Source organism: Mus musculus, chromosome 4 (genome assembly GCF_000001635.26).
Source record: "Mus musculus strain C57BL/6J chromosome 4, GRCm38.p6 C57BL/6J".
NCBI classification, from domain to species: Eukaryota; Metazoa; Chordata; class Mammalia; order Rodentia; family Muridae; genus Mus; species Mus musculus.
The window spans coordinates 25592734-25881091 of record NC_000070.6 but is presented as its reverse complement, the minus strand read 5'-3'; the positions used below and the strand labels follow the sequence as shown (position 1 = coordinate 25881091).

The 288358-nt window shown below is 37.5% G+C and overlaps 1 protein-coding gene, 1 long non-coding RNA gene, 1 other non-coding gene and 1 pseudogene across 4 annotated transcripts; all 4 read left to right on the top strand.

The window, feature by feature from the left end:
• Positions 12532-14820, top strand: Gm11895 (predicted gene 11895; annotated as a pseudogene).
• Gm42263 lies at positions 27678-35934 on the top strand. Of its 2 annotated transcripts, none has more exons than XR_881169.1 (4): positions 27678-27714; positions 33230-33289; positions 34335-34398; positions 35898-35934. It is a non-coding gene; the product is annotated as a predicted gene, 42263 (long non-coding RNA). The 2 variants fall into 2 exon arrangements; XR_881170.1 differs by lacking the exon at positions 27678-27714 and adding an exon at positions 32774-32793.
• Positions 35935-61316: 25382 nt separating this feature from the next.
• Gm24042 lies at positions 61317-61421 on the top strand. Its single transcript, XR_003955437.1, has one exon. It is a non-coding gene; the product is annotated as a U6 spliceosomal RNA (small nuclear RNA).
• Positions 61422-81088: 19667 nt separating this feature from the next.
• Positions 81089-271759, top strand: Fut9 (fucosyltransferase 9). Its single transcript, NM_010243.3, has 3 exons — positions 81089-81503; positions 171978-172064; positions 260272-271759. The coding sequence occupies exon 3, from the start codon at positions 260280-260282 to the stop codon at positions 261357-261359; it is 1080 nt and encodes a 359-aa protein (NP_034373.1). The 5' UTR covers positions 81089-81503; positions 171978-172064; positions 260272-260279; the 3' UTR covers positions 261360-271759.
• The last annotated feature ends 16599 nt before the right edge of the window (positions 271760-288358 follow it).

Here is a 288358-nt window from a genome sequence, read left to right as displayed (position 1 = left end):
TTTGTTAGGATCACATTAAATTTCCATGACACAATTAGCCTTCTTATATTGAGATAATTTATTCACAACAAGGTATAGCTTTCAATTGCTCAAATATATTATGATTTTTAAGGTGGTTTAGGGTCTTCCTATAGGATTGAGTGTTTATGTTTACAATAAGTGCATTCATAAGTTCTCTTATTTTTCTTCATTAATATGTTTTTCCAAATCTATTTATGGTTATTATTTATAAAAATATTGTTGTTTTGTATGAATTCAGAACTTTATTGCTTATAATATTGCAACTGTTATCTCTTGATTATTTTCTATATTTTAAAATATTTAATTTTCCTAATAATTTTTATCTGTTTTCTAAAACAAACTTATTTTTTCAGTATTCATTTACTGTGTCTATTTCATGTCAATCATCAAATTCAAGTTTTCATTATTATTTTAATTAAGTGCATAATAAAATATATACTACTTCAATAGTATATATGATAATTTATTAGCTTAAAATATATACATTAACCTTTTAGAAAATATTAATTAAAATACACTCTTAATGTAAAAAATATTAATATTCCATTTAAATATAACATCTTTCTGAGGGCATAGCAACTTTCACTCTGCAGTCCTGCTAAGATATCCTATGTGGATTCAGGGCAGGAATGGTGGAAATCATGGATTGTTTGCTGATTCTTTATCTGACCTCTAAACCTCCAATAGGTCATACACCCTGGACATACATTTAGAAGTATGAATTTTTTCCATAATCTTGACTGAATACAGACATTATGTGCCCCATTAACTGGGATGTGCTTTTAAAATTCACTTCTTTTTTTAACTTTTCAGTTGGAATCACTGGAATATTCCAGAAATTATCTTATAGCCAAATGGGTATCAGTTATGTTCTTGTCAAGTAAAATATATAAACTGACACTTGAGGAATTTATCTCTGCACTCTTATTAGGATGTATAAACCATTTGGCTCCTAAGATACTACAATATAGTATTTTAAGCATGTGTTTTAGAATTTAAGCATGGTCATAGAGAATTTTTAATTGACTTTGAACCTCTGATATAAATCTCTATGTTAAAATCTGAGGAATGAGATCATTATTAAACAGAGCAGAAAGCTGACTAAATTACTTTCAAGAATCTGAGCTATGCTAAGGGGTAGGTACTTGGATGCCGATCCAGGCTCTTTTCTTTGAAGGCTCTCTGATATCACACACAGTGTCTTCTTGCCTTGTAAAAGGTAGTATGTGATGAAGATGACTGCATTTTCCAAATATAAATCAAAAAGCTAAAAATATACATGGAGAAATCTCAGCATGAAGATAGATCGGGGGGTTGGGGGGGGGAGAAGAGCAGAAATGAGGGAATCAGGGTAAGTAGCAGATGAAATTATGAAGAGCCACAAGGAGACCTGCCCTGGCCTTAAGTGTTTATTAGATTCGTTTTTGTCATATTATGAGAAAAGACAATTTTCTTTTTTTTTTTTTTTTTTTTTTTTCCTCTTTGATCATTTCCAATTTTATTATTATTTTTTTTTTTTTTTTGAGAAAAGACAATTTTCTACATAGGAAATTTAGTCGATTTCTGTCGGGAAGTATTACACTGAGGTCAGCACTACTGTAAATATACCTCATGCCACTCAGTCAACTTCAGTCTATTTTCTTCATTTCTTCAATAAATGCTTTATATACATGATGATATATACTATACTCATCACTACTTGTCTAGAAATATAAAATATTTGAATTCCATGCACTTCCAACCTAGGGAAGCAAATTATCTCTCAAAAATGATCTTAAAATTTTTATTCTTTTGGTGTGAGTGATGTCTGCATGCATTTCTATGCCTTTGCAGCCAAGAAAAAAATGTCAGGTTTTATGGAATTGAAGGCAAAGATGATTGTGAGTCACTATGCATGTGCTGAGAATCAAAACTGAGTCCTTTGGAAGAGCAACAAGTGTTTGTAACTGCAGAGGCAAATGCCGAGCTTTTAAGAGATAATTATATCAATGAATAATTACTTATAAAATAATATATATTTATTCAGTAATGTAGTATATATCTTGGAAATTTGGAACATGGTTCCTGGATTTGTTAACAGTTTATGAAGATGTGATGTCCATTGAATTTAGACATGAACAATAGGATAATTACATGAAGAATAAGTTTATGGGGTTGAAGAGATGGCTCTCTGTGTACAGGGTAGCTGGGGTTTGCTGCCTGCTAGTATAGCTCTAAGTTCAAAGTAATAAGGTAGAGAGTAATAGAAAATCCTCCAGCCTTAGTGCTGTATAAGCACATGCTACTGGACATTCATGTGCACATGTATGATACACATGGGCATGCCATGTACCCAAATACCACATGTATGCACAAACACATATATACATACACACACATATGCAGGTATACAATGCACATGTCCACATATACCACATATATTTCACATATACTGCATGTGCACTTATATACCTCCAAACATACACATAACTTCAAGAATTTTGTAGGTGATAGAACCCACATAAACAAAAGTTTATAATGAACTGTGCTCATTTATTCTCTAGTCATAATAACTAAGAGTTGGAAACAAGTCCTCAACAGGTTGGAGAGGGAATGTGAGGATCAGGTGGGGAGGGCAAGAGGTGGTGGGATTGAGGAAGAGAATGTGCAGAGAGACAGCTAGGATTTGAGTTTGAGGAGTTGTCTGAGCATTTAGTACAGTGGAAATGTCTAATAATATATAAAGATGATCCTAAGAAAGACCCCAAATAGGACTGGGTTACATCCAATTGAGTTGTTTACCAAAGGTATCCCATGGTACCAAACCAGATAATATGTTATTCTCTGTGAAATGACAACAAAGCCCCTTTGATGGAGATAACACATACATAACTCATTATACATGGGGAGATTGATTTGATGCCTGCATAGAACCTTCACCCATGCTCTGGTTTCTTTGGTATGGAAAGTTACTCTGCAGTCCACAAAAAGAGGAAAACAAAAAAATGTGACTACACAGCACAGAGATATTGTTTAAAACAAAATAATACTGGCCTCAAAAAAAAAAGAACAATAAAATGACTCCTAATGACATTCTTCTATACTCATAAACCAGTGCCTTATAGATTCCTTATCAAACAACCTTCTTTTTGCAGAAGATAGAAACAAAAACAGAGATCCCTAGCAGACATTACATTACTGAGTAGGAAAGAGTCTTTGGAACACAGTTAGAAGTGGAATATTTTCATTAAATCCCTTCCCTCAGAGCTCAGAGAACCCTGTGGAAGATGAGGTGTTAAGGATGTAATATCAGTTCATGGGTGTAGTATGGGCCTATTCACAGTCACCAAACTGGATCTGAGGGTATCTGAGCACATCAGTCCTCTGGACCTCTCATTTTCACACCCTCGGGGCTTGGTTCACCAGCAACCCAACACAAACAGGGCCAGCTCTAACTTCAGCTCAGGTGAGGTTCAGAGCCCACTCTCCCAAGTGTTGCAGCTGATGAGAGACATGGACAGTTCTAGCCTCGTGACTCCAGACTACCATAGATGGTGAGGAATTAAAAAAAAATAAAAAACTGTTTCTCCTTCATCCACCAAACTACCTCACAGACAAGAGGCAGGGCTTGTTCTCCTGCAATCCCCACAAATAACACCAGCTTTACTGTGCTGCCCAGGTGAGGTATAGGGCCCACTCCCACAAGTTATGAAGCAGATGAGGGACGGAGACAGGTTTCCTTCCCTGATGACCTCTGAGCCAGCTCTCTGGCTGACAAAGGTCAAGAGCAGGGGTGTGAATCTCCCTCTCCAATGTCACCACATGGCAGACAAGTGATGCATCTGACTCTCCCATATTCACACCCTCCAGACCAGATCTCCTGTGCCCCTGCCACCAAGATCAGCTCTACTGTGCTGCCCAGGTGAGGTACACTGTCTACTCTCTTCAGTGCTGCAGGTGATGAGGGGTAGGGTCAGCTTTCCTGCTTTCATGACCCCAAAGCCAGGTATCCCACTGAAGCAGGTGGTGAGGGGTTTGGGGGAAGATAAATTTCCCTCATCCATACCATCATCACACAGGAGTTGAATAGTTATGACAGATCTCTCATGTTTGTATCCTCAGGGTCAGTATTTCTGAAACAAGCAATGTGTGGGGACTTCTCTTCTGAGGACTGCAGCCAGATAGGGGGACTCCATGTGAATGAGGTGGGCAAGAGGTGGCAGGAGTGAACATAGTGGAGCTTGTGTCCTTATTACAAGTTGGAGCATCTTCTGGGTATATGCCCAGGAGTGGTATTGCTGGATGTTCCAGTAGTACTATGTCCAATTTTCTGAGGAACCACCAGACTGATTTCCAGAGTGGTTGTACAAGCTTGCAATCCCACCAGCAATGGAGAAGTATTCCTCTTTCTCCACATCTTCACCAGCATCTGCTGTCACCTGAATTTTTGATCTTAGACATTCTGACTGGTGTGAGGTGGAATCTCAGGGTTGTTTTGATTTGCATTTCTCTGATGATTAAGGATGCTGAGCATGTTTTCAGGTGCTTCTCAGCCATTAGGTATTCCTCAGTTGAGAATTCTTTGTTTAGCTCTGTACCCCATTTTTAGTGGGGTTATTTGAATTTCTGAAGTCCAGCTTCTTGAGCTCTTTGTATATATTGGATATTAGTTGCCTATGAGATTTAGGATTGGTAAAAATTCTTTCCCAATCTGTTGGTGGCCTCTTTTGTCTTATTGACAGTGTCTTTTGCCTTACAGAAGCTTTGAAATTTTATGAGGTCCCATTTGTCAATTCTTAATCTTACAGCACAAACCATTGGTGTTCTCTTCAGGAACTTTTCCTCTGTGCCCATATCTTTGAGACGTTTCCCCACTTTCTCCTCTATAAGTTTTAGTCTCTCTCATTTTTATGTGGTGTCCCTTGATCCACTTAGACTTGAGCTTTGTACAAGGTGATAAGAATAGATCAATTTGCATTCTTCTGCATGATAACTGCCAGTTGTGCCAGTACCATTTGTTGAAAATGCTATCTTTTTTTCCACTGGATGGTTTTAGCTCCCTTGTCAAAGATCAAGTGACCATAAGTGTGTGGGTTCATTTCTGGGTCTTCAATTCCATTCCATTGATCTACCTGTCTGTTGCCAACTTAATATTCTTAAATATCGTCATTATTTTCATCATCATCATCATCATTGTTTGATGGAAGTGCAAAGATGCCACATCACATGAGTAGAAGACAGAAGGAACCTTTGTGGAGTTGTTCTTTCCCTCCACCTTACCCAGGTAACAGACATGGAACTCAGACTGTCAAGTTCATATTATCTAAGTGGCAAGCCTTTTACCCTCTGAGATATTTCATCCCTCATATTGTCAAAGGTGTTTGATATAGCCTCTAAGTATGCTGTTAACTTCATTGAAACTCTGAGGAAATTGACATCCTTGAACATTTTACATAGTTTCTTTAACTAAACACAACAGTGTGTATTTTTAGTTACAAGCTAATTGAGAAATTGCAAACAATAGAAACAAAAGCAATGGAAGCCTCTTACATGTCTTTGCACCACTGAAGTTTTCTCTCCAGTCATTTGGAAGCATTTCACTTCCAGTTCCTGTTCTTCAACAACACAGACCTGACCAGAAGATTTTGAATATTCAGCAATTTCTTCACAAACTCCTGCCAGCTGCCACCAGGATGCTGATTTCCTCCCATCTCTTTTGCTTTTTGTCATCCAAAAAAATAAATCAAGTGTCAGATAAACTGCCAGATGTCTCAAGTTGCAGCCCTGATAAGCAAGCTGCAGTCTGAGAAACAGATGGGGGTGTCTGTGGCTCCCTTCACTTGCTGAGACTGCCTTCTTTGGTGTGATTCATCAAGGGTGGTCATCCAAAGTCCAGCCGCTTCTCCAGAGCATCTTCTGGAGCTGCGCCTCCTCTAGAGCCCCTCGGCTTTGTGGATGGCTTTGTGGATGGATTTGAAAACAATTATGCCCCACTGAGCTGCCTGTGGCTTCTGGGTTTTTGTTTTGTTTTGTTTTACTTCAACAATCAGTCAATGGTGAAATAAAGTAAGTCTCCAAAGATAATGAATAAAGTTTAACAGGAAACGAAGACATGTTCCCCTTGAAGCAATGTTCACATTTGTCTGAGTATCAACAAGAGAACTCATTGTTTAGGATTCCGGCTGAGGCACAGTCCAAGACACTGAACTGATTTTAATGAGGATTACATTTAAATTTTTAAACCTAAGAGAACATCTTGAGAGAAAACGTTTTGTATATATTGTGTCCACTTACGATTTGTGTGTGTGTGCACGCATGTGTATGTGTATGCATGTGTGAGGTTTTTTGTTTGTTTGTTTTCTGAGACATGTAAACAAAGAGTAAGTATATCTGAGAATAATCAGAAACAATTTGTTTATATTTTGTGTTATTAGATATGAGACCACAGGCAGCAACCAAAAGCATAATTGAAAGAGAACCACATAGAACTGTCAGCAGGTGCTTACTGCTAAGCCTAATGACATGAGTTCAATACTGAAGGACAAATAGGGTAGGAGAGATCCAATTTCCTGATTTCCCCAATTTGTACTCTCATCCCTATATACATGCTGTGGCTTGCATGTGGAACGTGGCCAACAACAATATAAACACATATTTTAAGAATTAGAAAACAGTGTAGAATAGGTCAGAAACATCTCTGGCTCAAGACAGTATACTGAATTTGAAACTTAACAGTAACAGCTGGAATAAATGGTTGAGGTGCCTTTACAGAAGTGGACCTGGCCAGCTGATTCTTCAGGCATCCCTCACTCCCTATCGTGGCCTCTCCAACTCTAAGGGTTAACACTCTTCACTATATAACCCAACCACTTTGGTTACCCGCCCTTTTGTATCTTTACCCTCTTGGCTATTGCGCCTGGTTCACTTCTCCCCTTTCCCTAGATGCCCCTGTCTCTGGATATGTTCTCCCTTTTATCTACATTAAACCTTTTCCTCCCTCATACCTAGAGTACTCATGTCCTTTCTTTTTATTTTTATTTCTTTTTTTCCTCCAGTTACAACCTGATTAAACATAACAGCTTAAAGACTGCAATGGGCTAGGGAAGGTTTAAGACTGAATCAAAGTCATAACTCAGCTGCTTAGTAGATTTATTTCCTAAAATATATCAAATGCAGAAAGTGTAAAGAAGCAAATTAAGTTAGTCAATTAACAAATACTGGTTAACTGTGGATATCTTTAAATTTTGGGTTGGTGTGATAGTGCATGTCTATAGACAGAACTCTCAAGAGGCTGACTGGGAAGTTTATTAAAGCCCAAAATTTGAGGCCACCTTGGGTAATAGTGTGACCCCATCTCAAACAAAAACAAACAAACAAAAAATGACTACTGGTGGAGGATCAGAGGAAGGGGATATGAAAGCTTCCAAAAAGTTAAAAGATTAACATTCTGATTCTGGAGTGAGGACATGCTTATTTCATGACTTTCCATGGTGAAAATGAAATAAAAATCATTTATCCCTGATAGAGAACCGAGGGCAAACCAAAAGAACCAAATCTCACATAGTGAACAAGGGAAGTTAACAGAGATACATAAAGGAGTATGGATGAGGGATTACATCTAGAAATGTGGGTCTCATTTATGCAACTGTCCTACTAAAAACTCACCTAGCATGGATGCTGATCCATAAGAACTTCATACTTTCCCTGAACAACATACAGACAGTTTCATTGACTCCTAAGCTCTCTTGGTTTTACATTTTATGACTTAGATGAGTCTGTTTTCACCTTCCTTCTAATAGGGAATATTTCTACTTGTCCCATTTTGGGTCAACTGTGCTGAGCCTAGGAGGAAATATAGATGTCTGATTATTTTCTTCCATCTATGGCTGAACATTAGACCACAGTCCCTCAGAAACACTCCTTGGTTTTCGGAAGATTGACCAGTTATAAATAAAATGCCCCATGCAAAAAGGAAATTTCCCATCATAATTAAGAGCAAAAACAATGGCATTCTCTGGGTTTAAGCCTAGATGTTCAGAAGGCTATTTTATAGGCATATTACATCCCTTAAACAAAATACAAGTAGTGTCTTCCTCACTGAGGAATATTAATTCCAGGATGTCATCGTGATCTGCAATCCCAGCTATGATTTCCCTCCTGTGTAACAATCCTTAATCTCAATTAGAAATCAGTTACTTAAACCTCAAATTATTGGGCTACTACTTAACTTAATGTTCATATCTTGCCTGGTATGTTGGCATTGTATAGCACAGACTCTGTAACTGAACAGGACTTTCAATGGCAATGCTCACACAGTAACCTGGATAGCACTAACAGCAACAGAGCTTCCAATTCAGTCCTAGCTAAAGTTTTTCATTTTCAGAAACAAAAGTGTGTGGTATTTCACCAATAAGGAATTACCTACCTTCTAATACCAGTATGCAACCAATAGCAACACCTGAGGAACAATGAATTTTAAACTTTTAGTAAGACAATCATTTGAAAATATGTCTAGGTAACTAGACATATTCATTGTTAAGGCCTACATAAATTATTAAAATCTATATAGAATGTTAAGGTCTAGGTACAATGTTAAGGCCTATGTGACAGTTACTTGGCTAGCCTCCCATTATATGGAAACTTTCTCATATGTTTTAACTGTTACTAGGAAACTTTCTAATGCCAAGATTGATTACATAGTCTGTTATGTTCTGTGCACTTGGAAACCAATCATGATAACGTCAATAGATCTGATTTGGATAGTTACCCACAATAAGATTGAACCTGAACCTACCACCCAACAGCACTTCCTGTACCTGCGTATAAGCTTTTATGGTATAAGCTGCTTCTGGGTTAGACCCCAATATAGGAGAGACAACTGCAACAATATAAGATTTGATATTCAGTAGCAGTCTAGTAAATTTAAGTTCCCAAGATCTCCCTGGAAGCTGACATCTTACTCGGCCGAATGAGACATATATGTGGGTAACTGATGGGCAAGCTACACCATGAATGTTAGGCAAGTCCTATCTTGGTTGACAAGTTAGAACATGCATATTAGACAAGGCAAGTCCCCTGCCAGAGATGAATACCCAAACCAATGAGAGCAAGATATATTTACAACGAAGACATGTTCCTAAGGAAATTGCCTATTCTTTAATCTTAATTGATGAAATAACTTGGCACAGATGTCTGTGGATTTTGGGCTTAAATCCCCTGTACAATTTTAACTCAAAATCATGGTTCAGTTCCTGAATCATGGCCCTTCTCAACCACTCCTGGAGCATATGCTCAATAAACTCTCCCTTCCTGACTGAGATTGGTGTTTGTATGGTTTGGGAATCAATCCCTGGACCCCAACATTCTTCAAATCAAAAATGTTTTATGCTATTTATCTAAATGTTAATCAATTTCATTCTCTCATTTAGTAATGTAGAAATATCAGTTATTTTTTATAATCATAAATATCTCATACCATGGTTAGTATTTATTTTGTTTCATTAGATAAGCTGTGCTAATTGTAACACAGTGCTATTATAGGTTAGCACATGCATATCTCTAATGACCATATTTTTCACTATTTTTATTTTTTTATTTATCTGATCTAGTATTCAAAGCTTCAACGTTATTTTATGTTTTTAAAGGGATTAAACTGGTCTAATTTTTACTTTCATGAATTTTATTTTTTCTTTTATACCTTTACCTGTTTTTGAAGTCTCTTTGCCTAAAATACTTTATAATATCCAGTTATTGCATTGCAAATACAATTAAAATTAAGATCTGTTTTCACTTTCAGGTGGTGATTAATACTAGGAATTTAGGATCTCATAAACAAGGCTATCTTTATGTTTTTCTACTTTATCTTTCCAAATTAACAATTTATTTTGAAACTGTAAATTTATTTGCTTTGTTTTATAAGTATGTTATTTTGCTGACATGTATAGGCACTATGTGTGTTCCTGGTGCCTACAGAGATCAGCAAAGGGTATTAGATTCCCCTGAAACTGGATTTTTAGATGGTTTTCACTTGCCATGTGGAGCAGAATATTGAACCTGGGTCCTGACAAACAGCAAATACTCATAAGTGCTGGGCCATTACTCTAGCCCCCACATTAAAGTAATTTATAATAATAATGATTTTAGATATATATAAAAGTAATGAATAATTGGTTAAATGTTACTCATAAAGACTTATATACTTCTATTTATTGCTCAGCATCTTTACATTATTCATATAGAATCATAGCTGGGTAGCAGTGACTAATTAATTGAATATTCTATTTGTTTTTCACACAATATTAAAAAACACAATAAAAGTAAAGTAAAATAAAATTCAGTTGTAGTTTTTTATATAATAATGATGTAATTAAACTGGCCTTCCATTTTCTAAAGACCCATTAAATCTAATAATTACTATTTTCACATTGTCCACCTATGATTAAAATTTATGAGGCTAAAACAATGATTTTGATGAAAGTGCTATGCATTAATCACACTGTCAAAGAAAAATAAGATTAACTAATGGCAGTAAATAATTTAATCTGGTAAATTATAAAATGATCCAGTAACATGAGTTAAAAATGGAAATGAACACAGAATTCAGAGAACATAGTAGTTTTCATTTGCTACTGAAATATTTCAATACAAACAGCTTAATATTTGTTGATTGGTTAAAATACTAATATTATAAAAAGTACTCTTCATGTGGAAACATTCAGTGTATGGATGTATAGTAAGCACAACTTGTTTCAAAAACATGAACATTTAGAGTGTAACCAGAATTTATTACTTTCATGCCTATTTTTTCTTGTTCAGTTAAATTTCATTTTATTCATTATCAATAAAATGTATTGATACATGTTTGAGGGGAAAACTTCTAAATCAACGAGAAGTTAAAGCTAAGATTTAAAAAAGTAAAACTAACAACAATAAAAAATATAAACCTAACAAAGATGTCTGGCCTTGTAGAAAAGTCAACTATCTGATTTAATTTTACTTGAATCATCTTGAAAGGAATTAAGAACTAAATCAGAAACAAATCAGAGTCATGATTGAGTTCACAAATAAGAATGCAGTGATGTAGGGATACTTCTCTGAATTTGAAATTATGCAGATGACTAGAAACACGAAAATCATAAAGATACTAAGTGAAATTAGAAATGAAAACCTAGAGAGGAACACACACCCAAGGTAGTAGTTCCCTCTACACGCATGTAAATATAAATTCAAGTATATCTACTACAGATTTAGATCACACATGTACTATATTAGGTAGAGAAATCCACAAAAGGTATGATTATACAATGTATTAATGGGTACACTATGATATTTCACAGATATAACTGTTACTTCAAAGTATAAATTTCTTATAATTTTACATAAATAATAAGAACTTAATAAAAACACTTAGTAATACTTTGTCGCAGACTAGACTCATCCAAACCTAGGACCCATTGAGCAACAGAGCAATGATGCCAGAACATCATTCTCTGCCCATATTCTTTCCTACATTTGTCTCAACGTGAGTCTGGTAGAATAGTCTGTCCTCTTACACCTTCTCTTAATACCTTCTCAAAGCTGAATGTGGCTTTCTACATTTACTAGTTTCAAGATTAGCTAAGAAAGAGCATTGCATGTGTTATAGCATGCCACACACATTTTCTGCACTGGTTGATTCATGTGAATGGGTCAGGACCCCACTGCAACCCCCCCCCCACCCTTGCAGTCAAAGGCACTGTTACAGTGTGGTTTTCTAATCCATTCTGAATGCAGCACCCAACCAAACTTAAGAAAGAGAAATTAGTTAGACACAAATTGGATTAAAACTCTGTTACATTTTAGCATTAGATGTTAATAACTTGGACATTAACAAGAGTAAACACAGTAACACGGCATGGTTTTAGATTTTATTTGCTGCCTGTTTGATCACAAGGGAAACATTTTTCTGTGATAGAACATTTTCTCCAAAACCTTATAAAGTCTAATGTGATTTGCTCCACTTAGACCTTTACAAGGGGTCTAGAGAATTGCTTGATTATTTAGCCACATATGATTAGAATAGGAGATGAGAATGTGAGAGGATTTACAGATTAAGGTAAAGTAGGAGTTATTTTGATTTATACATATACCCAAATTATTTTAAAGTCATTTGTGTTAAAAAAAAACCTAAGTTATTCAACAACTAGACTCAGAACATACACAAAGAAAGTAGAAATAATTGGACAAAAATGAGCTTAGCAGCATTGTATGAGAACTGTTTTGCAAACGTAATGAAAACTGACATTTTCGTACAGAAAAGCACACACACAAAAAAAATTAGTTTGTCTTAGGTTTTTAAAACCCAAATCTACTTTTCAAAGAGACTATAAAAATAATTGGGACTAAAAGCTAGTTCCATATAACACGCCTTCTATGTGACATATTTGTGAATCAGTTCATTTACAGGGATCTTTTTTATTTGTTTTTATGGTATATATAAGGTAATCTAAGCCTTTCATCCAGTTTTTTAAAGATTATGAAAATAGGCTCATGGAAGCTCATGGAGCCCGGGTGGTTTAGTTTGTGGAGTCATCTGTGCCGGTTGGTCCCAGTCCCCCTTGGTGCTTTCGGGGCCAGCCTACCTTGACCCTTGGCGCCATGACCACCACTACCACCAACTTTAAGGGTGTGGACCATAACAGCAGGAACAGCTCCCGGGTTTTGCAGCCTCCAGGTGGTGGATCAAATTTTTCACTAGGCTTTGATGAACCAACAGAACAGCGTGTGAGGAAGAACAAGATGGCTTCTAACATCTTTGGGACACCTGAAGAGAAACCCCCATCTTGGGCCAAGTCAGCAGATGCCAAATTTAGTGGTGGCAGGGAAGATTCATTGTTGCCTGGAACACAGAGAAGTAACTCTTCTGAAGCAACCTCTGGAGATTTCTTAGACCTCAAAGGAGAAGGTGATATGCATGAAAATGTGGACACAGACTTCCAAGATAACCTGGTGAAGATGGAAGAGAAGCCGGTGCCCACTGCTCTTGTGCGCAGGCCAGTGGTACAGCCCCAGCGTCATCCAGGAGAAACCCGCCTTGCCGCAAGTCCAGCCTGGTCTTGGGTTAGCTTCTTGTGTTGTCCTTCTGTTTGTTTTTTCATGCTTGTGAACTGCACAGCATAACCTGACTGTACATCTTTCGGTTTTGTTTCATTAAAAGAGAAGCACTTTTGATACATATGCAGCTAGAGTCAAGAGCTCCGGAGTACTGGTTAGTTCATAATGTTGTTGCACCTACAGGGTGGCAGATCTCTTTACTTCCTTGGATACTTTTTCTAGCTCCTCCATTAGGGGCCCTGTGATCCATCCAATAGCTGACTGTGAGCATCCACTTATGTGTTTGCTAGGCCCCGGCCTAGTCTCACAAGAGACATATATCAGGGTCCTTTCAGCAAACACTTGCTAGTGTATGCAATGGTGTCATCGTTTGGAGGATAATTATGGGATGGATCCCTGGATATGGCAGTCTCTAGATGGTCCATCCTTTTGTCTCAGCTCTAAACTTTGTTTCTGTAACTCCTTCCACGGGTGATTGTTTCCAATTCTAAGAAGGGGCAAAGTGTCCACACTTTGGTCTTTGTTCTTCTTCAGTTTCATGTGTTTTACAAATTGTCTCTTATATCTCAAGTATACTAAGTTTCTGGGCTAATATCCACTTATCAGTGAGTACATATCATTTGAGTTCTTTTGTGATTGTGTTACCTCACTCAGGATGATGCCTTCCAGGTCCAACCATTTGCCTAGGAATTTTATAAATTCATTCTTTTTAATAGCTGAGTAGTACTCCATTGTGTAAATGTACCACATTTTTTGTATCCATTCCTCTGTTGAGGGGCATCTGGGTTATTTCCAGCTTCTGGCTATTATAAATAAGGCTGCTATGAACATAGTGCCATCACTGGAAAGAGAGGCCCATTGGACATGCAAACTTTATATGCCCCAGTACAGGGGAACTCCAGGGCCAAAAAGTGGGAGTGGGTGGGTAGGAGAGTGGGGGGGAGGGTATGGGGGACTTTTGGGATAGCATTGGAAATCTAACTGAGGAAAATACGTAATAAAAAATCGTAATTAAAAAAAAAAAAGAGAGAAGCACTTTATGTACCGCTGTCTTTCCCTGCTTTCTCTCTTCCTTTTCTTCTGTCTGTCTGGCTCCTGGGTCTGTGCGCCATGGCATAAGTGTTTTCTCATAGTAGACTAAGGTAGTAGACTGTTTAAGAACAAATGATTTGGTTCCTGATGTATAGAGACTCTTATGTACCAGGGTTTTTGACACTGTGCTTGGCTTCATGTGATGGGACTGACAGCAGCCACAAGCACTGCCCTGCAGCCCCTGCTCCCAGCTGTCCACAGAGTGGGCACCACTCAGCTACCCTTGCTGTTGCCCCACCATCAGCACCCTTTGCTAAATGCACCTTCCTGTGCCATGTGGAGGGATCAACGCAGCTGTACCTCACATCCCACTGCCTGCATAGCAGAGGAGCTGCCTTTCACACCCTGAAGATGGCCACTGGCCATTGTGGCTGGCCAGATGTTGGGCAGAGGCACCCACTGCAGAGGATGCCTTCAGGTACACAAGCAAGCTCCCTGGAATTGCAAGATGAAGCACACAAGGAAGGCCGTCCCAGAGTGGGGCTGTGGGTGCAGGTCCCATGTGGACCTCCTGACAGAAGAAGTGCCATGTGCACGATGCTGATGCTTGACCATGGAGAAAGTCTCACCCTTGACACTTGTACTCCTTAGTCTTGGACTGTTGATTAAAGTAAAGATTACCCACCTTTTGAAGCATACACGCACGCGTGCGCGCGCGCACACACACACAAATTATGAAAATATAATTTTATCTATGGTCAAACTTATATTTTCAATTCGAATGTATTAATAATAAAATTAATGCTTGATATCTTAATTTATCCAATGCCTTTTAGAGTTTTCTCATTAAATCAAGAATTAAATTTGGGGAGAAAGCAATGATTTTTATTTATTACTAATTGCAGGAGCTCAATATTATGTACCAAGTGTCTGTGTTATAAAGTGAGGTACAATTTCACAATTGCTTTGCACTCACATTTGTTACAATATTATCTCTTATAAAATAATAATTAATATTTCTTCTTCCTTTTCAGTTTTTACATTTCTAAACATTTCCTTCCATTACTATTTCATACTCTATAAAAAAAAAACAGGCATAGATTTCTTTTGCTTAGTTTTACAGGAAGTAATATCAGTTTAATGTTGAAATATCTGGAAGTGACTAGTACAAGAAGTGAGAGATAATTAAATGGGAAAGAGAATCACACTCAGGACTTAAGCATCTGTCCACTTATTAGCTGGTTAGTAAATTAATTCAGAGATATTAATTACCAGGTATGAGACAAAAATCTAGAGCAAGGTTGATGAGCCACATAGACGCTATCTGTTCCCACAAACTCTAGAAAGAAAATGCATCGTCTGAGCATTTTTTTAAAGAGTGAATTTGGCAGTGGGTTATCATAAAAGAAGCTCAAGTTTTCGTGAAATGCAGCATTAGAGAAATGGCGTGCCAATATATCGGGTTATCCAAAGTGTCATTATCTAATTATAACTCTAATGATAGATGAAGAACTATCATAAACTATCACTATAAAACAGAAAACGCTTTGTTTATTTGTTTGGTTTTTTGCCAGTTTGGTTCCACCCTCGGTCTCTGAGTAATAGAGCTTCTGGTTTCTGGCCATCCAAGATGTATCAAGCATGGAAGCCTTCTCCAGATTTGGGCCTAAACTTAGACCAGTCATGGATAGCCACCCCCACAAGCTCTGAGCCACTGTTGTCCCAACACTCGAAGCCTTGCCTGGTTTACAGAAGATGGCCAGGTCAGGCTCCATAATCTACATTATTTGAAGTCATCACTAGGGTCATTCTCATGTGTTCACAGAAATATCTACTGCATTAAGTTTCAACATCACCCACCCCCAGTTTCCCCTAATTCCCCTTATTTCTCCCTGTATCTGTATCCTTCCATCCCTCCCTAGCCCCCATCTGATATCTCCTGTTCCCATTCCTAACCCCAGTCCATCTGCAAAACGAATTCTATTTCCACATCCCAGAAAGATCCATGCTTTTGAGAGAGCCTCCCTTGTTAAGTACTCTGTGTGGGTCCATAGGTTGTAGCATGATTATCCTTTATGAGACATCTACTACCTACTTATGAGTAACTACCATCATTTGTCTTTCAGGGTCTAAGTTTCATTCTTCCAGATGATTTTTTTCTAGTTCCGTAGACTTGCCTGCAAATTTTATCATGTCATTTTTCTTAACAGCTGAGTAATAATCCATTGTGTATATAGCAGATTTTCTTTATCCATTCTTTAGTTGAAAGACACCTAGGTTGTTTTCAGCTCCTAGCTATAATGAGTAAAGCTCCTATTAACATGGTTGAGCAAGTGTCTTTGTGGTAGGGCAAAGCATCTTTTGGGAATATTCCAAAAGGTGGTATAGCTGGATCGTGAGGGAGATTGATTCCAAATTTTCTGAGAAGCTACCATATTGATTTCCATAATGGCTGTATGAGGTTGCACTTCCACCAGCAGTGGTGGAGTATTCCCCATGTTCCTCATGACCCTTCACTTGCATTATTGACCTTATTTATTCAACTAAGTGTAAAATGGAATCTCAAAGTAGTTTTGATTTGCATCTAGCTAATAGGTAAGGATGTTGAATATTTCCTTTAAGAGTTTCTCGCCATTGAAGATTCCTCTAATAAGAATTCTCTGCTATGATCAGTACTCCATTTTCAATTGGGTTATTTAGTATGATGATGTCCCGTTTTGTGAGTTCTTCATATATTTTACATATTAGTCCTGTATCAGATGTGGAGTTGGTAAAAATCTTTCCTCATTGTGTAGGCTGCCTTTTTGTACTACTGATGATGTGTTTTGCGTTACAAAGCTTTTTAGTTTCATGAGGTCCCATTTATTAACTGTCTTCCTGCCTGTGCTATCAGTGCTGTTTAGGAAGCTGTCTCTTGTGCTAATGTGTTCAAAGCTATTCCCTACTTTTGCTTTTATTGGGTTCAGTGTATTTGTTTTTATGTTGAAGACTACGATGCACTTGGACTTCAAATTTGTATAAGGTAATAAGGAAATCTTTGCATTCTTCTAACAGCAACAACACAATTATACCAGCTCCATTCGTTGAAAAGGATTTTTTCTCTCTTTTTTTTTTAATTGTGTATTTCTGGCTTCTTTATCAAGCATCAGATTTCCATAGCTGTGGATTTATATCTTGATTTTCAATTTCATTTCATTGTTTAAATGTGTCTGGTTTTATGCCAATAGGATGTTGTTTTGAGCTTTTAGACAGCTTGAAATCCAGGATGATGATACCTCAGGGACTTCTTTTATTGTTCAAGATTGCTTTAACTATTCTGGGACTTGTTTGTTTTTCTATATGAAATTAAGTACTGTCTTTTAGTGGTTTTTAACAATTGTGTTGGGATTTTGATGGGGATTGCCTTAAATCTATAGGTTGCTTTTGGTAGAATCACCATTGTACCGTGCTTATTCTACCAATCGATTTACATGGAAGATCATTCCATCTTCTACTATCTTCTTCAATTTCTGTCTTCAAAAAACTTGAAGATCTTTCACACAAGTCTCTCACTTGTTAGTTACTTTAAAATATTTCATATTGTTTGTGGCTATAGTTAAGGGTTTTGTGTCCCTAATTCCACTCTCAATCCATTTGTCATTTGTATAGAAGAGGGATACTATTTTTTGAGTGTTAGTCTTATATCCAGCCACTTCACTATAGGTATTTATAGATTATAGGATTTGCTTAGTAGAATTTTGGGGATGGCATATGTATATTATCATCTGAAAATAATAATAGTTTTACTTCTTTCTAATTCGAGCTTCAGGTTTTTTTCTGTTTGTTTGGGTTTTTTTGTTTTTGTTTGTTTGTTTGTTTGCTCTAGCTAGAACTTCAAGTACTATATTGAGTAGATATAGAGAGTGAGCAGTCTTGCCTTGACCCTGATTTTAGCAGAATTGCTTTGAGTTTCTCTCCATCTAATTTGAGGTTTGCTATAGAAATGCTGTAAACTGCCTTTTTAATATTTAGACATATCCCTTTTATTCCTAATATCATCAAGATTTTATAAGGATGTTGGATTTTGTCACAGGCTTTTTTCTGTAACTAGTGAGATGATCATGTGGGGTTTTTTGTTTGTTTCTCTCTTTCAGTTTATTTATATAGTGGATCAAATTGATTAATTTTCATCTGTTGAACCATCCCCAGTTCTCTTCAAAAAAGCCTACTTCATCACAGTGGATAAAATCTTTGATATATTATTGGATTTGGCCTGTGAATATTCCATTGAGTAATATTGCATTTATGTTCATAAAAGAAATTAGTCTGAACCTTTCTTTATTGAATATTTGTGTGGTTCAGGTATCAGGTGACTGTGGATTCATAAAACAAGTTTAGCAATGTTCTTTTTGTTCCTATGTTGTGAAATACTTTGAGAAGTATTAGCATTAACTGTTACTTCATGAGAAGTATTAGCATTAACTTTTACTTCAAAGTCTGTACTAAATCTGTCTGGCTTTGGGCATTCATTGGTTAGAAGAATTGTGAAGACTGCTTCTATTTCTTTGACAGTGATAGGTCTTTTTAAGTTGTTTATCTGATACTTGTTTGACTATGGTAAACAGTATCTGCCAAGAAAATTGTTCATTTCTTTTAGATTTTTCAATTTGATAATGTATAGGTTTTTACAGTATGACCTAAAAATTCTTTGGATTTCCATCTTGTCTATTGTTATCTCCTCTTCTTTGTTCCTGATTTTATTAAATTTTGAATTCCTTTCTCTATATTGTAATTAATTTGGATAGGACTCTTTCTTTATTAATGAGTTCCTAAAAGAACCAAGTCTCTATTTCATTTGATTTTTGTATTGTTCTTTTTGTTTCTATTTTATTGATTTCATCCCTAAGTTTGATTATTTCCTGCCATCTACCCCTTTTGGGTGAGCTCTTTTCTTTTTGTTCCAGAGCTGTCAGTCATGCTGTTAATTTCTTAGTATATGATCACTCTGGCTTCTTCATTTGTTTATTTGTTTGCTTGTTTGTTAGTTTATTTTTTTAAGTAGATATCAAGTTTTGGTGGGTATAGTAATCTGTGCTATCATCTGTTGTCTCTTAGAGTCCACAGGATATCTGGTTATTCCCTTCTGGCTTTTAGAGTCTCCATTGAAAGTTTGGATATAATTTTAATAGATCTACTTTTATATGTTACTTGGTCTTTTACCATTTCAGCTTTAAACATTCTTTCTTTGCTCTGAACATTTAGTAGTGTGATTATATCGTGATGAGAATTTCTTTATGGCTGAATCTATTCGATGTTCTCTAAGCTTCTTGTTACTTTATAGACATGTTCTTCTTTCTATTAAGAAAATCTCCTTCTATGATTTTCTTGGAAATATTTTAGGGACTTTTGTGGTGAGATTCTTTACCTTCTTCCATTTCTATTATTATTAGGCTATCCCGTCCCGCGGGATTCAGTTATTCATGGGTGCGAGGGGGACCGCAAACCTGGAAGGAGATGGGAAGAAGAAAAAGAGAATTAGGAGACCAAGAAGGGTACCTATCAAGGTCTCGTTTATTAGGCTGAGGTGCCTTCTTTGCGGGGAATATGGGAGGGGTCGAGGGAGAATTATACAAAGAACAAAGAAGTGGGCATCTGCTGACATGGGGGCTGAAGTCAGGCGCCAGGCAGCGGGCACTTTGCACCTTATCTCTGGAACATCGATCCTCCTTGACAGCCTTGGGTGTCAAGCTGGGCTCAGACAAAGCTCATGTCCTTGGTTGTCATGGGAATTCAGGAAGAGATAGGGAAGAGGGGACTGTTATTCAAATTTTACAGCCTTAGATGGCAGGAAGGGAATAAGGAGGAAGGGGGTGATAACCAGCTCTTAACACGAGGCCATTTGGCATGTTAGCGAGATTGGGCTCACTTTCTCACGGGATGGTCTCTGACATAAGGCTTCATCTTTCCATAGTAGCCCAGATTTCCTGAATGTTTTGTGTCAGGAACCTTTTAGTTATAACATTTTTCTTAGCAAATATATCTATTTCATCTGTTGTATCCTCAAATTCTCTCTTACAACTCTGGTATTCTGTCTTACAACTCTGGTGTTCTGTAGGTATCTGTAGTTATACTCACTTATCCAGATTTTTTATCTTGAGATTTCATTCTGTTTGTGGTCCTTTATTGCTTCTATTTCCATTTTCAGGTCCTAAACATGTATATTCCTTCCTTTGAACTGTTTCTTTTTTTCTTGCCTTTTTAAATAATGTTTATTCATTTCTTCTAGGTTTGTTTTTTTTGTTTGGTTGTTTGGTTGGTTGGTTGTTTGGTTGGTTGGGTTTTTTTTTTTTTTTTACTTCTCATTTATTTCTTCTTTAAATACATCTATCATCTTCATAAATTTGGTTTTAAGGTTATTTGGGGATTTTTGTTGTTGTTGTTGTTTATCTGTTGGGTTTGGGGTTTTTGTTGTTGTTGGGGGTGGATTGTTTTGTTTTGCTTTTCTTCATTTTGTTTTGTTGTGCTTCTGCAGTATTGAAATCTTTAGGGCTTGCTGTAGTAGTATAGTTTGGCTCTGGTGGTGACATATTGCTTTAGCTGTTATTTATTGTAATTCTATGCTGGTATTTGGACATTAGTTTTGGATAATCATGTGTCTAGGTGTCAATTTCTGTGTTGTTAATGTTAGATGGATATTTTGGGTTTTTTTGTTTTGTTTTGTTTTGTTTCCGTTTCTTCTCTGGTCTTTTTTCCAGTGTAGCTTAGAGTTCTGCCAGTCAATATGGACTCTGATCATGCAGAATGGCTTCAATGGAGTTCTGATGGTGAGATGGCCTCTGGTCAAGCAGGGGGTCTACACTATAGTTCTAGTGGACAGTGTGGCCTCTGAGCAAGCAGGGGTCCTCCTCCAGAATTGTCAGTGAGGATATAGTGAAGAGGAAGGTAGGGGAAATAAACTCAAAACAAGCCTGCAGATTGAATTTTGATAATCATGAAAACAGATATATTTGTAAATTTTTATTTATGTTTTATTTTCAAATTCTGAATGTTATATATTAATCACCTAAAATGTTTAAACTCGTTTGTGAAATAGTTGCTTCATTCACAGTACCAACTTTCCTCTGCAATTACTTTCAGAAAAAAGAAGATCATATTTATGTTCTCAGATCTCTATATCTAATTCATGTAATCTTCAAATATTTATAAGGCAGCTAATACATGTTAAGCACTTATGATTAAGCTTTGGACAGAAATTAAGCGTTGACAGCTAAAGTATAAAGAGTAATGAAGGAAACTTTAATAGTAAAATACTGAGTAAAAAAATAAGTAAATTCAAAACAAATAATAACTTTCTGAAAAAATAAATATCACATATTCAACAAAGAGAAAAATAAATATGTCAAAGGTGTGGGAAAACTGCTGGTGGAAAGTTTAGACAGGTGATCATTAAGTGAGACTAATTTGTCTAAGGAGGAGGCTGCCAATGTGAAAGAGCAGCATCCTAGGCAGAGGGAAAAGTCAAGTGCAAATAACTTAGGAAAAAGGCTTAACCTTTTTCAAAATACACAAAGTTCAGTAATCCTAGAAATTAAAAAAAAAAATGACTTCTGATGGAATTCTAAAGGAGGCAGAAATTGACCAGTTCCATTTTGGCAAAGAGGATGAGAGTAGAGTTTACTTGATGTGAATTGCAGAGAAGCCACAGAAGTAGAGTGAGTAACTATCAAAAGTCATCCTAAGCAGGAATCTTTTAAAAGAGAAAAGAGTCTAATAATAGTTATTCCAGACCAATAGGAAGAAACTGGAACTCTCTTAGGCAAAGTAGGACATGCATATCCTCTACTAAAGTTTTCTAGGCAAAGCAAGGACATGATGATTTATGGTAGAAAATATTAAATGCAACCTTGAAACTTTTAGACTGCAAGAAGACAATATTAAGGCAGGAAGACAAACTAAAAGTTGTCTTCTGTGTCCTACTGACAAATAATCTTGCTGTATTCAGACTTGGAATAACCAATAATATGAGCTGTATTCAGTCACAGCATTATAGCAAGCAAGAAATTTGGTGGTGCTGGTGTGTGATGTAGAGAAAATGATATAAAATAATTCTGAGGACTTCTGCCTAAGAACTTAATGACACAATGTATTCACTTAATCAACTGAACAAAGTAAATGCTCCAAAAAAGAAATTTGAATTGTGTTCAAAGTAATTTATTTTTATTTTAATATATATCAAGCTATATAAAGTGTGTGAGCATATGTGAATGTGCACAAAAATGCTGGAGGGATTGCAAGCTGGAGCAATCACCTTGGAAATTAGTTTGGCAGTTCCTCAGAAAATTGCACATAGCACTACTGAGGACCCAGAAATATCACTCGTGTGCATATACCAAGGAGATGCTCCAACTTGTAATAAGGACACATGCTCCACTATTATCATAGCAGCCTTATTTTATAGTAGCCAGAAGCCAGAAAGAAACCAGATGTCCAACAGAGGAATGGATACAGAAAATGTGGTACATTTTTACACAATGCTGTACTACTCAGCTATTAAAAACAATGAATTCATGAAATTCATAGGCAAATGGTTGAAACTAGAAAATATCATCCTGAGTGAGGTAACCCAATCCCAAAGAACACACATGGTATGCACTCACTGATAAGTGGATATTAGCCCGGAACTTCAGAATACCCAAGATACAATTCACAAACCACATGAAACTCAAGAAGAGGGAAGACCAAAGTATCTACACTTAGAAGGGGGAACAAATTGCCCAAGGAACGAGTTAAAGAGATAAAGTGTGGAGCAGAGAATGAAGATCCAGAGACTGCCCCACCTGGGGATCCATACCATATACAGCCACCAAACCCAGACACTATTGTGGATGCCAACACGTGCTTGCAGACAGAAGCCTGTTATAGCTGTCTCCTGAAAGGCTCTACCAGTGACCAACAAATACAGAGGCAGATACTCCCAGCCAACATTGGACTGACCATAGGGTCCCCAATGAAGGAGCTTGAGAAAGGACCCAAGGAGGAACAACAATATGACTCATCAGTACCCCTAGAGCTTCCAGGGACTAAACCACCAACCAAAGAATACACATGATGGGAATCAGGGCTCCAGCTGCATATGTTGCAAAGGATTGCCTAGTCATTCAGCAATGGAAGGAGAGGTCATTGGTCCTATGAAGGCTTTATGCCCCAGTGTAGGGGAATGTCAGGGCCAGGAAGAGGGAGTGGGTGGGTTGGTGAGCAGGGGAAGAGGGGAGGGGATAGAGGGTTTTCAGAGGGGAAAACAGGAAAGGGGATAACATTTGAAATGTAAATAATGAAAATATCTAATTAAAAAAAAGGAAAATAAAGAAATAAATAACTAGAACCTGCTGAATCCATTTGCATTATTGGTGAAAAAAACATCTCCAGGAATGACCACATTGTATTGGACAATCAATTAATAGATTCAACTCTAAGAGATGCTACCTCTCCTCTCAGTAGTTTTGCATATAGCTCCTTATCCAGGTATACAACCATATATAATAATTAACAAGCCAAGATTGTAATTGTAATTGTCTATAATCAAGCCCTCTACTCATTTTACCATATCATTCAGATTCTAGGATTCTAGATGTTTGTTACTGAGGAAAAAATTTTTCCTCCTTCTATTTTCCTCCTTTCACTATTGATTTTGTCATCGTATAGGTCTCGATTATGAAGCTGTTTCTATGATAGACGATTCCACAGTTATATTTCTAGTATGCTGGCTTTTAAAGTTGTTTTACCTTTTATTTTTCCATGATGTTACCTCAGTTATAAATTCAGGAGCTGTGACCTGGATGCCTTAATGGGTCAGGGCTCCCCATGATCCATTGATCTCTACATTATGCCCAGCTGAAGCTCTCTGTGATAGTCTCCATTTTCTATAAACAGAACTTCCTCGGTTACACTAGCCTGTTGGTTTAGGGGTAAGATTTAGAATGTAGTGAAGAATTATGCTAGTCCTATAAAAAGACAGTAGTAGATTCTTTTCTAAGATCCATGATCTTATTAGCCCAAGGAATTTTGATGAAATTCTAGTGCCAGACATAATTTATCTCCTGTTGAGTGGTCCCTAAGTTTAGTTAGACGCATAGCAAACACCAGCTTAAACAGAGAGAAGCTCAAAGCAATCCCACTAAAATTATTAATTAGACAAAATATACTTCTCCTTTTATGCCATTCAATATAGCAATATAGTCTTAATTAGAATAATAATAATACAACTGAAGGATACAACTTTGAAGGAAAGACATCAGTGTTTTTACTCACAGGTGATATGATACTATCCTTAAGTGACAAAAAACAAAAATATCACACCAAAAATCAGCTAATTAAGACTTTCAGCAAAGGAGCTGGACACAAAATTAACTCACAAATATCACTAGCCCTCCTAGATATAAATGACAAGTGGACTGAGGAAAAAAATTCAGAGAAATAGCACCCTTCCCAGTAGCCTCAAATAATACAAAATATCTAGGGAAATCTCTAACAAAGCAAGTGAAAGACTTGTATGGTAAAATTTTCAAATCATTAAAGAAAGATATTGAACAAAGTATCAGAAGACAGAAATATCTTCCATGATAGAGAAAGTACCCAAGAGCTGAAGGGGTCTGCAACCCTATAGGTGGACAACAATATGAACTAACCAGTACCCCCAGAGCTCGAGTCTCTACCTGCATATGTAGCAGAAGATGGCCTAGTCAGCCATCACTGGAAAGAGAGTCCCCTTGGTCTAGCAAACTTTATATGCCCCAGTACAGGGGAATGCCAGGGCCAAGAAGTGGGAGTGGGTGGGTAGGGGAACAGGGCGGAGGGGGGAGGGTATAGGTGACTTTTGGGATAGCATTTGAAATGTAAATGAAGGAAATATCCAATAAAAAAAATTTAAAAAAAAGAAATATCTTCCATGGTCATGGATCAGAAGAATTAATACAGTACAACTAGTCATCCTACCAAATGCAAGCTACAGATACAATGCAATCCCCTTTAAAGCTTCAAATGATTATTCACAGATCATAAAAGGAAGACCTTCAGCTTCATATGAAGACACACACAAACAAGCAAAAAACCAGAATGGCTGAAACAATCTTGAACAATCAAAAATAGCTACAGAAAATATCAGCATCCCAGATTATGAGGTGTAAAAAGAGCTATAGTAATAAAAGCATCATGGTATGGACACAAAACAGACATATTGACCCAGGGAATTTAATGGAAAAATCCAGAAATATGTTCACATATCTATCGACACCAGTTAATTTGTTTGTTTGGTTGGTTGGTTTTTGTTTTTTTTTTTTTGGTTTTGGTTTTTTTTTGTTTTTTTGTTTTTGTTTGGGTTTTTTGTTTCTTTGTTTTTTGTTTTTTGTTTTATAAAGAGGCCAGAAATCAGAAATACACATTAGAAAAAAGATACATTGCTGTTTAAACTGAATTTTGCATGTAGAAGGATCCAAATAGTTCCATACTTATGACCCTGAGCAAAACTCAACTCCAAATGGATCAAATACCCCAATATAAGGCTAGGCCCACTGAATGTGTTGGAAGGAAAATTGAGACTAGCCTTGAACTCATTGACACAGAAAAAGACTGAACGGAACAGTCATAGTACAGGAGAACAATTAATAAATGGGGCCCTGTGAAACTGAAAGCTTCTATACAACAAAGTACACCATCACTCAGACAAAATCGCAAGTTACAGAGTGGAAAATTATTTTTACCAACTACACACTCTATAGACAGCAATATTCAAAATATATAAAGAACTTATAGAGCAAAATATTAACAAATCAAATAATGCAATTAAAATATGGGTAGAGATCTCAACAGAGACTCCACCAAAGAGCAAACTTAGTATGTAGGGAAGAAGCACTTGAACATCACAGGTCACTCCCAGCCCTCACAGGGCAGGTGACCCAGAAGTGAGCAAATACGTGGTGGAGTAATTGGAGAAAAAGAGGGAAGCAAGAAGATGGTAGAGAGATAGAAAAGCAAGAGAAGCCAAGCAGTTTGTGCAGTCTGTAGAGAGGCAAAACTGGAGACATGAGGGTTTCTGTTCTTGCTCCCTGGGAAATGATGAATTACACTGTCCATCAACAGTTCCAAGAACAAGTGCAAATGCCAGTGGGCCTATGAATTCTTCCTTTGAGAATACTGACCATGGTCACTCTGACTCCCAGAGATGCATCCTAGCCCAAGAAGAAGAGCAGCACCTGCAGAGTAGAGACCACAGCTGACTGATATGTCCTTCTGAATTTACTTGGTATCGTTGGCTTCTCTGTTCCTCTCTCTAGTTGCTCGTGGTAATGATTCACTCATGAGACAGGACGACTGTATGTTGAATTATACTTTTAGTGTGCTGTGATTAGCTTTGGCTGGAGATTTATTTCCTTACAAACTTTTGGATTGAGGAAACATTTAATCATCCTACCTTTCAAAAAAAAAAAGTCACTGATGATGTTCTGTGGGTGGGACAGTTAAGCACTGCCACTACAATAAACAAGTATGTCATGTGAAACAAGTTGAACACAGTGCAATGAGGTGAAGCCAGAGATGCAGAGAAGTGAGAAACAGCCTGATATGAATACTCTCTACTGTCAACTGTGGCTGTGGTAATGTCCTGGCCCATACTGCCATAGAGGGCTATGTCTGGGTCTATTGACCTACAACAACAGAGGTCTGTGTCTATATCAGTGGCCCATGTTGCTACCAAAGGTCTGGTCTGGCTGCCACCTGGGGCCATGTTAATGTTGGGGGGTGGGGGGGGGAGGGAGAACAGAGATGGCTCCATCCCTCACTGGGTGAGCTGACACCACCTATCACTGGGGAAGTGCTAGAGAGCAGACCCTGATGATATGGGTGAAGGAAATCTCCATGACACAGGGCAACAGGATGTCTCAGAAAAATCTTAGTGAGGATACAGTATTGAGTGTGTATCAGAAGCCAAAAGCCTCATAACCAGCCTGGTGAGAATATTGAGAAAAACGAACCCTCATAACGAAAACTTTAACATAAACATGAATGTATTCCTTACTGTTGGGAGCCGCGCCCACATTCGCCGTTACAAGATGGCGCTGACAGCTGTGTTCTAAGTGGTAAACAAATAATCTGCGCATATGCCGAGGGTGGTTCTCTACTCCATGTGCTCTGCCTTCCCCGTGACGTCAACTCGGCCGATGGGCTGCAGCCAATCAGGGAGTGACACGTCCTAGGCGAAGGAGAATTCTCCTTAATAGGGACGGGGTTTCGTTTTCTCTCTCTCTTGCTTCTTGCTCTCTTGCTTCCTGCACCCTGGCTCCTGAAGATGTAAGAAATAAAGCTTTGCCGCAGAAGATTCTGGTCTGTGGTGTTCTTCCTGGCCGGTCGTGAGAACGCGTCTAATAACAATTGGTGCCGAATTCCGGGACGAGAAAAAACTCGGGACTGGCGCAAGGAAGATCCCTCATTCCAGAACCAGAACTGCGGGTCGCGGTAATAAAGGTTCCCGTAAAGCAGACTGTTAAGAAGGATTCAACTGTATGAATTCAGAACTTTTCAGCTGGGGAACGAGAGTACCAGTGAGTATAGCTTTACGAGGTAAGCCTGGCCTTGAACTTTCTAAGGAAATTCAAGACAGTCTATCAGAAGTAAAGTGGAATATGTTTGGCCTTGAATTTTTTCTGGTGTTAGGAGCCCTTTTGTTCCTTTTCACATGTTATCAAGTGGTTAAGGCAGGGCGGATTCTGGATGAAATTCAGGACAAGCTATCAGAAGTAAAGTGGGGAGAGAGAGTAGGAACAAAGAGGAAATATGGTACACAAAATAAGTATACAGGCCTTTCCAAGGGTCTTGAACCCGAGGAAAAGTTAAGGTTAGGTAGGAATACCTGGAGAGAGATTAGAAGAAAAAGAGGAAAAAGGGAAAAGAAGAAAGATCAATTAGCGGAGGTCTCTAGGAAAAGGAGCCTGTGCTCATCGCTGGATGGGCTCGGGGAGCCAGCTCTTAGTAGCTCTGAAGCAGATGAAGAATTCTCCTCTGAGGAAACAGACTGGGAGGAAGAAGCAGCTCATTATGAGAAAAAAGGGTACCAGCCAGGTAAAATGCTAGCTAATCAGTTAAGGAAGCCAAAAGCGGCTGGCGAAGGCCAGTTTGCTGATTGGCCTCAGGGCAGTCGGTTTCAAGGTCCGCCCTATGCGGAGTCCCCGCCCTGCGTAGTGCGTCAGCCCTGCGCAGAGAGGCAGTGCGCAGAGAGGCAGTGCGCAGACTCATTCATTCCCAGAGAGGAACAAAGGAAAATACAACAGGCATTTCCGGTCTTTGAAGGAGCCGAGGGTGGGCGTGTCCACGCTCCGGTAGAATACTTACAAATTAAAGAAATTGCCGAGTCGGTTCGTAAATACGGAACCAATGCTAATTTTACCTTGGTGCAGTTAGACAGGCTCGCTGGCATGGCACTAACTCCTGCTGACTGGCAAACGGTTGTAAAAGCCGCTCTCCCTAGTATGGGCAAATATATGGAATGGAGAGCGCTTTGGCACGAAGCTGCACAAGCGCAGGCCCGAGCAAACGCAGCTGCTTTGACTCCAGAGCAGAGAGATTGGACTTTTGACTTGTTAACGGGTCAGGGAGCTTATTCTGCTGATCAAACAAACTACCATTGGGGAGCTTATGCCCAGATTTCTTCCACGGCTATTAGGGCCTGGAAGGCGCTCTCTCGAGCAGGTGAAACCACTGGGCAGTTAACAAAGATAATCCAGGGACCTCAGGAATCCTTCTCAGATTTTGTGGCCAGAATGACAGAGGCAGCAGAGCGTATTTTTGGAGATTCAGAGCAAGCCGCGCCTCTGATAGAACAGCTCATCTATGAGCAAGCCACAAAGGAGTGCCGAGCGGCCATAGCCCCAAGAAAGAACAAAGGCTTACAAGACTGGCTCAGGGTCTGTCGAGAGCTTGGGGGACCTCTCACCAATGCAGGCTTAGCGGCTGCCATCCTTCAATCTCAGAACCGCTCCATGGGCAGAAATAATCAGAGGACATGTTTTAACTGCGGAAAGCCTGGGCATTTTAAGAAAGATTGCAGAGCTCCAGATAAACAGGGAGGGACTCTCACTCTTTGCTCTAAGTGTGGCAAGGGTTATCATAGAGCTGACCAGTGTCGCTCTGTGAGGGATATAAAGGGCAGAGTCCTTCCCCCACCTGATAGTCAATCAGCTTATGTGCCAAAAAACGGGTCATCGGGCCCTCGGTCCCAGGGCCCTCAAAGATATGGGAACCGGTTTGTCAGGACCCAGGAAGCAGTCAGAGAGGCGACCCAGGAAGACCCACAAGGGTGGACCTGCGTGCCGCCTCCGACTTCCTACTAATGCCTCAAATGAGTATTCAGCCGGTGCCAGTGGAGCCTATACCATCCTTGCCCCCGGGAACCATGGGCCTTATTCTCGGCCGGGGTTCACTCACCTTTCAGGGCTTAGTAGTCCACCCTGGAGTTATGGATTGTCAACATTCCCCTGAAATACAGGTCCTGTGCTCAAGCCCTAAGGGCGTTTTTTCTATTAGTAAAGGAGATAGGATAGCTCAGCTGCTGCTCCTCCCTGATAATACCAGGGAGAAATCTGCAGGACCTGAGATAAAGAAAATGGGCTCCTCAGGAAATGATTCTGCCTATTTGGTTGTATCTTTAAATGATAGACCTAAGCTCCGCCTTAAGATCAACGGAAAAGAGTTTGAAGGCATCCTTGATACCGGAGCAGATAAAAGTATAATCTCTACACATTGGTGGCCCAAAGCATGGCCCACCACAGAGTCATCTCATTCATTACAGGGCCTAGGATATCAATCATGTCCCACTATAAGCTCCATTGCCTTGACGTGGGAATCCTCTGAAGGGCAGCAAGGGAAATTCATACCTTATGTGCTCCCACTCCCGGTTAACCTCTGGGGAAGGGATATTATGCAGCATTTGGGCCTTATTTTGTCCAATGAAAACGCCCCATCGGGAGGGTATTCAACTAAAGCAAAAAATATCATGGCAAAGATGGGTTATAAAGAAGGAAAAGGGTTAGGACATCAAGAACAGGGAAGGATAGAGCCCATCTCACCTAATGGAAACCAAGACAGACAGGGTCTGGGTTTTCCTTAGCGGCCATTGGGGCAGCACGACCCATACCATGGAAAACAGGGGACCCAGTGTGGGTTCCTCAATGGCACCTATCCTCTGAAAAACTAGAAGCTGTGATTCAACTGGTAGAGGAACAATTAAAATTAGGCCATATTGAACCCTCTACCTCACCTTGGAATACTCCAATTTTTGTAATTAAGAAAAAGTCAGGAAAGTGGAGACTGCTCCATGACCTCAGAGCCATTAATGAGCAAATGAACTTATTTGGCCCAGTACAGAGGGGTCTCCCTGTACTTTCCGCCTTACCACGTGGCTGGAATTTAATTATTATAGATATTAAAGATTGTTTCTTTTCTATACCTTTGTGTCCAAGGGATAGGCCCAGATTTGCCTTTACCATCCCCTCTATTAATCACATGGAACCTGATAAGAGGTATCAATGGAAGGTCTTACCACAGGGAATGTCCAATAGTCCTACTATGTGTCAACTTTATGTACAAGAAGCTCTTTTGCCAGTGAGGGAACAATTCCCCTCTTTAATTTTGCTCCTTTACATGGATGACATCCTCCTGTGCCATAAAGACCTTACCATGCTACAAAAGGCATATCCTTTTCTACTTAAAACTTTAAGTCAGTGGGGTTTACAGATAGCCACAGAAAAGGTCCAAATTTCTGATACAGGACAATTCTTGGGCTCTGTGGTGTCCCCAGATAAGATTGTGCCCCAAAAGGTAGAGATAAGAAGAGATCACCTCCATACCTTAAATGATTTTCAAAAGCTGTTGGGAGATATTAATTGGCTCAGACCTTTTTTAAAGATTCCTTCCGCTGAGTTAAGGCCTTTGTTTAGTATTTTAGAAGGAGATCCTCATATCTCCTCCCCTAGGACTCTTACTCTAGCTGCTAACCAGGCCTTACAAAAAGTGGAAAAGGCCTTACAGAATGCACAATTACAACGTATTGAGGATTCGCAGCCTTTCAGTTTGTGTGTCTTTAAGACAGCACAATTGCCAACTGCAGTTTTGTGGCAGAATGGGCCATTGTTGTGGATCCATCCAAACGTATCCCCAGCTAAAATAATAGATTGGTATCCTGATGCAATTGCACAGCTTGCCCTTAAAGGCCTCTCACCCAAAAAATCCAGACTGACCAAGGGAATACTGATGTCCCTCGTCTTGGTGATGTCCAGGGCGTCAATAATAAAGAGAGAGCAGCGTTGGGGGATAATGTCGACATTTCCACTCCCAATGACGGTGATGTATAATGCTCAAGTATTCTCCTGCTTTTTTACCACTAACTGGGAACTGGGTTTAGCCTTGATTCAGACAGCCTTGGCTCTGTCTGGACAGGTCCAGACGACTGACACCATTAACACTTTGTCAGCCTCAGTGACTACAGTCATAGATAAACAGGCCTCAGCTAATGTCAAGATACAGAGAGGTCTCATGCTGGTTAATCAACTCATAGATCTTGTCCAGATACAACTAGATGTATTATGGCAAATAGCTCAGCTGGGGTGTAAACAAAAGTTTCCGAGATTGTGTGTTACTTCCATTCAGTATGTTAAATTTACTAGGGCACCTAATTTGTCAAAAAGTCTTTTTCAGTATATGTTACAGAATTGGATGGCTGAATTTGAACAGATCCTTCGGGAATTGAGACTTCAGGTCAACTCCACGCGCTTGGACCTGTCGCTGACCAAAGGATTACCCAATTGGATCTCCTCAGCATTTTCTTTCTTTAAAAAATGGGTGGGATTAATATTATTTGGAGATACACTTTGCTGTGGATTAGTGTTGCTTCTTTGATTGGTCTGTAAGCTTAAGGCCCAAACTAGGAGAGACAAGGTGGTTATTGCCCAGGCGCTTGCAGGACTAGAACATGGAGCTCCCCCTGATATATGGTTATCTATGCTTAGGCAATAGGTCGCTGGCCACTCAGCTCTTACATCTCACGAGGCTAGACTCATTGCACGGGATAGAGTGAGTGTGCTTCAGCAGCCCGAGAGAGTTGCACGGCTAAGCACTGCAATGGAAAGGCTCTGCGGCATATATGAGCCTATTCTAGGGAGACATGTCATCTTTCATGAAGGTTCAGTGTCCTAGTTCCCTTCCCCCAGGCAAAACGACACGGGAGCAGGTCAGGGTTGCTCTGGGTAAAAGCCTGTGAGCCTAAGAGCTAATCCTGTACATGGCTCCTTTACCTACACACTGGGGATTTGACCTCTATCTCCACTCTCATTAATATGGGTGGCCTATTTGCTCTTATTAAAAGGAAAGGGGGAGATGTTGGGAGCCGCGCCCACATTCGCCGTTACAAGATGGCGCTGACAGCTGTGTTCTAAGTGGTAAACAAATAATCTGCGCATATGCCGAGGGTGGTTCTCTACTCCATGTGCTCTGCCTTCCCCGTGACGTCAACTCGGCCGATGGGCTGCAGCCAATCAGGGAGTGACACGTCCTAGGCGAAGGAGAATTCTCCTTAATAGGGACGGGGTTTCGTTTTCTCTCTCTCTTGCTTCTTGCTCTCTTGCTTCCTGCACCCTGGCTCCTGAAGATGTAAGAAATAAAGCTTTGCCGCAGAAGATTCTGGTCTGTGGTGTTCTTCCTGGCCGGTCGTGAGAACGCGTCTAATAACACCTTACCTTATGCTAAATGAATTACACTATGTAAAATTATCTTATTACTAGTAATCCTGTATTAACTATGCTACAAATTTTCTACATGATTTTAAACGTATATGTTTTTAAGCTATTATTTTAGCTTTATTCCATTCCATTGTTACCAGATAGAATGCAGAAAGCTACTTCAGTTTATCTGTAGATGATAACATATGCTTTGTATTCTAATACATAGCTTATTTTAGAAAGAGCACCATGAGCTTTTGAGAACAGCCTGTACTCAATACAGGAGGAATGTTTTACAGGTGTCTACTAGGTCCATTTGATAAATGGTGCCATTTACCCTGATGTTTTACTTTTTATGTTTTGTTCAGGTGACCTGTCTTTCAGTGAACGTAAAGTACTGATGTAACCCAACTATTGTTGTGTTGCAGGTAATCTGTGATTTTATGTCTAATTAATGTTTGTTTTACAAAATTGAGTTTACCTGTGTTTGATGTGTTTATTATGGTAATGTCTTCTTAATGGGTTCTTCTGCTACTCAATATGAATTGGCCTTTTCTATTCTTTTTCATTAGTTTTCCTTTGAAATACAACAGTAATATTTGCTTGCGTCCTGGTTCTATTTACTTGGAGTATGCTTTCCTATCCTTTAACCTTAAAGGGATATCTACCTTTGATGCTGAAATATATATATATATATCTTGGAAGCAGCAAAACATAGATTCTATTTTCTAACCTAAAATTGCTACTCTCTTGTATTTTTGTTGGGGAGGAGGTGAGACCATTGATATTCTATGTTACTATTGAAAGCTATTTACTGACTCCTATCATTTTATTGATTGTGTGTTATTGATTCCCCTCCCCACACAATTCTGTGGCTTCTTGGATGTTCTTCTTTTCATTCCTAAGTATTCCCTCCAGTGTCCTCTGTAGAGCTAATTGGAGGTCATCAATTCTTTTAGTCTATTTTAATTGTAGAAATATTTAGTTTATTCTTCAATTGTGGCAGATAGCATAACTATGCACAATAGTCTGGGTTCGCAGATGTGGCCTTCTAGGGCTTGCAATACATCTTCTAGGGCTTGCAATCCTTCAGCTTTAAAAGTTTCTATTGAATAATCAACTATTAATTTGATTGGCTGCCTTTATAAGAGACTAACCTTTTTTTTTTTCTTGAGATTTTCAATACCCTCTCCTTTCTCTGTATTTTTGATTTTTAAACTATATGGCATGTGGAGTTTCCTTATTAATCCTATTTGGTGTACTATAATGCCTCTTTTACCTAGATGGACATCTCTTTTTCTATATTGAGATATTTTTCCTAAAATTTTATTAAAAATATTTTCTGTGCCTCTAGTATGGAATTCTTATTCCTCTTTTCATATGCCCATAGTTGGTAATTTGATTTTACATGCTGCCCCCAAACTTGTTCATGTTTTGCTAATTTGTTTTTAAATTTCATATTGATCCTCACAGAATGATCCTGAGTTCTCTGTCTTCAAGATCAGATATGCTGAATACCACATAACCTATTCTATGGGTAAGGCTTTCCAATGAACTCCCTATATGATTTGTTGACATTTTCTTGTTTTCATTTCAGCTTGTCTGTTTTCTTGACCAGCATTTCTTTTTATCTAGTTCTCATTTCAAATACTTAATAGACTACCTGTTTCACTCAACTGACTGTTCATGTCATTTTGGGGTAAATTTATTTTCTCTATAATTTCATTCAATATGTTTACAATTGTTCTTTCGAGGTGTGTGTGTGTGTGTGTGTGTGTGTGTGTGTGTGTGTGTGTGTGTGTGTGATTTTAAGTGTATCCCTCTCCCCAAGGCCACTCAATAGCATCAGTAATTTGGTATGAGATTGAAAGTCATCAGGAAGAATGGAAACAGGCAACCTCTGGAGATAGGAGGTAGAGGAATCCTTCAGAATGTACCAGTGATGTGGGAGGTGAGAAACTCTCAAGACCCAAAGGGAAAGACTTTAAATAAAATGACCTACAGTGGAAAGAGGAACCTTGTAGAGCCCACCTCCAGAAGAAAAACAGCATAAAGTGGGGGATGGGGTTGCAAACCCACAGTCAAGACCTCTGATGCATAATTGTTCCTATCTGAAACTGCAGGGAAAAAAATGAGAAGAGCCTGAGAAAAAGGAGGTCCAGTGACAAACCCAAAGTAGGAACCAGTTCAAGGGGAGGTTCCAAGGCCTGATGCTATTATTGAGGCTATCGAGTGCTCACAAAAAAAGGACCTATCATGAATGCCCTCCAAAAGACCCAACAAACAGCTGAAAGAGTCAGATGCAGATATTTACACCGAACCAATGGATAGAAACTGCTGACTCCTGTGGATAAATTAAGAAAAATCTGGAAGAAGCTGAAGAGGAGGGTGACCCTGTAAGAGGACCAACAGTCTCAATTAACCTGAACCCCTAAGATCAGTCAGACACTGAACCACCAAACAGGCAGCATACACCAGCAGATATGAGGCCCCCAACACATATATAGCACTCGAGTGCCCAGTCTGTGTTCATTCAGAGATGATGTAACTAGCCCTCAAGAGACTAGAGATCCCAGTGAGTGGGGAGCTCTGGTGGAGTGAGGACATCCTTGTGGAAAAGGAGGTATAGAGGAGAAGGTATGGGATGTAGAACAATTAGAGCATGGACTGGGAGAAGGTTGAAATCTGGACTATAAGAAAGAAGATTAAATAGTTTTTAAAAGTATATTGTGAAGATATTGTTTGGGATTCCATTAACTCTGTGAATTAATTTTGGTAGTGCAATCATTTTCACAGTATTAATTTGATCGAGCCATCAGCATGGGTGGAGTATCCATCTCCTATTTTCTTCCTTAATGTCTTTTTTTTAATTTAATTAGGTATTTTCTTCATTTACATTTCCAATGCTATCCCAAAAGTCCCCCATACCCTCCCTCACCCACTCCCCTATCCAACCACTCCCACTTCTTGGGTCTGGCATTCCCCCTTACTGAGGCATATAAAGTTTGCAAGACCAATGGGCCTCTCTTTCCACAGATAGCCAACTAGGCCATCTTCTGATACATATGCAGCTAGAGACACAAGCTCCTGAGAGTACTGGTAAGTTCATATTCTTGTTATACCTATAGGGTAGCAGACCCCCTTAGCGTCTTGGATACTTTCTCTAGCTCATCCACTGGGGGGCCTGTGATCCACCCTATAGCTGACAGTGAGCATCCACTTCTGTGTTTGCTAGGCCCTGGCATAGTCTCACAAAAGACAACAATATCAGGGTCCTTTCAGCAAAATCTTGCTAGTGTCTACAATGGTGTCAGCATTTGGAGGCTGATTATGGGATGGATCCCCTAGTATGGCAGTATCTAGATGGTCCATCCTTTCGACTCACCTCCAAATTTTGTCTCTATAACTGATTCCATGGGTATTTTGTTCCCAATTCTAAAAAGGGGCAAAGAGTCCTCACTTTGGTCTTCGTTGTTCCTGAGTTTTATGTGTTTTACAAATTGTATCTTATATCTTGGGTATTAAGTTTCAGGGCTAATATCCACTTATCAGTGAGTACATTTCATGTGAGTTCTTTTGTGATAGGGTTACCTCACTCAGGATGATGCCATCCAGGTCCATCCATTTGCCTAGGATTTTCATAAATTCATTCTTTTTAATAGCTGAGTAGTACTCCATTGTGTAAATGTACCACATTTTCTGTATCCATTCCTCTGTTGAGGGGCATCTGGGTTATTTCCAGCTTCTGTCTATTATAAATAAGGCTGCTATGAACATAGTGGAGCATGTGTCCTTACAGGTTGGAACATCGTCTCAATATATGCCCAGGATATGTATTGTGGGATCCTCCAGTAGTACTATGTCCAGTTTTCTGAGGACCCCCCAGACTGATTTCCAGAGTGGTTGTACAAGCTTGCAATTCCACCAACAATGGAGAAGGGTTCCTCTTTCCCCGCATCCTCTCCAGCATCTGCTGTCACCTGAATTTTTTATCTTAGCCATTCTGACTGGTGTGAGGTGGAATCTCAGGGTGGTTTTGATTTTCATTTCCCTGATGATTAAGGATGCTGAACATTTTTTTTTAGGTGCTGCTCAGCCATTCGGTATTCATCAGGTGAGAATTCTTAGTTTACCACAGAGCCCCATTTTTAATGGGGTTATTTGATTTTCTGGAGTCCACCTTCTTGAGTTCTTTATATATTTTGAATATTAGTCCCCAATCTGATTTAGGATAGGTAAAGATCCTTTCCCAATCTGTTGGTGGCCCATTTATCTTATTGACAGTGTCTTTTGCCTTACAGAAGCTTTGCAATTTTATGAGGTCCCATTTGTAGATTCTTGATCTTACAGCACAAGCCAATGCTGTTATATTCAGGAATTTTTCCCTTGTGCCCATATCTTTGAGGCTTTACCCACTTTCTCTTCTGTAAGTTTCACTGTCTCTCGTTATATATGGAGTTTCTTGATCCACTTAGATTTGACCTTAGTACAAGGAGATAGGAATGGATCAATTTGCATTCTTCTACATGATAACCACCAATAGTGCCAGCATCATTTGTTGAAAATGCTGTCTTTCTTCCACTGCATGGTTTTTGCTCCCTTGTCAAAGAACAAGTGTCCATAGGTGTGTGGGTTCATTTCTGGGTCTTCAATTCTATTCCATTGTTTTACTTGTCTGTCGCTATACCAGTACCATGCAGTTTTTATCACAATTGCTGTGTAGTACAGCTTTAAGTCAGGCATGGTGATTCCACCAGAGGTTCTTTTATCCTTGAGGAGAGTTTTTGCTATCCTAGGTTTTTTGTTGTTCCAGATGAATTTGGAGATTACGCTTTCCAATTCGTTGAAGAATTGAGTTAGAATTTTGAGGGGATTGCATTAAATCTGTAAGTTGCTTTTGGCAAAATAGGCATTTTTACTATATTGATCCTGCCCCTCCATGAGCATGGGGGATCTTTCCATCTTCTGAGATCATCATTATTTCTTTCTTCAGAGACTTGAAGTTTTATCATATAGATCTTTCACTTCCTTAGTTAGAGTCGCGCCAAGGTATTTTATATTATTTGTGACTATTGAGAAGGGTGTTGTTTCCCTAATTTCTCTCTCAGCCTGTTTATCCTTTGTGTAGAGAAAGGCCATTGACTTGTTTGAGTTAATTTTATATCCAGCTACTTCATTGAAGCTGTTTATCAGGTTTAAGAGTTCTCTAGAGGAATTTTTAGGGTCACTTATATATACTATCATATCATCTGCAAAAAGTGATATTTTGACTTCCTCTTTTCCAATTAGTATCCCTTTGATCTCCTTTTGTTGTCAAATTGCTCTGGCTAGGAATTCAAGTACAATGTTGAATAGGTAGGGAGAAAGTGGGCAGCCTTGTCTAGTCCCTGGTTGTAGTGGAATTGCTTCCAGCTTCTCTCCATTTATTTTGATGTTGGCTACTGGTTTGCTGTAGATTGCTTTTATCATGTTTAGGTGTGGGCCTTCAATTCCTGATCTTTCCAAGACTTTTATCATGAATGGGTGTTAGATTTTGTCAAATGCTTTCTCAGCATCTAATGATTATGATCATGTGGTTTTAGTCTTTGAGTTTGTTTATATACTGGAGTACATTGATGAATTTTCGTATATTAAACCAACCCTGCATCCCTGGAATGAAACCTACTCGGTCAGGATAGATGATTGTTTTGATGTGTTCTTGGATTCAGTTAGCAAGATTTTATTGAGTATTTTTGCATTGATATTCATAAGGGAAATTGGTCTGAAGTTCTCTATCTTTGTTGGGTCTTTCTGTGGTTTAGTTATCAGAGTGAATGACTTCTGTGCATGATGCAGGTGGAGATAAAAAGAGAATAGGTAATATAATATAAAATAAAAAACCAGATGCATTTGAGGAAAGACATAAGCAAAAGTATACACAAGCTGTCTGTCAATCAAAATAGAGAAGTACCCAAACTATGCCTCTAATATCCAAATTTCTCTGTTTCATAAGCCTTGTAAAATGGAGCCCCAAGCGTTGACTAAAGTTTCCTTGTTATTCTGTACTCTGTGGGGGCTTTCATATCATTCTTAACATGAGGACAAGACCTGGAAATACCTGGCTCAGATCCCAAACACTGGTAACACCAGGAATAAATTATGCCCTGTGGAGTGGGTTGCTAATCCAGTAAGGTCAGTATTATAGAATGCAGGGGCCACTATTGGATAAGATCATTGGTAATTTTTTTCTCCCAGTGACCCACTTAGATTTCAGTCTTTACATGACATGAAAGTTTAAATACATTTTATTGTTTTGCTTTTCTCCTCCCTCTCTCTCCTGGAGCTAAATATGCATATATAGCTCTAACAGGTCTTGTCTTTATGATTCTCTGCTTTCTGCCTCAGCCTTTCCAGCAGGGTACATTTTATCATGTGCCACCATACTTCTCTCAACATATCAGTTATTTTAAGATGAGTTTACTATGATCACAGATACCTATCTTGACCAATAACAATAACTTCCAGTTCTCTGAGAATTGTTGAAAACTTTGCATTGCTACATTATACCCTGCCATTATATACATGTTTGCTTAAATGAATAGTAGAAAGGACACTGTGTGATCCTTCCTTTGAAGAAAGTGTCATATAATAAATATTATAAGTAACGCATCTAAACAAATACTGTACGTATGACAGATTCATCCATACTATTTGAAAGAGATTTTGTTTATGTAAATTCAATAAAGCCTATTCATGTAAATTCATATTGTAATATATGATAAAGTTTCACAATATCAGAATTATATTCATATCACAATTCTAGAAGTAGAAGCCATTTCAGCCATTTATGAAAAGTACAATACTGAATTTTGTGATTTACTAATACTATTATTAGCAGCCTTTCTGATTTAATGTAAACAGCCCTGAAACTGTAAGCTGTAATTCAGTCATAATTTTATACTTTTGTATTTGTCATATTTTTTATTAGCTAAAAATAAGGCTCACTAGTTATTGTCATAAGCTCAATTTACAAAGAAAAATGTCGGCACAAGTCCCTTCCGCTCGACTCGAGACTCGAGCCCCGGGCTACCTTGCCAGCAGAGTCTTGCCCAACACCCGCAAGGGTCCACACGGGACTCCCCACGGGACCCTAAGACCTCTGGTGAGTGGACCACAGTGCCTGCCCCAATCCAATCGCGCGGAACTTGAGACTGCGGTACATAGGGAAGCAGGCTACCCGGGCCTGATCTGGGGCACAAGTCCCTTCCGCTCGACTCGAGACTCGAGCCCCGGGCTACCTTGACAGCAGAGTCTTGCCCAACACCCGCAAGGGCCCACACGGGACTCCCCACGGGACCCTAAGACCTCTGGTGAGTGGAACACAGCGCCTACCCCAATCCAATCGCGTGGAACTTGAGACTGCGGTACATAGGGAAGCAGGCTACCCGGGCTTGATCTGGGGCACAAACCCCTTCCACTCCACTCGAGCCCCGGCTACCTTGCCAGCTGAGTCGCCTGACACCCGCAAGGGCCCACACAGGATTCCACACGTGATCCTAAGACCTCTAGTGAGTGGAACACAACTTCTGCCAGGAGTCTGGTTCGAACACCAGATATCTGGGTACCTGCCTTGCAAGAAGAGAGCTTGCCTGCAGAGAATACTCTGCCCACTGAAACTAAGGAGAGTGCTACCCTCCAGGTCTGCTCATAGAGGCTAACAGAGTCACCTGAAGAACAAGCTCTTAACAGTGACAACTAAAACAGCTAGCTTCAGAGATTACCAGATGGCGAAAGGCAAACGTAAGAATCCTACTAACAGAAATCAAGACCACTCACCATCATCAGAACGCAGCACTCCCACCCCACCTAGTCCTGGGCACCCCAACACAACCGAAAATCTAGACCCAGATTTAAAAACATTTCTCATGATGATGATAGAGGACATCAAGAAGGACTTTCATAAGTCACTTAAAGATTTACAGGAGAGCACTGCTAAAGAGTTACAGGCTCTTAAAGAAAAGCAGGAAAACACAGCCAAACAGGTGATGGAAATGAACAAAACCATACTAGAACTAAAGGGGGAAGTAGACACAATAAAGAAAACCCAAAGCGAGGCAACGCTGGAGATAGAAACCCTAGGAAAGAGATCTGGAACCATAGATGCGAGCATCAGCAACAGAATACAAGAAATGGAAGAGAGAATCTCAGGTGCAGAAGATTCCATAGAGAACATCGACACAACAGTCAAAGAAAATACAAAATGCAAAAGGATCCTAACTCAAAACATCCAGGTAATCCAGGACACAATGAGAAGACCAAACCTACGGATAATAGGAATTGATGAGAATGAAGATTTTCAACTTAAAGGGCCAGCTAATATCTTCAACAAAATAATAGAAGAAAACTTCCCAAACATAAAAAAAGAGATGCCCATGATCATACAAGAAGCATACAGAACTCCAAATAGACTGGACCAGAAAAGAAATTCCTCCCGACACATAATAATCAGAACAACAAATGCACTAAATAAAGATAGAATATTAAAAGCAGTAAGGGAGAAAGGTCAAGTAACATATAAAGGAAGGCCTATCAGAATTACACCAGACTTTTCACCAGAGACTATGAAAGCCAGAAGAGCCTGGACAGATGTTATACAGACACTAAGAGAACACAAATGCCAGCCCAGGCTACTATACCCGGCCAAACTCTCAATTACCATAGATGGAGAAACCAAAGTATTCCACGACAAAACCAAGTTCACACAATATCTTTCCACGAATCCAGCCCTTCAAAGGATAATAACAGAAAAGAAGCAATACAAGGACGGAAATCACGCCCTAGAACAACCAAGAAAGTAATCATTCAACAAACCAAAAAGAAGACAGCCACAAGAACAGAATGCCAACTCTAACAACAAAAATAAAAGGGAGCAACAATTACTTTTCCTTAATATCTCTTAATATCAATGGACTCAATTCCCCAATAAAAAGACATAGACTAACAGACTGGCTACACAAACAGGACCCAACATTCTGCTGCTTACAGGAAACCCATCTCAGGGAAAAAGACAGACACTACCTCAGAGTGAAAGGCTGGAAAACAATTTTCCAAGCAAATGGACTGAAGAAACAAGCTGGAGTAGCCATTTTAATATCGGATAAAATCGACTTCCAACCCAAAGTTATCAAAAAAGACAAGGAGGGACACTTCATACTCATCAAAGGTAAAATCCTCCAAGAGGAACTCTCAATTCTGAATATCTACGCTCCAAATGCAAGGGCAGCCACATTCATTAGAGACACTTTAGTAAAGCTCAAAGCATACATTGCACCTCACACAATAATAGTGGGAGACTTCAACACACCACTTTCTTCAAAGGACAGATCGTGGAAACAGAAACTAAACAGGGACACAGTGAAACTAACAGAAGTTATGAAACAAATGGACCTGACAGATATCTACAGAACATTTTATCCTAAAACAAAAGGATATACCTTCTTCTCAGCACCTCACAGGACCTTCTCCAAAATTGACCATATAATTGGTCACAAAACAGGCCTCAATAGATACAAAAATATTGAAATTGTCCCATGTATCCTATCAGACCACCATGGCCTAAGACTGATCTTCAATAACAACATAAATAATGGAAAGCCAACATTCACGTGGAAACTGAATAACACTCTTCTCAATGATACCTTGGTCAAGGAAGGAATAAAGAAAGAAATTAAAGACTTTTTAGAGTTTAATGAAAATGAAGCCACAACGTACCCAAACCTATGGGACACAATGAAAGCATTTCTAAGAGGGAAACTCATAGCGCTGAGTGCCTCCAAGAAGAAACGGGAGACAGCACATACTAGCAGCTTGACAACACATCTAAAAGCCCTAGAAAAAAAGGAAGCAAATTCACCCAAGAGGAGTAGACGGCAGGAAATAATCAAACTCAGGGGTGAAATCAACCAAGTGGAAACAAGAAGAACTATTCAAAGAATTAACCAAACGAGGAGTTGGTTTTTTGAGAAAATCAACAAGATAGATAAACCCTTAGCTAGACTCACTAAAGGGCACAGGGACAAAATCCTAATTAACAAAATCAGAAATGAAAAGGGAGACATAACAACAGATCCTGAAGAAATCCAAAACACCATCAGATCCTTCTACAAAAGGCTATACTCAACAAAACTGGAAAACCTGGACGAAATGGACAAATTTCTGGACAGATACCAGGTACCAAAGTTGAATCAGGATCAAGTTGACCATCTAAACAGTCCCATATCACCTAAAGAAATAGAAGCAGTTATTAATAGTCTCCCAACCAAAAAAAGCCCAGGACCAGATGGGTTTAGTGCAGAGTTCTATCAGACCTTCAAAGAAGATCTAATTCCAATTCTGCACAAACTATTTCACAAAATAGAAGTAGAAGGTACTCTACCCAACTCATTTTATGAAGCCACTATTACTCTGATACCTAAACCACAGAAAGATCCAACAAAGATAGAGAACTTCAGACCAATTTCTCTTATGAATATTGATGCAAAAATCCTCAATAAAATTCTCGCTAACCGAATCCAAGAACACATTAAAGCAATCATCCATCCTGACCAAGTAGGTTTTATTCCAGGGATGCAGGGATGGTTTAATATACGAAAATCCATCAATGTAATCCATTATATAAACAAACTCAAAGACAAAAACCACATGATCATCTCGTTAGATGCAGAAAAAGCATTTGACAAGATCCAACACCCATTCATGATAAAAGTTTTGGAAAGATCAGGAATTCAAGGCCCATACCTAAACATGATAAAAGCAATCTACAGCAAACCAGTAGCCAACATCAAAGTAAATGGAGAGAAGCTGGAAGCAATCCCACTAAAATCAGGGACTAGACAAGGCTGCCCACTTTCTCCCTACCTTTTCAACATAGTACTTGAAGTATTAGCCAGAGCAATTCGACAACAAAAGAAGATCAAGGGGATACAAATTGGAAAAGAGGAAGTCAAAATATCACTTTTTGCAGATGATATGATAGTATATATAAGTGACCCTAAAAATTCTACCAGAGAACTCCTAAACCTGATAAACAGCTTCGGTGAAGTAGCTGGATATAAAATAAACTCAAACAAGTCAATGGCCTTTCTCTATACAAAGGATAAACAGGCTGAGAAAGAAATTAGGGAAACAACACCCTTCTCAATAGTCACAAATAATATAAAATATCTTGGCGTGACTCTAACTAAGGAGGTGAAAGATCTGTATGATAAAAACTTCAAATCTCTGAAGAAAGAAATTAAAGAAGATCTCAGAAGATGGAAAGATCTCCCATGCTCATGGATTGGCAGGATCAACATTGTAAAAATGGCTATCTTGCCAAAAGCAATCTACAGATTCAATGCAATCCCCATCAAAATTCCAACTCAATTCTTCAACGAATTGGAAGGAGCAATTTGCAAATTTGTCTGGAATAACAAAAAACCTAGGATAGCAAAAAGTCTTCTCAAGGATAAAAGAACTTCTGGCGGAATCACCATGCCAGACCTAAAGCTTTACTACAGAGCAATTGTGATAAAAACTGCATGGTACTGGTATAGAGACAGACAAGTAGACCAATGGAATAGAATTGAAGATCCAGAAATGAACCCACACACCTATGGTCACTTGATCTTCGACAAGGGAGCTAAAACCATCCAGTGGAAGAAAGACAGCATTTTCAACAATTGGTGCTGGCACAACTGGTTGTTATCGTGTAGAAGAATGCGAATCGATCCATACTTATCTCCTTGTACTAAGGTCAAATCTAAGTGGATCAAGGAACTTCACATAAAACCAGAGACACTGAAACTTATAGAGGAGAAAGTGGGGAAAAGCCTTGAAGATATGGGCACAGGGGAAAAATTCCTGAACAGAACAGCAATGGCTTGTGCTGTAAGATCGAGAATCGACAAATGGGACCTAATGAAACTCCAAAGTTTCTGCAAGGCAAAAGACACCGTCAATAAGACAAAAAGACCACCAACAGATTGGGAAAGGATCTTTACCTATCCTAAATCAGATAGGGGACTAATATCCAACATATATAAAGAACTCAAGAAGCTGGACTTCAGAAAATCAAATAACCCCATTAAAAAATGGGGCTCAGAACTGAACAAAGAATTCTCACCTGAGGAATACCGAATGACAGAGAAGCACTTGAAAAAATGTTCAACATCCTTAATCATCAGGGAAATGCAAATCAAAACAACCCTGAGATTCCACCTCACACCAGTCAGAATGGCTAAGATCAAAAATTCAGGTGACAGCAGATGCTGGCGAGGATGTGGAGAAAGAGGAACACTCCTCCATTGTTGGTGGGAGTGCAGGCTTGTACAACCACTCTGGAAATCAGTCTGGCGGTTCCTCAGAAAACTGGACATAGTACTACCGGAGGATCCAGCAATACCTCTCCTGGGCATATATCCAGAAGATGCCCCAACAGGTAAGAAGGACACATGCTCCACTATGTTCATAGCAGCCTTATTTATAATAGCCAGAAGCTGGAAAGAACCTAGATGCCCCTCAACAGAGGAATGGATACAGAAAATGTGGTACATCTACACAATGGAGTACTACTCAGCTATTAAAAAGAATGAATTTATGAAAATCCTAGCCAAATGGATGGACCTGGAGGGCATCATCCTGAGTGAGGTAACACATTCACAAAGAAACTCACACAATATGTATTCACTGATAAGTGGATATTAGCCCCAAACCTAGGATACCCAAGATATAAGATATAATTTGCTAAACACATGAAACTCAAGGAGAATGAAGACTGAAGTGTGGACACTATGCCCCTCCTTAGATTTGGGAACAAAACACCCATGGAAGGAGTTACAGAGACGGAGTTTGGAGCTGAGATGAAAGGATGGACCATGTAGAGACTGCCATAGCCAGGGATCCACCCCATAATCAGCATCCAAACGCTGACACCATTGCATACACTAGCAAGATTTTATTGAAAGGACGCAGATGTAGCTGTCTCTTGTGAGACTATGCCGGGGCCCAGCAAACACAGAAGTGGATGCTCACAGTCAGCTAATGGATGGATCATAGGGCTCCCAATGGAGGAGCTAGAGAAAGTAGCCAAGGAGCTAAAGGGATCTGCAACCCTATAGGTGGAACAACATTATGAGCTAACCAGTACCCCGGAGCTCTTGACTCTAGCTGCATATATATCAAAAGATGGCCTAGTCGGCCATCACTGGAAAGAGAGGCCCATTGGACTTGCAAACTTTATATGCCCCAGTACAGGGGAATACCAGGGCCAAAAAGGGGGAGTGGGTGGGCAGGGGAGTGGGGGTGGGTGGATATGGGGGACTTTTGGTATAGCATTGGAAATGTAAATGATTTAAATACCTAATAAAAAATGGAAAAAAAAAAAAAAGAACAATGTCTGATAGTTATAGGCTATGTTTGTTCTATTGTTACAGTTTACTCAACCAGATGACAGTGTGAACTTGCATCTACAATGTATGTTATTGTATACTGCAGGCCAAAGTGGAGACCAGTTTTGGAGTTCAAAGAACTGGTACAGACAAAGCATACCACTGAATGGTTCTGTGTATCTCAACAAGTGCAGCCATTCTCTAGAACACCTGCAGAAGCAGACTCCAATAGCACTGTTCTTGTGGATGCATGTGTTTTAGTAACTATAAATTTACACGTTACAGAGACTGTCTAGTTAGGCAGTTATTGGATGTTGTGCACTGTGTGATAATGAAACACACACAGATGAGACTGTTTTAAGAGGAATACGGATGCACTATGTCTCCAAATCATCCAATGTCACAGAAAAAAAAAAGTTGACTTTCAACAGAAACATATTGTGCCGAAGGATGGTAGGTACTTCAAGCCATTTGAAAAGAAAAAAACAAATCAACGTTAATCATTATTGACAGTCCCCCATTCCAAATTTCCATTGCTAGATTGATCATTTTAAATGTAACTCACAATACCTACCTTATTTGTAAAGATTAACATCAGCACTCATTAGTTTAATAAATAAATAAAACATTAAATGAAGTGTATTGAGAATTTCAAAAACTATTTAATCACTTTGTCCATTCTAACCTAAAAGTAACAACTACAGCTTGCTTCTACCTTCATGTAACATCACCTTCAATGTAGTCATAGAGTCGAAGAAGGTTGTCTAACATTACAACCAAGCATTTTAATTTTGGAGCAGATTCAAAATCATTCAGATTAACTTTAAGTTTTCAATTCAAACTAAGGACTACATCTATTATTATATTGCAAGTATTTTCCTGTAACCCAACCTTTCTTCTTTACTTAAGTTCTTTATGAATGTAAGCTTAGAAAACTCACAATGAAAATGGGAAAGAAATGGAAAAGAAAGAATAAGAAGGGTAAAATGATAGCAAAGGTTTCCAAAAAGAGTCATAAAGAATTATATTTAACTATTTATAAAGCCTATCGTACATGTAAATCTGTGTATACAAATATATTTGTAATTTAAATAAAAACTGTTCATATAGTCAGACAATGATCCCTCCAAGAACCAAAGACCATCTAACCAAATCCCCAAACCTAACCTTAGAAGCTCTCTGTGGATCAGTGCAACCCAGCAAACTCATAAAACATACAGAACATACAGGCTATCTTTAGGGATATGAATGTGTATGTATATACATACACACATACATATATATGGACATGAAGTTGAAAGAGAACAAGAAGTACATGGTAAAGGATGGATAAGAATTATTTTTATTGAATTAATCATTATATGACACATTAACATATTAAAAGTAATGGTATATGGTATAAGTGTACATGTTTTTAAATTGTCTCATATATACCACAAAATACCAGAAGAAAATTAGTATTGTAAACTAGAAACAAAAATGGAGATAATAGAAGACATCCAGAAGTCTGCCCACTGGACGGCCTGCCTGAAATGGAAGCCACTACAATGGTCAAGTGTTGTGGTGGAGAGATGGAAGAGAAAGAAAAGCAAAATGGTTTCAGCCCTATGAAGAAAGACAGAACATAAGATGACAGGGTAATGAGGAATAGGCTTATGTGAGTAGCCTATCCTGCTACCTGAGATGATGGCTAACTTCTGGTTGTGCTGTAGCTGAGAACAATGCCTGGTCTATGGCCCTGCAGCAAACTCCTAAAACATACAGCACAGGTCTGTGTCTGTGTCTTTGGCCCATGTTGTCACCAATGGCCAGGCAAACATCTGTAATCTGGGCTGCTGCATGGTACCATATTGATGCCCAAGCACTGCACAGAGCTGGCCCAGTCCCTCACTGGCTACCAAAGGCATTCTGGAGAGCTGACCTTACCCCTTCCCAGCTGCATAACCTGAGAGAGTATCCCCTAGACATCTCCTCTGTGTGTGTGACCTGACTTTGTTGTGTGTATGTGTGTGTATATATGTGGGGATGTGCATCAGTAAGCTGGTCTCTAAGGGTATGAGTGCCTTAATGGATGAAGCAATTGGGTGATTTATTAATGGTGTGAGTATAGGAAAGCTGGCAGGCTGACAAACTCAGCAACCACCCAGGCCTAGATGCAAGGCTTGGAGTTGGCCTCTGCCAACATCATCTCCATCAATAAACTGCTAGAGCACATGAAGGGGCCAGTCCTGCAGAACCAAAGCTACAGGATCTCCATGACACCAAACAACAACAAGATATTGGAGAGGAGTCCTGGTAATTGATACTATAGCAGAAGCTAGAGACCCTAAATATGGCCAAGGACTCATTGTAATGAACACTTGAATAAGGTTCATAACCATGACACTGACACACTCCATTTTTTATGGTAAGATTAACTGTTGTTGTTGTTGTGTTCTTTTTTTGTCTGTTTATTTTTCTTTCTTTTTTTCTTTATTTTTATTTTTGCTTTATTTGGGTGGAGGTTGCAATGGTGAAGGGTAGATATGAAGGATCAGAGAGATAAGTAGGATTGGATGGCATGATGTAAAATTCCCAAAGAATCTATTAAAAGTTTCCAAATATGAAGATAATAAGAGTGGATAATTTTTGAAATATTTGGTTAAAATGAAAATCAAGATGTTGATAGTGAAGAGTAGGATAATAAAGATAAAATGTACCATCAAGTCAGAGGATGAGACAAAAAAGTCATCTTTATCCTGTGAGAAGGGTCTTTTAGGGAGGGGCACTAAGATATTAGAGATGAAATGAGTGGAATTTGAGAAGAAAAAAGAATCAATCAAGCTTAGAGGAATGAAGGCACAAGGGGGAAAAAAAAGCAAGATTTTCTTTTTAATAAAAGTAAAACTATTCTCTTATTTTTCCACACTAAAAGAAAAAGAGGCAAAGCTGTAGGTGCTGATGCTGAGAGTGACATCTGCAGTGAAGGAATCAGACTCTTGCTGTTTGCTTGCCTCCTGTACTCATTGTTGATTCCATGAGAGTGGAGAGAGCATTGATATGGGGCCTTCAGCAGTCATAAGAAATTTTGAAAGTCACACATCAAATATAATTCACTGACTGGATTATAATGCAATATTTATCGCCAAAAAGAAAATCAGTGGTCCATCCTAGCTTTGTAATTTGTTATATTACCTTTCAAGTTATCAAAAGTAAATTATCAGGATATAGAATGTTTCAAGATCAAATATTATCAGTCCATAATATGACAAGTTATGTGTTTTCTTTTTTATAAACCTCCTTTTATTCTTTATCTTACTATTAAGCAGAGTTGGCATGGCCATTTGAACACCATCAGTCTTAAAGCAAGGGCATTTAGAGGATTTGCTCTGTGTGTGTGTGTGTGTGTGTGTGTGTGTGTGTGTACTAATGACCTCAATAGATTTGAGTGGGTATGTGTTTGCTGAATCATACTCAAAATATTTCTAAGATATAACAACCACACATATCAAAATAAACTACTGAGTCTAAGGAAAGGTCTGTTAGCCATCTTCCATGAATATTTTCAAATGGCATTTTGCTGGAATTACTATGACATTTTTCAGCCTGGACCTTAAACTGTGTTTATTGTGGTTGGTTGGTTGATTGTGTGCTGGGGATCACTCTCTGAGCTTTAAGCCTGGTGAGCAAGTCTTCTACTACAAAGCTATACCACCAGCCTCAGTTATTGACATATTTTATTGAAAACAGATTCAACATCTATTTTATTAATCAGGAATACAATATGCCCTGATTATAAATTGCCCCTCTCTACTTCTTCCAATTCTTGCCTGCCTCCCTTCTCTTCTGAATATACCTATTTCTGTCTAACATTTAAAAGAAGAGATAAAAACTGAACATGATCAAATAAAATATAGTAAAATGAAACAAAAACTACTGTATTGAAGTTGAACATGTTGACCAAACAAAAGGAAGAGTTCCAAAAACAGGCAATAAAAATTTTATCAGTGAACCAACAGAAACATACATCACAGAGGAGAGCCTCATGTGAATGAAGCCAAGAACTTTTGTGATTCATGTTTTTTATATTGAAAATAAAACTAGATTTTAAGTTTATCAGCATATCTGAAAAGGATTCTTTTTTTCTTTTCATAAAAAATACATGTATTAGGCTAGGGATGTAAAGGTAATTTATTCACCTAAGTAAAGAGTTTATGTATGTCTGTAGGAATATGTATATATGTACGTATATATGTATGTATGTATGTATGTATGTATGTATGTATGCAGTTGTTTTTTGGTCAGTTTATAAACACATACATTTATTAGGTATCTTTTGTTGCTGTTTTAAACATTTTAAAGTAATCAAAATAATTTATAATAATTAAATGCCTTTTAAATATACATGATATCTCCTGAAGGTAAAATTCACATAGACTCAACTGGATTTTAAAATCAATTTGGAACATTAAGCATGATAGAAGTAGAGAAAAATCGCTATGCAATCCTCTATGAAAGGAAATTGTGGCAAGTTCCTGATTAGACATAAACCATTCCATCTCAAAGGGAACATGCACAGTGTACTTGGTGGCTTCATAGAATGAATCGGGTAGTATCCCTCTGTTTCTAGTTTGTGGAATAGTTTGAAGAGTATTGGTATTAGGTCTTCTTTGAAGGTCTGATGGAATTCTCCACTAAACCCACCTGGTCCTGGGCCTTTTTTGGTTGGGAGACTATTAATGACTGCTTCTATTTCTTTGGGGTTTATGGAACTGTTTAGATGGTTTGTCTGATCCTGTTTTAACTTTGGCACCTGGTATCTCTGTAGAAAATTGTCCATTTCATCTAGATTCCAATTTTGTTGAGTATCAGCTTTTGCAGTAGGATCTGATGATTTTTTGAATCTCCAGCATTTCTGTTGTTATGGCTCCCTTTTCATTTCTGATTTTATTAATTTGGATACTGTCTCTGTCCCCTCTATTTAGTTAGGCTGAGGGTTTATGTATCTTGTTGATTATTCTCAAAGAACCAGCTCCTCGTTTGGCTGGTTCTTTGTATATCTTTTTGTTTCTTTTTGGTTGATTTCAGCCTTCAGTTTGATTATTTCCTGCCATCTACTCTTTGGTGTATTTTCTTCTTTTTGTTCTAGAGCTTTCAGGTGTATTGTCAAGCTGCTAGAGAAAGCTCTCTTCAGGTTCTTTTTAGAGGCCCTTAGAACTATGAGTTTTCCTCTCAGCACTACTTTCATTGTGTCCCATAAGTTTTGGTATTATGTGTCTTCATTTTCATTTAATTCTAAAAAGGTCTTTAATTTATTTATTTCTTCCTTGATCAAATTATCATTTGAGTTATCATTGAGTAGAGCATTGTTCAGCTTCCATGTGTATGTATGTTTTCTCTTGTTTTTGTTGGTATTTAAGACAGGCACAGTCCATTGTGATCTGATAGGGTTCATGGGATTATTTAAATCTTCTTGCATCTGTGGGGCCTGTTTTGTGACCACATGGTCAATATTGGAGTAGGTACCATGAGGTGCTGAGAAGAAGGTGTATTCTTTTGCTTTAGGATGAAATGTGCTATAAATATCTGTTAAATCCATTTGTTTCATAACTTCTGCTAGTTTCACTGTGTGTTTACTTTCTTTTTCCATGATCTGTCCATTGCTGACAGTACGGTGTTGAAGTCTCCCACTATTATTGTGTGGGGTGAGGTATGTGCTTTGAACTTTAGTAAAGTTTCTTTTATGAATGTGGATGCCCTTGCATTTGGAGTATAGATGTTCAGAATTGAGAATTCTTCTTGGTAGACTTTCCTTTGACCAGTAGGAAGTATGCTTCCTTATCTTTTTTGATAAGTTTTGGTTGAAAGTCAATTTTATTCAATATTAGAATGACTACTCCAGCTTATTTCTTCGGACCATTTGTTGAAAATTGTTTCCAACCTTGTATTCTGAGATAGTGTCTGTCTTTGTCACTGAGGTGGGTTTCCTGTATACAGCAAAATGCCGTGTCCTGTTTATGTATCCAGTCTGTTAATCTATGTTTTTATTGGGGAATTGAGTCCATTGATGTTAATAGACATTAAGGAAAAGTAACTATAGCTTCCTGTTATTTTTGTTGCTAGAGGTGAAATTATGCTTGTGTGGCTTTCTTCTTTTGGGTTTATTGAAAGATTACTTTCTTGCTTTTTCTAGGGCATAATTTCCCTCCTTCTTGGTGTTTTCCATTTATTAACCTTTGTAAGGCTGCATTTATGGAAATATATTGTGTAAATTTGTTTTTGTCATGGAATATCTTGTTTTCTCTATCTATAGTTTAATTACTATAGATAATTTTTAGAGTTTTGCTGGGTATAGTAGCCTGAGTAGGCATTTGTGTTCTCTTAGGGTCTGTATGACATCTGCCCAGGATCTTCTACTTTTCATAGTCTCTAGTGAGAAATCTGGTGTTATTCTAATAGGTCTGCCTTTATATGTTACTTGACCATTTTCCCTTACTGCTTTAAATATTCTTTCTTTATTTAGTGCATTTGGTGTTTTGATTATTATGTGACAAGAGGAATTTCTTTCTGGTCCAGTCTATTTGTAGTTCTGTAGGCTTCTTGTATGTTCATGGGCATCTCTTTCTTTCTTTTTTTTTTTTTTTTAATATTTTTATTACATATTTTCCTCAATTACATTTCCAATGCTATCCCAAAAGTCCCCCATACCCTCCCCCCCCACTTCCCTACCCACCCATTCCCATTTTTTTGGCCCTGGCATTCCCCTGTACTGGGGCATATACAGTTTGCGTGTCCAATAGGCCTCTCATTCCAGTGATGGCCGACTAGGCCATCTTTTGATACATATGCAGCTAGAGTCAAGAGCTCCAGGGTACTGGTTAGTTCATAATGTTGTTCCACCTATAGGGTTGCAGATCCCTTTAGCTCCTTGGGTACTTTCTCTAGCTCCTCCATTGGGGGCCCTGTGATCCATCCAATAGCTGACTGTGAGCATCCACTTCTGTGTTTGCTAGGCCCCGGCATAGTCTCACAAGAGACAGCTACATCTGGGTCCTTTCAGAACCAGACACAGAGACATTGGAATCAAAGTTGTGAATTATGCATCTTCAAATCACCAGCTGATATGAGGCTCCCAGCATACATACAGTAGAGGACTGTATTGAGGGTTTTGTCAAGGTGCTTCCTTTGGAGAACCTGGGTCATCTATTCATTCAGTGGGTTCTGGGTTTGCAAACTGGCTCAAGTCTGGAAATTGATTCACAGCAACTTTCCCTTTGCCAAAATCCAACCTAGCCATTCTTTTCATTGTTTGAGATTATGTAGAGCAAACAAAAATTCAGTAGACTTGTTATCTATTTTATGACTGGAAACACCGTGGTTGATTGATTAGCCAATATCAAATGTCCACATGAGTCATGCCACCATAAAATTTACTCCACTTGTGCTGACAATTATGACTTGGGCCATTATGGATATTATTTTGCCTGTGCTGTACATTACAATAACTATGATCACCTTGCCTTTGTCAATTCAGTTTGGCTACCAGGCCCTGACATCTTGGGGCTCAATGAAACCTGTTGTATTTAATTTATCCGACTGAGCAGCAGTATCTCTGTCCTTAATTTCTGGCACAAGAAAAGGGACAACAGCTAAGCTCTTCAAATGTCTTGGTACCACTCTTACCATTTTGCACCTTATAAGATTAGTGAAGGGTAGCCAGGTGGTGGTGGCACACTCCTTTAATCTCAGCACTTGGGAGGCAGAGACAGGTGGATTTCTGAGTTCGAGGCCAGCCTGGCCTACAAAGTGAGTTCCAGGACAGCCAGGGCTATACAGAGAAACCCTGTCTCGAGAAAACAAAGACAAAAAGATTAGTGAAGGGCATGTCCTCTGTCCATTGTGGAGGATTAGATTTTAGACAGCATTTCCACCTTAGTATTCTAACTACCTTGAATTTTAAAATTCCTTCCTCAACACTAAGACAAAGGATATCCGGCATCTCCAATCACTTTTCAGTATGCCATCTTTTGACAAATATTTTAATCAAATTTTCAAACAAATTTTGACACCAATTTTTTAACTGTGCAAGATTCCGTATTAAACCTACAAACTCCACTCAGAGTTCTCATGTTAGTAAACTCAGCCTGATGTCCATTTTATGTTCCTTCCAGTATTATCCCATACCCTTATAATCCATTCCCACACATATTCCCCAGTCTTCTTCTTAAATAAATTGAAACTCATTAATCTCTTTAGTAATGCAATATTCTTCCTCAAGGACTCCACATTCTATCTCCCCTTAAGACCCATCTTGATCTTAATTCTGGTCATAGGTCAAGACAAAAACATTGGTGGGCCCCGATGAGTATCAATATTGTCTGACCTAAAATTTCCTTCAGAGAAAGTCATTGCTGGTTTAGCAGACAATGAAAGATTAATTTCCTCTGTCAATGATGAAAATGGCAATATTTCAATAGGTAGGGCTGAGGGTAGAGAGACTACTCACACAAGGTAACTTCTTGAGTGTTTAATCTCATGAGGTAAATTTGAGGGTTTAAAGTTTTCAGCTTTTACTGATGTTATGCTGTGTTTGCAGACAGGAGCCTAGCATGTTTTTCCTCTAAGAGGCTTTATCAACATCTGACTGAGACTGATGCAGATACTTATACCCAACCATTGGACTGAAGTTGGGCACAGAGGAACTATAGAGGAATTAGGGGAAGGAAGGAGCTGAAGCAGATGGCAATCCCAAAAGAATACCAACAGTGTCAACTAACCTGGACTCCCTGGAAGCTCCCAGAGACTAAGCCACCAACCAGGCAGCATTCACAGGCTGGACCAAGGGCCCCTGCACAGATGTAGCAGAGGACTGCCTTCTCTGGCCTCAGTGGGAGATGAGGCACCTAATTCTGTAGAGACTTGATGCTCCAGGGAAGAGGATGCCTGGGTGGGTTCGACAGAAGGGAGGGTAAACGGGGTGAAGAACTCTGGGAGAGAGATCTGGGGTTGGGGGACAACATTGGGATGTAAATAAATAAAATAATTAAAAAATTTCAGCTTCAATATAGTCCTTCTGTATATCCCCATTCCAAGTTACAGTATCCCATTCTTCGCTAGTTAATGTCCTTACTTTAAAGAGCTTCTGTGGCCGGGATTGAATTTTTTGCTGCAATTCAGCCAACCTTAATATGAGGGTTTTGGCTTGATTTTTCACATGTTGAGTTCTGTGGCTGCTGGAAAGAAGATTCTCTTCTAGTACACTCTTAGAAATCTTTACACTGTTTATGTACACCTGGAGCCAGTGAGTTTTATCACTGATTTCACTGTTTTTGTTCACAATATTCTGAGGTGCTAGACAATGGTTAATTTTATCACAGAGCTCATCCTTACTCTTTGCCAATGTATTCAGAGATGCTAAGACCAACTGACGACCATTGTCATTTTCCTTATTTACCCCAAACTGCCAATAGTTTTATATACAAAATCAACAAAGTTCTTGCTTCTCACAATTGGTAAATTGAGATAAACAAATGTGTTTATCCCCTTAAGGTTGTAAAGCATAATTCATACTAATGTCTTTTAGAAATCTCTGAACTCCCAGGAGAGGGGCTAGAATAATAAAAAGAGCTTCAATAACTGTACATGTTAACTAATTGGAAATTTTTGGAGTTTGGAAATTGGAATTATTCCAGATAATTAAAAATTTCATCCTTATACTTTTCTTGCTCTAGGACCACTTCTGTACCAAAATCTGTATTAATCAAGGCTCTCTAGGGTAACGAAATATATAGGATGAATCTCTCTATACGTATATAGAAAAGAGGATTTATTACAGTGGCCTTCAGGTTTCAGTGAATGGAAAATACAAAACTGAGTAGTTGTTTAGTCAAAAGCCCAGAGGTCTGTACTGGTCTTCAGTATATGTTGGAGTCCCAAAGAAGTAGGCTCTAATGCCAGCAAAGAAAAGGACTTGATAGCAAGGGGAGAGCAAGCAATAAAAGAACAAAATAGAGTTCTAGCACAAAATATGACTCAGACTAAAGGTGGGTTTTCCCAGCTCAAAAGACCTAGATAAAAGACATGTCTTTCTTCCTCAAAGATCCAGATTAAAAGTGGGTCTTCCCACTTCAAAATCAGAAAAGTCCCTCAGAGGTACCCTCAATCTTGGGTTTTAGTTAATTTCTGATGTTGTTGACAACTAAGGATTGCTATCACAGATAAGTACACGATATAATCATACTTTTACTCAGCTGCAGAGTTGATATTTATCAAATAAGAAAAAAATATTCTTTCATGGTTTTGTTTCCTATTCAGAGAAAACACAAGGTCAAACCTCACTGCTACAGTTGCATTGGCTTACTAGTGTGAAAAATCAGGTAGTGCATAGAAAAGGGCAGATTACCTTCAATGAACACATTTCAGTTTCTTTGGACATACATTCAGAAGTGAAATTATACCACTTCTGTTTTCCAGTAAAAATTAAGTTACATTTAATTAAAGATGCTAGCTTTTGTTTTATAGATTTTTTTAAAATCATATCTCATGATGCTGATTATAGGGGTTTTTTAAGTCCTAAAAGATTGAGCTTTTTCCCAATGTCACACAATCATGCAAATATTCACACACACACACACACACACACACACACACACTGCTACTGAAGATGTTTCAAAATTCCAGTGTCAACACTCAAAGAAATGTATTTGTCAACCAAGAAAATAAAAGTCACAATGCACCTTCAAAATCAATGTATAAAAAATTAGAAAAATCAAAATCCAGGAAGCTCAGGAGGAAGAGAGATGAAGACCTGCAGACCATCTTGTTACCCATAGATATGCCCTCCAACTCACAGCACAGGTGGACCATAGACACCTACTTGGTACCATACTACAGAGCACAAATGGAAAATATCACCCAAGGGCCCATCAGCAACATGACAGCCTTCAGTGGAAGACACCACAATATGTGAGTATATTGTGGTCTTAGGGAAGACAAAGAGAAGTAGAGCAGCTTCAGCATTATGAAGAGAGCTGGAACTGGGAAACTCGAAGATAGAGTGGAGTAATCTGCTGTGAGCCCTGATATCTGAGGTCATGGAGAAGTCACAGACCGAGGTGCCTCTCAGTGCCATGTCTGGGTCCATGGCTACACAGCAGCAGGGGTGGATGTTGATGATGTCTGTGGCTTCCATTACCACTAAAGAACATTTGAACTTCCCAGTTAAGGAAGCCACTGGGGACCACATAAGTATCCAGTGTCTATGCATAGTTCTTCCTGCCCCTCACTGGTTGTGGCACTCTGGAGACCTGGCATCAACTGGAGCTGATCCTTGTGGTGGGAGTGTAGGTAAGCTGGTCAGAGGGCATGAGTGTGGGATACTAACCATGCCATTTGTCTGCCAGGACCTGGCATCAGCACACAGTTGATACCTCTCATTCAATTTCCAGTCATGAACACAGGAGAGCTAGTCTTGCCCATCACTAGCTGTGTAGCACTTGAGAGAATTGGCCCTGCACCTCAACTGGGCACCACAGCAGAGCAATGAATGAAGATTACGTTGGCAGATTTTCGTATATTGAACCATCCCCGTATCCCTGAGTTGAAGCCTACTTGGTCATTCTATGAAGCCACTGCTACACTGATACCTAAACTACACAAAGACCCAACAAAGAAAGGGAACTTCAAACCAATTTCTTTCATATATATATTGATGCAAAAACACTCAATAAAATTCTTGCAAAACAAATCCAAGAATACATCAAAAAAATCATTCACCTTGATCAAATAGCTTTCATCCCAGGGATGAGGGATGGTTCAATATATGGAAATCCATCAATGTAATCCACTATATAAACAAACTCAAAGACAAAAACCACATGATCACCTCATTAGATGCTTAGAAAGCCTTTGACAAAATCCAACACCCATTCATGATAAAAATATTACAGAGATCAGAAATTCAAGGTCCATACCTAAATGTAATAAAAGCAAACATGCAGCAAACCAATAACCAACATCAAACCTAATAGAGAGAAATGTGAAGTAATCCCACTAAAATCAGGGACAAGACAAGGTTGCCCACTCTCCTCCATCTATTCAATAAGTACTGGAAGTTCTAGCCAGAGCAATTAGGCAACAAAAGGAAATCAAAGGGATACAAATTGAAAAGCAGGAAGACAAGGTATCACTACTTGAGGATAATATGATAGTATACATAAGTGACCCAAAAAATTCCATGAGAGAACTCCTACATTTGATAAACAACTTCAGCAAAGTGGCTGAATATAAAATTAACTCTTAACAAATCAGTAGCTTTCCTCTACTCAAAGAATAAAAGGACTGAGAAGGAAATTAGGGAAATAGCATCTTTTACAATACTCACTTATAATATATAATATCTTGGTGTGACTCTAACCAAGCAAGTGGAAGATTTGTATAACAGAAATTTCAAGTCTCTCAAGAAAGAAATTGAAGAAGACCTCAGAAGATGGAAAGATCTCCCATGCTCATGGATCAGCAGGATTAACATAGGAAAAATGGGAATGACCAGCAGTCTAAACTAATCTGGACCCCCGGGATCACTCAGAAATTGAGCCACCAATCAGGCCACATACACCAGGTGATATGAGACCCCCAACACATATACAGTAGAGGACTGCCAGGTCTGGACTCAGTTAGAGAAGATACACCTAATCCTTGAGAGACTTGAGATTCCAGGGAGTGGAGTGGAATGGTGGAGTGGGGTGAAATTGGAGTCATTCTCTTGGAGGCAGGTGTGGAGGTGGAGGAAGTGTGAGATATGGAACAGTCAAATGGTGGATCAGGAGGGCAATAAAATCTAGATTGTATAAAAAGATTAAAACAAGAAGGGAAGGAAGGAAGGAAGGGAGGGAGGGAGGGAGGAAGGGAGGGAGGGAGGGAGGGAGGGAGGGAGGGAGGGAGGGAGGGAAGGAGGAAGGAAGGAAGGAAGAAAAATGGCCATCTAACCAAAAGCAATCTACAGAGTTAATGCAATCCCCATCAAAATTCCAACTCAATTCTTCAGAGAGATAGAAAGAGCAATTCTCAAATTTATCTGGAATACCGACGACAACAACAGCAACAAACAGGATAGCAAAATACATTCATACCTGACCTCAAACTATACTACAGAGGAACAGTGATAAAAAACCCGCATGGTATTGGTACAAAGACAGGCAGTTAAATTAATGGAATAGAATTGAAGACCCTGAAATGAAACCACACACCCATTTCTTTTTTATTTTAAGATAATAGAATTATACTACCACCATCACCTCCCTTTCATTTCTCCCTGGAAACTTTCCCATATACCCCTCCTTGCTCTCTTCAAATTCTTGGGCTCTTTTGTTCATTAATTGTTGTTACCTGTTCATTAATTGATGTTACATGTTGTTACTTGTGTAGGTATTGACCTGTGTGAAGGAGGTAAAAAGATTAAAGGTTTGAAACCAGAAGGAATTAAGGGAGTGATGACTTCAGAGCAAGACCACACACAGCCAATTGGAAACTTATGAAAAAAAAATATATTAAGGAAAAACTTAGAGACAGAACGGGGAGATTGAGGGAAGTAGATTTCAGATTTCAAGACAGTCTGGTCTACAGAGCAATTTCTTCCTTCCTGCTGTATGAGAATACAGATGTGGATAGATCTCTAAGTCTCTCTATAACACCCTGTCTGCCTGAACTCTACCATGTCTCCTACAATAATGATAAAGGACTAAACCTCTGACCTGTACACCAGCCTATAATTAAATGTTTTCCCTTATAAGAGCTACTGTGCTCATAGTGAATCCCCACCGCAGTAGAAACCCTAACTAGATACAAATACTGGCATTGGTGAAACACTGGAAAAGAATATCTTAAATATCTGTACCTGGTGATTTCTAACCAGTTGTTTTTAGTGGGAATATTGTTATCACATATATTCTTCCCTAAACTGAGGTTAGAGACTGTGTTTCACTTGTTTTTATATTCTGTGTTGCTCTTCACACAGGAAGTTCACGAGTGATATTTGCTCTACATGACTTAACATTTCAAATATTGAATTTCTATGAACATTTCTGGTCTATTCCTTGATAATAGCCTTTGTTAAAATGTCCATAAAACTAGATGCTGGTGACAAGAAATAGCAGTCATTGATGAAGTAAGTAGAATGAAAGCGATTTTTGAATCTTTAGTAGGAATACCTATAAAGAAAGAGTCAATGAAAAGTTTACTTTCACATTCTTTTTCCTATTGAAAAATAATTCCAACCTTTAAATGCTTAATTTAAAATTTATTTTTATTCATTTATTCTATTTATTTGCATTCAACTTATTGAGATAAACAGGTGATGCTTTTACATATGAATGTGTCAATCATGGAAATGTATTCTCTGCCTAAGAGATTTTTTTTTATCTTTACGCTGAACCATACACAGTGGTAGATCTTATATATGTATGTGAATGTTTGTGTTATAAAATCTTTATATCTATAAAAAGAACTATATATCAATAAATATATATGTTCTGTCTTGAGTATGTTTTGTGCTGTTGTCAGGTATAAGATTTATGTATTTGCCACAAGTAGTTGCCTTATCACAAAAAGCTTTAACTTAGGAAACATTTTATAAGATCCTTCATCGACTTATTTTTATTGAATTGTGATGGTTCATGCTTCAAAAGCAGCTATGTCAAGAAGGGAATGCACTTCTAAAATAGAGGCAGCATTTCATTTTTCTGGACTCTATCAGAATATAATCTTAACCCCAGGCTTTAAAAGACTATAAAATATTAAAATAAATTGTTTTCATTATTTCCCACTAACATTCAACTACAACAGAAGAAATTTATTTTTGCACAAATCTTGGATTTTCTTTTTAGAATTTCTATTAAATATTTTATTCTTATCTTTATAATGGAATATTATATAAATATTAAATGAAAATTAGGAAATCTATGATACCTGCTAGAATATAAAAAACTTAATCATACACTAAAATAGAAATTTTGCTTAATTCCATTTATACAAAATATATAGTGATGGAAACATCATAGAAATAAAATGCACTGCATGCTTAGGCAACACATATACTAAAATTGGAACAACACAGAGAAAATTAGCAGGGCCCCTGTATAAGGATGATATGCAAGTTCATGAAGCCTTCCATATTAAAAAAAAAAAAAGAGAAAAGAAAAGAAATAAAATGTAGAATAAAACTGCAAATCCTAGGAGGAAGAATGAAGAGAGAGCTACAGGTATTTCTGAGATCTCTATAGGAGTTTATGGAAAAGGTTCTGAAAGTATATAACTATACTTATAAGCTAAAGCTACCATAGTGCTTATTTAAAACTGGCTGAAATATTAAACACTCTGTTGTATATTCTACTACAACAAAACTCTTGAAAATTGACATTAATGAAAATTAACATAGACACATTTTATTTAGTTTAATACGTGTGGTTATTCTGAGATTAATGCATTAGAAGAATGTGATTTGTACTTCTCTATGATTATAATCTATAAATGAGAATATGCTGTGTCTTTGTCTTGTATTACCTTGCCATTTTAAAGACATGGTGTCTTTTAGTAGAGAAATTACAATGAAATTCCATATAATCTATATGAAATATAATTCAAAAAATACTTTCATAAATATTATGGTCAGATATTTTCAAACAATGTCAATAATTTTATTTGAAGAAAATATTTATTTGTAGAAGTTGAGAGTAAAATTAAATAATACATTTATTGAGCTTAAAATATACCTAAATAATTAAAAATAAAATAATTAACAATTAAAAATTAAAACATACCTAAATAAAATAATGAACATCATTAAGTAATGTTCAAACAAGAAGGCTTGCTAATATTAAATTATGTGATGATGTACACCTCTAACCTGAGAACTACCCAGCTATTATTATCTTCCCAAGATATCAATATTCCAACATAGAATGATGAGGCTCATGATTTCTCAAAACCAGCAAACTAGCTGTTGTAGTTGATAGCGTCTGGGTGAGAGAACATTCTTCTCTTTTTAAGGGTGTGAGCTCTGGTAAATCAACAATGGCTTAGTGAATGACCACTAGTGAGCATATTAACAATAAAAATTAGACGTGGTGAGTTACTTATTAAAGGGGACTATAATGAAATCTGGTAGGAGGTAGGAGGAATAGGAAGATTTAGAAGAAGCAGTGGGTTGATAAATATGCATGTTTGATATTTTAATTTAATAAAAGTATATTTTTGAACTATAACAAATATATAAGTATAAACATTTAAATGTATGTAATAACTATTAATGCAAAAAGGTCATGAATTTTAAAGAAATACATTTAAGAGGGTTTAGAGGTAGGAAAGAATAGGGAGAAATGATTTATAGTATTATAATTTCAAAAAGATAACAGATCCAATTTAAAATAGTATACATTTTCTTAGATTTATGTTAATAATCATTATTAAATAATTGTGTGTTGATATTTGATCCTAAGAGAAATTTTAAGTAATGTGACATATTTTTCAGTAAGAAAAATTAATAAAGAAAGGCAATTAAAATAGAAGACAAGGACAGTGGATAAAATGTCATCACTACTTTAAATTTCACTGAATCTGAAGGAAAATGAGATTTTGTAACTTGTGATTCATGTAAAAGAGTTGTCTAGGAGCCAGCGGCCTGAGGCCGAGAACAAAGCAGAACAGGCCCAGGCATACCAGGGCAGGGCTATTGTTAAGGCATTCCTAAGGGAAAAAAAAAAGATAGAAAGGTGTGCAAGGACAAGGGCTATCTTGTCTGAGTCAACACCATCTAGCTGGAACCTCCCCTCTGTCTATTACACCTTGGTGTCCGGTAAAGTCATACATCAACTGGTTGTTATGTGAGCAAAGATAAGCCCCAAGCCCACCGAAACAAAGTCCTGATGCCCTTTTTGCTGACATGTAATCTTTCTGTTAATGTTTGAATGAGCCAATCCCGGACCTTTGTCGAAATTCCTCGCACCCCTAACCCTTTGCTTCTTTAAAAACCCCTAGCTTCCGAGACCCAGGGTCAACTCCCCTGCCTCCTGTGTGAGGTACGTGTAGGCCCAGAGCTCTGCCAATAAAGCCTCGTGCGTCTTGCATCAAGAAGGATTCTTGTGTTAGTGGGTGCATCCTGTCCCTGGACTAGAGTGGGGGTCCCCATATCTGGGGTCCTACAAATCTAATTCTCCCACCTTCCTTTGTTTTCCCTTTTTCACCCTCTACCCTCCTTGCCTTCCTTTTTCTTCCTTTCTCTTTACTCTTCCCTTGTCACTGTAACAATGTTTTACTTCACTTTTTTTTTTTTTTTGCTAGAAAAACAATCCGTGAAATTGTTTGAAAGATTCTGTTATTATGCAAGAAAGAAATGCAATCTTATTTTATATACCCACCCCTTTAGGCCATTCATTTTTTAGTTTAAGCTATAACTTATGCCTATTCTAATTTAAAAGTTAGAGGGCTGATATCCAAAATATATAAAGAACTCAAGAAACTAGACATCTACAAACCAAATAAACCCAAATAAAAAATAGGGAACTGATCTAAACAGAGAATTCCCAACAGAGGAAACTCTAATGGCTGAGAAGCAGGTAAACAAGTGTTCAACAGCCTTAGTCATCAGGGAAATGCAATCAAACCAACTCTGAGATTCCATCTTATACCTGTCACAATGGTTAAGATCAAAAAGTCAAGCAACAGCTCATGCTGGCAAGGATGTGAAGCAAAGACAGTCCTCCATTGCTGGTGGGAGTACAAACTTATACAATCAACTTGGAGTTTTATAAGAAAACAAGGAATAGTTCCTCCTCAAGACCCAGCTATACAACTCCTGGGCATATACCCAAGAAATGCTCCAATATACCACAAGAATTCTTCCTCAACTGTGCTCACAAAAGTTTTGTTCATAATAACCAGGGACTGGAAACAACCTAGATGTTCCTTAACCAAAGAATGGATGAATAAAATGTTGTAAGATACAATGGAATATTAGTTAGCTATTAAAAACAGTGACATCATGAAATTTGTCAGAAGTGGTTGGAACTGGAAAAAAAAATCATCATAACTGAGGATCTGAGGAGAGAGAAAGAATTCTGGGATAGATGTGACACATGGTATCTGAAAACAGGTAACCAAGCATGTGGCTAAGTTATAGCTAGTCAGAGAGTAGCCCAGATAGATGGCCAAGATAATTGTAAATGTATTTTGATTCTGAGTTTTTTTTCTGGGAGCATGGAGCTGCAGCCTCAACCAGGCCTAACTTTTATAGATGGCACCCAACAATCTTACAGCATTAAAAGGCACAGGTAAAAAGTGCGGGAAAGTCAGGCTAGCAGGACAAGAGGTCTGGTCTCTTAAAACAAACAAACAAACAAAAAACAGAGCAAAGCTAAAGCATCCCAGAACAACTAGAAAGGAAGTTTCTAGGCAAGGAGCAGGCACCTACAGAGAGACTGTATAGAAGGTGGCTTTTTAAAGAAGCCCTAACTAAATTTAAAAGCAGAACACAGAAGTAGGTGCTTCATCCAAGGGCAGAGCTGCTGGGGGGGCGGGGGGGCGGTAACCAGGCTCCCTTTTACACGGGTAATGAACGCAGCAGATACAGAGGCGGAGAGCAAAACAATGCAGCCTTAGGTTCACTGCTGTGGGCAATTTGCCCTGTAAGCAATGGGGTGTATGTGTGTGCGCGTGCGTGTGTTTGTGCGTGTGTATGTGCATGTGTGTTTGGTCTTGGCCAAGTCCAGGACAGCATCTGAGCTAAAACTGAGAAGGTTAGCCTGATTCCGTGACAGACTTCATATTGGCAGTTAAGAAGAGGAGGCCTAAACACTGGGCAAGTCCAGGCAAGCCCAGGCAAGTCAATTACTGATAGAGAAAAACCCAAGCTCAGGCCTTCACGCAGAGAAAATACAATGTACCAGCCACCTGGCCTAAAGCAATTTCGAGCATTCCTCAGCTACTTTCTCATTAACAGTTCTCAGAGTGCCCCTGCAAGTTCCCAGCCTCCACACCCAGGTAACAGAATGTTTGTAAAGATGCACCCAACAGATTAACATAGAGGTCACCTACACCGGACCTCCCTAATATGCTTTAAATCAGACCCACAAGCTCACTTGGGTGTCTATCTTGGTAATGCGGAGACCCCTGCATGCTGGACTTCTGCAGAATAAAATTCTATTTGAGTCCAGGATGTCATTCTTCCGCGAATCATGAACACTTAACAAACACAGAAACACAGGAGACAGAGACAGGCAGATCTCTGCATTTTAGACCAGACAGGTCTACACAAGGAAGTCTGGACCACGCCCTCTGCTGATAAGATAAAGCCGATTGCAAATGACCGTCTAAAATTCAAATTGACACCCCCCCCCCCGGGGGGGTATGTTCTGACAAACATATAATGCCATATTCAACAGTATATTTTCATACTCTTAAATATTGAATACTTAGCCCCAAACCTAAGCCAACAATTAATCTTTTTACTCTGGAAACTTTTCCTTTGAAATGTAGAATATAACTAGACTCACATGCCAAACTATCCCTTTTTTTATATATATACAATGTGCTATTTCCTCTGTGTGTTACAAAAGTTTGATAATCTACATTGATTTGGTATTTAATAATATCTTTCCTATGAGGATAATATTGTTTGCAATTTTTTTGTTCATCAAGGGACATCTTGGTAACCTTAGATTTTAGCATTTATAAATAAAGTTTTAAATAAATTGGTTAAAAATTAAGAACACAATTGCTAGATTTTATAATGCCTATCTTCCCTTTTTATTTTTGCCCTTGTGTGTATTTCTTGAGCTTTCCCTTTTTGTATTTCTTTCTTTTGTTTGTTTTTGTCCTGTTCTGGTTTGTTTGTTTTTATATTATTACATATTATTTTGTTATTTTTTTAGATGCCTATTTGTTTTCTAATGAAAAAGAAGTGTTGTGGATTTGAGTGTGTGGGGAAGTGAAGACAACCTAGGAGGAGTTGGAGGGAACAGGAACCATAATTAGAATATATTTTATGAAAAGAAATCTATTTTCAATAAAACAGGAGAAAGGTTTCTCTCTCTTTACTCAACAAATATAACATTGTGAGTATCTATATTAGGTGACTCCTCTTTAATAGGAATTAGATCTTCATTGGCTTTTGTCACTCAGGTTCAAAGTTAAGCATTTTTTTAACAACGCTTATTATTTTAGATAGCTTGAAAGTGAATGGCTGAAGCTGATTTTATGTTTTCTGTCAAAGAAACTCCTGCTACACTGGGGGAATAAAACTTGGAGGCATAATAATAACTCAGTAATAGAGTCATGCATTTTATCCACAGCACTTAACAAATGATCACGTAAAAGCTATTTGCCAAAGACACTACAATAGAGATTAAATTAATGAAGTATAAGAGACAAAATATCCAGCTCTAGCTTATTGTAAAATTGCAGATTGTCTTTAGTTCAAATACCAAAAATTAAGATTCGCAAATAATGGTACTTCTTTGGAACATAGAATAGCAAGTGAAAACACAGGGAGCAAAGGAAGGTGCATTTGTGTGTCATTCATACTTTGCAGAGCAAAATATATTTAAATGAATATGCCTGGGAAGAAACAAAGAGGTTGAGACAATGAGACAGACAATAGCAGGAAGGAAAAATGTAAAAGCAGATCTCAACTATGGGGAAGAAAACGGAGTAAATGTAGCAGAAAAATTCTTTAAAGAGGAAATGAAGTATACAAAAGCTGCATGTGACACAACGCAATCAGTCAAGGTGAAATTGCTACAACCAAATGTTGGAAACTAAGTGTGTGCAACTTATCAAATTTGTCTAGAGCATGAAGAATGAATCAGTTTGCATAACAGAAACAGCTATTTTAGAAAGGTAGATCTAAACTGAAAATGATGTGAGCTCATTATAAAAATAAAAATATTTTATATGAAAATTTAAGCCAGGACATTAATCTAAATAAAGAATCTGGATTGCACAATCATATGGTAAAACATTAGTAAATATTAAGAATGAAAGAAAAAAACTACTAAAATTCTGACACTGGGTGTATAAATGTTAAAATGTTTAGACTCAATAAATACTATCTTAGGCAAATTTGTGTATCTGTGGAGGGATAGGTGTGTGGTGGCAGGGGAATGTTTATACACATGAAGCCCAGAATTTAAGGTTGACTCTCATGCCTCAAGAGAATTCCATCTTTGTTTCTAAGACTGAATCTCTCATAAGCCAGAGGCACACTAAGTAGGCTAGCCAGACTAACAGTGAGCTCCAGGCATTTGCCTGACTGCTCTTCCCCAGAACTGGGTACTAAGTACACACTCCAACACACTTGGTTTGCTTGATTTTTTTTTTTTAATATTTGCTCATCCAATATCCAACTTTTTTTCAGAGCACCAGAGAATTTACATTCTAAGGGTTAAGAAGAGTCATGTAAATATAGGTTGTATAAAATCACACGCCACAAGTGGCAAAACCATATTTTTTCATACAGGCATATAAGTACCAACAGCTGAAGTAAAATTCTTCATAGATCTTGAAAGGACAATTTTCAGCCTCATACAGTGAATAATAATAGAACTACTGGAGGTATCAATTTTGATTGCAAGATATACTACAGAGCTGTAGAAATAAACATGGCATGTTCTTGACACACACACAAAAAAAAACATATTGATCAATGGACTCAATTTGAAGATCCACACATAAATCCACATATGTATGGACACCTGATTTTTGATACAGAAGCAGATATACAAACCTAGCTTTCTTAAGTGTATTCTGGAGACTGAACCCATGTCCTCATACTAATACAGCAAACACTACTGAATATGACAAATATATATATATATATGTGTGTGTGTGTGTGTGTGTGTGTGTGTGTGTGTGTGTGTGTGTGTGTATCCATTAGGCAATTAAAATGATTTGAAAGTATTGTATGTTAAGTTTTATTATAACGTGTCTAATGTACATACAATATATTCTGATCATACTGGCCCCCTTCTTCCCTTTTCCCGCTTCTGCTCCCCCATTCCTTTCTTGACTTTCTTGTCTGTCTGTTACTTTCATGAGTTTTTAAATACCATCTATGCAATGAAATAAATGATACTTGTTATGTAGGTCTGAGGTGTGTTTGCTTAACATGCATTTTTATTTAATATTTTGAGCATCATTTGTTTAAGGACCTCTTTGCCCTAGAGAAAAATAAAAGACAAAAGAATAAAAGAAAAAAATACAAATTTTATACCTAAAATTAGTAAATAAGTCACTTTTTCTTTTTTGACAAGGTCCCACAATGTAGCCTTAGTTGGCCTAGAACTTGCTATGTAGACTTGCCTTGTCATGAACTGACAAAAATCTGCCTGTCTCTGTCTCCACCTCCATATCACTAGAATTAAAGGCATCCACACATTCATTAGGCAAAGAAACAGTCTTAAATATAGATACATCACAAAACTGAGTGAATACTTTAAACAAATTCTATATATTAAAATGTATCTTTGTGACTCACTCCTGATGACTGTCAGCCACTTGATCTACTCTTGGCCCCAAGGCCACATGAGCTGGACACACAGAGTCAGTTTTCTTCCCCTACCATTGTAAGACTCTGGTGAGCCGTAACTTACCCATGAACCCTCAAGTGAACAACACAGAGCCAGGAATCAATGCAAAAGCAGGAGGAATTTTATTGTTCCATCATGCTGTGGTGGCCATGCACACAAAGAAGAGAGAGAACGACCCCATGCAGCATGCTTGGCAAGTTTTTATACAAATTTCAGAGCAGCAGCCATTAGGCACAATGTGACTGGCAGAACAGTGTGACTTTTAAACTGATTGATCTTTAGGGAATGAGGTGGCAAGGACTTCCCTTGTCTGTAGATGGCCAATGGTTGCAGAAGGAGTCTATGTGCTCTGGGTCTCCCCCATCCCCTGTGGTCTGAGGAATGTAATTAGCCCCTCCCTTCCATTTAAATCTACCAAGTCAGCTCTACAGGATACACTAAATGGAAAACTTCAGTCTTGGGTTAACAATATCAAAGAGATCAGAAGGAACAGACAATCCCCAAACAATTAGCCAATGAAGGTCTAAGAAAACAGCAACAAAATAATAGGAATTAATAAGCGCCATCCAATAATAGCAGTAACGGTCATAATTCTGCAATCTGGCAGACTAGATTAGAAAACAGGGTCCATCTTTTGGGTGCCTCAAAGAAACCTCACCATCAGAGATAAACTGCAATGTAGGGTAATTGGATGGAAATGGTATTCCATGTAAATGGAACTTAGAAATAAACCTCCCTAGCTATCACATTTTGATCCTGACCATGCTTTGACAGGGATTTCTGTATAGACTTGGCTGTCCTGGAACTCACCATGTAGACTAGGCTAACTGGACTCACAGAGATTGACCTGCCTTTGCCTTCCAAGTGCTGGAATTAAAGGCATTCCCTACAACACCCAGCCTACCTAGCCACTATAATATCTGACAAAATGGACTTTAAACAAAAACTAGTCAGATGTAATAGTAAAGAATATTGCATACTTATTAAAAGAAAAATTTAGCTAGAAAATATTTCAGTTCTTATCATTTATGCCCCCAATATAGGCATCCAATTATATAAAAATAACACTGTTAGATATTAAATCACATATTACCCCTAACAGGATGATATTAAATGACTCAATACCCCACTATTACTATTAGACACACAAAACCTAGACAAACTCTGGGGTCAAATAATAAAATAAATGACATGGACATCTACTCCATCCAAAGACTAAGGAATATACTTCCTTTTCATCAGCTCAAGGAACTTTCTTCAAAATTGACCACAAATTAGCACATAAAACAAATAGAGGAAAATTAAAGTAACATCCTGCATCCTATGAAATCACAAAGTAGAAAAGTGATGATCAATATCAAAAAAAAAAAAGAAAGAATGAAAAGTAAACAGACACATGAATTCCAAACAATACACTCCTGAAAAAAAAAATTAGATTGAAAGAGAAATCAAGAAGAAACGAAATACTTTCTAGAATTGGGTGGGAATGAAAGCACAACGTAGCAAAACATACGGGACACAGTGAAACTTCACCTCACTCAACACTTCAAAACCTGGAAAGACCTCATGTTACTAACTTAATGATGGTCATGAAAGCTTTAGAAAAACAACCAATCATACCCAAGAAGATCAGTGCTAAAATTAATGAGGTAAAAATAAAAAGCATGAAAAGAATTAAAGAAACAGAGTTGGCTATGTGACAACATTAACAAGATTGATAATAAACCTTTAGCCAAATTAACCAAAGGAAGGAGAAAACTGTACTCCATAAATTAGAGATGAGATGTAAGAAATTATATCACATTGAGGAAAATTTAGATAATTAAAAAGATATACTATAAAAATCTGCATTTCATCAAATTGAAACACCTAGAAGACAAAGTTGAATTTCAGCCAATGTACATTGAACCAAAGTTAAACCGAGAGGGAGTAAATAATTGAAATAGATGAATAACATCTATTGATGTATAACCAGAGATTAAAAATCTACCACCTTGGTAAGGAGTACTGAAACTGAGAGGAGGCTTTTCAAGATTAAAGATACATGGGCAGGCTAATGTCTGTGTGTTTGGGGCCAAACAGTCTAGATACTGTGTTACAGGAGAGCAAGAGTTAAAAGATGTGACCCCATCTCAAAAAAAAAAAAAAAAAAAAAAAAGAACCTTTCACCTTAAAAACAGTAATCTACCAGATCTTCACAAAGGAACAAATATCAACACTCCTTAAAATTTCTTAGAAAATAGATTTTGAAGAATAATTTTTAAATTATTTTTATGAAGCCTGGTTTACCATGATATTAAAACCAAAAACTTCACAAAGAAATATATAGACCTATACTGCTTATAAAGATACATTGTAGAAATTCTCAATAAAATATTTGAAACAAAGTTAAAAACATATCACAAAGTTTATCCACAAAGATCAAATTTTCTCATAGAGTTGCAAGAATATTTTGACATTCATTAATCATAATAATAAATAAACTTTATCATCCATATAAAGGGAAGAAATCACACCATCATATATTAGATGAAAAGAAGATCTTTGACAAAATTCACCTTTTCCTTATGTTAAAAGCAGTAGAGAGACTAAATGTGTGATGGGTGCATTACAACCTAAGAAAAGCAATTTATAACAAGGTCACATCCAATATGGATAGAAGCTCAAAGGATATCCAAAAAGAACAAGATTAGAATATTCACTCTCTTTATACTTGCTCAATATAATGCTAGAAGTTAGCTAGAGGAATAATACAGTGAAGAAAATCAAATAAAATTTGATACAAATAAGAAATATAGAATTCAAACTATTTTATTTGCAGATGATATAATTTTATACATAAAAGATCCTAAAGACGCCACCATGAGATTCCTATAGCTGATAAATACATTCATTAATGTATCAGAATATAAAATAATCATAAAAACCCCTACTTATATATAAACAACAAACATTGAGGAAAAAAGTAAAGAAAACAATACAATCTCCAAATGCCAAAAATCTCTGTAACAACTCTAAGAAAATTAAAAACTTGAATAATAAAAAAAACTGGAGTCCCACAAAGGAAAGAAATTGGAGAAGACATCAGAAGATGCTCATGGATCAATATGATTAATTTTGAAAAACAAAAACGCCACTCTACCAAAGCAAACTACAGAATTAAGCTAGTGCCCATTGATTTTCTAAACAATTCTTCACACAAATGGAAAAAACAACCTTAAACTTCACAAGGAACCAAATGAACAGAAAAATTCTGAATGACAAATACACTCCTGAAAACTAAGAGGACTGCTAGAGTATTAGCAGATTTTGCCAAAGAAGCTAACAATATACACTGGAGAAAAGACAAAATCATGATTGCGCGCGCGCGCGCGTGCACACACACACACACACACACACACAGGGGTGTGTAAAAGAATGATAATGGATCTTTTGTTCTAATTATGCACAAAATTCAATGATAAGAACTGTTATCTAAGCTATACAATGAGCACTCAAAATGCAGAATATTAAGATAAACAATCTGTTATCAATAAAAAGAAAAGTCATACTTCAACAAAGAAGATATATAAATCAAGTATTCATATGAACAGATCCTAAATACTGTATATTATCCAGATATAAAAAATTAATGTAAAAATTAATGTAGTGATGTATAATGTTATGTAATTGTTGTTATGTCTCAAGTTCAAAATTAGCAACAGAAAATTTTAGCATAGATGCAGAACAAGATGTGGATGTGGAACTGTCATTCACTGCTGCCTGGGAAAGATTAGGGTAGAGGATACCATGCGCACCGAAATGAAGAACAGCAAAGGTATCAGCTTACTCGCAAAGCAGAATGCAGTCTCTTCGTTCTTAGCCCTATTATGCTGTTGGAGCTCTGATTACAAAATACGCAGTGTGTAAGACAACAATCTACTAATGGTTGTCTTGTTTCCTTACTGGACAAAGAGTAGTATTTTATATGTTACTAATTGAACCCTTCCCCTTAAGATAAATGTGAAGAACATGACTTCTGGCTAAGAAAATACTTGCTGCAGTGTGAAGACAGGTTTTCTGTCAAACTCTGCAAACATTCCGTGCCTCACCTGGCAAGTGCATTTTCGTGGCTTGATGTCAGTTCAACAAGTCTCCTCTAGCTATAGCTAGCCCAGAAAATTTAGAAAACACTTTAGTTTCTTATACCTCTAACCATATTCTTACCATACTTTCACCAATCACACTCAATAGTAATAGAGTTGAAAACAATGTACATAGAGCAATTGAATATGGTTGTTTATAGCAGATCCATTCATAATTCCAAACTTTTAATGCAAGAATTATTTCCCATTAATAGTTTTAAACAAACCGTGGTCCATACAGCAAATGAAATGGGTGACAGATGAGATTCAAGCCACTAAAAGAGATGAATAAAACCAGTCTGTATGAGTAAAAAAAGAAACTAGTCTGAAAAAGCCATATACTGTATGATTTCAAATATAAAGTAATTTGGAGAATAAAAGGCATTTTTGAAAATCCATAAGTAAACAGGAGTTTCTCAAGGTTTGGGAAGGAAGGAGCAATGTACAGAAGAAGTGCGGAGATGTTTCAGAACAGGAAAGCCGACTGTGTGGATATAACTACTGTTATGGACACATATCATTATAAAATTGCAGAATGCATACAAATACAATGTACGATTTCAACAGTCAATCCCAAAACAGACTGTCCACATGAAGTGACAATGGTGTGTCATTGTAGGGTCACTGTAGACAACAAATATGGGAGATGTTAAGAAGACCTGAAGGAGGAGTGAACAGAGTGAACCCTGTCAGTCTTACTACAATTCAAAGGCCACTCCAAAAGATGGAGTCTGTTCTCAAAATGAAAATGCTTAATTCACTCATATTACTATTTTGGGTTAAAATTGTTTTAAGAACCCTAGATGTTCAAATTTTATTTTTATTGTTTGCAGGACCTTGATAATAATGAAGAAAGAACAAAAGAGCTGAAAGCTACCCAAACAAGACAAAAAGTGAGGACAGAACATTAATAAACCCGTATAAAGATTCAATTATTCAAGAAAAGAAGGAAGGATTGATCCTGCTATCACAGCACAGTGGCTTAACATTATATGAATGCTGATTAACACAGCAGGTGGCATCTAGCAGAGACTTACACCATGCCCGCCTTCTTGCTAAATATTCAACATGTGATGCCTACATCAATCATTACTTTAAAAATTATGTAAGCTAAGTGGAGACATTTTATTTATGTCTTATTGATAAGATATATGAAGAAGCACATTAATATATATTTTGATATAGAAGCATCATTGCATTCTTGATTAAGTAGTAGATATATTGAAATGATATATTCATGTGCTGCTGTGATTCATCTATTATAGTTTAACTAGAATTTTTGAGCTGATGCATTCAACATTGGACTTACATGTATACATAATATTTCATCTTTAATTCTCTTAATATAGACACAGCTTAAAGCTTTAAGATTTCTGTTAATACTGGCTTCTTTATCTGAATCTCTCTGTATCTGAATACTATAATTGCTCATGTAGCAATGTTAGTGTTATTTTATCTAGGATGCACATAGTCATTCATGTTTTATTAATTTTATGTATAATAAAAAAGTGTGTATTTAATTATCTTGAAAGGCCTTTCTTTTTGCTGAAAACATTTTTGGCTTTTCTACAAGTTTGTCCCTCGTTGTTAGCAGTTCTTGTATATTCCTGGTGTGCATGTCAATTTTCTCTTTTTTAATCTTTTTGAATTCTCTTATTAGAGAAATAAACAGAACTCTTTTTTGTGATTAAATCTAGAAATATTTATTTTCCCATTGTATAGAAATAAAGAAACATATATATTTATTGATATGGACAATATTATTACTTTTAATTATTTCAATTCTTTTATGCTGCTTTTATTCCTTATAGCTCTGAATTTTCTTTTCAGTGTAGTTTATTTTCTATTATTATTTCTTTATATATATTTTAAATTTATGAAACTTTTATTTTTTACTTTATTATTTAACACTTATATTTTACTCCGTTATAAATTGAATACTGTTCTCTGTTTTTATAGACTGCATAGGTTAGTTTACTAAAATAATCACTGATAAACATCAAGTGTTTGGTTCTGGGAGATAAATTGGAACTGGGCAAGTCACTAAAATACTTGTCACCCATATTTAAATAACAGTTCAGATTCTTAGCACCCATATAACATACCTGTGTAGCTTGTACTTGTGATCCCAGCACCCTGAGGTGAGGGGCTCTGAGGATCCCAGGGATATGATTGACTGCTATTCTAGCTGAGCATCAGAGCTTCAGGCTCAGTGGGAGACCATATCTCAAAAATAAGGTGGAGAGAGACTGAAGAAGTATATGACATTGGCCTATAGCCTACACACACACACACACACACACATGAATGTTTGTTCATACACACACATGCACACAACACACTAATATGTTGGAACACGTATACATACAGAATGCTTCCTATTCTTCCATGTCTTCTTCTTTCAATGCATACTTCTGCCATTATTTTGGTTGGTTTTTGTCGCTTTAGGGATATTTTTCATTTCTAACCATGGAATGTTCATCACCTTTATGTTTATGTCCTATTTTCTTTCATGTTTCTTCAAAGTTTACTTGGATGTATCACGTTATAATGTGTGGATCAATGAAGCTTATATCCTAGTTTATTTCTTAATTTCTCATAGTTTTATAAGTTTTGGGTCAATAGATAACTGTTTTCAATTTATTAATTTGAACTATTAGCCTCTGATCCAACATATTTCTTTCTTCTATCTTAGAAAGCTGCATTTTCTTTTCTAGTTTAGGTTTTTTGTTTTTTTTTTTTTTTTCTCTACAGGTAGGTTCCTGAGAATAATATTTCTGGAGTTCTCACAAATTCACAATCATTTGTATTTATTATACTTGAAGGGTCTTTAGCTGAAAAGAATAAAAGAAAACTATAGCTGGTACTCTTTGCTTAGACTGCTGCAGGTTTTGTCCACTAATATTGGATGAAAAGACAAGCATGATCAAAGCCTAGCCCAGTTGTGGTCAAAGAGGCCTCCACTGCTGGCTGATGAGAGCAGATATGGAGACCTACAGCCAAACAGTAAGAAGAAAGGAAGGCCAAATGGAAATCTCCGCTGTGTCCATTCCCTTGAAGCTCTAGGAACCCCATGGAAAAATATAGGAAGAATTGTAGGAGCTAGAGAGGATGAGGACACCAGGCAAACACAGCCCACAAAATCAAGTAGGACCCATAGAGGCTCATAGAGCCTGAAGCAGCAATCACAGAACTTCCAGGGGTCTTCACTAGGTCCAGTGCATATATGTTACGGTTGTTAGCTTAGGTTTTTGTAGAACTCCTAACAGTGCGTGTTGGTGGGGTCTCTGACCTTTTCATCTGCTCTTAGGATCCTTTTCTTCCTACTGGATTGCCTTGTCTCAACTTAATATGGGCATTTAATCTTATTGTATCGCTTATGTCTTGTTCAGTTCATATCCCTGGGAGGACTGCTCTTCTGTGAAGGGAAACTGAGAAGAAATGGATCTGGGAGAGAGGTTGACATTGCAGTTGGATGTATTGAAAACAAAATGAAAGAAAATAACAAAAAATAAATGAAAAGAAAAAAAAAAGAAAGTCCCAGGAGGAGGAAGAGGAGGAGGAAGAGGAAGAGGAAGAAGATAATGATATTTTTTCCTTAGAAGTTGGCATTCATCATTCTGGGAATATTTATCTGGAAATCATTGTTTCTGTCCAACATAAAAATTGAAATCTTTCATTTTGCACAAAGGTTTCTTAATATATTTAAAAATATTTCTTCTTTTCATTACCAGTTCTTAATCTTCTGGGCCTTCTTTTGTCTAAATTTGCTTGCTTATCCCCACTCATCCTTTTCCTATATTACTTCTCTGGCTTTGATTATTTGTTTTTCCATGTCTCTCCTCACCTTTACCCTTTACCTCAGTACCTACTGTTGCTGTCTTTCTACCATTTTTTGTCCTAACTCATCACTGGTCCTCTTCTCCCACTTCTTTTCTGAACCCTGCCCCCTATATCACCACTTACTATTTTTCTTATCATCATTCTCTAAAACCTTGCATTTCTGTCTGTGGTTTTCATGCTTAGAGGCAAGTCCTTTGCTACACCTTTATAAAGATTCATGTCAGAATATTAAAACAGTTTTTCAACTTCTCCATAGCAACATTTTTATAGTATAACATTTTTAACAACTGACTTATTTCAGCTCCTCTCAAGGATTTTCTTGTTTTTCTATTGATACTGTGTCTATTTTTAGCTCTTCAACATCAACTAAATTAACATATTGTTCATCAAAGTGAGAAAAGGAATCTGTATCTCCAGATTTCCCAAGTCTCAGTAAGCAGCTACTACTTGCAGTCACTGCTCCTGTCTCATCATTCCCTATCCTGTGTCTGTCAGAGATTTACAGGTGGGGTCTCATCTCTCAGAGACTGTGGAGAAGGAAACAATGCAGGTTTCTGCAGCCAGTGTGGTCATCTAGCTTTAGCAGACTCCCCTGAGGCCTGTGCTTTTTCTTTTGTAGTCATCGACCAATTCTTGTTCATAAGTACATTGTGCCAAGGAACATAAATTTCCCCTTCCCAAGTGAAATTCTCAGTTTTCTGAAGTACAGGTCTGTCTGTACATTCTTAGAGAAGATGACATTGGGACCACTCTCAGCAACCCCACCCCTTTCAAGTGACATTTACATTTGATCTTGGCATTTTTGATAAGTTTTTCATGTCTATTCAAACAACCACATTCCAGTTCCTGGCCCCCATAGGTTTGTAGAAACACATTATGGGGCCATTCTTAACTATAGTATAATGCAAAATTACATTTAGTCCAACATCAAAAGTTTCCATAGTCCACAACAGTCTTAAGGATGTAAAGAATCCCTAGTTCAAAATATCTTCTGAGATTCTTGCAATCTTTTAACTGTAATCCCCTATAAAATTAAAAGCAAAAAGCAGATGTCAGAATTCCAACATGTCATGACACAGGGTACACATTACCAATCTAAAAGGTTATAGTAAGGAAATACTGGACCATATCAAGATTAAAAACCAGCTGAGCAACCTCCAGACTCTGCCTGCCCATGTCTGATATCCAACTCCTTTCATTTTGTTGACTTCAACACAGTTGATTCTCTTTGGCTGGTTCCACACCCTGTTAGCAGCTTTCATTAGCATGTATCCCATAGCTCTGGCATCACTAATATCTCCAGTCTCCAAGGCAACTTCAATTTTACAACTACTTGTTCCAATGTATTGAAACTACACATGATCTTCTGGACTCCTCCAAGGGACTTGAGTGACTTCTCCAGCTCTGCCCTCTGTAGCACTCTAGTTCACTCCATTCTACTGCTGCCGCTGTTCTCTGTGGGTATTCCATGGTACTGGCATCTCCAATACGCTGGAGTCTTTTCCTGCAACTAGACATCACCAAAAACCTCTTATAGGCTCTCCTCATGGTACCAAACATCAAATTTTTTGCATGACCCCTTCAGTCCTGGGCCATCAACTGCAATTGAGGCTGTACCTTCACTAATGGCTGTTGCTGGCCTTTTACAGTGTCAGGCCTTAGCTGCTCTCCATGACCACTTTGTGTCTTCAAATCCAGTACCATCTCAAACTAGAGGCAAGAGGCAGAGAGCACACTATAGATGGTAGAAGATTTTTTTAAAACCTCATGCCCACCCTTACTAACATGCCTCATCTAACAAGGTCATATTCCTTAATTCTCCCCTAATAGTTGCAACCACTGGAACCCAACAAAATTTATTAGCCTAAGGAGGTTCCTCTCACTTAAACTACTACACTTATAAAAAACACAATCAAAGGATATGAAATTGAGGTGGGGATAGGGTTAGATTATGGAAGGATTTAGGAGGTAGGGGTTAATAATACAATATATTGTATGAAAGCCCAAAAGTCTCAACTATATGAAAATTATATAAATCACTACATTAAAGTCGGGGATATCCTAATCATATATGAGGAAATTTGTTTTTTGTTGTTATTTTATTTATTTACATTTAAAATGTAAATCTGCCCATGTGATTCCCTCTCCCCTTTGTCTGGAAGTTTGTACTTTATTAATTCTCAGTAACCACAATTAATTAAACAGTTACTGCCATTTGCAAACTTCATGATTCATCTCTGAGTAAGAGTGCTGAGTGGGATATTATGCTTCATCAATCATTACCTTTCCATGTTCTTTAAATGATTAATAATCGGTGGGTCTACCTGGTGTACTGCTGTGTGTACATGCTGGACACAGCAACATGTGCTCTAGAAGCTGAGGCGTCTGGCCCATTGGCCCTTACTGAATAGATGGTCCTCTTATTCTGATCATCAAAAAGACATGAAACCAAATGTTTTCATTGGCATGCATGCTGAACATGAAAGAGTCTAACAAGTTAGAGACACTGTCAAATAGTAACTTATCACTAAAATTTAACTTTTATTTTTCTTCAAGTAAAACAATACAGGAAGAGATAGAAGTTTTTCAATAATATGTAAGGCTGACTTGTTGCAGTAAAAATGTTTTTCACACTGCATTCATAACTGAGAAAGCATTTATTTTAATATGAGTACATTTGTTATATAAGGCATAATTATGTAAAGTAAAATGTCTAAATTATTTTAGAGACTAAGATCCTTTAGCACATGAAGATTTCTACATTCAGAAAAGCAGTGTGAGCCCATGGACACATGCTTGGTGCACATACACACACACACACACACACACGCGCGCGCGCGCGCACACACACACACACACACATGCACACACACACATGCACACACACATGCACACACACACACGCACACACCCACACACACATGCACACACACACATGCACTCACACACACATGCACACACACACATATGCACACACACCCACACACACACCCACACACACATGCACACACACACATGCAACACACACACATGCACACACACACACACACACATGCACACACACACACACATGCACACACACACACACACACACACACACACACACACACACACCCCAGAACTTCCTTTCTCCAGTGCTCTGCTAAGAAGTACAGGGATACTTACTGTATCATTTGAAGAGAGTTTAACTAGACTACTTTTTCTACCTGTATCATTACACACATCATCCACTTGCTTCCTGTCTGCTGCCTATTTCCAATCAGAATGCGAAGATTATGAAACAAAATCAAGGTTCACAGAAATCAGTCAGCGATACTCTGATTGTCGTTATATTTACTAAATGTGTGAATTTATTCCTTGATTCTTGAGTGTAAGAGGAGCCCCTAAATATACTTTCTATATGTATTTGAATCGTAGTCTAAAAGTAAATTTCGAGGATTGACTTGTAGTCCAACAAAATAAACAAAAACTTTGCAAAGTGGAGCTCTATCTATCTATCTATCTATCTATCCATCCATCTATCCTTTCTTTCTCTCTCTTCCTTCTTCCTTCCTTCCTTCCTTCCTTCCTTCCTTCTTTCCTTCCTACCTTTCTTTCTGTCTTTCTATCTATCCATCCATGTATCTATCTATCCATCTATCTTTCTATGTGTCTATCTACCTATGAATTTATATTTTAATGTTGCTTACAGAGAAGAGTCAATTCTGAGCACAACACTGCCCTTCACATTTACAACCTTCCCAAATCACTGAGAATTTGGTTCCAGACAATCTGCCCCTCCTATTTTAGTTTAATTTTAATCACCCCCCAACCTGACCCCGGACTTTAGCTGGTCAACCCCAGTGAAGAACAAACACAGGCAGCAGATACAAGGGACTGGAGAAGGTTGCCTGCATTGAGCTCCCTGCTGTCGCCTTCTGGCTGGACAGTCCGTGCCAAATAGCGCCTGGGGGGTGGGGGTGGGGGACAGCAATAAGGAACTGACAGAAGCGGTTGCTGCAAGTCCACAGTTTGACCTAAAAGGAGAGTGGAGGAGGGTGGCAGACTAAGAGTCTGCATATCGGAGACGCAGCAATGGAACCAGTGGCTATGTGTGCGCGCACAGGTGCCACAGGCCTGGAGAGCAATGCTGTGTCTCTGCAGCCTCCCGACTCAACACACGCGGTGGCTTGCTGAAACTGCATCCGCAGCCGAGCGTGGGTACTCCCAGGCACAGTCACCGGAGGAAGAGCCAAAGGAAAGGGCGCGAAGGGGGTTAGCATGGAGCGGCAGGGTATTGGGGCAAGACCCACAGGCTCATTTTGGAGCTCCTCTGGTGGGAACCTGTACCCGGCTGCTATGCTCCTCCCTTCTCTTCCCAACTCTCGGTGATCATCTCCATCTCCCCTCGCGCATCCCTTCCCCCCTCCCTGCTTTCTTTGCTCTCCCTCCCTGCCGCGTGCCTGCTCCCCTCCCCCTCTCCTGGCTGCTCTGGGCAGCAGCAACCTCGGCAGCCCGGGAGATGGGAAGAGAGCGCGCGGGGCGCTGCAGCTCTGGAGCCCTGGATCTTTCCTCACCCGGTGCCTTGAGACCCCGCCGCCGCTCTCGCCTCTTGGCTACCCCCGGACTCCGGCTACGCTACTAGGACAGCGCCGCCACCACCGCCAGCCCTCGTCCCGCCCGCGCCGCGCTGCCCTCCCGCGCCCTGGATGGAGCTTTCCCTCGCTGGGATCGGTGAGTACCAGAGACTCTAGGGGGTCAGGCACAGGACTGAGCGCCCACCGTACATCGTTAGATGAGGCACCCCGACCACCTGCTGGGTACCCTCCTGGCACAGGTCCCCGGGGACATTTGGTTTTAACTCAACCAGCTTGGAACTTGAACCCTTTCTCTTCCAGAGATAGCTGCTTGTACATCTTAGTCCCTTGTCACCCTCCTGCCCTCCCGCTGCTACCCTCATTCCCCGGGCAGATAGCCTTCTCCTGGTGTCACTTCAAAGAGAGTCATTGCTGCCCTTGTTGTCCCCAGGTTTTTGTGAATTCTGTCTTCTGCCTAGCGCTCGGACCTAGGTTTCTCCACAAAGTCCTCCTCTGACCCACCTTCCCTCAAAGCCTGACCACAGAGTCATTGGTCCTGCCATCCCGTTCCTCCTCAGAGACTTAGTGAATGCTGACCTCATTGCTTCCACATGATGCTGTCTTGAAGCTTTTCTGACACTCACCTCCAAACCCACACTGACACGCGGTGTGTTCTGTTTATTGTGTCTCTGCACCTGGGCTATTAAGGTGATAATCAACCATGGAAAGAGGACAAAAACAGGAAATCTTTTGGGACTAAACTTTTTGTCATTGTTTCAAAGTGCCCAACTATTTACATCGCTTAGATTCCTTCTTGTCTGAGGGCTTGTCCGCTGAGCACAAGGAAGGGCCCATATTATTTTACCTGTTATCACAGAATCTACCTTTTTTTCAGGTTTAGAGCAGAGCACCTTACACAGTCCAGCTGTGAATCTCCCTAAGCTACGCCACCAAATCTCGGCGGCAACTTTTAAGGATAGGCAGCTTTTTTAAAAAGAGGTGGAACCAGACATACCGTTTACAATCGCTTTATTATTGTTGTTATGATTTTAAATTTCAATAAGTTAAAGCCCTTATTTCCTTTGTGTTTATTGACCTAAGAGCGGAAGGTTGTACAGAGAACTTCCACACCACGCGCTTCAGGGGCGGTGTAGGTGTAGTCTCTAGCTATCCTAATGAGTTTCCTGAATGCAGCAGACCTTCCTGCTGGAATCAGGCTTATCATTTGTGGTTAGCTTGAACAAAAATAAGCATTGTGTTCAAAGAGTGAATCTGACGGGGAGTGGAGGGTTCCTGTGAACAGGAAAGGAGGTGATTTAAATACTAAAATTTGTATTCAAGATTCCTCTGTGCTGTAGTGAAAAGCAAGATCCCATACAACTTATGATTTACATTCAAACAACTTGTAAAATATTGTGTGGCGGCATCTTACTGCACAGACGTGAACATAGGGTTAATGTTTAAGGAAAATTGGGAGTATTCAAAGAAATGTAAGAAACTTTGAAGGGGAATACCCTATTTAAGAATGGACTGTGTGAATAAGTGTTTTGATATTACTGTAAGCAATTTAGGGGGAATGAGACTTGACTTGCCATTCTCCTGTTTGCAGTTGGTGGAGAGGATGATGTTTTCAGTCCTCTTCTTGGACAGGCGATTCTCCCTCTATATAAAATAGAAAGGGAAATTTGATCAAATATACGATGAGTTTGTTTACCAATGATTACCTTTAAAATCCCACCTTTCCCATTGTCAAGCATTTTATTTCACTTTGCTTTCTTGGTAGTCCTTGTCTCAGGGCAGGAGCAAAGTGACCAGCAGTGGTTTTCAGCAAATGTGTTCAGCTGCACCAAAATTCACGAGGGCCAGGTGTACTACTGTTGGTTTCCTAAATACAGAAATTTGCCTAATTAACCTTACTGTTGGACTAAGAAAAATACTCAAAACTATGTATTTAAGTTTGCAACTGCTGCAGACATTCACATATGGCATGCCGAGTGGACAATAGGCGACTTAGAAGATGAATTAAAGAATCTTTTAAATTTCCCTCTGGAGATATTTGTATTTTGTTTAGCAATAGGGTAATTGGTATGTACAGTATATCCAGCAATAATGAGTCTTCACTGAATAGATACGTCACAGTTGAACGAAGCAGAGCTTGGAGTAATGCTGAATGCTCTGTTTTTGTGGTAAGCAGAAGTTGAGATCAAAGCATTCTAACAGCATTGTAGTTTATGTCAAAATATTAACACTGCCTAAGAATCATCTATGAACATGAAAATGAATTTCTCATAAAATAGAGCAGAGGTTCTTGTTATGGATTCTTATACAGAAGTCAAAACCCTTCTGGATTTAAAGGTCCTGTAGTTAGGAAGACTCTGCAAAATCATCAAATATAACAGATGAAGAGACAGGAACACCAGTATTGGAATGGTGCATTGGTGAGTGTGTGATGCTCTTCTTTACATTGCTACCAAGAGGACAGGTGTAAAGTCAATATTTGCCTTGGCAAAGGGGATTAGCAGTTGTGTAAATGACACAGGAATTTCATCAACAAGTTGCCTTTAGTCCATGCATGGTTTTACTGAGAATGTAAGGTGAAGAGATAAAGGCTGAGGGAGATGACGAACATGGGGTGAAAATAAAGAACCTGTGACCACCAGCTTGAAACTTACCCAGATGACGATAACTGAGCACAATCCCTAAAGTTTTAGGTAGTAGCTGTTTCCCAATGTGATTTTTCAGAAGCCTCCTTTTTTTTTTTTAGGAAAAAAAACTAACACAACATTTTCTCCTTTTTATGAAGTGATTATTTCTAGAATCTGAGATGCAAAGGCAAACTCATGTAATCTGTCTAAGTGAACTGAGTTCTAAACAAATTTAAAACCAAGACTTTGGACAAGGAATGTATAAACTAATGCTTAAATTTACAATGTTTGATGGAGGTAAATATCTCATGCTGGCGAATTTACATTGGTGAACATCTTACTCGATTTTATGTACATTTACATATGATTTAATTCACAAAAGTCTGTATATTAAAACACAAACATTTTCTTAGCTGAAAAAGCAGCCAATGGAATGGATAGCAAGTCATTATATAAGCGCTTTTTTTTGTAGGTTTTTTTTTTTTTTAGCTTCAGTATATACAGTAATATTTAACAACAAGCCTTCTTAGAAAACAAAGAGTGATCATTTCTATGCTAGCTTCCTGTCTCAACCACAGTCTCACAGGTTTTGAGGACGTGTGATTATGACTTCTACATAATGGAGTCTCATGTTTCATTCCTGTAATTCTGGTGTTTGGGAGACTTGAGACTGGAAGGATATCCTTTCAAAGTTAACCTGGGCTGTACTGGGAATCACTCATTCAAAATGACAAAAGGAAAGCTCAAACCGACAAAAGACATTTAAATTTTGTGCTGGGGCTTGTGGCTACTGGAGACCCACTTCCATTCATTTTATTGCAAATGGATGACACTGAAGTTAGGTGTGGATGGGAGAATTTGAAGGGCATTCTGCTTCTGTTATTTGAATCATGATTTACCCAAGGTTCCTAAGTAATTACCAGATTCAGAATTGGATTCCGGGCTTACTCTTTTCATACTGTATCTGTTTTTCCAGAGTATAAAAACAAGCCCCCTCGTTGTTTCTGAGAAAGGTAATGCAGGATAATTCAGTTTCAGTATGAAAGAAAATGGGCAGATAAACAACCAAAGGTTTGGTGCTGCTTCAGGGTCATCTCAATGCTTCAACTTTACTCAGCATAGTTGATGGTACGCAGTCTTCCCGACACTTAATTGGTCACTTTCTTCTTAAAGCTTGGGAAACACTTTAAAAATCTTCCAGTTACAAGGCTACTTAATATAGCCATTATTTTTTTCACTTCTTGTTATTAATTGTATATCATACAGTGTAAGTTTCTTTTATAGTAATATTATACCACAGATGTTTTTCATTTTAACTGGATTGAAACACATTCCCCTAAGTAGATGTTGGCTTCTTTAGGCATGGAACAGAAATGAATTTGGCGTTTCACTGGTCTGTTTCCAGTGAAATCCTTGCTTCACTGCAAAGAGAGTTTACATATTGGTGTGCTTACTTTCTACTTTGCTGCTTGTCTCCTATAGACTGTGTAGCTTGGGGAGTTGGGGAAGAAAAATATGTTTCACAAAGTTCAAGACCACATCCTGGCATCTGTAAATTTATTTTCATCAATATGGGGCCATGAAAAAAATAAACGAATATGTTAATGAGACGCCATCCTTATTGCTGGCTCAATACTAAAGTGCCAGAGGCATTCTTGAACATGGAGGCTCATCACTGCCATCTTCCCATGGAAAAAGAATGAATTACTGTGTGTAGATAACTGAGTCTTATCACTTGGACCACTATTGCTTCATCTAAATGTGGCTAGATTGGAGTTATTGAAGAGAATTCGTTATGCTGAATTGCTTGGTAGCTTGCTCGACAGATGAGGGACCATGTCTTAAGGGTTCCTTGTTAAAGGAGTTGATCTTAAAACCACTCAAGATGGAGATGTGTCTAACAAGAGAATTGTATTTTTAAGGTTTCCGTGACCTAATTTCTTTGCAGCGCATTTCAGTCTTCATTAACTGAGATCTTACTATACTGTATGATCTGATCTGATGAATACAGACACATGAAAGCGTATGATATAGACTCTGACTTCAAACACATGACAGTTTAGCTGGATCGGCTGGATACGCAGCATGTAAGTGAAAAGGAGTGCTGAAATCCAGACTGCTCTTAACCCAGGACTGCCCAAACTTCTTGAACAGATGATCCAAGAAAAAAATGAAGAGAACACAACACAGGCATATCTTCATTGTGTCTCATATATGGAACTATGCTACTACTAAGACTTGAAACGAAATTAATGTCCTTCCTTAAAAGCATACAATTTTGTTGCTGCCTATATTTAAATATATCAACCAAATACTGATAATACAGAATTTTATTATACATTATTACAATAAATATACTTGAGCATTTATAACTCTTACAAATAAACACATTAGGTGATTAAGTTATAAGGTAAATTTCCAAGGGAAATGTAACTATTTTGTACACTTTCAATAAGTATACAAATTAGATTAGAATGTACATTTTTGCTTTCAGCAAACATTCATAAGAAAGTGAGCAAACATGGGGAAGAAAGCTATAAATAGCTCCTATATTGTATCTTTAATACTTACAAGTCAACAAATGCCTTTAATAAGAGAGATATTTAAATTTAAGTAACTAAAATCTGTCTTATTTGATAAAGAGCATTTACTGAATACTTACACTGGAATGTTAAAAAAATTATTTGAAATATTAAAATGTATTCTTGGGAAATAATCTTGGAGAGATTTGTAGTGTAGACCAGGGACTGGAAGTTTATATTCACAGTTATCAAAATTTATGGTATTATTATAGTATTTTAGTTATTGCAAAGAAATGGTATGTAATAGCTCCTTAGGATACATGAATAGTTTTAAATGAAAAGATTATTGTATGCACATGAAGAATTTATTTCTTTAACGTTTGCTCTTAGTTTCCCAAGAGAATAAAAGAATCTATCTGATTTGTACAAATGTGTGTGTGTGTATGTGTGAACAGATCAAAGGAATTGTTATAGCAAGCTGTAACCACGTGGAAAAAGTATATTAGAAACTTTGTTGCATGAATGTGATTTGATCTTTTATCATAAGGGGTCTTAAGCAGACAAAAGGTAGCCTTGACAGAAACCATGAGCCATTCTAGGAGTTTAATCTGTGCATTCAATTACATCAACAGCTGGGACTATGGGACCAACAGCTGGATTCAGTGGGAGATAATCCACTCTGAGCTAATAAAGTTTATTAACTCTCTCGCTGTCTCTGGAAAGCTGCTATATTAGGATATTGCCTCGCATGCTGACTTAAATTCTATAATTAGATCTGTGGTCATTTTTTCTCTATAATAATTCAGAAGTTTCTACAGAATGATATGGGAAGAAAACAAAAAGGATCAATTCAAGCTACTTTTGCCTTGTTACCATGTATCACATGGGTGTTTGTCCTTTTTTTAAAGATTCTTTTCTGGTACTTAACTGATAATATGAAGTAGGCACATGAAATGCTATTTTCTATTATACAAAGTTATTAAACAGAGTCACAGACCTTTGTCACCAGAAGATCTCTGTTGAAACTCATTGAAGGTCCTTTATTTTCTACAAATACAGGTAAAAAGGTGACCTGAGTATCTATATCCAACACACCCAATCCTTTTCTCCCTGAAATCCCTGAACATGTACATATTCATTTAAAAAGATTAATTTTTATTTTATACCTTTTCCTGTGTAAAGTGGTGTGTATGCATGTGTGTATGTATGTGTGTGTATTTGTATGCATCATATACATGTCAAAGCTTTTGGAGGACATAAGGCATCAGAACCCCCAGAACTTATGTCATAGAAGGATGTGGGCTACTATGCAGGCAATCGGAACCATACCCAAGTCCCATGTTGCTATATTTTCATGGATACGGTATCTAATAATTCTGGCTGAAGCAGTCTAGACTCATACAATAGTCTCTTTGCAGAACTTTCTTTAATCTGTGGTATTGGCTGCTCCATTGTGTCAAAAATATTTAGTTCTCACCAGCATCTGTCTTAGAAAGAGGGGTTATCATTTCTACATAGTGTTGGTGAGCCCCAATATCTGGATTTCTTTCATCATTCTGGTTTCTGATTGCTTTCTGAATTATAACTCAAGTAGACAAAGACACAGAGCACAAAGACCATTACATGTGCACATGTGTCTTGTATCGATGATTTCCACAGGGTTTTTTTTTTTTTAAACTCAGGAAATTCCCTCAGAAGACAAAAATTACTAATAAAACACATGCATGCACGCACACACACACACACACACACACGCACACACACACACACACAGAGAGAGAGAGAGAGAGGGAGAGAGAGAGAGAGAGAGACAAGAGACAGAGAGACAGACAGAGAAAGAGAGACAGAGAGACAAAGACATAGACAGAAAAATTAAATAAAGCAACTTATGTGAACCTATTGTTACTTTCAAAAGATCCATGATTGCCAAGATAGGATAAGCTTAGGTGGGATGTAGGCCTAGAACATTATATTGCTTGCCATTTCATTGTGGCAAACATATTTTAAAGAAATATTTTCCATTGTTCTTCTCACAGGAAACAATCAAGGTTCTAATGACTGATATAGTGAAGTCCCCATTCATCATGGTCGTATGTGTTCATTTTTGCTAATACTCTCAGAAATCCTGAGGATCCTACGGCTATCAAGGACAAATCTTCCTGCTATTATTTATAGGACTGCACATGTGTAACTGCTCCTTCTATTGAAGAGGAAGTGGTTCTGTTAACAGGAGAATTACAAACAACCGATAGCTACATTTTACCTATTTTTTATTCATTATACTGAAATAACTTCATTGATTCTCTATGAATAACAGACAAAAAATTTAGAAGAACCATTTATTGTTCATTGTGTGTTTGTTATTAACTCCTATAGACTTCCTAACATTCCATAAAAAAACTCTGCAAGGGACCTCACCCACCTTCCTGCAGGAAGAGCAGGAGTGATGTCAGTCTTAGCATTTTATCTTTTTTGGCAACATTGTCAACATCTAAAGTTTGAGATTTTTCTCTTCTTGCACCTCAGCACAAAAGCCTGGCATAGTTTCATAGATGCTCTCGAAAGATTATAGATTTCTAGGTTAGAGGGAATGGAAAGTTTGTTAGTCATAGAAGTTTCAAGGAGAATTAGCATTTTTGTACTGTTTGGGGGCTCAGTTTCCATAAGTCATGAAATATACCTTCACATGTCTACACATAAGAAGAAAGGCAAAACTTCAGAAATACAAATCCTTTGTAACAGTAACTATGCCTCCCTTTGTTCCAAAAGGTAATTCTATTTATCCCTCCTGAAAATGCTTGATTTACAAACATCTCAAAAACCAGTGAAAGCATGCTAGTTAGTGATCCAGACAATGCACAGAAACATGAAATGCTCATGGGAGATTATGTCCCAGTGATGACAAAGAACTTCAATAGATGCTTTTATCAGGGTCCTTTCCATCATATGCTAAATGTTCATCCAAATAATAAGATGCTTTTTTTTTTAACATGGGATGCCTGAGATTTATGAATCACTAAACTTTTAGAAAAAAATATGTTGTATTTGATTTTGAATTAGATTTTAGATTATTTTCTTTTTTTTTCCCCCCATAGGAACTACTGAGAATATTTATTTTTTTGTTTTTGTTTTTGTTTTTTGTTTTTTGTTTTTTTTCCATGTTTTATTAGGTATTTAGCTCATTTACATTTCCAATGCTATACCAAAAGTCCCCCATAGCCACCCACCCCCACTCCCCTACCCACCCACTCCCCTTTTTTGGCCCTGGCGTTCCCCTGTACTGGGGCATATAAAGTTTGCGTGTCCAATGGGCCTCTCTTTCCAGTGATGGTCGCCTAGGCCATCTTTTGATACATATGCAGCTAGAGTCAAGAGCTCCGGGGTACTGGTTAGTTCATAATGTTGTTCCACCTATAGGGTTGCAGATCCCTTTAGCTTCTTGGGTACTTTCTCTAGCTCCTTCATTGGGGGCCATGTGATCCATCCAATAGCCAACTGTGAGCATCCACTTCTATGTTTGCTAGGCCCAGGCATACTCTGACAAGAGACAGCTATATCAGGGTCCTTTCAGCATAATCTTGCTAGTGTATGCAATGGTGTCAGCATTTGGAAGCTGATTATGGGATGGATCCCCGGATATGGCAGTCTCTACATGGTCCATCTTTTTATCTCAGCTCCAAACTTTGTCTCTGTACCTCCTTCCAAGGGTGTTTTGTTCCCACTTCTAAGGAGGGGCATAGTGTCCACACTTCAGTCTTCATTTTTCTTGAGTTTCATGTGTTTAGGAAATTGTATCTTATATCTTGGATATCCTAGGTTTTGGGCTAATATCCACTTATCAGTGAGTACATATTGTGTGAGTTCCTTTGTGAATGTGTTACCTCATTTCTACTGAGTGTATTATAAAATAAAGATCATGTCATTGAAAATGCTGTACAAGTTCGTACAAATTTGAGCGCTAACCAAAGACGATAATAAATGTATATTTTATCTAAGTAGATTATAAATTAAACTCACTAAAATTTGATATTTATTGCTCTCATGTCCTTAAAGTTTCCTTAGAAATTACATGCAAGTTTTCCAAATAATCAAAAGCTTAATTTTTGCTATCACTTAAGAATATTCGAATTTAAATAATGCCTTGGGGCTCATAATGACCATTTGTATAGTAATAGTCGTTTAAATATATAAATTCTTTTTTTGTGACACAATGAAGTTTTAAAGTTTTATTCCACTTTATATACTTTTATAAATTGAGAAAAGAATCTCAAATTACAGGAGTGACTAGAAACCAATAACTTAAGTTACTCAGGATTGATGTTAGTTTTCTGAATTTCTAACCTGGAAATTTCAAAGTTGTGAACTTTTGCATCCACAGAACAAACTACTGATGTGCTTTGCTGTCATGCTTTGCCCTGAGGCGCAGTTTCTGTCTTTCTTTTTCTTCTCACTGTGTTCTACTCTTGTGCTAACAGATGTTCTGCTCACACATGGTTTTGCAGTTTCCCACACCCTATGTCCATCACCAAGGCTCTGACTCTGCAGTCTGCAGTAACTTTTTCTTATCTCTCAGGTACAGTCTTCCAGTTCGTTCCAGTTTGAATTGGTCATTCACAATCTACAAATCAAGTAAACACAACAGTAAAAACAACAACAACAACAACACCACAACAACATCTAGTCTCAAAGGGACACAGTATTTTCTTCTGTGAAGGGAGAGTTGAGGCCCTGACATGATGATGCTATCCTGTTCTCTTCAGCTGGCTGCAATGGGCTGATTGTGTCGTCACTTCAGTTCACACTGTGTATTTATTTTGTGGTCCACAGTATTATGGAAAGTTAAAGATGACAAGTTCTTGACATTATATTGAACACATTTTTTTCATAATGTTCATAATTGGTATGCCCTTAGCAACTGTTTTGCTTCTTCTACATTGTGCCATTACTTTCCTGCAAGCTTATCAGGAAGCTACTTAATCATGATGGAATTTAGGAAAATACAAAGTGAATCACTAGACAATATGTTTCTGCTTGAACTATGAATGGTGAGGTAGTAAGACAATTGGTAGAGGACATGGTGATAACCTTGTGAAAATATGATTAGCTGAACATAATATGAATACAAAAGCTCCATAGAATGAAGAGATGATAAAACCACCATTTGTAGCATGATAAAGACAAAAATCTATCTAACCTATATAGATCTATGAAAACACTACTATATATATATATATATATATATATATATATGTATATATATATATATATATATATATATGAATTTAAATCTTATTTTAATTTATACTAAAGTACAAATTCTATGGACTCAAAATTGAATAGAATTACTAATTGAGAGAGTAACATCAATTTTTTTTGGATCTATAAGTCTCTTACTCCTTCACGTAAAATATTTGGATGCTAAAAATGTACAATTAGATAACATTAGAAACTTCTACAATACTAACACTAAATTCTCATTCAGCTAATGTGAGATAAAATGATTCGATTTTTACTTAAACAGGAAGTGATACCTAGATAACCCAATTATGTAATTAGCAACTCTTGGGTCGGTAGGAAAATTTAGGTTTGATGGGTATATAGTAATATAAAAACTAGCATGTAATGAGTAATTAAAATATAATTAGAACCATATTTTGTGAAAAAATTAAGTATGCCTTTGAAAAGGCAGTTTGCGCTTTTAATTATTATTAAGCTGCTATGGCCCAACATTTCTTACATTCATTAAATTCGTTAACTGAAGAAGAGGCTCTCTTGTTAAGCAATTCTGGAAAGAATATAAATCCTCCTCAAACAATAATAGCCAGAGGAAGAACAAACACAAACCTTTTCGTGAACCCAATAAAACACTGAGCTCACTGGGCCTCCAAATGTTCAAAATTATTTAAAGGTCCATCCATGAAGAAATGAGTCATGAGCTTCTGCTGTCCGTGAAAAGCTTATAGTATGATCTGACCACAGTAGAAGTGCTGATAAAATGACCACAATATGTATCATCTGGCAATACACTAAAGTTTTGACAAATGATTGAAAATTGGACAGGAGATGTAGAGAAAGAGAATGAAACCTGGGGAAGTCTCCAGTGAGTGGCTGTTTGAAGTGGCTCGTCCTGATTTTAATTGGATTTCTACTGGGTATTGGCTTGTGAGAAATAAGAAAGTGGTCTGAGAGCCAGAAAGAAATTTCTCTCAGGCATCAGGTCTGTCTACTAATATTGCTTCAACAAGAAAGACCCAGACCCCTCCCCAAAACATCATTTTAAGTCCAAAGCAATGCAATGTACATAAAGACTAACTTCTGGTTAGAGTAATTCACTTCTCCAAATAAAGGCGCTTAGACTATAAAGGTATAAACCATGTCCGGGTATAAATTATGAGTATAAATCTCAGTTTACCCTGCATTATAAATTTAATAAAATAGTTACACAACAAAAAGAAATTTAAAGAAATAAAAACATTGCCAAGAGTCTAAACCATTAAATTGGACTTGAAATAATACAGAAGCTGGACTATCAGGTGGATTCATTAAGGAGACTAATGGGAAAACGTGGAGGAGTGGGGATAAGAAAGCATTGGGGTGGTGAGGAAGGGGGGAAGGAAGGAGCAAAAGAATGAGGGGAGAAGAAGGAGGAAGAAGAGGAAAGGAGGAAGACATGAAAAAGAGGGAGAAGAGGAAAAGGGGGAGGAAAAAGAACACATGAACAAAAATTCAAGGAGCATTCTCTATGAACTCTTGGACCATGTCAAACCACTACACCTATGTGGTAGTTTGAATATACTTGGCTCAGCAAGTGGCACTAGTAAGAGGTGGGGCCTTGTTGGAGGAAGTGTGTCATTGTGGGTGTGGTCTTTGAGAACCTTCTCCTAGCTGCCTGGAAGACAGTAGTCTTGCCTGTTTAAATTCAGAACAAGATGCAGACCTCTCAGCTCCTCCTGCCCCATGCCTGCCTGGAAGGTGCCATGCTCCCACATTAATGATAATGGACTAAACCTCTGAACCTGTAAACTAGACCTAATTAATTGGTTTTGTTTTTGTTTTTTTGTTTTTTTTTTAATAAGAGTTGCCTTGGTCATGGGAAACCCTATCTAAGACCACCTGCAGTTGAATTTCCAGAGGGGGGCAGGGGAAGACAGAATAAGGAAGAAACCCTGAAAAGGAAGAAGGAATTTTTTTTTACAGAAACAGAAAATTGTCTTGACTTTTTCAAGTTCTGTAAGATAATAATCAAATCATAATTTTAAAGCCTCAAGAGAATTAAAAACAAGGTAACTAACAATAACAAAGAGTTAAAATACACATGCCACTCAACATTTGGATAAAATCAAATTCGAAAAGAAAAATTGGGAACAAAACGTACAAGGATATATATTTTAAAGTGTCCTGTTGGATCAAAATAAGATCTAGACAGAAACCTGGTGTTCCCTAAAAAAAAGTATTCTAGGAATAGTAAACTAAAGATAAATGTAAGGATTTTTTTTTAATATTCCTGCTGTTCCAAATAACAGTTAATTGTTTAAAAATAGTAACACAAATTAAGGGCTTGTTATCCATGTAAATGTAAAATATATTATCCCTGGATTCAAAAAATATATACTGTAAATTTCTTTCATTTTGCATAATGTGGAATAATATTTATTGCTTTGATGCAGTCTGTGGTAGGTTACTTTCATTTCTAACAAAACTGAGGTCCAGTGAAAATACCTTGAAGACATATAACTTATACATGAATGGTAGAGAGACTGGCATCACAAAAATGGAACTAATACAAAAGTGAACAGGAAAAAAGGTAGATGTAAAAAATAGAAAGCAGTTACCATAGCTGTGAGCCACAGTTGAGCTTAGAGAAGAAGCTAGTGAACAGCTTTTCGGCCAAGGATTTCAGAAACGACGCTCATGATGTAGACTATAAACTATTCGATAACAATCATGTCTCACTGAATATTAATCAGTTATGAGGCATGTTTTCGCCTGGTGGCTATACTTATAATGGTTTTGAATTTCTATTAAGCCTAAAGTTGCTGTGAAAAATTATCTATTGACAACATATGAAATAAAAATTAAAGATGTGTAAAGGTAATTCATCAAAATTATTAACTAAATATTATGTTCTGAGTGAAAAATTATATTAAGGACTTAACTCAAGAAGCAAAATTTATCAAATCAGATGATACAGATAAATCTACAAGTCTACCTGAATATTTCAGATTTCTTGTCTCTATAATCACAGATCAATAGAAATGATCAAGAATACATACAATGTCATAACTGTTAGTTATAAGACATATTCACTTAGGACAGATTTTTTAAAATATGTATTATAATAAACTAAATGCAGATTAACAAAGAGCTATCACAAGTCCATTATGGAGAAATGCATAATAAAATAAGGTACAAATTTTTGAGGACTCAATTCAAATATATATGGTTGATAAAGAAATATGTGAGAAAAAAACCTGTCAACATTTGTAGTCATTAGGAAACTGCACTGTCAATTAAAATCAGAGTAATATGCTGCCACTGTACACTGGGTAGAAGAGAAAGCAAAAACAGCCCAAGCACCGATCCTTATCAAGGGCAAGGATGTGCAGAGGTTGTGCATTCCTAGGCGGAATGCAAACTGATGACGGCAAAACAGGTAAAAGCATCTTCATAAAACTGAAACATGCAGGACCTGGTATGACGACCTATGACTCAGGAATGCCATTTGTCTGAACTGATATTTACTAATGTAACATGACAACAAGTGTGTTGAAATCCCAAAATGAATGTCCGTATCCAGAGTTTGCAAAAAGGGAAACAGACCTAAGTGCCCATAAATTATTCAATGACTAACAAATCAAAGTACTCACACAACATCATATTATTCATTGGTAAATACTAACTGTTGTACAGTAAAAAGTGTTCCTCAAAAAGACGCGTGCTATACAGTTACATTTATATGCCTTTTTTTTTTTAAATCACCAAAACTTAGAAACAAAACAGAAAGCAGTGATTTTTTCAGGTTTAGAATGGGAGGCTAAAGCTGAATTTATAGCGAGAAGAGGAAAATTTTGGATGATGAAATTGTGCTGCATCTTGATGCAATTGGGTGGTTCATGGACTGTCGCAAACCTTTGCTCTACCATAACAAGTAAACCACAGATCCTTCATGCATCCAGACTAAACAATTGCCTTAGCAAGACCTAGCCTATAACTTGCCAGTTTGCAATCCTTTCTTTGAATAATCAAACATTTTAAATTGAAGGTTGTGTCCTGGAACTGCATTCTTCTAACCTGTTCCACTACTGATCTAAGGGAACACACTTGGCTGTTGTGTTTTGAATTAGACTGAGACTTCAAGAAAAGTGTTGTGTTTTAAATGAAGAGTTTATGAAGATGCGTATTAGGATAATGTGCAGGGGAAAGGTCTCTGGACTTGTTCCCCAGAACCGTCATACTTAGTTTCTTATGCATCATTTTGAATGATTAATTTTCTCCTTCTACGGATAGAGAAATCATGGCTTGAACTTTTTACATGCTGCTCTATCCAACCATGGTCTTATGGTTGCATGGTTAAAAGCCCATTTCATTAGTAGTGAATGCCCCCCATTCGAGTCTTTATTGAAGGAAAGAGACCCAGAGGAAAGGCAGCAGGAAGAAGGAAATACGTCTAACTCAATGTATTTATTGTGTGCTGTGTAGTAAGGAGCTGAGTAAATTCACAGTATATTATTTCTCTAAATAGCATTCCTTAAGAAATTTTAGAACTTACATGTATATATGAGAATTAAAATAGTAAAAATAAGTGAAGTAATTTCATATAATTTTCTACGTAAGAAAATAGGCAACCAAATGTACCCATTTGTTCAAGGTTCAAAACCCCTATTATTAACTATTATTATGAAAACTGGAGGTCACTTTATTATTGTCTCCACATTCATGTCATTTCATAATGTTCAGGTCACAGTTGCATCCAGGTTCTGGCTGTTGGAGGCTGTGTAACTAGAGAGATAAGAGCATCCCATTGAGATAATATGCTTTTGTTTCTCTTGGCTACCTAAGGAGGGATGAACTGTATATATTATTAAAGCAATTATAGAAAAACTTCAGGCCAAATTTACATGTTGTTCAACTCAGCATGAAGGTGTTTGTCTCCCAGAAAAAAATTTATGTGTTGCCAAGGAGAAAAAAAATAAAATAAAAATAAGTCTACTAGAGCATGTAGTTTCCAGCCCGCTACAATGTGTGGTGAAATTACGTATAATTAATTAGATACTATTGAGAGAAAAGAAAGGAACTTTTAAAGCAAACTATTCTCTTATAAAAAGTTTAAAAAAAAAGTTTAAACATTGTTACCAGTCATTTCTATAGTACTTTAAAGCTTTGCTCTAAATATTCAGTGTGTTATGTTTATTGTATTCCACTGAAGAGAGATAATTATACTAATTTTCAGTATTGAAAACTTTTGAGTTAAGTTTCTAAACAGAAAATTTCTATTAAATAATAATTATTGGGTTCATTCATAGAAAAAAGGCATGTGAAGGACTAACCTCTCATTCCACTGAAGTGTTCATAAGTAGACTAGTCATAGTTTCTTTCTTTCTTTGGAAAATACAACAATATTGTACAAAGTCTATTCCCTTTCAGCATAAAGTTATTTTTTGAGGCATACAAAATCTTATTGAAATCGATCAAGAATATATGTATGAATATATCAGCAATCTACTTATTTACCTCTGCTTGTCATCCAAAATATAAGCCCACATAAACACAGTTAGAGGTAAACATATTTATGTACATGTATAGACATACTATGCAATGTATAAAAAACTATGCAATGTATAAAATACATATAAATATGCTTACATTCAAATGTGCAAATACATACACATGCTTACATAATTAAATATAGGTCTTCATATTTGTAAATGTATCCAGAAGACCATACATACACACTTAGATACACTTATACACTTATGCCTAACTTTCTGAGTTCCAGAAAAAAACCAGTCTTCTGTATATAGTAACAACAAAGGCTTTAACATAGGAATGACAACCACAGAGATAGAAAATGTAAAACCACACAGTCCTAAACAAAAGGGATCAACTGGCTAATGTCAGTAGTGGTTCTCAGGAATGTTCATGTTCATTTCTGCTCCTTAGAAATCACTCTCCCTTTTGTCTTCTTCATTCCTACATCAGCCACTGCATGAGAAGGCACCAAGTAGAGGTAAGGATTTTTTTGGGGGGGGAGGGGGGTTGAGACAGGGTTTCTCTGTCTGTCCTGGCTGTAGCCAGGCTGTCCTGGAACTCACTTTGTAGACCAGGCTGACCTTGAACTCAGAAATCCGCCTGCCTCTGCCTCCCAAGTGCTGGGATTAAAGGCACGCGCCACCACCACCCAGCGAGGTAAGTTCTTAATAGGGAAACATTAGTACCACCAAATGTGGGAGGAACATGTACTACATCACTGATCAGTAACACAGAACACCATCACTCTGTCACAAGATGATCATGTCATCAGGCACTGTTCAACCCTGATGCCCACTTATTCTTTGCTGTATAGGGGAAGTGATATTCAACTGAAATCCAACCTGCACAGCAAAATGGCAGCAAAAAGTAACCATAAATCAACATGCAAATGGGCTGTGACATACATTTTATGCAAAGAATGTATTGCTTTCTAATATAATTTCCTTGAATTACTGCCTTATTCAACAAACAGCTATTAATCTGTGTGTGAGCCTTCAGTATAAAATAAATGATCGTGATTATCAAATGAATCAACTGACATGAATCAATTTGAGAAGCAATGGAATGAAATGTGTTTATTAGTCACTATTACTATGGGGCAGTTTAGTTCTGAGATTAGGAGCTGCCACCTGTAAATCTTTGTACCCAGCATTGTCTCCCCAGAGCCCCACATTCACAAAAGGTTGTTGCTTTGCTTTCATTTGTTTATTTATTTTATTTATTTATCCTAGTAATAAATATTAATTTCTGCTTTCTTCACAACTCCCAAGCCTCGAAGGTGGCCAAGATATCCTTCAGAGGGAAATAGATTAAAAAAATTATAGTATATATGGACTATGGAAAAATCAAGCAGTAATAAAAGAAAATACACTAACAAAGGTGAAAGAGAATCTTAACTGGATCCGGCTAATCTACTCTTTAATTAAAGCTTATGTACCATACAAATCCAACCAAGTGGTTTCCAATCTGGAAATAGTAAAATTCCGGGCACAGTGAAAAGATATTTGACTACCTGAAGTTTGAAGAAAAAGGGGGATAATCATGGGGCAGTGAAACATTTACAAAAATTAAACATTTGGTTTTTATATTATAATAAGATAAAAACAATGAAACCTGAGTAGGACAAACAAACAAACAAACAAACAAATCATCAAACAAACAGCCAAAGAAAAGGCACAAGGAGCATGTATAGACAATGGGACACACATACTAGCTGACATAGAAATCCCAAAAGACACAAAATTGAAAATCACCATAGGTAATCAAAAGACCTTTAGGGTATGAGAAAAAGGGGGGGTTGGGGGAGGATGCTGAGATAAGGCACCATGAGACAAATACATAAATAAATAAAATGATTTTTTAAAAACCTCCAAAAATCCAAAATACCATTGATATGTGTGTGTGTGTGTGTGTGTGTGTGTGTGTGTGTGTGTGTGTGTGTGTGTGTTGGCTATTTACTGATAGGCCTGGACTTAAAAGTGGTTGTGTACCCAGTGAGATTCTGTTGTAGAAAACTAATATTTTGTATGCATGTGGTTTCTTTTACTCCTTTCTGTTTTTTGTTTGTTTGTTCCTTGTTTTTCTGGTCTTGTTTCTTTGTTTCATGCAAGTCTATCAGTTGGAAATAGCCTTGGGGTTAGGGATAGGAGCGGTGCCCACCTCCCTCTTGGCACTGGGACTCAATCTGATGAAGATCTGTGCAGGCCCTCTGCCTGCTCCCACCATCACTATGAGTTCCTGTGCACTTTGTTTCTGCTGTATGTAGAAGGCTTTCTTTCTTTGATGTTCTCCATCCCCTCTGGCTCTTCTGTGTCTTCTTCCTGAACTATGTAGCTTAATGTGGAAACCTAATTTAATCATTAGATATCCCTCTAAAAAAGAATTTGCTTTAATTATGAAAAGTTCTAGGAAGGATCTCATACTGCTATAATAATAGATTTTGAAGACTGAATATATCCTGAAATTTGTTTCGCTAATTAAATCACATCCAGAGTTGTGCTAATTTGATATGTTGAAGTTGTCATGAAAGCCATAACATTATTGTGCTGCATGATTAAATAAGTTCTTCGCATAACTGGCTGTCATTATAGTTTCCTGGCCAAAGTAATTTGGAGGTTTCTTTTATTTTCCTTTCCATTTCATCTGTATGATCATTAATGGAGATGTCTTCACCTAATAATAATTCACAATTAATCATGATTATAATTAAATCAAGCATAGCACATTACAAAGAAAGATTTGTTTTCTTTTAGACAGTTATTATGTTTTTCATTGCTAGGCTTGTTATTTCACTGTAAAGCCAGAAACTTAGCTTCACCAACTGCTGTGGTGTGTCTGTTCTATAGTATCTCAAGGAGACAAGAGAAAAGCATTTTCAAATGTCCCCAAATATTCTTGTCTTTAACAGGAAGTGTCTTTAAAGAAAACCTTATAGTTTTAGCCAAACTTGACTTCTACCCGAAACACATCAAGATATTATTAGAACACAGATTCTGATTCGGTAACCTTGTATGAGACACGCGATTTTTGTATGAATTCCTGTAAACTGATGTTCAGGAACTATGCTTTAAGTAGCAAGGATCTGATAAACTATAAAGCAAAATCATCTAGTTCAGTGGTCCTTAAGCAAGACTTTGAGTCTCTAGAGAATTTAACCAGAGGATTTATTATTCAACAATTCATAAGACACTCATATGTACAGAAATATGAGTATTTTTCTGGAATAGAAATTTTAATTTTTAGATTCTTTGAGAAGCTTATGGCTAATTGTTTTTAAAAATTTCTTTATTTCATATATGTGAGTACACCATCTCTGTCTTCAGACATACCAGAATAGGGCATTGGATACCATTACTGATGGTTGTGAGCCACCATGTGGTTACTGGGAATTGAACTTATGACCTCTGGAAGAGAAGTCAGGGCTCTTAACTGCTGAGCCATCTCTCCAGCCCCCTTGTGACCTAATTTATGTGACTGCTATTCAGTTCATTTCATTTTAGATAAGCAAACTGAAGACCAAGGGGGCTGAGATATCTGTCACAGTTAGTCACAATTCTCAGACTTGCCTTCACTGTTAAGGGATCCAAGCCAAAAAAATTTGTAGTACTATTAGACTGTCATTTGATTAGAAAGTGGATCAAATTTAAAAGGCAGTATATAAGTGATAATAAACAAAAAATAAAATGGGAATAAAAACACACTTAAGCAGTCCAGCCCTTTAAGGATTTAAGACCATTTGGCATAGATTGAGAAACTGATACAGGGTCATGAACGGATAATGTCATGCATAAATAATGTCCTCCAAACAGAAGGATAGAAAAACCCAAAGGCTGGGACTATGAATGTAGAGGCAAAGGAGTTCAAAAACAAAGTAAAATTTAAGGTCTAGGAGTATATTTCCTATTTGTTCCAGAGTTCAGTTCCAAAGACTGAGAAAAGATAAAAATGAGGATGCGAATGAGGAGGAAGAAGGCACACAGTTTTATAGACTAACATATTTGTTCACAGGCACTACAAGATTTATCCTACTTTTTATTTATATCTGATAGAAAAAATCATTTAAAATCTGAGAACTAGTACATCATTTTAAATTTCTTTTATATGCTTTGAGCCAGAACATTTATGTTTTGGGTAGAGATTATAGCTAATAACTCAAGTTACCTTTCTCTGCCTGAATAAAAAGTATAAAATTTTTATTGAATAATACAGTGAGGTGAAAATTTTTCTTTTCTTTATTCCAAAAGAATGCATATAAGCATGATTTTGTAAAGAAAACAAACTAGCATAAATTCTTTGAAAGAAAACTTTATTAGCATTTTAGTAGTATAATTGATGGGATTAGATATATTTTCACTAATATATATATAATGTATACCTATTACCTTCCTGCTTTCTTCTCTCCTTCTGTCCCCATTTTCCTATTCATTGTCTTTAAAATTTGTTTTGATTATGCATATGAGCAAAAACATGTAAAGTTTGTCTTCCTGAGTACAGTTTACTCTATTTAGCATGACCATGTCAAACTCAACCATTTGTGTATGTATTCTAGTACAATTTGAAAGCAAGCATTGTGGAATTTCCAGAGCTATTGACCTCTTGGTCTTCAGTTCCTTTTGTAACAGTGTGTATGCTCTTAAAGAATCCCTGCAGTGGTGGAGGAGGGCGTTGCTTTAATAGTTGTTTTGTCAGACTCCTGAGGCATACCTGTAAAAACTTCAAGCTGTGCTGTAATTCCAAACACTCTTAGATGTTTCCAGGCAAGGAACCTCATTAGAGATAAAACAGAGACCTGAGACATGGATTCTCACAGCAGCTCCTGCCTAGAACAGAGAAAAACCTTTTAAACAGTACCAACCAGAGGCCAGCAGTCCGCAAGGAAGATCTCTAAGATGTAACTAGATAGCAAATGTAAAAGGAATGCAAATTTGAGATGCAAGATTTAAACATGAAAAGTTATAGTTTCCCATTTAACTTCAAAATATTCCAATAGAATGAACTAAGAGGACTAAAGGTTTTCAGGAAGGAAATGTTGAGAGGTTGTAAGGATTCATTGCAGACCATCCTGGCCACATTTAAGTCGTAGGAATTCAACTGATGGTGGAATCTAAAATGTGAGTGATATCAGTAGTAGCGCTGTCATGATTAAAGGGTATTTAGGAAATTCAATGATTTGACATTGTTAAAGTAAGTGTCTACTTGAATGGAAGTTAGGGAGAAGAAGCCCAGTGTGCTTCTACCAACTTCCAGGGTCCTATTTACCATTCAATCCTTACCGTGTCCTAATAATTCTCAATACCTATCAATGATATTACAATGTCTGGATAACATTTGAACAGCTAGTCTTGGTTTTAGTTACTTTCTTGTTTCTTGACTATTTCTGGCTGGTCTATGGCTCATACTTGAAGCTTTAGTACACTGACCAAAAAAAAAAAAAAAATGTGTTTTTTCCATGTGTATGAAATGAGCCTTTTTCTCTTCCTCTTATTCTTTCTCTTCTCCTGCTTCTCTTTATATTCTACAAGGAGCAGTTTTAGTTCTGGATAGTTAACTCAGAACTTTTTGTCTTCTAGGAAACTCTCTAATAGTCTAGGATAGGCAATATTTACTGTCACTGTGCAATATACTACTGCCTCACCATGATTTGTATTGTTTCAAAATTATGCCAGCAAAGCTGGCTTTCTACCTACACTGAATAATCTCTAAGACATGGACTTCATATTGAATCCCTAGAATCACATGGTAGGTGTCCATGAAATGTTTGCTTAATTGAAGTAGTTACCATTCAGTTATATGACTCATTAGTAGAAAAAAAAAAAAAAAAGACATACTACGCTATGCCTTAGGGCTTTATTGTTGTAAAGAGATATGACCACACAACTCTTACAAAAGAGAACTTTTAATTGATGCTGGCTTACAGTTTCAGAGGTTTAGTTCATTGACATCATGGCAAGAAGCATGACAGCATGCAGGCAGACATGATGCTGGAGAACGAGTTGAAAATTCTGTACTTTTACCCTCAGGCAGGAGAAATAGACTGTGTGTCACACTGGGTGAAGCTGTAGCATGAGACCATAAAGCCTTTCCTCAGAGTGGCACACTTCCTCCCAACAAGGCCCACATCTACTCCAAGGCCAAACTTCCTAGCCATGCCAGTCTCTAAGGGCCAAGCATTAAAACAGGTGAGTTGATGAGGGACCGTTCGTATTCAAATCACCACATGCTGTTTCTGTGAATTGCAGCCCTGTGTACTGAGAGAAACTTCACAGCTTCAGCTTTCACTGTCAGGCATATCTGTGCTTGCTAGCTACTCCATAACTGCTGTTGAGTAGCTCAAAAATTCCCACCTGTCCCAGTGTCACTGAGCTATCCATCACTTCGACCTAATTTTATACCACACATTTGTCCTCCTTTTCACCCATTCCATTTAAACTTACCAAGATGTTTGCTACTTCGAGATGTAGGTAGGTGGTATCTCTCTTTCCAACGTTCTTTTTCACTTCTCTGATTCTAAACTCAAATATTCTCTCTAGTTCATAAAGACTGCTCTAACCACCTTGTCAAAAGTAGCCACATAGCTTCTCCATCGTTTCCTCCTGAATTTTTGTTCTTTTATTTTCATAATACTCCATTTGAAAACTTATCCTAATTTTCTTGCTGCTTGCTGTGTATGAGAGCGGCAGGATGACAGGCAAAAGCACTTGCCTCTTAGTTCAATATCTAGAACACAAACATAGTGGAAGAAAAGTAACCTATTTTATTTACTCTCCTGACCTCTAAATAGGTACACACACACACACACACACACACACACACACACACACACACACACACAAATGTACAGACATACTCAGGCATACACACACACTAAATAAATAAATATAAATTAAATTTGAAAAAATACATCATCTCTAAATCTTGTGTATCTGTGTAAGGTGAAACAGTTCAACTACATAGTAAAACTATCAGCAAATATATGTAGATTTAAGAATTAGGATTATTTTCTTTATTTTTGTGTTTCTATAAAATAAAAATTTATTTTAATGTTATGTGAGAAGACCATATCTTATTTATTAAACTCAAGAACCTCTATTTTTCCTTGTTGTTTTTACTGAATTTTCTCCTTTCTCTTCCTTCTTTTTAGTATTGATTTGGTTATAGTCACATACTGTGTGTGATATCTTACATCACATTGAGTCTATAGACCTACACAAAATTCTTCAGTCTCACAGTGCCCAGGATGCATTATGATTCAAAGCATAAAACTATTTGCCTTCATTTTTCAGATGTTCTTCAGATTTCAAGGACAAAGTTGTTTAAAAGACCAATTCAATTAAGAACTACTACAACACCTAAGCAGATTATTTTGGGTGTTGAAATACACTTTGACATACTGAACACTACCGAGATAAGTGAAAATAAATGCACTTATTCCGCCATCAACAGTATAGTGTGGTGTGTGATCTAAAACTTGTGTTGCCTATCAGCAAGGATTCCATAAGTGGAAAGGCACCAGAATACAAAATGGCACGTTCTCCGAAAAACAACATATACAATACCCACAATACCAATGATGAGGTCAGAAAACACTAACGTGATAGTAACTAAGGTTAAATATTATTTGTATTTTTTGGGAAACCAAGTAGATGGTTAAAGGAAGTAAACCTGAACACCGCAGTCCAAATGAAAGCAGCGAGGCAGGAGCAAAGAGCAGCCTCTTCAGCAAAATCTTTCTGGCACATGCAATCGTGTCTGGGTTTGGTGGCTGATTATGGGGTAGATCCCTGGATGGTCTCATATGAAGCTATACCAGTGTCTGGCAAATACAGAAGTGGATGCTCACAGTCATCTATAAGATGGAACACAGGGCCCCTAATGGAGGAGCTAGAGAAAGCACCCAGGGAGCTGAAGGGAAGGGGTCTGCAACCCTATAGGTGGAACAACAATATGAACTAACCAATACCCCTCCCCACCCCCCCGGGAGCTCGTGTCTCTAGCTGCATATGTAGTAGAAGATGGCCTAGTCGGCCATCATTGAGAAAAGAGACCCCTTGGTCTTGCCAACTTTATATACCCTATTACAGGAGAAAGCCAGGGCCAAGAAGCGGGAGTGGGTGGGTGGGAGCAGGGAGAGGGGAGGGTATAGCATTATATAGCATTATATATATTAAATATTATATATAGCATTTTCAAATGCTTCCAGGATAGCATTTGAAATGTATATAAATAAAATATCTAATACTTTTTTTAAAGGGAAAAAAAAAGCACAGTCGTTTCAAGGGAAGTCAGTAACAGACAGACATGTTGGAGTCTTAGGTCTCCAACTACAGCATGTGGGAACTGAAGTCCAGCAAGTGATGTATTTGAATCTGGATTTGGGTTGGTACTAACATTCACTACAAAAACGTTAGAAGGTGAAAGGCTGTCAGGTCAATGTTTTAGCAGAGTTTTTGGGGGGTATGCATAATCACCGTAACTATTTTATTTGCTCTCTTACTACTACAGTAAGAGGCTGGAAGCAGAGCAGAACATGCTCCTGCAAACAGCTCACTCTGAGAAGAAGGATATGTCTTGTTGTTGTTGTTGTTGATCATCTGCCTCTAACTGCACCTGTAACTGACCGTCCCTCTGCCTCTTGCTTATATTGAGCTAGTATGTTTTCTCTTAGTGTTTCAGTTTTATGTTATAAAGCACAACATAGTGAATATGTTTTGTGTATGAATGCCCTTTCCTTGTGAACAGGGTTTGAATATGCACTAAGCAACCAGCATAAGTCCTACCACATATTAAATATTTTCTTTAAAGTATTTTTACACTAAGAAAATCAGGGTGAAGGGTTCTGTATCACTTAATTCTCCATTATTAAACACAGTAAATTATATGACTCATTATACATATATATATATATATATATACATATATATATATACACACACACACATACGTATATATATGTTTGTGTATATATATAATGTATGTAGTACTATATACATATAATATATTGCATATATACTATTATATTTGTATAATATTATATATTAATATATGTGATATATTATACAGTGAATTCAAATGCAGAATATTGAAACCCAGGCCCAGTAGACACACCTATCTACAAAACATTCTGGCCCCTAAAACTTAGAAATTACAGAAAGGAGGGCAGAAAGAAGACTGTAAGAGTTAGAAGGTCAGGGGTGTTGTTGTGAAATTGTGGCTCCTAGTAACATCAGAAGCTACACACCCATAAAGTCTCACCAATATGACTGTTGAAATGTTAAGTCAGGGTGTTTTGTTGTTGTTGCTGTTTGTTTTTGTATGTGAGTTTTTATCCCATCTTACAGATCCCTTGAAAAAGCCTTATGACTTCCAATTTGAGGTTTTCATGTGATTTCTGTGTGTATGAATGTGTTTATCTATCTATCTATCTATCTATCTATCTATCTATCTATCTATCTATCTATCTATCTGTCTATCTATCTTATAGATGATAGCTATAGCTACCTTAACTGTTGCAAGTGTAGAATTTCCACTTTTATAAATCTATCTGACCACTAGCACAACAGAAAAAAAAATCCAATATCTCCTTGGATGATTTTAAATTAATCTATTTTCAAGATCTCCCTTTTCACATATGTTAGCAGGTAATATGTTTGCAGGTTTGGGGTCTCCTAATCTAGATGTCCTATGAAGAGTGTTCAGTCAGTGTACCACAGCGGTTAAGTGAAAATATTTGTCAAAGCTATGGCACTAAGAATCAAATCAATTAAGTGGCTACCATAGTAATTCAGTGCAAATATTTGTAGAATGGGAATGGAATTTTGATGTGTGTGTTACTTAATTTAAAAATTCTACTCAGTAAAGGAGTAAGTGGTAATTGCTTTCCTGCTGATGTAAGTTCGTGGAAAGATGACTGTGAATTCTGACAGTCATGCTATCTTATGGTTTTTATGATACTTAATATTTCATCTGAGAGAAGATGCATGCAGTCTGGAAAACCCAAGGTTCAGACAAGAGAATTGCATTGGAAGCTTGCATTCAAATAATCTCTCACTCATCAAGCATCTCTAGACCTTTACTATGGGCAAGTTGTAAAAGGAAAGCAGGGAGAAGTTATAGTGTGCTATTGGAGTCAGGGTCTGGTTTCTCAAGTTGAGTGGAAGAGAACTGAAATCCTAGCTTCCTGTTCCCTCCTTTTTGATAATCTGCAGTAGATTAATCTTTCTGCACTTCACTTTTACTGCATACAAAATGTAACCCTCAACGTTTTATTGTGCCTTAGTTCATGTGAAATATTTGAAAGATTTCCTGATATATAGGAAGACTTAGATAAAGACTAACTGTAATTGTTCAAAGACAAGGAGACATTATGGCAAAAATAATTGAGAAGAAAAATTTTGCGTGGATTCAGTTGGAAAGTAAGACATAGGAAATTATGTAGGAGTCAGGTTGTTTTTGTTTCATTTTTTGTTGTTTGTTTGTTTGTTTGTTTGTTTTGGTTTTTTTTTTGGATATTTTAGGTATTTACATTTCAAATGTTATTTCCTTTCCTGGTTTCCCCTCCAGAACCCTACCACATTCCACCTATCCCATCCCTCCTCCCCTGCTCCTATGAGGGTGCTCCCTTCCCATCCACCCACTCCTATCTCTCCACCCTGGCATTCCCCTACACTGGGTCATCAAGCCTTCACAGCACCAAGAGCCTCCCCTCCCATTGATGCTAGATAAGGCCATCCTCTGCTACATATGGAGCTGGAGCCATGTGCATTCTTTGGTTGGTGGTTTAGTCCCTGTGAACTTTTACGTGTCTTGTTGGTTAATACCGTTCTTCCTATAGGGTTGCAAACCCCTTCAGCTCCTTCAGTCCTTCTCTAACTCCTCCATTGGGGTCGCCGTGCTCAGTCCAATGGTTGGCTGTGAACATCCACCTCTGTATTTGCTATTCTCTGGCATAGTCTCTCAGGAGACAGCTATAATAGGCAGAAGTTCTTAAAAAGTATTTTTCTTGTAACGACATATAGATTGTGTATATGTGTGTGTGCGTGCGCGCGCGTGTGTATGTCTGTGTATGTATGTGATCCTCTGAAAGTCCTAGTTCCAAAACTGTGATTCTAGACTCAAAAAATTACATAAGATAATAACATATATTCTCATGAAAATTTAAAAACCAATGTCCAAAAATATTAATATAATATATTATTCAAATTGAAAATGATGAAATATTTATGTATAATTTAAATATATAGTTCTAAGAAAGGATTTATATATTAGTCCAGGCATTCCAAAAATATTTTCTTTCTTCTCCTGTGATTTACATATGGTCACCTTGTTTCAAAGAATGTGATCAGCCAAGGTAAAATCTTATACAGGGAATTGAAGAGAATGGGTTATTTTAATTCTTCCCCCTTTTCATGATACATTGGAAATAAGCTCTCTCAAGACTCTGATGCTGGTACCATCAGTTTTAATTTTAGACTGAGACACTAGTTGATTCATTTTTACTTTGGATATATATGTTTTTCTTTTTGGCTTTTAGGATATTTGTTAATTTCTCTAATTTTCTTTAACTTCTGTTGTATTTTTGTTTCTTTTTGTTTTTTTTATATTGTTTCACTTCTCTAATTTTATTTTCAGAAAAGAAAAAGATCAGAAATTTTGATTCATCAAACCAATAGTAAAGTATGAAAATCTTGACATTATTGTCTTATAGGTGTGACCAGTTGATTGACATATATATATGACTATATATATATGACTATATATATATGACTATATATATTATATATATATATACATATACATATATATATACACACACACACATATACATACACACACACACACACACACACACACACACACACACATATATATGACTGAGCACGGCGACCCCAATGGAGGAGTTAGAGAAGAACTGAAGGAGCTGAAGGGGTTGACAACCCTATAGGAAGAACGATATTAACCAACAAGACACGTAAAGAGTTCACAGTGACTAAACCACCAACCAACCGAAGAGTGCACATGGCTCCATATATATATAACAACATGTGATCTTCAAAGTTATGACAGCGTATCATTGTCAACCTGGAATCCCTAAGCCAAACTATTATCCAGCAATATAAAAGGTATGAGAAGTAACCTTTCATAGATCCTTGGCTAAAAATGGCTTAAGGACAGCATGTGCATGTGCACATGTGTGATGTGTGGATAAATGTGCATGTATGTTTGTGGGCATGTACATCTGTGCATATGAGTGAGGAGGACCGAGGTCATTTTCCTCTATCACTTCCCACTTGATTTAATTATATTTTTTGAGACAAGGTCTTTCACTGAGCTGAGAACTCACTGCTTAGGTAGACTGGCTGGCAAGTTTGTCCTTGGAACTACCCTTGTCGCCATCCCTCCCCGCCCAGTGCTGGAGCTCCAGAAGTGTAATACTGTGCCTACCTTTTATGTGAGTGCTAAAGGATTTGAACTCAGGTTTTCAGGCTTAAGTAGCAATCACTTTACTCTCTGAGCCATGGCTCCTTAGGGATACCTTTTAGTAAGAAAAAAAGGTTGACAAGGAGTGAATGGAATAGAACTTCCTTCCCTAAGACATGTTGGTAAACTGAGTAAGATAATTTGAAATATATATATATATATATATATATATATATATATATATATATACTCATATATATTCAGTATCACTCAACAAAAGGGTGTGATGTTCATTTCAAAAACTGGTACTCTGAGAAATAGGAACTTGTTAAAGAGACCCTTCTTCAGTAGGATTTGGTTCCATAGGGGCACTTGAAAGACTGTAGGAAGTGTGTTGCAAGGTGTTGCTCTCCTTGTCACATGTATCACCTCTGCAATGTTGCCAAGGATTTTCCAGTACACTAGCGTACACTGCCCATGTGAGGCAGTTCTGAGAAGCACAGCTCACATACCCATGAATCTACTTCTGAACTTAATCCAACCTAAATGACGTAGATATTTTTAAGTAGTGGTTTGTTTTCTATCGTTTCCCAGTTACAGGTTTAGCAATGTTCAGGTGCTGAGTTAATGGTCTAGTCACGAACAACTGTTCTCTTCATTATGTAGCCAAGTGCTTTTGAGTTTTTTAACAAGGCGAGATGTTTTTTCTTCTTCTCTTAGTCCATCATTAAGTGATACTCTTAAAGAACAAACACCTTGTTTGATGTCACTCATGTCAAATTCTATGGAAGCATGTACCTCCTGAATGAATTACTTTGTTGTCGTTGTAGCAAAATACCTAACAGAAGAAACTTCAGAGAGAGAGAGAGAGAGAGAGAAAGAGAGAGAGAGAGAGAGAGAGAGAGTTATTTTTAATTTTTTTCCATTATAAATTCTTTGATCTAAAGTCTCATACTCACTGTAGCTAAGATTGTCTGGAATGGGTAGTCTACCCTAAGGCGGTTTCCCACTTGATTTAATTCTCCTGGAGATTCCATCACACCCAGCTATGGGAAGTGTTTATTTTTCACTTAAGTTTCAAGGGGATAAAGCTCATCATGGTAGGGAAAGCTTGGCAGCTGAGACACCGCATCCCTGGAGGTCGGAGCTTGGTCAGCTGCTTCCCTTAGCAGGCAGTCATGAACCCGAGATCTCAGGCATGGCACAGGCGAACTTGTGACTTTTAGTTGTCACTCTTGTGCTCCTATATCTTAAATGTTCCTCCACAACTTCACAAAACACAACTTGCTACTGAGGATCCTGTGTTCAAACACATGCCTCTGAAGGTACAATTTGCCCTTCGACTATGCCTATTCTGCCTTTCTGAATTGACCTCAACAGAAGATAAATACTATCATAAAAGATTCTGTGTATCTTCTGAAAGCCCCCGCGTGTCTTCACAAGAAGACTCTGCTGCTCTGTCTCCTTTCAGTGTTTCTGTTTTCCTTCTCTTTGCTATTCTCTCCCTCCAACTTTTTATAGCCTAAGGTTGCTCTCTCTCTCTCTGTCTCTCTGTCTCTTTCTCAGGAAAACTTTGTGGGTCTAGATGGGACTATGATGGAAAAGAAAAAACGAAAAGCAAGCAAGATATCCCAATAGTCCAAAGTATCCCGGCTGTTTCTTCATGCACCTCCCCCATCCTTGTCAGCAAAAGTAGGGAGATTATGTTCCCAAAGAGGAACTGCAGTCACACCTAAGACACAAAGCAGTGGTCACACTGGATCTGCCTCCCAGTGAGAAAGCAAAACACATTTCAGCTCTTTGTGAATGTTTTGTTACTGCTCAAACTCTGAGAGGGACCAATGAGGAATATGAGTACTGGTCATAGAGAATGCACATGCACGTTTGGAGTTTCTTCAGGGACCTTGGAAGTTTTGACACATGAATGGTAGTTGGAGAGCCATAGAGCATAGTGGGTAAGATCAAAGTTCATTGCACATCTGAATGAAAATTTCAAAGCAAAAACTGTCATTTACTATATAAATAAATGTATTGACCATTCAATAATAAAAGTATAAATTCCAAGGAAATTGTTACCTACCTACACTAGACAGTTTTCTCAATATATGTGTTCTTTGTTTCTCACAGGCTCCCTGAAGGTCCATTCTCAAATTCCATTCACATCCCAGGACATTTTCTATAACTGTAAATTAAAGACATCGACAACGAGTCACATTATTCTTCTGGACTGCCAATCCGTTTTACTTCATAGTTTTTTTGGTTTTGGTTTTGGTTTTTCCTCTTCTTTAAAATCATGTGTCAGTGGTAGAGAGGTTGTAAGTGATCTTCTGAGCTGGAAAAGCACAAACAAAAACATTTTGGGTTGGGCACAGTTCTGTTCTGTTATGCTACCCCCATTTGTCAGTAGGTAAAAACTGCCCAGTCCCCAGAAGGCAGTACCTCCTGTGAATAGTTGCTTTAGACAAGCCTCCATTGTTCCGAAAGCTGGATTTCTCACTGAGTAAAAACCACCGCATTGTAAAGATGCCAGTTCACTTTTTTTTTTTTAAGCTTGGTTGTTTTAAAGCTAGAAAGGAACTCTCACTGTTGAGACAATCATGAAAGAAAACCTCTTTTCACTACCATAGAACAAGTGGATGAAGAGAGTAAGAGCCAAAGTGCAGACGGGGAACCTGGCTCTTCTCCAAAACAACAGAAAAGCCACAGTTAGAAGAAGTAATTGAACACTTTGGAAATCTCTTTGAAGACCTAATGCAGTGGAACTTAACTTTTTTTTTTTTTAAATGAGTAAAATTTAAATGCATGATTATTCCATGTAAGAAAATATAAGTGCATGTTTTAAGTGCTGAGTGATTAATTTATAAATGTTTAATGTAGCGAGACCAAGGCGAAGTGCCCTACTGCAATGCACATTGAGCATTAACAAAGCTAGCACTTGGAAGAGACAAATCAAAAACCCGGCAAGGTTTTACCTGTTACTATTTTTGTGCTCATACGCTTTGCTTACTTTCTGATGATCACATTATCTCTATTGAGTATGCTTGCTTAGTAGAATTTTGTGCACCTGAAATAGAAATTTGGGCACAAGAAAAGTGGCACAGACATAAATATAAAAATTTTTCACTGCTTAATTTTGAGAATAATAACATTAAGCGATTGTATGCATAACTTAAGAAATAATTAATATTCTTTTGTCTACCTGGAAAACTATAGAAATAGATTTAACCATATACAGAAAAGATGTTAGCACTCAATTAGTTTTAAATAGTCTTGTTATATCAAATCTAGGCATGAGAATCATCATTAAAGAATTTTAATGTAAAAATAAATGTGAATTGAAGACCATGAGGGCTGAACCATATAGTGTACAACATTCTGAGTATTTTTCAGTTTTTGTGTTTTGTGTTAGATTGGATATAAGCTGTTACATAGTTAATAAATACTACTAGGAACATCTCTTGAGAATTTCAGTAGTTATTTTATATTATTTTATTTTAGCCTATTTCTCTGTTTGTTTAATCTGTGGTGACCTGATTTGTAGTATCCAGAGGAAGTATTAAATTAACCACTTCCATATACACTTACCCTCTAGTATTGTTTTAATTTGTCTAGGGCTTTCAAAGTGTTGGGGCTTGCTAGACTCCTGAATACATACATACACACACACACACAGACACACAGACACACACACACACACACACACACACACACACACACACACACACACACACACACACATATGGGACTATTATTATGGGAAAGAATGTAATAGTTACCTAGGCAACTCTCCATCTCATCCCACTGTCATCACTCTGGGGGAATCACTAACTAGTGCTGCTTAAGACTCAGTCTAGGACTTCATTTGGTTTAGGTTTTAGAGCAGTGTCCCAGTTTTTCATATAATATCTTCCTTTAATGGGAAACAGTTACCTCCTTTTATTTCAAAATAAGACTATAAAGCAGGGAGGCGGAGTTTCTTCTGAGTCCTATCCTGTCTCTGAAAACGGTTCTTAAATTGGCATCTCTAAAATATTTCACATCACAGCAGCATGGTTGCCATGGGCTGATCAAGGTGGATGTTTTGAGGATTTTGTGTCTTTTTTCCCTGTTCTTGTTGCAGTGTTAAAGGACTGTGCTCACAGCCTTATGCATGCTAAGTAAGGCTGTATGTACCCCTATGTTACCCACTAGCTCAGGGTGAATGGTTCAAACAGTGTTTCTGTATTTGTTTTGTAATCTCCTCTGTATGATCATATGATAACTATAAAGGTAATACGTAAAGGATACAAAGGAGCACAATGTATCTCTTATGTATGTAGAGAAACAATGTAATGTCTTTAGTAGTGGATATCATTTCATAAAAGCAGTACATGACAAAACTTCATCTCGTCATTAATTATCTGCATACAACACAAGAGCCTTATCTGAATAAAAACTCTTAGTGTTTATTGTCAAATTTAACAATACACACTCACATCTGGAGGGCTTTCCCCACAGATATAAGTGTGTGTGTGTGTGTGTGTGTGTATGTGTGTGTGTGTGTGTTTGTGCACGTGCATACGCATATGTATTATATATGTGAGAATGCATGTGTAATTAATCTTTAATTAATCTTTACCTTAAGCTTTGATAGTCTCTCACTGAACCTGGAGCTTACAGATGTGGATTGGCAAGCCAGCCATCTTTGGTTGTCTGCCTATCTCTGCATCTCCAAATGCTGGGCTTGAAGGCCGATGCTGCGGCTGCGGCTGCCTTTTTATGCGTGGGTCCCTGTGATAAAAGTCAGCTCCTCACCCTTGCATGGTGCAAGTCAAGCACTTTACAGTGTAGCGTTCCTAGCCACAGTAATACGCTCCTTAACACAATAAATGAGTATTCCCAAATATAAGCAGGATTCCCTCCCCCAAACCATTTCACCTTCCAACAAACATTTAGTAACAACATATAAAATTAATTTAATTTTATTATACAACTTATGACATGTAGAAACATTAAATAGAGAATATATTAAGTTGCTATTGTTTATATTATTAGTATATTACTATATATTGAAAATAATAACTTAACCTCTTATCTTTCAATTTATAATAAAGACTACTTAAAGCCATCACACCTTTAATATTAAAAAAGCTGGAAATTTAATGCAATTAAATAGTGAAACTCAATTTTAAAAAGTCAATGTCTGACTTCAAACCAGAGAGTTTAAGAAAGTAAATGTATTATCATTGTATTTTGCTTTGCTTTTTTTGAATAATATAAATAAACATATATTACCCTGTGACTACATGTTAAAATGTATTTCTCACCTGATGGTCATTAACACTGAGAACAATTCCATGAGCTTTCAATATCGCATTCTAGGAATAGGAGAGGAGCATACTCTCTCTGTATAAATTTTAAATTTGCCTCCTATTCTACATAAATGGTCTCTTTTATAATGGTAACAATGGAACAGGTTTTACAGTGTACATAACTCTAGGATGGAACCACTTTTCAGAATGAACTTATTATGGATTGGTTTTTAACTCTCCACAGGAATTATTTCAGCTATGCTTTTTCTGGAAGGAGTAAATTTTGACAATCATATGGTGTAACTTTAATTTAGAATTCATTAATTATTCCCTAGATAGTCCCAGCATCCCTAGCTTTTTCTTATCATTATTTATATTGTTATTCACACTTTTATGGGAGGGAGGGAGGGAGGGAAGGAGGGAGGGAGAGAGAGAGAGAGAGAGAGAGAGAGAGAGAGGGAGGGAGGGAGGGAGAGAGGAGAGAGGGAGAGAGAGACCATGAAAATGCTTCTTGAAACCTTAAAATTTTCTGGAATTTGCATGTTACAAAGTTGTTGTTGCTATGATGATTTAATTCATGTGTCTCTGACGTCACCTTTTTAAGCTTTTGGTTCCTCTTCTTTCTAACAGAGTCAAGTTTTCAACATTGTCATATTACAGATATAGTAACCTACCCCTATCAGGAGCTAGTTGTTTAATCACACTTAAGCAGAAATTCCTCTTAGCATTCTCTTTTTTGATCAAAGGCTTTCCCTGAGCACAGTTTTTTATTAGACTCTAAGGAGAAAACTGAACACATGCCCGTATTGAGTTAAAGAAGTAATGAAATTGATCTTGATCATTTTTTGTGGACTCTCTGAGTTGAGTAACTAAATGTTTTAACATTAAGATATGCCACTGTTTTGAAAGTGTCATGATAGTGTTATGATAGTACTCAAGAGGCCATCAAGTGAAATCATGTGTTGAAATGTTTGAGTTGAAATGAATAATATAGCCAGAGAGTGATCTACTCCTTGTTTCTCTGGAGTCAGAAATGGGGAGAGTTCTCGAGTCAGAGGAAACGGAAACAAATAATCAGGTATAGTTTTGCAAAAATAGAAGACTACATCTCCTGGTGATTGCACAATGGTAAAGCAAGAGAGTCCTCTTTTCCAGAATGTGTCTATCATTTAGACTGTGGAGTTTAGAGTTGTTTCTGGTATATAAGCCCAGACTGTGTAGAATGAAGGAACTTGAAAGATTATAAGCTTGTATATGTTCCGGGGTATCAAATGTGCATACCTAATAAACTGGATGCCCACTGATGCTTGAAATTGTTTGACAGCAAGAAAACATCATATGGTTCATGAGGACGGTTTTAGTTCACAGTTTATAGAAAGATGGGTCCAACCAATTTACTTTTGGAAAGATAAGTTTTGCAAGAATCTTGCAAATGCCGTTGATTCTTTTCGCTCAAGCAGATTCACCAGTGTCCCTCATCAGCTTCATTAAGAGTATGACATAAAAGTGGTAAGCGTGCATTGAAGCTGGCAAACAATGTACTGGAAGAACATCTGTACAATAAACTCCAACATAAATTATTATTATTATTATTATTATTAGTTATTAGAAAAATCTTCAAATAAAATAACAACTCAGTTGTTTGACTACAAAATTTTGATTACATTGTTAGGTTGTAGTATGAATAATTCATTTAGAAATTACAATGAAACAATCACTGCCAAACTGTACATATTCACGATGTCTCAGCAGTAATGGCATTGGGCTGGAAACATTGGCTTGGCTTTATTATCTCGGGGTCACTCACTAGCGAGAAGATGCTTCTCCATGTTGACTGTGATGAGGAACCTATGAAGCAACTCATCGATTTTGACAATATCTTCGTATTTGACCTGTTATCTAATAACTGCACCTGACTGAGGCATAGTCAGGGTGCTGTGTTTCTTCAAGAATAATCTTTCCTGAGAACCATACCCAATAAAACACAACTGACATGCGAGTGCCTGATGAGTAGCACATCAAAAAAGAGATGTTCAATTAGCACTGCGAGTCCTTAACAGAATCTGATGGCCACAGTTGCCAACTTTTGTTTGGCTTGCAGCACACAAAATAACTCATATGTATAAAGCCCAATTGCATTTCAAATCACCTTGATTTCTTCCTCTTTATGGCATGGTTGTGAGCAAGGTTCTATCCAAACCTTTCCACATTTTCATCTTTACCTTAATGTGAATGTTCCTACTTATGTATACACACACACACATACACACACACACACACACACACACACACACACACACACACACTTCACTTCTTACAGTAAATAGTCTAAAGCTGAAAATCTAGTAAATCCTATTGTAGAGAAAACTAGCGTACTGTGATAGCCAAAACCATGGAACGATTATGACTGTTAAAGTGCTGTGATCCAGAACAGTATTTCTCAAAGAACTCTCCTAGATCAGCTCTAGGAGAAGCCCCTGAGCTACAATATTGCTGACTCCCTAATTTACACTAGATTTGGGGAAAGGATGGGGAACTGTATTTTGGCTTGCTTTGTGGCTAAGTTCTTACCTGGATTTCAAAGAGTTGGTCGATTTTATAGTTCACTGGAAGAACAATTGCCTGGAGTTCAGGTCTGCTCTCTTGGTCAGTGGAAGAATACTTCCCTGATATTCAGAGACCTTGAGATCTTTGTACCCACAAATGCTTTATTTTTATTTCAAACATAATGACTTAAAAAAACAAAAACAAAAACCTTCCTCATTCCTGGCTTCCAGAGACCCAGTCCATTTTTCACTTACTGGAACAGCAATTGGCTGATGTCCAGGTCTGCTCTGTAGGTCAGTGGAAGAGTACTTGCCTGGTATTTAGAGATTTGGGGATCTTTGTACCACAAATGCTTTATTTTTGTTTCAAGCATAATGACTTAAAAAAAAAACTTGCATGTTTATGCAGCAGGATGACTAGTGTTATGTGGCTGCTTTTTGGTTTTGTTTTAGTTTTCTCCTATATAAGTGGCCTAAGTGTATATTATAAAAAATATTATTGAACTTCATTTCCTTGTCTTCTAAAAAAACAACTAAAATGAATTTTCATAAATAATCTAGGTTTAGTTACTACAGTCCACTATTCAACTGTTCAGTATAAATGTTTCATAATGTAGAATCCTTGCAAACAGTGTTTGCTTAGAAGATAGTCTCTCTTCTTCCTTTCCTTGTTTGAGTGTCAATGTCTTCAACAGCCACAGACACAACAGTGCCCAGAAAATATAAACTTGTTGGTGAGAAGAATAGTGATGGTTACACATTCTTGGCAACTTGCTTAGTTCTTTAAGTCTCTCGCCATGTGATTATCCCACCTAACAAAATGGAGTGTCCTGTATTTTCATGATAAAGTTATTGTTGTGCCTTCTTGAATTGTATTATATAAAATTTTCTCATGGAATTATATGGATGGCAAAGAAATTTTCATGGAAAAACTTTTATCATTTGCATACTTCATATAAATATTCACACACAAAATCTCCATGGAAATGTTATGGGTCTAATATTTTTTCTTCTCTTTATTAGATATTCAGTAATCAAGTATATAGCGTGCTTTGATCCTCTTTAGCTAACTATACTACTTTCTCCAAGACCTTTCTCCCTTCCCCCTTTCACCCATTTTTAATTCTTTCCATTTTAAAATCCATCAATAATACTTTACTCTGCCCTTATACTCTTGGATGTATACAATTCCACTGAAATACAATCAACTAGTGGAAAACTACTCTGGAAAAAAAAAATTGGCCATCCTCTTTCCAGCACCTATGATCTCCTTTGTGCTCACACCCCATTCTGTATGTTGGGATTTTATGTGGCTTGAACTTTCACAGGCTCTGTGCAGGCTGGAGTAACTACTGTGAGTCCAAATGAACAGCTCCTGGGCGGTGTCCAGAAAACACTGTTTTCTTAACGTTACCAAGCACTGATTCATAGCCCTTATACTCTTTCTGCCTTTTTTCTACAGAGATTTTAGAGCTTTGAGAGGAGGGCATATAATGATTTCTTCTCTGCATTTTGACCAGTGGTATATATCACCGTTAATTGCCACATGTCAGTGATAAAAGAAGTTAAAGTAGAAAGGAAAACAAAAGCTCTTCTGATGAGGGTTGAGAGAGGCACTAATTTGTGGGCATGGCAATAATTAATTCATTAGGGGTAGATCTGATAATACACTCCCTTAACAGAGATGTAGGCTCTCCTCCAGAATCTATGACCTGACTACCCATATGATACCTGATATGAGAGGCACGTATGAGATGGGTCTTAAATCAAATCAGAAAGGTATTGGTTACTCCTATGACAAATAATGCCACGATTTTACTAGTGGACATACGTTGAGAGACAAGTTATTATTTTATCCTTATAATGATTACTTATCCAATATAGTAGCATGTATGCCACACCAGACTCTTCTTTTTTTCATTTCATTTACTCAAAAAAATTATTCACCCAAAATTTGAATCATCAGGAACAATAGAAAAGCAAGATGAAGTATAAACAAAGAGAAGCAGTGGTGTACAGCACAGTGACAGTTAGGTGACAGGGATAATTTGAGGTTCCATACCCACAATGACTTTTTATTCACGTTCTATGAGTCAGATATGTAGTGTCTTTAGCACTGGGGTCTCACCAACAGTTCTAGAGCATAATCAAGAGCATTGGCAATAATCTGCGATTTTAGAAGGTGTATTGCTTTATTGTCCAACAACTCCAAAAGAGCTAACTTATTTCTCGCACTGGGATTTGTATTTGTTAGTCTATGAGGATTAGCAGAGGCATTGTTGCAATGTTATAGGTAAGTTTATTTATATTATATTTGTTTATAGGCGTGAGTATTTGAAGTGGGAAGCTTCTGAGGTGCTGCATTTCCATTTAGAAAGCTTCACATGAATTTTCTAAAAGGTTTTTAGTATTAGTTATCCATCCTTATATTTTCTTAAAATATTTTTTCCAGAAAGTTTGGCATTTTTTTTTGTCATCGGTTTCAAAATTTATAGGTGAGTCAAGAAGAAGACTCAGCAATTATGAGTTGTGAGATAAAAGAATGGAATTGCTTGTCACAAGATAATGCCAGCTGACTGTGAGATAAATGTCAAGTCAAAGTCATTGCACAGCCTGGCAATTTATCAAAAATAAACATTGAAGGAAAGAAAGCATTTATCAAGCACCTGTTTGAAGTTTTATTTCTCCAGCCTAGCTAGTTTTTGATTGAGATGCTGCCACTGTACCAACCAGGTGTGTGTGTAGCTAAATGACCAGGTCACTGCTGCTAATATTACTTAGGGTTTTATAACCTTGACTTTTGAGTGATCACTAAGGTTAGCACAATTAAAAAAATCTTTAAAAAGTTAGTGATGATTTAATTTAGGTTTTTTTTTTCTAATCAATTTTTATGCATTCACCAATGAATGAAAAAAGAGGGCATGAATTTTAAAGAGATCAAGGAGGTCGAAATGGTAGGGTTTGGAGGGAAGGAAGGGAAAAGGTAAGATTATAATCTTAAAAATAAAACATTTACTCAGAAAAGCTAACATGCAATTGCATATTTAATAGAGAAATACTGTAGAGATTGATAGATTCTAGAACCAAGGAACACTATACTTGTATTAGTACAAGGTTATTAGTCTAATTAACTCTAGTGATTGCTCTGTAAAATTTATACCTGGAAAGTATCATCTATTGAAATAAGTGTGTGGTACTTTTATTAGATACTGGCAGTCCTTTACCTTCCAAGCTGATTCTAAAAATTACATTTCATATAATTAAAAAATATTTGTTTTCTTAATATACCGTGTTTTCCCATGTTTCATCTATGATGAAGGACTCAGAATCCAGTGACTCTCTTCCAACCATAGTACACAAACCAGCTTTTTCATATTTAGAGCTAAACCAGTAAACTTATAAAGCATGTGGGTATTTTTTTAAACTCATATAAACAGCAGTGAGTGCTCATATCCTGAGATGTGAACGTATTGTGTACCTTATTGCCGTACCTAGGTTTTTGTAGCATAACTGAAGAAATTATATAGCAAAACTTTTCTTCCGTCTTTTCCACACAAATTGCAAGTAACTCTAGCTTGCCCAGAACCTGAATCTTACATTATTCTTTTGCTTATGAGACTGACTGACAGCAATAAAAAAATATGCTTCCAAAAATATGATTGCCTTGAAGCTTTGCATTCTTTCCTTTATTGTTTCTTCATTTGTTTTCTCATAACAAAACCTCATCACGGAGCTGCTGAGGTGAGATATTTCTGTTCTTATGATAAAAAACAATGGCTATAGCTATATATTTGTATAAAGATATGCAGATTTATGGATAAATCACCATATATTCATGGGACTTTGAATATGTGTATGTATGTATATATATATACATATATAAAATACGTGTATATATGTACATGTACATATATGTACACACATGTACATGTATGCATACTTGTGTACATGTATGTGCTGACATTTAAGTAAAAATAAAAGTTTGATATGATTGGAACCATATTTAAGCAGAATTATAACATTTGAAATGCTAGGCTAATTTAGACTATAAAAGTCCCTGTGTGTTATACTGAGAAGTTTGAATTTTATCTGGAATGAGAATTTACAGAAATATTTTTTTAAAACGAATGATACAAATTTTATTTTTAAAAAAAGTAGTGACACAAATCTGACCTGGTTATACTAGAAATAGCAAAGAAATATAAACTATTAGAAACATTTTTCCTATACTTTGAAACTTGAAATTTCTAGGAAAATGAAAAGGTAATAGATATGATAAAATATCAGTGACTATTTGAGAGACCAACATCTTGGTGAAACATTTAAGGATGGAAGAGGAAAGATTGGCTCAAGGAGGACTCTCATTGTATTTAGCCTGGGAAGACATAAGGGTGAATAGACGTTGTGGTGAGATTAAATAGTTAGTTTAACCTCTGTATTTTATGAGAACATCCTTAGCCAGTTTACTTTTTAAAGTTTCTGTTCTTATAGAATGGGCGTGACATTTACTATTACTTCATGGAGTAGATGCAACATTAATGACTTTGTAAAGACCTTGTAAATATTCTTAAAATGAAGCTTTAAATTTGTTTTGTGAATAAATTTCATAGTTCTGTTATATTATTGTTATCATGTAACATCATTATTATAGTGACACTACAAAGGAGATGGTTTATAAAGAATATTTAATGAAAATCACTTTTAAATAAATTCTCACATGCATTGCATCCCTACCACAGGTCCCTATCCACTTTGCTCAGTCCCTCCTGCCATATATTCTCTCCACTAGATCTACTCCTTCACCATTTTCTTCCAAAAACCAGAGCAGGCCTTATCGACTGAACATGGCATGAAAATTAAACACAAGACTGAACTCAAACCCTTGTACCAAGGCTAAATTAGGCTACCCAATAGGAAGAAAAAGGCCCCAAACAGAGGCAGAAGTGTAAGACACCCTCTCCCTAACTCCCACTGTTGGGAGTCCCACCAAAATACCATGCTACATAACAATAACATTTTCAGAGGACCTAGCTTAGACCTATACAGGCTCCATGTTTGATGCTTTTATCTCCACGAACAACTATGATCCCTACCTAAATGATTTTGTGGGCTGTGTCCTATGTTCTTGTGGTGTCCTCAACTCTTCTGGCTTCTACAATCCATCTTCCTCCTTTTCAGGAGGATTCATCTGGCTCTGCCTTGTGTTTGGTTGTAGGTGACTGCATCTGCTCTCATTAGTTGGTGACCAACTGAGCTTGGCACCAATCTGCGAGTATAGCAGAATATCTTTAGAAATCATTTTCCTTTCCCTTCCTTCCTTCCTTCCTTCCCTCCCTCCCTCCCTCCCTCCCTCCCTTCCTCTCCTCCGCCCCTTACCAGTTTGGTTCTATTCTGGGTCATTTGGCTCTTGCAAAGGGTTTCCACTGAGCTGTGTTTCTACATAGCCCCTGTAAAGCCTTCTAATTCCAGTCACGTCTCAGTAATCTCCTCCTCAGCTCCTCCCCGGCCCTGATTGCTGCTCATTCAACCAAAGTCAGACATGGGCTCTGTGGAATGGGTCTCAAGCTGGACCAGTCATTGGTTAGTTAGCTACTGCTACAATTTGTGTCTCATCATTATGAAAGCACATCTTGCAGACAGAGCATATTTTAGGTTGAAGGTTTTGTGACTCGGGTGGTGCTCCAGTTCCACTGCTGGGAGTTTCACATGTTTATAGAAGATGTCCAGTTTAGGCTCCATATTCCCTATTATATGGAGCCTTCACTACGGTCACTCTGAGATTTCAAAGAGTTTCCATTGTACTGCGTTTCTACATACGCCCTGTAAAGCCCTCCTGTTCCAGCCACCTCTCACCCATTATGGTATTTTTCTATCCCTATTCATTCGCCTGAAATTTTTCATGATGTCTTAATTTTTTAACATCTGAGTAATACTCCATTCTGTAAATTTTCTACATTGTCTTTATCCATCTTTTCTTGAGGGGTTTCTAGGTTATTTTCAGTTTCTGTTACTAGAAATAAAGCTGTCATGAACATTAAACGAGTATCCTTTAGTAGGATGAAGCATCCCTTTGTTATATACCCAAGAGATGAGTCTTGAGGGAGATCAAGTACCAGTTTTCTGAGGAACTGCCATATTCATTTCCATAGTGGCTGTACTGGGTTGAAATACCACTTGTAATGGAAGTGTTCTTTTTGTTCCACATTCTTACCAATAGGAGCTGTTTTTTATATTAACCATTCCAATGGGGGTAAGGCGAAAACTCAAAGTAGTTTTGATTAGTAGTTCTCTTATGGCTAAAGATACTGAACATTTCTTTAAATGATTCTCAGAAATTTGCGTTTCCTCTCTTGAGAATTATGTTTAGACCTATACTCTGTTTTTTTTTAAATTATTTGATTTGCTCATATCTAATTTTTTGGGTTCTTCATATATTTTAGATATTAGCCCTTTGTTGGATGTGGAATGGGGAAAAATCTTTTCCTGTACTGTAAGGATGTCACTTAATACTAATGACAGTGTCCTTTGCCCTACATACTTGTCTTAATATCATGAGATCACATTTATTGATTGTTGTTATTAGCACCTGTGCTACTGGTGTTCAGGAAGTTGTTTCTTGTGCCAATGTGTTCAAGGCTATTCCTACTTTCTCTTCCATTAGGTTCAGTGTATCTGATTTTATGTTGAAGTCTGTTATCCACTTGAACTTGAGTTTTGTGCAGTGTGATAGACATGAATCTATTTGAATTTTTCTACAAGCTGACATCTAGTTTTACCAGAACCATTTGCTAATGATGCTTTCTTTTTCTTTTTTTTCTTTTTCTTTTTCTTTTTCTTTTTTCTTTTTCTCTTTTTCTTTTTCTTTTTCTTTTTCTTTTCTTTTCTTTTCTTTTCTTTTCTTTTCTTTTCTTTCCTTTCCTTTTTTTTTTTTTGACTTCTTTACCAAAAATAAGATGTTCATAAGTGTGTGGATTTACATCTGGGTCTTCAAATCAGTTCGGTTGATCAACTGGTGTGTTTTCATGCCAAAACTATGTGGTTATAGTTCTGTAGTGCAGCTTGAAGTCTGGTTTAGTGATACTTCTAAATGTTCTTTTATTGTTTTGGGTTTGTTTTAGCTATCCTGTGCTTTAATCTTTCCATATGAAATTGAGTATTGTCCTTTCAAGATATATAAAGAATTGTGTTGTAATTTTAATGGGATTTCATTGACTTTGTTGATTGTTTTGGCGATGGCCATTTTTCTTATGCTAATCCTATGTATCCATAAGCATGGGAAAGTTTTCCATCTTCCGATGTCTTCTTTAATTTTTTCATACAAGTCTTTCATTTGTTTAATTAGAGTTACCTGCAAGGTATAATATTATTTGTGGCCTTTGTGAAGGATGTTGTTTCCCTGATTTCTTTCTCAGCCGCTTTGTCATTTGTTGTTTTGTTTTGTTTTTAATGTTGTTGGCGGTTTATTTGTTTGTTTTTAAATTAACCTTGTATCTAGCCACTTCACCAACAGTGTTTATTAGTTGCAGGAGTTCCTTGATAGAATGTTTGCGTTGCTAATGTTTACTGCCATGTCATCTACAGATATGCTTTGACATCTTTTACCATTATTATGGTTTTGATCTCCTTTGGCTTTATTATTGTTCCGGCTAGAACTTCGTTATTATACTGAATAAATGTGGAAAGAGTGGATTGCCTTGTCTTGTCTTTGTTTTTAGTAGAATTGTGTTGACTGTCTCACCATTTAATCTGATGTTGATTATTGGTTTTCTGTAACATGCCTTTATTATATTTAGCTATGTCCCTTTTATTCCTAATCATCCTAAGACTTCGTGGGTGGGTGCTGGATTTTGTCAAAGGCTTTCTCAACATCTAATGAGGTGATCTTTTTTCTTTTCCGTTTAGTTTGTTTATATGGTTGATTACATTGACTGATTTTCTGATCCTGAGCCATCTCTGCATCACTGAGATAAAGTCTACTTGGTCGTGGTGGATTATATTTTGCATGTTTTCTTGGATTCAGTTTGTGAGTATTTTATTGAGTATTTTTACATCTGTATCCATGAAGAAAATCGGTCTGTAATTCTCTTTCTCTGTTGAATCTTTGAGTGGTTTGGGTATCAGGTTTACTTTGGTCTTATACAATGAATTGGGCATGTTCTTTCTGATTTCATTCATTGAAAAAAAATTAAGAGTATTGGCCTTATCTCTTCTTTGAGTCTGGTAAAATTCTGTGCTAAAACTGTCTGACTCTGGGCTTTTTTGGTTGGGAGAATTTTTTGGCAGTTTCTATTTCATTAGTGAATAGAGGCTTATTTAAATTATTTATCTGAGCTTGATTTTTTGCTTGCCTTTTCCTTGATTTCCTTTTAGGGTGTACTTATTTCTCCCTTAAACATCTCTAATATCTTCTTAAGGTTGGCTTTAAGGTTTTTCTTTGTACTTCAGTTGTATTGGAATATTTGAGGCTCGCTGTACTAGAATAGATATGGTCTGGTCATATTGCCTTGGCTGGCTTTGATTGTGTTCTTACACTGGAATCTAGAAATCTGGTTTTTGGGTAAAATATGTGATGGTTAACATCTATCAGTTTGTCTTTGTTAGACGAGTCTTTTTTTCCTTGGTTTCTGTTTCATTTCTAGTCTTCTGGTGAGACTGAACTGTGATTGAATAGAGGGTTTTCTCTGCTTGAGTTGTGAACTAGACTTCTGACTGTTGGAAAGGCCTCAGGTCAAGGAGGGGATTTTAGCTTGAGTTAAGGGCTGGATTTCTATCAGCTTGCATAATTTCTGGTCCAGCAGCGTGTTTCCTCTGGCATTCTGGTGGCTGTTTTGTCCTCTGGTGGAACTGAGGGAGTGTTGATAGTCTAAAGGCATTAGTGGGAAGGCTTATCTGGTGATGCAGGAAAATCATTCTGTTTTAAATATTTCTCTAAATATTATGTGTATAAGTGTTTGCCTACTTGCATGTCTGTGTGCCATGTATGGTGCCCGTGGAAGCCAGGAGAGCATGTTAGATCCTCCAGTCTTGCATTTCCAGGTGGTTGTGCACCACCATATGTGTGTTCTGAGCTAAACCCAGGTCCTTTGCAAGAGGAACAAGTACTCTGAACCATTGAAGCATCTGTCCAGCTCCATGAATCTCTCTTTTAGTTAATTAAATGTTTCAGAAAAACAACCGGATAAATCTCACAAAAAAGCAAGTCATTCAAAGTAAAGTCTTTATGTCTGAAGATGTTGGTTAGCAGTTAAAACCACCTGCTGCTCATAAAGAAGGTTTCATTTCTTTTCTTTCTCAGGATACTCACAGAGGTGTTTTATTTTTTTAATTTTTTAAAAATTAGGTATTTTCTTCATTTACATTTCAAATGCTATCCCAAAAGTCCCCCAGACCCTCCCCCCCACTTCCCTACCCACCCACTCCCACTTCTTGGCCCTGGCATTTCCCCATGCTGAGGCATATAAAGTTTGCAAGACCAAGGGGCCTCTCTTTCCACTGATGGCCAACTAGGCCATCTTCTGATACATATGCAGCTAAAGACACAAGCTTCGGGGGGTACTGGTTAGTTCATATTGTTGTTCCACCTATAAGGTTGCAGACCCCTTTAACTCCTTGGGTACTTTCTCTAGCTCCTCCATTGGGGACTCTGTGATCCATCCAATAGCTGACTGTGAGCATCCACTTCTGTGTTTGCTAGGCCCCTGCATAGCCTCATAAGAGACAGCTATATCAGGGTCCTTTCAGCAAAATCTTGCTGGTGTATGCAATGGTGTCAGTGTTTGGAGGCTGATTATGGGATGGATCCCCAGGTATGGCAGTCTCTAGATGGTCCATCCTTTCGTCTCAGCTCCAAACTTTGTCTCTGTAACTCCTACCATGGGTGTTTTGTTCCCAATTCACACAGAGGTTTATAATTACCTTTAACTCTTCTTCCCTGGATATCAGACACCTTCTTCACCCACTTCTCAGGGCATCAGTGGTTCACCAACATATGCATAAAAATAAAATACATTAATATAGTTCTGGGAAGATATTTTGGCTAATATAACAAATTGGAAGTCAGCAATCACATTTTTGAAGTTATGCAATAATTTGAACTTAAGGGAAATATAAGAAAAAAAATAAAAATAAAACAGTCGTCTAGAAAGGTGAGCAATAAAGCATCAGATAAAAGTCTATGAGGTCTCAACCCTACATTAAAAAAACTATAGGCAACGGAGGAATGCTGGAATGAAGAGAGTGGTCAGGCCCAGGGATAAGCACACCAATTGATTTTCCAGTGATAAGTGGTCAGCTCACAAACTATACGTACTAGTAACATTACATAGACTGAATAGGTTAACTTTACTGATATATATGCCTTTTTGCATAAAAACTATGCAATAACATTTAGTGTTAAAAGGAGGCCATGAATTTGAAGGAGAGTCGTGGGTAGGAAAGGGAAGGGGACATCAGTAAGTATAATGTCAAAAACAGAGTCCATCACAATATCTGAAATATTCCCTATACAATGAAATAACATGGAAATCTGGTTATTGACATTAAAATTATAAAACTTGGTGAAAAAAAAGTGATGAAAATTGTTATTAAAGATGTTCATTGTTATTCAAAAATAATTGTAATGAATGAAGTAATAATATAATTTGATATTTAGAAATAATTGATAACATAAAAATCCATTTTCCCCATGTTCTTATTTATCTTAATTAGGGAAAGTTGAAAATAATATTATGGTAATGATTGAAATTAAAATTACATTTCAAGGGTGATAGTGTCAGGATTGCACTGGCAGAGGCTGTGATTTTTTTTAATTAGGTATTTTTCTCATTTATATCTCCAATGCTATCCCAAAAGTCCCCCATACGCACCCCCCCACTCCCCTACCCACCCACTCCCCCTTTTTGGCCCTGGCGTTCCCCTGTACTGAGGCATATAAAGTTTGCAAGTCCAATGGGCCTCTCTTTCCAGTGATGGCCGACTAGGCCATCTTTTGATACATATGCAGCTAGAAACAAGAGCTCCGGGGCACTGGTTAGTTCATATTGTTGTTCCACCTATAGGGTTGCAGTTCCCTTTAGTTCCTTGGGTGCTTTCTGTAGCTCCTCCATTGGGGGCCCAGTGATCCATCCATTCAATAGCTGACTGTGAACATCCACTTCTGTGTTTGCTAGGCCCCGGCATAGTCTCACAAGAGACAGCTATATCTGGGTCCTTTCAGCAAAATCTTGCTAGTGTATGCAATGGTGTCAGCATTTGGAAGCTGATTATGGGATGGATCCCTGGATATGGCAATCACTAGATAGTCCATCCTTTCGTCACAGCTCCAAATCTTGTCTCTGTAACTCCTTCCTTGTGTTCCCAATTCTAAGAAGGGGCAAAGTGTCCACACTTTGGTCTTCGTTCTACTTGAGTTTCATGCGTTTAGCAAATTGTATCTTATATCTTGGGTATCCTAAGTTTCTGGGTTAATATCCACTTATCAGTGAGTACATATTATATTGTGTGAGTTCCTTTGTGATTGGGTACCTCACTAAAGATGATGCTCTCCAGGTCCATCCATTTGCCTAGGAATTTCATAAATTCATTCTTTTTAATAGCTGAGTAGTACTCCATTGTGTAAATGTACCACATTTTCTTTATCCATTCCTCTGTTGAGGGGCATCTGGGTTCTTTCCAGCTTCTGGCTATTATAAATAAGGCTGCTATGAACATAGTGGAGCATGTGTCCTTCTTACCGGTTGGGACATCTTCTGCGTATATGCCCAGGAGAGGTGTTGCTGGATCCTCCGGTAGTACTATGTCCAATTTTCTGAGGAATGGCCAGACTGATTTCCAGAGTGGTTGTTGTACAAGCCTGCAATCCCACCAACAATGGAGGAGTGTTCCTCTTTCTCCACATCCTCGCCAGCATCTGCTGTCACCTGAGTTTTTGATCTTAGCCATTCTGACTGGTGTGAGGTGGAATCTCAGGGTTGTTTGGATTTGCATTTCCCTAATGATTAAGGATATTGAACATTTTTTCAGGTGCTTCTCTGCCATTCGGTATTTCTCAGGTGAGAATTCTTTGTTCAGTTCTGAGCCCCATTTTTAATGGGGTTATTTGATTTTATGGAGTCTACCTTCTTGAGTTCTTTATATATATTGGATATTAGTCCCCTATCTGATTTGGGATAGGTAAAGATCCTTTCCCAATCTGTTGGTGGCCTTTTTGTCTTATTGACAGTGTCTTTTGCTTTGCAGAAGCTTTGCAATTTTATGAGGTCGCATTTATAGATTCTCGATCTTACAGCACAAGCCATTGCTGTTCTATTCAGGCATTTTTTCCCAGTACCTATATCTTCGAGGCTTTTCCCTACTTTCTCCTCTATAAGTTTCAGTGTCTCTGGTTTTATGTGGAGTTCCTTAATCCACTTAGATTTGACCTTAGTACAAGGAGATAGAAATGGACCAATTCGCAATCTTCTACATGATAACCGCCAGTTGTGCCAGCACCATTTGTTGAAAATGCTGTCTTTTTTCCACTGCATGGTTTTAGCTCCCTTGTCAAAGATCAAGTGACCATAGGTGTGTGGGTTCATTTCTGGGTCTTCAATGGCTGTGATTTTTTTTAACAATGGAATTTTAGCTTTCCTTTACATTGAACTGCTCTCCAAGTAAGCTTGCTCTCCAGACTTTAGTCATACTCTTGTGACAAAAAATTCAGATAGTTTTGTCTACTATTTGTCCACTGTAGATGGAAAGAATATCAAAATTAACTGGAGAATATAGTCAAAATTGTTATTTAAATAAATAAGCTATTTGAATACAAGGAAATAACTTCCTGAAGATTTTCTGAAATAGGTAATATCTGCTCAAGTTACACCCAAAATTATTATATTTAAAAGAATAGCAAATATAATGGCTAAAATGAATACAGATAAAATTGCTGACTTTTACATTATTTTGCATAACTTACTAGATTTATAGAATGAAAGCATAACATCATGAATGAGGAAACTGGAAAATATCTTTATTTTCAATTAATATTGTACAATTTTAGGAAATTACAAAAAATCTTAAAATTTATGTAAATATCCATCTTGTGCTAAGATTATTTTGAGAAAGATAAGTGAACAAAAGTAATTATTAGAGTTTAAAAAATCCAAAAATTTAAAATCTAGGAATCAATTTTAAATATCGCAACAGGTACAATTTATGAATGGTAAATTAAAAAACTATAAGTTTCATTAGTGTAGAAACAAAAAAGGTCATGAGTGACACACAAGTTAACATTGTTAGCTAGTAAAAACATGAGAATATGTGCATGTAATGATGGTGGATGGAGAGATGCCCTCGTGATAACAAGCATGATTTTCAGCTCCCACTTGCTTATTTGCAAGTTGCTATAACCCAGCTTCAGGACATTTGGTTCTTTCTTTTAATATCCAAACATACAAAGGATATATGTGGTGCGCGTACTTACATGCAGGCAAAACACTAATACATACAAAATAAAATAAGTCTAAAACATGCAATAAGAAATATTCTTGTATCTCTTTGATTCAAATCTGATATGAGGTAAACCAGCTTTATGCTTGACACAAATAATTACATGGTTAAAAATTGCTTATTCGGGCTGGAGAGATGGCTCACCGGTTAAGAGCACCGACTGTTCTTCCAAACGTTCTGAGTTCAAATCCCAGCAACCACATGGTGGCTCACAACCATTCATAATGAGATCTGATGCCCTCTTCTGGGGTGCCTAAAGGCAGCTACAGTGTACTTACATATAATAAATAAATAAATCTTTTAAAAAATTGCTTATTCTTAGTCTCAATGATCATCTTTCATTTCTTGTTGTAATAAATTCCTAATATAGAAAAGACATATATTTTAATATGTTTATTTGTAGTATCAAAATATTGAAAGCAACATAAATATCCCAAGATTGAGAAATTTTTAGTATAGTTGTCTATATTATACAATTTTATCTATAAAATAGTTTTATTTCTCTCATAAATCAAGGTAACATTTTCTGCAGTTATTATTATTGCTTTATACCATATTTCAATTAACACATTCTAATATGAAATACAGAAGTGTAGCCACCTAATACATGATTATTCTGATTATGATGAAATTTTTAAAAACATTTTGATAAATTATGATTATATTATATACATAAGATGTATATCAGTTACATATGCAGCTAGAGACATAAGTTCTGGGGATACTGATTAGATCATATTGTTGTTCCACCTATAGGTTTGCAGACCGCTTCAGCTCTTGGGTACTTTCTCTAGCTCCTACATTGGGGTCCCTGTGTTCCATCCTATAGATGACTGTGAGCATCCACTTCTGTATTTTCCAGGCACTGGCAAAGCCTCAGAGGAGACAGCTATATCAGGGTTCTTTCAGCAAAATCTTGCTGGTGTATGCAATAGTGTCTGCGTTTGATGGCTGATTATGGGATGGACCCTCTGGTGGGTCAGTCTCTGGATGGTCCATCCTTTCATCTAAGCTCCAAACTTTGTCTCTGCAACTCCTCCCATGGATATTTTATTCCCTATTCTAGGGAGGAATGAAGTATCCACGTGTTGGTCTTTGTTCTTGATTTTCTTGAGTTTTGGAAATTGTATCTTGGGTATTCTAGATTTCTGGGCTAAATCTAGTTGGCCATCATTGGGAAGAGAGGCCCCTTGGTCTAGCAAACTTTATATGCCTAGTACAGGGCCAGGAAGTGGGAGTGAGTGGGTAGGGGAGCAGGGCGAGGGGAGGGTATAGGGGACCTTTGGGATAGCATTTGAAATGTAAATGAAGAAAATATCTAATAAAAATGGTTAATGGCAAGGGGAGAGGATTGACCATCAACAGACCAACCATACCTGCAGCCACATATCTAGGATGAGGCTAGATCTGATAAGTTTGATGTTATAGTTCAAGAAAATATCAAATAGAAAAAACAGAAATAAAAAGAAGTTGAACTCACCTTGCCAGATACTTCAGCAGTAGTAGTTTTTCTGCTTGTTTCAAAAATACTGAAGTTGGTAGCAAGCCATTTATTTAAAGATTAAGAGAAGAATATAATGAGAAAAAATTCACCAATAAGATGTATGTCAAACAATATTTATTTTGTGAATTTGGAAATCACAAAGACTGGTATAAGCTGGAGGTAAACTTTTGAAACTCTAAAGCATTCAGGAGAATTGTTAAAGACCATCAAATATTTATATGTACCCTATCTTCACTAAAAGAGCATTTATGATACCTAAGGTAGTGAATTAACCTGTATCCATCAATAATGAATAATGATAATTGAATACATATAGTATGGAATATAAATTGTTCATTAAAAAAAAGATATATATCAGTGTTGCCAAGTAGAGGTACAGAAATTACAAAGAGGAAGCAGAGACTCTTCCTAACCTTAGTGTTTTTCAGACTCTATAGCTACTCCATCTCAAAACACAAGAAGATAAATACAATACCTTGCATACATACACAAACATCATTTCTACCTGAATGTGGTAGAAGATAGACGTCAGAGGTCTTATCAAAGTGAGATTGGAACAGCTCCATGGAGAAGAGATACAAAAAGAAACGATTACACCGACAATACACAGAAAAGTCAGGTAAAGGCTGAAAAGACTTTGAGTATTTCATCAAGCGTGTGTGTGTGTGTGTGTGTGTGTGTGTGTGTGTGTGTGTGTGTGTGTGTGTGTGTGTTCACACACACGTAATGTTTGCTAGATCAATTGCCGGGACCTAGCAAACACAGAAGTGGATGCTCACAGTCAGCTATTGGATGGGTCCCAATGGAGGAGCTAGAGAAAGTAGCCAAGGAGCTAAAGGGATCTGCAACCCTATAGGTGGAACAACAATATGAACTAACCAGTACCCCTGAGCTCTTGACTCTAGCTGCATATGTATCAAAAGATGGCCTAGTCGGCCATCACTGGAAAGAGAGGCCCATTGGATTTGCAAACTTTATATGCCCCAGTAGAGGGGAACACCAGGGCCAAAAAGTGGGAGTGGGTGAGTAGGAGAGTGTGTGTGTGCGGGGGAGGGTATGGGGGACTTTTGGGATAGCATTGGAAATGTAAATGAGGAAAATTCCTAATAAAAAGTATATTAAAAAAAGAAAATGCAAGTGTGAATATCAAGACTAAGGTCAAACTAGAGAACTGGTTGAACAGTGTCAACAGCTAGATATTAACTAGTTTCTTGGTACAAAATAACAAGCACAGCTAGAAGAGCAATGGCTAGAAATGATAATGGAGGGAAGAGAATAGAAAAGTGGTCTGGTGAGGATTACCAGCTAATGAGATGTCCTAGAGGATGCTCCCTCAAAAAATTTCTCCTCTTAAAGTCCGGCCTCTGTCTTCAATGGAGCATTGTGGAGCAACCAGTTCCTGCAGCAATTCCTGTCTTCCATAAAGGGGGACAGAGAAGAGCTCTTGCACCCCCAACTTAGTTTATGAAAGCGTGGAGTTCCTCAATAGTAACAAAACTCCACACAGCATTTCAATATCACAAGACAACAATATATACAGTTTTTTTTTATTTAGATCCTTCAAACTGTGGACCTGAAAATAATTTATAATAAAAAAGTAATTTAAAATAAAAATAGTAACGCTTACCTTTATAAAAATCAGAAAACCTATTGAAAGTTTTACAGCAATTCATCAAGGTGATTATGAGAGGCCATTTCTTTCTTTTTTTTTTTTTGGAAACCATTGTTCTCTCGGTGACTACTTTCAATACTAATGTTTGATATAGAAATATATATCATTCTGTTTCCGCGTCTGACCATGCATGGAGTCTGCCAACTGTATGTGCTGATACCAGTTTTTGTTTTTGTTTTGTTTCTTTGTTTTTGTTTTTGTTTGTTTGTTTTTTCTTTGGTTTGCTAGTGTCAAATAGTATTTAAAATCAGAGTGATTTCTTGAAATTGCCTAACATAATGAAATTAAGAGTGTGCTGTGAATATAAATTTTGTCAATATACCTAGTTCACAATTACCTACATGAGAGTCAAATTTTTAATTTAATTATGATACTTACAAAAGCTAAACTTATCCCAGAGATGTAGCACTTTTCTACTGTGTGAAACAAGTAGGATAACAATTACTTTTAACTCTTGCTTTATGTAGATATCTTATAAATGTAGATATCCTTTTGAACAGTGTGTCTTTAAATCTGAGCATTGGAAACAATCCTGGTTACCAACGTAGAAAGCACATTCCTTCAGGAGAAATAAAAATTTTACTTAATCGACAAATCAGATACTAAGATTGCATAAAAAACAGTCAATGCATCAATTTGATAAATTTAGACTACAGATAGTGTATAAACCTACCTGTGTATAAACGTACACATATAGTCACCTATGTATCTACTCTTTAGGAAATCCATATTCTACAACATCCACATCAGAAAAACTAAAATTGTGTGTACTTTTCAGAAGCCAAAAACTACAAAAGTCTTGCTTTCATATTGCAAACCCCAAATGATATTTCTTAACCTAATCTTTTATGTTTTTAATTTCATATATGTGTTACTGTATTTACATCTTTCTACTTCCTGCTTCTAGTCCTTCTAATATCTTGCTTACTTCCCTTCAAAATAATTTTATCTTTCTCTCATTAGTGAGTGTATGTGTATATATTAGTATATAAATATAATCTGCTGATCATATTTATATGTATATATTTATATATATATATTTAGTATATATGTTTTAGGAATAACCATTTAGTATAGGATAAGCAATTACAAAGTTCATCTTTGGGGAAAACTAATTCTCTGACTCCAGAAGTCATTGTCTTCAGGTCTTCTTCTCATGGTGATCCCGGGTAGGATTTCCCTCAACTGCCTTGATATATCGGCTATTGCCATTTTCACATCTCGTTAGGCAGTCATGTTATTCTGTACTCTTGGATACACCTTTCCTGGTGTATGTAAATAACACTTTTCTGGTCTTTCTACCTTCTTTTCCATTACATCTGCTAAGCCTTAAATGTAGAGGCATTTTTTTTTTATATGTGTACCAATTATGAACAGAAATCCCTTGGTTAGTAGTTCTTAGTATTTTGACTAGTTGTGGCTCTATGCAAGATTATCTGTCTCCAGATAAGGGGCAAGAGCTACTCTTATCTTCAAATCTAAACTTGAGTGTTTAGAATGCAATTAGAAATTATAATGGTAGGGAAGAACCGGATCAGGTTCCTTTCTAGATTCCTTGGCCAAACTAGTCAGAGGTAGGTAGTTGGCTATGTTCTCAGTATCAGACATGAACTCAGGCTAATTAGATAGCTATTGGTTACTGCCTAGAATTATCTACCACTGTTGTACCTCTTCAGACCTCTTGCTAGGTCAGTTATTGTTGTGGTTCATAGATATCAAGTTTGGGTAGGATTATTCATTAATTGTCTCCATTGCCATGGTATAGGATGGCACCTTTCTATACCATGATAGCTAGTTTTCTTAGATAAAGCTTCAGGAAAGGTCCAGCTCAGTACCCCCAAATTCTGTGTTCAAAGTATATTTTATCTTCAACAATAAGAGCTTACTTTCAACTTGGGAGAGTCTAGTCGGGGAAATGGCAATAGCCAGTATTGTTTTAGGGTTTTGAAATCCTCCATTTAACAACTGAAAGAAAGATTTCTCATCCCTCTTACTGGCGTTTTAATTAGTGATATAACCTCTGGTGTCATATTTTCAATAACACACACATGCACACACACAAAACCTCATGACCACTACCACCATCATGGTCCCTTTCTACTCTCCTTATTCTTGCAGTTACTCCAGGATATATACTCACATCTAATGACTTGGAATTAGTAACCACAATTAGACACAATATTCTTCTTTTTTCTCTAAGTCTATATTAACAAACGCATTCTAATCTTTTTCAGTTCCATCATTTACCTGAAAATTTCATGACTACATTTTTTTCTTTTTTTTTCAGTACAATAGATTTTTTTATTAGATATTTTCATTATTTACATTTCAAATGTTATCCCCTTTCCTAGTTTCCCCTCCAAAAATCCCCTATTCCCTCCCTCCTTCCTCTGTTCCCCAACCCACCCACTCCCATTCCTGGTTCTGGCATTCCCCTATACCGGGGCATAGAACCTTCACAGAACCCAGTGCCTCTCCTCCCATTGATGACTGACTTGGCCATCCTCTGCTACATATACAGCTAGAGCCACATGTCCCACCATGTGTTTTCATTGATTGGTGGTTTAGATCTGAGGAGCTCTGTGGGTACTGGTTAGTTGATATTGTTGTTCCTCCTATGGGGCTTCAAACTCCTTTAGCTCTTTGGGTACTTTCTCTAGCTCCTTCAATGGGGACCTTGTGCTCCATCCAATGGATGATTTTGAGTATTCATGTCTGTAGTTGTCAGGCACTGGCAGAGCTTCTCAGGAGACAGCTATATTAGGCTCCTGTCAGCAAGCTCTTGTTGACATCTGTTTATGGAATGGATCCCAAAGTGGGGCAGTCTCTGGATGGTAGTTCCTTCAATCTCTGCTCTGAACTTTGTCCCTGTAACTTCTTCCATGGTCATTTTGTCCCACCTTCTAGGAAGGATTCTGAGCACTTCGTTTTTCTATACAACTCAACATTATTCCTTTTGTAGATTTATCATATTTTCATTATTTGTTCACCAGATCCATTTAGGTTGATTCCATTTCTCTATTGCTATTGTTAACAGAGTAGTAATAAAGATGTCTGAGCAAGTGTCTGTGATGTAGACCTTTTGTTATATGCCAAGGAGTGTTGTACTCAGGTCGATGGGAGATTCAGCTTTTTGGAAATTCTCTGCACTGACTTGTAGAGTAGCTACACACATTGCAATCCTAACAATAACAGTAAATGAGGCTTTCCTCTTCCTCACAATGTGATGTCAGCCATTGTGTTATCAGCCATTGTGAGTCTGTAAAGATGGAATCTCAGAGTTGTTTTAATTTGCATTTTCCTAATAGCTAAGGATAGTGAATGCCTTTCAAGATATTTCTTAGCCACAATTTTATTTCTTCTTTGAGAACTCTTATTGAGATTCATAGCCCATTTTAGAATTTTACTATCTTTTTTAATCTTTGTTTTTTTGAGTCATTATATATTCTGGATGTTAATTCCCTGTCTAATTTGCAGCTCAAAAGAGTCTTTCTTACTCTGTGGGCTTCCTCTTCACTTAATTGATTGTTTCTCTAGCTGTGCAGAAATGTTTTAACTTTATTCCCCTTGTCAAGTGTAGGCTTAATTCCTGGACAGATGGAGTACCTAATTCAGAAGTCCTTTTCTACACCTTTCTTGTAGAGGACTGTCTATATTTTCTGCTAGAAGTTTCAATGTTTAGGCTTCACATTGATGTCTTTGATTCATTTGGTTCAAACCTTTGTTCTGTGTGATAAGTATAATTTTATTTTTTCATGACATGTTTAGAAGAGGTCTTAAAAATAGTCCATCAGAAAACTTACAGAAATAATCAATAATTTCACCAAAGTATCAGAATACAAAGTCAACTTAGGAACATCAACAGTTTTTCTGTGCATCATCAATGAATATGATGAGGAAGCTATCACTCTTATTGATAATAGCCTCACAACAATGACATATCTTGGAATAAACATATCTAAGGAGGTAAAGACCTCTACATTGAAAACTTTTAAATCTCTGAACAAACTGAAGAGGACTCTTAGGAGTGGAAGGACCTCCTATGCTCATGATTATAGGAATTCATATTGTCAAAATGACCTTCCTACTAAGAATTTCCAAATTCATTTCACTTCCAATCAAAATCCCTATAGCCTCCACAGAAACAGGACAGGACCCTTAATTTCACATGGAACTCCAAAAGACCCTGGATTTCCAAAGCAATGCTGGGGGGAAATGTTGAAGAAATTACTATTCCCAATGTTAAGATGCACTGGAAAGCTTTAGTTACCAATATTTTCTTTATGATGTCAAGATTTTAGGAAAATCTATTTGGGTTGAATTCCACTTTGAGACTAAGGATTACTGAAAAGAAAAAGGAATGTTATTCAGGTTTTCTGTTCACATTGATGTCCTAGAAATGGTCAAAAACCTGGAAAAGGCAGGAAACCCAAACTCTTCCAATCATGTCTTTGATATTTTGCATCTGTTATAAAATGATGAGGCTTCTTTCCTCATAATGAATAATTTCTTAACTGTCTATCATCTACCTATCTCTCTCTATATATCTCTCTATCATATTTTTGATACCATATTTCTCTGTTTAGCCCTGGAACTTTCTCTGTAGATCAGTATGGTCTCAGACTCATATATATTTGCCTGCTTCTGCCTTCCCAATGCTGAGATTTAAGACATAATCCATCCTTACCAAGCCTGAAGTCTGTTTTTTGACAAATAAAGGTATTGGCTTTCTTTGTTGCAAAAGCAGATTTGACTTATGAAAATATTCAAGTGACATTATTTTTATTTTATTAATTTTAACTAATGTAATGGTTATACTTGAAAAGAATTAATTGAACAGATAGTAAATACACTGTGAAATTTCTGTAATATAAATGTGTAGCTGGAACTAATAATAACTTTAAGGTTGGTTTCAATAACTTAGAGGTCGAAGTGATAGACTTACTCAGTCCAGAGCATCACTAGCTGATTCTTTGTAATCTCAGCTCTACAAAGGGATTTGTCAGCAGGTCGGGGAGGAAGGCCTGCAGAATTCTAATATGCATCCCATGAGCTAAGATACATAAGAGGATAACATCGCTTCTCTCCTCCTTCATGTGTTACAGTAGGTTTACCAAGTATTTATAGCCTCAAAGAGCGTGCTGCTAAAGCATCTTTTTTTCTTCCTCTTCAATGCACCACTAAAGAACTGGCTCACCAGCTGTGCTGCTCACAGCCTCTCACCCGCCTATCTATTTACTATAAGTAATGTGCAAGTGGTCTGAGGGAGGCTGGGTCTCAGGGCACTCAATTTCTCGGTGGATAACAGCCCATGAAATTCAGAAATAGAACCACAGGATCTCCATTTTCTTTCTTTAAGAGCTAAAACTAAAAAAAAAGACTGCTTGCATGTTTGTACGTTGCCAATCCAAATTTGATTTTCTAAAATGATGTCAAGATTTCAGGGAATATAAGAAGACTTTTTGGATTTGGATTCCAAGTGAACAAGTTTTAATGAGATTGTGAAGGCGTCTTTACAAATGACGAGGACAGCAGATCCACTTGATAGTTTTGTTGGCAACGGCCAAGTACCTGAGGGATTGGAAGTGGCTGCTGAATTGATCTACTCTACTTTGTGGATATTAATTACAGTTTTGCCTCATTGAATGAGACGAATATCCACCTATTTTAAGGGGCTTTAACCATACTTGTTAAAATTTAACAACAACAACAACAAATCCATTAAGCAGTGCACTATGTGGGGAGAGAAGTAAGAAAGAGATGAATTTTCTCCTTCAGAAGATGGAATTATTGAGATGATCGCATTGAGTATTGTCTTCTTTTATGATTTATCTATTCACTTATTCATACATTATGTTCATTGGCATTTTGCTTGCATGAAGGTATCAGATTCCATGGAACCTGAGCTCCACATAGCTGTGAGCTGCTATGTGTGTGCTGGGAATTGAACTCAGGTCCTCTAGAAAAGCAGCCAATTCTCTTAACCACTGAGCCAACCTCTCCAGCTCTCGGTATTGTCTTCATAAGTACAAAATCAATTACTTAAATGAGGGCAAAAAAGTTCACAGGAACATCAAAATCTAGAGTGTATTCATCACGCCACTATTTTGTGCCTTATGATACCTTCTCTATGAGTGTTCCTAAGTTTCCACAGCTGTCACAGGAAACACTCCACAACCATAATTGTTGAATTCACTTTACATATCGAAACAAGTTTGTGTGATTTGGATTTCCTAGCTTTCAAGGGACTTCAATAAGAAAACCTGAATTAATCAGTGTTATTCTTTATTTTCCAAATTGTTTTGTTTTGTTTTATTGACCCCATAGTTTCTCTCTTAGCCCTAAGTGTCCAGTGTGCCCATTACATTTCTAAGTACCCATTACTTCTTCTGAAGGGCCATCTACAGAAAGCAGCCAGATCTTTCCCCATGCTTCCACTCTGTCTTCAAGTCACTCTGTTTTAATTATGTTCCTCCTCCAGAACTAAATACTGCTTACTGAACTACCTTTTAGTGGTCGGAGGCCAAACTGCTAGATCCTCAAGGATGACAAAAAGATGCTCAACATCTTTGAAAATTATATCCAGGTGGTGGTGGCACACAGCTCTAAGCTCAACACTCAATAGGCAAAGGCATAGAGATCTCAATGTTCCAGGCCAGCCTAGAATAGAAAAACAGGTTTCTACACAGAGAAACCCTGTCTCCAAAACCAAAATGAACCAAAACCAAAGCAAAATCCAAACCAATACCCCTACCCACCCCCACCCCCCAAAAAAAAGGAAAAAAAAGAAAAGCTCTTAAGATAAGTAATCGATTTAACACTTTTTATTTTTCTTTTATTTTCATGCACATATCCTTTGGTCACTTTCTTGGATTTTTATTATTGCAAAAGCATAATAAAGGTAAACATTAATATTCAACAAAATACTTGCCAAACATGTAATTAACTGACAATGTTCTACACCTTATCCATCTCATCCATCACTGCTGTGACTAGTGTCTGGCTGGCCATTAAACAGGTGTTATGTATTCTACCACACCGGCTAGACAGACCTAAGTTCATTGTGTCTTGAACATTCTATTTTCTTTTATCTGTCTACTACCCCTGTTACTCTCATTCTGCGCCCTCTTCCACAGTGAGCCCAAAGCATTGAGAGGACGAGAATGCGGACATAAACGTCTCATTCAGAGCTGATCACTCTGTACTCACTATTTTCTTCATCTTGTCCAGAGTAAGCCTCACATCCATTGCCAGCTAGTGAAACTGATGCTTTTCTGATGAGCTTTCAGAGATGTGCTGATCTGTAGGTTCAACAAGTAGTTAGGAGTCGGTTCTCCTAAGAGTAGGGATTCTTCCTTGATGCCCATGACCTCTAGTCATGGACTCCTAGTCCCAAGACAGTATAAGAAATAGACTGGATTTTTATTTAGTGGTGAGTAGTTGTTGGTAACTGATGTCTGCCAGGGGGAATGCTCCAGTGTTTAGGCACATAGCAAAACGATGTAAGAATTCCTAATGGGACTTGTGGACACAGTGTGGAATGAGCATGGAATGGGGATGGATCTGGGAGAAACTGGAAGTTAAAAATGTGCAGAGTATGGTGTCTAGATTTTCCAAGAATTAATAAAAATATTTTAAAAATGGTCCTGCCACTACATATCTATTCGCAAATAGATACTCAGTGGAAGTACACAAGGTTGGAGTTGTGGTTTCTTCTATAAAGAAAAAGTGAGTAACATTCTTGCTTTTAAAAATAACAAACTAAAGCTTAACGTCACAAAAATTCTGAAGCTTGAAAGATGTTAGCTCTTCATTTCCTTTTAACAGGGGAAATAAGTTTGAGATGATTTTCCACAGAATTTTGTGAAAAAGAAATCTTTTCACAAAGATGTTCCCAACTTTCCTGGAAAGACCATCTGGCATGTCTCGAACGTGTGATGTGCTATTTCAAGCTGCAGACATTGCTCTCTGGCTGAGAGGAAGGGATTCGGGGTAAAGAACTAAATTCCCAAACAGTTGTTTCAAATTTTACTTTTCAGTTTTGCTCCAACTTATCCTTTTCAAAAAAATATTTTCTAATTTTTGAAATTATAATATAATTATATCACTTCATCCTTTCCTTTCCTTCAGAGCCTGTCATGTACACTTTGCCTGCACTCTTTTAAATTAGTGGCCTCTTTTGCATTTGTTGTTGTTATACACACACAAGCATGCACACAAGCATCCCACACTCCTGGATATATAAATATAACCTGTTCAATTGGTATAATGTTATTTGTAGTATTTTTCAGAACCGGCCATTTGACATTGGATAACCAGTTGGTATGCTATTTTGGGGAAGACCATTTCTCCTGTTCTGTATGCTTTTGGTTTCCATAGTTCCTTGTATAGATCTGAGGCCCTATAACATTCCCCTCTTCCATGTTAGCATGTCTACTTGTATTGTACTTGTTCAGAACATGTTTTGGCAGCTAGGCTAAATTTCTTGGTATGGTTTCTCACATTTTTAGGACACAAAGTCTTACAGCAAACTTTCTTTTCCTTTGGCTCATAAATTTTCTAGCTGCTGTTCAAAAATGATTCCTGAGCCTTGGATCGCAGACTTGTGTTGCAGATTTATCAGGAGTGGGCTCCACCATTCTTCTACATGCTTACAAGTTCAAAACAAAATTTGTCAAAGCTGTAAGGTGATGACTTACCTTACAGCTGAGTAAATTTTTCAGAACACAAAGTTAATTTTATTGTATATCTGTTTGTGTCCAGTTGTTCTTATATGTAGCTACCAATTAGAGACACATGCATACATGATTTATTGAAACTATCCTGAAATGTATAGAAGGAAACCATCAAACTTATAATTGTATGCTCAGTGGACATGGTTTGAACAGTATAGCTCAAAAATTATGTTGAACTCTCACATAGATACCAATAGTTCTATCCAGTCTGAAAAGTTCCTTTGAAAGACATCCATTATATCCTTCTATTATGCATTGACATTTTCTCCGATGCTTAATATTTATCTCTATATAGATATTTATCCTTGCAAAATATCTGTTTAGTGTTTGTGCCAAATTTTTAGTATATATATATATGTGTGTGTGTGTGTGTGTATATATATATATATATATATATATATATATATATATATATATGGATACTGTTATTGATAAAATATTACGCTGCTCAGTTTTCTGTTTTTCTATATGCTTTCTACGCAAGTAGTTAATATATGAATCATTTTCCTCAATTCGTTGTTGAAGAGGACAGTTAGACTCTACAGAGCACACTTGCTCAGTGTTTTATTTAAATGTAATGTGCACAGTATAATAAATGTAGTACTGACAATATGAAAAGCCCCAATGATATTCCATACTGAAAGGACCATAATTTGGAAAGCGCAAAGGATGTCTGGTCCTCATAAGAAGCTGGCTCACAGTCATCTATAGGATGGAACACAGGGCCCTCCATTGGAGGAGCTAGAGAAAGTACCAAAGGAGCCGACGGGGTCTGCAACCCTATAGGTGGAACAACAGTATGAATTAATCCCAGAATTAACCCCAGAGCTCGTGTCTCTAGCTGCATATTTATCAGAAGATGGCCTGGTCGGCCATCATTGGGAAGAGAGGCCCCTTGGTATTGCGGACTTTATATGTCCCAGTATAGGGGAACGCCAGGGCCAAGAAGTAGGAGTGAGTGGGTAGGGGAGCAGGGCGGGGGAGGGTATAGGGGACTTTTGGGATAGCATTTGAAATGTACATGAAGAAAATATCTAATAAAAAAAACAACTAGATAAAAAATAAAAATGATACAGTTTTAGGGAAAAAAGAAGAACAAGAAGAGGAAGCTGCCTACCTTTTCTGTGGCCTCTTATAAAGACATCACTTACATTGGTGGAGGCCCTCGTTTTTGCCCAAAGTCTATGTTTTATAATAGTATTATCTTGGAAGTTAGGATTTCAACATTGGCTATGAAGAAACAAACTTAAAAGCCATGCCCATCAAAACACAAGTTTAAAAGAAGCTTTGGAAGAAATAAATAAGCTCGAGTTGCCAAACACCAGTCAATAAAGTGAATTCACCAAGGAACCATCTAATACATTGTAAATTCTACTGCAGCTAATTGGCCAAAGTTTCAATAGCACCTAAAGTGATTTAGAAATAAGAACTTTCTAACATTACATTCATTAATTCATTGTTTCGGATTCCCTTCTAGCAGACATGAGTGTGTTCATTTACCATTTAATTGACCTCCTAGAGGTGAGTGCTGATTTTACATCCAGTTTCACAAACTACACTGTGATGTGCACATGGATGGATTGGCTTGAGTAGGTTTCTTAGAGCAACACAGAGGTGTGATTTGTAGAGCAAGCATGTAATGTTTTACTCAAATTGAACTTACCTGAGAATGGTAGGGCCTTAATAATTTTCATCCTATAACAACGCCAACCTGGATATATAAAAATATATATTTGCTGCACACATACATGTGGCAACTTAAAGCTGTCATAGTGTTAAAAAAATCCTTTTCCCCATTTCCCCAATGACACTTTTCGTCTTTAAATGACTCGTTTTGCATCATAATGATGCAAGACCAACATTCTTTGAACTTCTATGTATGTCTACTTATTAGTTAGCCATACATTTCTACTTTTGATTTGTGATATGGAATTTTAGTTCATTCCCCTTTGGTAAACATAGGTTGGTCTTCAAGTATATTTTAAGAAAACTCCCTCTCATTTTCAGTTATTCATTAACTTATTTTGTGACTTAAAAAAAACCTATAATTTTGATGCAGCAAATTAACTAGTTTTTCATCTTTTAAGTAGAAATGTACACAACTTGATAAAGAATTGTTTCCCGATCTTAAGATACCAAAACAAATTCTTTCATGTGTTTTGCCTTCATATCATGTAGAATATAATCCGCTTGAATTTTAATGTCATTGCTAGTAGTAAATACAAACTCAACATTATCAGTTTTTCCATATTAAAAGCCCAGTTTGAGGAGAAAGTCTTGACACTTGCCTACCAAATATTTTGGCATTCCTTTGGTTAATTTCCTCCTGCTTTCCCTCTCTTTCAGTCCTTACAGGACAAAAACCAGCTACAATAAGGTCTTAGGAGGCATATGATGATATGAGGACCCACCTTCAGAGAAACTAGGTCTTGCAGTTTAGGAATGTGCCACCTAGAGGTGTTTGGTTTACATATGTGCCTCCTGAATAATTGTCAGAGAAACAAGCATTTGAGCACACAGTGATAAAAAAGGAAGGATAGGAGAGAAGGAGGGAGGGGAGAAGGAGAGAGAGAGAGAGAGAGAGAGAGAGAGAGAGAGAGAGAGAGAGAGAGAGGGAGAGAGAGAGAGAGAGAGAGAGAGAGACTATTAGCTGATTACCAAAAGTCTTTGTTCCCAGTATTATTTCATGGCTTAGAGCATATTTTTGAACCTCCTTGCAATCATTCTTCCAATGATACTGTGCCACTTCACATATAGTATCAAAAATTAGGATTTTGATCCCCTTTAAACCTTCAAAGTTTTTTTTTTTTTTGACAAACAAACCACTCTAGAGTTTAATAGTGTCCAATTATCTACAAAAAAAAAAAAAAAAAAAAAAAAACAAAATAGAACAACATATTAGACAAGTAGCCCCTGTTGGGGATTGGTTTTAATGCTTTGATTTAATTAGAAATCTGAATTTCAAAATGCTGAAGGTCCTTGGCCCTAATTGGTTTTTGATTGATCAATAAAGATGTCAGCAGCCAAAGGCTGGGCAAAAAGAAAAGGGGTGTGGGACCTTTACATTTGTGTGGGCTAGGAACTGGGAGAAAGAGAGAGAATTGCCATGACTCAGGAGAGAAAGATGAGATGCAGGAGCTGAAGGAGAGAAAGCCATCCAGTCTACAGACAACCTTCAAACTATTGTCATACGTTTTACTTCTAAATATGTTATCACTCAATAATATATTTTTTAAATTTTTAGTCAAATAGTTTATTTCTTGGCAGGTGTTCTTTTTTTTTTTTTTTCTTCCATTTTTTATTAGGTATTTAACTCATTTACATTTCCAATGCTATACCAAAAGTCCCCCATATCCACCCACCCCCACTCCCCTGCCCACCCACTCCCCCTTTTTGGCCCTGGTATTCCCCTGTACTGGGGCATATAAAGTTTGCAAGTCCAATGGGCCTCTCTTTCCAGTGATGGCCGACTAGGCCATCTTTTGATATATATGCAGCTAGAGTCAAGAGCTCCGGGGTACTGGTTAGCTCATAATGTTGTTCCACCTATAGGGTTGCAGATCCCTTTAGCTCCTTGGCTACTTTCTCTAGCTCCTCCATTGGGAGCCCTATGATCCATCCATTAGCTGACTGTGAGCATCCACTTCTGTGTTTGCTGGGCCCCGGCATAGTCTCACAAGAGACAGCTACATCTGCGTCCTTTCAATAAAATCTTGCTAGTGTATGCAATGGTGTCAGCGTTTGGATGCTGATTATGGGGTGGATCCCTGGCTATGGCAGTCTCTACATGGTCCATCCTTTCATCTCAGCTCCAAACTCCGTCTCTGTAACTCCTTCCATGGGTGTTTTGTTCCCAAATCTAAGGAGGGGCATAGTGTCCACACTTCAGTCTTCATTCTCCTTGAGTTTCATGTGTTTAGCAAATTATATCTTATATCTTGGGTATCCTAGGTTTGGGGCTAATATCCACTTATCAGTGAATACATATTGTGTGAGTTTCTTTGTGAATGTGTTACCTCACTCAGGATGATGCCCTCCAGGTCCATCCATTTGGCTAGGAATTTCATAAATTCATTCTTTTTAATAGCTGAGTAGTACTCCATTGTGTAGATGTACCACATTTTCTGTATCCATTCCTCTGTTGAGGGGCATCTAGGTTCTTTCCAGCTTCTGGCTATTATAAATAAGGCTGCTATGAACATAGTGGAGCATGTGTCCTTCTTACCTGTTGGGGCATCTTCTGGATATATGCCCAGGAGAGGTATTGCTGGATCCTCCGGTAGTACTATGTCCAGTTTTCTGAGGAACCGCCAGACTGATTTCCAGAGTGGTTGTACAAGCCTGCACTCCCACCAACAATGGAGGAGTGTTCCTCTTTCTCCACATCCTCGCCAGCATCTGCTGTCACCTGAATTTTTGATCTTAGCCATTCTGACTGGTGTGAGGTGGAATCTCAGGGTTGTTTTGATTTGCATTTCCCTGATGATTAAGGATGTTGAACATTTTTTCAAGTGCTTCTCTGCCATTCGGTATTCCTCAGGTGAGAATTCTTTGTTCAGTTCTGAGCCCCATTTTTTAATGGGGTTATTTGATTTTCTGAAGTCCACCTTCTTGAGTTCTTTATATATGTTGGATATTAGTCCCCTATCTGATTTAGGATAGGTAAAGATCCTTTCCCAATCTGTTGGTGGTCTTTTTGTCTTATTGACGGTGTCTTTTGCCTTGCAGAAACTTTGGAGTTTCATTAGGTCCCATTTGTCGATTCTCGATCTTACAGCACAAGCCATTGCTGTTCTGTTCAGGAATTTTTCCCCTGTGCCCATATCTTCAAGGCTTTTCCCCACTTTCTCCTCTATAAGTTTCAGTGTCTCTGGTTTTATGTGAAGTTCCTTGATCCACTTAGATTTGACCTTAGTACAAGGAGATAAGTATGGATCGATTCGCATTCTTCTACACGATAACAACCAGTTGTGCCAGCACCAATTGTTGAAAATGCTGTCTTTCTTCCACTGGATGGTTTTAGCTCCCTTGTCGAAGATCAAGTGACCATAGGTGTGTGGGTTCATTTCTGGATCTTCAATTCTATTCCATTGGTCTACTTGTCTGTCTCTATACCAGTACCATGCAGTTTTTATCACAATTGCTCTGTAGTAAAGCTTTAGGTCTGGCATGGTGATTCCGCCAGAAGTTCTTTTATCCTTGAGAAGACTTTTTGCTATCCTAGGTTTTTTGTTATTCCAGACAAATTTGCAAATTGCTCCTTCCAATTCATTGAAGAATTGAGTTGGAATTTTGATGGGGATTGCATTGAATCTGTAGATTGCTTTTGGCAAGATAGCCATTTTTACAATGTTGATCCTGCCAATCCATGAGCATGGGAGATCTTTCCATCTTCTGAGATCTTCTTTAATTTCTTTCTTCAGAGATTTGAAGTTTTTATCATACAGATCTTTCACCTCCTTAGTTAGAGTCACGCCAAGATATTTTATATTATTTGTGACTATTGAGAAGGGTGTTGTTTCCCTAATTTCTTTCTCAGCCTGTTTATTCTTTGTATAGAGAAAGGCCATTGACTTGTTTGAGTTTATTTTATATCCAGCTACTTCACCGAAGCTGTTTATCAGGTTTAGGAGTTCTCTGGTAGAATTTTTAGGGTCACTTATATATACTATCATATCATCTGCAAAAAGTGATATTTTGACTTCCTCTTTTCCAATTTGTATCCCCTTGATCTCCTTTTGTTGTCGAATTGCTCTGGCTAATACTTCAAGTACTATGTTGAAAAGGTAGGGAGAAAGTGGGCAGCCTTGTCTAGTCCCTGATTTTAGTGGGATTGCTTCCAGCTTCTCTCCATTTACTTTGATGTTGGCTACTGGTTTGCTGTAGATTGCTTTTATCATGTTTAGGTATGGGCCTTGAATTCCTGATCTTTCCAAAACTTTTATCATGAATGGGTGTTGGATCTTGTCAAATGCTTTTTCTGCATCTAACGAGATGATCATGTGGTTTTTGTCTTTGAGTTTGTTTATATAATGGATTACATTGATGGATTTTCGTATATTAAACCATCCCTGCATCCCTGGAATAAAACCTACTTGGTCAGGATGGATGATTGCTTTAATGTGTTCTTGGATTCGGTTAGCGAGAATTTTATTGAGGATTTTTGCATCGATATTCATAAGAGAAATTGGTCTGAAGTTCTCTATCTTTGTTGGATCTTTCTGTGGTTTAGGTATCAGAGTAATAGTGGCTTCATAAAATGAGTTGGGTAGAGTACCTTCTACTTCTATTTTGTGAAATAGTTTGTGCAGAATTGGAATTAGATCTTCTTTGAAGGTCTGATAGAACTCTGCACTAAACCCATCTGGTCCTGGGCTTTTTTTGGTTGGGAGACTATTAATAACTGCTTCTATTTCTTTAGGTGATATGGGACTGTTTAGATGGTCAACTTGATCCTGATTCAACTTTGGTACCTGGTATCTGTCCAGAAATTTGTCCATTTCGTCCAGGTTTTCCAGTTTTGTTGAGTATAGCCTTTTGTAGAAGGATCTGATGGTGTTTTGGATTTCTTCAGGATCTGTTGTTATGTCTCCCTTTTCATTTCTGATTTTGTTAATTAGGATTTTGTCCCTGTGCCCTTTAGTGAGTCTAGCTAAGGGTTTATCTATCTTGTTGATTTTCTCAAAGAACCAACTCCTCGTTTGGTTAATTCTTTGAATAGTTCTTCTTGTTTCCACTTGGTTGATTTCACCCCTGAGTTTGATTATTTCCTGCCGTCTACTCCTCTTGGGTGAATTTGCTTCCTTTTTTTCTAGGGCTTTTAGATGTGTTGTCAAGCTGCTAGTATGTGCTGTCTCCCGTTTCTTCTTGGAGGCACTCAGCGCTATGAGTTTCCCTCTTAGAAATGCTTTCATTGTGTCCCATAGGTTTGGGTACGTTGTGGCTTCATTTTCATTAAACTCTAAAAAGTCTTTAATTTCTTTCTTTATTCCTTCCTTGACCAAGGTATCATTGAGAAGAGTGTTATTCAGTTTCCACGTGAATGTTGGCTTTCCATTATTTATGTTGTTATTGAAGATCAGTCTTAGGCCATGGTGGTCTGATAGGATACATGGGACAATTTCAATATTTTTGTATCTATTGAGGCCTGTTTTGTGACCAATTATATGGTCAATTTTGGAGAAGGTCCCATGAGGTGCTGAGAAGAAGGTATATCCTTTTGTTTTAGGATAAAATGTTCTGTAGATATCTGTCAGGTCCATTTGTTTCATAACTTCTGTTAGTTTCACTGTGTCCCTGTTTAGTTTCTGTTTCCACGATCTGTCCTTTGAAGAAAGTGGTGTGTTGAAGTCTCCCACTATTATTGTGTGAGGTGCAATGTATGCTTTGAGCTTTACTAAAGTGTCTCTAATGAATGTCGCTGCCCTTGCATTTGGTGCGTAGATATTCAGAATTGAGAGTTCCTCTTGGAGGATTTTACCTTTGATGAGTATGAAGTGTCCCTCCTTGTCTTTTTTGATAACTTTGGGTTGGAAGTCGATTTTATCCGATATTAAAATGGCTACTCCAGCTTGTTTCTTCAGTCCATTTGCTTGGAAAATTGTTTTCCAGCCTTTCACTCTGAGGTAGTGTCTGTCTTTTTCCCTGAGATGGGTTTCCTGTAAGCAGCAGAATGTTGGGTCCTGTTTGTGTAGCCAGTCTGTTAGTCTATGTCTTTTTATTGGGGAATTGAGTCCATTGATATTAAGAGATATTAAGGAAAAGTAATTGTTGCTCCCTTTTATTTTTGTTGTTAGAGTTGGCATTCTGTTCTTGTGGCTGTCTTCTTTTTGGTTTGTTGAATGATTACTTTCTTGGTTGTTCTAGGGCGTGATTTCCGTCCTTGTATTGCTTCTTTTCTGCTATTATCCTTTGAAGGGCTGGATTCGTGGAAAGATATTGTGTGAACTTGGTTTTGTCGTGGAATACTTTGGTTTCTCCATCTATGGTAATTGAGAGTTTGGCCGGGTATAGTAGCCTGGGCTGGCATTTGTGTTCTCTTAGTGTCTGTATAACATCTGTCCAGGCTCTTCTGGCTTTCATAGTCTCTGGTGAAAAGTCTGGTGTAATTCTGATAGGCCTTCCTTTATATGTTACTTGACCTTTCTCCCTTACTGCTTTTAATATTCTATCTTTATTTAGTGCATTTGTTGTTCTGATTATTATGTGTCGGGAGGAATTTCTTTTCTGGTCCAGTCTATTTGGAGTTCTGTATGCTTCTTGTATGATCATGGGCATCTCTTTTTTTATGTTTGGGAAGTTTTCTTCTATTATTTTGTTGAAGATATTAGCTGGCCCTTTAAGTTGAAAATCTTCATTCTCATCAATTCCTATTATCCGTAGGTTTGGTCTTCTCATTGTGTCCTGGATTACCTGGATGTTTTGAGTTAGGATCCTTTTGCATTTTGTATTTTGACTGTTGTGTCGATGTTCTCTATGGAATCTTCTACACCTGAGATTCTCTCTTCCATTTCTTGTATTCTGTTGCTGATGCTCGCATCTATGGTTCCAGATCTCTTTCCTAGGGTTTCTATCTCCAGCGTTGCCTCGCTTTGGGTTTTCTTTATTGTGTCTACTTCCCCTTTTAGTTCTAGTATGGTTTTGTTCATTTCCATCACCTGTTTGGCTGTGTTTTCCTGCTTTTCTTTAAGAGCCTGTAACTCTTTAGCAGTGCTCTCCTGTAAATCTTTAAGTGACTTATGAAAGTCCTTCTTGATGTCCTCTATCATCATCATGAGAAATGTTTTTAAATCTGGGTCTAGATTTTCGGTTGTGTTGGGGTGCCCAGGACTAGGTGGGGTGGGAGTGCTGCGTTCTGATGATGGTGAGTGGTCTTGATGTCTGTTAGTAGGATTCTTACGTTTGCCTTTCGCCATCTGGTAATCTCTGAAGCTAGCTGTTTTAGTTGTCACTGTTAAGAGCTTGTTCTTCAGGTGACTCTGTTAGCCTCTATGAGCAGACCTGGAGGGTAGCACTCTCCTTAGTTTCAGTGGGCAGAGTATTCTCTGCAGGCAAGCTCTCTTCTTGCAAGGCAGGTACCCAGATATCTGGTGTTCGAACCAGACTCCTGGCAGAAGTTGTGTTCCACTCACTAGAGGTCTTAGGATCACGTGTGGAATCCTGTGTGGGCCCTTGCGGGTGTCAGGCGACTCAGCTGGCAAGGTAGCCGGGGCTCGAGTGGAGTGGAAGGGGTTTGTGCCCCAGATCAAGCCCGGGTAGCCTGCTTCCCTATGTACCGCAGTCTCAAGTTCCACGCGATTGGATTGGGGTAGGCGCTGTGTTCCACTCACCAGAGGTCTTAGGGTCCCGTGGGGAGTCCCGTGTGGGCCCTTGCGGGTGTTGGGCAAGACTCTGCTGTCAAGGTAGCCCGGGGCTCGAGTCTCGAGTCGAGCGGAAGGGACTTGTGCCCCAGATCAGGCCCGGGTAGCCTGCTTCCCTATGTACCGCAGTCTCAAGTTCCGCGCGATTGGATTGGGGCAGGCACTGTGATCCACTCACCAGAGGTCTTAGGGTCCCGTGGGGAGTCCCGTGTGGACCCTTGCGGGTGTTGGGCAAGACTCTGCTGGCAAGGTAGCCCGGGGCTCGAGTCTCGAGTCGAGCGGAAGGGACTTGTGCCCCAGATCAGGCCCGGGTAGCCTGCTTCCCTATGTACCGCAGTCTCGAGTTCCGCGCGATTGGATTGGGGCAGGCACTGTGATCCACTCACCAGAGGTCTTAGGGTCCCGTGGGGAGTCCTGTGTGGACCCTTGCGGGTGTTGGGCAAGACTCTGCTGGCAAGGTAGCCCGGGGCTCGAGTCACGAGTCGAGTGGAAGGGACTTGTGCCCCAGATCAGGCCCGGGTAGCCTGCTTCCCTATGTACCGCAGTCTCAAGTTCCACGAGATTGGATTGGGGCAGGCACTGTGATCCACTCACCAGAGGTCTTAGGGTCCCGTGGGGAGTCCCGTGTGGACCCTTGCGGGTGTTGGGCAAGACTCTGCTGGCAAGGTAGCCCGGGGCTCGAGTCACGAGTCGAGTGGAAGGGACTTGTGCCCCAGATCAGGCCCGGGTAGCCTGCTTCCCTATGTACCGCAGTCTCAAGTTCCGTGCGATTGGATTGGGGCAGGCACTGTGGTCCACTCACCAGAGGTCTTAGGGTCCCGTGGGGAGTCCCGTGTGGGCTCTTGCGGGTGTTGGGCAAGACTCTGCTGGCAAGGTAGCCCGGGGCTCGAGTCTCGAGTCGAGCGGAAGGGACTTGTGCCCCAGATCAGGCCCGGGTAGCCTGCTTCCCTATGTACCGCAGTCTCGAGTTCCGCGCGATTGGATTGGGGCAGGCACTGTGATCCACTCACCAGAGGTCTTAGGGTCCCGTGGGGAGTCCTGTGTGGACCCTTGCGGGTGTTGGGCAAGACTCTGCTGGCAAGGTAGCCCGGGGCTCGAGTCACGAGTCGAGCGGAAGGGACTTGTGCCCCAGATCTTGGCAGGTGTTCTAATGAACAGATGAAGTGTACATCATCAGCTCTTCTTACTGTTCCTGTTGTTCATTATTGATCTAGTTATATATTTCCTCCCAGGACCCCTTTCTACTGCAGCTCTCTCTTTAATGTATCTTCCACTGCCATTTCTGTGTCTGAGAAAGTCTTCCTGTGGTCCCTACTGGGCAAGATGCTTTCACTAGGAAAAGGATTTGGGTTTCAGCACATTAAGTCACCCCACTGTTAGCTGCTTCCTTGCTTCTAGTTAGTCGAGTGCCTTTATTTCTTTTTTTAAAATAACTGTACTCTGCACATACTACATTTTGAATTCCTTGATTCTGTACATTTATAATCATCACCATACTTAATAAGTTTTCATCATTGCCTATTAAAATGTTACCCTAGCCCTCATATCTCCTGCTTCTTTACAAACTTCTACTACACATGTGTCAGATGGCTTGAAGTTTTTCCAAAGCTATATAATGATTAGTTTATTGTTTGCATTTCTGTTTCAGACCAGATCATTGCTATTGTCTTATATTCAGTCACATATATTGTCTTTGGCAGTGTCTGGGACATGGATAACCTCACGTATTTTAGAAAGGGTGATAATCTTATCTCTAGAACTCAATTAGAGCACTAAAAACTTCCTACATGTTTCAATCCCTCTTTTACCCATTCTTTTGAACACTTACATGACTATTTTGTATTAGATAGTATTTTTTGTAATTTTTTTCATTTGTTGGATGCAGATATTTATATGTCTGTATAAATGGTGTAGTTTGGTTCAGTTCTAGAGTCAATTACAGTCTGGGACCTTTCCTTTTGACAGGCTTTATTCAAATGCTACCAACACCTCCTATGATATTTTGCATATCGTTTCAACATTTGATAAACTGTGAGATTTTTTCCCATGTTGCCTGACTATAGTGCTATCCGTTAATGGGTACATTGATCTCTGGAGATGCATTTCTGCTGTTTTTACATGGTTCTTTGCTCTGCCATCAATACTATCTTGTCTATCAATTAATACTTACCAGATTGTAGTATGGTCTTATTGCATGTACTGAGAAATATTCTGTGGATATTTTTTCATCTAAATGATTTTTTTCAAGAGTTCCATTCAGCATCCTTTGAGTCCTTGTGTATGATACACATGCTTACTGAGTTTTATTTATTCTTCGCTTTGCAGAATAAGCATTATAAAATGTAATGTGATTCTGTTTCCCTGCACAGTAGCTAGTAGTACAAATTCTTTGATTCCATTTATTTATATTTGGGTTCTAGGTTCATTAAAACAGAAAACAAACATCAGGGACTCTGCCTTCTTATATGTGAGGTCTAGACCCAGCTACACTTTTCCCACCCTAGAGTTCACAAATATTAAAATATTAATTTTGGGACAAAGGAGCTTTTACGTTTCTTTAATGTTACCTAATGACCGAGAAGTAATTAAAACACGATTCTGTATATTGCAAAAGCAATAGTCTGTGAACTTCAGCCGAACAGATGAACATTTGAGGAAAGCTAGTTGAGTCTTCCTGTTCTAATCTACTGTTCGCTTAGAGTAGTAGTGCTGTGCTCTGAAGAACTACAAGGTCGGTATGTTTTGGAAATGGTTGTGCCATGTTCTCATTGAGTTCTAAGAAAGCCTTTGTAAAAGAAGCCTTCCCATTGCTTAATTCAGCATTTCCTGAATGACATTTAAGCAGACTTTTTATTTTTTTAAATGTAACATATTCTTGGAAGCTATTCCAGGCAAGAAGGAGCTATAAATGTGCCTTCTCTTTTCTTATTTTAATCTCTTACTTTTCTTCCTTCCTTTTTCCGTTTTCATTTTATCAGTTTTTCTTTTTTTTTTTTTAAAGAATGATTTTTTTTAATTAGGTATTTTCTTATTTTACATTTCAAATGCTATCCCAAAAGTCCTCCATACCCTCCCTACCCACTCCCCTACCCACTCACTCCCACTTCTTGGCCCGGGTGTTGCCCTGTACTGGGGCATGTAAAGTTTGCAAGACCAAGGGGCCTCTCTTTCCAATGATGGCCGACTAGGCCATCTTCTGCTACATATGCAGCTAGAGACATGAGCCCTGGGGGTACTTGTTAGTTCATATTGTTGTTCCACCAATAGGGTAGCAGACCCCTTTAGCTCCTTGGGTACTTTCTCTAGCTCCTCCGTTGGGGACACTGTGATCCATCCAATAGCTGACTCTGAGCATCTACATCAAGGTTTGCCAGTCACCGGCATAGCCTCACAATAGACAGCTATATCAGGGTCCTTTCAGCAAAATCTTGCTGGCGTATGCCAGTTTTCCTTTTAATAAAGACTTGCATTTCAGGAAGACATTTCTAATGGGGCCATATTTTCATTGTTTTCGAAATCTTCCTGGGCTAGCTTTTTGCTAGAACACACAAGTACTTTTTATGATATATAGTGAATTCATATTTATGTACCAATTGAAATATCATATCACCAGTGGAACATTCTGCCTCCAGTCAACCCCCTACCAGTATAAATTCACATGCTTATATATAAATACATGAAAAATAATGTAATACAATAATATCATTGATACCTGTCATTAATGAGCACTAACTACCCATCTTAAAGCATCACAAATCCAGGATGGTTTTGCTTTTACTAGTCTTACAGAGAACTAAAGTTCAATTCCTAGAATCTATTAGGTGACTCACTACCATTTGCAACTCCAACTTCAGGAGGTCTGATATCCTCTTTTGAAATATGTAGGCATTATGTGCATCACATATATATTATTTCAAAAATAATAAATACTTAAAAATCAGTAATATTTAATATGTACCAAAGTCATTATGATTATAACTCTTGATTTGCTCCAAAGTTCATAATATTCCTTTGAACCTCTAAAGAAAAATCCTTCAGTTGTCTACACATGCTGATTGAATCCTTTTCTCAATATTTCTCTTGGATTCTAATCAGACTTACTGCACCATTCACCATAGTTTGTTGTTGTTGTTGTTGTTGTTGTTGTTGTTGTTGTTGTCTAAGAGCCATTTATAAACTGGTGATGCCAAGAAAAGCAAAGGACCAGGCCCCAGTTTCCTTGAACTTTAAGCAGCATTTGGGGGAGTCAATCCTCCTTTAGACATCTTGTATTCTAAGACAGTATATTTTTATCATTTTTTTGTCTTTTGTTTTTTGGCATGTCACTAGAACCCACTTTTTCTAATTTATTCAATATCTGAATCTCTGTAGCTTGTAAAGTGCAACCCTTCCTGATTTTACTTATTTATTTATTCATTCATTTATTTATTTTGGTTATCGCACTGATAATTCATACTGATAATGTATTTAGTATACTGACCCTTGAGGTAACAAGCAGTTGGGGGTGGGGCATAGCTATCAACCTCTCCTTATTTCTATCTCAGCTTCTTTATTGGGGGAAAATAAACACCCAGCAACCTGGGAATTAGAGCAGTATCTACGATAAAACATTCAGAATGTTAAATGAATTAATATCTACAAAAGGCCAAAGGTAAGGTCTGGCATTGTATGTGAGCTGGGATTTAATCTATACCCCGGTGACTTATAAAAATCTACTAACCCAGATTTTCACAATGAAACTGTGGATCAAATATCCAACTACCTATATTTGGACTCTATGTTCCACTTCAGTTTCAACGTGCACGTCAAACTTTTATGCATAACATGTAAAACTTTATCAATCCAGTTAACTGACTCAATGCCAACAACATCCAAATGCAAAGGCTAAGAGAATTGGAAGCATATTTGTCTTTTCTTTTAAGGCCAACCAAGTAACAACCGAATATAAAGTTGTTTTGCCTTCACATTATTTTAGTTTACCTCAACCATGTTACGTCACGATCTCAACCATCAAAATACTTCAACTTACGTGTTGCCTAAGCTTGATGTTCACGTCTGAAACATTTTTTTTATAAAAGAAAAGTTTAATTAAATATTTCCTCTGCTTAAAAAGTTCCTGTGACTTCCTTTCTCCAAAATTCCGAGCTGAAACCATTACTCTCTCTAACAAGACTGTAACTTAGCACTACTAAGGGGAGTGTGAAGTAGCAGAGCAACTCTGTAAAGCAGTGTGAAAGTTCTTAAAGACAGACAACACCCAAGGTGCTAGATAAGCCAGATATACCAGGCCTGAGTTATATTACATACATAAAGTATGAAAAACATAGTCATAAATATAGAATGACAAGTACTTTGTACTTTTACTCATAAAATATTAAAGAAAACAAATAAATAATTATATATATAATATATATACACACACACACATATATATATGTATATATGATATAAGTGTTTTGTGTGAGTGTGTGTGTCTGTGTGTGTGTGTGTTTGTATTTGAGAGTAGTGATTTACAGCTTTAACTCCAGCACTTGGGAGGCAGGGGCACACAGATCTCTGTGAGTTCGTGTCCTGATTGCTAAGAGAGCCAGAGAAGAGTGAGCAGACAGAGAAGAGAGAAGGGCAATTAAGAGTGCAGTCACGAGTCTGTATTTAAAGCACTATATCTACATGAAGGAAAAGGTCACACTGTAAACATTAATCCATGCAACTGATATACATTAGTTAAAACAGACAAACAAAAAAAATTAAAATGAAAAATCATATAAGAGAATCACTTCCAAATAAAGATACAACATATTCCAGAGCAGCCCAGATGTTCTAAGTACATTCTGAGATGAAAGAACTCTCCCTGAAAATGAAAGACCTTGAAAGGCACCCAGTTGAATCCCTGTTCCCAGTATGGATGAAACACATTGCTAGCTTAAGAAAATGAAGATAAGATTTGAAGGTGGATAACTCGGGAGAATAAATAACTTTAGGTGCCTCTTACTAGACTCTAGGTCTTATTTTCTCAAAGTATTTTTAAATCACAGCTTCAAAGCTCACACATTCTCATCACATTCTCATCACATTCTCTGCTAGGCAGTGTTTCAGAGAAAACACATTGATGCTTTTGCCACACTCACTACATACATTGTTCTTGCCATAGTTCAAAATTCCAGTAATATTTTAGGAGACATTTTCCCTCGTGATACACAATAGTCTATCATTTGGCTAAAACTATAGATTGTTTTTTGTTTGTTTGTTTGTTTGTTTGTTTGTTTTTAAGCAAAAGAATATAAACTGAATTTTCCCATTTCTCCATTCCTTAGCAAATTTCAGGTTTAACTCTGTATTCTTGCTTTCCAAATTCATTGTCAGTTTTAACAAATTGCTCTAGTCTTTCAGAGTCTTTGAAAATTGTACTAAAGCCATCGCTAGATTTCTCAGCATGCCTTGTCTATGATTGAATTGTTGGCTTTTAATTTATAATTATAGGCAGATTCATTAGTAAGGTATCTGTGACTTTAAAGTCTGGCCTGAGTCACTAACCACTTCCCTTTGGTAAACCAAAGTATCCCACATCATTATTAACTACACTACCGAGCTTTCAAATCCATGTGCATTTACGTGTTCCACAGCTATATCTTACAAGTTATTTTATCTTACTAAAATCCAGTTGATTCAGGTAAAACACAGATTCATGTGTAGAATATTTTCCCTGAGATTGAGTTGCATGCTTCCCCACTGTAGCCCATAGACCTCTCTACAAACTCCTGCCATGGACTTTAGTAAAATGTACCATGATATCCATTTGCAACCGCCTCACATGTCTTTTATGAATGAGTTTTGCCTTCAGTTTTCTCTATTATCAGAAGGTGCACGTAGAAGTTACTCCATCAATGCTTATTAAATTAACAAGTAACCAAGATTCTCATCGTTTCATCTTAAATATAGAGTTCTACATAAAGTTTACAGCTTTCTCTGAAATTATTGTAGGAAGCAAATTGCTAAAATGACTCACAACAGTCTGGGGGAAGAGAGAAGCCAGCGCCTCACTTAAAATGCTATTTTTGCTTCATGAACATATGGGCCCTGTCCGTTTTGTAACCGAAAGAAAATTCCATTCTTCCAAACAAAACTGCATGTTATTGTGATCTCTCCTCTGTTGCTACTTTTACAAAACACCTTTGCATTTCTTTATGAAATGTCAGGAACAGTATCTCATTAGCACCCATGAGACAGAGAACTAAGACTTGAAGTACCTTGGAGTACCTCACTGAAAATCAAATGAAAATGTCAAAGTGCAGTAAAATCATGCTTTTTTGGAGTATAACTTGAGGTCATTTATGTCTGCGTTTTCAGGGCCAGAAACTTTTTTAAAAGCCAAATTCCTACAAGGAAAGGCTCATCAATAAATAGTCAGTGTCCCTGCACTTAGATTGAGTAATTAGTTTCAATGGCAGACTAAAAAAATTCAATGGAATGAGAACACAGTGACCTTGAATTTTATATAGCATCTTTCCTAATTGAACTGTAAGCTAGCCCTTGAGATTGTTATTCAGTCTACTACAAAAAGGACAATGGAATATCAATAAATCTCCTCTGATTTGTGAATTAGTTTTCAAAACGCTAATGTTGAGTCAAAATGGCTCGAATTTATTTCCAATACAATAGCAAAGGAAAAAATTACTTGTTCTTACTCAACCACTTGTATTTACAGGCAATACATTCACAAGGAAATTTGCAAGGGCCGTTTATAAAAGTAATGGTCACATTGGGAGTTGAACGTGTTTCTAATTTTTGTTTTAATCATGCAATGTCCTAAGAATTAATTTAAATTATGAAAATGATTACTTCATTTAAATCTCCTTTAATCTTAAAAACCTACTTGAGCCAATGGTAAAGCATAATATTGAGACTGTAGAGTGCAAGCTTAATTATAAGAAATCTTTGGACATGATATGCAATTAACTATGGAAGAACCGAGGTTTGGGGAAGAAATTTAATAAGCAATTAAGAGTTAAAAATCTACACTAGAGGGTTAGTATGTAGAATTAAACAAGCCTTAAAGGAAGTACTCAGCAAGGGCAAAAATGCAAACAAAAGCTCTAAAAAGGTAATTTGAGGATATAATTTGAAATGGTGGACAGACTTGTGTAATTGATTTGTGTTTGGGGCATACAAAGACAAGAAGAAAAGGACATATGTAGTTGAAGTTTGAAGACCATCCATGTCTTTCCAAATTTAACTGCTGAGACTTTAGCTCTAGTAGTGAGGAATTATGAGACTGTCTGAGTTTTGTAAATAGGAACAGGATGTGGGAAATATCTGTCACAAGAGAGAAGATGTAAAACACTTAAACAACCCAGTGGAAATAGCAGTGCAAACGGGACAGAAGGGAATCCAGAGACGTATTACATGATTTCCAGTCAGAATTGAGATTTTCTCTTTACAGGAAAGTGAAGCTGGATGTGGCAAGCATAGCGTGACAGGATCATACACTTTCCCCTCTGCCAACTCCTCCCTTCCTTTCTCCCAAAAAACTTAAGGGTCTTCAGGTTCTCTCTGTCTCTCTGTGTCTGACTCTTTCTATCTCTCTCTCCCCCGTCTCTCCTCCTCTCTCTCCCCTCCAGCCTCTGTCTCTCTCTGTATCTGGGTCTCTCTCTTCTCTCTTCTCTCTTCTCTCTTCTCTCTTCTCTCTTCTCTCTTCTCTCTTCTCTCTTCTCTCTTCTCTCTTCTCTCTTCTCTCTTCTCTCTTCTCTCTTCTCTCTCTCTCTCTCTCTCTCTCTCTCTCTCTCTCTCTCTCTCTCTCTCTCTTCTCCCCACCTCTCTGTCCCCCTCTGTCTCTCCTTCCCTCTCTCTCTCAAAAAAGAAAGAAAAGAAAACTAATAAACAGCAATAGAAATAAAGGAAAAGTCAAAGGTCCAAATAAACACAACCCCTGAGAACATACACATGAATAACCAGATATAGGCCAATCAACTTACATTTAGAAATGTATATGTGTATCCATATAATCATGTAATAACATTTAATGGAAAAAGAAGACAGAGATTTGAAAGAGTAAAGAGGGGCACGTGGGAGGATTTGGAAGGAGAAGTGACAAAGAAGAAATGATACAGTTTTATTAGGATATCAAATCATTTTTAAATTCAAAAGCAAACACAACAAAATAAAACTTGAAGTCCATTTTGTGTGAACCATCTACTCCTAGCTATAGGGCTTTCCTTGGCGTGTGATTGACAAACTAAGTGTCACTTCATTGGAACAACCTGATCTTTTTTTCTCAGTAGTCAATTGTAAATAGCTTCTTGGTTAGGGGTGGGACATTTTGTGTGTTTTTGGTCTCAGTAAGTGATGTTGGTTAGAACCTGTTTGGGTCTTTTGGGTGTCATCACAGTTTCTGTTAGCTTATTTGCATATCAATCCGTTGTGTCTGAAAAGACACTGTTCCCTTTGTATCATCCACTAACTCTTGCTCCTACAAACTTTCTTCACCTCTTCAGTGTACATCTTTTATCTTAGAACACATGGATTTGATAAAATATATCAGTCACAAAAGGTAGACTTACAATAGAAATGAAAATCTACATAGATTTTAACCTCATTTTACTCTGTAGTTCAGGCTAGCCTCAAGCAAAAAAGATCTCCCTGCCTCTACCTCCCGAATCCTGGGATTAAAGGCATGCTACACTACCACTCTCAACTTAACTTGAACATCCTTAGTCTTGAAAAAAAATGATAAATATTTGTGTGCACATGCTCACAAGCACACACAAATCTTCAAGAATAAATTCTAATGAAAATCTTAAGAAAACAAATATGAACCTTCCTTGTATGTTCATTCTCGTGATGGCTATTTTTCTCATTGGAGAGAAAAGAAACATTTCCTCTTTCATACTCTCCCTCATTACCCAATTAACATCACAAGAACCCAGATTTTTTAGCCCACAATGAACCCAAAATGTTTAAGTATGAAGATACATGTAACTAATAAGCAGAGCTGTTGGCCCATTTGTTTCCATGCATGGATGTTTGTATCTATTGTATTAAGACATATATACTTTTACAAGGTAGTTGGTAGATGTTTCTATAAAATGTCATGAAATTTCCCTGATTTATGTTTCTTTACATATATTGAAATGCCAGGTATCTATATGGAATTAACTAGAAGTTCCGTTACAGGGATCAGTTTTTAATTTGCCTGCATGCGCAAAGGATGCCATTATCCACTGGAATGGCAAATCAGTACTCATCAAAAACTTTGCATGTGAACAAATTAAATTTGTCTTAATTAAAAACATAGCTTTATATTAGTCAATCATTAACCAGAACAAGAACTCTGGGCCCTTTATTTCTTATTGAAAAAATTAACACATGATTATTTTTTCCTTTTATTAGAATCTTCTGTCATGAGATGTTTTGTAAAGTGAGAATTTGATGTTTGGGTACTTTCCTTCAAAATGTGCAATTTAAAAGGCTGGAAGATGGCTGAGTAAGAGGAAGATTGTTCTAGAGGATACAAGTCTGGCTCCTAACACCAAGATCGTGAGGTTCACAACTGCTACCATCTCCAGTTTCATAGGATCTTCTACCTTCTGCATGTACCTGCACACATACACACACACACACACACACACAGAGACACACAGACACACACACACTCACACACACACAGAGAGAGAGACACACACACACAGACACACACACACTCACACACACAGAGAGACACACAGACACACACACACTTACACACTCACACACACACACACACACACACGCATGTGCGCACACATACACACACATGCATATACACTCAAATTAAAAGAAGTTATATTTAAATTTTCTTTCTCAAAGTTTTCCTAGAGGATTTATAGATATGCTGATGCTATAATCATCTGTAATTTAGAGACATTTTAAGATTTCAGTTGTCATAATTACATATGACTCATTGAATTTGAGTTCCAAGTCAATTCATCTTAAGATATAGATAGATACTCTTGGTTCCATGACCCAGAAAAAAAATAGCAAAGCGAATAGTTAAGTTGACATTCTCCATCCAGATATACTAAACTGTGTGTCTATGCATAACATATGCAATAACATATATGTAATAACATATGCAATGAACATCCATACTGAGACACGTTTTGAGACAACTGCCAGATGACTTTGATGGTGAAGACAATGATAAAGGCCAAGAGAATATAAGGCAACACCCAGGGTTTCTCTTGTTACCATTTAAAAAGTAACTGGAAGAGATGCGTAGGCTACTGGTGCCCAGCCAGGCAACCTATGCTGTCAGTCAGCTTGAAAGGTGAAAGAGGAGTAGCTTGAGAATTATTACAGGTAATAACATACATAATGAGTTCATGTTGAGTCAAAAGACTTTACCTATGTCAATGTCTATATCCTATCTATCTATCTATCTATCTATCTATCTATCTATCTATCTATCTATCATCTATCTATATCTATCTATCTTTCTAACATCTATTTTCTTTATCTACGTGAGGGTAGGTGTAGAGGTCTTTCTTAAATATATCCTTTTTCCCTATTCACCAGATTCTATGTTTTAGGTAAACAAAATTCTTATCTTGCTTTTTTCATATGCAAGAAGCCAACATTACCGCATTCCATTATTTTACAAATGACTTCCTTACTCAAATCCTTATTAAATCCATGAGAGACCCATTAATTTTCAGGTTTGCCATAATAAATTAGTACAGAACTTAGTGGATTAAAAGGACCTTATTTTCTCACAATTTAAATGGAAGATTTACCACGGCTCAGCTATTACAGCACCCCATAGGAGCAGTCTCCTTTGCCTTTCCTTGGCTTCTGAAGGCTGTCACCAACCCTTGAGATGTAGTATATCACCTATCTCCTTTCTATCTTTATGTATTCTCTTTCCATGTCTCCAAATCTCTGTCATTACAAGAACAGTTACTAGGGGACTGAGGGGACATAACAATCCATTGTGACCTTCTCATAATCTTAGCTTCACTAAGGTCATTCTGCTTTTATATTATTTTGCTGTGATGGGGATAGCGCCAGGCCCTGGTCATGCTAGGTAAGCATTATCCCATTGGGCTGCATCACCTGCTTTATTGATGCAGCCTTGGCAAAGGAAACTTGTATAGATTCAAGGTATAGAGCCTGATGTTTTGTAACATAATTACCATAATCAAGCTAATTAACATTGCCATCTTAAGTGGACTACATCAGCAAAACCTGTATTCCCAAGAAAACTTAAGGTTCGTTAGTGGAGTCTGGAATGAAGATTTCAACCTGACATTTGTATGAGACATAACTTAACTCACATTAGGACACTAATTGTGTGTTGATATTTAGCAGGAAAATCAGTTACTATAATTTTTATTTACATTTCATTCAAAAAAACTCTAGTGTTCATTAGGTATCTAAGGATCTTTGTGTGACATAACACATAATCAGTGTACTGCAGGGACCAAGGTAGTCTTATATATTACTATTTTAGTCTGTTTATTTTTAAGTTATAAACAAGTATGTGTATTTGCACAGTACAATTTGAAGTTTTCATCTATGGACAAATTGAAGAAACAAGCTATTCACGAAACTACCCCCTTACCCCTATTATTTTTGTGATAAGAATTGAAAGTATGATAAAGTTGAAGTACGTAGCACATTAGAGAAGCTATACTCAATATTCATATCCCACATTGTATATGCTGTGATATATAACTTTCCTTCCTCACCTCCTATCTCTGATAATAACTGTCCATTTCTATGATAATTTGTTTTTAAATTTACAAATAGAAGGCATCATATAGTATATGTCTCTGCTTAGCTTTTTACACTCAATATTATACCTTTGGGTTATACATATGGACATGTATATATGCATATATAAGCAAATATCACATTATTTTTAAATCATGTGTTTGCCCCTTTTCACTCTATTGTATTCTTTTTGATTGTCTAGAATAAATTCCTTTCCTTTGATCTTTGAACAAAGCACCTGCTTTGGAAGATGCCTGTGCTTGAAGTGTGCTTTAAGTCCCAGAGTAGGGAAGCTCACTGTCTTAGAATTCTATTGCTATGATGAAGACTACAACCAAAAGCAATCTGGGGAAGAAAGGGTCTATTTCATCTAACACTTCTAGGTAACAGACCATCCCTGAAGGAAGATAGGCAGGAGCCTGAGGGAGGGAATTGAAGCAGTTCCCATAGAAGAGTGATGGCTTATTTGCTGGTTGCTCTCAGCATTCTTACCTTCCAAGCTCCCACAGTATGTTCCACCGATCTCTGAGCACTCAACAGCTTTTAAATCCTTAAATGCCAGTTTCAAAACACCTTTACTGTCCTCCACAAAACAATGTGGTCAGATTTGTTACAGTCAAACACATTTCTAGTACCAATTTTTGTTGTAGTTACTGTTTCTACCGCTGTGGTTAAAAACAAAAAACAACAACAAAAAAAGCCTGAATAAACAAAAAATAAACAAAACCAAACAAACAAAAGCTGTTACTAAAAGAAAGTTGGAGAAGAAAATGTCATTTACCTTAGATTACAGTTCCACATCATAGTTCCTCATGAGGGTCTTCAGAAGAGGAACTCATGAGAAGAACCTAGATAGGGAACTGATAAAAACATCATGGGAAGTTCCACTTTCTTGCTTGACCACCATCCTTTCATGGCTTCCTCAGCCTGATTTCTTCCAGCACCCAGGACTGCCACCCCAGTGATGGCACTGCTCACAGTGACCTGGTTCTCCCACACCAATCACCAATCAAGAAATGTACCACAGGCTTGCCCATGAGCAAATCTGGAGAGGACATATTCTTAATTGTGTTTTCCTCTTTCAAAATGATTGTAGCATTTTTTTTAGGCTGATATAAAACTAGACAGCACTCTCATAAATTTTCCTTCCAAGGTCTTAAAAGAACAAAGTACCCCGACCATACCCAAAATATCATGCTAATGTTCATGTTGAGACATTAAACTCAGCTGCATATGTATCAAAAGATGGCCTAGTAGGCCATCACTGGAAAGATAGGCCCATTGGACTTGCAAACTTTATATGCCCCAGTACAGGGGAACGCCAGGGCCAAAAAGTGGGAGTGAGTGGGTAGGGGAGTAGGGGAGGGTATGGGGGACTTTTGTGATAGCATTGGAAATGTAAATGAGAAAAATACCTAATAAAAAAACAAAAAACAAACAAACAAAAAAAATCCATCATGCCAGCCTGTACACTGCCATGCTTCCTGCCATGGTTGTAATGGATTAAACCTCTGAACAGTAAGCCAGCCCTATTAAATGTTCTCCTTTATAAGAGTTGCCATGCTCCTAGTATCTCTTCATAGCAATAGAAACACTAGTTAAGAAACTTGGATTTCTGAGTATGTGGGAATAACATTGTCACATAGAACTGTTTACAGGACTGAATGAGGGTATAGACCATAGACTGTCTTGTTCTCTTTCTCTCACTCTTCCTCTTTCTCCCTGCTTCCCTTTCCTTTCTGTCTCCTTCTTACTGAAACAGGCATGGGCATACAACATAAAACTGCCTGTATATTATAATCATTGTTTAATTACATGCTGCTGTTATTGTTGTGAGGTTCAAACTCTCAGGCCCTAGCTCATCTTCCCTGCCTCCTGCATGTCCTCCATTGCACTTCCCATGTCTCTGATCCACTAAAGTCAGATGACGTTTTTGTCCCAGACTCTATTATCCTCCCTCTTGTCTGTGAGCATGCTGCACTGTGGGTTGCCTTTTAGCATTCACTGGGCACAGTGTATTTTCTATTAAGCCCCTGCCAGGAAAAATGGAGCACTGCTACATTTGTGTCCCCAGACAAATATTTTGTACAAAGTTCTTCATTATTCTTCCTTTTCTTTTTCCTCTAGATATGAACTTTTCAAGGGCGAGGAGAATGTGTTAGTAAAGTCTGGTATTCATAACACCTAGTCACTCTTGGTTACATAGAAGGCATTTAGAAAAACCGTATGTTGAATTAATGTGGGCTTGTAGACCCAGTCTAGTAATTGTGAAGCCATAAAATTCTATTTAAAGTACAGCCACAGGAATTGACTCTGTGACCCCTTCTAGCTGCAAATCTAATGTATTGCTGTAAATGGCATAAAGTAATTGTCATTATTTGTTCAAAAGTCATTGTCCTTTAATCACATCTACTGATTTGAACCAAGGGGCATGTGTCCATTAACAGAATGAAGTTTTGAAGATACCAACAATGGTAATAGCAGCATCATTTAATGTCCTCTAAAGTTTTCTTCTTTCAAGTTAGGTTTCCATTTCTAGTTCTCTGTTCTTTTGATTTGAATATAATGCAGCACTGTGATTAATGATTTTCTGTCTCTTTGATCAACTAATTGAGCATGAATTGAAAAAAATATGTAAAAGTAATATTTTGCCTTTGGTAATTTTCACTCAAATGTACTATAGTGTCCTGTATAAATATTCATTTATATTACTCAAGTAAACACATCTATATAGAAAAGTAATATATTGTGAGTCATCAAAATTCAGATCCATGAGGTATCATGGAGGGTAAAAGTTTTTTGTCATGAATGTAAAGACCTGATTTTGAGCCTCTGAAACTGCATAGTGGAAGCAAAGAACCAGGTCACATAAATTGTTCACAGATGTCCATACACAGTCTATAGTACACACACACATGCACATTCACACATATACATGCAGATATACACATTCACATACAGTAAATCAGTCTAAAAACAAATATATTTACATTAAAGAAATAATAAAATTGATACTGGAGAGATGGCTCATTATTTTAGAGTACTGACTGGTCCTCCAAAGACTTAGGTTCAATTCCCAGCATCAATTTGGCCTCTCACAACCCTCTGTAACTCCGATTTCAGGATATGTGGACCCAGTATACTCTTTTGGTCTCAGTGGGTGACATGCAAACAAGCAGTAGGCAGATAGACATCCAGGCAAAATACCCATACACATAAAAGGAAAAAAGAGTAAAAGAAAATGAAAAAAATCAAATTTAAAATATCTCACAAATGCAAACATGTCCTCTCTCTGATTACCAATATTTTAACTGCCCAGACACAACTATTAAAATGGCCTTTGGGATGATTTCCAGTTATCTATTGAGATTTGAATGAGTTCATGTTAGTCCTTTACTGAAACTCCTTCTATCACATGGTGCTTTGAGAATCTGAGTTCCTTAGACTGGGTTTCAAGCCCAACAAGGTGCTGAAAGAACCTAGTGGGGAAACCCCCACTCATATCCGAGTCGGTGTGTACCCAAAGAATCATGAGAGACCGTCTTGATGCAAACACATGAGGTAGTTTAATGATGGAGCTCCAGACTAACATGTATCTCACACAGGAGATAGCGGTTGTCGGCCACGTGGCTCAAAAGCTAGGGGTTTTTATAGAAAAGGGTCTGGGGCTAGAGGAGGAATTGGCGTGGTTTCACATGATTGGTTCATTTAAACATTAGCAGACTGTACGTGCAGACTGAGGTAACAGCAGAGCATCTGGTTAACATTTAACCCATGTCAGAAGGGCGGGAGATAGGGAGGCGCCTGGCTAGTCCGGTCTGGTTAACATTCTCTTTATCTTTATGGCCAAGCAGCCTCAGGAATGTCTTAACGACGGGCCTGCCTGGGCACGTCCTGCCCTGTACTGCTATGTTCTCAGCCCCAGGTTTCAAAGCTCACAAACAACTCTTTGGGCTATTTGACATAAATTACATGAATCACAGGTCTCAAGTTTTATTTTCTTTCAGTGCAATCCTTCTATAAGTTCTGTTTCCTGTCATGGCACCAACTACAGATACAGTCATTTTTTTTTTCTTGTCCTCTAATATGGATTATTTGTTTCTGACTTGTGGTCTTTGTGTCTGCCTTTGCATCTTAGAAGGTCTAAAGTGTAAGGTCTGGATATGACCTTAAATTCAAACATGAGACTAGTGTCCTGGGGCTTCACCCTCCTCTTTATTAATATCTCTTATGTCAGGAATTACAAATGATACATTGCAAGCTTCATGAAAGTAAATGCTGATTTGTGGTTTTACCTGAAATATAGTTCAGCAGAAGAAATTCCACCAACTGCAGCACTTTCATTGTTCTTTTGGAATTTGAGGTATTGACAATATTAAAAGTTGGCACCTAAGTAGAATAATGTGTAAAGTGATTCTCAGGAAGCAGAGTGCAATTGAATTTACAATTAAGAAACAAGGCTTTGTGATGTCAGGGCTGCACGTGACCTGTGACATGGGCATTTGACCTGTGCTCCTCAGCACCTCCCAATGTTTTTGATTAAGTTACTTATTTACCTTGCATCCTGCTTGCAGCTTCTCCTCCTTCCTGTCCTCCCAGACCTTCCATCTCATCTATCTCTTCTCTCCTTTTCCTAGAGAAGGGGAGGCTCCCAGTACCCAGGTGGGGACTGGATCATCTTCAAGGTGAAAGTGAGGAAAGCAAACCTTTCGAAAAGTCCTGCTTAGAGCTCATTGACCACAGTGCTGTGGAGTAGCATAGCATGACTCCATTTTCTGCTACATTTAATAAAAACAAAACTAAACTAAAAAAAAAAAAGTAGGTAACATTTTATTTTTATAAACAGTCAGTACATTTCTTTCTCTTTTTTTGCCAATTTTTTTTTTATATTTTATTTTAATTTGACCTGGGGAAACTTAATTTATAGAAGTAAAATATGGGTATAACAAGATTATTGAACTTTAAAGATAACTTATTTCCTTGATTTTAAGATTAATATTTTAGAATCAAAATTATGATACAAAATTAATAACATCTCATTTGGTTCATAGAGTAACATCAGAATGATTCCCTGTACCCCACATTTATCGTTTATTTCTTTTTCTGTTTTTAATATTTTATTAGATATTTTCTTCATTTACACTTCAAATGCTATCTCCAAAGCCCCCTATACCCTCCGCCCCCACCCTGCTCCCCAACCCACCCACTCCAGCTTCCTGGCCCCAGCATTCCCCTATACTGGGGCATATAATCTTTGCAAGACCAAGGGCCTCTCCTCCCATTGATGTCCGACTAGGCCATCCTCTGCTACATATGCAGCTAGAGACACATTTTTGGGGGGTACTGGTTAGTTCACATTGTTGTTCTTCCTATAGAGTTGCAGACCCCTTTAGTTCCTTAGGTACTTTCTCTAGCTCCTTCATTAGGGGCTCTGTGTTCCACCCAATAGATGACTGTGCGCATCCACTTCTGTATTTGCCAGGCACTGGCATAGCCTCAAAAGAGAGAGCTATATCAGGGTCCTGTCAGCAAAAATCTTGCTGGCATATGCAATAGTGTCTGGGTTTGGTGGCTGATTATGGGATGGATCCCCGGGTAGGGCAGTGTCTGGATGGTCCATCCTTTTGTCTTAGCTCCAAACTTTGTCTCTGTAACTCCTTCCATGGGTATTTTGTTGCCCATTCTAAGAAGGAGTGAAGTATCCACACTTTGGTCTTCCTTCTTCTTGAGTTTCATGTGTTCTCCAAATTGTATCTTGGATATTCTGGGCTAATATCTGTTTATACTTTCATTTTCTTAATATGTTTTAAAATGTGTTTTAATCAAGATTAAAATGCATACCTTAGGAAAGGGAGTACTAAAATTGACAGAAATTTGCATTATCTTTATCTCAAGTATACATAACTGGACAGTTTATATAACTCCCTACTAAAATTAGAGAAAATTATTTAAATATACTATTTTCAGTAAAGCAAATTTTAAAGCTTTATGAAACATGGCATTGGAACAACAGTTCTGTGTGTGTGCTATGTATGTATTTATGTGTATGTGTACATGTGCATAAGTGTGCATGCAAGGCATCTAGCAAAGAGCCCTAAATGGCATCTACGGATAAGCAACTTATTGATTCTTTTATCAAAACATGTTTTAGGTAGAATGTAAGCCTTTGTAGTCAGATTTAAGGAGGCCTGATCTTTTCATCGTTTAATTTGTATTCTCTAAGATAAAGATGTTTGTTCTGATAAATTGGCTACACACCCAATGTCATCCCAGTGCTGACTGAAGAGTGGGAAGCTGGAGCAGGATGTGAAGCTGCTCTTCGCTACTCCGACAGTCTCTAAACTTTAAAAAGATTGCTTCTTGCTCTGTAGCGTGACTCTAGGGAGTCAACTTCCCATCTTTTAATTAATGGTAATCTTATTCATAATAAAATGAAAATTCAAGAAGTTGTGATAAATGTTCTCTTTACTTATATGAACCGTGCATGTCGGCTTACAAATATCAACTCAAAAATGAAAGACGTTTATGCAGGTCACCTAGCCTTTTGACCTTAATTTTTCTAAGCACCCATACAACTGAAACATTTAGACAATTGAGTAAATTTATTTTACTTTATACTTTTTCCTGTGGACACAATTTATAATACAAAATAAAATGCCTACTAAAAGCATATTGTGTATAAAATATATGTATTTGATTATCAAGGTTTAGCCACTCCATTAGAGTTTTACAGAATCCATTCTTTAAACTTTACATAAATACCAATACTGGTGGTATTTTGTATGTGTTTTGATAGCATTTGCCTAAGAACTAAAATGAATACTATTTATTAGCATGAGATGATACTGTATGAAAAAGCTATTATAAGGTGAGGTGCATGATGTTTGGCCACCTGGTCATTTAATAGTATGTGTAGCACACTCCACACACCTAACTAATTGCTTCTTCATCTTCAACAGCTTTAGAATGTGATAACTCACGCATCTGATAGCACCGTGGAGTAGTTCAGCACTCATCTCTGCTTTCCATGCTATGTTCTCTACACTGTGAGTATACATTCACTTCTTCTAAGCAGCTTGGTGGTATGGAAACACATTCAGTTTGCATTGTTGGGGAAAAATTATAAGTTAATCAAAGTATAATAAATTTAGATGATCTGATCTGAGGATATTGTTTATAGTATTAGTCTTAATACTATTTCAACATTACAGCATGAAGTAATTGCTATGGTAAAGTAACATGCTGACATTCAATCATATGTGAAATCTTTAAGTTTCTATGGTCTTTAAGTACCTTTGCATTCCTAGAAAAACATAAGTATTATATTTAGAAACAGTTGTGCTAAATTGTGAAAATTTCTTGAAACGTCTTTGATAGATGTTATTTGCAATGGACTTTTAAGTTCAAGTCAGCTTCTTTTTTCCTATTTTTTCTCTATAGCTATCTATTGAAAATGTGTTTAGTAATATTCACCTGGTCAAAATTTGAAATATAGTTTCTATATGAATATTAGTTTTAAACTACCATAAACTTTCTAAGATCACAAATGGAACTAACATACATTAAAAATAATTCATAAGCCGGACAGTGGTGGCGCACGCCTTTAATCCCAGCACTCGGGAGGCAGAGGGAGGTGGATCTCTAAGATCAAGGCCAGCGTCATCTACAGGGTGAGTTCTAGGACAGCCAAAACTGCACAGAGAAACCTTATCTTGAAAAAAATTAAATTATGTACAAACATTACATGACCCAATAATTATATTCCTATGTATTTACCCAAGTGAAGAGAAAACCCATTTTACTTGAAATGTGTGTAAATATTTATACTAACTTAATATTTATTCATCAAAATGTGGAAGTGAGAAAAATGTAGTTGGGTGCAGTAACACATGGCTGTAACTCAAGAGACCAAGGCAAGAGAAAATGTCTGAGGGTAGTGTGGAAGGGTTTCAAGCCAGTTTGAATATATAGTTCTACTCAGTCACATAGAGAAAAAAACCCCCAAAAACCCAAATGTTATATTTAACTGTTGTTGAAGAACAAACTGGAGTATTAGTACCACAGTACTCAACTATAGAAAGGATCAATTGGTTTCATGAACATGTGAATCTTAGTCTTTTCTTTTCAATATTGAGGAATGAGTTCTAGGCCTGTGCCTGCTAAGCAAGGACTCTGACATTTCGCTATACACCTAAGCCCCCAAGTATAAATCCCAAAACCATTTGGCAATGGAAGAAAGAAGCCCTAAATGTCTAAGTATTGTGTGATACCAAGTATCTAAATCCTGGAAAAGGTACAACTGAAAGAGGAAGAAGTGAAGCCATTGTTGTGTGGGACAGATGCATAGGATAACTGGCTACAAATACATTTCTGATTGAATCAGGAAATATGGGGATGACAAGACTGTTCTGTGTGGTCTCGATTGCTGGGCAAATTGAATCAAAATGCAAAGAACTCTTAAAGTTCAACATTTTTATCTCACAGGTAGTGGGGAAACTGACAACTTTTTGTAATTAATTAAGAGTAAGATATGATTGAGTGTAGCAGAGAGAAGGCATCAGTTTTATATTTTGAAAAGATAGTACTTTGTCAAATCAAATCTGAAGAGAATAAGATTAAGTGCCTAAGGAATAACAGATATATTGTACTTCTATTGGATATTTTTCCCTCAATGAAGTATAGGTAAGCAGCTCTGAAACCATTTTTATCTATATAGCATAACCTATATGAGTAAATGAACCACTGGTAGAAGGACCAAAGTTTTCATAAGAGAAGAAGCTATTCACAAAAAGAAATGGGTGCTTTGAAATATGCATGTAAGAACAACTAACTAATTAAGAGGCTATCAATTTTAAAAAGAGCAAGGAGTAATATACAGAAGTATTTGGGTATAGGAAAGCAAGGGGCGTGTAGCCATGAGTACCTATGGCTATCTGTCATAACACTAGCTGTATTTGTGGAATGTTCCTGGAAGCCATGACACTGTGTGGTGACAGTTGCTCTCCACGTCTGAGCTTCAACTGTAAAACCTACCTCAACCTCCAGGAAGTGATAGCTGACTGTTGACCAGGACAAGAAACATGCAATGCAATTCTGAAACATTGCAGTGCCGAAAAGCATGAACATAAGAAAAGGAGAAGAAAAGGGGGAAGGATAAGAATGAATTCACTGGATCATAACAGAGCAAAAGCCAACCAGTGAAACTGAGCTTTCGGTTGCTAAAGTTCAACTGCAAGCTGCTACAAATAAATAACAGGAGACTACAGTTTGGCTGAGAAAACACAGCCCCGGAATTCACACTCATATAATTCTGTGTACAATTAAATAAGAGTAAAGACAAATATTCTTTGAATAAAATTTGCAATTATTGTATGCTGATGCCTCATCTATTCTCCTGGAAAGGAGGCTGAATTCTGTTCCTGAGTGTAGTTCAACTTGACAGCTCTTTTATAGAGAACAGAATGTGGAAGCAAGTGTTAGAGAGCCTAGCAGGCACCACCTTCATGGTGCTATCGACATTAACATCTCTAATGGTAAACACTGTTGATAATTTCTACCCTGGTGATGAGGTAAGGGTATACACTTCTGTGATACCCTCTCTCAAAGCTCATATACTGAGTTTTCTCATAACAACAAGTTAGAGAAACTTAAATTAAAAGGAATAAGTATAAAATGACTCACACAATCATGTGAATGTTATAGGGTAATGATGGGAAGAATTGAACATCACAGCTGAAGATCACAACAAATAAAGAGTATGACTTATTTCAATGACATATTCTGAGTTAGGGTCTGAAGGAAAAAAATGAGTAAGAGAGATTCAGCTGACAAAATCTATAAGAAGCCCGTGCCTTGCTTAATGTTCTTGTCTGAATTGAGTTTTGACAACTGGGCTACCCCATGTTAATTAAGGGAGAATCCAGAAAGTGGAACAGATAATGCTCTATACATCTTTATCTTTTTGTTTGTTTGTTTGTTTTGGTTTTGTTGTTGTTGTTGTTTTCTGAGACAGGCTTTCTCTGTGTAGCCCTGGCTGCCCTGGCTGCCCTGGAACTCACTTTGTATTCCAGCCTGGCCTCAAATTCAGAAATCCGTCTGCCTCTGCCTTCCAAGTACTGGGATTAAAGGCGTGTGCCACCACCTCCTGCATTGGGGTTTCTATTCCTGTGTGACTATGACCAAAAGCAACTTGGGGAAGATAGGGTTTATTCAGTCTTACAGTTTTATTTCACAGGGCATCACTGAATAAAGTCAGTACAGGAATTCAAACAGGACAGGAACCTGGATGCAGGCACTGATGCAGAGGCCTTTAAGGAGTATTGGTACTGGCTTGCTCATCCTGGCTTGCTCAGCCTGCTTTGTTATAAAACCTAAGAACAGTAGCCCAGAGTTAGGACCACCCACAATAGGCTTAGTCCTCCCATACCAATCACTAATTAAAAAAAAAATTCTTCACAGACTTGCTAGTAAGTTAAGAGCATTTTCTCAATTTAAGTTTCTGCTTCCAAAATGACTAGAACAGAATTAATATGCCAATATAAATATCTTTAAAAATTCAAAACAAAAGCACTGAAAAAGGAGTAAAGGCTCATGAATACACATCATCTGAGATTCGCTAGGTAGATGCATGCATTTGGGTAATGGAAATAAAGGCAGTGTTTGGTAGAAATGCCAAGTCTAGTGTCAACAGCAGTGTGGAGATTAGAGTTCATTGTAGTCTATCATGTAAATGCAAAAGTCATCTTAAGAAGAGGGTTATTAATTATACTGATTAACCAATAGATGTTATATGTTTGCATTGGAATATTACATTGGGCTTGATAAATACAAAAAAGTATTATGTGCTAATCAAAATAATATTTTTAAATGTTTGAGATAGGAATGTAAGTGACCCTGTTTGATCACTATCCACTAGATAACTGGTTATATGCCATGTTAACTAAGGCATAACACTAATACCTCATAATTTCATTTAATTAAAATTAAAATGGCAATTCTACTATTAGGAAGGTTGTTTTACATGAAATATGAGCTTTCTATTTTTTTGTAGAAATATTTAGACATATTCCTGTGTTTACTGTAGTTTCATTATCTTCCATATAGACTTCCTTTTTGGCTAACAATATAGTAATTATTAAAGTTGCTGTCTTAGTCAGGGTTTCTATTCCTGCACAAATGTCATGACCAAGAAGCAGGTTGGGGAGGAAAGGGTTTATTCAGCTTACACTTCCACACTGCTGTTCATCACCAAGGAAGTCAGGACTGGAACTCAAGCAGGTCAGGAAGCAGGAGCTGATGCAGAGGCCATGGAGGGATGTTCTTTACTGGCTTGCTCCCCTGGCTTGCTCAGCCTGCTCTCTTATAGAACCGGAGACTACCAGCCCAGAGATGGCTCCACCCACAAGGGGGCTTTCCCCCCTTGATCACTAATTGATCCACAGTTGGATCTCATGGAGGCATTTCCTCAACTGAAGCTCCTTTCTCTGTGATAACTCCAGCTGTGTCAAATTGACACAAAACTAGCCAGTACACTCACCTATGTTTAGATTTTAACAACATACTCTCCAAGCTATCTAAATGTCAAATTTCATTTCTCTATAGTCCAGTCAGCTCTGTTTTCTTGGACGGTATTATCCTTCTGGACAAACAAGCATAACTTAGATATCATTGTGATTTTCTTTCCCTTTCATGACAACATAAGCAATAAAGGAGAAGATACATCCTATGGGAAAAATTTTCTATATCTTCAAAAGCTAGCAGGTAAAAGGGGACATATAGAAATTCAATATTCAAATTTCCCTTAATATGTGCCAAATACAAAGGATACTGTGCAAATCATGTCCTCAAATCTACCACTAACTTAGGGTTGTCAGTACTTTCGTTTTTCCTCAGTAAGTCCCTATTTTAATAGTGAGACCTGTTTCACTTTTTTCAGCGCTTTGTTTTCGTTTCATTAAAAGTTTATCCTAAAGTCTTTTGTACCGTAATCTCAACTCTGCTGTCTGGTAGATAAGACCCACTTAAAATAGTTGTCTTCAATTCCTAAGGACATTAGCATGGAGCACATTTTGTTTTCTGCTAAAATAAAACAAAACAAAAGGAAACAAAACAAAACAAACAAAACCCCACCAAGTTTGCAATTTCAGGAGTAATGGGAAATCTGAGAATGACTTCAAGTGTGGGAGGGCTCTGGAGTGCCATGATTGACACTGAGTGCCCTTCATTTATAAAGACATGATTCTTATTGTAAAGGTTGATAGAGATGCAGAGTGATCCATAGTGTGTAAGGGGAAGGAGTGGAGTGGGTGGATAACAGATAACACATTCTTCCATTATACCAGGTACATCACAAATAGGTCATAAGCACATATAAAAAGTGAGCTTATAGAAGCAATGCTTTAAGAAAAAAGTAGAGTAAAAGCCAGTTGCTGTATTGTACTGTGTATTATATTATCCTATTTTTTGCTCATTATGAATCCAATGATATTTTATTATTTTTATTAGATATTTTCTTTATTTACATTTCAAATGTTATCCCCTTTCCTGGTTTCCCCCCTGGGCACCTTTATCCCATCCCCACTTCCCCTACTTCTATGAGGGTGTTCTCCCACCCATCCACCTACTACTGCCTCCCCCGCACTGACAATCCCCTACGCTGGGACATCGAGCCATCATTATTTTAATAGTCATCTATAAGTACTTCAAAATCTATGCTTTATAAAATATGTCAAGGCGAACAAATATCTAGTCAACAAAATATTTTTTAAAACGTGCTTTATTACCATGAAGTTGGCCTTAAATTTCTACAGGGGCTTCTGTTTTCCCTGTAGCTATACTATAAAGAGACCAAGGCACACTTCACAGTCACCAAACCCCCATAGGAAAATCACAGTGAGTGAATATTTACACTGGCAATAAGAAACATAAGTAGTAGAAGAAAAAAATTCTCTCCACTTTTACTTGAAACCTATATATTTGTCACATGCAATTTCTAGCTACATATGAAATGAAACATCCCTCCTGATTTTCAGTATAAAGCATTGTCTTCTGTCTTTATTGGTTTCATTTATTTGTTTACTTTTATTTTTATTTGTTCTTTGTTAGTTTCATACAATGGACTTCAGTCATATTTACACTTGTTTCCTAATTACTTCCTCCATCTGTACTTGCCCAACTTTATATCCTGTTTTTAAACCAGTGAAGACTAATTTATACTGCTCAAATATTATTGGGTGTGCATTCTTCCCACTGGCGCATGGTTAATTTACTTATCGACTATACTCTTGGAGAAAACTATCTTTTCTTCTCCCAGAAGTAACAAGTATCAATAGACTAGGACTAGGAATGTTTGTCCAACTTTCTTCTGCATGCTCTTTTCATCTTGCTGGTCTTGCACAGGGTGTTTACTATTTATTTTTTTTTCTTTCCATTTTTATTAGGTATTTAGCTCATTTACATTTCCAATGCTATACCAAAAGTCCCCCATACCCACCCACCCCCACTCCCCTACCCGCCCACTCCCCCTTTTTGGCCCTGGCGTTCCCCTGTTCTGGGGCATATAAAGTTTGCGTGTCCAATGGGCCTCTCTTTCCAGTGACGGCCGACTAGGCCATCTTTTGATACATATGCAGCTAGAGTCAAGAGCTCAGGGGTACTGGTTAGTTCATAATGTTGTTCCACCTATAGGGTTGCAGATCCCTTTAGCTCCTTGGGTACTTTCTCTAGCTCCTCCATTGGGAGCCCTGTGATCCATCCATTAGCTGACTGTGAGCATCCACTTCTGTGTTTGCTAGGCCCCGGCATAGTCTCACAAGAGACAGCTACATCTGGGTCCTTTCGATAAAATCTTGCTAGTGTATGCAATGGTGTCAGCGTTTGGATGCTGATTATGGGGTGGATCCCTGAATATGGCAGTCTCTACATGGTCCATCCTTTCATCTCAGCTCCAAACTTTGTCTCTGTAACTCCTTCCAAGGGTGTTTTATTCCCACTTCTAAGGAGGGGCATAGTGTCCACACTTCAGTCTTCATTTTTCTTGAGTTTCATGTGTTTAGGAAATTGTATCTTATATCTTGGGTATCCTAGGTTTGGGGCTAATATCCACTTATCAGTGAGTACATATTGTGTGAGTTCCTTTGTGAATGTGTTACCTCACTCAGGATGATGCCCTCCAAGTCCATCCATTTGGCTAGGAATTTCATAAATTCATTCTTTTTAATAGCTGAGTAGTACTCCGTTGTGTAGATGTACCACATTTTCTGTATCCATTCCTCTGTTGAGGGGCATCTGGGTTCTTTCCAGCTTCTGGCTATTATAAATAAGGCTGCTATGAACATAGTGGAGCATGTGTTCTTACCAGTTGGGGCATCTTCTGGATATATGCCCAGGAGAGGTATTGCTGGATCCTCCGGTAGTACTATGTCCAATTTTCTGAGGAACCGCCAGACGGATTTCCAGAGTGGTTGTACAAGCCTGCAATCCCACCAACAATGGAGGAGTGTTCCTCTTTCTCCACATCCTCGCCAGCATCTGCTGTCACCTGAATTTTTGATCTTAGACATTCTGACTGGTGTGAGGTGGAATCTCAGGGTTGAGATTTATTTAACCTATTTATATTTAATCTACTTATAAATAGATTTAAAATCTATTTATTTTAATCTGTTACAATCACTGTGAGTTCATATGTTCATATACCCTGCCCTATCCAGAAGATAATGTTTTCTTGTAATCATCTAACATCTCTGCATCTTGTATTTTTTTCTGCCCTGATTTCAAAATGACCTCTGTGTCTTGGCAGGGTAGTATAGTATACAATGTTCCTTTTAGTGCTGAGCATTCTGTCGTTTACTTTCTTCATCTTGGCAAGTTGTGATTCTCTTTGTCAATCACCATATACTTGTAAACAGATACTTCTCAGATCAGAGTTCAAAAATGTGTACATCTACAGATAAAAGTCAAAGTCATTAGGATTAGGTTTAATACTATGTCCACTTAGCAACATAATAGGAGCAGTTTCTCTCCAAGGCTTCAATGGCCTCAATGGCACATCTAGTCATACCTTTTTGGACCAAAAATGATGTTTGCTATGGGTTTGCTTTTGCAATGTAGTTCAGGACTTGAAACTAATTTGGAAAGTGATGGGTTACTCTTCTGATATTCATGACACTATTTCACTGGCTTCCATTATTTTGTCTCATGGGCTTCATAGCTCGGTACCATTGATAATTACTTTTATCTTCTGGTAGGATGCTTAGTACCGTGTAGAACTATCAAAGCTAGCCAGTGGCAATGAAGTTTTCAGATCCATATCTGTTTAATTTGGCCATGTACTTTGACTCAAATATTTTCGGCAATAGGTCTTCCTGCCAAGTTCTGTGGGATATCAAAGAGTAATGGCAATAGCCTAGATATTTGTAGAACCTAATGAAGCAATGATTCAAAAAGAAGTGACCCATTCCTGAATCTTGGCTTTGTTTGTTTGTCTCTGGCATCTAATGGTGGAATCTTTGCTTTGCTATAGGAATAGATAGATAGATAGATAGATAGATAGATAGATAGATAGATAGATAGATGTGTATGTATGTGTATGTATGTGTGTTTATCTGTATAATACCAATTTAGGAAAAGGCCATGAATTTGTGGATGAGCAAAGGAGTTCGTGAAAGGAGTGGAGGGGAGAAAAGGAACAGGGATATTGTGTAATTATACTACAGTTTCAAAATAATGAACTTTATATTATATTATATATGATATTTTTGCATGCATTTTAAGAATCTTCTAACATAGGTTTTCATATATATATGATATATATACATATATACATGAAAAATATATATACACACATATGTGTATATATACTCAGAAGTTCTTTTACCCTGGACAGATTTTTCTAGACAAAAAAAAAAAAAAAAAAAAGGACAAATGCTGGCTGGCTTGATTATGGGGACAAAAGATCACGTATTTACTAAGGGTGACAATGTAAATTATTGTACTTAGTATAAAAATCTGAGAATGTGCCTCAAAATTCTAAGAGTACATCTATGATATGATCGAGCTGTATCATTCTTGGTTATTACCCAAAAGACTGCATATCTTACCCTAGAGATCACTGCTTGCCCCTGCTTTTTGGTGGTCTACTCACATCAGCCAGGAAATGGGAATAGCTTTGATATTCATCAATTAATGAATGGATATTGAAAATATGGTATATTTGCGTAGCTGAATATTATTCAGCAACTAAAAAAAAATAAAATTGTGAAAACTGTAAAGAAGTTGATGTAGGAGGGATATGATCATTCCGAGCAAAGTAACCCCCACCAGAAAACACAAACGTTCCCTGTTCCCTCATCTGTAGCTATTAATATTGAATCTTCAGATATATGTGTTTTATTTAGAATACACATAAAATCAGGAAATTAGCAAGGAGCCATAAGGAGGTGACTTCATGAAGGAGAGATAGAACACACTGTAGTAATGGATTAAAGGGGAATGAATGATGGAAGGGGAAGGCGTAAACTGTGGTTTGGGCACAGAGTGCAGGATAGAGACGAGAATATAGGACGGAATAAAGAACAGCATTTTTCGTAATTTCTTTCTATCGCTTTTTAAAAGTCTTCATTTTCCTTGTTTTTGTTGTAATGACTGTTTGAAGTCACTGTATTTTATACACCAAAGATTACAGGATATTAATCTAAATGTACAACTTTAATGTCATTAACCTACCTCCCTCAAACAAACAAACAAACAAACAAAAAACCAAAAAAAAAAAAAAGAAACTTTGCATCGTGTATTTTACATGCCTTAATTTGGAATCCTGCTTTCAAAGGCAAGCACAATGCTGCTGTAGGGTGATAAGACACCATACCAAGCTACACTTGTGCTCAGAGCCTACACTGAAGACAGGACTTATTATACAACCTTAGGTAATAAAGTGAGACCATGTGCCATCTTCAGCAGGAAATGAGAGGTGTTAGGCAGGCAAGAAGAGTTTTAGGAACATGACGGTCTACACCTCACAGCTTCTTTGCTGTGATATGAGATCTTTTTCTCTAAATCTTTAAGACCATCTGCTAACCTTACATATGTTGTATGTGCATGTTTAGGGAAAAAGTGAAAAGAAAGTTTAAGAGATAAATTCCATATTCAGAGTTATGCAACGAGAGGAATTAAGAATATTTATGTTGCAAAAGCCAGGTTGGAAATTTGGAAATAAATTTTCAGGGTACAGTCAAACACCCTAAATACTGAGTCATCACATGCCTGCAATTCTCAAAAATATTGTAGGACATTCGAATAGTCATAGAATATGTGATGTTTGAATAGAATTCTTGAATGGAGAAGTCAAAATGTATATTCACATTTCCTTTGTTACAACAAAAACCTTTAGGGAGTTATTAAAACCACAATCGAAAAATGTTTCACTCAGAATCCAACCATATCAGAATTTATATAGTTATTTGCCCATGTTTTCTTTCTTTTATGCCATGGTTATAATTAAATATTAATCACAAAATTCTCAGTTGCCAATATTGCCAACTTTCAATTTTAAGCAAAATTATAAAGCAGTTTCTTTTACCTATTTATGAATGGGGGTAATAATATGCACATGGATTATCAGAGAAAATAGACCTGCTATCCAGGCTCTGGAGGATGAGTGACCTGCAGTGATGGCCTTGGGGAGATGGGACTCTATAGACTCCCTTTGTAAATACATGGTTCCTAAGCTAGGAATGCCATTGATTGATGAACTCTCAGAAGTGTGTTCTTTGGATCAACCGACTTTTTGAAGTTTGTTTTGTTGCCATCTGGTTGACTTGCAAATGTGTGTTCACTGAGGTGTACTGCCATCCATCCTTGACACTCGTGAGAAATCCATTCTGACAGCTTGCAGAACTGTCATTGATTAAGCAATCACTTTTAAAACTACTGCAGGTGACTGTTTGCTACCATAGCTCAAAAAAAAAAAAAAAATGATTGTCCCCTGGAAACATGAGGACTTTCTGTTCTTGGGCTATTAGAAATAAACATATGAGGACAAAAGTAAGGGACAATGAGGAGGAGTACCAAGCAGCAATCTCCACCAGGGAAACTGGAAGTAATAGAGATAGGCGCTTAATTAAATCATCTGATGGGAAATACTGTGGCAGGTATCAAACAGTGAGGTGAATGTGGGAAGTTACTCCCCACTGATAACAGTACGGATAAGATAAAAAGGTAAAAAACCAATGAATATGCATAAGTCAAGTTGCACGAAATATCTTATGTTCACTACTTAGTATAGGTAGGAAATGATACTTTTTTGAGATAAGGTCTAACTGTGCAACCCAGTGTGGCCTTCATTTTAAGATCTTCCCTTCTTAGCCACCCCAAAACTTTGGGATTATCATGCCCTTTGGTGTAATCATAAATATCATTATCTATCTTCTTAGTTTATAGGGCAGATTTTCTCTAAAAACATACTCTACTGGGGTATTTGATGGGATTTGTTCTATGCTAATATATTTTGTTTTGTACTGTCTCTTTCTCTATTACCAAGTTTATTCTTTGTCTATTCTAAAATGATCCAAAGTCCTTTCCTGTCTATCATCTTCTTGTTCCCTTGTTCACTGACATTTCAGTTTGCACCTCTCCTTTCTCCTTCTCTTTCTCCTTCTTCTCCTTCTTCTTCTCCTTCTCCTCCTCTTCTTCCTCCTCCTCCTTGCAGTAGAATTCTCTTACTGCAGTGTTGGCTCCTCCTCCTCCTTGCAGTAGAATTCTCTTACTGCAGTGTTGGCTTTCTTTCTGCACTTCCGACCTCTGCTGCTCTGTAATACGGTGATTGTGTTCTTCTCTTCTTCTCACTGTATTTTCCAAAAACTGCTCTTCCTTTTCTCCTTGAGAAATATCCCAGTGAAATAATGGGCCTGGGTTAGCTCACATTATGCGATGTGCCCGGTTCTATCCCTCTTGGAAAACTAATTGCTGCACTACGAACAGATGACTCACTTCAATGTCACCCTTGAGAGGGAGCTTGAATTTGAAGATTAGACAAAATAATAAATGATTCCCATATCTCCCATTTACTGGCTGACTTGACATTTCCTGCCTATTTCACACTTTACAAGAACCCTGTTTTAAAAGATAGCTGTGACATAGTGAAATTATATAGAAAATATATAGCACACCCTTCATACATAGAAGAAACCACCAGAGAAAAAGATAAATCTTGTTTGTGTTTTTTCTTTTTTTCTTTTTTTTTTGTTTCACTAGGGGACTTATGAGTCTTAGTTCCAAACATTCATTGTCACTACCTGACTCTTAGACTTAAGCCAGGTTAATTAACTATTCTCATTTAAAATGATAACATCCCAAGCTGAAAGACAACAGTAAAACAACAAATGATAATTAAGCCAGCAAACAATGTCAACCTGCATGCTAGGTGTGTACTGCAAGTTGTAACTGGGATTAAGCTTCAAAAACACATAACTTAGATGCAATCTTCTCACTAGTTATGTGATCCAAGAATAAGCAACTCGGGAAGGGAAGAGCGAGAAGAGAAGTTCCCTTTGCCAGCACCTCCATGAGCTCTGTACTGGTCTCTGACACAGTTTTAATTTCCTGTTCACTGTAAATGATACTTGGCTATTACTGGAATTAGGTTCCCTCAAGACTAAATTTGTTTCCAGAAGCTTCTATTAAACTTCCTCAGAGTGTTAGAGGATTACATCCTGCTTGCACTCACTTGAGATTACATTTCTTTCTTTCCTATATAGACAATTTACACTTTTGTAGTTGTATACCGTCAAAGTTCATATTTGCCACAAAAACAAGCGAGAGAGATGCCTCATGGATACTTGCTGCTCTTCCAGAGGATCTGGGTTCAGTTTCCTGTGTCCACTTGGCAGCTCACAGCATGGCTAACATTAAGAAGCAAAGTAATATATTACTCCAAGAGATCCTAAGCCTCTAATGCAGTAGGCAAAATATTGAGTGAAAATTTCAAAATTTACAGTGAAATCTCAGTAATGGCCACAAATAGAACACAGACAGGTACATAAATACAGAGAAAACCATCAACAAAATGTATGAAAATGTCAGAAAAACAAACACACAAAACAACATTTAGAAATCTAAACAGACACAAGTAGAGGAAAAAAGTCATCCTATGTCATACTCAGTATGCCAAAAATGCAAAGCAAAAAAACAATATTAAGAGCCATCAAGGGGCCAGGTGTGATAGCTCACACCATTAATCCTAGACCTGGAAGGCAGAGCCAGGCAGATCTCTGCTTTTAAAGCCAGTCTAGTCTTTAGAGTGAGTTCCAGAATAGCCACTAACAAACAGAGAAACCATGTCCAGAAAAATAAATTTTTTAAAGGAAAAGCCATTTTTCCAACAGTGGCAAATGCATTATAGTGTCAGCTCCATCATTAACAACACATAAAACAAGAGAAGAGTTAGTTGGTCAACACATTTTAAGCCCTAAAAGCATGCCAACCAAAATTACTGTTTCTAAGAAAACTAGAGTATATTTCAAGACAAGCACAAACTAAGGCAGTGCATGATCATCAAAGTAGCTGTATACTTCATGGAGGAGAAAGACATTCCCAATCCCAAGAACAGAAGAAAAAAGGGGGAGGGTTCATAAGAGTATGAAATGAATAAAGGAGATGCAGAAAAGAGTCCATCACCCACATCTTAGAAGGCCACCGTCCTAAACCTACAGGGCAGTAAGATGCTGTATCTTTGCTCTCCACTTAAATCTGAGTCAAATAAGAGATGTATCTTTGGATGATTCTGTAAAAGTGTTTCCTGGAAAGAATAACTAAAAGGAGTGAAAGTCTTCCCAAGAGTGGGTAACAGCTTTCAGAAATAGTTCAGATAGTAAAGGGTCCAGGGATGGGAGGAGGACTTACTGCTTTTTGCATATCTGCCTTTCCCCTTTGCTGGTGTGTACTTGTTCTATCAATTCTGTTCCTCTAGTGCAGTGGTTCTCAACCTGTGAGTCCCAACCCCTTTGAGGTAGCATATCCGATATCCTGTATATATATATTTGCATTTTTATTCATCACACTATCAATATTATAGTTATAAAGGAGCAATGAGACAATTTATAGTTGGGGATCAGCTAAGAACCATTGTTCTAGCAAATCCTAACTAACTAACTAATAATTTAAAAAATACATAGCTACTAATCCAATTAACCAGGAAAGTGATAATTATTTGATTATTAGAGATAGATAGATAGATGATAGGTAGATAGACAGATACATAGGAAGATAGATAGATAATAAATATATCCAATATTTACATTTATATTCATAACAGTATCAAAATTACAGTTATGAAGTAGCAGCAAGATAATATATGGTTAGGGTCATGAATTTGAGAAAGAGGAAGGAAGGACAGGAAAGGGGAAACGGATATAATTCTGATTTCCTATCTCAAATATAAAAGAAATATTTTTTTAAAGGAAAGATAGTCTGTCTAACTGAATTTTTAAAAAAACATCTAAATTCAACTGTTCTTTGTTTCCAAGAAATAGACCTCATGTGTAAAAATACCTATGGAGAGTCAAAGAATGTAAATCAATTACCAAGTAAATGATTGCCAAATACTTCTAACTCACATTCTCATATCTGATATAAAAAAAATGGAATAGATATTGACATGGATCAAGAAGGTGTAACAACTGAAAATATGTATGAGTGGAATTGGTGAGTTTCCAATTCATAAAATAAATATTAATGCACACAGAAAGTCAGGTAGGTCCAGATACAGTTCTAGTGGTGACTTAATATTCCAAATTCTTTTTTAGTTAAAAACCTCCAAAGTTATCCAACAAAGAAACATCAGATGTAAACCATTTCACAGGTTAAAAACCTTTAAAACTTCTCTACAGAATACTAATGGCAACATCAGAGAATGCATACTCTTCCCAACAGCCCCTGGGAAGCTTTGTGACAGACATCTCATCTGTAAATCAAGTTTTAAAGAAATGTAAGAGAACTGAAATCATTTCTTAATTTTTCACCTTGCTTTAAAAATTCCAAGTAATGATCATGGCAGCTTGTGTGATAATTTATCTATTCTTCAAACAATAGACAAGAAATAAAATGTAAATTATTGTGTAGACAGCATTTTATCTGAAAAACTCGTCATAAGCTTTATACATCTGTAGGTGAATGAAGCAAATGTATATGCCCATGGCACTTAGATGATACAAGTGGAATTAAGTTGCCCAAATCATGTAAAACGTGAGACCTTTCAAAACAAATAAGATGAAAGACAAATGAAGCAGGTTGTGAAAATTAAAGTTTCATGGTTTTCACCAGCGGCTCTTTCCCTGCCCACCATTCATCTTGACTGTCTCAATAACACAACGCTTTATCTAAGAATTGCTTTTAAAAATAATCTAGACAATTATCCTATAGTTTAAACACCCTCAGGAGTTATTGGTTTTTAGACACTAAAGTAATGTAGAATTCATGCTATCGATAAGCCTGGTGAAGCCCAGCCACTTCAGCCCGTAAAATAATCGATAACAAACCCATTTTTCCCACATTTTTCTTAAGCACTTTATACAATTTTAGTTAAATACATTGAGTGTGTTTAAACATACTGTGAGGACAGAAATAATCATTATCCTGCCCTTCTAGCTTGTGCTCTGGCATTGTGTGGGTACGGATACAGCCATTTCTGTAAATTGAGTGAAGAAGACCATCTCTTCAGTGAGTAAACGAGTATTCCAACAGACCATGTTGGAGCATGCGTTAGTGTTGTGCCTAGGCGCAGGATTATGCAGCATCCTTAGCAAATCTGAGCTGACAGCAGTGTTTTGCCTGGGAGTTACTAAGTCTCTTTTCTTCTCATACATCACCATAGCTGCCCCCTTTAATTTCAATTCTATGCCATTCGTGTTAACATGTAAAAATGCATAGAGAAGGTCCCAAGTGACCCAAACTTCTGCTACCTAACGTTTACCTTGTGGAGAAGAGGCTTGATTTTTCCTGCTTCTAATCGTCTTTCCCTCTTGCTCTATCTCTATATTTTAAGTGGCTGTAGCACTCAAGGAAAGATGTACTGCAGGAGTCTCGAGGTCACACTCTATCCCCACACAGTTTTATATGTCTGATGATCGTAATCAATATTCAGCTATCATGAGGATTCTAGCATTTGCTTCAGGATTCTCTCCCTGAAAAGATTTGCAGAGACCGTTTCTATTCTGCCACTTCTAGGCTCATGGGCACATTCAGGAGATGCTTGACTGATCAGACATTTCCGGATGAGGGAAGTAGTACAGCTTCCACAGGATCACCCATTGATATCTCAGGGGCTGGTTCTCACACACCCACCTAAGAAATCAAGGTCGACAAAGGTATCCCATTGCTTTGAAGATATTACAAAAAATAGACAGAAGTCATGTTTCTTTTCTATTATATAGGAGATTTACTCTGTATTCCCAAACACAAGTATGGTCAATTCCCTACAAGCTGGAGACGAATTGAGGAAGTGAATATATGTGTGTACATCTCTCTCTCTCTCTCTCTCTCCCCTGTGTGTGTGTGTGTGTGTGTGTGTGTGTGTGTGTGTGTGTGTGTGATATGTGCACCAAGCATGTGCAAATGGGCATGTGTGTCGGGATAGGGCAGTCAGGGTGATTGTAATGTGCTAGATTGATTCTAAAACATATCATTAAATCAGTAGTTAGTTTTACCATTACTACAGTCTTATGAAAAGGTATTATAATCTATTTCTCATGTGAATAATTCTTTAAAGCTAGAGATTTGTGTACATTTCTATCTGAAATCTATGAGCCAAAAAGAGCCATTAAGCATCATCCTGGCAGCCTTCCTAGAAAAATCCATGTTACCTGATACATTTTTCCCACCCTAATATTATACAAATTGATTTCAGAACAAATATAAAAATCTTTCCTGTTATGTACCAGATATTTTTCAATAAATACCAATACCACAGTATTGCTTTCTGTACCACAGTAATGCTTCCTTGATAGAACTCTAGATTGTAAAATCTTTTATCAAGTGCATCACATTTGAAAGCAGCTGAACATAGTGGGTGGTATGTGGCTATACATTTAGCAGTCCCAACATATGGATAGAAGAATCTTTTGATCTAGGCAAACCTGAGTGTTTCTATCAGAAAGAACAGAAATGGCATGGTCTAGGGATATAGTAACTTGTAGTGCTCTTGCTTGGTGTGCACCAGGTCCTGGCTTTGAGTCCCAGTAGTGGGGGGGGGGGAGCAAAAATTTGTACCGCTTAACGAAGAATACCTTTTTTTTTCCTTCTCAGCATGATTTCAACCATAAGTAATTCTAAAAAGTGCAAAGAACTTACATCTTAGCTGCTCTTTCCCCAACCAGCCTCACCTCTGCCCATCTCTGGTTTTGTTGGTTGGAACGTGTGCAGTCCATCAGCGTCACGAGTGGGACTCTACAGAAGATGAATTCTACTGTAGAGAATATATCATATAGGTGTGTCTTCAGTATCTTTTCACAGCGAGGCTGTGACAGTAGAAAAATATAGTTTGACAGTCTGTCAACACAGGAGCCATTTAAGCCATTTGAACTTTTGTATGATTTAGTGATTTGGACATAATCATTTCTTTTATGATTAAATACTTTATTCTAAGTCTTATAGTACTTTAATAGAAGTTGTGCTAAAATTTAAAAGTTCTATTTTAATTTTCATGAGAAATCTTAATAACATTGTAAAGCAGAATTCAATGAGGAAAATTCCATTTTCAGACTACTGTTGTAAAATTCAAGACAAATTCCAAAAGATCATTTTGTTTGGTTTAGGGTACTTTTCACTGTGAGGGTGTGTGTGTGTGTGTGTGTGTGTGTGTGTGTGTGTGTGTGTGTGTGTGGGTGTGTGTGTGCATGTGTGTGTATGTGTGTGTGTTCTAGACTATGATTATGTATACACATACTGAATATTGATGAATGTGGATCACAGTAAAAATAAATTTTCATTGCTATGAAACAATCCACAAAGAGAGAACTAGAAAGAAACACTTTCCATATCTGAATACAAACCTTCTTGCTTCTGTGCTAGTTGATTTAAAGCAGGTAAGAGTACAACGATTCTGCAAACTTAGCAAAACAGAGTAGCATTCCATCACAAATGTCTTAGTAGCCAGTGGCTGGGGTTTTCTAATGTTGTTAGTAGTATAAACATTTCTTAGGCCACAGCCAATACAAGTTACAGTCAGATATTAACTCTAAAAATTTGCTGAGGATAAATGCTGAACAAAGTTGTTAACCAATTAGCTGCTCATCTTCAAATCTGTGGTAAATATGAAAATAACTTCTTAAAGTAATCAGAAGAGTTAAAAGACAGTGGACCTAATACCTTACACTTAAAAAATTTCCAGTAACTGTGAACAGTTGGACCAACATCTCTGCAGTTCACCTAAAATTGTCTTCCTCATCCTTGCCTGTTTCTACAGGCCTGCATGGCTAATACTCTGGTAAAACTATTTTCTTCTTCTTTTTTTAATCACTATTTTTTTTAATTTGATGTTTTCTTTATTTACATTTAAAATGTTATCCCCTTTCCTAGTTTCCCCTCCAGAAGCCCCCTATCCCCCCCCCTTCCCCTGCTCACCAACCCACCTACTCCTGATTCCTGTCCCTGGCATTCCCCCACACTGGGGCATAGAGCCTTCAGAGGACCAAGGGCCTGTCCTCCCATTGATGACTGATTATTCAGCTAGAGCCATGAGTCAGTCCCACCATGTGTTTTCTTTGGTTGGTGGTTTAGTCTCGGGGAGCTCTGGAGAAACTGGTTAGTTCATATTGTTGTTCCTCCTATAGGGTTGCAAATCCCTTCAGCTCCTTGAGTACTTTCTCTAGCTCCTTCATTGGGGACCCTGTGCTCTGTCCAATGGATGGCTGTGATCATCCACTTCTGTATTTGTCAGGCACTGGCATATCCTCTTAGGAGACAGCTATATCAGGCTCCTGTATCAGCTGCATTCTAAGTAGATAATAAGTTTTACTTTCTTGCCAAAGAGATATCATTTGAAAAAAAATCCATTTTCATGAGTTTTGGCTAGAAACAATTTTTCTTTTGCTAAATATTTTTAATAAAATATTAGTTGTTGAAGAAAATATGATTAAGATGGTGTTTCAAACTAATGCACTTGTATTCCTTTTTTTGTCTCCTAAGGACAGAAACCAAGGAAAGAGAGCATTGAGAACATTATTGGGCATACAAATTTTCAATGAGTTAAGATGGAAAAATAAAAATCAGAGACATTTTCAAGTAAAAATTCACTTTTAAAATAAATATTTTATGATTATAAAATTCACCTATGATTTTAATGTCCTTCTCTAAATATTTCCTTAACATACATTTTTTCTTCTATTTCCCAAAATAGTTACCTGAAAGAAATACACCTGAGAAAGTGTTGAACATTGATTATGCACTGTTTGTGGAATTGTTACAATGGCACATGAGGTATTGAGGAATATTAACCCCATTTTAAAAGTCAAGCAACAGAAGTTAAGTCAGTTGTCAAAATTCCACAAAATACTGGGATTAAAAATGGGACTAACAGTTTCCCAAACACATTTGTAGCCATTATTTAATCATGCTACATCTCCCTGGTCTATCCACAGTCTAAATTTCTATATGCACTTACTAAATTATTTTTTTTAAAAAATAATTGGTAGTGAATAATCTAAAGTGTCCTCTATGGAACCTTATCAACAACTGTCTGTACTTTCAAATTTCATTTCTTTTCAAAAAAGCTGCAAGCAGCACTGTTGCTGAGACAACCTGTTGAAAAAATTAATGTATAGTAGTTTGTGTCAGTAGAAATCAGTACAGGATATCTAATAATGACAGTCAATGTGGAAGCAGAAAAATCATTTGTACAGTCTGAGTGATATAGTTCTAAATAGATATAAAGAGATCAAAGATGTCTATATAATCCACAGTAAACATGTGGATGGTAACTTACATTTTGTTAGAAGTATCGCAGCCTTAACTAAATATTCTGTTTGGATTAGAAATAATTTATATTCATATTTATATAATATACCATTTATAATGTTCCAAGTGAGTGTTTAAATAAGAGAAAATCAGAGACTATATATTAACACCAATTCATAGATGCTTTGAAGCTAGAGAAACCAGTCTCAGGGCAATCTAATTAATTTCATTCATCATTCAACATTAAAGAAAATAGTAAATTCTGCTGATATAAAATAAGATTATGGATACTGCATATGACATGTAAGCATGTGCCCAGAAAATGTGTTCTTTTCTCCATTGTCCTAGCTCTTAAAAGGAAAGGCATTGGGCAGAGAAGAAAGAGTGCCACCAGCTAATGACTATGAATTTGAGTTCTGAAAGCAGTCAACATATTTACTGTGAACTTATTAATTCAATACTGTGAGGTATTGAAACGAATGAGAGCCATGAGACTCATTGTATTTCTTCAAAGATTTACAGATGAGTCTTTATTTTCTCTTACATACAACTCCAATTTTTTTCTTCCATGCTTGTTTTATTTGGAAGACTGCAATGACTTTACTATATTCCACTACTTTTCAAATAGACAATTGATCTATGAACTTAGATTTTAACCAATTTTATTTCTTACAGTTAAGTGTAGAGTCACTTTAATTCCTTGATATCCAAGCAACAACTTTCTTATTAAAATTTTAAAAGTGGGGTGGAATGTTATTCAGTGGTAGAATACACTTAATAGGGTAAAGGAACTGAATTTGGCCACACACACACACACACACACACACACACACACACACACCAGTTGTTTTGTCAAATGGATGCTGAGTGCATATCAAATTGGTTTCTAAGAATTTGTGTTTACACCCATGGATTATAAGTGCTATTATCGTTGGCTAGTCATGTACAGTTGGCAATGACATCTCTAGAGACTTATAACCAGCCAGGCTACTGGGGATAAGTAACTTTACCTATAGTATTGTTGCTCAATGCTCAGTCATAGGTAAAGAAAAAATAATCAGATATCTACATCACTCTCTCCAGGCTTAAAAGATCATAATGAAAGAGAAAGTAGAAATGGAAGATGTAGAAAGTACAATGTTCATAGTTACTTGCTTCAAATTGTAATGTTCCCTCCAGGAGTGAGAAAGGACTCAGAAGACTAGGTAAATAAAAAGGGCTTATAAAGTTATAAAGCTCTGGGAAGAAAATGAAACTCATAAGGCTAAGGAAGATCCTGAAAGTTATAAGATCTACAAGCTCCTTTCCTTAAGGAAAGTAATAGTAAAAACTGTTTAGAGAATGCACATTCCAATTGCCTGAGCCTTCTACAAGTTGTATGGGGAGATTTATGGATACACTTATCATGAATCATAGCTCATAATGGGGTTTGTACTTTCCAATGATACAGCTGCCTTTATGTTACCCATGTTCCTGTAAGTAACCCGTCTCTACACTGAAAACTAATGAGAAATAAACCTCCCCAGCTCACTAAGCGATACTTGAGTGAGATTGTTCATTGGTCTCCTGGTCAGTGCAGCTTCTAGAATGAGCAACATTTGACCCTATTTCCAAGGAAAATAGACAAAGAGTAGCAAGGTGCTGGAAAACAATGTTGCCAATTTCAAGACCTTTGAGCCCCTCTTTGATTGAAAGTGGAGGGAGTGTTTTCTCAAACACAATTAGGTTTTATTGTATCTTTCTTTGTATTTCCACACTTTGTAGGCAAAAAGCTTTCAGTATCATTAGATGTATGTCAAATGCTTTCAATTAATCAAGAAAATCCACCTCTTTTCTAGTACTTGTTTGCTGTTTTAAAATAGATATTCTCTTTCAAGACTACTTCAGCTCAGTTGATAGGTTTCAAGTAAAATCACAGGCAGAAAATCTACAGGAGCTAGACACCAATTGAAGGAAGGACCAGTCCCTAAATTTATTAACTGATTATTGATTGCCTTCAATGTAGAAAGTATAAATCCAAATTTTCACTCGTTAAAACATTGACCAGTAGCTAAAAACAAACATTGCATGTGCATAGGGGCATCCACTGAAGCAGGACTTATACCTGTTTAAACAACAACAAAACCTGACTCCTTCCCAGAAGCCATCAACCACCCATAACTTCACGGTTATAGATGGATAACCATGAACCCGTTCTCAATCTTAGCTAGAGCATTGACTGGCTTGATCTTGTGAAGGCAGCCATAGAAGCTGTGCCTTTGTGAGTGCAATGGTCCTTTCATCAAAGAAGACAGTTTTGTTCCAATCTTCTCTGACCTCAAATATTGAAAATACTTTTATCCCCTTCCAGGATGGCCCCTGAGCATTGGGTATGTCTTTGATCTAAATGTCCAAGATTTGGCTAAGTGCATAAAAATCGCTTTTTTTAAAAAAAGAACAGTTGGACTGAGCATAGGGTCCCCAGTCAAGGAGCTAGAGAAAGTACCCAAGGAGCTGAAGGGGTTTGTAGCCCCGTAGGGGAAGCAATATAAACTAACCAGTACCTCCAGAGCTCCTAGGGACTAAACCACCAACCAAAGAAAACACATGATGGGACTCATGGCTCCAGCTGCATATGTAGCAGAGGATGGCCTAGTTGGTCATCAGTGGGAGGAGAAGCCCTTAATCCTGTGAAGACTCTATGACACAGTGTAGGGAAAAGCCAGGGCCAGGAAACAGAAATGGGTGGTTGGTGAGCAGGGGGAAGGGGAAAGAGTAGGGGTAGGGTGCTTTTTGGAGGGGAAACCAGGGATGGGATAACATTGGAACTGTAAATAAAGAAAATATCCAATTTTGAAAAAAAAAAAAAAAAGAACAGTTGTGATTTTCTACATTCACCACCATCCATTGACTGAAAAATCTCTGACGCTTCTCTGTATTTATGGTTGGAGAGGGAATAAATTTAGAGGGCAGTTGTTTATTAACAAATTAATAAAAGTAGATTTACCCCGAGGCCTAAGATCTATTCAGGCTAAGATTCTTGGCTAGATTTGTAGAACCAAGGGGTTTTTCATCCAAGCAGAAATCTTCCCTCATTACATTAAGACCATTATCACACAGATCAGCACATTTCACCACACCTGTTGTTATTTCAGTTCACTGGGTTCTCGGGATAAGATAACATCACATTGTTGGTGGTGGATGAGCAGCCTCCATAGCACCATCTAGTACTGTGGAAATTAAACAGAAGGGAAACTATCTGGTCACCCCCCAAGTTGATTTCTCCGTGTACTATGACCAATGTGTATGGTGTCTTCAGTAATAAAATCTAAAAATCAAATTCTGGTGGGTAAACAAGATCAATGTCATTACCCTCTATTGCTTTGGAAGTCTAGAATACATATGACCAACAACACAAGAATAGTAACCTACTGGGCTTTTTGTTCCCAGAGACCTGGGAATATTATAACAAGAGGAGATCTTGCAAGTGTAAGATAAAAACTAATCTGTTAAAACAGAGAAGAAAGGCATGGGGACCCTGGGTCTATACCAAGAAAATCTCTAGTGAATCGAATTAAGAAGGGATAAGGGGAACTTGCAAGCAGGTTGCTACAGGTTTAATGGTGACCCTAAAGAGATCATAATGGAGGAAGAAGGATAGTGTGAATCATCTACTTTGGTCTCAATCTGATGTGGCCACTAGCGTTCCAGATAGATAGGGTATCTAGGTGTCAGAGTTGACACAAAGCATTAGGAAAGGCTCAAAAGGAAGAATGAGAGAATACACAGGAAAAAGAAAAGCTGGGTCTATAACAAGGTTTAGGTGATGTTCTGAGAGAGTGGGGTTGGGCTGGAGAAGGGTACCTGCAAGCACATGGTCAGAAACTTCATGTAAGAATGTAGAGATTGTCATCAAGGACAGGAAGGAGAGTGAAAAACACCTTCAGTGGAGTCTCAGCCAGAAGTGGCCACCAGGGGGCCAGGTACAATGTTTCTATGTATGGATGACTGACATCAAGGAATGGAAAAAGGCTAGAAGGGAACGCTGCGAAGTCTAAGCACAAAAGTCGAACCAGCAGCAAGGTTCAGAAGAGTCTCCAGAAAATTGAGGTTGCCAGTGAGGAGAAGCACTTAGAAGCAGTCTGCTACAGGGCATAGGTGTTAAGACTAAAATGACTGTGATATATGTCAGGAAAGAGGGTTGTGGAAAGTTCTTATTTCTCCTTTAATTTCAATAGTTAATTCTTTCAGATATAATACACTGGGTTGACAGCTGTCTTTCAGAGTTAGGAAATTTATTTTGAAATGTATTTCACATCTTCAGGTATTTTGTCTGCAGGTATGACTTTGAACCTCATGCATACAGTGCCAACAGAGGCCAGCAAGGGGACTGAGATCCCTGGAACCGAAGTCCTCAATAGTTGCTATCTGTCTTGAAGGGGTTGGAAATAGAATGTGTATCCTCCAGAAGAGGTACAAGTGTCTTTAGTCACTGGGCCATCTCACTAATTTGGGAACGTGGAATAGAACTTTACAAGCTCTTCGGGCTTTACAAGTTTTTGTTAAATAATCAAGTTTTATGCTGATGAACCTGATTTTATAAGTGGCTTAACCACTCTATCTTAGCACTGTCTTCACTATGTGTACTTAATGTTCTAATTACATGCTGTGGAAAGTTTGTTTTTGTTTTGCTTGTTTATTCTGTTTTCCTCGTATTATCTAGGTATTGTATATTGTTATCTAGACCTCTTGTAGCAGAATAGATAGCTCATTTTTGTGTTTAATAAAGTTTCTTCAATGGGTTTAGTGAAAATGTTTTCTATGCTTTGGTATGATCTTCTTAGTCTATTCTTATAACCTGAAAGTCAGTTCTTTTAAGCTCTGCAGTTTCCTGTTTATTTTCCTTTAAATTTATCTAAGTGATGGACAAATAACTTTACTGGTAATCTGATTCACATACCTTCTGTTTGGGAATCTGTTTTCTATGTGATCCATTGTTGGTAAAGCTTTCTAAAAAGGAGAAATTGTTATACTTTTAATGTCATTCTAGTTTCAACTTTCTTCACCAATTCTATCTGTATTTTCAAATCTTGGATTGATTGCCTTAATCCATTCATCACTTTCTTTTGTTCTCTTTGAGCATATTTATATTATCATATATATTGTTATATGTATCTTATAACTATATAGATTAGTTGTACATAGTCACTAATATTTTTTTCAAATTCTTTATGCTATAGTTCTTTTATTCATATTCATTAGATGCTCTCATTGTGGTGTTAGTGGTCTTAGAGGACACTCCTTGTCTTTTTGTTTCATATTGTTTCTGTTTCTGCACTTTGGCTTATACACCTGGAGTTTGTTGTGTAAGGCTTTTTATTTTTCTTTTTATAAGTTTTATTCATAAAATCCAAGTCACTTTTTTATCTTAGTGGTGGCATTTACAGTATTCAGTGGAGTACTAAGTCCTGCTAGGGTCCAAGAAGGCATCCCAACTGGGCCTGAAGCTTTCCATTGGAGTTGTGGAACTCTCTATGCAGTTTTTGGGTTTAATCAGAGATATGTATTATACCCACCTTCATCTTCATTCATCACTCATCACCTAAGTCATCAACTCCCCTCTGAAGGTTCAGCTTTCCCCACACCTGGAGCCCCAACCTAGACTTTAAATTTGGATCCCAGCCTGTTTCTACAACATCCCTTAGAGTTGAACTACTCTCTTGCACCAGTGACTTTACCCCAGTTAAGGACTGGTCTGTCCTCTTATGTCTAAGAAATTATTTTATTATTATTTTATTTTCATGTGTGTGTGTGTGTGTCTGTGTCTGTGTGTGTCTGTGTGTGTGTGTGTGTGTGTGTGTGTGTGTGTGTGTGTATAGATGCATGTGAGTGTGTGAGTGCCCAAGAAATCCAAAAAAGCCACACTGGATCCCTTGTAGCTGGAGTGAGGCACAGTTGTAAGCTGTCGGAGGTGGATGCTGGGTACTACCTGCTATCATTTGAAAAGGCACTCTTAACCACTGGACAATCTTTCTGGCCCCAGGGAATGGGAATGTCCTTTTATGTCCTATATTGAACTTAGAATTACATAATACTTAAAACACTCCAACTTCTATGTGATAGTGAAGATATTACATAATAAATTAGGATACATTAAAAGAAAGATCAGAAATAGACAGAATGGGAAATTTGTTTTTATGGGCATTCTCTATGTGTATTTGTGTATAGAATCATGAAATTCAAGGAAAAGACGTAGATTGGTGCAAGCAAATAAATTGTAACTAGAGTCACAGGAATGGAGAAGTCCCTCAGGCACCAATCAGGATGTGAAATAGAAAAATAAATAGCAACAAGATTTAAATGCTAAATGCTAAATAACTAAGTAAAGGTCACAGCTAGAATGACATCACAGTATAGGGACAAAGAGATTATCTAAGGGTTTCCATTTCTGTGGAGAGGCACCATGAACAAGGCAACTCTTGTAAAGGAAAACAATTAATTGGGGCTTACTTACAATTTCAGAGGTCTCATCCATTATCATCATGGTGGCAAGCATGGCATCATGCAGGTAAACATGGTGATCGGGGAGCAAAGAGTTCTACATTTTGATCAGGACGAATCCAGAAGGAGACTGTCTTCGATAGTCAGCCAGGAGAATAGTCTTCTCCATGCTGAGCAGAACTTGAGCACTAGGAGCCCTCAGTGCCAGCCTACACAGTGACAAACTTCTTCCAGCAAGACCACATCTCTTAATAGTGTCCCTTCCTATGGGACAAGCATATTAACACCACTACAGTAAGTGTAAGAAAGCAAGAAAAAAGGAAAAATTACCAATGTTACTAAAAATTTCAAGTAATATAAATATACCAAACAATATAAATTGAGCTTAATAATGATTTACTAATTGCTATTTAAATGATCACAACCCACTGACTTTCAGTGAAGTAACAGAACAAATCCCAAGTAAAGAAATGAAGTGAAAGCCAATGTATTCCAGGTAGCTCATATATGTAATTATTTCCAAAACTTTTACGCTAGTAGAAAGAACAGTGCTTAGAGAGTGAGTGCCAGGGAAACACTGAAATACAAGGAAAGAAATGGCTGGTTAGTTCATATTCATGTATTGACTTCATAGTATGTAGAGTCATCTTTTGTGATAACCAAAGCAAAAATGGTGCTGATGAAAACACAGGCAAACATGTCATAGTTATAAATATGAAATATGGAGGACTTTCCACCTGCTAGATTGTATATTCTCTTTGAAGTAAAACGTAAACTATTCTGCGAATGAAAAAAATTTAAGCTCTGGTGGTTTAGATGTAGGAGGAAGATGGTTTTGTTGGAGTTGAGTTGGGTAACCAATAGTAACATTGTATTGGAGCCTTATAGTCCGTGGTTGTCTTTGATGAAGGAAGAATTAACGTAAAAATGGGAAAGCAGAGAGCCAGGGGTCAAGAATTGTTGACAACAAAGAATACAGGATAAAACAAATGATAAAGTAGCAATAAAGAAGATAACCCACCAAAATTGTAAAAGCATCAAAACCAAGGACAAAGCACTCATGAGAAACAGTGCTAGGGAAAGGTTGAAGCATGGACTTTATGGAGCACTGAAGGTCCTCAAGAGAAGACAAAGAAGCGAGGGCCACTCAGGCATGGACAGAGAAGCATGAGGTTGAGACTGAATTGAGGAGAGAGTACACCAGAGGAAGAACTAGGTGGAGGGACTGAAAAGAGGGTCAGAAGCAAGCATTCAGTAGTAAACCATGAGTGCGTTCAAAGGGAACTCAAACTTGATGCAGCAGAGTGAGAAGCACTGGGCTGAGAGAGAGCTGTGCAGAAGTGAAGAGTGAACAACGTGAAGTCCTTGCTAGGAAGTGATCCACTTACAGATTTCTACTGTTCCATGTCCTGTTAGAAGGTTTTGTTTATCAGATCTAGCCTAAATTCTTAAATTGAATTCATAACTCTATTCTCCTTGTTTGTCAGATAATGGTCTTAATTTCCACTTCCAATCCTTTGTCTCCCTGACCTAGCAGCTCTTCACAGAGATTAGTCTAATATATATTTATATTCGTGAAAGTTTATTTTAATGGTGCTATTAAAAACAATGACAGTGGCTTACATACATGGATACTTTATTGATAAAATTCTCAAAGAAATTAAAAGATTTTTTTTAAGTAAGTAATTTCTGAGATAGAAATTCTCTTTTTCTAGATAGAAAAAAGAGGTCTGTTTTTCTACCATGCAAATTTGAGAAATGGAACTCAGGTTGTCATACTTGACAGCAAGTACCTTTATCCACCCACCAGTCCCTCACTGTCAAATTCTATATTTGCAGTCTGTGACTAAAGGTGATTTCCATCCTACTAAAAGTAAACAAGAAACCAAAGACCAGAATATCTGTAAGGAGAACTCATTACAGTCAGGGAAGACTTGTATTAGGAGTGACTTAAAGGTTAATTATGAGGGAACTTAGCACAACTTAATGAGCCTTATAAACCACAGGCTGTTTGTAATTTCACTTTGTCTCTCTTGCACCTGAATAATTCATTTTTCACTTTATCTGAATGAAATATGGAGTAATTTTTCAGTTTAGTAAGAAAATGTTACCAAAAAGTCGGTAGAACAATTGTACATTCTGTTTTATATAAGCCTTCAAATCTCACTAAAATTCTCATACTATGTATGAGGAGTGCTATTTTCATATTAAGTAACTATCTATATTGTCTTGATACTGATTTCTTTTTTTTATCAATAATAATTATTACCTCAAAGAAAGCATAGTTAGCCAAGTGTAGTGCCACACAACCGGGATTCCAGCACCTTACTTGTGTTAAGAACTGAACTGTTAGACAGCAATGATCAAAGCATCAGTATGTCCCCCAAATCCTTGTATCTGTAGGTAATTAACAAATGTTTAATTAAACTTAAAATCCTCATTTGTAAAGAACTTACTGGTACTGTGACCCTAGCCAAAATTCTATGGCTGGAAAGAGGAAAGTTTACTACTACAATGTGTGTGTGTGTGTGTGTGTGTGTGTGTGTGTATTTATTAGATTTTTTTATATATTAGATTTTTCCCCCCACAATTTCTTTTCATATTATATCTCATTGCACCCTCTTCCTCCTCTCCTCTTACTCATACCCCTGCAAATCTCTAACTTATTACCCCATTCCTCTTCCTCCAGAAAATAGGAAGCCCCCCCCCCTCCCCGGGACAAGGCTTGATCCTAGATGACAAACAGGCAGTGAGCAGCTGCTGAGGGATGGAGAACCATTATTTTCTGGGTTGAGAATCCAACCCTAAGTGATCAACCCTAAGCTCATTCACAGAATGGCGACACTCACTGAACTCTGTAGGATCTCTCTTTCTCAAAAGGATTTTTTTTACACATTATCTTTATGTAACAAAAGATAATTACAGTAGAAAGATCGTGAGTTTGAGAAGTTGGTAAAGGGGGGTCTGAGAGAAGCTGAAGAAGTGAAAAGAGTGGAAATAAAATAATTACTGCATATTTGTCTATGAGATTCTCAAGTTAATTAAAGAAAAAAGAAGAGTTAGGGGATAGCCTGGGCCACATACTGATGCACTGTCTAATATCGATGAAGAAACATAGCTACTGGAGAAAACATACAAAGTTATCTTATTTGGTTACAATTAAAATATAAAATCACATACTAAAATCTTATATTTTGTAGTCTTCAAAATCGATTGTGACTTTGAGAAAGAAAATAGTTTGACATTGTGAGGAATGTATTAGAGACATTGGGGAAAATGCTCGACGGCCATTTTTTTTCTGTAAGCATCCATGGTATACATATGGTGAGCTACGCAATGCCTTAGGTAGTAAGAAAGAAAAACATATCATGTGTGTTCTTTTGTGATTGGGTTACCTCACTTAGAATGATATCTTCCAGATCCATCCATTTGTCTAAGAATTTCATAAATTCATTGTTTTTAATAGCTGCGTAAGTACTCCATTGTGTAAATTTATACATCTTCTGTATCCATTTCTCTGTTGAGGGACATCTGTGTTCTTTCCAGCTTCTGGCTATTATAAATAAGGCTGCTATGAGCATAGTGGAGCATGTGCCCTTCTTATATGTTGGAGCATCTTCTGGCTACATGCCCAGGAGTGAATCTTCTGGTAGTACTATGTCCAATTTTCTGAGGAACCACCAAACTGATTTCCAGAGTGGTTGTACAAGCTTGCAATCCCACCAGCAATGAAGGAGTGTTCCTCTTTCTCAGCATCCTCGCCAGCATCTGCTGTCACCTGAGTTTTTGATCTTAGCCATTCTGACTGAAAAGTGGATATTAGCCCAGAAGCTCAGTATTCCCAAGGTACAATTTGCAAAACACATAAAACTCCAGAAGGAAGACCAAAGTGTGGATACTTCAATCCTTCTTAAAAGAGGAACAAAATACCCATGGAAGGAGTTATACAAAGAAAGTTCGGAACAGACACCGAAGGAATGACCATCCAGAGACTGCCCCACCTGGGGATCCATCCCATAAACAACCACCAAACCCAGACACTATTGTGGATGCCAGCAAGAGCTTGCTGACAGGAGCCTGATATAGCCGTCTCCTGAGACAGCTCTGCCAATGCCTGACAAATACAGACGTGGATGCTCAAAGCCATCCATTGAACAGAGCACAGAGTCCCCAGTTAAGGAGCTGGAGAAAGTGCCCAAGGAGCTGAAGGGGTTTGTAGCCCCATAGGAGAAACAACAATATGAACTAACCAGTACCCCCAGAGCTCCTTGGGACTAAACCACCAATCAAAGAAAACACATGGTGGGACTTATGGCTCTAGCTGCATATGGACCAGAGGATGGCCTAGTCTGTCATCAATGGGAGGAGAGGCCCTTGGTCCTGAGAATGCTCTATGCCCCAGTATAGGGGAATGCCAGGGTCAGGAAGCAGGAGTGTGTGGGTTGGTGAGCAGGGCAAGTGGGGGAAAGGGATAGGGGATTTTCAGAGGGGAAACTAGGAAAGGGGATAATATTTGAAATGTAAATAAAGTATCTAATAAAAAATTGTCAAAGGAAGAAAGAAAGAAAGAAAGAAAGAAAGAAAGAAAGAAAGAAAGAAAGAAAGAAAGAAAGAAAGAAAGAAAGGGAGAGAAAGAGAGAGAGAGAGAGGGAGGGAGGGAGGGAGGGAGAGAGAGAGAGAGAGAGAGAGAGAGAGAGAGAGAGAGAGAGAGAGAGAGAGAAAGGAAGGAAGGAAGGAAGGAAGGAAGGAAGGAAGAGGAAGAAAACATTAAACCCTAAGAACTTTCTTGGCCTAAGAATGAGACTGTTTATACATAAAAATACTTGGCAAATGGCATTCAGTCATTAAATTATCAACAGAAGGGAGTGGTCTGGGGATATCAATAGGTTTAGGGAATATTACTTTTTAAAAAAGACTTATTTATTTATTTTATTTATGTGAGTACACTGTAGTTATCTTCAGACACACCAGAAGAGTGCATTGGATCCCATTACAGAAGGCTGTGAGCCACCATGTGGGTTGCTGAGAATTGAACTCAGGACCCCTGCAGAGTAGTCAGTGCTTTTAACCACTGAGCCATCTCTCCAGCCTAGAAATATTACTTATAATGTGGGACTCCAGACAGGAAGACTATGAAATGAAGCAATGAGAGACAAAAAACTTTCATGCACTTAGAAATTTGATGTTAATAGAGCAAATGTTGATTGTTAGAACAGAAAATGGTTTCTTAAGGATTCATCACATGGTTCCTTCCATACTCTTTTTCCTCCTTCTTTCTTCCTCCCTCTCCTACTTTTTCTTCTTCTTTCCATTTTCCTCTTTTCTTGCTTCAAGTTTACTTTTTATTTTATTTCTCAATCACAACTCCCCTGGCATTCTATATTTTTGTATTGGAACGATCAATATTTGGCCAACAAGGTAATTTTAAAATATAAACATATGAATTTGTTTGGTGAGGTGAAATTTTAGAACCGAGAGCTAAGTCATATCTTTTTTGCACAAAGGGAGAATAGTGCTTTCTCAGACACTAGAAACTGGGCCTGAAAGAAGAGAGAACTAAGGATTATCACATGATTTATTTAAGATTTTCTTCCCACATGTCCCCAACCGTCTAGGTTTTCTTTGCTTGATGTTTATTTAGAGAGAGTATAGCATGACTCAGTAAGTCCAACTCCACAGTGTCCTAAGCAGTCTTAGTAAAGTGAACTTCACTGTCTGCTCTCCCTGATCTTCCTCCTCTCACTGCATCTCTGTTCACTCTTCCTGTTCAGCACAGTCACCTGCAAGAATGTTCTCAAGATGGACTGATGGGATGGGCTGTGCACACACACACACTCACACACACATACACACAAACACACACATACACACACACACATAAACACACATACACACACACATACACACACAAATACACACACACAGACACACTCACACACACACATACACACACACACAAATACACACACACACACACACACACACACACACACACACACACACACACTCCAGTGAGGACTATTTTGTTATATAACTCAGTTCTTGCTTTTGTAGGGAATTAAGGTTTAAATTCTTTTGGTATTTTTTTTTCTCAGTTACCTGAATGAATGGTATTTATTTGCATCTTCCCATATTGTCTGCAAAGTCTTTTTCCTACTGATAGGAGAAAAGAGAAACATGCCAGATTGAAACAACTGGAAAAACAGACTGCTGAATTGTAAATGATATAGAATGAGATTTACACTTCAACAATTGGTTATTACTAGAAGTATTTGCATCTGTGCATAGTCAATTATTGGCTGGCAAAGCTACAAAATCCTTATATATTGTGATGATGGTTTGTATATTCTTGAGCCAGGGAGTGGCACCATTTGGAGGTGTGACCTGGTTGGAATGGGTGTGTCACTGTGAGTGTGGGCATAAGATCCTCACCCTAGTTGCCTGGAAGTCAGTCTTCCACTAGCAGCCTTTGGATGAAGATGTAGAATTCTCAGCTCTGCCTGTGCCATGCCTGTCTGGATACTGCCATGCTCCCACCTTGATGATAATGGACTGAACCTCTGAACCTGTAAGCCAACACCAATTAAATGTTTTTTTATATAAGACTTGCCTTGGTCATGGTGTCTGTTCACAGCAGTAAAACCCTAACTAAGACATATATGCTAAATAAATTTTATTGAGGTGTAATAAAAGAAGAAATCTGCTTGCTAATTTGATAAGAACATGATGAGTTTCTGTTGTTTCATTTATTAAGATTCATAATAGGCAGCTAACTAGAAAAGGATAAATTAATGTCATATACAAAATCTATCATCAAATACTCCACATTCTAAGCATGGGATTATTTATAACAAAAAATTCTCAGAAAATAATAATTGGTTTATTCTCTTTCACATGGAAAGAATATTATATAAATATTTTATATTTTTTCACATATAAAGAATATTCCCTTTTTAAAAATTAAAATTATAGTGAACAAATTGGTTGTAGGCTATAAGCTTAATAAAGATATACACCAAAGAAATGTCTCTACATTTATATTTTAGTACCTTCTCATTCTTTCCATAGTACTATAAAATAGCATTGCTTCTTGGTGAAAGTCTTACTGTGCAATTGTGAAACAAATATTGAATTTATTTCATAGTGCATACAAATCCAGCTAAAAATGCTCAGAGGTCTGCTCCAGCCCTGGTTTTTACTGCTGTTAATTGACAAGTCTAATTGTACAGCAGTAAATTTGGAGCTGAAAATTTGCTGTCATTGAATGGAAGAAATTTAATTAGGCTTGCTTTAGCTCTCTTATTTTTTTCATAATAAAATACAAAGAATCTTACAAGCAAATGCCTTTCTTCCAGACACTAAATAGAAGACAATGAAGTTACAGTCTAGAGTAATGCTTGGTGCAAACAAAATTATTATCTCACATAAAAATGAAGTAAATGGTGCCCTCTTCAAAAATCTTGTATTGTAATAACACTATCTCTTTCCTAACCTCCACTTGTGCATAGTATTTTCAGGCTTATTCTTAAGAAAAGGGGGAGAGATGGAACAGCATGGGATAAAAAATATTAAAGTTATTAGTATTTATCTGCCTTAAGCCTAAAGACTAACATATACACCTTCTCATGTTTCATATCAGCATGAAGCTTAGCATTTGTAGCAGCTAGAGCAAGAATTTCTGGTCTTTCTTCCTTGCTAATTGAAATGAGAAAGTTGGTTCATCCAACGTTTTAATCAGTGTCCTATTGGCTATGAAGACACCACTACCACAGCAATTCTTGTAATTGGAGTTTGCATACATTCAAGGTCTAGTCCATTATCATTAGAGCAGGAAGTAACGTGGCACACAGGATAGACATGGTGCTGGAGAGGTAGCTGAGAGTTCTATGGCAGGATGGCCAGTCAGCAGGAAAAGAGATCCTGGACCTGGCTTGTGCCTTCAAACCCGCAAAGCCCACTATCAGTGGCACATTTCTTTCAACAAGGCCACACACCTCCTGATCTCTGTCAAGTATGACCACTCCCTAAAGTCCAAATATTTAAATAATGATACTATGGGGGCAATTTCCTATTCAAACTACCACCTCCAGAAATCATTGTGTTATGCAAAGTGCAGTAGCATCACCTAGCCCGGGTGGAATCTGCCTGCCTAACTCACCCTCAAAAATTCCTTGAAGATACAGAGAACGTGATGGTAAAAAGATGTGCAGGGGCTGGACGTCGTCAGTATTTTAGAAGGAGAAAGTACATTTGATATGGGTCCACAGAGAACCAAGTGTAAGGAAGGACTGTGTGTTGCATAAACATCACTTAAGGTAAAATGGCAAAATTAGTTTTAAATTCACCTGCACAAAAATAAATAAATAAATAAATAAAAGAAACATTTATATTTTGGGGGAAAAGACAGTAGTCAGGTACAGTTAATTTAAGACCAGCCTTGCATTAGAAATCATTTTTAACATTCCAAGTATCTCACAAATTGTAATGATTGTAATTATTTTCTAGCTGCTAATTGCTCAAATTATTCACTGAGTTAGGGATGCAAAAATCTCAGTTCTACAATAAATGATTAAATGGCCTTGAACTTAAGTGATTCAAGGACTCAAATCCTTAACTGTAGAATGGGAAGTTAGGTCCAGGTGAACCACTAGAGAAAGCCTCTTGTACTTTGTTTGTTTGTTTGTTTGTTTGTTTGTTTTGGGTATTTTTGTTGTTGTTGTTGTTTCTTATTTTGTTCTGTTTTACATTTTGTGCACACCATAGAGCGCTGGGTGCTTTGGATGTTAGAAGCCAGTTAATAGCTGTCCTTAATACCAGAACAAATATAATTTAATAACCACCAAAGTCTCTCTGTTAGGGAGGGAGAGGTTAAATGAATAAGTACTTGATAGGGCATTAAACCAACTCTGACTGCCCAAGCTTTTCAAATTTTATAGTTTTGCTTCAGGTAAGTTATACAGTAGCAGAAGCTGAGCATTGAAAATGAATGCTATTTACTCCTGAATCTTCCACATTTATGTTGGCCATATGAGTGCATTTCAATAATCCAAACCCTGGAGCAGGTATGGGACAGCTTAAATTGTAAAATATTTCATGTATATACAGTTCCAGGGCCTATATTTTTTAAAGGACTTAGTAGATATTAAAATAAGAAACATGTAAGTCACCACATATACACTAGTATAAGTAAATAAAAATTTAAACAAGTATTTTGATTCTGAGTCTAAAAAACACACAAACTCCCCTAAAATGTTGGTTCTCTGCTTTTAAGTGATTGTACTTTAAAGCATGGAGCACTAGACTTTGAACTACTTGAAAGGATAGATTGCTTTCATTACAAATATCCTAACAGCATTTTATAGGGCCAGTACTCCAAAGACTTTGTTAAATTAATATAATTCTTTATCAGTAGAATACATTCACTTTAATGAGGAACATGATTACTAACTTAGATGATGTGTAGTAAAGTTTCAAAATAATAAAAATGAACATAAAAGTGTTCAATGAAACATTTTGTGTATAAAGTAAAAATTCCACCACACTTTGAATGCAAACTAGATATTATTTAATACTTGAAGCAAGTGTTTTTTTTTCCTACTCTCATTTCACTGCAGCTGAGAAATGAGCCTACCTCCAATCGAATATAGCATTTTTAGAAAAAGATGTAGTTTTGAATTCTAACAACAGCCAACCATTCTCTTACTTTATTTTACCTTTAATTTTAATAATTACATGTCTCCCACAGAAGCTAGATCTTTTTCTCACGTGAACCCTGCTTCTCTTGAGACATAGGTCCAATAGTAAAAACACAAAAAGAGAAATGGTATAAATCAGAACATCAGATAAAGTCCTGTGAGAAATCCTCAGGTCATAATTTCTCACCGGGCGTCAGGATTATGGAGCTCATCACAGAGAAGGCATGGCTACGACGCCTGGACTTTCAAACATGAAGGGTAAGGGTAGCGAATGAGGAGTAGCATAGTCCAGGTAGAGAGCGCAATGTGAACACATAATATTTTTCATGTGTCCAATTGGGGTGCTGATCACTAAGCTTTGGAGAGCCACCTCTTTTAGGGCTTGAGGAAAATTTTAATCTTCAGGCCTAAAGAAGGCTTCAAGGGTTTTATTTTTATTACTGGAATAAGAGAGCAAAGGGAGTGTTTCAGATTGATTCGGCAGCTGTGTTTACACATGGATTGAAACAGATGTTGCTGCTTCAACAACTCCTTAAAGCTGAAAAAAGTTACAGCAGCAAACACTAATGCCAGTGCGAGTAGATGAGTCACTGACATGAAGACCACCTCCTTTTTCTAGAGGAACCAGGAACTGGGTAGACCTGGCTTGCTACAGATGACTGTAATAAAAATATGGGAGTCAAACATGGTGCCAAACACCACCACCACATTCTCAGTGTAGTCTCTTATGTTTTACTTTAGATTTTCAAAGCTATATGATTCATACTGTGGTTTGAACTATGCCATTTGGATACAGAAGGAAAAGTATCGTTAGTGATCCCATAATTAAGTTTGCAGTTAGTTAGAAAATAGATGCTAATTCATGTTTTGGAAATATGGTTTCCTAAGTCATTAGGGCTTCATAACATCTAGAAAAGGTTTTAACATACAGTCATTTTGGAACGATACTTAAATAAATGTTAAATTTAGGCTATAAAGAAAAGTGAGGAGACCTGTACTTGAGGCAAAAATGCTTTGGTTAAATTTTATAGTATTGTTAGCCTTAGGGTAACTTCTACTTCATAGGACAGATCATCATAATTACATATAATAGAATTTTCTCCCAAATGCATTAAACTGTCCAAAGGAGATAATCTTATTTTAACACAGAGGGGGAAAAGAAATCTCTCAAGGAGAATGTAAAAAATAAAATTCTACTATTTGTTCTTTCTTTACTGCCCAAGGTGAGTGGAAATTCTTTACTGCCGCAGACCTTTTGGGTCCCTGTGTCTGCGTGGAACGGGGTCTCTTGACGCGGGTGGGCAAAGCGTGGATGAATGACAGACAGACACACACGCAGGAGAGTTTGTGTGGAATCTGAATGTAATTTTACAACTCGAGCATCAGACTTTTTATGCAGAGGACAATAAGGAAGTTGGGTGATGTTGCGCGCGCTCAACAGGCCAGGAAGAACGACGCTGCTACAGGATCCTTCTGCACACGTTTATTCAGTCCTGTTTCTTCTTTCTCTATATCTCCCTTGTTCATATCTCCCCTGTTTATATCTCCCCTGTTTTTATATCTCCCCTTGTTTATATCTCCCTTGTTTATATCTCCCCCGAACCCTGGGCCTCTCACTCTTTTATACTCTCAGTTCCCATCCACGCACAGCAGGCCACGCCACCTCACCAGGCACGCAGCTTCAGCTAATCAGGGCAGCAGGGGCAAATCTCCACCAAATTGGATTCACCTGTATCCTGGTACACCTGCGCAGCACTCAAGATGTTTGTGTCTTATATGAGGAAGTCAGGTGCAAGTCATATGACTTAGCTGCAGTCTCTGGCGCCTTTGGGACTGCCGCCACACCCGCTCCCCACAGGGTGACATATTCGCAAGGTACAATTGAGGTAACCGGAATCTTACATAAAACAGAGGAATGTAAACACAAAAGGTCTAATGGGAACCACCCAGGATAGAATACATTGATAACAGCTGGGATCTACAAGGGCTCCACCTAAAATTCACTAATCTTAGAAGCCAGGGTCAAGGGCTTCGGGTCCTTGCCACAGTTCCTAATTTAGTCTCTTGTATAGTCCACCTTCCCCTTAGGCCATTGTAAATACGTGTGTATGGGTATAACTCTGCTATAGTATCTATTCTGGTTTCTCCTTTGGTCTGAAACTTCCTTCTTTTTAAGTGATGGTAAATTCCTGTGTAAGGGAGTGACTTAGCTTTTACAATCTTGCTGAATTCTAAACCCTTGATCTTGGTCAAGGACACCCTTGGACTGTTGGAACACTGGCGGAAGGCTTTAGCCATGTCAGAGCACTTATAGGAAAATACTGAAAGAGAGCACGTGGATCCATACTCTAGACTAGCACGGTAATGGAACTTGGGAATGAAAAATTAATATATGGGTAGAGAACACTAGACTCCAGGAGGAGAGCTTCCTTGAAACTCTTTTGCCTCATGAGTGACTTTTAAGCCTTTCTGCTTGTCCAGTTGACTCGACCGGAGAACGTAGCACTTTACCTGACGTCAGACCAAATGCACAGACCTTGAGGGACCGACTTTCCCATCAGCCCGGACTTTCTACTTCCTTCATGGCTCTGTATACGTAGCCCCAGAGCACATTCATAGGTTCGAAGAAACATTCCCCACTATTTTGCAGAAGAAAGCTCCCCTAAATTCTCAGGTGACAGAGCTCTGAGCAGAGATGCACTCCATACAGACTCACAATCCACATTTCTCATGGGCTTTGAATGCTAGCTGGGATATTTTGGGCTTAAGGAATATATTATCTTTTCACTTTCTCCAGAGGGCAACCTTCCAATATAATGTTATAAATATAAGAGCAGTTATGTAATAAAGACATAGTTGTGAGTTTGGAGGATATTTTAAATCACCAGAAAGGGCTTCTTTTCATAAGACATTCTCTCAGCGTCCATAGTTTGAGGGAGAAAACAATGAGAAACTTAAATAAAGTTCCCTTAAAACTTAAATAACCTTCCACATATTTATAAGTGGCAGGATCTTTGGAGATGAAATTAAGAAGAGTTAAAAGGTGGTATGGGAAGACACTTTATTTCCATGTCCAATTAATGCCAGGGCCTGTGAGGAAAAAAATGTATGTATTTACTACCATTGAAACAGTATCCATGGGAAGAGATCACTATCTCAGTGTGAATGGCCATAGGGAAGAACCCTGCCACTGTAAGGCTGCCACTTCCCAGTATTCGTTCATGCCATCAACTCTTGTCTTCTAGTGGCTCATCTTTCACTGGATTATTTAGATGCTGGTAATGAAACATAAGGCAACAAATTCACCCAAGACATCTTGCAGCTTGGATTTGAATAATGATCTACATTTTACAGATGGGCATCACTCCTAAGGCATCCGGCGCCCACCCTGGCTTCTGGGGTGCTTTGTCCCGCTTGCAGCATTAAGCATGAGCGTCTCTCCACTCATCCAGGGGTCCAAAAGCTGCAGGAGGCCATGTCCATTTTATTCTTTGAATGCTCTGATTTTGAAACAAAAGTAAATTAAATTTTAATAAATAAATCAATAGAGTGCATCTCGAATAATCCCGGGTAAATTGTGTTTCACATGATCCTTCTCAAGTATTCTTCCTTGTAAATACCATGTTTAAGAGGAAGAGACTTAGCTGGGTGGTGGTGGCACACGCCTTTAATCCCAGCACTTGGGAGGCAGAGGCAGGCGGATTTCTGAGTTCGAGGCCAGCTGGTAAAGAGTGAGTTCCAGGACAGCCAGGGCTACACAGAGAAACCCTTTCTCTAAGAAACAAACAAACAAAAAAAGAGGAACAGACTTCATCGGGACTGCTCTCTAAAGGTCAGTATGCCTAGGTTTGTGGTACACAGACCCACTTGGTGCATGCTTATGCATTATCTCCATACCCTGCTAAGTATTACTCATTTAGTATCCTTCACCACCTGACTGGTAGAATTATAAATGTAAATATTACAGAAGAGTGTTTCTAAAAATGCATGTACCTTCAAGACCTGAAAATTATAACATCAAATGTGTTTTTATTCCCACACATGCAACTAAGTGAAAGCTAAGCTTGACTTCACACAGGACATGCACAGCACATCTTCCATGAGGATTGTGTAGAAATCTATTTGGGTGCAGTACTAATAGATGCAAAACCTCTAGGTATGAAAGAGACACTATTAATTCTTGTCAGAAAAGGAAGTGAGATGCCTTCGAATAAATCCATCTTTTCATTACTTTCTTTTACATGGGTTCTAAACTAAGCTACTTACACAATTTCTTAAGTGCCATTGGTAAACGACAGGGTAGATTTTCAGTTTTGTAGAGTAAGACCTGTGAACAACTTCAGACCGTCCGGAGTTTGGATCCTTCCTTTGCACTGATGTACTCTGCCCTTTCACCTCACTCTGCTCCTCTTCTCCAACACCCCCATTTTTTAATTCACAAAAGGATATAAGACATTGACTATTTCAAGTACTAGTATATTTCAAATATATATATATATATATATATATATATATATATATAGAGAGAGAGAGAGAGAGAGAGAGAGAGAGAGAGAGAGAGAGAGAGCGCCTCTGGTGCATCCTTTTTTCTCTGTAATTTCCCCCTGTTTACCAATTCTTTTCTTATGTCATATACTCTGATTCTAGTTTCGCCTCCCCCCTTGCCTCTGTCTCTCATCAGGAAAACACAGGCTTCCAAGAGACAACAATCATCATACATGACAAAATGAATAATAAGATGAAGTAAAAACCCATTCTGTACACAGCAACCAAACAGGAGGCAAAGAATTCCAAGAGCAGGGGCAGGAGTCAGAGATCCACTTGTTCTCACAGTCAAGACTCACATAAAAATACTTTGTGCAGATCCATGTAGAACCTTTGCTTAGCTGACTCAGGGTCCTTATTCTCCTGGTATCTTCCATTCCCTCTGGCTGTTACAATCTTTTTGTCTCCTCTTCTGTGGGATCCCCTGAAGTCTGTACTTGGACACCTTCAGACACTTTCTCCATGCAATGCCAGGTTGTGGGTCTCTGTATCTGTTCCTGTCTGCTGCCAGATGAATCTTCTTCTGTCATGGCTGGATAAGGCGCTGATCTATGAATACAGCATAATATCATTAGGAATCATTTTTTTTGGACCAGTAGGGTTTGGTTTTAAACGTCCCTGCCAGAGTGCTAGCCACACTGCCTATTGCTGGGTACCAGAGCTACATTCACGCACACCCCAGAGTCAAACTCTTCTACATGAAATCCCACTTCATGTCCTAGCCTTGGTGAGCTTTGGCCACCACCAGTTCTGTTGGTATTTTCCATCTGATCCTGATTCTCTCATTCCCTTGCAACTCCACATTGTCACAGACTACCAAGCCAACTTATCTAATCTCAGTTTCATGGCTACCTAAGCAGTGTTCAGTATGAATTCCTTCTTGTGGAGTGGGCAGTGAGTCAAATCATAGGTTGATACGCTACTTCCACGAGTTCTGTGTCACAATGGCCCTAACATATGTTTCGCAGGAAGCACAAATTATAGGTCAAAGGTTTTGTGGCTGGGTTAGTTCCCATGTTTCTCTTTCTGTAGCCTTCAGAGTACCTTCCCTCACCAAAGAGACTAGAATATAGAAGTAAAGGCTCCATGTAGGCATTGGCTCTACTCTGTGTTCAATGAGTTGTGTGGGTGTTGTCCTCAGTGATGAGGCCCCACTGTCAGTTTGCATAAACACTGACGTAACAGCCTGGATTTTGGGGGGATTTCCATAGAGCTGCTGTTGGCCCAAAACTCATTTGAATGTAGCCTAGTCCCTCCACTGAAAGTCACCACTGGCAACAGAAGATGGACTGTTAAGATGCCATATCCATCACTACTAGTAGTTCTCATTCAGAGATTCCAAAAGTTTCCATTGCAATAGTTTTCCATACCTTTTCCCAGAGTCCCCCAAATCCATATATCTCTGCCTTCCCTCTCTTTCTTCACATCAGCTCCCCACAACTTGATTCCTCAGCTCTACTCTCCAACCAACCCCCAATTACCCATAAAATCCATTCTATTTCCTCCTCCCAGGAAGATCCATATATCCCACCTGGACCCCTTCTCTTTGCCTAACCTTTCTGGATCTACAGATCTACAGACTGTAACTTGGTTATCAACTTCTTTCTTTCTTCCTTCCTTTCTTCCTTTCTTTCTTTCTTTCTTTCTTTCTTTCTTTCTTTCTTTCTTTCTTTCTTTCTTCCTTCCTTCCTTCCTTCCTTTTCCTTTTTGTTTTTGTTTTTGTTTGTTTGTTTTTTGAGACAGGGTTTCTCTGTGTAGCCCTGGCTGTCCTGGAACTCACTCTCACTCTGTAGACCAGGCTGGCCTTGAACTCAGAAATCCGCCTGTGTCTGCCTCCTTAGTGCTGGGATTAAAGGCATGTGCCACCACGCCCAGCTGGTTATCAATTTCTTAATGGTTGATATTCACGAATGACTGAATACATACATACATATCTTTCTGGGTTTGGGTCTCCTCATACAAGATGTTTTTTTTTTTTTTTTTTTTTTTTTTTAACTTTCATCCATTTGCTTGTGTTCGGCTGGCTTAGAAGTTTTGGTTCCAGAGCTGGGAGTGTTCTTGCCAGGAGCCACAACAAATAAACTCCCCCCTGGTCATTTTGGGTTTCTAAAGCCCTTAAATAACAGGCTAAGAAAGGAATAACAGTATTAAGAGGGGTGATAGATCCAGATTACCATGAAGAAATTGGATTTCCTTTCTATATTGGAGGTGAGGATCATGTCTGGAGTGCAGAAGATGCCTTAGGGTGTCTCTTAGTACTGCCATGTCCTGTGATTAAAGTCAATGGGAAACTAAAACAGCCTAATCCAAGCAGGGTGACAAAGGGCGCAGACCCATCAGGAATGAAGGTATGGGTCACTCCTCCAGAAAAAGAGCCAAGACCTGCTGAGGTGCCCGCAGAGAGAGGGTTGAAGAAATATAGAATGGGTAATAGAGGAAGGTAGTTATAAATACCATCTAAGGCCATTTAACCAGTTGCAGAAATGAGGAATATAAGTGGTATGAGTGCTTCTGTTTTATTTTATTATGAACAAATATTTGTGTAGTTATTTGTGCTTTCTTTCAATTTCTTTAACATCAATTAAGAGAATATCAATAAGCATTTGAGATACTAAAAAAGATCTTCCCAAAGGAAAATTGACCTATTCTAAATTTATAATGTGCTTGTGATTGTATGAGGGATAGTTATATTATGTTAGGAATATTTATGATCTGGTCATTGTTTCATTTGGACATGAGATATGATTTGTCAAGTTCACAAAGGATGGATTGTTTTGGCTGTTCCTGGTTATCAACATGACTACATCTGGAATGAACTACAACCCAGAAATGGAGGGCATACCTGTCATTCAGATTTAATGCTAGAAGACACAGACTTCTGACACAGTCCTTCACATAGGATAACACAAGCTTTTCATCCAGATTTTGAGGCTTAGTGGCCGTGAAAAGTTTAAGCTACGGCAAGGTAGTATATGCCTAGAATCAGAGAAGAATAAGGTAAGCAGATCTCTGAGTTAATGGACAACCTGGGACAGAGCAAGTTCTATATCTAGGCATGGTGGTACACACCTTTAATTTAGACTACACCTTCTGCTGGAGGCCTCCATAAGGACATTGGAAGAAGGAAGTCTCTTCCCTTCTTTCTTTCTTTGCCTGCTTATACTTGCTTGCCACTTATTTCTTCAGGATTCCAGCTTATACAGAACACCATTGGAAGCAGCTAGCCTCATGCGATTGATCAAGTACTAGATTCTCAGACCTCTCATTCACAGTTGCCCATTGTAGGCTTAGTTGGACTGCAGACTGCAAGTCATTACAATAAATTCACTTAATATATGGAAATTTTCTGTAAGTTCTCTGACTCTAGAGAACCCTGACTAATTTTTTTTGTATTGATTCTATTTTCAGTTTTAGTTCTTGAGCAGTTTTATTGGTTTCCTCTAATTACTATTTGTATTTTCTTGAAGTTCTTTAAAAGATTTATTAATTTTTCTCCATTTTTAAAATTTTTTTCTGGATTTCATTAAGAGATGTATTCATTTCTTCTTTGAGGACCACTACTAAGATCATATAGTTAGTTTATGTGTTAGTATATCCATTATTGGCTGAGGTAGATTAGCTAAGCTCTAGTGGAGACATATTGCCCTGGCTGTTGTTGCTTGTATTTTTATGCTGAAGTCTAGGCATCTGGGTTTGGGATGTTCCTAAGACTAGGTGATGATTTCTGAATTTTTCCATTGTTGGAGCATGATGGGATGGTTGTTTAAAGGGTTGGCGACTATTGGTGACATAGCTGCTGTCACTGAGTCCCTGAGGGCTGTCTGGAGAAGCATCTGTTTGGTGACAATTCTCTCCTTTGCTTATTATAAAAGGTGGGAAATAGGAACGGGAATGGGGCATGAAGGGGACAGTGTAAAGAGCACTGTACTTTAACACTGTTTCCTGATGTCTGAGAGCATCCATGTCTTTTGGGACACATGAAGACTGGAATGCTAGCCAACTCTTGGAAAAGCAGGCTGTTTCATTTGTTATGCAGGATCTGTGGAACCATCTGGGGCTAGGAATGGACAAGCCCAGTTGAAGCAATCTGTGATGCTGGACCATCTAGGACCAGCTCCTTTGAAGCTGGAACATATAAATTAGAGGCAGATGGTTATATTTTTCTTAGGTGTACATTTGAAAATTTTAGGACCATGGTCTTGCTAGTTGATGGAAGAGAGTCCTAAGTCCAGGGAAAGGGTGAGAAGTTCACATCCTCAGGAGTAAGTGGAAAAGGCAGGTAGGAAACTATCTGTTGATGGACAGAAGTACTTATGTGGAATCTATTTGACCCATTAGAGGTGCAATCAAACCAATTCCCTGAATCTTACAAGAATTATTATTATTATTACTATTATTATTATTGAATCTGTTTTTTTTTAAGTCCAGTCATTTTCCCCATCCTGGTCTGTCCTGTGACAGTTCTTCATCCCATGCCCCCTGCCTCCCTCCTCCAAGAAGATGTCCCTAGCCCTCCCCCAACCCCCACACCACCAGACCTCCCGACTCCCTGGGGTCTCAAGTCTCTGAGGGTTAGGTGCCTCTTCTCTCACTGAAGCAGAGGCAGTCCTCTGCTGTATATGTGTCAGGGAACTGAGATCAGGTCATGTATGCAGCCTGGTTGAAGGCTCAGTGTCTGAGAGATCTCAGGTGTCCAGGTTAGTTGAGACTGGTTTTCCTATGAGGTCCTCCTTGGCTTCTTCCAGCTTTTCCCTAATTCAACCCTAGGGGTTCCTGGTCTTCTGTTCATTGGTTGAATATAAGTTTTTGCATCTGACTCTTTCAGCTGCTTGTTTGGTCTCTCAGAGGGCAACCATGCTAGGCTCCTGTCTGTAAGCACACCATAGCATCAGTAACAGTGTCAGGCCTTGGAGCCTCCCCTTGAACTGGATCCCAATTCCACTTGCCACTGGACCTCCTTTCCCTCAGTCTGTTCTCCATTTTTGTCCCTTCAGTTCTTCCATACAGAAACAATTCATACAGAAACAATTCATACAGAAATAATTCATACAGAAACAATTCTGGTCAGAGTTTTTGACTGTGGGATGGCAACCCCATCCCTCCACTTGATGCCCTGTATTTCTGCTGGAGGTGGACTCTACAAGTCCCCCCTCCCTACTGTAGGCCATTTTTTTTTAAGTTTTCAAAAAGACATAAGTTTTAGAATGCTAATGGCATTACTATTGTTTGTAATCTGTACTGAAATCAACATAGTGTAAAAGGCAGTAGATCCACATCTTTGAGTCATAGTAGAAGCTCGGGAAATGATTTGGGGTTAAAAGCATGAACACCCTTTAAGGTGAGTCCAGGAAGAGCAGAAACCTTCTATGGAGCAGAACAGCAAAAGCTTACTTGATCTTGATTTCCACCACAAATACTGACAATGGCATCAGGATATTTCTCTACCCAGAAAACTGGGTATATAGAGAATAGGAAGATGTCTTTAGCACAATGAGAAGCACTTTTATGTCTATACGTAGAAGACAATCAAAAGGAATTAGGAATCTTGATATTGTGACCGTGCTAATAGTAGTCAGTCCCAACCAATGCAAGATTAATAACGTCTTAGAATTCTACTGATGAGTGATAAAATTCAGAAATTTTGAAGACTTAACCATAGTGAAGGAAAGAAATCTGAAACTTTTTTTTTAATTTTCATATACGGTAAGTTACTTTCTTATCACAGCATAAGCTTTCATACACTCAGACCTTACATAAACTTTACTCTTTTTTTCCTATCTATCCTTTTGCCAGGAGACATTGGTTGATTATAGGGAGCAGTCATTGTAAAGTGAGTTTCTTTAAATAAAAGAATAGTAAAATGTTACATTGGAATCTATTTTGTGAGTTTCATCTCTCTCTCTCTCTCTCTCTCTCTCTCTCTCTCTCTCTCTCTCTCTGAGTCTGGTTGCAAGTTCCGCTGTGTTCTGGGAAAGTGAGACTTGTCATCTGACTTTTACATATGATGAGAACTTAGAGGGCCATTGAAGCCTTTGTTACTGCTATAAAGACAAAGAAACTATCACTAGCCTCCTGATCAACACCATTAAAGATATGGGGAAGATAAATTTTACCACAGTAAGCAGGAAGTACAGAACAATAAATTCTGAATTTATTAAAATGACAGAGAATACAGGCTGTCTGGACAACCACCCTAGAATCCTTCATGGTCACTGGAGACCAAGGACCCAGGACAGCATAAGTGCTTGTCATATCCAGATTATCTGACAGATTTTTCTCATGGAGTAGCAGCGTGGGAGGTCTGGCCTAACTTGGCTAGGCAAGTAGGGCAATCAACTCCCAAGAATCCTACTTCTCAAAGGTTTGGACAGTTCCCTGGAAGCAGTGAAGGTTGAAAGGGTTGTTTTTCACCCAATGGCCCCACCTCCCAAGAAGTTGTGCCTAACTCTGTATAGCATAATCTTAAATCTAAAGCAGAACACAGAGAAATCACAGAGATTGAGAGTGGAAAGTAGAGAAAGTATAGAGGAGGACAGTTTAGCTATAAGATATTTGTGAGAATTTAGATATCAAGCTTATTTATTTATTTATTTATTTATTTATTTATTTATTTATTTTACTCTTGAGCTGTACCAAGGCCAAGCCGCTGTACTAAAACACAAGTCCATGGAGGATGAGAGAGAGGAAGCTGTGAAGTTGGACACTGAGTGTGTGCTCCTACAAGCTTCAGCAGGGTATCTGGGAGCTGAAGGGAAAGAACTGCAGGCTGGAGTCCAAGATAGCCAGGAGAGAGCAGAAAAAAAATGAAGATATTCTTATGGGAGCAGAAGGCCACAGAAGTCCAAGCCACAGCGATGGGGAGGGCACAGCTGGCTATGGAGAAGCAGCAGCTGAAGAATTAGACTCCAGAATTTGAAGTCAAATTTACAAGCAAATGATCTGATTTACAAGGGTTAGATCAACAGCTTGGTTTGGAGCAGAGGCTGCTGTGTGCTGCTGCGTGTGGGCTGAGTACAAGCAGCAGCTGGTCTCCTCCTGTGCCACTCAAACCTCTGTGACCTCCACCTCCCACCACTTGCAATCCTCCAAACCCTCCATCACATTCAGGTCACTTGTATTATTGTAGAATGTTCCCAGATAATATTGGGATTCATGGTATTGTTAGTCGGCCACATTTGAAAATCTAAAAGTTACTGAGGCCAGATTTGAGTGGAAAGTTTAAAGGCCACTAGATGGGGAGGTCTAAGATTCTCTGAGAAACATACCAAAGGGGAGCAAGGCGCTGGATGATGAAGTTCTCATAGGTGAGGTAGAGGGGAGGTCCAAAGCCTAAAGCCCAAGATGTCCAAGGATTTAGGGGGACCAAATGAAGAAGGCACAAGTCAAACAATGAGTCATTACAGCACAGTTGGGAGGCCCAGAGATGAGACTCTAAATGAACCAGAAGGTGAAAATTATGCTCAAATCAAAGCCTCAATCAGAGGAAAAGGGCAGTTGTGGGTACCACTGCCTCTCAGAGTATCAAAGACTTGTGGAAGCATTTACACGGACTGAGAAAGATTATTTATCAGTAGATGGCTTGGGCTGCTGGTGGGCAAGGGTAACAGGCTCCAGGAAAGCCTATGATCTCGTCAGCACCAATGTTAGAATTTAGTGAAAGAGTATCTTGGCAGTCTAAACCAAGTGTGCCACAGTCAGATCACACCACACAGCAGTTCTTATAAACGAGATTTATTAGAGGTGGAGTGGGGAACAAATGGCCCCCTTAATGTGCAGACGTAAGAGAAAGAGAAAGACAGAGAGGCGAAAAGGTAGAAAGAACACAAAGGAGCATACATGGGGTTGGGAGCACCTTTTAGAGGTTTGGAGACTAGTGATGACATACTCCTGGGCCGAGTCCTTGAGGGCAGGCTGGAGAGCATATTTTTCTATAGTGAAGCCTCATAAAAAGTCTGTCATGGTAGGTAGGGTCAGTCTTCCACATCCTTGACAGGGCTCTATGAGCCATCAGTGAAAATATTCAGTTATCCTGACTTTCTTAACATTTCAATCAATTTCAATATACAATTCTCTGTTGTATATAAAAAATTGCCTACAATATGTAATGATTTATCTTTTTAAAATATTTCAAATACATTTCAATCAAAATTTAATAACCCCCTCTCCTCCCTCCAGTCCCTCTCATGTCCCTTCCTCTACCTCTATGCCCTTCATATTTGTAAAATCAATAAGGAATTTTAAACTTTATGGCGATTAAAGGATATGTCCTAGTATCACCTATCTTTATTATTACTCTAACTCTGAAATATAGAAAAGGTTACAGTTTAGGAATTCACGGAGGAGAAAATATAAGTTGCAGCAATTGAATTATTTCAAAGGGCTTTTCTTATCATTTTCAAGGATCCATCTTGTAGCTGGATTGCATGTCCCTAATTTTTCATCCATGTGTTAAAGTCCCAACCTCCAGCACACAATCATAATGAAAGAAGAGTGAATTAAAATGAGTTTAGTGGTGAGGGATTTTAATATAAGAAGAGACCTTGTGTTTAAAATTATAGAAAATATGACCATGTGGAGAATTCTCAAGCCATCAGAGATGGCACAGAGAAAAGTCTACCCTGATCACACCGTAATGTTTGACTGACAACCTCTAAAACTTGAGCAAGATTATTTTTAATAGCTTACTCAAGCTAAACTTTGCATTTTTTTAATAATGTGAAATATCTGAATATTGGTGCCATTCATTTCTGATTTCATTTAATTAACTTAGAATTTTATTGTATTTTTATATATGAGTATTATTACCCTTTGCTCATGGTCATTGCCATTACTCTGTCTCACTCTCCCCTCTCATAGTTCTCTTTCTTTACCCTGGGCAGCCCCTTCTATTTCATGTCATATATATTGTCTCCATATCAAGAGAAAAGCATGGCATGTGTGATTGCTTGTGTGTGTGTCTGTGTGTGTGTGTGTCTGTGTGTGTGTGTGTGTCTGTGTGTCTGTATGTCTATGTGTGTGTACACACTGCCTAATATGATGATTTCTAGTATCATCTATTTCCCCGAAATGATATAAATCTGTTCTTTATGGCTGATTAAAATTCCATTATATATGGGCCACATGTTTTGCCCATTGGTCTATTAGATATTTTTAACTATCTCTGGTAAGTGCGTTCTATTTCTGATTGAGAACTCTTTCCTGTAAGGGATTATGCTTCTCGGTTGTTTATTATTTTTTTAAGTGTCCTGTTTAGACTGTCACATTTGTTGAGTGGTGTAGAAGAGAACTCTTAAAAACTGTCGTGAGGACGCTGAGTTGCTCTCCACAACTGATTGTTTCAGGCAGGGTTGAGTATGGGGAAGAATTCAGATTTTGTTACGGTGCTGGCCAACTGGAATTTGGCCATGCTCCAGTGAGTGTATGGTCAACACAATTGGAGGTGGTTGTTATTTTTAGCAGGTGGGGGTGTGGTTCACAGGGTGAGACAAATGGGAGAGGACTAGGAAGTTATGTAAAATTCCCATAACATTTGTTCTACTAGTGTACTAGAAAATCTTGAGGGCAGGTTGATGGTTGAGGCTGCACTGTTTGTGGCCAGGTGATATTGTTGATTACCATTTTTCTTTCAAGAACTTGCACAATATCTTCCTGAAACCTGAATACTAGTCAGCACGTGTGAGACCAGATCAATTTCTTGAGCACCAGATAAATTTCTTCATGTCCAATGATATAGTTAAATGGTGCATTTGGCAATAGGGTTTTGCTGTTAGGTTGTGAAGAGTAAGCAATGGCCTTAGCAATAGACAGGTGCTCTGTGGGCTTCCTTTGAACAAAAATTAACATAATTTAACACATTTCTGCTATTGGAGATTTTACTTGGTTGTGTAAATTGTGAAATGAGAATGTGGTATTCTTCTTCTCTTCTTTGCTCTGCCCTTCCATCCCTCTTCACATTTAATTCTTCTATTCTACTATTCTACTTTCTTCTTCATCTCTTTCAACCACTATATTCCATTGGAAAATTCCATTGTAATCTCCCTTGGAAGATCCCCGCAACACATTCCTTTCTGGTCCCTTATTAGTTGCCTAACTTCTGTGGCTATTCTAAACAAAACAAACATATCTAAAGCTTAAAACTACCATCCCTATATCAAAGAAAGCAGGAAAAGACTTTCTGACTAGTGCATAAGTAGCATAGTTAACCACCTGGAGCCCATTGAGGTAAAAAGCTTCTGTACAGCAAAGAAGACCACCATTCCAGCATACAAAACGTGAGGAAAGAAGACCACCATTCCAGCATACAAAACATGAGGAAAAAAGACCACCATTCCAGCATACAAAACGTGAGGAAAGCTTTAAAGACTATACATTTAACAAAAGATTGGTATCAGAATATATAAACAAGCAAGCAAGAAAACCAACAAAAACCCCTAAAGATCATGAAAACAAAGAACTTAATTAAAAAACAGGATATACAACTAAACAGCATTCTGAAATATATGGAAAATATACAAACAAGAAACACTTAGAATTTTTCAGCATCGTTTACTTAGGCGATAATTCCAATCATGACATCTCTGCCTGCACGAGGTACTCCTCACTGAAGGTTCCACTCCTTTCTGCTTCCATAGTCAGGGTTAGGAGATCATAAGCAAAATCACAACAGGAAATCTCTAGCTCTAAAGTCTCCATTGAATTTGGATCTGTGTTGTTCTTTCTACTATCCTGTTTCAAAATTTAAAAATCTAGATTTTTTCTGTTCAAGATGGCTCTGCCTTTAATTTACAGGAAAGGAGCAGTAATTAGTTTTCCTTTTTGTAATAATAGCTGAGGGATATTCTATCTTACATTCTTACATCCAAACTCACTCTTTATCTCAGCAGCACCTGATCAAATTACTATTATTTTATTTCTACAATAATAAATATGTAAATAATATCAATTTAAAACTAAATGTAGCCATTATTATGAGCACATTTACACTTCTGTTTTCATGCTGTTGAAAAAACCACAGTGACAGACAAGCTGGAGGTACAGTGGCAAAATTATTCAAACAGTAATTTCTGCTATGACCTTCTATTTTCCCCAAAATTCAACTTATATGGTGCAGCTGAGTAAATCAATAACTTGAACAACTTTGTATCACAACATATTTCTATCCAATGAGCCTGAAACTTTAAAAACCTTCATAAGAGCTTTCAGACACAGTACTCCAGTTACATTGAGCTCCGATTTTACAGTGTTGACTCTTGTGACTATTACAGAAATCATAGAAACATAGTCATTTTTATTCAACTAGAAACAGCCAGAGACGGAAGTTCTGCAAACCCAGACAGTTCAAATGTCTTCCATCACCACAAAAAATAAGTTACAGAAAGGATTGGGCAATCCAAAAGTCTCTTTTAAGAGTTCATCATTGACAGACTTCAGGGTTTCCAATGTAATACAGTATGCTAAAATCAATTAGTGTGTCCAATTATATTAAAAACTTTGAATCAGCTTTCAGATTGGAATCATGGAATATACTATATTTTTAAGAGATCAGTCAAGAAGTTTGATGGGCAATATTCTAACCAGTCATTTTATCCCTATATAGCTAAGGAGTGTGCAGGTACTTTTACAGTTCTCTGATTATAGCTGATGTTCAGTCAAATACCTCATGGAATCTCACCAAGATTGTCCGATTTCTACTACTTTTATGTTATATAGTAGTAAACATCATTCTTTGTACCTCATATGATGATTAAAATCCATCAAACTGATATTCTATTTTAAAAGTACATAGCATAAGTGAAGTCAATGGGAATATGCCCATTAATTATTTAACTTAGAACAATGTTTATATAAGATAGAAATTATAAGAGAAGAGCTTGGATAACATTGCTATAACCACAGATTTTATTATCTTCATAATTACAGGTTGTAAAATACTATTTAAAAGTTATTGTTGAGATCACCTCTAATTGTTTTTTATAATAATATTTGTTTGATTACTAATAATTAACTATTGAATATTGTAATTGATACAGATAAAAATTTAAAGCATAGAGAAAAATATACCCTTAGGTAAATAGCTTTGTTATAAATATATTTGCAATATACATACATGGCAAATTTATATTGCCCTATTATACAAAGTGTCTACAGTTCTCTGAAAGAAGACACTAGTAGATCGAAGGACAATAATCTCTGAGTTATAAATGGAGGAAAATATAAGGAAAGATTCTATTTGATCATTAGGTACTGATAGAAATTAAAATTTTAAGACTGAGTAATTGTCACCAGTACATCCATCCATTTCCTGCTTTTGAGAACATTTATATAAAAAGAACATTTATTAGCATTTCTGAGAATTAAATGTTTAAATTATCCTGTACTGTTTTTGTTTAGTAATATCTCAATTACTTTTTAGATATCATTACTTTTCTATAGTAAATTCTTTGTAAGAACTTTCAAAATGTCAAACATAAATAACTCAAAATTCTCTGACACAACGTTTATATCCCGTGATCTCATGTATTTTCTTCTAAAACACAAGAAAAACATACTTTGCAAATTAATGTAAAATTTATGAAAAGATCCAGCATATTAGCATGTCACTTTATTTAATGTTTATTTAATATATTCTGAGGAGCTCAAGATGCTACAATATTTTCAGTGATTTTGGCTATAGATCTGAAAACACAGTAGACATAATTATTACATCTTGCAACCATAAGAGAAATCCTAGGTAAAATTATTTACCCTAGTATACATACAACAGGAATCCTAAAAGAAACAGTATCTAGTTTAGCCTTTTCAGCCAGTCATGGTTTCATGTTTTTCTCTAGGGGTGATCATTTTTCACTCAGTTCCTTTGGGGAGAAAATTTAGTTGAAGTCTTTGCTTTTTACTGTCTTGGTTTTTTTGTTCTAACAGAGGAATGGGATTTTAATGGGAACAGAGGGAATAAAGAACATTTCCAACCAACCTTCTCTGACAGTTATTTTATTTAAAGCGTACTTTGAATTGAGCATACTTCAATTCTTTAGATTTACAAGCAGTAAAATTTACACATTCAAGTTCCAACTCTCAGCGCACCTGAACAAGGGGCAGTTTCATTTACGCCCCGTAAACTGGTTTTGTGAGAGGATGAAAAGACAGGACTGTTTTGAAGGCAGAAGTGGGAAAGATGAGATTGACTTCCTGGCGCAGGCTGCCCTAAACAAAACTTACTTTTGAACATATTAAATAAGCCGTTAGTTTTGCATGGCATCTACAATGTTCATTTTCATATTACGTAATTATTTACGTTTTGTATCTTTTTACTTGGAGTTTAGTTACATAATTTGTTTAGTCACAAAAATAATAATTTACTTGAGAGCCTAAGAGATCAAAAAACTCTCTAGCCATTTAATATTTTACTTTAAACAATTCTAGGTAAAGGCAATATTTGAAGTATATAACATTAAACATATATTTGTTTCTTTTTTTTTTTTCCTAATGAGTTTCTTTTCTCCTTACAACTCTTTTCAAGTATTACTATACAATGTCAGTGATCTCCAGTGTTGCTTTTGCCAATTATACTTCTCCTCCAATCAACCTGGCAACAGTGGTGTGTTCCCTGCTATCTGACCCAATGTTCTGTGTTCCCAAATCAACGACACACACATGCAGCCTTATATTTTATATGCCTTAAACAGTTCAGTGGCTAGCACCCTAAAACCTTCATGTCACTAACACCTCCCCTCCAACATTCTGAGTTATTACTTACAAAAATCTATATTCCATCTTTGCTACCCTAGACCAAATCGGGAACACTCTGGGACCTCTCTTCACCACCCCTTACATGATTGGCATGCTCTCGCTTCTGCACTTCTAAGATCTGGTCTTTACTCCTCTCCCAGCACAGAGTTCTGTCTATTTCTCCTCCCTCGTTCCCCTTACCCCTTTCTCCCTCAGTCCCTTTCCCGTGAATCTTAAAGTCCCACCTCTGTCTCTCTGTCCAGCCATTCGCCACCTGCAACTTTATTTGCCAAACAAAACCAACTGGGAGGAGGGAACCTCAGCATCTTACATGTGGATTCTCATGCCATTTGGGGGACTCAAGTAACATAATACACGTGTTGAGCTCAATCCACAACACTAGAGCTTCCTGAAGAGCAATGAGAGGACTAGACAGAGAACCATTGCACTGTGCTTCCTTGGGACAGTCTCATCAATGGTTATAGCAGAGGAGAGAAAGACTCAGAATGACAGAATCCTTTTTGGGGCATAAGCAACTCCAATCCTTCCCTACCAGCTGGATACTAAGCCAAGAGACTCCAGGAAATGTTTCATATCTAAACTGTACCAGTTGACTCTAACTATTCCTGAAGAATTAGGTCCAGAGATACTAACACCCATAACTACTTGTCTCTCTTATATAAAATGTAGTGGTATTTATATACTACCCATGCATGTTCTTTTATCTTTTAGTTATACCTGGATTATTTATAGCTAATCCAATGTATGCCATTGGCACAGTATATTTATGTAACAATGACAAGAACACATCTGTATATGTTCAGTACAGAAGCAATTTTTCCAAGGATTTTTCTAATCCAGATTGGTTCACCACACAATGTAGAATCTGAATATAACAAGTAATGTTTACAGATTCTGTTTATAATTTTGGTACATATGGCTCTAAGTGATATTTGATGGAAGATAGGCTTAGAAACCTGATAGTATCAATTCCCATGGGAGTAAACAGTATTTGCCTCTCTTTCTGTTTCCAGGGAATTCCGATATCATGTATGTGAGATTGTATAATGAGAAATAATTCAATGGTATTTAGCAGTAAGACATATTAGTGATTAAAGAAAAAAGTTAACATCAATAGATACCCTAGTCAATCATGGAAGGTTTTTAGATTCCCTGCTATAGTATAATAGTTTTCAAAGTTTAGTACTCATGGAAATAACCTGGGTGTTGCACATGATAGAAATATATTTCAGTAGGTTTGGAATATAGGATGAAATTCAATTCCAATACCACACTTTGAGAAGCAAGTAACTAAAACATTATTGCTCAGTGCAGAAGCTACTGATGCTATTCAGGTCAATTGTCTTCGTACAAATTTCTACTTGTTTTTATCTGTCAGTTATTGAACCAAGGACACTAACGTCTCCCACTACAAGCAAGGATGTGTCTATTTTCCCTGTACTCCTCCATATTATAGTGCTCTGTTGTCATTTACATATGTAATAACTATTTCTATTTATGTTGTGCATCAATCCCTGTATTATTGTGTATGGTTTTATATATTTTTGTTTTTTTTTTTTTGAAGCACCTTGCACCTAACACAAAGATAGCTGTTTCAGCCTCATATTAGTCACACTTAACATAGCATGTCTTTCTCTATACCTTTAGTTTTAAACCACTGACATGTATATCTAAATTAGGATTTAAAAGTTAAACTAATATTTTTGTAAGAATTTCATACATGAGTATTCTAACTATATTATTTCTAACCACCTGTTCCCTCTCACTTTTACTCCCCCAACTCCAGGTTAAAGTGACCTTTTCTTCTATAATCATCATCGTTATGCACACACATGCACATACAGTATGGGTTTTTTTTAATGAAATTGGGTGCACTACAGTTTAGTGCATGCACATTTAGGTATATTGTTTGTATGTTTGTATAAAAATGTATTAAAATTAAATTATTAAATTTAATAATTTAATTATTAAACTTATTTTAAAATTGTCACTTTCTCTCATTGGTTCAATTTCTCTATTTTATTTCAAGTTCTAATATTCTGCCATGATCATTGTACTGGTAAGATGTTCCCCTAAATTTTGTAATTGAGTCTTTAAATTTTTCAGTTCGTCTTCATTTTAGCATGATTTTGGTTGGTGTTTGTCTTTATTGAATTCAGTTTAAAGGTCTTGTATTTTTTGTCATTCCACTCACCCATTTGTTTGTTTTCTTTCACTTAAATATGTTTATCCTCTTTACATTCTTCCAGATGTTTACAGACACCCTCTTTGAATTCTTTGATTATAGTAGTTCTTTTAAATTCTGTGTTGTGGGTGTGTTTTCATGTAGGTAACTGTGCTAGTTTAAATGAAAATAACCCCCATAAGCTCAAGTAATTTAGATACCTGGTACCTATTGGTTGAACTGTTTGAGAAGAATGAAGCTTGTGGCCCTTGTTGATAGAGGCATTTAGCTAGGGGTGCTTGATGTTAAAAAAAAAAAAGTTATCCCACAATTCCCAGTGCACTCTCTCTGCCTCCTGCCGACCTGTAGAAATGTGAGCTCTCAGCTGTTCCTGCCACGGTGCCCTTGTTGGGCAATCGTGTACTCTAATCCTTTGCCACCACAAGCCCAATTATTTTATTTCTTGTATAAGTTTCCTTAGGTCAAGATGTTTCATTACAACAATAGAGCAATAAATAATGCAGTAACTCTATTGAGGAGCATTTCCAAACCACTCATAATCCTTGGGAAAGGAACAAATGGCCATTCTTTTACATCTGTGATTTTAGGACAGGACATGTGTATCCGAATGTATTTCACTGGTTGTGTTTCTGATGTGAGATTCTAGCCTGCTTCTACTGAGTGAAAGTTTAGTTTTGTGTTTTCTGCTATCTAAACTTAGTTGATTTCCTGTCAGGTCAGTCTTCCAGATGCTGCCTTGAACATGATTTGAGTAATTCCAACTCACTGATTACTAAGGTGATATGCGCGTCCTACATTTTGTTTGTTTGTTTGTTTGGTTGGTTTTTTTGTTGTTGTTGTTTTTTGTTTTTGTTTTTTTGTTGTTGTTTTTGGTATGATGGCTTTGGTAAAATCCAAGAAAAAAGCCTGATAAGGCTCCCAACTGGGCTTGAAAGTAGAAAGACAGCATGTGGTAAGGAACCAGGAATAATAGCTATAAAAATGCCTACATGTTCATCTCAGACGTGTTTGAGTCTGGAGGGCAGCATGTATACAGAGATGGAATGTATCAGCAAGTGGGCCGGTCAAATTTGGATCCAACCTGGGACTGGGTTGAGAGAGAGAGCAATGATCTCAATCTAATCTATGCCTGGAAGGGAGTATTGGTAGGCAGCACAAAGTAAGGGTTGGAAAATGCAGATCCTAGCTAGACTTGCATCTGGAGAGGGGTGAAGTGGGAAGAAGGAAGAGTCAAACTAACGGAGAGAGCTCGTAGATGCAGCTTTGACCTGATTCTACAGGGGAAACATGGATGGACAAGCACAGGATGGGTCCTGCGCCATCCTCGTCAAGATGCAGCAGTGTCGATGGAACATTGTTCAGATCTCGTTCTGCAGGTTCAGAGTGGAGGGAGCTAAATTATGAATTGTTAAGGTACCTTCTGAATCCTTTAGCTTTTCTCAAGGCATTTCTTCCTGTGCTTGATTCTCTGGAGTTGGAAAGTGATGCACTTGGTTTTTTGACCTTTACGTTACTTGGTGTTCTCTGGACTTAGAGTTTTGTTTTGTTTCTTTCATTTTGTAAATTATTCTCTATTGTTGCTTGAAATTGTCTATTATTAAACGTCTTACCTTTTCATGTTTCATGGTTCTTTTCTTTCTTTTTTAAATTTTTTAATGTTTTTACACTCCATATTTTATCCCCCCCTCCATCCACCCTCTGACTGTTCCACATCCCATACCTCCTCCCCAGTCCCCTGTCTCCATGTGGATGCCCCCAACCCCCACCCCACCTAACCTCTGGATCCTCCAGTCTCTTGAGGGTTAGGTGGATCATCTCTAAATGAACACAGACCTTCAAGTCTTCTTGACAGGCCATGAAGTCTTCTACTATATGTGTATTGGGAGCCTCATGTTTCTTTATTTAATTCATATTCCAGTTAAGAATATGAGTTGCTCCCTAATTCTCAATATTCTGGCTTTTTTTTCTTTACTTTTTCCTTTGTATTTGAATTTAGTAAATTTCTCTCTGTGTGTGTATGTGTGTGTGTATGTTTCTCTGTGTGTTGATTATTTGAGATTTGCCTCCTAGAATTCAATTTTTTCTCCTTTTGGCTAGTCCTCCTATCTAGCGTAATACACATCATGAGACTAAGTCCTCAATTTCAGAAATTACTTCATTGTTTTTGAGATGGAATCTCACATTGTCCAGAATGGCTATGCACTTGTTTTGTATCTGTGATAATTAATCTTGTCTATTTGATGGGCTTTAGAATCACCAAGCTAATAAACCTTGAAGAATGTCTGAGGGAGTATGTGTAGATTAGGTTTGTAGAGGTGTGAAGACCCACCACAAACATGAATAGCACCTTTCTGTGGACTAAGGCTGCATAAATGCCAGACGTGATTTGAGCACTGCCTGTCTTCTCCACTACCTGACTCAGTATGCACAGTGACCAACCTCAACCTCCTGACACCAGGAGATCTCTACCCTCAGGGACTGTACCTTAGGAAAATACACGTATTTAGTTTTTTTTTTCTCTATGTTTATACATGTATGTCCAGTGTCTGGAGAGATGGAAAGAGGGTGTCAAGTCCCCTGAAACATGTCTCTAGAGTTAGAAATGGTTGTGAGACACCATGTTGGTTCTGGGAAGTGAACCAAGGGCTTGAACAAGGCTGACAAGTGCTCTTAACTACTGGCACATCTCTCCAGTCTCTATTCTTCTTTTTCTAGTTGCTTTTATCAGGTATTTTATTGCAAGCAACAAGAAGCATAACTACTACAGAAATTCCTCATCCACATGTGTCTGACTTCTGCTGCTGTGACTATTAACTTAACTCTCATGTCTGGCTCTGATTTGAGACACACATTTTTCTATAGAGTCATTGATTCTTTCCTCTCCAATCTGCAATACATTTTAGAGTATATCAAAGCCAATTTTCATTCTTGTTATGAGACCTCTGATCTTCAAAATTTGTATTGACTACTAAAATGCTACCGCTTTATTGCACACTTACAATATCATAGTGAAAATTAAATACTTTTAATGTGCATTGCATATCAGAATGTATGCCTTTGTTACACTATGTTTAATCATTTAAAACTTTCACCGTTGATCTAAAAGTTTTATGTTTCTTGCATACTGTCCTGGTATGCTTTCTATTGCTATGGTAAATGCCATGATCCCCAAAACAGCTTGGAGAAGAGAACATGCATTACATCTTACAAATTATTGTCTGATATGAGGAAAGTCAAGGCTGGGGCTGAAGGTAGAAACCTGATGGCTGCAACTAAAGCAGATGCCATGGAGGAATGAGGTGGATTCACTCTCTCTGGCTTGCTCAGCTTGCTTTCTTTCACCACTCAAGTCCATCTTCCCAGAGCTGGCACAACCCATAGAGAGCGGGATACGCACATATCAGTCCTAAGTAAGACAATGCTTCATCGCTTTTCTACCAGCCAATCTAATAGGAACATTTTTCCCAGTTGAGGTTCCCCTTTCCCTGATTATCCTAGCATTTGTCAAGTTAACAAAATAGTAGTAGTAGTAGTAGTAGTAGTAGTAGTAGTAGTAGTAGTAGAGTAGTAGTAGTAGTAGAATGAATAATAATAAAATAACTTTCACTCTTGATGCCCTGTCAACTTGACTCCCAAATACACCACTCTAAAGCATAACCTGTTTGTTCCCCAAGGTCATGTTAATATCACAATATAAACCATACTACCATTTTGAAAACTCCAAAGTCTTTAGCATTTCAAACATTTAAAATGTTTAGTCTCTTTAAAGTATCTAATGTCACTTTACAAGTTTGATGTCTCCTCCTAAAATCTGTAAAATCAAAAATTATATCAACATATATAAAGAATCATGGCACAGATATAAAAATCAAAGCAAAACAAAACTCAAGCAGTGTAAGATTAAATTTGCAACAAAGTGTCTGAGTTTATAATATTCTGGACTTCAGGAGGCTTAGCCAGCTCAGTTTCTCTGGCTTTGTCATCTACCGCACACATAGCCTGCTTTCTATTCCAGGCTTTCTCATTTCTACACCTGCTATCATCTTTGGTAATCACTCCACAGTCCTGACATTTCAGTATAGTAAGTCTTCACTGAAAGTAAGACTGCACTTTGACCAGTGGCCTCTCCTAGCCTTTCCTGGTGCCAAGTCTCAGCTATCCACAAGCTGCTCAACCATATAATATAGAACCTTTCAACCATAAAATATAGAACGGGTTCTATAATATAGAACCTATTCAACCACATAATGGCTTCTATGCTATAAACACTACTACCACCTGGGAGAGTCCTATACATAGTCAAAACTGGCTACTGTATTAATAGAAAACAGCCTCAGCTTCAATCTGGACCACAACTTCTGTGTGCTGACCACAAGGAAACACTTCCAGTTTTGTCTCTTCCTAATAACAGACCCAGCACTGCATCCTGTTGTGGCTTTTCAAGTCCACATTTACAAATAGCGTCAACAATTCTTCTAGCATCACCATGATCAAGTGTGTCACAGCAGTTGTCACTTTGATACAGCTTTCCATCCCAGTTTGCTGTCTATTGCTGCAGGAGCATTACCAAAAGCAACTTGGTAAGGAAAGAGTTTATTTTGTTTTTCACCTTGCAGTTAATTATTAAGAGAAGTCAGGACACAGACTCAAGGCAGAGACCTGCATAGGGCTCTAGCAGAATGAGTGGCCGTGGAGAAATGATGCCTACTAGCTTGCTCAGCCTTGCTCAAGCTGCTTTCTTACACTATCCAGCATCACCTGCTCAGGGATGGAACCAATCACATGGAGAAGAACTCTGCTACATGAATCATTAATTAAGAAAATTAAACAAAATAAGCTTTATGTGTGTGTGTGTGTGTGTGTGTGTGTAGTCCAAGGTCTATATTATCTAAAACATTAGAAGAAGCACATTTAGTTAAACTATTAGTATGTACCTATGAAGTAGTCTCAACAGCTTGGTAATATTGCTCTTCTCCGAATGAGTTAACCTGCAAGGCATCAAAATAATGGGAAGTCCTTAGGTTAAAGCTTTTGTATGTTAAACAAGTTCTATCCCCTCATAAGTACTCTAATATTAATGTGGGCTGTCCCCAGTGAGAAAGAGTTTTGTCTGTGAGTGAGCTGACAGTCTAGTTAGCTCCTATCCCTATGTAATACAGTGTTTGGGAGCATAGAGAGAGATGGTGTGTAAGACTCTTCCAGGTGGCGATATCTATTTACACAACACCTGAGGGACTAAAGCACACAGATTGCTGTTTGGGACTCATTGTGGTATAAGAAATAAAGGGGACAAGTGGGTAGAACACAAGGATCTAGAAATCATGGACATATCATACACATATGGCCAGAAACAGTTTGTGGCTCCCTGGGTATGAATGCATGAGAGATATGTAGAAATGTGTACTCTGATAGGATGAGTTTATCATGGAGGGAGGGAGAGGGGTGGCAGGAAGAGTACATTTAGTAAGTGAGGATTTCACAATTTCTTCCATCTCAAAGCAAAGTCAATATTTGACTTTTTTGTCATTTGATGCATTTTCATTGATCTCAAAAAGAATTTGAGCTTTTTATGGAAAAGATAGATGGAAAGACCAAGTGGACACCTTTGTATCTGAAACGAGATAGCATTCAGAATGAACTGGAGATAAAAATGTTATTACTGACCATCTATTGATTTAACAGAAGAAATAGTATATGGTAGGTACTGCTTTGGGGGATACTGGAGACTTCGGATCTTAAGGATGGACAGAATAGGAGTGACTAGTGCGGGAGAAAGAAAAAAAACAGCAAGCACACACGGTTTCTCGGAGGACAGTTTGTGCTGGAGGTGGGAAGTAAATATTCCAAGTGCTTTTTATAAAGTAAGAAAATGAAAAGAAGATCCTGAAGAGAGATCACTGGTTCACCAAAGGAATTAAAAGATTTTATGAGGCAGCAAAAGAAAATGCCAGGTTATAATGAGTTCAAAAGAATTCAGGAGCAAAAACAGTGAAGAATATAAAAACACAGTGTAGTTCTGGGTGGACTGCAAGATACAATACAGGAAAGATCAGTGAGCAAGACAGACATGTCTGATTACTTTACATGGGAGATCTGTTTGTATTTTGATGATGAAATCAATTTTTTTTTAAATTTATTTATTTATTTATTTATTTATTTATTTTTAACTCCAGATTTTATTCCCCTCCTGGTCCACCCTCCGACTGTTCTACATCCCATACCCCTTCCCTACCCCCTGTCTCCATCAGGATGTCTCCAACCCCAACCCCACCCCACCAGAAAAATGAGTGTTGCTAGCAATGAGATCAAAATGTTTATTTGGGAAATGGTGATGGAAATCTCTCTTTAATTAAAAAATTGGCCTTCATAGGAATAAAGTTCACTTTGAAGAACATGCAAAGAGGCAAAGTACACTAGCAGGCTGCTGTATTGACTTCTTTGTGTATAGTTTTCATGTGGCATTGTGGAACTATTTCCTTTGAGCTGAAACATTTGTCTATGGACCAAGTAGGGGAATTCATCAAACTCAGGAAGTAAAAAAAGAAAGAAAAAATTATTAGATTCTGGAAGTTGGTTGGACTTTACAAGATGTGAGAAGCCACACACCTCATAAAAGAAGTATACAACAGAAGTAGAGTCAGACTGACTAGACAAACTGCCTGGTGACACAGCTGCCTCTGAGTCAGACATGCTTTTTTAAGTAACCACAGTGGACAGACTCATTCACCACGCTACATGTGAGTAGAATTGTGGGACTCTCATCAGTACACTGTCTAGACTGAGTTCTTATCTGTAAAAGCTTAAAGAAAAGCTTTCTGTGAATGTAGGAAATAACACTCTGAGGAGCCATTAGGTTGTTCAGTACCAGGGTTGCAAAAGTTTCCGAATACTTTCTGGCCAGGGTGGCTGCCAATCCCTTATAAACCATTTAGATAATGTATTGATACCAGTTCCATGCCAGAGTTAGTAGGTGATACTTTTATTGCTAAGCACATGGCATCTTTGGCTACAGGGCATGGAGAAACCAAGAAGGGTCTGTGCTGGAAGATAATTAGTCTGGTATGGGTTTCCTAGAAGTGGTATGAAATGTACCGTCTTCCAGAGGAGAGTTGCCACTAACAGCTCTGCTAGTTTGTAGATTCTAAATGTTAGAGAACCAACATACCAGGCGTGGGTGAGAAATGCCCCTCCTAGGTGTTTGAACGCATGGTTCCCAGTTGATAGTACTGTCTGGAGATCTAGGACATACCATACCGCCTTGTTAGAAGCCTGACTCTGGGGATGTGCTTTGAGACTATACAGTTAAACTTCCTAGTTCCTGATTTTGCTCTGTACTTCATGCTTGCAGTTTGGAAGATGTGATCTCTTAGTTTCCCAATGATTCTGCCTTTAGTTATCCATGCTTCTGAAAGTAATTACTGAGAGCTGATTGGTCCACCATGCTAGACTTCCTGTATGTTTCTTTGGTTTCTCATTGTTTCTTACCTGGGATAAACTAACAATTTTCAAATCTCCCCAGGAAAACTTACATAACATATAACCATGGAAAAACTAGTGAATATCACAGTCTGCTATAGACTCACCAGAAAATAAATAGTTAAGATGATTATGGAAACAAGCATATTAAGTGAATATATAAATTTTAATTTATTTTTATTTCTATTTGGATGTGTATAATATATAGGTATGTGTGCATGAAGGTGTGTGGGCATATCTGTATGTGAGTATATGGAAGCCAGGGGATAATAATGGATATCTTCCTCAATCATTAATTTCCTAATTTTTGAGACAGGGTCTCTCCCTTCACATGGTACTCAATAACTCACCTTTGTTTACTTCTGAACTGTGTAAGTTTTCTAAAGTGTCTAGATATTGTACACCAGAGTTTTCACTCTAATATTCACCTCTTCTCTGAAATACAATGTGTTCTCTAGTATTTCTTCTTTGGTTTTCAAATTTTGTTTTATTTTATCTCATTTGGGGAAAATTTTTGTAGTACTCCAATTTTTATTGTAGTAGATGAGGAAATTAATATCATAGGGCAATGATGAATTAGAGATGATTTTCCTGCCAACCAAACACATTGAAAACAAGTAACATCAGCCTGTGAAAGGCTACTTACTTCAGCATATGCTTATAGAATAAATACTCTTGACTTAAGGAGATTAAAAACAAATCCTGAAAACAAATAGGACTCATCTCTAGTTCACATTAAGTTTGATATTGAAAAATGCTTACATTCAGATGTGTTTCTGAGTGTCTAACGGAATTACATATTTCAGAGAAGAAAATGTATATACACAGCATAACAAAATCACTTTGTGTTTGACATTTCTCTTATCCTTAAGTCAGTGGTATGCAATCATGCAGGAAAATCGAATTTATACCCAAGTTTCGCAGGGTTAAGAAGTTTCGAGGGAAATTGAACATAAGCAGCTTACAATGTTAACTGCAGATCAAGTAGATCTTGGGATCCCTGGGAGTTAAGTGATTTTCACTTGACAAGTATCAAATCTTACTTTTGGCTGTTAGACTTTTTAAAAACATTATATGTAAGTTTTAATGTTAAGAGAAGTTGTGTGTACTAACCACAAACTTGTAAAACAAAATCCACCTTACTGTATCAAGGTCAGAGCTACATCATGTACAAATTAAATTGCTCTTTCCTGCTACTGAAAGAACTATAACACTATAAAAAACACTTCATTCATGCACACAGGTATATAGATGATGATAGATATAGATATAGATTAAATATGTGTGTATATGCACATATGTACATATGAAATCATTACTTTATAGATTCATGATAATGGTTTCTGGAAATATTTTCTTTGAATTACTAAATGTCAATTAAATTATGATAATTGCAAATGAGTCTTTGTGAGATGTAAAGAATTTTTTTTTCTGGTTGTCTACTCATATACATTCAAAACACTAGACACTGAAGTATGGGAAACTATTCCAAGTTAAATGAAAGTAGAAAATTCCAGTGATCGGAAAACCTTGTGATGATCCCTGTGACTCAAAGCAGTGATTGAACACATAAATGAAGTAACCTTTTTTTGTGCAGGGAGGGCTGTGCCAGAGGTGCTGGGGTGTTAAATGTGGTTCATTTCGCCTCTGATTTTTTTGTCCTTATGTCCTTACTGTTTTGGCTTCAGTTGGGGTGGCAGTGGATAGAATCCTATAAGAGCAAAGGAAAGGAGTGGGGGGGGGGCGTGTAACTGCTTCTAATATATATTATTAAGCTGACCCACACACAATTAAGTAGCACTCGAGCCTATAGCAATAACTAAGAGTGCAACAAGAGATCAAAAACAAAAGCATTTGACTATCTAGCCCCAGATGCATTTAGAAAGGGCTAAGGAAGGAGCTGTTAATTGGCCAGCACTTTCTTCTTGATCATGAATGTATACCTGGGAAGACTCCAAGACTATCCCTTGTTCACCAGTCAAAGATACCTCAAGAGCTGAGACACTGCCCAAACTAACTCACCCTGGAGTCTGCCAGTTTACTACCTTAGGAGTTAGGGTTGGAGGTGGGGCTCAGAGCGTGCCAAAAGAGGCCCTAGAGTTGAACACCCATCTTTTCCATTAAGTTGGCACACAATCATAGCTGCATAAAGTTCACTAGTGTGACAGTCCTTCGGGGTTCAGAGATATTTTGCCATGCATCTTCTGATCCTCGGGATCTTGTATTCTTTTCACCCTCGTCGTCCATATGATTTCTGAGTCTTGGAAGCAGGGGATAAAACACCTCTCCAGTTTATGGCAGAGTATCTCTTATCTTTGCAGTTCTGCCAGTCTCTGCATGAACTACTGCCCACTCCAGTAAGAAACTTCCCCAATAAAAGCTTAGCTCACCACTTATCTATGGAATAAACAAGTGTGTTTAGAAGGCAGTTTGAAAATATGGCTATTTATCAAAAACAGTAGCAGCAGCCCTCCACCCCCCACCCCTGTCCCCCATGCCCGGCCTATGACCTCTCCAGCTAAATACTCTTCAACAGTTTTGCAGAACCAGGTTTGAGTTCCGTCTAACAAAGGTGACTTCACATTCCACCAGAACATTTGTTTTCTTTCTCTTCCTTTCTGAATGCCTACTACTTATGGTAGGCTAATCTAAAAGACAATTTCACGTGACTTTTTTTTAAAAAATCTTTATCTTTTTCTGACATTCAGTATACCATCACATGGCTAATTAGCTAATCAAACCTTAATTTTTTTCTTTTGTTTCTTGAAGATAAAGCCTCAGTAGTGTGCTTCCACATAAGCCCACCAGTGTTCAGAGATGGCTGTCAGAGATAACAAGGAAAACAGTCCTGTTGCTGAATAAAATGAGCAATCATTGAATGTTAAGGTGAACAATCGTTGAATACTTAAGGCTGAGAACAAAAACACCCTGGCTCTTCATCAAAATGAAGGATCGAAGCTTCTCTCTCCGATGAGAGGTAGACTTCCCTAGCTAGTTTCTACAATCAATTTCACTCAGCCTGGAGTCACCTGATTAGGTGTCTCAATTGAGATATTAACTAGATCAAATTTGACCGTGGCCATATTAGGGTTTGTTTTGTTAATTGATGTCAGAGGGCCATTCCCTGGTCAGTTGCTACTGGAGTGTGTAAGGAAGCTAGGATAAGCATGAGCCTGTGAGACAGAGAGCAGTGTTCCTCGGTGGTTCACTTAAGGCTGAACTAAAAGTATGTGCTTGAATCCCTGCTAAGACTTTACTCAATGACAGACTGTCACCTGCAAACTAAAATTAGTATTGGTCACTGTTTTTCTATTTTTTTTTGGGGGGGGGGGGTTGTTTGTTTGTTTTTAATCACAGCACCAGCAAGAATCTAGAGATCAGCTACATCACTGTTTTGTGGGGGTTGATTTTCCCAGACAGTTTCATTAGACAACTCTCCCTGACCTCAAGCTTTCTATTGCCAAAACTGGTCTCAAACTTACAATCCTCCTGTCTCAGCATACAGAATGCCAGGATTACAGACATGCACCACCATACCCATACAGATAGGTTCCATCATTTTCTTTGCTTCTTGCCATATTTTTAGAATGATTTTTAAGATTGTCAGTTATTAATCTCAGCTTCCTTTCTTTTCATGGAGCCTCTTTTTAAATATAGAATATCTGAGTCAGTTCTACAGGCATTGTGCTGCCAGGGGGATGCTGATTGTGCTTACAGGAAAGGGTTCCTTGCCTCGGCCCTTTTTAATGAATAAAATGTCAAGGGAAAGGTCTCAGCACTCAGCCAAGATTTGTTGAAAGTGAATCAGACACACACACACACACACACACACACACACACACACACACACACACCACAAGCAGGAATGTTGGGCAAAGCACACAACAAATAAATTGATTCCCAGGTAGACAGGGGAAATCAAGATGGTGTGTGAGTCTGCCTGGACGATAAGCCTGTCATGCTCGACTTAGGGAAGGTTTCCCTTTTCCCACAGACCTGGCTGGTTTGGGCTATAGCAGGGGTTTGAAAAACTAGACAAAAACCAAGAAGATCACTGGTTAACTCCACAGCAGGTCTCTAGTGGAAGATTTAGAAGTCTAGCCTTGGAATCTAGCCAACCCCTGGGGATTGGAGGATATCAGATTTTTTTCTTAAAGAATAAAACCTTGGGCCTCCTCTGTCTTAAATGTTTAAGTGAAAAAGACATTAATTTTCCTAAGTGTTCCTTTCTCTATCGGCCTATCAGAGAGCTTTCTGATTCCTAGTCTTTCACAAAGCTTAAGATTCTCATTTTGTCAATAATATTTGTTCAGAGAAACTGACACAGTAGAAAGCAAAAGAAGGAACCCAATTCTCATGCTACAATAGAAGACTCACATACAAAATTAGATGTGAAGTTTCCAAGTACTGATGAAATATTGTTTTTAATTGAAAGGGGTCCTTTTAATGAACTTATGTACAAAATAACTGACTGGATTTGGAGAAGGACTCACAGACCATGGAGAGTTTGAGTGGTAGAAAACAGGCTTAAAAAAAACATCATTTCTTGGGAAAAATGAACAAGGAGTTGCACAGATACACATTCTTCTGCCCCATGACAGGGATGTTTTTCATTCCCCTCACTTTCCCTGGCATTATGAAGCACACTCAATGTCTTGCCTTAAATATCCTCTCCCTACCATGGTATTTCTGTTATCAAGAGTCACACACACACACACACACACACACACACACACACACACACACTGCCTTATTTTCTTCGTAGAATTTACCTGAGCTAAAGTTATCTATTTACACCATGTCTTAGTCAGGGTTTCTATTCCTGGACAAAACATCATGACCAAGAAGCAAGTTGGGGAGGAAAGGGTTTATTCAGCTTACATTTCCACATTGCTGTTCATCACTGAAAGAAGTCAGGACTGGAACTCAAGCAGGTCAGGGAGCAGGAACTGATACAGAGGCCATGGAGGGATGTTCTTTACTGGCTTGCTTTCCCTGGCTTGCTCAGCCTGCTCTCTCATAGACCAAGACTACCAGCCCAGCGATGGTTCCACCCACAAGGGGCCTTTCCCCCTGATCACTAATTGAGAAAATGCCTTACAGTTGTATCTCAGGGAAGCATTTCCTCAACTGAAGCTCCTTTCTCTGTGATAACTCCAGCTGTGTCAAGTTGACACAAAACTAGCCAGTACACACCCTTAACTTTAGTACATTTTTTTTTGCCATACTCCATTGAGAAATTAGCCATGTGAGAAGTGAGAACTTGTTTTTCTTCTCTGCCTGCTGCATTGGCAACAATCTTTAGTGTTTGAAATGATGTCGGAGCCAATCACTTATTGACCATGCTGATCAATGACCATTTCTCCTTTCTTAGGACTTAGAGTTGGTCACGTTCTTCTGTCAGTTCACTAGAGTTTTTCTTGATCCATACTCTTGCTTCATTTGATGTTTGTGTTTTAAAAGTGTAAAATTGCTAACTGCTTATTTCTTGAGATAGAATAATCTTGTATCTATTTTATGAATTTGGCAAATGGTGCACCTGGGCTGTTACATGCACAATATAATTTAGCATGTATTGTGGATGTTTAAAAGAAAATGTCTACAGATTTTGTTTTGTATTCTTTAACATTTTATAATAGTTACTGTCTAGCTATAACACTGGTAAGAGTTTTCAAATGAATGTGATTGCCAGATGGTTGTGATTAAACATCTTTTAAGAAATCTTTTGCTTAGCAAAATGGTTACTAATATGGCCTCATCATAGTTTTCTAAATACAGATGTGAAATTTTATTGTATGAACTAAGATTCTGAGAAATAACTAATTAATGGGGGTTCTAAATAACTAATATCTTCCATGGGTTAAGACAGATAACAGGTCTGCAAGCCCAGTAATTCCCTCATGCATGTGTGCAGATAGATAACAACATTCACCACTTTGAAACTTACAAACAACACATAGCAGGTGTAAGTAACAGAGAAGAGACTAAGAGTAATCTCTTCACTGGCCCCATAAAAGAGTCAAAATTAATATCCTAATAATCACAGCATTTTTAATTGAAGGCCAGCACATTATAATAAACGGGTATTAAAGACACTTTATGCTGCTATTAAAGACAGGATAGCTGAGTGCTGCTTATAATTGTTTTTAAGCACAAAGATGCTCTTTTTAGGAGTGACCAGATATTTTCCATATACTACATATACATGGGAGGTAATAAAGTTAATGTATGTAATTTGCAGTATGTTAAGAAAGTAAAGACAAACCACTCTGGAAATCAGTCTGGTGATTCCTCAGAAAATTGGACATAGTACTACCAGAGGATCCCGCAATACCTCTCCTGGGCATATATCCAGAAGATGTTCCAAGTGGTAAGAAGGACACATGCTCCACTATGTTCATAGCAGCCTTATTTATAATAGCCAGAAGCTGGAAAGAACCCAGATGCACCTCAACAGAGGAATGGATAGAGAAAATGTGGTACATTTACACAATGGAGTACTACTCAGCTATTAAAAAGAATGAATTTATGAAATTCCTAGGCAAATGGATGGACCTGGAGGGCAATCATCCTGAGTGAGGTAACCCAATCACAAAAGAACTCACATAATATGTACTCACTGATAAGTGGATATTAGCCCAGATACTTAGAATACCCAAGATATAAAATACAATTTGTGAAACTCATGAAACTAAAGAAGAACAAAGACCAAAGTGTGGACACTTTGCCCCTTCTTAGAATGGGAAACAAAACACCAATGGAAGGAGTTACAGAGACAAACTTTGGAGCTGAGACGAAAGGATGGGTCATCTAGAGACTGCCATATCCGGGGATCCATCCCATAATCAGCTTCCAAACGCTGACACCATTGCATACACTAGCAAGATTTTGCTGAAAGGACCCTGATATAGCTGTCTCTTGTGAGACTATGTCTGGGCCTAGCAAACACAGAAGTGGATGCTCACAGTTAGCTATTGGATGGATCACAGGGCCCCCAATGGAGGAGCTAGAGAAAGTACCCAAGGAACTGGGGGAATCTGCAACCCTATAGGTGGAACAACAATATGAACTACCCATTACCCCCCAGAGCTCATGTCCCTAGCTGCATATGTATCAGAGGATGGCCTAGTTGGCCATTAGTGGAAAGAGAGGCCCATTGGTCGTGCAAACTTTATATGCCTCGGTATAGGGGAACGCCAGGGCCAAGAAGTGGGAGTGGGTGGGTAGCGGAGTGGGTGGGGGAGAGTATGGGGGACTTTTGGGATAGCACTGGAAATGTAAATGAAGAAAATACCTAATTTAAAAAAAGAAAAAAGAAAAAGAAAGTAAAGACAAAAGGTGAAAAGGCCAATTGTGACTAGAGAAAGAATTTAGCATCAGCGACAGTTACAATATAAGATTGTCTTGGAAAAATAAAACCAAAAGTAAGATGAAAAGACAATGAGAAAGCAAGAAAGAGATCTCACCCATAAAGAAGGCCATTGAAGTAGGACATTTATTTTTCACTTCTAGAGATTAAGTTTTAGAACTAGGAGACAAAGGATGACAAGATTAGTGGCTGCCACGATGTTTCCCTTGGTAGCAAAAGATTTATAGATCTCCAAATACAGCAGCCTGATTGCTACCATGATAACAATGTATCTACACTTGAGTTTTTCTCCACCGTCATGCTTTTATTGGGAACCATGTGGTAAAAAAATTAAACAAACACAAGGGTAATCTAGAGCATCTAGAGTAATGGGGTTGAGGAAATAGAAGCCAGAACTCAGGCAAAGTGACCTGGGAGCAAGGGCCGACCCAGGGGCACTTTCTGTTGTATGCCTCCTTATTTTTAATATCCTAGAGAAATTATGTGGAACTCTAAACCCCCACCAAAGGTCTCTAAAATTCAGTGCAAATGATTTCACATATATGCATTTTTCTTATTATCAAATTCTAAAATATTCATTTGGTTTAAAAGGGTATCTGACTAGATAACATTTCTGGATGGTAGGTTTAATACTGCTATTTGCCACTGAGTTGCCATACATCATCTTGCCTGCCCAAAGGAAGTTTGAGTGGTGTCCTCCTTCCTGGAACCAGACTGAAAAATTGTTCTTGATTTTATTTTTATTTTTGGTGGGGAACTATTTAAAACTAAGGAATGCCCCCTTTAGATCTTAATTCCCAAAGACTATAGTGAAATAAATATAAATCCTAGAATTCATCAAAGAGAAAGACCACCTTTGAGATGGCCGCAGCCCCTGGTTCTTTCTCCCACCTACCTTTTGTGGTTCTCCCCTCTTGAGCACAAGGGAAGCAATAACATTATCATTTCACCCCTTTGCTGTTTCCACCTTTTATCTGAGTGCATTGCCATCTGCATTGGCTATTAAGCAATATGTGATAAACAGAGCCTTTTTAAAATAAACAGATGACAAATCTAGTCATCAAATATTATAATTTAACAATTTAAGAACACTGAAAATTAAGAGAATAAAAACAAATGGAAAATTACTTACTCAGAACATCTTAAAAGATCTGTTTTCATAAGTGGGAGGTCAAAGCTGAGTAAACCACATCAGAGGAAATTGGTTTTTTAATCTCATGGCGCCAGATTTGCCTACTGAACATGCAGTTTATGACAAAATAATTGCCCGGTAATTATTCTAAAAGATGAAACAAAATCAAATTCAAATTGAGCAAATTAGATTTTTCATGTGGCCAATGACACTGTAATGATGCAAGTAGCACTTGCTTTTTCTGAGAGGTCACCTACTGCTTCATAGTTAAGTGGCAAGGTTAAAAGTTGCAAAATTTCCTGTTATTCAGTCTCAAGAGAAGAGCATGTTTTTAGATTGCTACTGCTATAAAGGCAATTTTATATTCAAGAATGGAATATCATTACTTCTTCAGCTCTATGTATTACATGTAACTCTGATTAGTGTCTATATTTACTGAGTATTTACTTTGTGCTGGGAACTGTACAACATTAGTTATTGCATATTTCATTTTATATACAATGGTCTAGCAGGTACATCTTTGTCTGTATGTTCAAAGAACATTTGATATTGGAGTGGTTAAAAATCTTTCTATTGCATCAGTGCTCCATAGTTAGAACCTCATTTAACCTTAATTACTTCAAGTCCAATCCCCAAATACAGCCAGTGACATTGATTTTCAATGTGTACATGGACAAAGGACTCTCCTCTTGTATATGACAGAAAATAAGGCTGCAACACATACCTTTAAGAAGAAACATACAGAATGGGATGTAGGAGAAGTGGCTTAGGGATAAATCAGAGCACAGGGCTGGTGTTGGTTGTCACTGTTACCTTTCAACAAATGTCACCCACAAGCAGATACAAAAAATGGTACATGTTCAAAAATGATACTATAAATAATTATCAGAAATACACTCAAGTGATATAGAAATAAAATTCATGTAGAAAGGTCACTAAGTGCATTAGAAATGGGAGATCAGATCCAATTAAGATTTTTCTAAAGGAAAGGTGACCTTTGCGAAACAAAAAATTCTTGAAAATACTACCTACTATATAAAATGAATATTAAAAATAATATTAGCATTTATGCTATACTTGCACTTAGCGAGGACCATTATAATACCTGCACTATTACATATATCTCTTTATGTAGGTATATTAGCAGTAATAATAATAAAAAAGCTTGTGTAGCAAATTACAAATGTATATCACTCTGGGCTTATATGTAAAAATTCCTGTAGTTAAATTAATAATTGGTACTAATTTCTCCAGAACGAGATTTGTCTGTCAAGAAAAGTCTAGGAGTCTGTCCTTGACATGTGTGCTGTACTCCCAGGCTATATCTGGATACTCAGCTCACCCACTGGCTTTCTCTGCTTCTTCCCCAGCCTAGCTTCAGGTAGGCCAGAAACCCACTTCAGTTATACAGCCAATGGGAAAAGTTGGCATTCTCAGGTCCCTTTGAAAAGCACAAATAGTATAAAAGCTTAAAAAAGAATCTGCACCCCCCATTACCCCCTCCCCCCAAAAGCCTGCCAATCTTACCAAATAAAAACTACCTCGATTCATGCCTCGATGAATTTGAAAGAACTATCATAAATGTAATTAAATAACTCAAGGAGTTTAAAAAGACATAAACAAAAAGCCCAGTGACCTTAAGGGGAGCAGCAATAACTGCCTGAGCAAGGGCCAAGGAAAGACAAATATGTAGCTGAATGAAATAACAAAGAGCTCAGAATTAGGGAACTGAACTCAAAAGGGAGAGAAAGATGAAAGAGAACTGAAGCTAAAATAAGATGGTGTTGAAAACTCAGGAACTCAAACTAGAAATCTAGGGGGAAGGCTGAACTTCAATATCAAGTAGAAGAATTGGATGTCTCAAGGAAAGAAAATTAAACATACAAAGTAAAGAATTGTGGCACTCAAAAGACCAAATCTTCAAAGTGTAGGCACAGATGGAAGAAAAGAACCTCTCAGATCAATGGCATATCTTCAGTGGAATCATAGAAGAAAATGTCCTCAGATTAGAAACATACCCATAGGTATACATCAAACAGAAGGGAATAGGAAAGAAACTCCCCTTGCTGCATTTTAGTCAGAACACTAAACATACAGAGGTCCTCAGTGTTCAAGAGAGGACACTGAAAGTTACAAGGTGGGGGACAGGAGGGGGGAGCATTCCTGACAGAAATTTTAAAACCAGAATTTAAAATCCAGAAAAACATAGAGTGATCCTCAAAGAGAGGCTGGTGAGATGACTCAGCAGTTGGGAGTCCTTTCTGTTCTTGCAAGACCTGGGTTTGGTTCATAGCAAACTCTGCAAGCAAATGAAGCATGCTAATTGAAAGAATTTAAAAAACAAAACCTATCTTTACCTACAAGAAACTCATCTTACCTTTACAGATAGGCACTATCTTAAATACAAATGAAGAAAAAAAATAGTCAAAGTAAATAGGACTAATAGAAATAGTAATAGAAATAGAAAAGTAATAGAAAGCAAGCAGAGGCTACAACCCTAAAATCTGGAAAAAGAAGACTTCAAACTAAAACTAATAAAAAGAAGTAAAGGATTCTTAATTCTTAATTATTTTTTGTGTGTCTTTTCAAAATTTATATGACATACACAGAAGAATGTTGACTCTTTGACACTACTTTCAGGTTGCTGTTATCAACAAAGTGCACATTCAAAGTGCACATCAAGTTAACTCCCCAAACAAATATTCATTAAAACCCTCATAATATCTGGGAAGTGTAGACTGTTGTGTTGGGCTGCATACATGGCCAGTTGTGGTCACATGTTGCCCATGAGCCACAATTGGTTATGTCTAAAGAAAGATACACAGTATCATATCTCATTCAGATCAGCCAGAAATTGGGTTCTGTCATCAAGCTTTACTAATAGTCTAAAGGAAACAGAAGGAGGCAAAAATAACAAGACAGCCAGGGTAAACATAACCTCTGATCCAGAAAAACAGCAATCCCCAGAGGAAACTTTTAAGTTACAAAACATCCAACCTTCCAGGTTACACAGATGAATGGCTATGTGGTATCCTCCACAAAGCCACACCTTATTAACCTGCAGAAGTTCAGTCTTGCTTAAAGAATGCAGCACTAAACTAAGAATTGCCTCAAAGTACTTCATGGATAAGGAGTCTCCTTCCAACAGACCTTATTAGGTAGTCTATTTGCCGTATGTTATTACATTTCCAGGTAGATTAGACCATGTCACAGATTTCCCTCTCTGTTCTCCGGGACTTTCTTTTTAGTAGTCAGGAGGAATCAAAGAGTAAATGCTGTAATTCCTCACATTACTTCACAATCTTTCAAAAGAAACTATGTGTGGTAGTGCATGCTTTTGACCTATTTTTGAAGCCACATTAGAAGGATCACAAATTCCAAGCCAGCCTGTCCTACATAGCAAGCACATATATCAAAATGAGGGAGAAGGGGACAAGAAAGAAGGAGAGGACAAGGAAGGAGAAAGAGAAACATTGACACAGACACAGACACGCATACGCGCGCGCACACACACACACACACAGAGGGAGGGCTATGGAGGGAGAGAGAGACTGATCTCAAATCAGAGTGCTGCCTGTGATTGGGTGAAAATTAATCTCAGTTTTAAAATTTAGCAATCCGTTACAATAATGCAGGAAATATGATGTTACCAAAACAATACAAAAGGAAGATGTGGACTTCTGACCTCCACACATGAAGACACAGGTGACACTGTATATCCACTGTCTTAGTCAGGGTTTCTATTCCTGCACAAACATCATGACCAAGAAGCAAGTTGGGGAGGAAAGGGTTTATTTGGCTTACACTTCCATGCTTCTCTTCATCACCAAAGAAGTCAGGACTGGAACTCAAGCAGGTCAGGAAGCAGGAGCTGATGCAGAGGCCATGGAGGGATGTTCTTTACTGACTTGCCTCACCTGGCTTGCTCAGCCTGCTCTCTTATAGAACCCTCTCTCTTAAGATCACCAGCCCAGAGATGGTCCCACCCACAAGGGACCTTTCCCCCTTGATCACTAATTGAGAAAATGCCTTACAGTTGGATCTCATGAAGGCATTTCCTCAACTGAAGCTCCTTTCTCTGTGATAACTCCAGCTGTGTCAAGTTGACACAAAACTAGCCAGTACACCCACTCTCACACATGCACAGAAATAAAGATATCTGAATTGTTTCAGATTATTCAGCTGTAAGTTAATTAAACTTATGCCAGGAATGTCTCTTTGGCTTTGCTTTTCACTCATTGTCTCTTAGTCTTTGGACTTCTTGGTGACTCCTCTTTCCTATTCCAGTTCCTTCTGCCTTGTTTTCTCCCCACAACTTTTACATGGAGGTTCGAGTGCTCCTCATTATCTACAGTGATCTGCTTTTCATTAGACCTATACAACTGGTGCTAATTGGTTTTACGTAAGTTATAAAAATGATCAGCCTGCAAAGTTTAGTCAGACCCATACATGTTATCATGGTCATGCTTTCTGGAATGCAGATAACTCTGTAGGTAGATGGCCTGCTTACACCACTAAGAACCAGTTAGCTTTTGATTACATGATAGTGTTTCTTTTATAGTTTTGTATCATGCAGAGTTCTCATGCATGCATTTTACAAAATAATATTTATTATAAAACTACTTTTATTGTATGCTACAAACATAAAAACGGACCATAAGACATTGTTTCACTTTTTTTTTTCAAGGACGAGCAGTTTCCCAATCTGCCATCTGCAAAGCAGATGCCTTGGGAAAACATAAAGTCTAAGAGACAATGTCCAGTTAGTGTAGATTTCATTATAGTTTTAAAGGTCTGAGAATCAGGAACATGGAAGACCATACGCCAAGTCAACAGCCAAGCAGAAAGCAAAGTTAGTTTTTTCCTCTATTCAAGTTCCCACACCACACCGAGGACCATTTATTTACTCATCCCACCTATTATACACATTCCTGTGTCCCTAAAGTCACCCTCCCAGATATATACACTAATAAAGTGTGGCACCTACGCAAACTTTCCTGCTTAAACAGGTGAATAAAAAATGAACACCTGCCTCCACAAAAAGAGTAAATATGCTAACCAGAGTAGTACAGGGAAGAGCCAAGTGGGATGAAGCAGGTGGTTTCTCACGGTTTCACTACTTTCCATTATAAACTGGATTAGAAATCAAAAGTCTGAGAGAAATGTGATCACCTCAGCAGACTCAAAGCTGCTTTGTCAATGACCCATTTGACTCAGGTGGCAGATTCTGCAGGAGCAGCAGAACCTAGAGACTAGCAGCCAGGAGGCTACAGTTCAGTGAAAAGCTGGATTTAAGACTCTGGCTCCAAATATTAAAAGGATATGAAGAGGGATGAAGGTGAACATATGAATTCCTAAATTAATGGCAGCCAAACAAAGCAACAACCAGGGAACATACCTGAAAACTTCTTTTAGCCAGCTAGCTGAGGATTGAGCCACCATGATATTGTCTTTTAAAATATATGACCTCGTATGGTAAGATACAGGTAAAAGCCACGTATAGGTATATCTCTACCCTATGAGCCTTCTTTCAGTTATCAAGGCAGCAATGCCAAATATAAATATGTGTGAACTTGCTCCTATTAAACAGCGAAAACTATAAAAAAAGCATGTGTACTGGAATGTTATTGAGCTATTAAAATCTATTTGTGATGAAAATTAGGTTTGGTGTCACATGATTATAATCCCTGCTAGCTGATAAACTGAAGCAAAATGCCTGGACAAGAGAATGAGCTTGAAGCTAGCCTGGGCAGTCTAAAGAGATCTTGTCTTTAAAAGCAAAATGAGTTCTTGAGATATAGCTTAGTGATAGACCACGAAGGCCTAAGTTCAAGTCCCAGAGCTGTTATTATTAATTAATTAGTTAATTAATTAATGCCATTATAGCATATCCATAGTACATTATGTGGTAAAAGAGGAATTAGAAAAAAAAATCTTGTACTTAGGCACTCTGAAGGAGTCTCCTTCCAGCAGAACTTATTAGTTTGTTTGGCCGCAGTATGTTGGGGAAGATCATTAGGAGTCTCTTCTCTAAGAACCTTCTGGTAGAACTGAGAAACCAAGCCTGCAGAGCAGTAACTCAAAGTAGAAGTAGGAAACCCTCATCTCACAGGCAGAGATGAGAACTGGTGTACCGGAGGGACGAGCAAAAACATGCAAAGAAAGCATCAGTGGCAAAAATGAGGTTAAAGGTGCTGACAGGACCCCATCATCAGGACCTGTTTATGTCTTATAAGTCTGCTTTAAACTTCATCTTAAACACCATTAGAATGAAGAAGCCTGAACCAAAAAGTATCCCGTGTCTAGAGGTTGGAGTGTCACATATCTGCACGAATTCTTGAACATCTGTGTTCACCAAGGTTGCCTGCAGGGGTCTTTGAACAGTAACTTTTCCTCACTCTAGTTTCTAATGTCATATATTGGTGCTTTGTTGGGAAAATATACATTTCGTATCCCAAGTGATCTATAGAAACACACATCCTGAAAGATGATCAACACTGAAGTTCAAAATCTCTTGCCCAATGCTGACTGCATAAAACAAGGGAATCCTAGACATGGATATACAAATCCATGAGAAGGGACCTATTTTTATGTATAGATTTTATGAAACACGGGCTATATCAGAGACCTGATTGGACTAGAGGTTATGGTCTAATACTTGGACTACACAACACCCCTGCAAAGCCAGTTCTTTGAGATTCTTCTAAGCCCCTGAAGCATGCCCTCTTCATCATAAAACAGGACCCTTTTGAAATGAGGATCGTCTGACCTACTAAATGGCAGAGTGGGTCAAAGAATTGTTTTCAGCGCCAGTTCCAGGATAGAATGGCATGAAATATTAAAGCAATATTTGGAAGCATAGTGCAGCTTGGTTTGAAAAAGGGGTTTCCAGTTTGTATGACTGATCTCCAGGAAAAAGAACTGTAGTTCCTATAGCTTGCTTTGAAGGGAGAAAAAAAAAAAAAGGTACTAAAAGAGATGGGAAGGGATCAGGAAGTCAGAGAAAAGCTTTCTTTCTAAGGTTGATTTTGAGCTTCTCATTGGTGTGGTATTTTCTGAATGCCAAGATGCTAAAGATGAATTTTCTAGTATTGGAATCATGTCTTACAGACTACAAGTGTTAATGAATTTGTGAACCAATTCTAAGGGTTAATAGTAAGTACTAGCAGAAAGACAGATAATGCATGATCTTACATCTACTTCCTAGAAGGAGACAAGCACAGGGATAGAAGGGAGAAGGAGTGAGAACAATGGAGAAAGATGAATTCACAGCTAAGAAGTTACTGCAAACGATGTAGAAGTTGCTAAGAGCTACTACGCACTGTAGTGATATGTAGTTCGGAGCAGTATGGTGATACATTCAGGTGCATCAACTATGAACTGGATATTTGACAAAGAAGAAAAGACTTTGAAGGTTTTCACCATAAAGAAATGGTAAATGCTCAAAATAGTTTTATCTGATTGAAACATTACATGATTTATTGAACGTTTTATGGTAGGTATTCTGTTACCTGTACAATTCTATGTTTTTTACATATCATTTAAAGTAAAATTTTAAAAAGTGAGTTTCAAGTAGGTGACTTAGAAGCAATGTCACTTTTCCACTCAAGAAAGAACAGGTGTCAAGAAGTGCTTGCTGACAGGAGCTGGATACAGCAGTCTCCTGAGAGACTTTGCCAGTACAGATGCAGATGCTCCCAGCCATCCATCGGATTGAGCACAGGGACCCCAATGGGGGAGTTAGGGGAAGGACTGAAGGAGCTGAAGGGGCCTAATCTGGTATCAAAGAGAGGGGAAGCCCTTGGTCCTGTGAAGGCTTGATGCTCCAGTGTAGGGGAATGCCAGGACAGAGAGGCAGGAGTGGGTAGTAGGGTGGGGGAGCATCCTCATAGAAACAGGTTAATGGGGGATTGGATAGAGGGGTTGCAAATGGAATACCGGAAAAGGGGATTGAAGAGGTTAGCTCAGGACTTTAGAAAATTCCACCGGACCCCTCGCCTCCTGGAAGAGAAAAGTCATAAAGAACATAGATACCCATCCTCTCTGGAATGGAGGGGCTAATTACATTTCTCAGACACAGGGAGGAGGGGCTGACAACCGGCCACCTGAGGGTAGCAGAGGCCCAGAGCTCATAGACACATTCCAAGACCTTGGCCACCTATCCCATTCCCTAAAGATCAATCAGTTTAAAAGTCACACTGTTCTGCCAACCACATTGTGCCTAACGGCTGCTGCCTTGAGAACCGTGTAAAGGCTCACCAGACAGGCTGTGCTTGGTCGTTCTCTCTCCATGTGCAGGGTGACCCCCCAACATGTTGAAACAATAAATTCCTCTTGCTTTTTGCATCAATTTCCAGCTCTATGTCATTCACTCAGGGAGTCCCCATAAGTTAAGGCTCACCAGAGTCTTACAGGATAAATGTAAATGAATAAAATATCCAATTAAAAAAAAAGAGTGGGTGTTTTACTTAAATAAATGAAGAATAATCAAATGATGCAACAAATACCTAGAAGATATTTGGTGGGGGACTGGTGTGGTTATAAATGATGCAGGACTGCCAAAGTTAGTTTCTCTGTCTTATCATTTGAATGTAAGGAAATTTCATATTTAAACTAAGAAGATATAGTAATATACCAAAGTAAAATGAGGTAGCTCTGTGTGTGTGTGTGTGTGTGTGTGTGTGTGCGCGCGCGCACGCGCGCGCAATATTTCCTGGTGTTTCATGGGCTATATGCTCTGATTTAAGACCTGGCAGGAATCATAGGAATCATAGTGAATGCTGGCACTGACAGCCCAGTTATGAAAGACTGCTGGCCTCCAGGGGCACCATAAGCATATTCTAGGAAGAAAGAAAAAAGTCATAAAGGAATGCCTGCTCCTGTCTACAGCATCCCCTAGGGAATATGAGCCAGACTATACTTGGGCTCTGTGTCAAATCTGATTGCTGTGACTATAGCTCAAGCTGGTAAATAGAGCTTCTACAGTGAATAAAGACAGTGATTAAGAACTAGTGATATAGGAGAGAGAGATCGGATGAAAGCACAAAGAAAAAGAGGTTAATCCCTGAATTAAAACAAAAATTCAAAGGGAATGAACATAAAAAGCACTGAAATAAAAGAGTCAATAGTGCATGAAAAACGGCATTTGGTAGCACATTTATTAATAGAAACAAACATCTGAAAGTGGAAAGGAAAGGGGGGCAGGGTAAAAGAAAAATGTCTTTCACTGGGTTGCCTAAAGACAGACAGAACTCCAATCTAAACCATTCTGAAAAGGACTCAGCAAAAGGACCAGTGACATTGGGGGAGCCCAGGTGACCCTGTACTTACTAGAGGAATTAGTAGAAAGCTCCCCAGAGTCCCAGGAAGCAAAACACAGGCTTACTCATGGAAACACCAGACATTTTATTTAAGAATCTTTGACAGAGAGTCAGAGACACAATTTTGAGTTCATTCCAGAAATCAACAAGTATCTTCTTGCCAAAAAGTAAACGGCTTCTCTCCCAAGACAAGAGGTGTACAGCTCAGCATCAAATGTAGAGACCTGTGGGAACTGAAGCCAACAAAGCCCTCGAGAAAGGGAGAGCTCTGAGATCATTTGAAGTTTCAGAGGACCTTGAAAGAGAAGTCAGGAATGTATACAGCTGCATAGTATAAAACAGAGTACACTGTGGTATAGAATAAAGGAATAGTATTTTGTTTTAAAATGTCTAAGTATTCTTAGTGTGAAAATTGCAAGGAAAACAAGCAAACAAAATCTTTCCTTTCTGCAGACAGTGGTGATCAAGGAATCAGATGGACCATGGCAATTTGTATCTTTGGAGTTTGAGTAACCACAAACTAATATGATGCTATTATCAGATCATGATTATATTGAAAAAGAGTAGTTCTCTGAACTTACTATGCACATACTAACTTCCATTTACAAACTGACAAGTTCCTAAACTTTACCTGGAGTTGGTAAAAGAATTTATACAAAGTAATATAATTATTCCAGTTTTAAGAATGTATATATTCTATACTTTTCAAAGTTTTAATCCAGATAATTATAAGTTTTTGAAGGGTTCATGATCTACACTTTGCATCTTGAGGGAAAGAGAAACGAATTGGTGTAAAGATTAGTTTATACAAATTTTTTTCTCTGATTATTTGGAGTGGAGGTTGTTTGGTACTTTTCTTTGGGTTTGTCTACATCAAGTAATAAAACAGTTATAGCTAATCTACACAAGTGAAACTGTTAGATGGATATAGTATAGCACTTGAACAGAAGAATAGCAAAGAAAAGTGAACCCAGAGTAACTCTATTAATCCATAATTCACCAAGGAGCCCCACTGTGATCTTCAGACCCAGAAATCACCATGGTCCAACTGACTCCTTGATCACCACTGTCTGCAGAAAGAAAAGATGTTTTTTCTATAGTCCCTACAAGTTTTCCCAGCAAAGGTAATTGTCCAATATGAACCAGGATCCAGCTGAAGAATACAGCATGAACAAGGGTGTGTTTTATTCAATACATGGGGGGGGGGGAGGGGAAAAGGGAGGGGAGGGGAAAAGAGAGGAGAGAGGGGAGGGGAAGGGAAGGGAGAGGAAGGGAAGGGAGGGGAGAGGAGAGGACAGGAGAGGACAGGACAGGACAGGACAGGACAGGACAGGACAGGACAGGACAGGAGAAAGGAGAATGAGACAAGAGTTTTATCCACATAATTAAAACCAACATTTAGGATAATGCCCCTTAAAAAGGAAGTTTCTATAAACCATGAAAGCCTAATTATATTCCAGAATTTTACATATTAGACATTCTACATAGACACACATACCCCCCCACACACACATACATACATATGTAATAGTTAATGAGCTATATTTTGAAATTTAGAGAAGTTTATGTGTCCGGGTAGTTAACTACAAATGACAGTAATCTACAGACAAGACCTAGTATTGCAGGAGTTTTGGCTAAGAACACTAATTCCTGATCTGTTATCATAAATTAATAGAATAACAAAAAATTGATAATTATCACACTTTATAAGTTTTATTTCAAAAGGATTAAGTCAAAGGTTTGCTTTATTTTTAAACTATTTCTAACTTAGCCATACCATCAACTTTTCACTAATTTACTCTTGACTTTTTAATTTGGTATCGTCAACTTTATTCTTTTAACCAAGGACTATATGGAGTGAAGATCTTCTATTGAGCTGACTGGTTCTGTCTTCCAACTTTACATCACGATGTAATGTGAGAGAGACAATATACTGCAATAGCCAGCAAATGGAGAGAGTTGCCAAGGGGTGAGCTACCACCCAGGTAGCTGGCTTTATCACACAGTACTAGCCAAGTATTCAGTCCTCTCTTATAGTTTGCTCAATGTTATTTCTATTTTAAAGTTGAGATGAATACTAGTTAAAATAATATCCTGAACACCACAAGTGCAGAGACTTACAGTAGAATTACTAGTCTCTGAGGAATCTTCTCATTTGCCTTAGTTTCTCATTTCTCTCCCAAGTATCCGGACATGAATCTATCATTTGCAAATCACAATTCTAAGTGTTTCGTATTTTAAAGTTTACTTCCATTTTTTTTTAAAGCATGCATTAGAGCAGTATTGAAAAATAGGAGTATTTTTTCTAAATATTTTCCTCTACCAAATCTGAGCGAGCATTATTTTTACCCAGGATTCTGTTCTTTTCTTTAAAGCTTAAGTCTTTGTCATCTTTCACATTCTGTAAGGCCATTTAGAATAAGTGAAAAGTTTCGATTACTCTATATGGCTACAATTTCCCTTTTTCTACACATTCATTGTTGTCGTTGCTATATAGCATCTCGGCTTAGGGGCTTTGAAAAATAGATTGGAGTGATTGATAGATCAAAACATGTTGAATTTTCACCTGAATTTCAGTTTTGGGGAATAAATGAAACAATTCCTGTCAAAGAAATGTCAACTTGGCTCTAGGAGGCAAACATTCCTAACAATTTCTGTGCATGGTAGGGGTCAATAAATAACTGCCCCATTGTTTAGTAATTAACCCTAGTAGCAGTGAAGAATTAGAGGTAGAACATATAAAGAGAAGAATCAACAAGACAAAATGCTTAGGAAACAGGAAAGTGGAACACAGAGCAGAAGCAATATTGTTTTCTGCCAAAGGGCCAAATCCTTTTTATTTTTATTTAACTAAAGCACACAAGAGGGAGAGAGGGAGGGAGGGAGGGAGGGAGGGAGGGAGGGAGGGAGAGAGAGAGAGAGAGAGAGAGAGAGAGAGAGAGAGAGAGAGAGAGAGAGAGAATGGGAAAGAAAAACAGACAAAGAGTGGGTAAAACTGACTACAAGTGTACTAACTTTGAAACAGAAGAAAATCCAAAGCTCAATTTTACCCAGTTTACCCAGTTATTTTCTGCCAGCTCCATTGGTTTACATTGTCTACATGAGCATATGCTAAACTTATAGATAAAACAAATAAACAAAAAGTTTCTCTTGGTTCATATTTTGTGTTTACAGTTACTGACACAGGACCTTACACTTATCAGAAACTCTGTCGTTCACCCATTCATTCACACGACACATGAAACACTTATTAAGTGTTCTGCCCAGATGTTAATGGTATGTCAGTGAAGAAAGAAAATATCACTATACTGTTTGCAAATTCTGCCTGCAGGGAGCATAATAGTACATCATAAAACAAAGTCATCACATGTTCATACCATGAAGCCAACAACCTGCAGGAGAACGCACATGCTGCAACTTCCTGGGTGACTAAACTTGAGCAAGCTGCATATTAGCCATTTCGTGCCTCAGTTACTTTTTTCTTTAGTAAAATGGTAATATGAGTTAATAGATGTGCTCATGTGTATGAGTGAGTAAAAGCTCTCAGATCAGTATTTGGCCATAATAAGAACAATGTAAGTGTGAGCTATTGTTTGATGGGAGAACCTGATCTACATTTAAAATGGTAATAAATAGCTCTCAGTTAAAAGGGATAGATGCCAGAGAAATCAAGACAATGAAACCCAATATAAAAATATGAATGAATAGTGAATGTATCATTTGCTTGGTGTTGACTGTAGACCGCAGGTCAGTGACTAAGCTTGTTGCTTATTGGATGTGTCTCTGTCCCCATTTGCTCATCTCTGAAGAAACGGTGACAGATGGCCTTCTCCACAGCCACTCTCTTAGGATTGGCAGAAATAGCAGTTATTGTGTGCTGGCTGCTGTCACTGTGACCTGGTCATATACAGCCTGATTGGTATATCACAGGAAAGCACCTTAGCATAGTTTAGCATGACTCTCATCAGAATTTCTTCAAACTGTTAAATGTGTTCTGACTTCATGGTTATCTACAGGAGTCCATGTAACTAGATTTCCTTAAATGTATTCTGGATTGTCATTCTGGTATTTTTACAAATCTAAGTTTGCTATCTTGGGTAATTTTTGTCTGTAACTTTAAGTAAAACTGGCCTTTAAAAATATCTTCTCTAATATATTGTTAACAAAATTATAGTTGGCTTCATATATTGATTTAACAACTTATCCTTATCTTTCTGTTTTGTAAAATGATTCCATTTTTTAAAGTGTCATAGCAATCCCCATTTATTGAATTACTAATTTGAGTACTTCAGTCTTCTCTAAGCCTAATGCTTGCTCTCAGTCGTTTTTCTTGAATTCCATTTCTTTAACAAATCCCATTATGATGGATCCTCACTCCACCCCCCATAGGCCAATGTGCTTTTCTCAACTCACGCAAACCACAATCGCTTATTTTATCAAGAATTTTTATATTTCTTTATAAATACTCACTAGGCATTCCTAATTTTAATATACATTAAGTTAGCCATTATTTGTACTTCTGTTATTAACCTAGATTTATTTTCTATCTTGACTGTTTTATTGATATAAGTAGACATTGGGATATTCTAATCAACTCAAATTTAAGCTCTCAAGTTCAATGACTTTGTCTACTTCTACTTCTATTTTCTTTGTTGCTTTTGTTGTTTGGTTTATTTGCTTCTTTTTTTGTTTTTTTCCTTTAGCTTTGTTCATTGTTCGTTGATGATCTTCTTGGGTTAATCAAATAATTAATTTCCTGGAAACTGTACCTCTAAGCGTCTTTTAAGTACTGTTGTTTGTCCATATACCATAAACTTTGACAAATAGTATTTGCAATATCACTTTATTATAAATATTAAGACGTTTTGTTTTGTTTTGTTTTGTTTTGTTTTGTTTTGTTTTGTTTTGTTTTGTTTTGTTTGAGACAGGGTTTCTCTGTGTAGCTCTTGCTGTCCTGGAACTCACTCTGTAGACCAGGCTGGCCTCGAACTCAGAAATCCGCCTGTCTCTGCCTCCCAAGTGCTGGGATTAAAGGCGTGCACTAGCACGCCTGACAAGATATTCTTTGTAATTACTTCTCAACTTTCTCTGTAGTCTAAGGTTAAATAAATAATTCTTAGAAATAATATATGTGTGTTTTCTCTTTCAATTTATTTATTTATTCACTTTACATCCCAATCACTGGCCCCCTCCTCACACACACACACACACACACACACACACATCCTCCTGCACACCTCCTCCCATTCTCCTATGAGAAGATGGAGTCCTCTACCCCTTATCCTGCCCTGCCACATCAATTCTCTGAAAAGCTAGACACATCCTCTCCTACTGAGGCCCTACAAGGCAGCCTAGGTAAGGGAGCAGGGTCCACAGACAGGCAACAGCTCTAGGGGCAGCCATTGCTCCAGTTGTTGGGGGACCCACATGAAGATCGAGGTGCACATTAACTACATATATGTGGGAAGCCTAGGTTCCAGCCTGTCTCTGCTTTTCCGTTGAGGTTCAATCTCTGGAAGCCCCCAAGGTTGTTGACTCTGCTGGTCTCCTCTGGAGATCCTATCCCCTCCGTGGCCCTCAAATCTTCCCCATATTTCTATATAAGACTCCTGAGCTTAGCTTTAGGCCTCTGCATCTATTTCAGCCAGCTGCTCAGTGGAGCTTTAGCCATAAACTATTAAAATACAGTGGATTACCATTCTCCATGACGTTCATCTTTATCTTAAGGATATCAGCCATATTTAATTCTGAAAATTAAGCTTAATGCTCTAATCCCTGATAAGGGAGAGTTGCTTCTAATACCAACGATGTGCTTGATTATTAAATACTGCTAACTACTGAGTTCACTACCAGGTTAGTGAAACAAAATTGTCAGATAAATGTGAAATGTATAAATTAATAAATACAGCAGGATCTTTATTAATGAGGTTATTTATAAAAGGGAGGCATCAAGTCAAAGGCTATATTTTTCTCACAGGACTATCTTGATGCATTTAAATATAAATCATAAAAATAAATGTTTTCCCAGAAACAAATATTAACTTTTTTAAAAATACTAACATTTTATTAATGTCACTCTGTTGGTCAGAATATGCTACAGGCTTTTTAATTTTTTTATTCATTCCTTGAGAATTTCAAACAGAATATTTTACCATATCCTTTTCCACCCTCTAGCTTCTCCTAAATTCCTCTGTCCATCCACTCAACTTCATATCGCTGTTTCTTAAAAAGGAAACTTTTACAACTGAAAGGGAATTAGAGTTGGTTTCATGATTAAAATAGTCGTACTATTTCTCTTACATTGTAGTTATAATTTCCTCTTTTGTTTCTAAACTTACCTTCTATTTTTCTCTCTTCCCCAGGAAAAATTATGACATCAACATCCAAAGGCATTCTTCGCCCATTTCTAATCGTCTGCATCATCCTGGGCTGCTTCATGGCATGTCTGCTCATTTATATCAAGCCCACCAACAGCTGGGTCTTCAGTCCAATGGAGTCTGCAAGTTCTGTGCTGAAAATGAAAAATTTCTTCTCCACAAAAACTGATTATTTTAACGAAACTACCATTCTGGTTTGGGTATGGCCATTTGGGCAGACCTTTGACCTTACATCCTGCCAAGCAATGTTCAATATCCAAGGGTGCCATCTCACAACAGACCGCTCATTGTACAACAAATCCCATGCGGTCCTGATTCACCATAGAGACATCAGCTGGGATCTGACTAACTTACCTCAGCAGGCCAGGCCACCCTTTCAGAAATGGATTTGGATGAATTTAGAGTCACCCACTCACACCCCCCAAAAGAGTGGCATTGAACACTTGTTCAACCTGACTCTAACTTATCGCCGTGATTCAGATATCCAAGTGCCTTATGGCTTCTTGACGGTGAGCACAAATCCCTTTGTGTTTGAAGTGCCAAGCAAGGAGAAGTTGGTGTGCTGGGTTGTGAGTAACTGGAACCCTGAGCATGCCAGGGTCAAGTATTACAACGAGCTCAGCAAGAGTATTGAAATCCACACCTATGGCCAAGCATTCGGAGAATACGTGAACGATAAAAATCTGATTCCCACCATATCTACTTGTAAATTTTATCTTTCATTTGAAAACTCAATTCACAAAGATTACATCACAGAAAAGCTCTACAATGCATTTTTGGCTGGTTCAGTACCTGTTGTCCTGGGTCCATCTAGGGAAAACTATGAGAATTATATTCCAGCTGATTCATTCATTCATGTGGAAGATTTTAACTCTCCCAGTGAGTTAGCAAAATATCTGAAGGAAGTTGACAAAAACAATAAGTTGTACCTTAGTTACTTTAACTGGAGAAAGGATTTTACTGTAAACCTACCACGGTTTTGGGAATCACATGCATGCCTGGCATGCGACCATGTAAAAAGGCATCAAGAATATAAGTCTGTTGGTAATTTAGAGAAATGGTTTTGGAATTAAAGTGTCCATCATTGTCACAGTGAAAAAGATTAATGAGACATAATTCAAGTTTTCAGGATAAGAAGAAACACGCTGCATTTGGGGCACCGTTTAATTTTCCTGCCCTCCCTTGAGGACCATGTATATTTTGGTGAAATTTTTAAGAGATCAGAATTAGCAATCACTCAATTTGGTTTTAAATTATCCTGTATATATGTGATAACGAGCACTGGAAATAATTTATTTGTCACTCTCATTTATAAACATTGTTTTTACATTTTATAGTTGACTGTAAAGTAAATTTATGATTTACTTGTTTCTACATCAATCAGATCTTTAATCTATTTGGGAGATAAAAATACATATCCTAAAATATGAGGGACTTTTTGCCAAGTATTATAAAGTATAGATTCTAGCTTGTATAATGCTAACAAAGAAGAATTATTGAATCACTTAATTCTTAATCTCTTTGACTTCAAAGTTGAACACTACTGACAACTGATAGAGTTTTTACTTGTACCACATTTGTGAAGGGGAGCTAATTGATGTAGCAAATAAGAAAGATATGAAGCAGAAATGTTATTAGACTTCACATTCATTTTTATTAAGTTGTTTAGCAAATGTAGATTCCCAATATTTTAAGTTAAAGAAAACAAGAATTTTCAGATAAACAATTTATATGGTTTTAGGGAGATTTGATTGTTTGTTTTGTGGGTTTAGTCCCTAATAATACCTAAGAGAATCTTTTGATAGTTCCCTTTCAAATCATGAAGATAACCACTATTTTAAAAATAAATAATTTCCTCTTATAACAATAAAAAAATGATATCTTCAAATACAAATAAATGTATAAATTATACCATTTATAGAACGCTAGTTACTTCATTCATTTGAAATATTTTTTCCAAAGCATCCATATTTAAGTTTTATTTTACTGTATTTGTTAATAAATAGAAGTAAAACTTGAAAGATCTATCTGATCATTTAAAAGAGTTTAAAATTCTTACCAATGGGTCAGATATGTCACAAAACACAATAAAGTGGGAACCTACAAGGAATACAGTGCTGACACAGAGTAAGATTTCAATATGTATTTTTTAAATAAATTATCAGTATTAAAAAAGTAATGGGTAAATTTTTGTTTTTGATAAAGGAACAGTTCTAGCCAAGAGCTATTAATTAAAATTTATCATTTTTATACCATTTAAGATAATATCCATACATAGAATATGTTGTTATTATATTCAGGGCTTTACACAACCAATGTAAATTTATTGCACTGAATTTGGGAGCATGTTATCTATGAACTTTCATCTGCCTGCAAAATTCTCTTCTGTAAGTGTAGAGGAGATAACTGGGCATATGCAAATACAATAGATTAGGGAAAAAATGTGATTCTGAAGACTCTGACAGAAAATTTTTCTTCAAAGTGTTTCTAAAGCCTGCATTCTATTCTGTTCAAAACCTACAGAAAAAAAAATAATGTTCTGATGACATTTATTTGGATCTTTTGTGGCTCTTTATATTTCTCTATTATGTATTGCAATTAGCCAAACTCAGGCTAATTCTCCTCATCTACAGAGAAGATTCATTTCAGTTTGACAAGCAGGAAGTATGTGCTCAATGAGACATAAGCTCCCTTAGCATGGAATCATTTGAGCAAAGAAAGACCACAGAATTAAACGAAGAGTATGATCTCATATTTTTTTAAAGACATAGTTACACAGGTGATATTGTTGATCCCCAACTGCCACAGAGGTAAAGATGAAAATGTGTTGTCACTGCAGGGTGACAATGGAGACTTAGTTAAAAAAAAAAAATACTAAACAATACTAGTAAATTTACTCCATTCTTTACCTACTCAACATGTGTTTGAATGGCAAGCTTTGTCTACTCACTTGATCCAACATATATTTTTCTCTAGATTATCTTTTTTCCACACATCGTTTTTACATGTATACCAAGAAATCATATATATACATAGATACTCTCATAAAGGCTCTAATCATATATTTATTTGCTTAAAAGTCAAATTCATGCATTTACTTATGATTTTTTTGATCCAAAAATGGTAGAGAGCTAAGCATGGATTGCTAAATTTAGAATATGCTCTCAGTGAAAGCTGGAAAGCATTTGATGTTGCTTTCATCCACCATTGCTATATTGGATGCTAAGAGACCTGAAGGCAGTTGCCTCTTTTGTTGGCTATGAATTTGAGCTCATTCTTGGACTGGAAGTACAATTAAATGCCAATAGTGTAAGCCAAGCCAAGGTATTAAGTATTTCACAAGTGCATCTACATATTTAGAACCTGATGCCAAGCCACAGAACGTCTGAACTTTACGTCCATAGTTAGAGCGAGCTTTTTAACTAGAATATACAACAATATTCATAAGTCAACCTCTTCTTTTCTGTGAACTAACTCGTTATTTATTTATGACATATTTATTCCTGATATGTTGAGAGACAGGCATGTCAACCCCACACGTAGTGATGATAGAAATTAGAATTTAAGGATCCTATTGCTATGACTCTCATTTCTCTCTGCCCTATCCATACCTTATTGTACAAATATATCTCAATTCCTATAAATGTGAATATCCTCTGGCATTATTTAGTCCCTGTAGGCTAGTATGTTCTGGGAGGACTTTAGTTTTTGGAAATATATTGAACAGAATTTGAGATGTTGACACTCTTTCTGATATTGTTTTAGCTGTTGAACTTTAGCAGAAGGAATGAGCTTCACTATGTGTGAGTGGAAAATGTACCACTGACAAGATATGCTATTGGCTGCTCTGTTAATAAATCCTGTGACTCATACTTTCTGTAAGCATATCTCTTATGAAAGATTGATTGATTCAACCAAATTGGCTTGCTGCTGGTATAATAAAAGCAGATAATATGCCTAGAGATCCAGGATGGCTCTAAACAGATCATGAGCAAGTTATCACCTAAAAGTGCAGAAAGTCCTTATCACCAGTGCTCTGAGTATTTAATTGCTATTTAGTTCAGGCCTTATTAATAGGAATACAAAAATAATTATTTTAAGCCTTACTGAAGAGAAATATACTGACTTATCTAGTTAGCTGCATTGTATTTTAGAGAGTGAAGATCTTGATAGCCATATATTTTAGGACAGCCATCACCTAATGAAGTAGAAAGTATAAAAGATACTCTCACTGGGAAACCAGCATCAGTTTACAAGATTTCTATTTACTGTGAGAAGCTCAGTCCTAGAGTGTACAAAGCTTGAACCAGAACTGTTGAGGTAGAAATGGACAGAATACTTGAGGAATTATTCACTCACTCTTTAAACTTTTGTCTTTAATTGGAGATTAAATAAAGAATGAATAAAAACAGGAAATAAGCTACTCAGATTTTCTTTTTTATTGAACTTTTTTCAGAGTAGACTTCATGGCTGCTACTCACCAAGAAAGCGTTTTTGTGAGTTAATGTTTCAAAACATTTTAGTTCTCCACATTTTTATTTCATGCTTTATGATGTCAGCTCCCCTCAACTCAAAGCTCAAGAGAAGGAGGTTTGTTAAAAATTGCAATCAAGGTCTAGATATAAGAGATTTCAGAAGCTAAAGGATAAGCATTTGTTCATACAGGAGGGGTTATTAATGGTTGCCTAGTAAATAATTACCTCAATGAAATTAGTGGACATGAAAGATACATTTAATGTAATCGAAATAACAGTTTCTTCATTCGAAATGGGGATAATCTCTTCTGTTCAAATTGCTTCTAGATTCAGAGAACAGACAGGTTAAGTCCTTCTTATCATATGTTTAAAAAAAAACAAAAGAAATAAATATTATGAAAGATTAAACTAGATTTGAAACTTCTTAGAATTCTATTTTAATATTAACCATTCACCAACTGTTAACCTAATAAAGATGAAATTAGGACATAAAGAGAATTGAAAAATGAAGCATCAGGATAGGCAAATGTGTATTACCAAACTGTGGGGAGAGAAACAGATTTACCCTTCATTCTTGCCAATTTGATTTGTTGTATAGTGAACATACTGCAAACATCATCTCAATCAAGTGGTTTTTGCTGTGGGCATCTCTCTTCTGGAGTCTTTATGGCACTGTGAAAATGGCTAAGCTCTGCTACTATCCAAAGTATGGTCCTGTGTAATTAATATTCAATCCATCCATATTTATAAGCAGTTAATAGAGTCTAAATGGTAGACACACTGTTGAACTAGAAATATGAGTAAGTCTACCCTAGACTATCATTGCAACAAATTGAAGCCTTGAGAAACTCACTTGACCTCTCTGGATAACCTTGTTAGTAAGAATTCCTTCAGCACAACTGCTTTATAATATGAGGCCTAAGTTGATATGTGCATATATTTGAGTTCCCTTGTCTATCCAAAAATATTTTTGAAAGTTAGTACTCCAAATAAAATTCCCTTTCTTTTCTCTAGAACAATAAAGAACAGGTTCTTTACTGAAACTTACAATATAGTAAGTGTTCAATTAACGAATCTTTCTCCTTTATATTTTTCTTCCTCTTAGGTCTCTTGCAACATACAGTTTCTTACACTTAGTTATCTACAGAAAACAACCATATATTGAACCCCATTCTAAAACAATTCACATTTTTTATACTATATGTATTCTTACTATAATAATCTAAAACTATTTATTGATGCAAACTCAGGAATTCAGTGGAAGCATGTCGAGTTCCTTCATCAACAGGAATATAGAGTTTGAGTGTATATGATTGACTATATTTAGAAAACTTATTCTTTTGACTCAAGGCTAATTTATTTCCATTCATTTAACACACTTTGGGTATATTTTCATTTAAAAGTAAATTCCATACCACTACTGTTTTAAAGCATTACTCAAGGCACTGTTCCTAAGCCATGTAATCTAGAGTTTGCAGAGATAATTATTAATAATACTGACAGCTGGTCCATTTTCCATGTAATTGGAACATTTTTATTTAAGGAAACAAAACAAAACCACAAAAAAACAAACAAACAAGAAAAGCAAAAACAAACAAACAAAAAAACAAAACAAAACGATAAAGGAAGAAGACAGAAACCATGGCATTACTACAAAGTAATCCTATGCCTCCCAGAGGTTCTCTGACTCACATCTGCTTTGAGAAATTCCTACATCAATGGCATAAGAATTATTTACATCATTTGAAAGATCGTCATAATACATAGGATGACCTAGGTCTGTATTTTTAAGGAGTCCATAGACAATTCAAACATGTTGCTAGTTTTGGAAGTCTGGGTCCTGTCTATTAAATAGAAGTAATTCTATACTCAAACAATACAGGCATGAGATATTGCCTTTCCTTAGCTCACTTGGATTCTCCTTAAATATATTGGTAGGTGTTACTATATTTCAAAGTCCAAGATGTTCCTCAATCTTAGTTGTGTCTTGTACAGTGGTGCTGCTCTTCAGCTATGATTTAGGGAAAACTATCATTTCCTGAAAATTATTTTTCACAATCTTTCTTAGATTTTTAAATGCACTTTTTTTTTCAGTTTTAAGTACAAAAAACAAAGGTAGGCAATTATTAGGTTCTCTTGCAGCCATCAAAATTGCACATATTTGATCAATTTCTTTCCCGAGTCTCAGAAGCTTATTGATAGGTAGGATATGGCAACATGTTATAACACTTTGGATTGTCCACAATCATGAGTTCAATATTAAATGTGAGCTATTCACTCACTAGCTCACTCTCTGTGCCTGATCTCATCTCTGTTGTTATCATGATTTGTATGTGTACAGTAGGGGTAGCCTATTTTGAAAACAAATGAATTCATCTCTAAAACCTTAGACAATTATATGTATGTGTATCCTGTGATGTTCTACCACTGAGATATATGCCTTTGGTCATTAAAAAAAAGAGAAAATAAGAGAAATTTAGAATACATAAAAATTTCAGCTCTGACATCTATTGCTATTAGGCTGGCAGCTTAGCTCGTAAGAATTGCTGAAAATTTAAACAAGCCAAAGGGTGAATATTCAATAGAAGAGAAACAAACATAGTGTGGAAGATTGCATTGACATCACTGAAATCAGAATGGCTACTCCTCGATAGAAGGGATTTACACAAACCTAGTGATGAAGCCTGCGGTAACATCTACTGAAATTAGAAAGTACTGGGAGGCAAGTGGGGGTGGTGGCACTGATGATCTCACTAACCACATAGAGCGTTTCCTAAAATAAGCAGACTTAATCTTCACTGTTACGAGAAATCAGTAAATTAATATTAATTTAGCTTGCTAGCCATTTATACAGCTGAAGTCCATGGACAGAATCACAGAAAGATTCTCAGAGATCATTTTCTAGTGAGGAAATTGCCCTTAGAAATATCCATCAACTTGACTAAATATTTCATGTCAACTGTTGGCTTAGGCACAGAAGCAGCTGATGATAGATTACAAGAGAATAGAGTCTCCCTTTACCTTTCCTTAAGATTTAATTAAAAAAAGGGAAGAGTTCAAAAATGTGACGATATAAACTCATTAAACAGAAATTAAATTGTTCAGTGATGCAGAAATCGAGCAATGAAAATAAGTTTAGGAGGCTGTGATTAAGACTCGACAAATTCTATGATACATAAGATTTTGACATGAACATTCTCAACTGCATACATATAATTTTTTAGTTGAATGGCCCCAAAAAGAAACATTTAAGGAAAATTTCCACATGTTAAAAAAAGGATAGTAACTAAAATAGCATATTAATTATTTTAAATTATGTTTCTTTAAAAAATGCTAGAAATGTCATATTTTCATTATGACATCAAAATACTTCAAAATTTGAATTGGTTTACTGAATTCTCAGACAACCAAATGTTTTTAAATTATTCGAACATGTAAAGTACATGACCTAATAGACTTGGAGTTTCATTGCAAAAAACATACAAGTTCTACTAGAAAAAAAGTTTTACAGGTGATTTCTATACGATATAAAGTGGTAGAAACGTGTTACTGTTTCTAAACAGGCCACCATTCTCTTCGATTAATGAGGTTATAGCAGCTAGACAATCAGACTTGGAAAAATGATTTGCAAAATCTCAGTTAACATCCAAGACCCAGTACTACTAATTATGTAAGAAATAGGAGCTGGTTACAATGCACCCCTCATCTCAAACTGGTCTCAATAACTCCCTTCAGTTCATGGTTAAGAAAATCCTAGAGAAGCCTTTCATGTTACTGTGAGATCAGCAAAGGTATACTCATGTGGGTTCACATATGATGTGAACAATGGACAATATAAGACCCAAATCAAGAATATCCACTTGTCTACATAAAAGTGGAGGACATCTACATTATAAGAAAACATGATTGGTAACAGATTCTAATGTCATGTTTTTTGTTTTTGTTTTTTTTATAAAATAACCAAGGGACTAGGATTATGTTTTTCCTCCTTTTTTCTTTCTATCTCTTAAAATCAGGTATGATAGGAGTCAGGGATTACAGAGTATGACAATGTAAAAAAATTAATATTTTTGTAGACTCCTAAAGAATAAAAAAACATTGAATATGCTTTTAAAATGTAATTATCTTCTCAGTAGTTATGAGGCTTATTCTGCATGTATACCAGCATGGGATAAAGGAGTACTTTTTAATGATAAAGAGCTTAAAAGTCTAAGTATAGACCTAGGTTTACCAAGATTCAGAAAGAAGAAAGCATCAAGAAGAAACAAGAAAATGTGAAACAGACTCATAATCAAAGTCCATCCGTTTAGCTCCCAGCACCTATAGTGTAATTTGCTAGCATTTCTGAGCCACAGATTTCTCATCTGTTATCAAAAGGTGATAGGCAGTACATTAGATACACCTAAGAAAGTCTTCATAATAGCATTGATCTGAAACCCTGGTTTAAGTGTTGGACTGCCATATATTCTGAACTTTTCCTTCGTGTTCTCTTCTAGGGGGCTTTGTTCAATGAGTGGTAGGGAAGGGTAAGGGGGAAATTTGATACTGTTTTAAGTGCTGCTAAAGAAGAAAGTTGTAGAGAAGTATCACAAAGGAAGAACGGAGAATGTGTCTACCATCTTGATTCCATTGAAGGCCGCCATACAGGCCATAGCCAATGCTTGCCCTGAGTGGTTTAAATAATTTCATAAAGGATTTTATACTCAATGAATTGAGGGCAAAGCAATCACACTGGAACAAAAATGTGCCAATTTTTCCAATATGCAAATTGTAATGATCGGTAATTCATAAAACTACTTTGAGAGCAATTGAATATTTTAGTATTGTAATTTGCACTATGATATTACGATGTTCAGGCAAACTAAAATACTCTGAAATCTAATGCCAAATGTACAGTTCATAGGTTCATGGTACTTCGTATAAGTGTTTCATTGCATTGCGACAGTTGTTTAATAGCATTAACTTTCCCTGGGTGTGTTGTTATGATGCAGATCTAACAGGGTTATTGTAAGCACACTAATTAGTCATCTGGGGTTTTATAGATAAAATCATACATTGATCAGAAATCACTTTTCTACTTATTTTTTTGTAGAGTATTTTTCCACACTTGAAAAAACATGATTATTTTATATCAAACATCAGTTTTCCTTTAAAATCTTATTTTAGTAGCCAATGCATGTTTGAAATAAGATGTTAAATATTATGTGCCAATAGTAAGATTGTGTTTGTAAGTGAAAAATGCATGCTATAATGAATCATACAGCTTTGGTGGCATATTCTACTGCCACCTTATATGCAAGCTTTCTCTTAACCTGTGTGCATGGTCCACATGCTTTCAAGAGTCCTTTTTTAATATTTACAAAGTGACATGTGATTTTTAGTGCTGATGAGCCAGTGAGCCAAGATGCAATCCTGTTCTGCTTTCATTTTTCTTCTTTACATTATGTTGTAAATTTTCTCAGAAAACTTTTTCTTGGAGTTGTTGGCAATAAACTACAACAAATGAAAGAATTGGCTGGTAAATCTTACAGACAACTTACCGTTACAAAGCATGAAGATGTGAGAAGATCATTTTACAAGCTTCATTATATGAACACAATACTCTGGCATCTTTTTTGTGTAGTTAAGAAGAGCTTATCGTTTCTGAAACACTGCCAAAGTCAGTACTACTGCCAAAAGGGAGGGACACCTGCATTACACTAAACTGAATAATAACAGACTATCCAGACTGTATAGACTGCCAATCAGTACAGTAAAGTGGGAGGGATATACCCACTCTTTTGTTTCTTATTAATTAGAGAAATGTATAAGGAATATGAATTTTGGCAACAGAGACATGGCTTTACATGCTGATAACTCATGGAAATATTTGAAATAAAACTCATTCCATTCTTGAAAAAAATATGCCCAGGCATTTTGTTTGTTTCAGAAATGTACTTGTGTTTTTGAAAGCTCTAATTTCAAACAAGTAATATATGTAGACCAACTGTTCCTTCTACAAATAATGTCATTTATTGTAACACATAATGGGTAGAACATAGCTTTCAGTCAGTTATTCGAATCACCAGTATAAATATTCATAATGTTTGAAGGTGATTTCACTGTGAGGTTATGAAAGCAATGGAAACCCTAGTTATTTGTTTGGGTTTTTATGTGTCTATTTATAGAAAAATGCTTCTTTTAAGTCTAATTTTAACAACATCAACTAAGTTAATCTAATGCTAAGAAAATTGACTCTACTTACTATTTCAAGTCACAGTCCTGAAACTGAGTCTTGCTGCAATCCAAAAATAAAACATTGATTCAAACGAAGAGCAGCCTACTCTGCCATGGAAAGGGCAGCTACAGCAGTCATGATATCATAGATGTGAGCAGGGTAAAGAATTCCTACACCATCCATGACATTGTAGGTGTGTGAAAGGACTACACCATTCATGATACTGTAGGTGTGTAACACTCAGCCAATATTTGATCTGGGCTCTCAGTTTCATATTGCATGCATCCCTTCATTTAATTAACTTGTAAATAACAACACTTCGTGGCAGCTAAGCAAATATTTTAATAAGCCATGAAAGACAAGATATAAGAACTCTGTACTTTCAGGTATTTAGAAAAAAAAAATGTACTTGCCATAAGTTAAAGCAGAGTTGCCATTTGAAATTTCCTTCCCTTAAAAATATGCTGTAACACCATGTGTTCATTGTTGTCTTTTCAGCCTTATAAATATATGATGTGACTACTACATCTTTGTGAAATTTTGTTTAACAATTAATGGTTTTAACAATCTGAACAACAATTCAAGGCAGAAGTAAATGCATAAGGAATTTGAGCCTGTTTGTAAGAAGTCTACTCCTTATGTTATATTTACTATATTCAATGTAAATACCTCACTGATAAAACACTGGAGCTAGTGAATGTGTAAATAATTATGTTCTATTTGGGCCTAATGCATTCCTGTAATGTGAATATTTAAAATAAAAGAATTCAATTTAAATGCACAACCTTTTTGGTTCTGTACAATGTTTGTACTCCATTTTATTCCCTCAGAATTTATTTTCACTCACATGCAAAACTAGATTTGCAGACATTGAATTAAAATGTTTAAATAAGTATACTTACCAGGTCACATATTCATTATACATCTCAAACCAAACACCAAACCCAGTGTACACAGAGAGATTGTTGTAAGCATTGTTTTAACATGTCCAACAATGCAAGTAAACTGTTTAATAACTGGACTTCTGTGCGTGGGGATCAGGAAAATCTTTTTTCTGTTCTGATCCTAACTTTCAAGACCTGGCTTGATGTTTTCTCCATTCTTTTATTTTCTACAACTCCCTACCTCGGTCTTCGAATTCAAATCTACAGAGTCAACAATAGCGACAATCGTGATATATATTAGTGTGGACATATCATTTCAGTCATCTGCTTGTATCTTCTAATTGCCCCCTGTCATCTAATAACTTGAACACCACTATGAACGAATATTAACACATCTCTCTTCTCCAATCCTTTATGTAATGGTACTGATATAAATTGCATTTTTGAGTCGATGGCTGATTCTTTTTCCTTACAGTGAATTTATCACAAAACATTTCCTAAATATGACATTTCTCTTCTAATGTGCTGGCATTGGTTTCATTAAGATGACATAACTTTAAACAAAATTTTTCCTGTACTGAAAAACTAAAATGTTTCAAAATCTATACTTGATACTCTCCCTAATAATAGAAATAAATAACAAAATATGACAAAGAAACATTCAACTAGAGTGTGGCTAACCAGCAATCTTCATTGCCTCACCACCCATAGCTCTCACATGTAATGGGATCTTTCATGAATTTGTCCATTTTTAGGTAAACTCCTATTTGGTAGCAGGACAACTAAGCCCTTTAGTATTTGGCTTCTAGCAAATGTTATGAACTCTTCTTTGCTTCTCTAACTGGCCCTACCTTTGACATCCCCCATGTCATCTACCTCCCAGGCAATTTCTCTTCCCGGTGAAACACTAGCATAGTTAATATTATACTGAAAGAAAGAAATATTATAATCCAACATATATTACAGATATAAAATGTTTCAGAACATCCAAAAGTAAAAGAAAGCAGAAACACGGTTATCTTTTTCACAGAAGTTAAGAATTTTTGTTCACAGCCGGGTGTGGTGGAGCACACCTTTAATACCAGCACTCCGGAGGCAGAGGCAGGCAGATTTCTGAGTTCGAGGCCAGCCTGGTCTACAAAGTGAGTTCCAGGACAGCCAGGGCTATACAGAAATACAGTTGTTTTGTTGTTGCCTTGAGAAACAAAAACAAAAAAAGAATTTTGTTCACAAGTTAAATAAGCCCTTCAATGGAGAGCTGGAGCGAAGCTGAGCGAAGTCTTAGAGAGGACCCAGTAAATAAGCTTTGCATTTTTAATATTGTATTTATAAAAGATGAGAATATGAAGAGCTTGACACACAAACTAATAATTGTAGACTAGGATATATGGTTGGAGCTGGATTACCTTGATTTGATTTACACTATAGCGTCAAAAGTTCTTGAAAATTTATGGCCAGATGTATAATATGTGGAAAACACAATATGCATATTTATGATAATATAAATCATTTAAAATATAACCAGCAGTAAAATGTCATATAGATTCTTGAATGTAAATGCAAGGTATGTTAAGATACAGTGTGATTGTTTAGCTAAAAGTAGCACATGATATGGAAGCCCAGAATATCTGGGTTCTGGAGAGAGACCACTCATGTTCAGTTCTCTGTTCTCTCTCTCCTAATTGAGAAACACATGGACATTATCTCACCATTTCTACTTCTTAAACACTGGGAATCATAGCTCAAACTTAAAGTACTTAGCTTACATATATGAGAATCCTGGTTAGTCCCAAGTATCATAAAATACAACATTAAGTATATTAATACACATAATAGATTTACAAGAGTACCTGACTAATAGTACAAGTGTTTCCCAACTGAACTTGTTGGGTTTGTGTGTCAACTTCACACAGGCTGGAGTTACCACAGAGAAAGGAGCTTCAGATAGGGAAGTGCCTCCATGAGATCCAGCTGTGGGGCATTTTCTCACTGATGATCAAGGGAGGGGCCAAGGTTCCACTGTGGGTGGTGCCATCACTGGGCTGGAGTCTTGGGTTTTATAAGAAAGCAAGCTGAGTAAGCCAGGGGAAGCAAGCCAATAAGCAGCACCCTCCATGGCCTCTGCATCAGCTTCTGCTTCCTGACCTGACTGAGTTGCAGTCCTGACTTTGGTGATGAACAGCAACAAGGAAGTGTAAGCTGAATAAACCCTTTCCTCCTCAATTTGCTTCTTGGTCATGATGTTTGTACAGGAATAGAAACCCTGATTAAGACACCAACATATCTTTTCTTCAGCCCTTCCAATCATTCCTAAACGATTTTCTTGTAAAATATATTGTGCTATTTACTCAATTACTTTTATGTTCTTGGGTAGACAGTGAAAGTGTTTTCATCATAGAGCAGGATGTTTCTGAGTGTCAGGAAAAATGTTGAATTTTTGATAACCTGCAGTCAGTCAGTGGTCAAATACACTAAAACAACAACAACAACAAAACTGGAAACACATTTGAAATTACTATATTGGGAATTACTATATTGAAACAAGCTGGTGATAGTGGTAACTGTCATTTATAAGCATATTGATACAATTTGGGGGGTACAATATTAGTTTGAGAAAAACTGAGAACTTTTTACCAGGTAGGAAATGGTCTTTATTTCTCCTCTATCTTGCAGCATGAAAATGTTTTTGAAATGGTAATATATTCAACAATTGATATGTTGCAAAGTTAGCATAGCAATGAGCCCAATTTCCAGAATCTTGTAGGATGTAAAGTCCACAGAAGAGTCTGGAAAAGAAAGACATATATTGTTATTAGAAGATCAGTATTTCTTTTACATTGCCAGATTATTCCATAAGGCCAAATATTAAGCCCCAGATCTATAAGCAGTTTTACAAGTCAACATTTTAATTATTCAACCCATAAGCTCCTCAAACATGTATACAAGTATACATCAATATAAGTATAGTTTATTACTTTAGAAACATAACTTTAAAAACATTTATATGGCCATTGCTGTGTGGATAACACCTCTTATTTGTTTAGATATTGACAATGTTGTCAATTGTCATTCATAATAAATGTTGTATGTTGAATATGTTACATTCTTGCTGTTACTCATCATATGTAAAAATGTAATAGTGGTCAAAACCATTTTCAAAAGTGATTCATAAAATATTACTTTTTCAAAAAGTCAGTTAACATTTCAGAAAAATAAGATCCTAAACCAAGCCCCTTAAGACTTTCTTCTCTAGCCCACTGATGTTTCTTCTCTGGTTTCAATGTCATACGATATCGAGGAAGACAGTCATCTTCCAATGTCCATCTTCTCTGGTGGACTGTGATGTACACTGATTGATCTGGACCCAAGAAGTCACAGTGACGCTAGTTGATATTCCATGCCCCATCTCAAAATCAGCACAACTGTTTATTTGATATCTTTGATGATACATTAATTATCAAGTTTAATAATACATATACTGCATGTTTTGTTCATTTCTACCCCCATCTCTCTCAAATCCTCTTCCGCTCCTGATGAATTCCTCTTCACAGCAGTCCATCCTTCTATTTTCACACCTAACTTGCCTTTGTGCTTTGTTTTTATTTTAACCACTGTGTTTTATATCTTTGCTTATACGAATAACTATAAATAGGGAGTTACATACTTGAGCATGAGCTGTCTGTCACTAAAGAAAGTGACAATGCTCTCTGTAATTATTAACTACCCACAGTCACTTAGCAGGGGTGGAGCTTCAAAGGCCTCTCCTCTGTATGGTGGAGGGTGTGGACCCCATCTTGTATAGGTTTTGTTTTGGCACAAATATGTGAGTAGTATATGTGAATGTGCCCTTTTCACATATATGTGAGTTTATGGCAGGCCTGAACTCCTATAAGAGAAGAGGAAATCAGAGAGAACACATACTACCTTGTGACATGATGTTTTCCACTAAACAAGATCCATCAAGAAGACTCACTGGATGCCTACCAGACCCTGGTGCTAGTCTCTAGTACTTCTATACTTCATGAACCTTGACACAAAAGGAACTCCACTCTTAAGTAAATTTGCAGTCACAATTATGCAGCAATAGCAACAAAACATGGACCAAAACACTGCTTTATATTTCTTAATATATATTATAAAAGTAATAAATATATCAACATGAGTATATAAGGTTAAATTTTATTAATGAAACAAAATTCCACCAATATCCTTAAAAATTCCATCAATGAATAGGAAAAACAGCTTGTTTTCAGGCAAGAACCAGAAGGCAAAATTTAAATAGTTTTAATGTAGGGTTTAATGCTTTACAGACTTTTATTTGAAAAGCAAAGAAAAAGATTTTATTGAAAGGACCCAGATGTAGCTGTCTCTTGTGAGACTATGCCGGGGCCTAGCAAACACAGAAGTGGATGCTCACAGTCAGCTAATGGATGGATCATAGGGCTCCCAATGGAGGAGCTAGAGAAAGTAGCCAAGGAGCTAAAGGGATCTGCAACCCTATAGGTGGAACAACATTATGAACTAACCAGTACCCCGGAGCTCTTGACTCTAGCTGCATATATATCAAAAGATGGCCTAGTCGGCCATCACTGGAAAGAGAGGCCCATTGGACTTGCAAACTTTATATGCCCCAGTACAGGGGAACACCAGGGCCAAAAAGGGGGAGTGGGTGGGCAGGGGAGTGGGGGTGGGTGGATATGGGGGACTTTTGGTATAGCATTGGAAATGTAAATGAGCTAAATACCTAATAAAAAATGGAAAAAAAAAGCAAAGAAAAGCTTAAGAAAAGTTTGATTTACTTTAAATTTTTGATAAAATAAATACTATTTATTAATTAAAAATAGACCCAAGGAATCAGTTCTTTTTAAGAATTCTGAGCAAGTGTCCTTATTATATGTTGGAGCATCTTTTAGGTATATGCCCAGGAGTGGTATAGCTGGGTCCTCAGGTAATACTATGTCCAATTTTCTGAGGAACTTACAGATTGATTTCCATAGTGGTTGTACAAGCTTGCAATCCCACCAACAATGGAGGAGTGTTCCTTTTTCTCCACATCCTCACCAGGATCTGCTGTAACCTGAGTTTTTGATCTTAGCCATTCTGACTGGTGTGAGAGTTGCTTTGATTTGCATTTTCCTAATGACTAAGAATGTTGAACATTTCTTTAGGTGCTTCTAGACCATTCTATATTCCTCGGTTGAGAATTCTTTGTTTTTCTCTGTACTCCAATTTTAATAGGATTATTTGGTTTTCTGGAGTCTAACTTCTTGAGTTCTTTGTATATATATTGGGTATTAGCACTCTATTGCATATATATGATTGGTAAAGATCTTTTCCCAATCTGTGGTTGTGGTTTTGTCCTATTGACAGTGTCCTTTGCCTTAAAGAAGCTTTGCAATTTTATGAGGTCCCATTTGTGTACTGTTGATCTCAAAGCAAAAACCATAACAACAGAAACCAAGGAAATTCAAAAAAATCATCAAATCCTACTAAAAAAGCCTATACTCAACAAAACTGGAAAATCTGGATGAAATGGACAACTTTCTATACAGATACCAGGGAGAAAATTTAAATCAGGATCAGATAAACCATCTAAACAGTACCATATCCCCTAAAGAAATTGCAGTGGTCATTAAAAGTCTCCCCCCCCCAAAAAAAAGCCCAAGAACAGATGGATTTAATGCAGAGTTCTATCAGACCTTCAAAGAAGACCTAACTCCAACACTCTTCAAACTATACCACAAATTAGAAATAGAAGGAAGGCTACCGAATTTGTTCTATGAAGCCACAATTGCTCTGATACCTAAACCACACAAAGACCCAACAAAGAAAAAGAACTTCAGACCAATTGAGCTTTTGAATATTGATGAAAAAAATACTCAGTAAAATTCTCACAAACCAAATCCAAGAACATATCAAAACAATCATCCATCATGATCAAGTAGGGTTTATACCAAGGATGAAGGGATGGTTCAGTAAACCGAAGGTCATCAATGTCATCCACTATATTAACAAACTCAAAGGAAAAAACACACACACACACACATGATCATCTCATTAGATGCTGAGAAAGCATTTAACAAAATTCAACACCCCTTCATGGTGAAAGTCTTGGAAAGATCAGGAATTCAAGGCCCTTATCTAAACATAGTAAAAGCAATATATAGCCAACCAATAGCTAGCATCAACCTAAATGGAGAGAAACTTCAAGCAATCCCACTAAAATCAGGGCTAGACAAAGCTGCCTACTCTCTCCCTACCTATAGAATATAATACTGAAAGTCCTAGCCATAGCAATTAGACAACAAAAGGAAGTCGAAGAGATACAGATTGGAAAGGAAAAAGTCAAAATATCACTATTTGCAGATGATATGCTAATATACTTAAGTGACCCCAATACTTCTACCAGAAAACTACAGCTTAAAAACAACTTCAGCAAAGTGGCTGTATATAAAATTAACTCAAACAAATCAGTAGCCTTCTTCTACTCAAAGGATAAACAGGCAGAGATAGAAATTAGGGGAAATGACACCGTTTACAGAAGTCACAAACAATATAAAATATCTCAGTGTGATTCTAACCAAGCAAGTGAAAGATCTATATGACAGGAACTTCAAGTCTCTGGAGAAAGAAATCAAAGATCTCAAAAGATGAAAAGATCGCCCATGCTCATGGATTGGCAAGATTAATATAGTAAAAATGGCTATCTTGCTGAAAGCAATCTACAGATTTAATGCAATCTCCTTCAAAATTCCAATTCAATTCTTCATAGAGTTAGAAAGAGCAAATTGCAAATTAATTTGGAATAACAAAACACCCAGGACAGGGAAATCTATTCTCAACAATAAAAGAACTTCTGGAGGAATCACAATCCCTGACCTCAAGCTGTATTATAGAGCAATAGTGATATAAACTGTATTATATTGATACAGAGACAGACAAGTAGATCAATGCAATAGAATTGATGACCCAGCAATGAACCCACTTACCTATGGCCACTTGATCTTTGACAAAGCAGCTAAAACCTTTCAGTGGAAAAAAGACAGCATTTTCAAAAAATGGTGCTGGCTCAACTGGTGATTAGCATGTAGAAAAATACAAATGGATCCATTATTATCTCCTTGAATAAAGCTCAAGTCCAAGTAGACCAAGGACCTCCACATAAAACCAGATTCACTGGAACTGATAGAAGAGAAAGTGGGGAAGACCCTGGAACAAATGGATATAGGGGGAAAGTTCCTGAATAGAACACATATATAATTCCTTTTGTTCCTTTGATTCCCACCTGCTGACCAGCAGTGCCTGAGTACCCGGAAGTCAGAAGCAGAACCTGGAGAGCAGGAAACCATCTAATGAATTAACAATGTTATCCTCTTAAAAAGATCTCCTCAATGACAATTACAGTTGGCATCCAAATGTACATAGAGCTGGAGGCAGCAGAGAGCAGTGTGAGGTGAAAACAATATAATCCTGTATCTCAAAATATGTAAAACATAACAATAAAAGAAGTTAGATAAAATTCCCCAGAGTCATCAGTAAGCTGCTGAGGGGATATCATAAACAGGTTTGTATCAATAAAGTTTTCTATTTTGATGAAGTGAATAAATTTCCTAAAAGGTGCATGCAGCAAAAATGATTTCCAAAGGAGAAAAAATAATCTACAACCTCAACATGTACTTAGAGCTTCAGTTTATAGTTAAAACTCTTCTCACAACAAATTAGCAGTGTAAGCCCAGGTGTCAATATAGGAGTCATGGGTAACTGAATCTTTATAGTTTGAGTAGTCTGTGTTAATGTCAATGGCCTGTGCTACCAAAAGTCTGTCAATGGTCTGCACAGGCCATCTGAAGCCATGTTGATGTTCAGGGTAATACTGTTGCTGAGGGCTCTATTGATGTGAATAGCCTGCACTGTCACCTGAGAACATGGTAATGTCCCAATCTGGGTTGCCGCTGATGGTCTTGTCTGGGTTTGTGGGCCTACTGAAGCTAGGATCTGTATTTGTGGTCTGTTCTGTTACCAGACACAATGTGGAAACCCATGGTCCATGCTCCTGTTGATTGTGAAGAGCATGGAAGCTACTTGTACAGTAATATTGTTAATGGCTCACACACAGTTGAGAGAGGGGTACATGGAAGGCTTCTGTGATAACCTCTACTCCCACCCCAACTCTCATTCCCGCAAGGGTAGCAACTAAAATCCACTTAAGAGAACTCCTAAGGTGTGATAAACATGCTGACTTTAGGTCTCCACAATTGACGCCTTCTGGTGCGGGTAGGGGAGAGGAATGACTAAGTTCTATTTAAGGGGCAGGTCACTGACCTGACTGACAGTGTGTATAGAGACAACAGAAATTGGACTTTTCCATTTTATTATTATTATTAATTAGTTTCTTGGGGGAAGATAACAAGAGTGGGCACAGATATGGGAGGACTTAGAAATGAAAATGATTGGGGTGCATGAGGTGAAAGTTTCAAAGAATAATAAAAATATCATGTTAAAAATAAAACTATTTTACTGGTCTCTGAATCAAAATATTAACTTCATTATGTTGCACAAAAAGTAGAAAAAGAATGTATATAATAAATAATGGGAGAAAGTTTATAAGTCCTATTGCTGATATGTTGCAAAATTCTGTTGTTAAACGAAAGATTGAGCAGTGAAAACACAGATGCCAATAGTGTACAATATGTTATAATTGTACTTATTTTTGAATGTATATTTACGAATGAGTGAGGCAACAAAGTCTGTCTGAATATGTCAAAACAAAACTAAATATTCCTCGGTTCAGAAAACATTAGTGATTCCTTTTTTTCCCCCCCCTTTTGCTGCTACATTTGCTTTAAAGAAAAAGGTGGTACATAATGTTTCTTACGGTATAGATTCTCTTAATTCTTTGAAATAACTTGCTTCTAGAGCTGATTGATTCGCACAAATTCATCCATATATACATTTTAATTTATTCATTATATCTTTATATTGTATCTTCCTGTGATGTGTGTGTGTGTGTGTTTGTGTGTATTCACATATTTGTATGTGCTCACATGCATGTGTTGGTGGACTTCACAGGACATCTTGAGGGAGGGTTAATGGCTTTTATCATGCGGGGCTTGGGAAATAGAACTCAGAAATCATTTATGAGTCTTGGCAACAGGGCATGCCTGAACTCCTTTATCTGGATTTCTATTTTCTTTTGTTGAAAAAAATTTTTAATTTTTTTATTAGATATTTTCTTCATTTATATTTCAAATGCTATTCTGAAAGTTCACTTTACCCTCCCTCCACCCTGCTCCCCTACCCACCCACTCCCACTTCTTGGCCCTGGCTTTCCCCTGTACTGGGGAATATAAAGTTTGCTAGACCAAGGGGCCTCTCTTCCCAATGATGGCGGACTAGGCCATCTTCTGCTACATATTTTTCTCACACAGTACATCCTGATTATGTTCTCCTCTCCCTCTCCTCCTCCCAGTCCATCCCCACATCTGCTCCCATGTGGATTCGCTTCCTTTTAGTCTCTCTTTAGAAACCAAACAGGTTTCTAAGCATTAATAATAAAAAATAATAATAAAAATAAGACAAAAGTTAACACACTGGAGTTGAAGGAGAGATTTGGGGTGGGGGAGCTAAAGAGAAAGCACAAGAATCAGAAACCCATTAAAGAATCTCATAAAACAGTAAGCTGAAAGCCATAATGTATACACTAATGATCTGTGTACATATGTGCACATATGTGTATGCTGCCTCAGTCTCTGTGACTTCATATGACCTGTGATCATTGTTCTGGATAGTTTTATGTCAACTTTACACAAACTAAAATAATCTGAGAGGGGGGAACCTCAGTTTAAGAAAATGCCTCCAAAAGATTACCCTATATAAAAGTCTGAAGGGCATTTTCTTAATTAGTGATTGATAAGAAAGGCCAGCCCATGGTGGGTGGTGCCAAACCTGGGCTGGTGGTAGTTCTGGGTTCTATAAGAAAGTAGGCTGAAAGTTCTAAAACAGACAGCTGTGGATAGAGGAGACCTCTTGCCATTTGCTGATGGTTTCATCTGTACAAACCCCAAGGTTAGGACACCTCTGCTCTAAACTTTCAGAGTCAAGTCTCTTCATACAGACAAAACCTGGTTCAAGGTGCACACACACACACAAACACACACACACATATGCACTCCCTCCCATGCACAAGCACACACCCACATATGGTTGCATATACACATGCACACACACATGGAAGCTATTTGAGTAATACAAGCTCAGGACACAATTGTTGGTTTTTTTGTTTTCTACTGATGGATAAGAAAAGGAAAAAGAAAAAAGAAAAAAAAATCAGGCTGAGTAAACCATGTGGGGCAAGCCAGGAAACAGCATCGCTCCATGGCCTTTACATCAGTTTCTGCCTCCAGGTTCCTGTCCTTTTGAAATTTCTGTCTTGGCTTTCTTTGAAGATGGACAGTGATATGGAATTGTAAGCCCAAAAGAATCCTTTCCTCCCCAAGTTACTTTCTTTGATCATGGTGTTTTATCACAAAAATAGTAACCCTAACTAAGACAATTATGTTGATTGGGTGGGCTTTGTTTTATTAATGTCCTTCAAACCTCTGGCTCTTACTCTCTTTGGGCTGTGAGGGTCCCTAAGCTCTGAGAAGAGTGTTTTAAGGAAGATATTCCCTTTAGGGCTGAGTATTCTAAGGTCTCTCAATCTCTGCATAATGTCTGGCTGTTGATCTTTGTATATGTTCCCATCTGCTGCAAGAGGCAGCATCTAAGATGATGGCTGAGCGAGTCACTGATCTTAGTATAGCAAAATGTCAATAGGAGTCCTTTTATACCTATATTTCTTTTTTTTTTCTTTTAGACTAGTAGTATTTAGTTATACCCTATGTCCCTGGGCTATCTAGTCTCAGGTTCTTAGATATTCAAGCAGTATTATGTATGGTTCCTTCTCTTGAAGTGAACTTTTAGTACAATCAGATATTGGTTAGTTATTCCCAAAGCTTTTGTGCCACTGTTACCCTAGCATAACTTGTGGGCATGGTTGATCAAAGAGTTAATGTCTGGCATAGTATTCATGTTTCTCCTTTGGTAATACGCAGACTACTTTCCTGTACCAAAGATACTACTACATAGAGTGAAGGCTCTATGTAGGAACTTCAGTAATGGGCCTTGCTGTCAGTTTGTAAGGAACAACCTAAAGTCTTGGAATCAGCCAATGCTGTTTGGGGATTTGCAGGGGACCCCTTTGACCAAGAAATCAGTTAGATATAACCTATTCCCAGTACTGGAAGTTTCATTTGGTGATGAAAGGTGGCCAGTTAGGGTTTTGTCTCCTCCACTTTTTGATGACTTTATTTAGATTGCCTTCATATACATATATATTCTAGACAGTTTCTACTATATTAGGTTCCATACTACCTCCCAAATACCAATTAATTTTAGCAATGTTTTCCTTTATTTCTTCCCTCTTCCCTCCCTTTCATCTCCCCACTCATCTGTAACTGTCTATTATATTTTCCTTTCCTGGAGAGACCTATCGGCCCCTCCCTAGTCCTTATCTTATATCTGTGGTTCTGCAGATTGTTACCTGGTTATCGTCAATTTAACTGGTAATATCCACATATAAACAAATACATCCCATGTTTGTCTTTCTTAGTCTGTTTCTTTTAAAGATGATTTTTAAATTTCCATCCATTATCTGTGAATTCCATGATTTCATTCTTTTTAATGGCTGAGATACACTTGATTGTATAGCTTTACCACATTTTCTTTGTCTGTTCTTCTGTTGAGGGACATCTAGGCTGTCTATAATTTCCAGTTTCTGTAAATAGAGCAGTAGTGAATATGGTTTAGTAAGTGCCTTTGTGGCAAGATGAAGCATCCTTTGGGTATATGCAGAAGAGTAGTGTAGCTGTACCTTAAGGTAGATAAATTCCCATCTTGTGATATATGTTTTTATTAATTACATCAGCAAGTAGAAATATAGAAGTATATGACTCTTTGAAGGGGAATGTAACTTTACCCAACAAGTACATGTCACCTGAGTTAACTGGCCATGAATATGCATATATGATAGAGGCAGTGATTTAAAAAGTTCTACTTAAGATGACTGCATTTGGTATTATGCACTAAAAATAACATGATTATGACAAAACTAATAAAAATAACAACACATAGAAAATTGCATATCTACAGAAATTAGTATACTTTATCTCCAGCTGATCAATTCTTGAATGCAATTGCTTCCATTAGAATGTTTTTGCCTAAAAGAAAAATTAATCTCAAAACATTGAAACAAAATATATCTCTCCCTGCACCCCATTTTTCACTTTCCTTCTCCCCACTTCTCTCTAGATCTCCCTCTTTTCTGTCTTTGTCTTGATATCTTTCTTTGTTTCTGTTTTGCTTCTTTCTTTGTTTCTCTCTGTCTCTGCTGATACTGTCACTGTCTCTGTCTCTCTGTCTCTGTAGGTCTGTCTGTGTCTCTGTGTCTCTGTCTTTCTGTCTCTGTCTCTGTCTCTCTCTGTCTCTGTCTGTCTGTCTCTCTCTCTCTCTCTCTCTCTCTCTCTCTCTCTCTCTCTCTGTATGCACGTCTTCTCTTTCCTCTCTTCTGTCTTCATCCTACCCCATCCAATACTAATCAGGTTCCTTTTTTGTAGACAGAGCAAACTCATCAAACATCTTTGCGAAAATGCTTGGTCTGGAAATTCCAAATCATATGCTACCCTTTCATTTCATAAAAATTTTATGTTTAACTCTGTAAAAATGTTTTTTGTGAGCTTCCAAACCTGTTTTCATGCTAAGAAACATTTTACTCTTCCGGATCATCTCAACACTTTAAATCAAAGTGTTGCAAATCTCATACAATATTCTTATGTCTTCTTAGTTTTAAATCTAGAAAAAATTTACAATTTTCCCACTATGATTTCTATGAGAAGATTTATACTGCAGCATATATTATAGTAAAATTCATACCATCTCATGTACTGTACAGAGGAAAGATGTACTTCTAGGAAACACAAACCTTAATGAGGCAGATTTTTATACAGAATATGACAAAATAAGCATGTATTGGGAAATTTAAGTTTGAGTCATCAACAGTATTACATTTTCTTTTGGTAGAAATACTGTATTAACTCTGAACTGCATTTTCTCCCAGTGTTTGGAAAAGATAACTTGGGTGGTTATTGCATTAAGCTTAAGTATAAACTTTGATTAACTTTATTGATAAATTTACAGCTGGAAACAATTTGGTCAACTTTAGAAAGAGTGATAAATAAATCAGTGTGTTGGACACGTGGTGGGGCTTATCTCAGCTTCGCACCTTAAGCTGCATTTACTGAACTTACTAATATGTATCACAAGCCAGCTGCCATCCTGGAAAACAGAATCAACAACAAACTAAGGCAGATAGCATCTTTCCACTTCCCAAACATGGGAACATATAGAAGTGAATATTTCAGAAGTAATGTGATATTTAAAAAATGGAAGTACCATTTCTGAGGATGAAGAAATATATCATGAAGACAGGTGTCTATAGGAGAGCACAGACACACTCAGGGAGTAGGACTTACTGGAGCAAAGCCATAAACTGGGATGTAAACACAGAGGAAACCTGAAGTGCTGCCACTAACACAGTTAGCTTTTAGAATTGACAGGAAAGAAAAATTGGGCTTTAAATGATATGCTTTACTAAATCTTAGGATAGTCCCATTTTATGCAGATACCAGAGGGTAAGATCAGCAAATATGAATCTTCTAGAATACTGGGGCTCCCAGCAAAGACAGAAGAAAAAAGAAATTAGTTGTAATATCACTTGGGTTATATACATACCAGTACCACCACCACACACACACACTCATACACACACACTACTCCATGTCCTAGACACTACACCACACCCAAACCACATACACTACTCTACATCACACCACACAACACCACACTATACCACACACACACACACACACACACACTTACAAACTCACAACAGACACATATACCACATACTACACCTCCCATATACCTCCACACACAAAAACACAGTACAAACACCACACATACTCATAAGAACACACCACACACAGAGAGAGACAAACACATACAGACACACATACTACATACCATACCTCCCATACTCCCCAGATACAAACACTGCACAGCACAGGCACAGACAACACACACACACACACACACACACACACACACACAGAGAGAGAGAGAGAGAGAGAGAGACAGAGAGACAGAGAGACAGAGAGACAGAGAGACAGAGAGACAGAAAGACAGAGAGACAGAGACAGAGAGAGACAGAGAAAGGGAAAGGGAAAGCAGTGGAGACCATGCCTGAAAGATTCCTGTACATTCACTTTGTTGACAGTGAGGCAAATTTGTAGGATGGCCAGGTCCTAGAGCACTACACAACCTCTAACAGTCTTCTCATCCAGTCTCCTTCTACACTCCATGAATTCATGAATTAACAGTTCAAAATTCTAGAAGTTTGTCCATATTTCAATAGGCCACTTCAACATGTTATGGCCAAAACATTAAAAAGCAATGAACTTCACTAATGAGCCACAATAAAAGAACTATATCAAACCTAGAATGATAGCCTTCTGTTCATGTCTTATTTCTTAGTACAAAGAGTATTTCACTTCATAATAATAATTCTACTACATTAGAAACAACTGGAAGTATTTGTTTTATAACAATAAATTATCTGCTTATTATTATTTATTATTATTCAACTTATTCCAAGTTCAATCATTTGCTTAGAATTAAGGAAAGGGTATTTTGATAAGAGGTTCTTTGGTATTATGATAAATCCTAATTTATGTACTTTAAAGTGTCATCACATGCAAGTGACAGAATTAAACAAACTCAGCATATTCACATTTTAGGGTCTTCGATTATTCTAAAAGAATGAGGGGTTTAAAAACCTTCTTTGGCTATAGATGGGTATATACATCTCATTGGACATAGCTGTCATAGTCTGTGGGTACCTATTACTAAACAGTCAGTTTTCACATCTTGCTAGTTTTTTTTTTGTTCTGTTTTGTTTTGTTTAGACATTCGATACTATATGAAATATATAATATAAATTCAAAAATATAAATTCATCCTGAGTGGAGGAAGTGAGGTTCTTTAATATGAGAATGTATGTAGACCTCCCATAACAAAGAAAAGAGGTAAGTATCCCAATTCTTATGCGGTACTTGTAATATTGATGCACACTGCCTGCTCTCAGGATTCAATGATGGGGTGAAGTTTCTCCACTCATTTTCAATCTAGCAACCTTGAGATTTTACACCACTTAAGTTTTATTACTTGGAAATTACATCCAATTTATCTACACAAATACATTGACATCGAATAAATGCAATGTAAATCAGTAATCAGTTGGCTTTAAGACCGCCCTTTAATTAGACCTGTGGTAATCTGTCTAGTGAATATATCACGATGCAATCAAATTAATGCATATAATAAATTCAGAAGTGGCTCCTTTGCCATTGGAAGATGACATGGTGTTGCTGCATATCAAGTAGTGGCAGTATGCTCGATGATCTGACGCCTTCCTACAATGAGTGTTTGTCCGTTAGCAAGGAGATAGCAACTTTACTTGGGTTCCGTTTTTGTCCCTACCCTTGCACGAGTCATCCAAAGCCATAGTATTTTCAGATTTTTTCCCCAAATTTTTCTATTTGCCTTTCAAGTTATGCTTCCACTGATAACATCACATGAAGCCCACAAGCCTGCTGATATTAAGACTGCCAGGAGTTTGTTTATAAGTCCTCAAAGAGCCTCTTTGTCAGCCATCTGACAGAGATGATGGTGATAGTCAGCAGAAAACGTTGATCAATAGCCCTTTTTGTACAGGAGACTCTGATGCCAAGACAAAAGCATCCAGTAGATTAATCCTTTCTCAACACATGAAGCTTAGAAACCCGCATAAAGCCACCTTGTGTGGAGAATAACAGTCTGTCTTCAGCTCTCAAGTGTATTTGCAATTTTCCTTTCCATTCCTCTGAGGAATCTGTAGAATATCTGGAGTTAATAGTTGTCTTTCACCAACAATTAATAAGTTGGTTCTTTTTTTTTCTAAAAATAAATAAATAAATAAATAAATAAATAAATAAATAAATAAATCTAAAGGTATTCTTTCCTCCACAAAGTTTAAGACATCATATTATGCCCACTAGTGAAGTGTTTAATGGCTTATTTTACCAACAACTGACATAGTAACACTCCTAAGGTTTTCTTTAAAAATTAGATAAAAGAAAGAGAGGGGGGATGGATAGATAGATAGATAGATAGATAGATAGATAGATAGATAGATAGATAGATAGAGAAACTGTTGTTCTAGAAAAAAAAATTTACTTAACATAGGAAGCTTTTTTAAAAAAAAAATAATAACAGAGAATGATGGTTTTCCAATAAGTGGGGGATATTATTTACTTATATCCCGATTCTACTATTATTGTCATTTTTGTCTACATATAAAACTT

What these genes read in the sequence shown, in the direction of transcription:
- Fut9 (NM_010243.3), top strand. Translation starts at nt 260,280, where the DNA reads ATGACATCAACATCCAAAGGCATTCTTCGCCCATTTCTAATCGTCTGC.